The 218,737-nt window shown below is 36.8% G+C and overlaps 34 protein-coding genes, 4 long non-coding RNA genes, 2 other non-coding genes and 9 pseudogenes across 60 annotated transcripts; 19 read left to right on the top strand and 30 right to left on the bottom strand.

Moving 5' to 3' along the window:
• Positions 1-2,482: 2,482 nt before the first annotated feature.
• On the top strand, positions 2,483-4,088 carry LOC104765633 (F-box/kelch-repeat protein At3g16740). Its single transcript, XM_010489383.3, has one exon. The coding sequence runs from the start codon at positions 2,768-2,770 to the stop codon at positions 3,971-3,973; it is 1,206 nt and encodes a 401-aa protein (XP_010487685.1). The 5' UTR covers positions 2,483-2,767; the 3' UTR covers positions 3,974-4,088.
• Positions 4,089-4,101: 13 nt separating this feature from the next.
• Positions 4,102-7,158, bottom strand: LOC104765634 (TPR repeat-containing thioredoxin TDX). Its single transcript, XM_010489385.3, has 10 exons — positions 6,831-7,158; positions 6,683-6,716; positions 6,314-6,472; positions 6,128-6,215; positions 5,955-6,035; positions 5,805-5,869; positions 5,506-5,646; positions 5,327-5,440; positions 5,077-5,107; positions 4,102-4,602 (listed from the first exon to the last, which is right to left on the bottom strand). Exons 1-10 carry the CDS (start codon positions 6,941-6,943, stop codon positions 4,268-4,270), a joined length of 1,161 nt encoding a protein of 386 aa, XP_010487687.1. The 5' UTR covers positions 6,944-7,158; the 3' UTR covers positions 4,102-4,267.
• Positions 7,159-11,266: 4,108 nt separating this feature from the next.
• On the bottom strand, positions 11,267-13,402 carry LOC104765636 (lysine--tRNA ligase, chloroplastic/mitochondrial-like). Its single transcript, XM_087502818.1, has 5 exons — positions 13,272-13,402; positions 13,026-13,139; positions 12,300-12,940; positions 12,106-12,213; positions 11,267-11,749 (listed from the first exon to the last, which is right to left on the bottom strand). Exons 3-5 carry the CDS (start codon positions 12,354-12,356, stop codon positions 11,648-11,650), a joined length of 267 nt encoding a protein of 88 aa, XP_087358944.1. The 5' UTR covers positions 12,357-12,940; positions 13,026-13,139; positions 13,272-13,402; the 3' UTR covers positions 11,267-11,647.
• Positions 13,403-13,567: 165 nt separating this feature from the next.
• On the bottom strand, positions 13,568-15,086 carry LOC147920324 (F-box/kelch-repeat protein At1g24800 pseudogene; annotated as a pseudogene). The gene has a single exon (XR_015591494.1). The product of XR_015591494.1 is annotated as an F-box/kelch-repeat protein At1g24800 pseudogene (transcript).
• A 3,921-nt stretch (positions 15,087-19,007) lies between these two features.
• LOC147920323 (uncharacterized) lies at positions 19,008-19,527 on the top strand. Its single transcript, XR_015591495.1, has 2 exons — positions 19,008-19,256; positions 19,444-19,527. It is a non-coding gene; the product is annotated as an uncharacterized LOC147920323 (long non-coding RNA).
• Positions 19,528-23,069: 3,542 nt separating this feature from the next.
• On the bottom strand, positions 23,070-26,458 carry LOC104765632 (protein TIFY 6B-like). Its single transcript, XM_010489382.3, has 7 exons — positions 26,055-26,458; positions 24,733-24,938; positions 24,338-24,552; positions 24,159-24,249; positions 23,770-24,067; positions 23,617-23,677; positions 23,070-23,528 (listed from the first exon to the last, which is right to left on the bottom strand). Exons 1-7 carry the CDS (start codon positions 26,137-26,139, stop codon positions 23,426-23,428), a joined length of 1,059 nt encoding a protein of 352 aa, XP_010487684.1. The 5' UTR covers positions 26,140-26,458; the 3' UTR covers positions 23,070-23,425.
• Positions 26,459-29,055: 2,597 nt separating this feature from the next.
• On the top strand, positions 29,056-36,601 carry LOC104765631 (putative serine/threonine protein kinase IREH1). The gene is made up of 18 exons (XM_010489381.3): positions 29,056-30,152; positions 30,754-30,818; positions 30,927-31,109; positions 31,187-32,527; positions 32,623-32,795; positions 32,947-33,190; positions 33,340-33,432; positions 33,508-33,648; positions 33,730-33,822; positions 34,009-34,213; positions 34,507-34,592; positions 34,838-34,926; positions 35,024-35,075; positions 35,155-35,211; positions 35,296-35,472; positions 35,588-35,665; positions 36,038-36,225; positions 36,340-36,601. The coding sequence occupies exons 1-17, from the start codon at positions 29,426-29,428 to the stop codon at positions 36,122-36,124; spliced, it is 3,891 nt and encodes a 1,296-aa protein (XP_010487683.2). The 5' UTR covers positions 29,056-29,425; the 3' UTR covers positions 36,125-36,225; positions 36,340-36,601.
• Positions 36,602-36,822: 221 nt separating this feature from the next.
• Positions 36,823-39,585, bottom strand: LOC104765629 (putative inactive receptor kinase RLK902). Its single transcript, XM_010489379.2, has 2 exons — positions 38,076-39,585; positions 36,823-37,676 (listed from the first exon to the last, which is right to left on the bottom strand). The coding sequence occupies exons 1-2, from the start codon at positions 39,433-39,435 to the stop codon at positions 37,093-37,095; spliced, it is 1,944 nt and encodes a 647-aa protein (XP_010487681.2). The 5' UTR covers positions 39,436-39,585; the 3' UTR covers positions 36,823-37,092.
• Positions 39,586-41,048: 1,463 nt separating this feature from the next.
• LOC104765628 (uncharacterized) lies at positions 41,049-43,906 on the bottom strand. Of its 3 annotated transcripts, none has more exons than XR_015591493.1 (11): positions 43,519-43,901; positions 43,371-43,439; positions 43,168-43,266; positions 42,952-43,076; positions 42,511-42,706; positions 42,229-42,425; positions 42,004-42,133; positions 41,764-41,924; positions 41,623-41,684; positions 41,458-41,539; positions 41,049-41,348 (listed from the first exon to the last, which is right to left on the bottom strand). XR_015591493.1 is itself a non-coding variant. In XM_087502817.1 (11 exons), the coding sequence occupies exons 4-11, from the start codon at positions 43,014-43,016 to the stop codon at positions 41,168-41,170; spliced, it is 1,053 nt and encodes a 350-aa protein (XP_087358943.1). In that variant the 5' UTR covers positions 43,017-43,076; positions 43,168-43,277; positions 43,371-43,439; positions 43,519-43,906; the 3' UTR covers positions 41,049-41,167. The 3 variants fall into 3 exon arrangements, 2 of the variants coding, with proteins under 2 accessions (XP_087358943.1, XP_010487680.2); XM_087502817.1 differs by having other exon boundaries at positions 42,229-42,404; positions 43,168-43,277; positions 43,519-43,906; XM_010489378.3 differs by having other exon boundaries at positions 42,229-42,404.
• Positions 43,907-45,839: 1,933 nt separating this feature from the next.
• Positions 45,840-48,556, bottom strand: LOC104765627 (glutamine synthetase cytosolic isozyme 1-3). Its single transcript, XM_010489377.3, has 9 exons — positions 47,890-48,556; positions 47,568-47,607; positions 47,378-47,481; positions 47,233-47,281; positions 47,035-47,141; positions 46,842-46,929; positions 46,551-46,754; positions 46,419-46,472; positions 45,840-46,336 (listed from the first exon to the last, which is right to left on the bottom strand). Exons 1-9 carry the CDS (start codon positions 47,961-47,963, stop codon positions 45,992-45,994), a joined length of 1,065 nt encoding a protein of 354 aa, XP_010487679.1. The 5' UTR covers positions 47,964-48,556; the 3' UTR covers positions 45,840-45,991.
• A 1,334-nt stretch (positions 48,557-49,890) lies between these two features.
• Positions 49,891-50,892, top strand: LOC104767596 (putative F-box protein At3g24580 pseudogene; annotated as a pseudogene).
• Positions 50,893-56,031: 5,139 nt separating this feature from the next.
• On the bottom strand, positions 56,032-58,670 carry LOC104765626 (dihydropyrimidine dehydrogenase (NADP(+)), chloroplastic). Of its 2 annotated transcripts, none has more exons than XM_010489375.3 (7): positions 57,940-58,670; positions 57,465-57,728; positions 57,193-57,363; positions 56,988-57,100; positions 56,707-56,893; positions 56,512-56,621; positions 56,032-56,426 (listed from the first exon to the last, which is right to left on the bottom strand). In XM_010489375.3, exons 1-7 carry the CDS (start codon positions 58,219-58,221, stop codon positions 56,270-56,272), a joined length of 1,284 nt encoding a protein of 427 aa, XP_010487677.1. In that variant the 5' UTR covers positions 58,222-58,670; the 3' UTR covers positions 56,032-56,269. The 2 variants fall into 2 exon arrangements, with proteins under 2 accessions (XP_010487677.1, XP_010487678.1); XM_010489376.3 differs by having other exon boundaries at positions 56,032-56,431; positions 57,940-58,543.
• Positions 58,671-58,896: 226 nt separating this feature from the next.
• On the top strand, positions 58,897-61,383 carry LOC104765624 (UV-B-induced protein At3g17800, chloroplastic). The gene is made up of 3 exons (XM_010489373.3): positions 58,897-59,727; positions 59,897-60,186; positions 60,467-61,383. Exons 1-3 carry the CDS (start codon positions 59,587-59,589, stop codon positions 61,263-61,265), a joined length of 1,230 nt encoding a protein of 409 aa, XP_010487675.1. The 5' UTR covers positions 58,897-59,586; the 3' UTR covers positions 61,266-61,383.
• Positions 61,292-63,265, bottom strand: LOC104765625 (purple acid phosphatase 17). Its single transcript, XM_010489374.3, has 3 exons — positions 62,550-63,265; positions 62,275-62,431; positions 61,292-62,180 (listed from the first exon to the last, which is right to left on the bottom strand). Exons 1-3 carry the CDS (start codon positions 62,724-62,726, stop codon positions 61,525-61,527), a joined length of 990 nt encoding a protein of 329 aa, XP_010487676.2. The 5' UTR covers positions 62,727-63,265; the 3' UTR covers positions 61,292-61,524.
• An 852-nt stretch (positions 63,266-64,117) lies between these two features.
• Positions 64,118-65,707, bottom strand: LOC104765623 (uncharacterized). The gene is made up of 4 exons (XM_010489371.3): positions 65,347-65,707; positions 65,096-65,178; positions 64,516-64,571; positions 64,118-64,430 (listed from the first exon to the last, which is right to left on the bottom strand). Exons 1-4 carry the CDS (start codon positions 65,705-65,707, stop codon positions 64,352-64,354), a joined length of 579 nt encoding a protein of 192 aa, XP_010487673.2. The 3' UTR covers positions 64,118-64,351.
• Positions 65,708-65,801: 94 nt separating this feature from the next.
• LOC104765621 (uncharacterized) lies at positions 65,802-67,398 on the top strand. 5 transcript variants are annotated; one of them, XR_015591492.1, is made up of 4 exons: positions 65,802-65,972; positions 66,068-66,645; positions 66,866-66,988; positions 67,106-67,398. It is a non-coding gene; the product is annotated as an uncharacterized LOC104765621 (long non-coding RNA). The 5 variants fall into 5 exon arrangements; XR_015591490.1 differs by having other exon boundaries at positions 65,847-65,972; positions 66,062-66,645; XR_015591491.1 differs by having other exon boundaries at positions 65,847-65,972; positions 66,062-66,645; positions 67,076-67,398.
• A 2,535-nt stretch (positions 67,399-69,933) lies between these two features.
• Positions 69,934-74,762, top strand: LOC104765619 (putative 3,4-dihydroxy-2-butanone kinase). Of its 2 annotated transcripts, none has more exons than XM_019240587.2 (19): positions 69,934-70,633; positions 71,036-71,173; positions 71,259-71,371; positions 71,453-71,500; positions 71,616-71,687; positions 71,762-71,851; positions 72,079-72,252; positions 72,350-72,433; positions 72,514-72,569; positions 72,740-72,870; positions 72,949-73,041; positions 73,130-73,188; positions 73,288-73,431; positions 73,519-73,559; positions 73,667-73,750; positions 73,826-73,899; positions 73,985-74,097; positions 74,194-74,289; positions 74,375-74,762. In XM_019240587.2, exons 1-19 carry the CDS (start codon positions 70,594-70,596, stop codon positions 74,501-74,503), a joined length of 1,779 nt encoding a protein of 592 aa, XP_019096132.1. In that variant the 5' UTR covers positions 69,934-70,593; the 3' UTR covers positions 74,504-74,762. The 2 variants fall into 2 exon arrangements, with proteins under 2 accessions (XP_019096132.1, XP_010487672.1); XM_010489370.3 differs by having other exon boundaries at positions 70,269-70,633; positions 73,519-73,562.
• Positions 74,763-75,122: 360 nt separating this feature from the next.
• LOC104765618 (glutamate decarboxylase 5-like) lies at positions 75,123-77,511 on the top strand. Its single transcript, XM_019241143.2, has 6 exons — positions 75,123-75,461; positions 75,582-75,786; positions 75,887-76,087; positions 76,199-76,667; positions 76,743-76,795; positions 76,902-77,511. Exons 1-6 carry the CDS (start codon positions 75,379-75,381, stop codon positions 77,370-77,372), a joined length of 1,482 nt encoding a protein of 493 aa, XP_019096688.1. The 5' UTR covers positions 75,123-75,378; the 3' UTR covers positions 77,373-77,511.
• A 533-nt stretch (positions 77,512-78,044) lies between these two features.
• LOC104765617 (uncharacterized) lies at positions 78,045-83,270 on the top strand. Of its 3 annotated transcripts, none has more exons than XM_010489367.3 (9): positions 78,045-78,648; positions 78,761-79,529; positions 79,748-80,363; positions 80,626-81,155; positions 81,233-81,343; positions 81,734-82,091; positions 82,234-82,459; positions 82,636-82,857; positions 82,942-83,270. In XM_010489367.3, the coding sequence occupies exons 1-9, from the start codon at positions 78,161-78,163 to the stop codon at positions 83,084-83,086; spliced, it is 3,465 nt and encodes a 1,154-aa protein (XP_010487669.2). In that variant the 5' UTR covers positions 78,045-78,160; the 3' UTR covers positions 83,087-83,270. The 3 variants fall into 3 exon arrangements, with proteins under 3 accessions (XP_010487669.2, XP_010487670.2, XP_087358937.1); XM_010489368.3 differs by having other exon boundaries at positions 78,139-78,648; positions 82,639-82,857; XM_087502811.1 differs by lacking the exon at positions 78,045-78,648 and having other exon boundaries at positions 79,386-79,525.
• A 1,221-nt stretch (positions 83,271-84,491) lies between these two features.
• Positions 84,492-86,287, bottom strand: LOC104765616 (NAC domain-containing protein 54-like). Its single transcript, XM_010489366.2, has 3 exons — positions 85,955-86,287; positions 85,581-85,858; positions 84,492-85,159 (listed from the first exon to the last, which is right to left on the bottom strand). The coding sequence occupies exons 1-3, from the start codon at positions 86,109-86,111 to the stop codon at positions 84,851-84,853; spliced, it is 744 nt and encodes a 247-aa protein (XP_010487668.1). The 5' UTR covers positions 86,112-86,287; the 3' UTR covers positions 84,492-84,850.
• Positions 86,288-90,051: 3,764 nt separating this feature from the next.
• Positions 90,052-93,859, bottom strand: LOC104765615 (putative cyclic nucleotide-gated ion channel 20, chloroplastic). The gene is made up of 11 exons (XM_010489365.3): positions 93,058-93,859; positions 92,767-92,958; positions 92,572-92,670; positions 92,345-92,482; positions 91,997-92,245; positions 91,654-91,899; positions 91,373-91,518; positions 91,181-91,258; positions 90,930-91,059; positions 90,542-90,788; positions 90,052-90,440 (listed from the first exon to the last, which is right to left on the bottom strand). Exons 1-11 carry the CDS (start codon positions 93,511-93,513, stop codon positions 90,163-90,165), a joined length of 2,259 nt encoding a protein of 752 aa, XP_010487667.2. The 5' UTR covers positions 93,514-93,859; the 3' UTR covers positions 90,052-90,162.
• Positions 93,860-94,428: 569 nt separating this feature from the next.
• On the bottom strand, positions 94,429-109,197 carry LOC104767595 (putative cyclic nucleotide-gated ion channel 19; annotated as a pseudogene).
• On the bottom strand, positions 96,546-96,653 carry LOC147920322 (small nucleolar RNA R71). The gene has a single exon (XR_015591922.1). It is a non-coding gene; the product is annotated as a small nucleolar RNA R71 (small nucleolar RNA).
• Positions 109,198-109,770: 573 nt separating the features above from the next.
• Positions 109,771-110,661, top strand: LOC109131009 (uncharacterized; annotated as a pseudogene).
• Positions 110,662-115,358: 4,697 nt separating this feature from the next.
• Positions 115,359-119,561, bottom strand: LOC104765614 (putative cyclic nucleotide-gated ion channel 19). The gene is made up of 11 exons (XM_010489364.3): positions 118,403-119,561; positions 118,110-118,301; positions 117,931-118,029; positions 117,704-117,841; positions 117,368-117,616; positions 117,026-117,271; positions 116,772-116,917; positions 116,583-116,660; positions 116,374-116,503; positions 115,933-116,179; positions 115,359-115,817 (listed from the first exon to the last, which is right to left on the bottom strand). Exons 1-11 carry the CDS (start codon positions 118,850-118,852, stop codon positions 115,540-115,542), a joined length of 2,253 nt encoding a protein of 750 aa, XP_010487666.2. The 5' UTR covers positions 118,853-119,561; the 3' UTR covers positions 115,359-115,539.
• Positions 119,562-119,795: 234 nt separating this feature from the next.
• On the bottom strand, positions 119,796-123,815 carry LOC104765610 (uncharacterized). Of its 2 annotated transcripts, XR_015591345.1 has the most exons (6): positions 123,227-123,654; positions 123,092-123,141; positions 122,922-123,009; positions 122,723-122,839; positions 122,407-122,530; positions 119,796-121,971 (listed from the first exon to the last, which is right to left on the bottom strand). XR_015591345.1 is itself a non-coding variant. In XM_010489358.3 (5 exons), the coding sequence occupies exons 1-5, from the start codon at positions 123,632-123,634 to the stop codon at positions 122,480-122,482; spliced, it is 714 nt and encodes a 237-aa protein (XP_010487660.2). In that variant the 5' UTR covers positions 123,635-123,815; the 3' UTR covers positions 122,218-122,479. The 2 variants fall into 2 exon arrangements, 1 of the variants encoding a protein (XP_010487660.2); XM_010489358.3 differs by lacking the exon at positions 119,796-121,971 and having other exon boundaries at positions 122,218-122,530; positions 123,227-123,815.
• LOC104765613 (kinase-interacting family protein-like) lies at positions 119,969-121,606 on the top strand. 2 transcript variants are annotated; one of them, XM_010489361.3, is made up of 3 exons: positions 119,969-120,035; positions 120,232-120,302; positions 120,496-121,606. In XM_010489361.3, the coding sequence occupies exons 2-3, from the start codon at positions 120,242-120,244 to the stop codon at positions 121,389-121,391; spliced, it is 957 nt and encodes a 318-aa protein (XP_010487663.2). In that variant the 5' UTR covers positions 119,969-120,035; positions 120,232-120,241; the 3' UTR covers positions 121,392-121,606. The 2 variants fall into 2 exon arrangements, with proteins under 2 accessions (XP_010487663.2, XP_010487662.2); XM_010489360.3 differs by having other exon boundaries at positions 119,993-120,140.
• LOC104765612 (mavicyanin-like) lies at positions 121,674-122,280 on the top strand. Its single transcript, XM_010489359.2, has 2 exons — positions 121,674-121,857; positions 121,965-122,280. The coding sequence occupies exons 1-2, from the start codon at positions 121,674-121,676 to the stop codon at positions 122,168-122,170; spliced, it is 390 nt and encodes a 129-aa protein (XP_010487661.2). The 3' UTR covers positions 122,171-122,280.
• A 12-nt stretch (positions 123,816-123,827) lies between the features above and the next one.
• On the bottom strand, positions 123,828-124,823 carry LOC104765609 (uncharacterized). Of its 2 annotated transcripts, none has more exons than XM_010489357.3 (4): positions 124,609-124,823; positions 124,414-124,510; positions 124,262-124,316; positions 123,828-124,163 (listed from the first exon to the last, which is right to left on the bottom strand). In XM_010489357.3, exons 1-4 carry the CDS (start codon positions 124,741-124,743, stop codon positions 124,043-124,045), a joined length of 408 nt encoding a protein of 135 aa, XP_010487659.1. In that variant the 5' UTR covers positions 124,744-124,823; the 3' UTR covers positions 123,828-124,042. The 2 variants fall into 2 exon arrangements, with proteins under 2 accessions (XP_010487659.1, XP_010487658.1); XM_010489356.3 differs by having other exon boundaries at positions 124,414-124,513; positions 124,609-124,801.
• Positions 124,824-125,337: 514 nt separating this feature from the next.
• Positions 125,338-127,453, bottom strand: LOC104765607 (putative ADP-ribosylation factor GTPase-activating protein AGD15). The gene is made up of 9 exons (XM_010489352.2): positions 127,120-127,453; positions 126,894-126,945; positions 126,737-126,795; positions 126,558-126,648; positions 126,428-126,482; positions 126,243-126,333; positions 125,942-126,143; positions 125,642-125,798; positions 125,338-125,559 (listed from the first exon to the last, which is right to left on the bottom strand). Coding segments are annotated over exons 2-9 (708 nt in total). The 5' UTR covers position 126,945; positions 127,120-127,453; the 3' UTR covers positions 125,338-125,557.
• LOC147920321 (uncharacterized) lies at positions 127,208-130,565 on the top strand. Its single transcript, XR_015590729.1, has 4 exons — positions 127,208-127,343; positions 127,506-129,349; positions 129,446-130,170; positions 130,361-130,565. It is a non-coding gene; the product is annotated as an uncharacterized LOC147920321 (long non-coding RNA).
• Positions 127,456-130,739, bottom strand: LOC104765608 (putative metal-nicotianamine transporter YSL5). Its single transcript, XM_087500894.1, has 6 exons — positions 129,904-130,739; positions 129,483-129,640; positions 129,282-129,379; positions 129,068-129,202; positions 128,781-128,970; positions 127,456-128,680 (listed from the first exon to the last, which is right to left on the bottom strand). The coding sequence occupies exons 1-6, from the start codon at positions 130,328-130,330 to the stop codon at positions 127,553-127,555; spliced, it is 2,136 nt and encodes a 711-aa protein (XP_087357020.1). The 5' UTR covers positions 130,331-130,739; the 3' UTR covers positions 127,456-127,552.
• Positions 130,740-130,829: 90 nt separating this feature from the next.
• LOC104765606 (uncharacterized) lies at positions 130,830-132,546 on the bottom strand. The gene has a single exon (XM_010489351.3). The coding sequence runs from the start codon at positions 132,379-132,381 to the stop codon at positions 131,062-131,064; it is 1,320 nt and encodes a 439-aa protein (XP_010487653.1). The 5' UTR covers positions 132,382-132,546; the 3' UTR covers positions 130,830-131,061.
• An 8,344-nt stretch (positions 132,547-140,890) lies between these two features.
• Positions 140,891-143,881, bottom strand: LOC104765605 (cation/H(+) antiporter 19). The gene is made up of 3 exons (XM_087502203.1): positions 143,462-143,881; positions 142,367-143,368; positions 140,891-142,283 (listed from the first exon to the last, which is right to left on the bottom strand). Exons 1-3 carry the CDS (start codon positions 143,657-143,659, stop codon positions 141,081-141,083), a joined length of 2,403 nt encoding a protein of 800 aa, XP_087358329.1. The 5' UTR covers positions 143,660-143,881; the 3' UTR covers positions 140,891-141,080.
• A 4,188-nt stretch (positions 143,882-148,069) lies between these two features.
• LOC109130717 (rhomboid-like protein 14, mitochondrial) lies at positions 148,070-151,335 on the bottom strand. The gene is made up of 4 exons (XM_087502199.1): positions 150,982-151,335; positions 150,757-150,883; positions 149,290-150,500; positions 148,070-149,130 (listed from the first exon to the last, which is right to left on the bottom strand). Exons 3-4 carry the CDS (start codon positions 149,506-149,508, stop codon positions 148,342-148,344), a joined length of 1,008 nt encoding a protein of 335 aa, XP_087358325.1. The 5' UTR covers positions 149,509-150,500; positions 150,757-150,883; positions 150,982-151,335; the 3' UTR covers positions 148,070-148,341.
• A 149-nt stretch (positions 151,336-151,484) lies between these two features.
• On the bottom strand, positions 151,485-152,560 carry LOC104765603 (transcription factor HY5-like). Of its 5 annotated transcripts, none has more exons than XM_087502201.1 (3): positions 152,173-152,560; positions 151,898-152,042; positions 151,485-151,797 (listed from the first exon to the last, which is right to left on the bottom strand). In XM_087502201.1, the coding sequence occupies exons 1-3, from the start codon at positions 152,237-152,239 to the stop codon at positions 151,593-151,595; spliced, it is 417 nt and encodes a 138-aa protein (XP_087358327.1). In that variant the 5' UTR covers positions 152,240-152,560; the 3' UTR covers positions 151,485-151,592. The 5 variants fall into 5 exon arrangements, with proteins under 5 accessions (XP_087358327.1, XP_087358328.1, XP_010487648.1 ...); XM_087502202.1 differs by having other exon boundaries at positions 151,485-151,815; positions 151,898-152,087; positions 152,173-152,418; XM_010489346.3 differs by having other exon boundaries at positions 151,485-151,803; positions 151,898-152,087; positions 152,173-152,418.
• A 6,394-nt stretch (positions 152,561-158,954) lies between these two features.
• On the top strand, positions 158,955-160,364 carry LOC104765602 (auxin-responsive protein IAA31-like). Of its 2 annotated transcripts, XM_087500539.1 has the most exons (5): positions 158,955-159,147; positions 159,266-159,500; positions 159,600-159,799; positions 159,891-159,975; positions 160,076-160,364. In XM_087500539.1, exons 2-5 carry the CDS (start codon positions 159,376-159,378, stop codon positions 160,128-160,130), a joined length of 465 nt encoding a protein of 154 aa, XP_087356665.1. In that variant the 5' UTR covers positions 158,955-159,147; positions 159,266-159,375; the 3' UTR covers positions 160,131-160,364. The 2 variants fall into 2 exon arrangements, with proteins under 2 accessions (XP_087356665.1, XP_010487646.1); XM_010489344.3 differs by lacking the exon at positions 158,955-159,147 and having other exon boundaries at positions 159,148-159,500.
• Positions 160,365-160,613: 249 nt separating this feature from the next.
• LOC104765601 (chromatin structure-remodeling complex protein BSH) lies at positions 160,614-163,196 on the top strand. Its single transcript, XM_010489343.3, has 10 exons — positions 160,614-160,847; positions 160,935-161,023; positions 161,152-161,246; positions 161,597-161,668; positions 161,780-161,827; positions 161,912-161,995; positions 162,103-162,141; positions 162,260-162,342; positions 162,441-162,503; positions 162,945-163,196. The coding sequence occupies exons 1-10, from the start codon at positions 160,798-160,800 to the stop codon at positions 163,042-163,044; spliced, it is 723 nt and encodes a 240-aa protein (XP_010487645.1). The 5' UTR covers positions 160,614-160,797; the 3' UTR covers positions 163,045-163,196.
• Positions 163,197-164,511: 1,315 nt separating this feature from the next.
• Positions 164,512-165,220, bottom strand: LOC104765600 (uncharacterized). The gene has a single exon (XM_010489342.2). The coding sequence runs from the start codon at positions 165,166-165,168 to the stop codon at positions 164,923-164,925; it is 246 nt and encodes an 81-aa protein (XP_010487644.1). The 5' UTR covers positions 165,169-165,220; the 3' UTR covers positions 164,512-164,922.
• A 6,716-nt stretch (positions 165,221-171,936) lies between these two features.
• LOC104765599 (putative F-box/kelch-repeat protein At3g17570) lies at positions 171,937-174,348 on the bottom strand. The gene is made up of 2 exons (XM_010489340.2): positions 174,191-174,348; positions 171,937-173,333 (listed from the first exon to the last, which is right to left on the bottom strand). Exon 2 carries the CDS (start codon positions 173,312-173,314, stop codon positions 172,151-172,153), a length of 1,164 nt encoding a protein of 387 aa, XP_010487642.2. The 5' UTR covers positions 173,315-173,333; positions 174,191-174,348; the 3' UTR covers positions 171,937-172,150.
• A 6,798-nt stretch (positions 174,349-181,146) lies between these two features.
• LOC147920320 (small nucleolar RNA R71) lies at positions 181,147-181,253 on the top strand. Its single transcript, XR_015591946.1, has one exon. It is a non-coding gene; the product is annotated as a small nucleolar RNA R71 (small nucleolar RNA).
• Positions 181,254-183,181: 1,928 nt separating this feature from the next.
• On the bottom strand, positions 183,182-184,715 carry LOC104767593 (putative F-box/kelch-repeat protein At3g17570 pseudogene; annotated as a pseudogene).
• An 817-nt stretch (positions 184,716-185,532) lies between these two features.
• Positions 185,533-186,753, bottom strand: LOC104765598 (putative F-box protein At3g17560 pseudogene; annotated as a pseudogene).
• A 1,313-nt stretch (positions 186,754-188,066) lies between these two features.
• Positions 188,067-189,317, top strand: LOC104765597 (RNA polymerase II C-terminal domain phosphatase-like 5 pseudogene; annotated as a pseudogene).
• A 416-nt stretch (positions 189,318-189,733) lies between these two features.
• Positions 189,734-191,795, bottom strand: LOC109130802 (putative F-box/kelch-repeat protein At3g17540 pseudogene; annotated as a pseudogene).
• Positions 191,796-192,155: 360 nt separating this feature from the next.
• Positions 192,156-194,849, bottom strand: LOC104765595 (uncharacterized). Of its 2 annotated transcripts, XR_015591567.1 has the most exons (4): positions 193,741-194,849; positions 193,222-193,274; positions 192,441-192,552; positions 192,156-192,337 (listed from the first exon to the last, which is right to left on the bottom strand). It is a non-coding gene; the product is annotated as an uncharacterized LOC104765595 (long non-coding RNA). The 2 variants fall into 2 exon arrangements; XR_763899.3 differs by having other exon boundaries at positions 192,156-192,552.
• Positions 194,850-195,082: 233 nt separating this feature from the next.
• LOC104765594 (uncharacterized) lies at positions 195,083-196,325 on the top strand. The gene has a single exon (XM_010489337.3). The coding sequence runs from the start codon at positions 195,206-195,208 to the stop codon at positions 196,142-196,144; it is 939 nt and encodes a 312-aa protein (XP_010487639.2). The 5' UTR covers positions 195,083-195,205; the 3' UTR covers positions 196,145-196,325.
• Positions 196,326-208,951: 12,626 nt separating this feature from the next.
• On the top strand, positions 208,952-213,384 carry LOC104765593 (CBL-interacting serine/threonine-protein kinase 1). The gene is made up of 12 exons (XM_010489336.2): positions 208,952-209,793; positions 209,899-209,961; positions 211,044-211,115; positions 211,237-211,344; positions 211,427-211,507; positions 211,608-211,787; positions 211,873-212,091; positions 212,185-212,289; positions 212,381-212,497; positions 212,602-212,664; positions 212,764-212,838; positions 212,947-213,384. Exons 1-12 carry the CDS (start codon positions 209,581-209,583, stop codon positions 213,007-213,009), a joined length of 1,359 nt encoding a protein of 452 aa, XP_010487638.1. The 5' UTR covers positions 208,952-209,580; the 3' UTR covers positions 213,010-213,384.
• A 534-nt stretch (positions 213,385-213,918) lies between these two features.
• Positions 213,919-214,654, bottom strand: LOC104767592 (putative F-box protein At3g17500 pseudogene; annotated as a pseudogene).
• Positions 214,655-218,737: the final 4,083 nt, after the last annotated feature.

Raw genomic sequence — 218,737 nt, 5'->3', positions numbered from 1 at the left:
GCCATCTCTGGTGAAGCAGAAGGTCGTGGTCAGCCCTTTGATGTTTCTTTTCTTCTCTCAGGCATTGGTATTTCCTACGGTGTTCTTTGATTCTCTTCGCATAGGGTTCAGCCTGTGACGGACACATTATCAGCAAAAAAAAATGATATAGTTAAATAAGTAACATAAGGTTCACTTTACTCGCTTGGGTTCTAATGCAGTTAAAGTGTGGATAGATGTTGTGAAGGTGAAAAATGTAAAAGTTTGGAGGCCATCCGACGAAATAGAGATTATTGAAGATGCACTTAGCTCCTGCATTGCTTGGCCAGACAACAAGGTCATTATGTCTTAAACTGATGGTTTTATTGTGTAATGTTAAGTACCTGATTGTTTATTTTGTTCTTGAGACTTTTCTTATGTATTTTGGATCTGAACTTATGTTTAATCAATGGTCAATGTATGAGATTTTATAAAACAGGTTATGTGTGCTATAATCACATATCAGAAAATGCTATAAAAGTACAGGTAAACGTTATGATATAAGAATATACCATAGCACAGTAAACAAGATAAAACAGCATTTCGCAACAGCTATATTAGATATGTATAACATAGCACGAAAAATCAAATATTGTATAAATTTTTGCAAAATTATAATCTTGATAATACATCAGTTTATTAGAGCTATGTTATAAAACTATAACATAGCACGAAAAACACAAATGTTGTATACATTTTTTCAAAATTATGATCTTGATAATACAGCAGTTTCCTATAGCTATGTTATAAAAATATAACATAGCATACATAAGTCATGCTATTGTATATGGGGTACATATAATAACAGCGCTCATGAAAACACTATCAAAGGCCTATGATAGCGTTTTTCTCTGGTTAACAATGTACATATTTGTTGTAGTGTTAGAATTATAATTTACAATTTATCTAGCTCTCGTACAATAAACTATTTTTATCTATGTATATTTATTAATCATGTTTCTTTGTTGTCCGACGATGTTCCTTAATTATCAAAAGCCCGCCAACTGTGCCAACGGCCAAGTACTGTAACATTCTACTTTCTTTTACTTACACCATATATATGTAGTATGCTTGTCGAACGTAACTAAAGCTTCAATGAATGCTTCTTCTCTGTTGAGTTAAGTTAAGATATTGAATTTTTTAGGCTTTTGTTACGTCATGATCGCGTGTTTGGAACTTTTGATCTTTTTTTTTTTTTTCTGTAAATAGGAACCAGAGCGCGATGAAAATATATGGAGATTCAATAATATTGAATCGCACAAATGATTCTCTCTCAATCTCGACAGTCAAGAATTCTCCTTGACACATGTCCTTTGTGTTTCACTGTCCAAAAATTGTAAAACCTGAAATAGGTCAACCTTCAAGAAAATTGTGTTTCACTGTCTCCTTGACACATGTCCAAGAAATATTATTTTTGCTTCTTCACGTGCCATATAAGCCACTTGAAACAATTGTTGATTAATAAGATGAACATTTGCATATGCCTTGAAACAATTGTTGATTAATAAGATGAACATTTGCATATGCCTTGAAACGTGTATCAAAACCATTAATCTGAAAGAGTTCTTCATTTTAAGTGGGAATCAGAGATTTTATGCATCACGGACAGTGATTCACGGTAGAGAAAGACTCCTAAGTCACGTCCCAAACCTTGATTAAAGAAATCGTAAGATTTTCTAGACCGTTCAGAAACTGGTTTACCGATTGAGCTGAGTTGATCACAAAGCAATATGAAATCAGGTCAGATAATCAGCTAAACATATGGTTTCCCTTACAGATTAGCTGACGAGAACTATGTAGATCAAACTCTCTTGAGGTGGAACACGGGCCGATAAAATGTTTTAGCAAGAATAAACCAGACATGTTGTGCGGAAGATAGACCATATATCATGTAATCCAAAACCTCGTGGGAGAGAGTTCCAAACAGCCATGACTTTACGAGTTAATTAGCCCATTTGACCAAGATTCAAAATCAGGATTTGCTGGTCTGTGCAACTTTCCATCAATTTGACTCGCATTTCTCCGGAGATATTTAAAATGTTCAAACAAACTGTTATTCATTACCAACATCCACGTTTGAAGTAAGAAATATTTATTAGTAGTAACAATTTTTCCTTTTTTCCAGTATAGTTTTCTGCAGCAACTTGGTCGTCTTTTGCTTCTCGGATAAGGTCAAATCCTTCGTCAGGGATATATTCAGAAGTCAGTAGAGCTTGTGTTGACAGCTCAATTAGTAAAAATATTTTAGATAAAATCATTTGGTTGAGTCATGAGTGATACTCGAGAAGAAATATGTACAAAAATGCTCTGGTTCCCTATCTGACAAAACATACGTGATTAAGCCTCAAACCTCTTATATATAACTCTCTAATTAAAATTCCGGTAAAACCCATTAGTGCAATGCGATCTAACTACGAAAATCGGAACAATTTTTAAAGCCGAGACTTCAATAGTACTTGGGCCATGACCTTAAAGCCCATGTTTTAAAAGTCAACTTACCAATGTACTTTTTTACTTTGGTCGGAAGGGGAACAGATCTGTAGTGCCTATCGTCCAGATGTCACCACACAAAATTTCTGAGAAAAAAAACCCTCTCGTTTTGATTGATTGATAGATAGATCCGGAAGGTTTGCCAACAAAAAGAAGTGACAGATCCGGTAGAAATCGGAAGGAAAGGATAAGGGTTTGGATGGTTGACCTAACTTACTACAACTACAGATTCAGATCTTGAAAGAACACAAGGACGACGATGCTATCGAATCTTCCAAGGGATTTGGCGGAGGATGTGCTCTCTAGGCTTCCGGTGACATCTCTGAGAGGAGTGCGATCCACATGCAAAAAGTGGAACCGTTTATCCACAAATCGGAGCTTTATAATGAAGCACATCGGTAAAGCAAATGCAGCAGCAAAGAATTATCACAGGAAAGAGTTTCAGGTGGTCATGATGATCCAATATAGGGTTTGTTTATTCAGCGTCAATCTCCTCAACCCATCTATAGACTGTATTGGTAAACTTGTTAGCCTAGACGACGTTGCAGATCGTGTAGAGATATCTAAAATCTTTCACTGCGACGGTCTACTGTTATGCATCACCAGAGACAGCTCTAGTCTTGTTGTTTGGAACCCTTGTTCGGGGCAAACCAGCTGGATCAAACCCATGAATTCTTACCACAAATTGGACCGGTACGCTCTGGGACACGAGAAGAAGGACAAGTACTCGCTTCGTAGCTACAAAGTCTTGAGATTTCTTGACGATTACGTCTCTAGGGTGAAGGGCCTACTTCGTGAGTTTGAAATCTATGATTTAAACTCTGATTCATGGAAGGTTGTTGATGTCAATCCCGACTGGGATATACAGTATCATCAGCGTGGTGTGTCTCTCATGGGGAATACGTACTGGTTTGCTCACGAAAAGCTTCCACCTGCAGTACAGGGACAAGTACGAGTGATATCAGACATTCCTGATTTCTTACTATGTTTTGATTTTACAACTGAGAGTTTCGGACCGCGTCTGTCTCTGCCTTTTCACGCTTTTTATGGAGATACTGTGACTCTATCTAGTGTCAGAGAAGAGCATCTTGCGGTGTTATTTCAACAATGTGGTGGGTATACCGTGAAGATATGGATTAGTAGCAAAATTGAACCCAATGCAGTGTCGTGGAACAAGTTGTTCTTAGCGGTTGATATGAAACCCCTCACCGGTTTGGGTTTTCAGTTTCTGGTTATAGGTGGGAGTTTCTTTGTTGATGAGAAGAAGAAGGTCGCAGTGGTTCTTGATAAAGACAGAGGTTGCAGAGGTAAATCTCGCCCCACCCGCAACATAGCTTATATCATTGGAAAGAAGGGATACTTCAAACAAGTGGATCTTGGCGAGTCTATAGACGCTGGTTGTTGGCCACTTGTGTGCTCTTATGTCCCTAGCTCAGTGCAGATCAAGCAAGCTGCACCACCCTAATCTATCAGCTTGTACTTGTCGTTTATTTGCTCTTATGGCCTCTGTTCTCGTTACTCTGTTCATCCTATTTTATCCAAGTTACTGCGTATCAAAATACCCCTTAAACTAAAAGAAAGGGATCTCTGCTCTTTTAAACCTTCTTTTAGCTCTTATATTTATTACTGATCTGATCTGTCATGTAAACAAATTACAAATCCTAAGAAAGTTATGCTACAAATTTAAATTATGGGACAAACGATTGTATTGCATAGATATAGTACACGCGAAGAGGGTAACGAGAGAAGAGATAAACCATTACTTAGAAGTAGAGTGCTGTGCTACCTTCTGCTCAAGGGAACCTTTATCAGCTCCGACAACTTTGTCTACCTCTTTGCCATCTCTGATGAAACAAAAGGTCGGAACGCTGCTAATGTTCCAAGAAGCAGCCACGTCGTTGGCTTCGTCTATGTCAACTTTCAAGAAAACGACTCTCGGGTGCTGTGTTGCCAGGTTTGAGTACAGAGGAGACATATAACGGCACGGTCCACACCATGTGGCTGTGAAGTAAAGGATGAGCAGACGCGATGCCTTCTTAGCGGCCTTTTTCTTTGCTTCTAGTTCGCTTGTTGAGTGGATGCTAATCACTTGTCCTGTATCATCAGGGAGAAAAGATGGTCATTTCCTTTTTGACATGCAAATTTCATTTTAGGTTTTATAAAAGCTTTGTGTGAATATTCTAATATACATGCAAATTGCTTTTCTCACTATGAAGTCGCATATAAAATCATGAGGAACCAGCGCTATCCAAAAGAAACAGAACGCTACTGAGGCGTCAACACACCTATCCCCTAAATTTGTTTTTGTTGGGAGGTTAAGGTTCAGGTCTGGATTTGCAGAATTTCTCAGGTAAGTAATGCACATAAAGCTATAGGCGGGATAAGCAAGCTGGTTAGCGGCCTTGTCAAATGGATTTAATGGCTAATAAGAGCTTATTGAGCTATGATTCTTAGTGGGTGCAGACAATTCATTGCAACAAGACTCACAGATAAATATTCCGACACAGGTTCTTTGCAGTAATTTCATGAAGTAGAGAACCTTTGAAAGAGATGGATAGAGATGTTTACCGTCTTTGAGTGCAGCCTGAGCTTCTCGCTCCTGCATTGATAAAATTCAAGAGCAAGGAGAAGCAAATCAATGAGCGTGAGATGTTTGATATGATATGAAGTTGATTATGTCAAAAGAGGTTATATTGCTACTCTCACGTGGAGAAGAATCAGGCTTATGTGCTTTCTGCTAAGAACGTAAAATTATACAAAGAGAGAGCTAAACAATGGCATAATATATTTTTCAATCATGGGTATGTGTCGGTCTGACCTGGGCTTCTTGCTGTTGTTGTCTCTCGCGTTCAGCTCTTTGAAGCTCCTTTTCTTTCCTCAGGCGTTGATATTTCCTGCGGTGTTCGTCGATTCTCTTCGCATTGGGTTCAACCTGTGAAGTACACATTATGAGATCATACTGTTTGTACAGTGATATCAAGAGGTTTCCACAATTACCTTCTTAAGCATCGTCCCTATCTCCTCGTCATAATCTAATTTTGAAGCTACATGTAGATCAGCTGCAGCCTCTTCCCATTGGCCTAACATGGCCCTAGCCATACCTCGTGACTTGTACCCCTTAGCTGAATCAGGGTTGAACTAAACCCCAGAATAAAATAGTTTAGCATGTTTATGGAAGAACACCATTGGGATACAACATTACTTTTACAAGCTATAAAACTATTGAGACATAAAGTTGCTTTACCAATCCATTTGCTGCACAAACAAAACAAGTTTATGTCAAGAGAAATGATCACCTGTAAAGCCTCGTTGGCATCGCGAATTGCAGCATTTGGCTTCTTAACTTTTAGAAACACACTAGCTGCAGGATAACAATTACAAATACTCAGAATGATTACTCACATTTGGCCGAAAAGAGAGAGAGAGAACTAGTAAAAGAAAGTTACATCTAGTGGCGTAGAGAATTGCTGAAGTAGGGTTTAGCATGACGGCTTTTGTGAGATGTTCTGTAGCTTCTTCAAACTTCCCTGTATACCAACCAATCAAGCATTAACGAAACCATGGGGAAAATCCTATGAACTAAATAAATGAAAAACCAATATCAATGGTGGTTATGTACCATCAGAGATAGCCTCCAGAGCTTTACTCTTCTCTAACTGAGCATCATCCCTATTCTCATCGGTCACTTCAGCTGTAGGATCTCCCATCTAAGGAAAGAAAGTAAAATCAAACAATCAGGGAAAAAATTTTTGCATAGAGACACAACCACCAGATAATAGCCAAAGATAACATCTTGAACACATACCGGCTGAGGAGGATCATTGTCTGGTTCAACTACATCAGAGTTGTCCAATTCAACATCAGACTCCATAACATCATCATCATCATCATCATCATCATCATCATCATCATGTTTAGGAGAGAAACTGGGTTTAGTCTCAGCCATATCTTCATAATCTCTTTCCTGCATTGTGGAATCATCATTTCAGTCTTATAAGAAAGAAGAACCACTAATCAACCATAAAAGATACACTTAAGCCCAGAAAAGGTTTTTGGTAGAATCAATTCCACACCAGGTTATTAAAAACGTAAAGCAAACATAATTCTACCAATGCTCCAAAACCCAAAAAAAAAAGAAAGAAACATGAGAGTTGCGATAAGAGAGACAACTTACAGTTTTCTCAATCTTGGGAACTTGAGCTCCTAAACTGTACGAGAGAAGTCGGAAACGATCATCGATTAGAAGAAACTCTGACAGCTCCGTGGAAAAGTCTACAACATACGATTGAGAACCATTGGAAAGAAAGAGAAGATTAAGTCACCTTCGGAGATACTCCTTGAAGAAAACCAGAGAAGGATCGTGGAGAATCGAAGGATTCGATTGCAACTTTTCGACGAATCTTCTCAGCTCTGCTACCTGATTCGCATCCATCATACTCTCTCTCTCTCCCCGAAAACAGCTTCACGAGACTGAATCCTTCAGCTCCTTATTATGATCGTACGATGGGAGAATCAGCCGGAGCACGGTGGTTTCTGCTCGTATGAGTTGACTTGATTGATTGGGTGTACCGGTTGAACCAGTTTTTTATTCGCATTAACTTAACCGGACTGATTTCATATCCGGTTTATATGCTTAGACTGATTGGTCCCTTTTTAATTTAATCATTCACGTTTAAATTGACTTACTTCCTCATCTAGATTACAGCTTCCGACCTCTTTGTTGTTTACTTTTTACTTTTAAATTTTAAACTCTTGTTGACTTTGCTGATTAAGGCACATCGTTAAACTTAGAAACTGAGCAATTAGACAATACACTTGGTACAGCTTATGTTCAATTCAAAATTTGTGGGTTGATGTCGACAAATCTGGAATGAGATATTGTTTTTTCTAGACTAAAGATTCATTTCAGTTAAAACTGTCCTGAGTAAGAATCAATTAAAATTTTAAAATTTCTAAAAAATAAAGTATTTAAGAAAATAATATCATCATAAATTAATACTTTTTTAGTAATATCAATTGTTTACTCTACATGATCTAAAGTATATATATATATATATATATATAACGGTTAAACCTTTGGAGCTATTATACTGGTTCCTCATCTTAATTTCTTGTTCATCCTTTTCCCATCGTCCGGCCAATAGTAGTAGTCGCGGAGCCAGTCATAATCTCCTCCGCATCAGTACCTAACCCGATTACAAAGTTTAAAAAAGCACATCAGTAGCTCCGAGTTGGTTGATCCAAATCCATTCCGATTTGGTTGATCCAAATCCTAAACAAAGGATTTAACAAGAACAAGACATGAAACCATATTGGTCTGATGAAGAAGAACATCGTAGAAGCAATGGCGGACGGAGCAAACAATTCACGAGAACTAGGACACACCAAAACGAAATAAGAGAGATTTATCCGAGTATAAAGGTCGAACCGTAGAAGTGTGGTCTCTGGATTTGGGATTTTCGGTATTGTTAATTCTATCTGTATAGTGTGTGTTACATTCTTTAGCATTTTATATTACTACTAGTATTTTATTTTGTTTAACCATTTTTTTTGTCAACTAAAAAAACATGTGTAAGAAAACAATTTATTTCTTTCTTTTTTAAGCTTAAAAAAACTATGATACAACCTTTTTTTTGTCAACTAAAAAAAACATATGAGTAAGAAAACAATTTATTTCTTTCTTTTTAAAAAAAAAACTATGATACAATTGACCAAAAAAAAAAACTATGATACTACTATTTGTTGTCCTTAAAATAAATATCAAAACAAAAACAAAAATTACTTTAAAAAAATTTCACGTGTGCATTTTTTTTTTTTTTCCGACCACATATGTATCTTTTTATTATACTACTATATTTGTTATTGCGATCAAAAAATTAAAAACACAAAAACTAAAATTGTTCTTTTTTTTACAACATGTGTGTCTTTTTAAAACAACAATAAAAATACTTGTTTGTTTTGTAGTCATCAACGGATATGAAATTATGCTGCATAACCTATGCTTGGCTAAACCAATACATAATCACATAATCACATAAACCGGTTTATAGTTAGGTTGCTCATCAGGCCGCGCTTGTAAAAGAAAATATTATTCGTTTTGCTTCTTGACGTGCCAGATAAGCCACCTGAAACAATAGTTGATTAATAAGATGAGCATTTGCATAAACCTTGAGACGAGTATCAAAACCATTCAGCTGAAAGAGTTCGTAACCCTAGTTTATTACCACTACAGATTCAGATTTTGAAACACAAGGACCACTATGCTATCGAATCTTCCAAGGGATTTGGCAGAGGATGTGCTCTCTAGGCTTTCCGTGACATCTCTGAGAGGAGTGCGGTCTACATGCAAAAAATGGAACCGTCTATCCACAAATCGGAGCTTTACAATGAAGCACATCGGTAAAGCCAAAGCAGCAGCAAAGAACTATCACAGGAATGAGTTTCAGGTGGTCATGATAATCCAGTATCGGGTTTGTTAACTGATTAAGTATTAGTCTGTTCATCCCATCTATAGACTGTATAGGTAAACTTGTTAGCCTAGACGTTACAGATCATGTAGAGATATCTAAATTCTTTCACTGCGAGTCTGCGACGGTTTACTGTTACGCATCACCAAAGACAGATCTAGTCTTGTTGTTTGGAACCCTTGTTCGGGACAAACAAGGTGGATCAAACTTATGGATTTCTACCACAAATTGCTGGACCGGTACGCTCTAGGATACGAGAGGAAGGATAAGTACTCATTTTGTAGCTACAAAGTCTTGAGATTTCTTGATGATTACGACTCCAGTATAAATGTGAAGCGCCGTGAGTATGAAATCTACGATTTGAACTCTGAATCATGGAAGGTTGTTGATGTCAATCCCGACTGGGATATACAGTATAATCAGCGTGGTGTGTCTCTCATGGGCAACACATACTGGTTTGCTCAAGAGAAGCTTCCAACAGCAGTACAAGGAGAAGTGGGAGGAGATATATCAGATATCTCCCTAAACAAGCTGCATCACCCCCTAAAAGAACGATCAAGTCTACATTTTTTTCCTTCTTTAGCGTTGCTAATTAGCTGAAAAAGAAAGGGGTTCCCTGCTCATTTAACTCTTCTTTTACTTCTTATATTGATTTTAATCTGATCTGTCATGTAAACAATCACAATTACTTTAAAAGTTATGTTACAATTTCAAATTATGGGACAACAATTGTCTTGCAAAGATAAGCACAAGCCAGAGGATGGTAATGAAAGAAGAGAGAAACCATTACTTAGAAGTAAAGTGTTGTGCAATATTCTGCTCAAGCTATCAGCTCCGACAACTTTGTCCACCTCTTTGCCATCTCTGATGTATCAAAAGGTCGGGACATTACTAATGTTCCAACTTCGGAGAAGCAGCCACGTCGTTGGCCTCATCTATGTCAACTTTCAAGAAAAACGACTCTCGGGTGCTGTGTTGCCAGGTTTGAGTACAGAGGAGACATATAACGGCACGGTCCACACCATGTGGCTGTGAAGTAAAGGATGAGCAGACGCGATGCCTTCTTCGAGGCCTTTTTCTTTGCTTCTAGTTCGCTTATTGAGTGGATGCTAATCGATTGTCCTGTATATCAGGGAGAAAAGATGGTCATTTCCTTTTTGACATGCAAATTTCATTTTTGGTTTATAAAAGCTGTAAATGAAGCTTTTGTGAATATTTGGGGTCTAAGATACATGCAATGATGCAAGTTTCTTTTTTGTGGAGTCGCATACTTGTGAATTGTGATCAACATATAAAATCCTGAGGAACTAGCGGTATCCTAAAGAAACAGAACGCTACTGAGGCGTCAATACATCATGAGTTTCCCATTAAATTATCCCTTAAATTATCACCTAAAATACTTTTTGTAAGGAGGTTATGGTTCATGTAAGTAAGAATAATGCGGGCTCAAACATTTTCTAGGCCTCTGGCCAAATTTTAAAAAGTAGACCTTTTAACAAATTTTTATTTATTTTGATAAAAAGAAAAAATAATTCTATATGAACTCTTATATTCATATAAATTTTTATTTTGACCCTTTTATTTATTAAATACAAAATTGGACCCCTTTTATACACACATATATATATATATATATATATATATTATTTGACCTTTTTTGTTCATACAACAACAAAATTTGGACCCTTTTATACATATAAATTATTATTATGGACCCCTTTTGTTCATACAAAAAAAAAAATTGGACCCTTTTTATGAATGTAAATTTTTTTTCCCGGATCTTTGATAAGGGGCGGTCACACTATCCACCCTTTTAGTTGATCAAGCTCTTTTTTTAAAAACACCAAAAAAGTGAAATAAATATATTAATTAATAAATAATTAAATTAAAATAATAATAATAGAAGTAAGTAAGGGAGGGAATCAACGAATAATTCCATTTTTGCTACCTTCAAAATGTCCGAATCTTTTTTTTTCTTTTTTTCATTACAGGATAATATGATTTGCGTGTGCAATTTTGTACAACTTGTTATCGAAGCAATCTAATAATCTATCTACTTTTTTTTTGTAGATGACATATTTTATAGTTAAATTTACAATTGTGTTGTATTTTCACGATAATTGATTTTTTATTACCAAAATGGACACGTGTAGAAATATGATAGGTTTAGGTGACTTGGTGATTTTATTGTTTAATGTATTTTATCTATATATATATATATATAAAGAGTTCTACGATGTTGGTTTTATTGGTTTTTAATAATGTTGGCAATATAATAAATGACTTATATGTTGACGAAAACAACAAGAGACTTCTATATTATTCACACAAAACTGGGATCATTAGGTTTGCTATCTAAATTGAAAAATGAAGTACTAAAGATACAGGTTACTTAAAAGCATATGTCAAAATTTATAGTACCACAAAAGATTTGTCCTTGGGCTCAAGCACGTCTTGGATTGCCAACAGAACTGTGTCTTTGGCATTTCCGATATCTTCCCCTAGCTCACTGAAATCGGTTCCTGTTATCTCTTTAACAAGATTAGCTCACTGAAATCGATTCAAGTTATCTCTCTGTTCCATGCACTGAAATCGATTCAAGTTATCTCCTCAACTCAGTCTCTCGAAATTTCACAACCAACATAGAATTCAGATGAGTTTATCTCCACACGCTAGCTGTGATGCCAGAGCATATTCACATGGTAATCAATTGTCAGCTTCCCATGAACTGCCATGTCCATCATGCTCTGGTAGTCCGGATAAGCTTCATACATCTAAACAAAGCTAAAACTGTTATGGATCATGGAACCATTAAAGAGTTTGGAAGCCCAAGTGATGCATATGATTGAGGAGAAGGCATATTTTGAACTAACTAGATGGTCGTGACTTCAGGATTATGCCGTGTCCAAATGCCTTCGTTTCTAAATATACGACCAATTTCATACACTTTCTCAAACTCACCAACCAGTGATCACAAAGTCATATCTATTCAGAGACAACAATTACCTTTCATACATATCTGGGGTAGAGGTAATTTTCCACCCAAAAGTGGTGAGGTAATAATAGAAAAGAAAGATAAGAAGAACGACAGAAAACGCCAAGAGATTTGGAAATAGAAGATGCTTCTCACCAGCGTTCTCTTCAAGTGAAGCTCAGTTGCAATCCTCAGGTAGAGATCCCTCCCAAGTGAGTTATGAAACGTTACAAAAGGTCTTGCTTCCGCTCCACCAGCTGCTCCCTAGTTTTCACAAGTACATCAAACCGACTCCCATACAAGAATTTTAATATTAAGTGAACATTTGAGAATGAAGGTAGGCCACAAACCTGAAGAACTGGAGTTTCAACCTCCAAATATCCAAAAGACTCAACTGTCTTGCGCATCTCTGAAACAATCTACTACAACAAAACAGAAGAAGAGGATCGTTGATCTGTAAAAATAAAATAACTCCAACAACCTTAAGTGAGTGTCAAATGAAAAATCAATTGGTACATCGTGAGGTAAGCATTTTGTTTAGAGATCGTGCACAAACGAAACTAGACGCTACTTTCGCCCTTCCCCGAAACACATCAGCCACTTCAGGATTAGCAAATCATATCAACAGAACTAGTAAGAAACACAGTGAGCGGAACCCGAATAAAACTTATAGACTTTCTTTAATGAATTAAGCCCCACCGATTTACATAGAGAGAAGACAGAGCTCACCGTTGGCGGTGACGTTTATTTCAATATCAGTTAGACCATGATATTTGTCTGGCAGAGGAAGGAGAGATTAAGTGAGAACTGAAAAAGAATTCACACATAGAGAAAGCTCCCCTGGAAAGTTATACACACTGGTCAAATGGTATTCTCCGAGTCTACTCTCATTTCGTTGTTGGCTAAGTTGGAAATTTAGTGACATCATTTCTTGCTCGAGCTTCGTGACTGCAGTCTCTAGCGTAACTATATTGGAAAGAAGTTCCTGAGCCTGCCCAATTTTCCAGAATCATCAGTGAAAACATAACGGTAGTTTTCAAAATGCAATCACAATAGCATGAGTTGAAGAAACACACAGGATGTGGAACACTAGAAGAAGGAGATAACTCCCAAGGATCTTTCTCCATGACGCTCTCTAAAAAGGTATGCAAATCTTATTCTTCTTGAAGTTGCAGTTGCAATCTTTTTACCTGAAACATAAACATTCTTTCAGCACTTTCCACATAATAACCACTTCTCTTATTGAGTTCAGGAAGCTCACATCCTCATAAAGTAAGCAAGCTCTTATTAATTTCGAATATAAATTCAATGTGTGTTCATACCTCTGGCATGGTATGCAAAAACATAATCCAGAAGTTGAGAAAAAAGAAGAAGAAATGGTAACCACTTGCTTAGATTTCAATTCAAAACTTGCATCCTCTGGAGTTTGGCTTTTGGTCATAATAGTAATGATAGATCATCATCATGGGTCTTCTTCATCATCTACTTGGGATTTTGATGATGACTATTACGATTACCCGGACTCAGATGATGATATTCAAATGACGACATGGACCAAAAGATATGCATATTGATGACATGGACCAAGAGACTCTGTCATGCTTTGCTTGCGTGCGGATGGTTCAATTCTCATTTGTTTATTTTGCAATTGAAAGTGACAATAGCAATTATTTTTTTAGCAAAGTGAACAACAATTTGACTTAGCAGTGGACAAACGCAAGAAACAAAAATTGAACAAGTGAAAGGAGAGATAGGAAAAAGACGAAATCCTTAGTTATTAGCTGATAGATAGAAACGTAACAAAGATGATGATTTGACTAGCAGTTACGTTCATCTCTTACTTTCCTTTTGCGCTAAGCTTGGGAGATAAGAAGAGGAGCACACAAGGGGGGGGAAGAAACACTTGCGGAGTATATCCGAGATAGCCAGGTTCCCCGACATAGACATTGGGAGCTTCTCCGAGACTCACAGATTTAAAGAAACCGTCGTCTCCAATGATAAAAGCAGTGTGGTACCGGGCACTCTCGGTGTGTAGAAATCCGTCTACATCGAAAACCACGGCGACTTTCTCTTGCTCGTCAATGAAGAAGCTCCCAGATTTATGGTCAAACCGAACAGCATCAAAACTAGTGCTAGTGAGTAGTGGTCTCATATCTACTTTCAAAAACTTGCTCCAGGACACAGCACTAGGATCAATCTTAGTGGTAACCCAAATCTCCAATGTTTCAATTGAGTCTCCACCCCGCTGAAATAGCAGGGCGAGCTGTTCTTCTCTAACACATGAGAGGGTCACAGTATCTTCACTATAAGAGTGAAACGGAATAGGCAGACGCGGTCCAAATCTCTCTGTTGTAAAATCAAAACAGAGTAAGAAATCTTCAACATCTTCATATTCCAATCCAACGCTGGCTGGTTTGTGTATTGAAGCAAAAAAGTCACGCCCTGTCTTCTCATGTGCAAAAAAATAAGTATTTCCCTTTAAAGTCACGCCGCGTTGATAGTATTCTACCTCCCAGTCGGGTCTGACGTCTAGAACCCTCCATGAGTTAGACCCAAAGTCATAGATCTCGAACCCGAAATAGTGTTTTAAATCGATGCAATCATCCACAAACCTCAAGATTTTGTGGTTAAGGTTGATGTCGTATCCCAGAGCATACTTGCCGAAACTTGTACGGGGTCCTATCCACCTTGTTTGCCCCAGATAAGGGTTCCACACCACGAGCCTTGATTTGTCCTTGAGGACGCATAATAACAAGCCGTCGCAGTGAAAAACGGTAGATATCTCGACTTGATCAAGTAAAGCTACCTGCTTCATAGATAGATCAACCAACTCTTCTTCCTTGCGGCGGAGATGGAATCTGACTGAACAAACCTTGGAATCCATCGTCATGAACCCCAAAAACTGCTGCCTTGATGCCTCTGCTTCACCCACAATCCAATCTTTGGATAAGGCGTCCCATAATTTGCTAGTGGATCGCACTGCCGACAGGGATGTTATCGGAACCTTGGTGAGTATCTTCTCCCCTACCAGTTTCGGTGGAAGATCGCATATATCGTCTTACTACTCATTCTTCCAACTTTAGACAGACGCAGCCGCCTCGCAACCAATATCACTAGTTATATATATATATATCTATATATATATATATTTTTTCCTCATATCTATACTAATATTTTTCCACCAACTTTTTGACAAAAAAAATTAGTTTTGGAAACAATTAACATTGACTTTAATATTAATTATAGGTAACATTTTAAAAAATTAGGAAATTTTTTTATCTCATTCAAACATAAATATATAATTTCCTTTTATTTTTATTTGAATTTGTATTTAAATTATTTTGAATTATTCTATAATACATTTAGTTAATAAAAACTGTGATTTTTTTCCAGCATATGATATAATACAAATTTTTAAAAACGGACATATATTATGCAATAGATGAATAAAAAAAATACGGATACAATATCCCACATCGCCTAAAAAAAATATTAGGCAGTGGTTCAGAATCACACTATAAAAGAGACCAAAATGATTCAAAATACAAATGAGTAGAAAGCTTGATTTATCATATATTCAAACTTAAAAAATTTTGTATTCAACTTAACATTTTTGGTTGATTTGTGTAAAATTTACAAATCCTATGTTATTCAATCATGGATTTTAAAAAGTCTATTAAAATCTACTATTATTGAACAAGTTATTTAAAAAAACTACTTTAAAATCCACTGTTATTCAAAAGAGTTTGTGGATTTGGATTTTATTGACTTTTAGGAATTCTGGAGGATTTGTTTAGTTAAAAATACATAAATCCAAATCTCATGGTTTTATGTGGGATTTGAAAACCATAAATTATATCAACTTTCCTAAAATCAATCAAAATTCCAAATTTCCTAAATCTCATAAAATTCTCCAAAATCATGGTTTCAATACACCCCTCTTAGTTTCTTTATTAAATGATTCGTGGCTTAGTGAGATTTTACTATTATATGTTAAATGATTTAAGAGTATGTTACCTCTAGGAAAAGAAAAAAAAAAAAAACTTGTCTCCAAAAATTTCTAACCATGGTTCTGATCTCCGCAAACTCATGACGACGCCTTACTTCTCTTCCTAGATACTCACCTTCATCCATGAATAGATACTAACTCGACTTCTCAGCCACCACCAATGCACAAGGCCATGGCTGCAAACATGTCCGGCCTGTAGCTAAAGCTCAACAAGCAAAGGCTTTTAACATCAAAATTTATAAATAAATTTAGGGGCATCAATTCATAAATACCATGTAGTGTAGTTGTTAGCTAAGCTGCATGGTACGTGGAAGCGGAAGCGTTTGAACGCGTGGGATCGAGCTTTTTAAAAAAAATTAGGAAACGGGTGCGTGTTGGAAACGTATATGCATATATACAAGGTCAAGCGTTCGACTCCCGTTGTCTCTTTTTTTCCAAAATTGTTACAGTAATTAAAATAAACTAATTATTTAATAAACAATTTAACATTAAAAAAACCTAATTGACGATTTTGTCTTCATCGTTGGCTGATCACCAACAAAATCTGTAAAACTCTTATCAAAAAATTTCAGTTTCTTCTCCACTGTAATCTCTAACACCAGCTTTCTTTTATCCTTAACTTTTACTGATTTCTCTTTTTTACTCATGTATGTCTTCTTGTATTTCTCTTTTCTTTCTAGTATCTAATCAAGTTTGTCAATCTATGTTGTTTTGTGTTTTATGTCTTGTTTTCTGTTTTTATTTATGTTTTCTCATTCTAAAATCTAGAACATGGATATGACTCATCATGCAAATTGGGAATAATGATTAGAAAATGAGAGGTTATTGGTTGAGAAAAGACCACCTCTAAAACCAAAAGCTGATTACCGTTTTTGGAGAAATAATATTGGTAGATGTTTCACTTATTTATCTTATATAAGAAGAATGAGTAATGGAGAGAAACAAGTTAGAAGATTGTTAGTTTACTATAAACAAGTTAAGTTTCAAGTTATTTTGTGACGCGGGAAAAAAAAATTTTGGGACATCAATTTTTTGTTTGCTTTAAGCATTGAATATCTTTGGGCCGGCACTGGCTGCAAACCTTGAGCTCTAGGATATTCTCCGAAGATGCAATTCCAGTTCTGATTTCCATTTGATATATATATATATATATTTTTTGAATCTAATGTTAAATTATATTCAAAAGAAAATAAATGTTTTACAAAACTTGGATAAAAAACATTTCATAATATACTAGAACAAAAAGATCACAGTTTAATTAGAATCTGCTTCATACCAAACTTGGATGCTGGAGTCTCCACCATCCTTGATTGTGCTTAGACGATTGCGAACATTCTTATCAATTAGCTTCACTAGCTTTTCTGTTGGGGGAATGGATCGTATTTTGAAAAGCATATCCCACAAGGAACCTCTTGGTCTTGTCTAATGCACTCCCAGCTAGTAATGTCATGACTTCTTTCCAATGGACTGTAAACTTATTTGAGAGAAGCTTTTTCACTAATGCCTCCTAGACCTGCTTTGAAAAAGGACATTGACAGAACATATGTTCTCTTGTCTCCATAGGAAATCAGATCTCCAAAAAAATACAACCTGTGTTAACAAGCCAGTTCCAGTGTTGCATCCTCTCTCCCGTTGCAACTCGGTTTTTAGCCACTAGTCATTTGATATATTACTTCACAATAGAACTTAGGCTTTGATTGTGAGAGACTTTAAAGACTTTAACATTAATTTAAAGTCTTAAAAGCCAAAATTTCACTAATAATGCTATTTTTGCTTTATTAGTTTTAACAGTCAAAGTCTAACAGTCTATTTTTTAAGTTTCTACTTACAAATTTTTAAAGTCACAAATGTGAGACTTTTTTGCTGTAAAAAATAAATAATAATAAAACTGTATCTAATATTTCTCTTTCTTATTTTCCATGATGATTGAAACATTCTTTTTCAATATATGTATAATTTATCACAAATATATTATAATTCATTTAAATAGATTTTTTTTATTTCTGTTATGTTGAGATCCATTTTTCATAATATTTTTTACATCAACAACCATTATAACAAATAATCAATTATGTCATATCTTGGAAACATCAATTCCAAAAAAAAAGTTTTAATTCAGTTACTCTTATGAGATTGAATATAATAAATGGAAGTCAAAAAATAAGAAGATTTTTTTTTAGTTCTCTAATTGTTGTAGCCTTTTTTTATTTAGTTTATTTGATTTTCTATTTTCTCTTTAATTTAATATTTTCGATGATACTAATATAATTAGTAGATAATGAAGTTTCGATTTTTTGTAATTCTATAACTTAGAAAATGACTATTTTGAATAATGTTTTTTATTCAAAGAGCGTAGATTCAAAAAACTTTCTAATCAAATATTGATAAAATTATCTCATTTTATTTTAACTAATAACAATAATAGACGTGCATATGATTTGTTTAAAATTAAATTATTCTGCATATATAAAAGAAAATTGGTGATTACGGGTTATAACAAATGATAAAAATGAATATATATATATATATAAACAAATAAATGCAACTTCATTTTTATATATTTTAATTTTTAAATATAGTTCAGGCAGGATCTTTTGTTTTTGAAATTTCTTTTGTAAACTTTTTCCCTCCGGTTTTGGCAACCAACCTTGGAGTTGCTTTTTAATTTAATGTTTGGTTGAAAAAAAAAAAAAAAAAAAAAAAAAAAACAATATAGTCCCGCGAATATCTAGTTTTTTTAGAGAATTAAAAGCATAATACTCTGGTCTGCACTTACCTACACGCATACTTTGTTTCTCTTGCGTCTACATCCAAAGAGGTAAAACATGGCCTTCTTTGTCAGACATGTCCACCTGAAAAGTTGTAACTGCTAGTGGTTACCATCCATCTTCGCAAACAGTTTTCATTGATCTACAAGTATCTCCCGTGGAATAGGATGAGATCATATAGTGCCTATTTTCTGACATGTGTCCAGATATCAACCGTACATAGAGAAATTGAGAAGAAAAAAACCTCTCATATGTATCCAGAAGATATATCAAAAGAAAAAGTAAAATGATTTCTTGAAACACAAGGACGACGATGATATCCACATCTTCCACGGGATTTGGCGGAAGAGGTCTTCTCTAGGCTTCCGGTGACATCTCTGAGAGGAGTGGGATCTACATGCAAAATGTGGAACCGTTCATCCACAAATAGGAGTTTTACAATGAAGCACATCGGTAAAGCCAAATTAAAGCAGCAGCAAAGAATTATCACAGGATGGAGTTTCAGGTGGTCATGATGATCCAAATATAAGGTTTGTTTATTTAGCGTCAATCTCCTCAACCCATCTATAGAGCGTATAGGTAAACTTGTTAGCCTAGACGTTGCAGATGGTGTGTCACTCTGACGGTTTACTGTTATGTAGAGATATCTATAGTCTTTCACTCTGACGGTTTACTGTTATGTCTCGTTGTTTGGAACCCTTGTCCGGGGCAAAACAGGTGGATCAAACCTAGGATCAATTTATCTAAAACTTCACATCCGAAAAGAAAAGAATAAAGAAACACACAAACAGTTTCTACTAATTCTCCCAAGTACATGTCTGATTTGCTCTCATAAGTTCCATTAGACCAAAATCTGGTAAACAAAGTATATAAGCTAAGAAGAAACTCAGTGTAAGCAGAGAATAAAAAAAAAATAACTGAGAAACTGAAAGGCCGCCATTGAAATGCAAATAAGAGTGTGGAGTGGTCTAAAAGCAACCATCATCTCTAGGCTTCCGGTGACATCTCTGAGAGGAGTGCGATCAACATGCAAAAAGTGGAACCGTTTATCCAAAAATCGGAGCTTTACAACGAAGCACATCGGTAAAGCCAAAGCAGCAGCAAAGAACTATCACAGGAAAGAGTTTCAGGTGGTCATGATGATCCAATAAACTTATCTAAAATCTTTCACTGCGACGGTTTACTGTTATGCATCACCAAAGACAGCTCTAGTCTTGTTGTTTGGAACCCTTGTTAGAGGCAAACCAGGTGGATCAAACCTAGGAATTCTTACCACAAATTGTTGGACCGGTACGCTCTAGGATGCGAGAGGAAGGACAAGTTTCGTAGCTACAACGTATTGAGATTTCTTGATGATTACGACTCTCGGGTGCTGTGTTGCCAGGTTGAAGTAGAGTGGAAACATATAACGGCACGGTCCACACCATGTGGCTGTGAATTAAAGGACGACCAGACGCGATGCCTTCTTAGCGGCCTTTTTCTTTGCCTCTAGTACGCTTGTTGAATGGATGCTAATCACTTGTCCTGTATCATCAGGGGGAAAAGATGGTATGGTCATATCCTTTTTGACATGCAAATTTCCTTTTAGGTCTATAAAAGCTGTAAATGAAGCTTTGTGTGAATATTCGGGGTCTAAGATACAAGCAAGTTGCTTTTCTCACTCTGGAGTCGCATACTTGTGATCAGCATATAAAATCCTGAGGAGCTAGCGGTATCTTACAGAAACAGAACGCTACTGAGGCATCAATACACCGTGAGTTTCCACAAAATTACCAAACTATCATGTGCAGACAATTCATTGGGACGAGACTCACAGATAAATGTTCCGACACATGTTCTTTGCAGTAATTTCATGAAGTAGAGAACCTTTGGAAGAAATGGATAGAATGTTCCCGTCTTTGAGTGCAGCCTGAGCTCCACGCTCCTGCATTGATAGGATTCAAGAGCAAGGAGAAGCAAATCAATGAGCGTGAGATGTTTGACATCATATGAAGTTGATTATGTCGAAAGAGGTTACATTGTTACTCTCAGATGGAGAAGAATCAGGCTTATGTGCTTTCTGCTAAGAATGTAAAATTATACGAAGCGAGCTACACAATGGCATAATATAATTTTCAATCATGGGTATGTGTCGGTCTGACCTGGGATTCTTGCTGTTGTTTTCTCTCGCGTTCAGCGCTCCTTTTCTTTCCTCAGGCGTTGGTATTTCCTGGCGGTGTTCGTCGATTCTCTTTGCACTGGGTTCAACCGGTGGAGTACACATTATGAGCATATATTCGGTACTGTAAAACTCAAAGGCGCGTACTGTTGGTACAGTGATATAACAAGAGGTTTCCACCATCGTAATCTAACTTTGAAGCTACACGTAGATCAGCTGCAGCCTCTTCCCATTGGCCTAACATGGCCCTAGCCGTACCTCGTGACTTGTACCCCTTAGCTGAATCAGGGTTGAACTAAACCCCAGAATAAACTCGTTTAGCTTGTTTATGGAAGAAAGCCATTGGGATAAAACTTCACTTTCACACGCTATACAGACATAAAATTGTTTTACCAATCCAATTTGCTGCACAAACAAAACAAGTTTATGTCAAGAGAAATGATCACCTGTAAAGCCTCGTTGGCATCGCGAATTGCTAGCAGATTAAGTAGGAAGCACAGTAAATGAGACAAATAAAATAAAAACTTCGAATGTAGGATGTAAGAAGAAGATAAAATAGGTGCGAGAGAGAGGTAATTTACCAATGATTTGGATAATTTACCAATGATTTTCATGACTTTTCATCTTGTTTGGCCTATGTATTCTACTCAATTGTCACATCCTTTTGATTAATCCAAGTTACTTTATAATATAATGTCACTAACCACAACTCAACTGAAATTATTATGGTTATTTTCTTTTGTGTTGCACTTGAGTGTACTTTTTTCAAATATGAACTACAATTTTATATGCACCAAATATTTTGGCAATATAGATAAATTTGCACGTACATAAATATTTATGATCTTAATAAAATTGAACGCAAATATGAGTATATATTATGTGTTATTTAATTATTATTTTTTTGTCTTCCACGGTAAACCAAAGAAATGAGAAAGCACATTGTTCTAGTATGCTTCCAAATTGAGTGATATGTCCATGTTCATTATGAGGATGAGTTTGTAGTTGTTCTGAAAATGCCCATTGTGATTTTGATGCTATTAAAAAGCACATTGTTGTAGTATGCTTCCAAATTTACATGTTAACAATAGATTGTTCTTGTTGTTTCTTGAATTTTTATTTTGGTTTGATCCAAAATACATGTTTAATGATCAAAATTCATGCTTAATAACTAATCTTAAATACAAAAAAAAAAAAATTAGGAGCATTAATGCTTTTGTTTGCCCTTGTCCTTGGGTTTATGAACTCAGTAGCTCTTACATTACTTGTTTCTCCTCTTTAAATATTGGATTTGCATTTTTCATATATCATACGCAAAAAAGTGAAACTCAACAAAAACTTTGACAAATATGTTGAAGCATTTAAAACACAATTCAGATTTTTATATTCCTAGCTATTCTTGAAAAAAGGACCCATTAGCAGTGCTAACATGTGTCCTCTGCTATTGAATCTTTGGTTCCTCCTTGAGATGATGTTGCCATGTTTGATTCAGATATTGATGAAAGCCATTCATCCTCCTTGCTTGGCTGGACTACTTCATCACTTTGGCCACCTTAGAAAAGGTTGAGTTCCATGGTTGTTTACAAAATTTTAATTAGTAAACAATCATGCCATCCAAGGTGGTCTGGTAAAACTCTTCTAGTATGTCAGAGCGCCGGCTACCAGTAGCAGAGACGAATCTTATGACACTGAATATATCTTTTTTACTGAAATAACAAGTCATTGGTGTCTTGATGTATGTTAGAAGCTCTCCCAAGTGCATGTCTTTTTAATAATACTTGTTTGTTTTGTAGTCATCAACGATCACTGAAAATAAGTAAACAATTGTTCCTTTCATAATTATTTGTTGTCTTCTACTATAGCTTTTTACTATAGATTTTACGGAGTACAGAATTATATTCACTTGTTATTCTAGTCTTGTTATAGAGTATAAAATTATAACTTGAAAACTCTTTATATAAGAAACTTTTCAACTCACTTTCCTAATTTCTCTAGGAAGACAATTTCTTTATTTCTCATAACTTCCTAAACTACTAATCCTAATCTCTTTAGACTTGTTTGTGCTTCAAGCTTATCCCAACATCTAGTGTTTCAAATTTGTACAAAACGATTAATTATTTATCCTTTTCTAATTTGTACAAACACAATATAATCTTTTCTTTTTTCTCTCTAACATTCACGTACGTTTATAGTTAGAGAAATAATATATAAGGGAGACTGAATCGAACCAGTTCCATTGTATGAATCATACAAATGCAAGCTTCAGCCTTGAGTGATATATACAAAAGAAAAGAATAAAGAAACAAACAAACAGTTTCTACTAATTCTCTCCCAAGTACATGTCTGTTTTGCTCTCATAAGTTCCATTAGACCAAAATCTGGTAAACAAGGTATACACTATCGTATATATATAAGCTAAGATGAAACTCAGTGTAGCCAGAGGGAAAAAAAAATTAACTGAGAAACTGAAAGGCCGCCATAGAAATGCAAATATGGGTGTGGAGTGGTCTAAAAGCAACCTTCTTCTTACTGTAGATGACATTAGGTTGCAGAGCTCAGAGAAGAACTAATGCATTCAGACATTGATCTGCGACAATCTGTCGATGACTTCTTGTCTACGCAATATGGCGATACGCTCGTGACCCTGCAGAACGCACACACGATGAGGAAAGAGAGTTAGCTCAAGAAAACTATTGAATTGTGTATTAATGTGAAGAGTTTGTTGTGTATACCTTTCTTTGCGTTTTTCTAAAAACCTAGCAAGAGATGCTTTGCGAGCCAGGGGTAAAGCCACTGCACAAGAAAGAGATTGACGTTTACAGCCATGGAATTACTACTAAGCTATGTTCGAATTTAGTATCAGGGATATGTGACTCTGTTTTTACCTGTTGGAGCCATTACGCTGGTAGAACCTGAAACAGCTACTGAGCAATTGATATTGGATGCATTATTTTGGTTGTCGTGAAATCTTGATGTCAAGCCTCTTGTTAGTTTTGCTGCTCCAAGTCCATTTGTGCTACTTACAGCTTCAGGACTAAGATAAGATATTGTAGGCATGAAGCTAGGAGGCATAGCTGAAGAATCAACAGAGGCACGAGTATGATGATGATGATGAGTTTGAGGTGGTGAAAAGGCTTGAGGCATAGGAGAACCATTCCCAGCTAGAAACATTATCGCCTTTGCCTGAGATGGAGGAATGAAAGAATAAAGCAAATGAGTAACCATACTAAACTAATAAAAGAGATGCATACATGGAAGAAGATGATTGAGTTACCTTTTCAGGAGATATGTCATCGTAAACACAAACTGAACCGGCATAAAAGATCGTCAACTGCGCAGGTGCCCCTATTGGCTTGGAAGAAGATCTGAAAAAAATAAGTCTTTAATTAGTCAACTATGTAACTACAAGATATGATATGTTGACTTAACAGAGAAGGGAGAAGCAGTGGGTACCTAATATCAGTTGTCCCTACAATGGCGCCGGGAGGAGGAAGGATTGAAATAGGAGGTGCCATGATAGGAACTCCTACCAAAGGTTGTGAGGTATTGCTATTGCTGATGAAGCTTCTTCCTCCTGGTGCGTAATGATGAGACTGGAAACCCGGCATTGACATGGAAACTGCGTTAGTTTCTTCTTGTTGATTTGAATTAGGGAACATTCTTACTCCCTGAGAGCAAAAAAGCCATAACAAACGTGTAAGGAACTTGTTTGGACTAACTTATCTAAAAATGAGAAGCTTAGCTTACGGTTGAAATGAATCAGTTATTATATTAAACCAAGATTATATCCACCAACTAATTGCCATAAACTACAATATTGGGAAAAAGGCACATGGCATGATAGATACCTGTACAGAACTGTAAGGAGCTTTGCGGTTTGAATCATAAACATCTGCAACTGATGATGGCATGAAGGAACCAGAGTGCGGCAGATGATAATTTCCAGACTTTCTATGTTTATCTTCTTGAGATGATGGCCTGAAAGATAGAAACTGAGAAGAAGCAGCAGAGACTTTGTTTGAGAACGACCAGTTCATTCCTCCTCTGTTGGGAGCTACAAAAAGGGAAAAAAAAGGAAACAATCAGACCTTTATCAGTTTACAGTCAAACGTGAAGTACCACCAACTGTTAACCATAAATGTCTCGAGATCTTACATTAACAAACACCGAACCCAAGAAAAAAAAAATTTACCAACAATGTAGAACTAGAATCTGATACTGTTGACAAGTTCAACGAGGCAAAACCACTTTTAGAAAACCGTGTCTCATTTATACTAAAAAAAAACATTTATTCAAAGTCATTGTACGAAACTAGAATAATTAAAGATTTTATTTTTGTTTTTAAATTAAAGAGAGATTCAAACATTAAAAACTCCACACACCCACATGTCGATGCACTACTTTTATGGAATGGCACGTTTTTGGCTTATAAAGAAAACAAAGTCGAAATAAATTATATTCCTCGTGGTGAGAAAACTATACATTTCACATTATTGGTACCCTTGAACTACTATATTCTAATAATAACATCCCTACGCTAGTTTCACTTAATCAACACACAATCAAATATTTAATCATCTTATAAACTAATCCAACTCTAACTTTTACTAAGTATTATTATTTAAATCTTCCACCTACTACCAACCGTCTCTATATTTTAATTCCCTTCTTATATTCATCCCTTCTTTTCCAACATTTTACGTATTCGTTTTAAAAAATAAAAATAAACTAATTAAAAGTATATCTCAGACAATTATAAGTCCCTTTCAAATAAAATATCCCTCTTGTAAAAAAAAAGAAAGTTAGCGAGTTTAAACCTAAGACAAACGTTTTACACAGGGATTTTTCTAAAAGAACAAAACTAGTTTCCTAAAATCCAAATGATCCACACAGTTCATCTCCCGAGACAATGTTCTGCTCTGAGCCAAGAGACAAACTGACAAACTCTCAGTTCCCGAGCAAGCCATAAAAAAAACAGGGTTCCAAAAACCTAAAATCCTATTAGTAGCTCCTAATTAACGCATAATTGTTCCAGAAAATTACAAAAAGATCCACGATTTGGTTTGGGAATTAAGCATATATGTTAGTCTAACAGAGAGATTTGAAAAAACATAACCAGATAAAGATTGATTCATCAAAGGAAAGAAGAATAGTATTAATGAATAAAAACCTGAATCTCTAGAGCTTTCGCTGGTTTCCTCCTTGACAGTGATCGGAGAATTTTTCGAACCCAATCCCAATAAATCCCTCTCCATCTATACAATAAAGCCGTCAAAATAACTCGATCTCAAACCCTCGCCGATTAAAACGCGTGTTAAACGCCGGAATCAAAACAGATACAGCTTCGGCGCCGGGGGGGAAAAAAAGGAAAGAGAATAAAGAGAGACTTTTGATGGAGAAAATGAAAAAACGTGGAATGAAGTTAACAACACATCATTACACAGCGATTCCTAGTTTTTATTAACAAATCGCATGCGACATGTGAATTGTACCCATTAATTTATTTTCAGTTTTGAGATTTTTATTTAAGACAAACAAAAAAGATTCCTTTTTCTCTCATCTTCCTATTGGCTCAAAAACCAGCTTACAGGTTGTCACCGGATATAGTCGGTCAAAAGACACGTGCATTGTCGTGCAGTGTGTGGGCGTTTCTTTTGGTGGTGAGACACGTGTCCAGGCACGTGCGTTATTTTTTTTTTCTTATAACGTGAATCATTATGCGAACCGGCTATCTTTATTTATTACTAGTACTTTTTTATTACAAGAAAAAACACTTTGTTTTTGTCGTCTAACGCGCGAAATAGATCGCGTGAGTTGTAAACTCGTTTTGTCTCTCACCGCTCAATCTAATTTAGTACTTCTTCTGCTACTACTTTCGTGCACGTTCTCTCTTCACCAAGATAAACATATGCACGTTGCGTTTTTTGGCAAACAAAATGTTTATGTATTCTCAGTCTTTTTTTTTTTTTGTTTTTTAATCTTTAACTAACCGGGTGGTACGAATTGTTAAAGACTATAATTTCAAATCTAACTTTCAGAAAATGATTTTCAAACAGAAATCTAAATATAATTATTGCAGAATTTTTATTTATTAGTTCCACAACTCAACATTATTAATCTAGTATTCCCATGTGATTATGTCATTATACTCGAATATTCAATCACTTTTTAATTTATTATTTTTGTCAGTGTACTTTATTAATAGCACACTATTATATACAAGTTTGTTGGGCTAATTTGTATGTTGCTTAAAAACTAAACTTGTTAATTATAATATAAGGTAAAATTATCGGTACCAAAAGTTAATGGTTCTTTAACGTAAAAATACTACTAAAACCCACTCGTTGACATCGTTTTTCTGTATTAATAGATGCATCATGCATGTGGTCCGGGGGAGGAAATTACGCCATTTCCTGCGTCATCTTTCTTTTTTGTCATCTTTCTTGTTTAATTTAGGGGCTTAATTTAGGGGCTGTTATTAGAGAGATTGTTTCTAAATCCATATGAAATTGTAAATTCTAAAAATCAAAACACATGGATTTTGGAATAACATGTTTTATCTTTGGATTTAAATTCTTCTATTTTACACTTTCAAATCCACTTAAAACATAATGTGGATTTTGAAATCCAAAAACAAATCATTAAATGAATAACATGAGATTTTAACAAGTATTTGTAGATCATTGAACCAATAACATATAATTTTGATAAGTATTCTAAAATCAATAATTAAATAACACATTATTTTTGTTTGAATTTCCAAATTCATTAAAATCATAGAACCAATAACCCTTCCTAGTATTTAGTAAAACTATACTATATATAGCAATGGTTTTAAAACGTATTTAAGTATTTCATAATATAGTGATAAAGTTTTATAATTGTCTTTTAAAAATGAAAACCACCAACAAAACAAAAGTATATATAAAATGGAAAGCAGTCAAGCACAACAACTTGACCATGTCTACCAAGATAACATTTCTGAGTCTAGGGAATTGAATGTGTAGCATACGTCATTTTCTCCAGCCTTTATTTTATCTATTTCTTGCTCTTTTTAATATATCACAATAATATCTAGTGGATTATTAGGAGAATACCACAATGCTTTAAACATTTTAATATACACAAATATTCCATATAATAGATCAGATCAAAAGTGGACCTAGAGATGCAATCAAAATGATGCCATAAACGTTTTCGTCACGCTATGATCCACACATACAATACCCGAAATTTAATTCTGGTTTTTACATACTACAAAAGTACAATAAAGGATTATATCTATCTACTATATATTGCTAAACAAAATATATGCAGCATTATGGAAAACGGCGGTAGTAATCTCTAGAAGAAATTATTTATCAGAAATTCAGAATAGATGAACAAACAAATAAAAGAGTCGGATATCAAGGGATATGATAACAAAATCAGCTGTTACCAAAAAAAAAAAAAAATGATAACAAAATCAATAATAACAAAGAGAAAATCTAGGCACATATGTATATATGTTATATAGAAGCATTTAACCAGATTTTGGATCGACTTGAGTACTTGCAATATTATTTTGTTTTTTGGTTTTTAGTTTGGTGCTTCAATGGTTCTTCTTTAAAGATGTTATTTGCATTTAATAAAAGATAAGTTTAATAATAGCTTATCCGCCTGTATACAAAGCTTACGTAGACAAATCTGGTAGATTAGTAACTTGATTCGAAATGACAAATATTGTCAGACTAACTTGATTCGAAATGTTGGTCTAAAAGTACTTCTCGAACTGTCTTGATCTCTTGAGTGACTTTTGAGTTCGTTTTGTTGCCTCCTTGACATGTCGCCACTAAAAGAATAATGCGAAACAAACTCAGCTCTAATTATCAATATGCAAGACCGTTCTAATATAGGCCCAAAAGCCCAAATCTATGGACCGCATAAAGTTGGAACTACATCCATCAATCAAGCCATCTTGTAGATCAGCTGCACTTAACTTTATTTTCGATTAGAAAACATAAAGATCGTTTTCTTGTTTACTTTTTTTTTAATAACATTATGTGGATTCATGTGTTATTTGTGGTTATTAAAGTAACAATATAAAGGGTTAATTAAATTTTCAATGGTGGTGGATATGAAAATGAGTTGTGTTTTTTGTTAATAAATTAATTAATGATTTCAACATATGTAAATTAATTATGGTTTCTCAAAGAAAAGAAAAGGGTAATCAAAAAGTCAAAATATAGTCTAAAGACTCTAAACCAGTATTGACCGTTTTCAATTTGTAGTAGTAAAGTAATTAAATCAATAAGCACTCCCGAATCTAGGCTTCTCCTCCACTACAGTTACGCCTTCTTCTTCTTCTTCTTCTTCCTCGTCGCTTCCTCAAATCTCTAACCTCGTAAACATCTCCAGAGAATCATAGAGAATCATAGAGCGAGAGAGATAGACAACTGGTATATTGAAGTCGGAGTGTTGAAATTGACAACTGGATTTTATGGTTGGATTTGGTGTGTAGCGTGCGATTAGGTTTTGAATCGATCAAAAACAAAAAAAAAAATGGTATTCAAGAACAAGCTCTTCTTCTCTTCGAAGAAATCTGGATCTTCTAGTCCCGATAGCTCTAATAGTCCCAGATCTGTTGGCTCCAACTCTCCGATTCGATCAGATAAGAAGAAGTCTAAATCCGCTTCCAAGGATGAACCTCCGATCCCTAGTCCGAGTTCCGTCACTGGTTTTGCTGGAGTTGGTTGCAAGCAGACGCAGGTTAAAGATGGTTTGAAGAAGAAGGATGGTTCATCTAAGGGCAAACAAGTTTCATCTGAAGTTCAAGCTCACTCGATTGGGAAATCGAACTTGTCTCCTAGCTCTGAACCGAAGAAGAAACCCCCGACGACGGAGTTCAAGGAGGGACCTGCTTTTGTTTCTCCAATCATGGCTTCGTCTCTGGGATTGAACCGGATCAAGACGAGATCCGGTCCGTTGCCTCAGGAAAGGGTTTTTAACTATAGGAATGATCCGGCTACGAGCAATCTTTCGAAGATGGGTGCCGATGGAGACTTGGGCTCTGGTTCAGCTACTTCTGGCTCTGGTAGTGGCAGTAGAAAGAAAGAAGTTGGGAGTAGCAAGCTAGGTTTAGAGGAGATCATGGGTCGCACTCGGCCGAGTGACACTAATAGTGATCGTGTTAATATGTCTCCTGATACTGGACCACCGAGGAGCCTCAGCCCTACTTTGCCGCCATCAGGATCTCGATTGCAAAATGCTGCATCCTCATCGGGAACTGGTATGTCCTTACTCCTTAGATTCTAATAACAGTTGGTGTGGGACAATTATGTTTTCTGTCTTCATCCTTTCCGTTGATTTGATCTTAAATGGGAACTAAGAGAGAAATACGCATTGGCAGCTTGCTGTGATGGTAATATGATGTTAGTATATGTGCCCGTCTCATCCCTGATAATCTTGTTCCCTTTTCTGCCCTGTTATAAGTATGTTAGCTTGTAAGATATCAGAGGCTCGCTACTTTTAAGTATCTTTATCTGTGTCCTTACTCCTTAGATTCTAATACCAGCTGGTGTGGGGAAACTATGTTTTTTTCTTCATCCTTTCCGTTGCTTTGATGTTATATGGGAACTAAGAGAGAAATACGCATTGGCAGCTTGCTGTGCTATTAATATGTTTTTTCTTCCCTGATAATCTTGTTCCTTGTTCTGCCTGTTACTAAGTTGTAAGATATCAGAGGCTTGCTAGTTTTAAGTATCTTCATCTGTGTGTTGATAACTGAAACTTCATCACTGCATAAACGCATCTTACACTGTACTGTGTCCAGATAAGTTTTGCCTTTTCAGTTCTTATTTCTCAAGTTTTCTTTTGTTGGTACTTCCCAGGTCGCTCTGAGATGTCATCTGGTCGCTCTGGCCCTCTAAGAAATTCAGACTTTTGCACCCCAGAGGTACCCCATTCTCCATCACATAATTTTCTTAAGTGGTTCTTCCTATGTGTATTCCTATGTGTATTAGTTTCAACTTTTAAGTGATCTTGGTGACATCTATCTTTCTAGAATTCATATGAATGGGAAAATCCAAAAGAGTCAGAATCACCACGTTATCAAGCCTTACTTCGTATGACAAGTGCTCCACGAAAGAGGTTTCCTGGTGACATCAAAAGCTTTTCTCATGAGTTGAACTCAAAAGGTGTACGGCCCTTTCCATTATGGAAGCCTCGTAGGTCGAACAATGTGGAGGTATTCTAGAACCCCTTATCTCTATTAACGCTTTGTTATCTTTTTGTATGCAGAATCTAACCATCTGTATTTTCTAGGAAATATTGGTTCTGATTCGGGCAAAATTTGATAAAGCAAAGGAAGAAGTAAACTCTGACCTTGCAGTATTTGCAGCAGACCTGGTGGGTGTTCTTGAGAAAAATGCAGAAAGCCATCCTGAGTGGGAAGAAACGTTTGAAGATTTGTTAATTTTGGCTCGAAGTTGTGCTATGACTACTCCTGGAGATTTCTGGCTTCAGTGTGAAGGTATAGTTCAGGACTTAGATGATAGGCGTCAAGAGCTTCCTCCAGGAGTCCTTAAGCAGCTTCATACTCGGATGCTTTTTATCCTTACCAGATGTACTAGATTACTTCAGTTTCACAAGGAAAGTTGGGGAGAGGAAGAACAAGTTGTACAACTACGTCAGTCAAGAGTCTTGCATTCTATAGAGAAAATACCTCCTACTGGAGCGGGAAGGAGTTCCAGTGCTGCAAAGGTCTTTAAGGTTTCATCCACCAAGAAAGCTTATAGTCAGGAGCAGCGTGGTTTGGAGTGGAAGGAGGACGCTGTTGTACGATCAGTTCCCCCTCTCTCTCCCCCTGAAGATTATTCTCTTAAGGAATCTGAATCTCCTGCAAATATTGATAGAATGTCTTCCTGGAAGAAACTTCCTTCACCAGCACTGAAAACTGTGAAAGAAGCGCCGGCATCAGAAGAGCAGAATGATATCAAAGTTGAACCTCCAAATATAGCGCCAGCAGCTGTTCCTATTCCCAACTGTCCTCCAGCAAAAGATTCTCATGAACACTCCTCCAAGCATCGGCACAATATTTCTTGGGGTTACTGGGGGGAACCGCCCGTTATTTCGGAGGAAAGTTCAATAATGTGCCGTATCTGTGAGGAGGAAGTTCCTACAACTCATGTGGAAGACCATTCCAGAATTTGTACATTGGCTGATAAATATGACCAGAAAGGACTGAGTGTTGATGAGCGGCTGATGGCAGTTGCTGGAACACTTGACAAGATAGCAGAGACCTTCAGGCATAAGGATAGCCTAGTAGCCGCAGAAAGCCCAGATGGTATGAAAGTATCCAATTCGAATTTGACTGAAGAATCTGATGTTCTCTCCCCAAGGTTGAGTGATTGGTCGCGAAGAGGGTCAGAAGACATGCTCGACTGTTTCCCAGAGTCTGATAATTCAATTTTTATGGATGATCTGAGAGGTTTACCGCTGATGTCATGTAGAACCCGTTTTGGTCCCAAGTCTGACCAAGGCATGACAACTTCATCTGCCAGTAGCATGACTCCTAGATCCCCGATTCCGACCCCTAGGCCTGATCCAATTGAAATGATATTGGGAGGCAAGGGTACATTCCATGATCAAGATGATATTCCGCAGGTTTGTAATGGTTGTGATCCGTGCTCATAATTTTTCTTGTCTCTTGTTTTTAAAACACATCTGATGAAAAAACTCTTGATAACCGGATGACGCAGATGAGTGAACTTGCTGACATTGCAAAATGTGCAGCAGATGCCATTCCGGGTGATGATCAATCCATTCCATTCTTACTTTCTTGTCTTGAAGATCTGAGGGTTGTCATAGACCGCAGAAAGTTTGATGCACTTACAGTAGAAACTTTTGGGACTCGCATAGAAAAGTTGATCCGGTAAGCTCATCGATGCTACTTTTGGATGCATATACGTTTAGATTCTGAAAGATGCTTTATGGTTTTCTAGAACTGTTCTCGTGTCAGTTGGAATTATAAAGAGTTCACTTCAGAATGTGTTTTTTTAAGTATAATATTCCTGATTATGTAGGGAGAAATATCTGCATATGTGTGAGCTAATGGAAGATGAAAAAGTTGACCTACTAAGCACTATAATTGATGAAGATGCTCCTTTAGAAGATGATGTAGTTCGGAGCTTGAGGACTAGCCCAGTACATCCGCGAGACCGCACATCCATTGATGATTTTGAGATCATAAAACCAATCAGCCGGGGAGCTTTTGGGCGAGTTTTTTTGGCAAAAAAGAGAACAACAGGAGATCTATTTGCAATCAAGGTAAAACGATTTGGTGCTTTTGTTCTCTTTTCAATTCTATTTCTTTTGTTACAAAAGATTCATCTTTTTATTGTTGGGCTAATGTGGATAGCAAAATCTTTAGTAGTGTTTTCTCTTATCTTGTGTTTAACATTGGCCATGCTCCACAGGTTCTGAAAAAGGCAGATATGATCCGTAAGAATGCTGTTGAAAGTATACTTGCTGAACGTGATATATTGATCAACGTTCGCAACCCCTTTGTGGTGAGCAGGTCTAGCCTTTAAGCATTTTCTCAGGAGAGAGATTTACTTCTTTTAACATTAATTTGTTTTGACCAGGTTCGTTTCTTCTATTCTTTCACTTGTCGCGACAACCTGTATCTGGTAATGGAGTATCTGAATGGAGGGGACCTGTATTCGTTGTTGAGAAATTTAGGTTGCTTAGAGGAAGATATTGTCCGTGTATATATTGCCGAAGTTGTAAGTTCTGCATGTTTATTTTATTCACAGTATATTCCATAGAGCTCTAGAAAGTGATTTCATGATGAATTTCTATGTCAGGTCCTTGCTTTGGAATATTTGCATTCTGAAGGTGTTGTTCATCGTGATTTGAAGCCAGATAATTTGTTGATTGCGCATGATGGTCATATAAAGGTATATTTTTCCATTTCAAGAATTCTTCTGCCATCTTTTAGAAACTTGTGGGTAATATATTTACTTATTGTCCTTTCGAATACTTCTTCTGTCTTGATGTTTGAGGTTTACGAGATGTAGCCTTTGCACGTAAGAGAGACTTAAATTTAAGACCTATGGTTTCTTTCTTGTATTGTATCTGAGCAGTTGACAGATTTCGGGCTCTCTAAAGTTGGTCTCATCAACAGCACGGATGATCTGGCTGGTCCTGCTGTAAGTGGGACATCACTGCTTGATGAGGAGGATTCACGATTAGCAGCATCTGAGGATCAGCTTGAAAGGCGCAAGAAACGGTCAGCTGTGGGTACTCCTGACTACTTAGCGCCAGAAATTCTTTTAGGGACAGGGCATGGTGCGTAAACTTTTCTGATCGTTGTGTCTGCTTGTCTTTTATTTAAAGATTGCTTGTTTAGTAGAATCATTGGTACTCAGGTGGGATTGGTAATTTAAGTAGGAAAAAAAAACTGCTTCAAATTCTTTTCTGCTCTACTACTCTCGTTAAGTAGCAGTGTTATATGCTAAGTACGCTGACTTCCATGATATATCTTGCTCTAGGCCCGTCTGGCAATAGTTTCAGATAAATATGTTTCGTTGATCACATCCCAAGACTGTAAAAAAATATTATATACTTGCGTTATCATTCAGGTGCAACTGCGGATTGGTGGTCTGTTGGCATCATTCTGTTTGAACTCATTGTGGGAATTCCACCCTTCAATGCGGAACATCCTCAGGTCAGAGACTAATCATTGCTTTGTTTCTTATTTATAGTTTGATAGAGGAACAGGTGTTTTCTCAAACTCGTAGGAACTAAAATTCATACTTGGGTGGTCTTTAAATGCCATGTGTTTTTTTGTATTGACTTTTCAACACATCTAAGCTTTTATTTGAAATCAGTACATATGTTGCTATAGAGAGCACTGTGCGTTTACTTTCAGTTTCCAACATTTGAATGTGCATTTTCTTTGGTTTGTTCCAGCAAATATTTGACAATATTCTCAACCGTAAAATACCATGGCCTCATGTTCCAGACGAGATGAGTGCTGAAGCCCTTGATATTATAGATCGGTAAGAGTTATTCTACCTTACCGTCCATACACAAAATATTGAGTCTTAACTCCATAGAGAACAAGACAGGTTACATCATCTCGTCTTCCTTTTCTAGATTTTTAACAGAAGATCCTCATCAGAGACTTGGAGCTAGAGGGGCGTCTGAGGTAAAAATGGATGTCTTTTTCTGTGATGAATAATTCCAACAAGTTGCAAACTGTTAATGTCATCAAATTCATGACTCAGGTCAAGCAACACATCTTCTTTAAAGACATCAACTGGGACACACTAGCAAGGCAAAAGGTGCATTTATATTTCTTATCCTTTTAAAGACATAAGCTTTGCTACTTGGTACCTTCTTAAAGCTTAACGCTAGTTTTCTTTTAGGCTGCATTTGTTCCGGCTTCAGAGAGTGCTATTGACACAAGTTACTTCAGAAGTCGCTACTCATGGAACACATCGGATGAGCAATTTTTCCCTAGTGGTGAGGTTCAAGATTATAGTGATGCTGATAGCTTGACCAACAGCAGTGGTAGCTCGAACAATCATCATGAAGAAGGGGAGGTAACATCTGCTAATCCATTCTTAGAGTTTTATATCTTTAGAATTAGTCGGAAAACTATCATTAATGTTCGTTGGATGTGCACTTTCTTTGAACTGGATCAATGCTGCTACACAGGCTGAAGAATACGAAGGACACACAGAGTTTGAGTCTGGCGTACCTGTAGATTACTCTTTCAGTAATTTCTCGTTTAAGGTACTAACTCATGATTGACCTGTTAAGATCCAATGTTGTTCAAGTTGCAATTGGTTTGGTGGTGGTTTATATCGTTGTTGATAATTCAAAATCCAACTTTCATTTTTTGATTAATCTATGTATTGGTTTGTGGCAACCGGTGTAATGTAAAAGTTATGTTAGCTGGGGAAGAGTTGGGAGTATGGAGGTGCTTTAGGCTGTAAGTAGATGTCAGAATCAAAAATAGAACCATAGGGACTGATTGATAGTCTTTGAACTTGTGGGTTCTGCCTCCAGACAAACTTGAAATCTGGCGTGTCTTTGTTTGAGTGGTTGGGTAATAAGAACACAATGCATAGCATTCTGAGTTTTCTCTCCTTTATGGTTTTGCAGAACCTCTCTCAGTTGGCGTCTATCAACTACGATCTTCTGTCCAAAGGCTGGAAAGATGAGCCACAACCAATTCCGCATCACAAGTAACATTGAATTCCTGGATGTTTTTTCTCGATTCCTTTGGTGTTATGTGAGTCAGTGTAATGAGTACTCTGCCATTACCGGCGTCGTTTGTATACTCTGTAAATGTAAGTCATCCGTTTCTGTTGATTACATTGTTCATCACAAAGTCAATCTTGTAATCTCCATTTGCGGTGACAAACTGACAATTTTAAACATGTTTCAATGTGTTGTATCTGCAGAGACAGGAAGAGAGAAAAAAAGAAAAAAAAAAAAAAAAAAAGAGAGAGAATGGATATTGGAACATTATGGGGACGCAAACGCAGCAACAAACTTGATGTATCGGTACTTTCCCCATATTCCTATAATCACTAGGACATGAGAGTGGTGAGGTAGCGTTTGCGTTTTGAGTAATCAGGGGAAGCCATCGATCTATGTAAAGGATAAGGGAGAGTTCACAACCTATTTAACCTTTAATGATTTCAAATACCATTTAAGACATAACCCCAAACTTTCAAATTTATCTCAGCAAGTTTGCACCCAACTTTTTCTTGTACTTATGTTGATAACAAATATCACAAAAGAAAGTATAACATCTCCCCAATAACTATCACTCCAGTGGATCGCAAGAAGTTGACGTGATCACGTGAATGTGTTAATGATTTACTTTTTACTATACTATCTTTTTCTATCGTCCGCACATAATCTTATCAAAGAGATAAAAAAGCTGAAACAATACTGAAATAAAGTTAAAAAGGTTAAAAGCACTAATAATTACAACCACAAGGAACTCCTCATCATCAGTGCCCACACATGAAAGAAACAAAAAAGAACACCAAAATTAAAAACATCTAATTAACGACCCCCCAACTCACTCTAATTCCCCGCCATATTCTTAAACTAACACTTAATCATCAAACACCAAGAACGCCGTCGTTACGTACCACCGATTCAACTCATGAGCCTCTCAAGTCTCATCCTTTCATCGAATGTCCTTAGCCCACCTGATCTGAACCCGATTGGCGCAACTCCTGGATCCTCCTCACCACCTCCACCATCACTGGTCGCTTGTCAGGGTGCTGCTCTGTACAGTCAATGCCAAGCTGCAGCATTTCCGCCATCTCTTCTTCCACCATCTCGATACTCATCAGCTCCGAGTCAAAAACCTCGTTCCTCCACTCCTCTCTTGCCACCGAATGCACCCACCTCGCCAAATCCATTCCTTCGTCGTTCATCACGGAGTTAGACGGCGCTTTTCCGGTGAGCAGCTCTAGCAACACCACACCAAAGCTGTACACATCCGCTTTCTGTGAGACACGCCTCGGGTCAGTTACTTCGGGGGCACGGTACCCAGTGGCCCGGTTTGGGGTTGTGGATGAGGTGCTGACGAGCTGAGCCAGGCCGAAATCAGACACTCGTGCGTCATGGGAGCTTGTTAAGAGGATATTGGAGGACTTGACGTTTCCGTGAGAGCTCAACGGGTCTTGTGAGTGAAGATAGTCTAAGCCACGAGCAGCTCCAAGGGCGATACGTGATCGGATTTGCCAGTTCAACGGAGGCCGTCCTGCGCCTTTGTTTCCTGTAACATAGCATGACAGTAAGCTCTCAATACATAAAAAAACTATTGTCTGAAAGTGAAAGTAGAACACAGGATATCTGGATTTTTCATTGTTCAAACACAAAACTAGAAGATCAATTATCACTGTCAGTCAAAGAATCCAAGGTTATCTATTGTTCCCACTAAAATGCATAGATGTTCTATGTAAACCATGTGAATGTCAAGTATACGATATACATCACTAAACCATGTCAATAAATCTAACAAAAGCAGGTTATATTGTATTTGTGAATTTGACATATCTCTCTTAAACAAGCAAATCCATTACTAATTATGTTGCAAATAAACCAAAATTCATTTTTGGATAAACAGAATAAAAATCGGAATATGTAAGCAGATACAGAAATATATAACTCTCACCGTGTAAGAGAGCTGACAAGCTTCCCATAGGCATGAAGTCATAGACTAGCAGCTTCTCATCTCCACTGTAATAGTAAGCTCTCAATGGCACCAAGTTCTCATGATCCATCGCTCCAACAACCTCAATCTTCTCCTTGAACTCTCTGTCCGCCATCGTCACATCCTTTAACCTCTTCACAGCCACTAATGTCACCGCATCAAGCACCGCCTTATAAGCTGTCCCAAACGTTCCTTTCCCCAAAACCTCCGCAGAAGCTCTCAACAGATCCTCCAGATCGAAAACCTTAGTCGCATTCCCAAAGAACACAAGTTTCTTCATCCCTGAACTGTTCACTTCTGCAGCTTTCATCGCAGCCGGGTTGTACTCATTCCCATAGCTCCTACTCTCCGGTGCCTCCACAGCCGCTTTCTCCCCTGGAATTTCGATCTCATGTTGCTTAACAGTGCCAATGTCGACAGCCCTTGTCCTTTCGTTTCCTCCCTTCTTCCGGAAAAGAACCATCAGAATCAGAACAATCAGGAAAAAACCAACCACACATCCAATAACTATTCCAGCTATAGCTCCACCGGAAAGCTTCTTCTTTTCCTTCTCCCCCTTGCTTCCTTCCAGTGTTCCAGGTATGTTGCCAACAGAAATTGGCTGGCTTGGCACAGTTCCTTCATTAGAACAGACACCAAGCGGTTTGCCACAGAGTGAAGTTCCCACAAACGAATCAGAGTCAAACTTCTCAAGACTCTTAGGTATAGATCCGTTCAACAAGTTATTAGAGACGTTGAACTGATCCAAAGGCAAATCCAAGTCAAGAAGAGAGCCAGAGAGCTTGTTGTTCTCCAGGTACAGAGTCTTAAGCCTAGTAAGGTTCTTAAACCCTGAAGAGATCTCACCGGTAAACTCATTCTCCGCAAGATTCAACCTAACGAGGTTACTAAGACTAAACAAAACCTCCGGAATCTCACCGGAGAATCTGTTACCTTGCAAGTACAAACGCCGAAGATCTGAGCAGCTCCCGAGATCCAAAGGAAGAGTACCGGTGAGAGCATTGAGACGGAGACTGAGCGTACGGAGATGAGTTAAATTACCGAAAATACCCTCCGGGATATGACCGGAGAGAGTTTCTCCGGGAAGACGAAGGGCGGTGACACGACCACCGTCGCATACGACGCCGGTCCAGTTGCATGGCGTGGTGAGTTTGACGTCCCAGAGTAATGTACGACCACCGACGGCGGAACGAAGGGAGAGAAGAGCGGATTTGTCGGCGGCGAGATCTCCGATTGACGGAAGAGGAAGAGTGAAGAGGAGGAGAAGAACGGAGTGGAATATAAAGAGTCTCGCCATGGAAGAACCGAAGAAGAGTCGCATTAGAGAGAGAGAGAGAGAAACCCTAGAAAAAAGAGCTCTCAGTGAAGAAGAAGAAGAAGAAGAGAGCTATGTGTGTGTGGTTTACAGTGAAGAAGAGAAGAGAAGCTAGTCAACACTTAACACTCTCTCTCTCTCTCTCTCTTTAATTACACTTTTAAATTTTTTAGTTTTTGAATAATTAAATTAAATTAATTTTGTTTTTGTAAATGTGACAAAAACGACATATCTCAAAACAACAGTGACGTATGTCTTTTTCTGTGCTTCGACAAAAATATTTGTTTTATTTTCTTTCTATTATTGATTTATTATGTTTTACTTGTTGATATTCTCTTTTTAGAATCTTATGTTATCCAAATGTTAAACTTAAACCTCTCTAGCTATATTGTCTTATCTAATTTTTTCTACTAAAGAAAGATCTTTTTGTTAATTATTAATTGGATTAACAAGAAAAATTAGCAGGTGGGTGTTATGATTAAAAATGAAATTTCCCTGAATGCATCTGAGTAAAGTGCATCACTCTTCTCAAGAATTTAACACTTAGTTCTATGAATTTTCTTCTTTAGTAATAATTCATTTTTTTTTTCTTCTCTCTATAGTATAAAAATAATAATGCATGCCTAGTTGTAAAAGAAAGAAAGGAAGAAGAAGAACATGGGTATGCAGAGAAGGGTAGGACCATAAAACATGTAAAAAAAGCCAACAATAATTTAACAGCAGCATTCATAGTTTTTTCTTTTGTTACAGAACTAAACGCATTCTTTTGTTTTGTGATTGTCTCCACTCTTCTTCTTCTTCTGTGTTATTTTTTTTTTTTCTTACGATATGAATATGAAACAACACTCTGTATCATCATCAATCAATAGGGTCCCATTAATCGTACTCTCTTTACCAATTTTCCTATCAATCAAATAATATCTCATGGTCCACTGAATGAATTAATTTGGTTTCAATTTTTTTGGATCATTCCACAACTAAAACAAAATAAAAAACAAAACACAACATGGTCTTAGTGATATGTAGTTGAGCGTTACACTTTGGGAAGGGAGGAGGCAGGCAACGGCTAAAATGAAACTTGGGCAAGTGTAGTCTCATTTCGATCGCACATATGGATGGATAACACATTTTTGTAGTTGGAATATTATTTTTGTTCTCTCTAGCTGTCTTTACTAGAGTGGTAGTATTGTTTACTTTCGAAGATAAAGACGTTTTAGTCATAATGTAAGTACTAAGTATAGTAGCTGTGTTGAGACCCACTTACGCGATAATGACTTTATAGATTTGGGATTATGGGAAACCTTTTCTTGATTGCATAAAAAGCTTCTCTTAATAACATGCCCAAAAAAAACAAAGTTATTTAAAGATCTCTTATTTTACAGAAGTTGTCCTAACACTATTGCTATACTTATTATAGAATCCAGAAAGAAAAAAACTCTCCATGTGCTCCATAAATTCTCAACACCTCCACTTTGGTTTTTAGTACTTTGTTCAAATTCAATAAATTCAACATTAGTCGTATCACGGATTCGGGAAAGATTTCGGTTTAAGCCGGTTTAGCAAACACAACCATTGGTCAACAAGTACTAGTAGTAGCCGCATTCGTTGTATCACACAACTCTTAAACCATATTTGTATAAAACGATAAAACATACATACAAGATCATATATCTTCTGTGACAAAACAATTTCAACCTAGAAACAAGAACTGTGTGGCAACAAAGGGACTTATCAAAAATTAAGGTTCCTTCTTTTGTTTCAAGCGATTACCTTTCTTCTGAACCAATGCAACAGCCGAGGTTATAACGCACAGAGCCAAGACTGAGAGAACAATTGAAGTCTCTTCCACTTTCATTCTTCGTAGGGGCAATGATGGGTTCAAGCTCAGAGTCCCAAACTTTGCTCTTGAATCCTCTGGTCTACAAAACACGCGACATTTAAAACTATATATATTACACCAGGATGCATGGATAAGACAACAATGATGTGTCCTGCAAGGAATTGCTGGGAAAGGTTACATGAGATTACCTTATGACATTCTTCACTTTATGCCACCAAGACGGTTCTTTTTCGGGCTCTGAACCAAAACTATTCTCTTCTTGACGAGTTTCTGCAAACGGGGATTACAAAATTAGCTTGAATAATTTTTTGAAAAGCTACTAGTTTCTGAAATAGATTTGGATAGCGTTGTACCAGTATCACTGGAAGATCTTCTGAGTGATGAGAATTCCTCTACCAATTTTCGCTCCCTCTCACTGCCATAAACGTTGTTTCAAGCATTTTTTAGTAAACAATGCGACATAAGGGATATAAGGGAAGTGATGTGACACAAACCTCAGGTTCTTGGGGATCGAAACCTTCACTACAAAGCAATGGTCCCCCCGGATTGAAGGTCTATCCGTGTCTGGAACTCCTTTTCGATATAACTTCACTGTGTCGCCAGGCTGAGTTCCTGGGGGAATACGAAGATCCATTGTTCCCTCAACTGTTTCTACCTGAGAGAGTAAGTGTCATGTCTTTAAGATTCTCACTACCGAATAACGTCAAAACCAAGAAACAAGTTTATAAACACACCTTTGTGATTGCCCCGAGTATCGCATCTGTAAAATCGATGCTGATATTGGAGTACAAATTAAGTCCTTCTCGCCGAATCCCACGCTTCTCATCAACTTGAAGCACAACGAACAAGTCACCAGCTCTTCCACTGCGGATATTAGAAACCATATCGAAAAAAGCAATTGCCAAAGCACTACATATGAGAACTGAAAAAAAAAAAGCAGATTCTCCTGTCCACGTTACCTTCTCTTGTCCACGTTACCTTCTCCTTGAATCCGCATTGTAGCTCTATCGCTGACACCAGGAGGGACAACAACATCCATTTTTTTCCTAGACCGTAATCTCCCATTGCCTATGCACTTTCGACACTTATCAGTGATGATTTTGCCTTCACCACCACATTTGGAGCAAGTGGACACCTATATAACACAGATTATCATCTATAGCAAGTGTCAAGGGAAATTAAAATTTCCATTTTAAGAATTAGCAACTGATCGGAAATAGTATTCAGGTATAACGACTTACCTGAGACATCATTCCAAAGGGTGTTCTCTGAGTGTTCATCACACGTCCTTTACCATCACAACTACTACACTTTTTAACGGCGGAACTGGATTTAGCACCTGTTCCTCCACAACCATCACATGTTTCTAAATAAGAAACCTCAATCTCACGTTTCACTCCAAATACTGCCTCTTCAAAGCTCAACCGCAGGTCATACCTAATATACACGTCCCCCAGCATCAAACCAGAAACAAAGATTAGGAGACATAAATATAACATCCTCCATTTTCAAGAAAATAAAACACATTCAGCGAACAGAGAAGACCAAAATATTAGCACAACAAAAGAAATAACCATAATCACTGATTTCCTCTAAAGAAATTATCGTCCATGAACAAGTAAGGACAGTAATCAAATGCCTATTCAAGGAAAAAAACACAACTTCGAAGAAGAGGATTTTACCGAATGTCAAGGTCTAAGCTTCTATTATTAATGAAATCAAAACCCATCCCTCCTGATTCACCCATTCCCCCAAAGAATCCATCAGAACCGCCAAAGAATGCACTGTACAAGTCAAATGGATCCACCTAAAAGAACAGGAAACAAATAAAATCAACTTAGAAGATTAATAAAAATCCCTGAGATCGTTAGAAATCTCTTCATAGAGGACTCACTTACCCCTTGTGAAGAAGTATCCTGTGATCCATTAAAATCTCCTTCTAAACCAGCCTCACCGAAGCGATCATACGCAGATCTCTTCTCCTCATCAGATAACACCTACACATATGCTTCAATTCCCAAGTGTAATAAGCACCTAAAAACATCACAAAACGAAAAAACAGATTCCATAAAAACTAGGCATTCAAAAGAACTTGTGTTACCTCATAAGCAGCGCTAATCTCTTTGAACTTATCTTCCGCACCAGGGTTCTTGTTCATATCCGGGTGATACTGTTCCACCATTACAAACCCTTAAAGCTTCAATTCAATTCGAGAATGAACAACAACAAAAAAGAGGCAAATCACGAACCTTGCGCGCGAGTTTTCGGTATGAGCTCTTGATCTCCTGCAAGGTAGCGTTGCGATTGACTTTCAAAGTTGAGTAGTGATCTGTTCCCGCGGCCATGGTGACCCCACGACGGCGATTTCCGCCGGAAACCCCACATTTCCGAACACGCAAAAGAATCGGTGGAGTGGGAGTGGGAGGGAAACAGAATGAAGCACCGGGTTGAGGAAAGTGATGACGGAAGCTATGAGCTGGGTTCATAGATGGAATCAATGAACAGCGAGCCATTGCAGCCATTTCATCTCCCACCCTCGAAGAAGCCACCGGAAGGGAATCTAAGAGAAAAGGGTTTTACCGTGGTTTTTGCTCAGTGGTCAATCTACTACATTTGGGGCAAGATAGAAGAATCTCCAAGGCTTTGTTTCTAAAACGACGTCATTTTAGTTGGTGTTGATTAATACTTTGGGCCTAATTTATAGCTTAATTACCCAATAAGGCGGCCTTCTTGAAACTTTTGAAACGATACGTTAATTAGAAAGAAAAAACAATGTGCTATTTTATTTTATCCACATACAGTACACTGAAAATATAGAAAAGGGAATGTAGCCCTGAATTTAAATATCTGCACCTGTTATAACGAAAAACTAGATTTGGACCCGAGCTACAGCACACGTTAAAATACATTTCATTATTTTTAAAACATTATATATATAATTGTTTATAATATTATTTAGATGCAATTCATGCAAACAATTTTTATAGTAAATATTATTCATGGAATGTAAATCTATTATGTAAATCTTATATTGTTAATTCTAACTCATGCTAGAGTATATAAAATTATTAACATGTGCTAGAGTGTGTCAAGCAGATTATGTGCTAGAATATATAAAAATTTAACTCGTGCTAGAGTATGTAAGTCTTAAAATTATAATATATATATATATAAAAAATCAATTTGTGCTCTAGCACGGGTCCTAATTTTTATTGAATGTTGTAGTTTATCAATAAAATCTATGGAAAGTAAAAATTGTAATATTGTGTTTAAAGATCTTTGGAAACAACTTGATATAAGACTAAAATCTTCTGAAAATACAGTTTGGAATATCCATGATTTTATTTGTTATCATTAATATATCAATTATCAATTTGGAATATCCCCAATTAAAGTTGCACCCAATATTTATGTGTAATCATTAATATATAAATTAATCTATAATCTATCTATAATCTATTTGTAACCATTTGTAATCATTTATTAAAAATATAAAGTCTACCAAAATGATATTGTGTACTTTCCTTTTATTAAAAAGGGATATATTTATTTTCATTTTTTTAATTAATATATTACTATATTTACTGTTTTTAAATAAATAAAAATTGAAGAAAAAGAGAAAAAGAAATTGAAAACAATAGCCACGAGTTTTTGCATGCTGATATAAACAGAGGTCCATGTTCAATGAATCATCAGCATTCAAACCTAATACGTATTCAAATTAAAGAATATAAAGTTTCCTAAATTATTACTCTTTTAGTCTTTTTACTAATGGAATTTTTTAATCGGAATCTGCATTATTAAAACTCAGAACCACTTCTATAATTCCATAGCCAATCGTTAAGGTTTCCTTTTTCGTGTAGGTCGACAACACCGATCATAACTTTATATTCTTTCCATTTCTTTTACTTAAAAGTGAAGTCGAGTGGGTTGGGGGGCGTCATGATTTGTTTTCTTAATTTATTTACTTTTATAAGGAACGTTTTACAAATAATTAAAGTCAAGTGTGTGATACTATGCACTGAAGTTGGTGGTACTTAACAATGTACTTGTTGTGTTTTGTATGACTTTTGCCAAAAACTTAGGAAAATGCTATCCCATACTACTTTTCGTCATATCTTTTTTTCTAGTTTAGTAAATTAACAAGTAAATGCGTCACTACAAATTTTCTGAGTGGGAAGAGTCACTCATTTATTTCCCACTGACAATAAATACAAACGATATTAAAAAAAAGTTTAATTTGACTTTTCCTACCATAGCTAGTTGTGAACTTCGATGCATGAGTCTAGGAGCACAGAGCACGTGACGAGCATTACGCTGCTCCCACCTAATTCTCCACCACCCTTCGTCTTCGGAATTAATCTTCTATACTATTTTTATTGAGAAGTAGGTCACATGCCAAATAGTATTATTCTTGTCAAGAATATTCGACGTTATCTTATCGCTAAATCTTATCCTACATCAACCACTAAACCCCGACAACTTCAACCTCCGACGCACCGGCCGAACTTTGTTATTATCATTAACAAAAACAAAACAAAAATTACTAAATATTAACATTATACACTAATTTTTTTCACCTTAAGAATCGCTTATTTTTTTAATTATTCGAAACAAACCACAAAATGTCACAAATACGCCATTATAAGAATTATTTTAATCGAAAGGTGCAATCACAAAAGAAGAAACCAAACAGGGCAAATCAAATTATGAAACATGTCATCAACCGAGGATGGTTGTTTCGGCGATCATGGAGGTGACAACATAAGGATCCATGTTCGAAGCTGGCCTTCGGTCCTCGAAGTAACCTTTACCTTCTTTCTCAGTGTCACGTCCCACTCTGACAGAAGCTCCACGGTTGGCGACTCCCCATGAGAAGGTGTTGATATCTGCGGTTTCGTGTTTCCCCGTGAGACGACGCTCGTTGCCTTCACCGTAAGCAGCAATGTGTTCTTTGTGTTTCAGCTGAAGCTTCTCTATTGCTTTCTTTATCACTTGTAATCCTCCATCGTTCCTCATGGTCTTTGTACTGTAGTTGCAGTGAGCTCCAGCTCCATTCCAGTCACCCTGAACCCATTCAAGAATGTCACAACGAAACTTGACTTGAGGTAAATGTAAATGAAGCGTTAGAGAGTAGTAAGAAACTAACCGGGACTGGTTTCGGGTCGAAGCTGACATTTACACCAGAGATCTCAGTGATCCTCTGTCAAACAGAGAAGATGCATCAGCAAATTTGAAGCTTTTGTATTCGTAATAGGACCCCTGTTAAGTAGATTCTTACCTCGAGAAGGTATCGAGCCACCCAGACTTGATCACCAGCAGAAATACCCTCAACAGGACCAACTTGGAACTCCCACTGGCCAGGCATGACTTCTCCATTGACACCGGAAATGCCAATACCAGCGTAAAGGCAGGCCTTGTAGTGTGCATCCACAATGTCACGACCAATGGCTTTGTCAGCCCCCACACCACAGTAGTAAGGTCCCTGTTTCAACGAAAAAATAAAAACTTTTATATTAGATTAATACGTCAAAACGTGTTGTGATAGAACATTATGGTAATTGGATTTTACCTGAGGGCCAGGGAAGCCACCAACAGGCCAACCAATAGGCCAGTTCACACCCTTTTGCATCAAAGTGTATTCTTGCTCAATACCATACCTTTTGAATCACAACAGTTAATATATTATAAGATTTGCAAAGAGATCAATAAAAGTACTAATCCGAAACTGATACGTAAGAAGAAGAATAAGAAGAAGAGTGTACCATGGCACTTCAGAAGCAACGTTGGGATGACTGAAGATCTTAGCAGCGTTGTGCCTCTTGTTAGTCGGGATTGGATCACCAGCTGGTGTGTAAGCATCACACATCACCTGCATATATCACAAATATTCAATTATTTAGATCCAAATTGAATATGTCACATCAATCATATCAAATATCAAAAAACAAAAAAAAACCCACCAGAATGTTGTTTCCTTTCCTGAACGGATCCTTGAATATCGCCTGAGGGCTTTTGATTCATCAAAAGAAACACAAGACCAATGTTAAAATATGAATTTGTTTATGCGTATAGAGATAGATATATATAGATGATCGAAGAGCATACTATAGAATGACTTCACTGTCTTCTCCAGCAGCTTGACCAGTGCTAGATCCGTCGTAGTTCCATTTGGGAAGCTTTGATGGATCACTCACTGGTCCCGGTAGTGTCTATATCATTCAAAAACAGATCAGATCAACCAAAAAAAACAGAGGATGAGATAAATAATCACAGGGAGATTTATATATCAAAGTACCCTAGCTTTGCTTCTAATGTCCATGCCAGATCCACCGATCCTGTTCATTCAAAAAGTTCATACAAAACCTCAACAAGAAGACAAAAAAAAAAAAGAAAAAGAGACGAGCTTTATGTTTATACACGTCTTAATCTAACGCAGGACAGCGAAACATTTAGTGTAACGAATCGTGTTCATACCAAAAAAACTCAAAAACCCATTAAGAGATCAATATCAAAACATTAAAAAAGAAACAAACTTTTTGATCGACAGCCGTAAGAACGAAACAACAACGATAAATGAGAGACTTTGTGGTGATATAGAGAAAACAGAGAGATCGAACCATATGTATTCGGCGATGATTTTCTGGGTGGCATCAGAAAGGTTGAGGTTAACGAGATCTGAGAGCAGAGACATGGCGGCGTCGTAGAGAATGAAAAAAAAATATAATCAAAGTGTTTTTAGAGAAGAAAGACGATCAATACCACTTCTCTCCTGATACTGTGTTTATATTATAGAGAGAGTTTTTTTTTTTTTTTTTGGAAATAATTACAGCCAATACATTACTTTAGTAAATTAGTAGTAATTTCTTTATTGTTGTGTGCCAGTATTATCTTTAATTTTTTTTAATAACAATAATATCGTCTAAATTGTATTTTATTTTTCAGGTAAGATTCTCCTGAGATTACTACAGAATATAACAACAATATTTAATCAACAATTATTGCCGAAAACGAAGAGTTTATATACAAAACGGAACTAATATGCGTTACGGCATAAATATACAAATATTTTCCACTTTTTCATATACAGACGATCTTCAAAACATTTCCAATCATTTTGTTTTTAGTACAAAGCTGTTTATGTATAAACTTGGAATATATTTTTGAAAAAGAATTGGTAAAAAATAGAATTATTATTGATGAACACGTAAACGTAGGTAGGTAGGAAATGTAATGGTTTTTTTTTTTTTTTTTTTTTCAAATACAGCTTCTAAGAAAGTTGTGGGCACTCTTGTCTTTTTGCGTACATGATTATAATCTTCCTTAATCAATTATTTCTCATATTTAATCCCAATCTTGTTTGTTGCCTTCCTCTTCGCATAAAACTGATGTGTATAAAAATAGGCATGACCATATATATTGTCCTCCATAACCATATTTACTTAGAGAACCAATCAGTTCAATTTAAGACAAAAGCATATAATCAATCTACTAAGCATTATTGGTTTAAGTAAATCATGGTAATTAATATGGTTGTGGGAGGACGTGATTGTTTTAGAGAAGAAGACGATCAATACAACTTCTCTCCTGATAGTGTGTTTATGTTATATTGAGAGCTATTTTTTTTTTTTTTTTTTGGGAAAAATTATACGTATTTCAGTAAATTAGTAATATATTTATTTATTGTGTGCGAGTAATATCTATATTTTTTTAATAACAATAATATTTTTTTAAATTTTATTTAATTTTATATTGTTCAATTAAGAGTCTGATTGGTTCAAACACAACGTTTGCAGTTGCGGTTGCGAAAGGTTACAGATATGAGCGGTTCCGGTTTTAAGCGTTATTAAGTGTTTTGAATTACTAGTTTAACGTTTTAAAATAGATGTGTTTACGGGAGTTTTACGATTGGCTGAACAACCGATGCAATAGCAGTTAAAATATAATAAATGTAATATATAATTATATAGATGTTTAAAAACACCAAAAATTTATTAAATTTGATTTATTATTAAAAATTATTAAAAATATTATTAATTATTCAAAAATAAATAAATTATTAAACTTAAACTCTAATCCTCTTTTATAAACCAAACCGACATAATTTACTTAATAAAATATCTACAGAATTTATTTTCTTAATTTTTTTGTCTTTTTATTTTTGTATTTTAATTTTAATTTTTTTTAATATAATATAATATATATTGTTATATTTGGATTGGTTAATTAAGATGGTGAACAAACGAGGTTACGGTGAATCCAAAAGTTTTCTTATTTATTTGTCTCACTCAGCCACGTATGTATGCATCTCTGATCTTTGAAGCAAAGAGGCGGAAGGAAAAAATTAGAAATTTGTAAACTTTTACGGAGGAAAAGAAAAGGTTTTTTTTTAATTATATTTTATAAGGTGACATCGATCCTCAATGTCCAATCTTCCAAAGGATTTTTCGGATCTTCCAAGGGATTTGGCGGAGGAGGTGCTCTCTAAGGTGGTTCCGGTGACATTTCTGAGAAGAGTTCGATCTACTTGCAAAAAGTGGAACACTTTGACCAGACATAGGAGCTTTTAAAAGAAGCACCTCGGTGGTCAAGCCAAACTAGCAGCAAAGAAAAGAGAGTTTATGGTGGTCGTGATGATGGATTTTAGGGTTTATTTGATGAGCGTAAATCTTCACCACAAGGTTGAATTATGCATAGAACGTCAAGGTACACTTATTTTCCCCGACGCTTCAGATCAAATACTTGTACGTCAAATCTTTCACTGCGACGGTTTACTTTTATGCATCCTGAAAGACAACCCTAGGCTCGTGGTTTTTAACCCGTATTGTGGTGGGCAACCCCGGTGGATCGAGGCACCCACATATAGTATTTCTCACAGATTGGATGGTTATTCGTATGCCCTCGGATACAATAGCAGCACCAAATCCCACAAAATCTTGAGTTTTGTTATGGTTGATGATCACGACGGACCCGAAGTTGTTGAGTTCAAAATCTACGACTTTAACTCTTGTGATTCTTCATGGAGGGTTCTTGATATCTCTGGACAAGACTGGGTCATAGTTTCTTATAGCCGTGGTGTCTCTCTCAAGGGAAATACATATTGGTTTGCTGAAGAGATGTATTCAAAAAACCCCCAGCCAAGGAGATCATAGTTTCCTAATCTGTTTTGATTACACAAGAGAGACGTTTGGGCCGCGTTTGCCTCTGCCCTTTGAGTGGTGTCCTGAAGATATTGTGACTCTATCAAATGTTAGAGATGAGCAGCTTGCTGTGTTATTTCAGCGTGAAGATACATTACAGATGGAGATCTGGGTTACAACTAAGATTGGGCCCAACTCGGTGTCATGGAGCAGCAAGTTCTTCTTATCAGTGAATACAAAAGTACTCACCGCCGTTGATGATGAGTTTATGTTTTCGTATATGGCGTCACATTTCTTCATTGATGAGGTGAAGAAAGTCGCTGTGGTTTTTGATAGAGGCAAAGACTCGAGGATGATGCGCTACACAGCTTACATCATTGGACAGGACGGATCCTTTAAGAAGTGGATCTTGGAGAATCTCTAGACAAATTTTGCGCACCATTTGTGTGCTCTTATGTTCCAAGTGCAATGCCACTTGAATAGTCCATGTTACAATACCTATAATCTTTTTTTTCTTTCTCTTTTGTCATCTTCTTTGAACATTCATTTGTCTCTCATCCTTCTTTCTGTTTTCCATATTTGACTTCGTTTTGCTGCCTTGGGTTAGCTTAATTTCCTCCTTATGTTATAGTACTGTAGGTAGACTCATTGCAAAAGCCTCTTTCATTTTTCCTGTTGGTGTTCTTGCAAAGTACGTATGCTTAGATTTTGATTTTCCCATTTTAACTTTTGTCCTTATCATTTTTAAAGAGTGCAAGTGGCTGGTAGGCTGATACGCAGAAGATTGAATGATTTCTTGGAGTTAAGTTTTGACCTTTGGTACTCTCTGTTCTTAATGCCCGTTGCTCAATGGTTTCTGTATAGGATCGTACAAAATGCTTCTTCGAACCACCATGAGTTGCTTGATTTTGATATTCAGCTACGGTTACTCTGTGAAGACATTTACATTTTGAAACTCCATTATGCAGATTGCAGAAAGAGTTTTTTTTTTGTGTGCAGAAAAGGTTACCTTGGATGGTTAATTATTTATGAGACCCATTTACTTTTAGTGTTCCAATGGTGCACACACTCCTTTCCCTGCAACTAATCATTTAATGGTTACAGTCCCTTAAGTTGGAGGCTTCCTAAGCAAACCATACCAGAGTTACCTGCAATACTTGTATCTGACAGAAGCATGCATTTTCATCTTCTCAGTAAAATCTGCGTAGTGTATCTTGCTTTTTTTTTGGGTTGGATTTACACTTGTCTCGTAGTTTTCACAAATTTTGGTGATATTTCTGCAATATAAGTGGTGAGTAGCAGGGAGAAGCTTTAAATTTTGGGGATCATGCCGCTTGCACTGTGAGTCTTCTTTCAGCCCCTCTCAAAATCAACTCATTCATCTTGTATCCATAGCCACAGCGTTTTCTTTGTTCGTTCAACTTGGCTTAATTTTTGGCCAATAATAAAAATATCATAGTCATAGACTCAAGCTTTAAAGATTGTACAGATTCCGTGAAAGCGGTTAAACGAATGATTTACTTAAACCAATAATGCTCTATCAACAACGTTTTCTTTGGGTTACTTCGGCAAACCTTTGTCGCCAAAACCGAACATATTCTTTGTGGTTGTGTACCGGTTGAACCGGTTTTGTTTTTGCATTAACTTAACCCGACTAAATTCATATCCGGTTTATATTCTTAAATTGGTCCCTAATGCATTTAATCCTTGTAAATTATGAATTTAATGTCTTTTGTTAAATGTTATGCTGCATACATAACATAATTGCCAATGTATCAGAGTATCAGACATTCACGTCTTACTTTAATAGTTACAGAAATAAACTGATTTTTTTTTTTTGGCTCAACATCAACTTTCATTCACCAAATCAAAGTTACAACCAAATCAAAAGCACATTACATTCACCTCTCTAGACTTGGACCAAAACAAATGTATTGGTTGATCAAGTACAACCCTGGAACACTAGGCGGATCCAACGCTACCCAATCGAGAACCATTGCATTTTTTAACCACAATGAGATAGATAACACTCCACGACTCGGAGTGAAATCATCTCTTAAACCACCTAAATTGACATAAATGACACGAAAACAAATACTAACACAGAGGAGGCCTAAGCTAATACTGAAATCAGCTCAAAATCCAGCTATGAGATCCTCATGATCGACGTGAAGAACTTGTCTCAATAGCTTCAACACCCAAAGGCGCATTATCAGAAAAGTTGGTCTCTCTGGTTTTCCCTTTTCCGATCTTAAACCTAAAACGGACAATACATCTGACTGACCCGACCAAGAGTCATAAAGAGTCATGAAGCTATAATAACTGGCGAAATAGATGGTTCTCCGAACTAACTATACAAAACCAGAATGCTAATCATCAAAATTAGAAATTGGAGCACATATTAGCATATCATCACCTCACAGTGCAAGTTCAAAGTGACGACATCACTTCCGTTCAGTTACGAGACATTCACCACTTGGCCAGACTGAAAAAAAAAACAAAAACGCCACCACCCTTGCTGCAGGACACCGCCATGGCTGATATGAGAGGTAAGATGTGAAAAAGAACCTAAACCCCACCACTGAAGCTTGTCGAAGAAAGCTTCATCCCTCACTGCTCTCCGAAGCCACAAAGCACCGGTTTTGCCAGTGACAACCGCCAGCGACATCCAACCGCCACAAACCACTAGTGACAAAACAGAAGACTAATTCGCCACAGATCCACCCGACATGCCCAAGATCCGACGCTGTCCGCCAAGGCCTGCATCAGAGCCTTCACCGACGACCTCCACCCAACGGATCTTCGCTTCACACACCGAGGAATCGCCGGATCCACCACCTTTGAGAAGCATCCAAACCGACGGCGACACTATAGCAAGAAGCGGGAGACTGAAAAGGAACTACAAGGAAAAGAAAAACTAATCGGGATGGAGCCCTCTCCGACACCGGAAGGGCAACCGGAGAGGCGGATCAAAGTTGGTGGCGGCTCTCTTTCTCGCGGCAATTTTTTCAGAAATAAACTGATTAGAGTAACAAAATTAAAATTTTACACTTCAAAAAAAAAAAAAAATCAAATTATATGACATATCACTTTTTGACAACGAGTAATTGACCTCCATTCGTTTGACATAGAAAATAATGTTACATAGTCATTTGGATGATTTTTTTTTTTTGCATAAAAACTCTATACTTATAATGAAAGAAACAGAACGATTTTTTGTAAAAAAAATGGTATTAAGAAAGCATTTTAAGTTAAATTAAAATAACCTCTCATCTTGTTTGGATAATTTACGAACTAAATGATATCATGACCTTTCATCTTGTTTGGCCTATACATTTTCACCTTGATTAAGCATATACAATTCTAATCAACTGTCACGACCTTGCGATTGATCCAAGTTACATTTACATATCACTAACCACTTCAACTAAAATTATTATGGCTTTGTTCTTTTGTATTGCACTAGAGTGTATTTTTTCAAACATGAACCAAAACTTTATATACATGACCAACGATAAAGATAAATTTTGAGCATACATATATAGATAGGATTTTGATAAAATTGAATGCAAATATGGATGATGTGTTTGTAATTGTTCTGAAAATGCGCATTGTGATTTTGATGCTATGAAAAAGCATATTGTTCTAGTTTGCTTCCAAATTTCCATGTTAACACTAGGTTGTTCTTGTTATTTCTTGACCTTTTATTTTGGTTTGATATAAAATATATGTATAATGATCAAAATCCATGCTTAATGAAAATCTCATTCGTACCTATCTCTATAGTGGTTTGCATTATAGAAAAACAGACCAGCGCGCCTGGACAAAGGCGTAGGACGCGCTTTTACGTCGACCTCTCCAGATATAGGAAAAGGGTGCGCAACATGAAACGCATATACATCCATTACCTCAAGGCGCGTTAGAAATCTTTCGGTAGAGAAGTTTATGATGGAAGCGATTTCACCTACTAGATCTAAATCTTGAAGATTCCTGAAGTTAGCCATTGATTCCGGCGAAAGTAAACCCTAATTCTAATTCCGGCGAGAAAAACCCTAATTCGACGAGAAAAACCCAAATTTTTTTTTGTTCTTTTATCGTATTAGTGTTCTTGGAGTATAATAATATATAAAAAATTGGTATACTTTTTACAGTGTGAGTTTTTTCTAATGTCGGTGAGTCTTATTCGATTGCATTTATATATACAGTAAAACCTCTATAAATTAATAATGTTGGGACCAAGACATTTTATTAATTTATAGTGATATTAATTTATCTATAAATTAATAATTATTATTTTATAGTGTAAATTAATAATTATTAATTTATAGATAAATTTTTAATTGTTTAATTTTTTAAAAATTATGAATTGGAACAACTATAGCAAAATAAGATTAAACTTTCGGATGTTATAAATTTTATTGCTTAGGAATTGAACTTGTAATATTTAGAAAGCATTATTGACAATAAATTACAAATACTATAGACAAATTGACTTATACACATGACATACATAAATTCAAATCTATGAATAATAATATCAATTCTCCTATTTTAATAATCTGTCAAATTATCGAATTGTAAATGATGCATATCTAAAAATTAAAACTTTAAAATTTAATTATTTGTATGACATGTTATAAAATATTTTAGAGATATCATTATAGTTTAAAAATACAACATTACAATTGTTCTATAGAAATGAGTTTTAGGAGAAACATACACTATCATATCAGTATATATATATATATATATTTACATGATTATTAATTTATGATATTATTGGGACCATATTTTACATGGAGATTTCAATAAAATTATTATCTTATTATCTTATCGAATATTGTTAATTTTTATACTGTCCCAACTTGGAACCATCAAAATTTATTAATTTATAGTGTTTATTAATTTATAGAGGTTTTACTGTAACTAATTTGCGAAAGTAGTAGTCATATTCACTGTGGATCAGTTGGTAGAAGTAGTCGTTTCTTCGGTGGTAAGTGATGCACGGTTCAAGCCTAGTCTTTGCACATTTCTTTACCTTTTTCCCTTTTTTTCATTAATTATTCATGTCGAATTAAATTAACCAAAAATTTACTTGGGTTCGTTCAGTTTCTTATTTATTTACTTGATTTTATTATACGATTTAAAATCAATTCCGAATTAGACCATATCAAAGACACCATGTGAGTGCGCATCAGACATAGGAGAAGAACCAAGGAGCTAAAATATAAAAGTACCATTCCTTGACCAAAAACATGAATTAGAACCATCCAACTGAAGAAAGTCACTCGAGCATTATTTTTGGTGACAACATTACTTTCAAAGCGGGTGATGCTTCTCTAAGTTTCTCAGCAGATGTTGTTTGCTTTTGAGCATGTTGAAGCCTCTAAAAGTTCGGTTACCCTCACCCTTAAAGACCAGTTGCTATATATGGATACAAGATGAATGGTACACAACAACAAGAACAAAGAAAATGTTGTTGATAGATTTCAAGCCTAAAGGTAAATAAAAAGAGTGTTTTTTCTAAATTATTATTTTCCAAGATTGCTATAAACCCCTTGATATACATATATTATAAAAAGTTACACTAGCGTAATAAAAGTCTTGCTTCATGGAGCATTATTGGTTTAAGTAAATCATTCCTTTAACCGCTTTCACGGAATCAGTACAATCTTTAAAGCTCGAGTCTCTATGACTATGATATTTTTTTATTATTGGCCAAAAATTAAGCCAAGTTAAACGAACAAAGAAAACGCTGTGGCTATGGATACAAGATGAATGAGTTGATTTTGAAACAATTGAAAGGAAGTGCCTTTGTGGTTTTGCTATGCTTTAACCATCACTTCACCAGGCTAGTACCTTAGTTAGAAACCATACTCTCAGTCTCCTTCACGAACCCATCTCCGGTCCAATCTTTGTCGGATTTCAAGCCTCTCTTCTCGGCTTTTCTCTGCTCAACTGCTTCTTTTTGTCTCTTAACTAAGTCCGTGTGTGTTGTAAAGTACTGCAGCGAATGCCTAAGCTAACAACAAACAACATGACAAAAACTGCTCAGCAAGGGTAAAGAAGGATATAAAAGCCTATAAGAAAAGTTGTTCATACCCTCTGAAGTCTTCTATCGTAGAGAAGTTGTGCTGTCTCATGAAATCTTGAAGCTCGGCGCAAAGGGTTTTCACATGACCATAGCCGTGCATCATCACACCAGTGCATACCTTCCAACAAAAAGCAGTAAACTAAGCTTCTCACGGAATAAAGTTTAAAAACATAAAAAGTGAGGAGAGTGTTGAGTATAGCCACCTGTACAGTATTTGATCCGAGGAGAATGAATTCAGCCGCATCATAGCCAGTTTCAACACCTCCAATTCCCGAAAGCGAGTAATCATTCCCACTGAACTCAGATTTCATCATTTTGGCTATGCTCATAACTTTCGCAAGCGCAATTGGGCGAACGGCCTTATAAGAGTAGCCTCCTGGAGTTGAGTAACTGCAAAACACTAACTACATTAACATTTCTTGTTATGTATTACAAGAGTTGCTAAACTATTTTTACGTTTGTAAGAATGCTATATATAGCTAACCCTTCAACACATGGCTCAGGACGAAGCGTCTTCATATCAATTCCCATTACACTCATGATTGTATTGATAGCTGCAATTCCTTCACAACCTGACTTAAGAGATACCCTAGCAGGCTATTTAAAGATTACAAAAAAAAAAAAAATGGTTAAAGCATAGCAAAACAGAGTAGCAATAACGGTTTTGCAATAACTTAGATGTCACACACCTCTGTTATGTCAGTGATATTAGGAGTCATCTTAGCCCATACAGGAACTGTAGCTTTAGCATTAATCCATCCGCAAACCTCGTCGAGAAGTGCACAATCTTGTCCAACAGCAGCACCCATTCTGCGCTCTGGCATACCGTGAGGACACGAGAAGTTGATCTCTAAAGCATCCTACAAAAACAAGTATCCAGAACAGTCTCTTCAACATGTATTCTAATATTAGACAAGAGGAGAAACCTTAAGAATCTGTGTTTTTGGAGGGGGAAACTCACAACACCAGTTTGTTCAACACGGTCGATGAGCTCTTCCCAAGCAGTTTTGTTGTATTCCTCCATGACGGAAGCTATAAGGATCCGATCAGGGTACTCTTTTTTCAATTGCTTAAACTCTTTGAGCATGGTTTCGAGAGGTCGGTCACTAATGAGTTCTATGTTCTGCCATCCAATTACATCTGCTTTGGCTGATCCATTTGATCCGGTTCGTAGCCGGGCATATCGAGGTGTCACGTTGATAACTTTGGATGCATCTAGTGATACCTAAATCATCCAACCACAGATTCAAACCAAACTCAATCATCTTCATCATCATCATACACAAACACACCCAAATCCTCTGTTCTTGGTACTATGATTATCAGAATCAAGAACTCGAAAACTCAATATAGTCAACGCAGAACAGATTCAATCATCAACAAAAGTCAAATCTCAATTTTCTAAGGAAACCAGATTGAAGAGAAAGAGAGCTTACAGTTTTGGCGATGACGGCTCCCCAACCTTCATCAAAGGCTCGCTTCATGACGGTGTAGTTGGTACCCGGTGGACCAGACCCGATCACGAAAGGGTTGGGCATTTTCAAGCCATTAACAGTGACACTGAGATCAGGCTCCGATTCGGCGGCGGAAGAGATCTTTAGACCAACTCTAGTCGGAGGTAGGAAACTCCGGCGAGTTGAAGAATCGAAGTCAGCTGATAAGCTGGTTTTAGAGGCGAGACCAGAGAAACGGTTCAAGGCGAAACTCATGGAAGCCATGATTTACAGGTCAATCTGGGAATTCAAGAAGTTAATCAAACTTGAGACGTGAAAACTCAGGGATTATAAAAAGAGAGAGAGAAGATGACACGCAAGAGAGTGTTAGGAGGATTTGGAAATGTGTGAGTTGTTTGATCAAATCGAACAAGGTAAAGAAGAAGATAGGTAAGAGAAGAAGAGTGTCTTGTAATAATTGGTCGGTTCTTCAACTTCATGCCACGTGAAAATAATTGCAAGTTTGTAACGTAAGTTCCTAAATTAATTGATTAATGAACCACCCAAAATAATAATAGACCCATCTTCCGTAAGATTTAAAAAAGCCATTAATCTAGTTTTAATCATTCGTATTTAACAATTAAATTTTTATTCTCTATCTTATCTCTTGTTCAACGGTCAACGGAGTGGATAAAACTTAAGATTCTCTGTCTCTATCTCTATCAATTACCAACAAATTTTCTTAAAAAAAGATTACTCAATTTATACGCCGACTGAAAAGAATAAAAAAAAAAGACGTGGAAATTGCAAACACGTAACGGAATCGACCGTGAGGCTAAGGTTGTTTCAAGAGGAATGAGTTATTTGGGCCCTAGTGGCCGTGGGGATAAAATAGCCCATGCGTCACAAAACAAAACAAAACAAAACGTTATAATAATAGTAATACGTGTAAGTGGGAATGGACACAACAGCAGTTGGTGGCTCTCATCGTTTCTCTTCCTTTGTTTAGTTTGACTGATTCTACAGTACTTTTCTCGTTTAGTTTGCGCAAAGTGAAACTTATAAGATTAGTAAAAAAATATATAAAAATTAAAAACCTAGTGGATGTGGAAAATATGATTTAAGCTTTGACTATATTAAGTCACCTTATAATTTCTAAGAAGTTCTTGATTGCACAAAAATACGAATACAAATGTGGTTTAGAGTTATATGACTTGAAATATTTTTTCTTTCGAACTTTCTAGTGCAGGTTTTTAGATATTAATATTATTGTGTTCAAAAACTTTGAATTATACACTACAAAAAGAATTATTATTCGATTTTTATAATATCGTTATTGTACAAGGAAGGACACACAATGACCACGACCTCATCATATAATTTCCATGGTCACAAAAATATGTAAGCGAATAATATATTTTCTTGAGAATTATTTTCATTTTATGATATAAATAATCGAACCCGTCTCTCATTATTTTTGTCAAAGAACTAAACCAACCAAACCAAAGTCTGTTTACCAGTAATATCAATCGATCGCCATTTTTTAATACTTTTCTCTCTCTCTCTCTCTCTCTCTCTCTCAAAGCTCTTCGTCTTATCTCCGACCAAAACTTCGATTTTTCTTCTCTTTTCTACTCTCAGAGAGCAACCATGGATGCCGTGACGGCGAGTTTGGTTCGATCTCCCGTCTTACCACCTAGAACTTCCGACAACGGTTCTGGATCTATGTTCCTTACCGCCAGTGGCCCTGGGCTCACGCGTTCTGGTTCAAGACTTAGACTTCGTTCCAGGGTATGTCTCAAATCTCTTCTTCTTGATTCAATTAACCAAATATTCCGATCCGGTTGTGTTCAAATCTGATTTGTGAACCTGAAAGTACTAAAAAGTCAAGCTTTCCACTATTTAAGGATTTTTATGTTCTTGGTGTTTTTTTTTAATTGTTGGTTTTATCAACTTGCAGCAAAACGCGTTGCAAAGCTTAACAACGACTGCTAAAACTCGGAGAAGTTTTGTGGTTAGAGCTTCTTCAGCGTCTAGTGATGCTTCCTCTGGTTCTTCCCCTAAACCGATCGCACCGCTTCAGCTGGAGTCGCCTGCTGGTCAGTTTCTGTCTCAGATTTTGTTGAGCCATCCTCATCTTGTGCCTGCAGCTGTTGAACAGCAGCTTGAGCAGCTTCAAACTGATCGGGACTCTGAGGGACAGAACAAAGATGCTTCCTCTGTACCTGGAACCGACATCGTTCTTTACAGGTTTGTTACAACAATCTATGAACACTATTATTGATTACCACACGCACCTGAAAAATTTGGAACTGATTTCTTGACAACTTCCATTGATCTTGATATTAAATCTTGCTTAAGGTTGTTAGTGAAAGAGATGATATTGTGTGCTTTTCTTTGTTTGTAGATATAAATACCATAACGAATTTGACTAGTCATGATATATACAAATGCGAGACCTAGTTCTAAGACACACAAAGCTTGGAATTTGAATACGAGTTTGATTATGGGAATTGTTTTCGGCTTGTAGGAGGATTGCAGAGTTGAAGGAAAATGAGAGAAGAAGGACGTTGGAAGAGATTTTGTACGCATTGGTGGTTCAAAAGTTCATGGAAGCTAACGTATCACTTGTACCATCAGTAAGCCCATCTTCTGATCCGTCTGGTCGTGTTGATACTTGGCCGACCAAAGTAGATAAACTTGAGCAGCTTCACTCTCCCGAGATGTACGAGATGATTCACAACCATCTAGCACTGATTCTTGGAAGCAGAATGGGTGATCTGGCCTCTGTCGCACAGATTAGCAAGCTCAGAGTTGGACAAGTTTATGCTGCTTCTGTCATGTATGGATACTTCTTGAAGAGGGTAGACCAAAGGTTTCAGCTTGAGAAAACCATGAAGATTCTTCCAGGTGGGTTGGATGATAGTAAAACAAGCGTTGATCAAACAGAGCGGCCTTCGGCTGTATCGTCTCACCCAGAGGTTGGTGCATTTGCTGGCGGAGTTAGCGCTAAGGGCTTTGGCAGCGAGATTAAACCATCCCGGTTAAGGTCATACGTGATGTCGTTTGATGCAGAGACGCTTCAGAGATACGCCACTATAAGATCAAGAGAAGCAGTTAGGATCATTGAGAAGCACACAGAGGCATTGTTTGGTAAGCCTGAGATCGTATTAACTCCGGAAGGCACTGTGGATTCATCCAAGGACGAACAGATAAATATCAGCTTTGGTGGGATGAAGAGACTCGTCTTGGAGGCTGTGACCTTTGGATCGTTCCTCTGGGATGTAGAGAGCCATGTGGATGCAAGGTACCACTTTGTATTGAACTAAGAAATGGTCTGTATTCTGTAATGCAATAGACTAACTTATGTAACATAAAGAAGATACCCATTAAGGGCATCATTACAGTTGTATCAAATCCGAGATAAAAGATCGTACATTTATATGATATTGTGATGGGATAAAGCTAGAGCTAAAATATGGTAGGGATGCTAAAACTAAGCAGGAAGCCTACCTAGCCTGCAATAGGACTTAATATATGATACAAAATTACAATGAAGCCAATTTTTTTAGGCATTTTTTTTTTACTTCAAACAGAGGAGTGAAGAAGTTGTTTAGAAGTAACCCATTTGTGCAAAACCTCACCAAAGACATCGTAGAAGACAATCTCTGCGTCTGAGTGAGTGAACCGAGCGGACATGAACCCTTGACCATCGTAATAGAATTTCAGAGCCTTGGGATTGTTGGTCACTGGGTCAATATCTCCTCTCCAAGCCTTGGATCCAGCACCGCTAGTAAGAAACTGAATAGGACTGTCTTCATCACTGATATGTTGAAGACAATGGTCGTGTCCGTTCATGTAGAGATCAACACCGTTCTCTTTAAGAAGAGGAAGAAGCTCTTCGTTGAGCTCTTTAGTGTCTCCGTGATGTCCAATGCTTCTCATTGCATGGTGACCGACAACAATCTTCCATCTCGCTTTAGAACTCTTCAAAGAAACTTCGAGGTCACGGAGGAGACCTTCGACATAAGAGTTGCGAGAAGGAACCGCGCGCCAATCGTATGTGTGACCATCTGCTTCAGTGTAGTACTCTTTCACAAAAGGAGTCGTGTCGACGAAGAACATCTCTACTAACTCTGCATCGACGACGAATGATCGGAGACAGATCCAACGGCTGTCGATTTCACGAAGAACAGAGCTCAGCTGAGCTTCTGCGTCACCTCTATAGTCATGGTTCCCCAAAACTGTATCATTTTCATTTGATGAGAAAAACTCAAACCAAAATTCAAATAACAAATTGAATCAAAAAGGTTTTGGGATTATGGAAAGGATCATTACCACTGTACCACTGTTTCTGGAGACTAGGAGCAGTGTAGATGTTAGAGAAAGACTGTTCGAAATTTGGATCGTGTTCACTGAACAAACCATTGTCGTAGAAGTTGTCTCCCGTAGAGACCACGAAATCTAAACCTATCTTCTCTCCAACCCTTCCCATCTGCGTAAATTAATTAATTGAATTGATTTAATTAAACACGTCACTGTACGAGGACAGAGAATAATACTATTAGAATATTCCATATATGTAATGATACGAATAATGTTGGGACTAAAACCTGATACGCAACGACAGACTGATTAAAGGAGCCACGGCGACCCCAATCTCCGATCACTAGAAAATTAACGGAACCGTCACTTTTGGCAGGCTCGATAAATCTCTGAGGCTCACCGTTCGACACCACGACGAGGGTGGCGCAGATATACAATATTAGCAAACTCAGACGAGAAGTCATGATTAATTGTTGTTCACGGCGGCTCACACAATTATATATATTGGGAAATTGGAAAAGTAACGCTTGAAGAAACGTACTTTGGTAGTTTTTTTGTGGATCTCTCTCTGTATATAGGAGAGAAAGAGAGAGAGAAGGGATTTGAGATGAGAAGAAGAGAGAAACGAGAGTGGTGAAGGAGATGATGATGAAGGAAGGAAGAGGAGGGAGAAGAAGATGCTTTTTAAACCGAAAAAATCTTAAAAGAGAACATAAAAAAAGGTGCGGTTAAAGATGCTGAAGGATATTCCCAACCAGTAGCCGCATCTTTTTTATTTTCTTTCGCTCTCGATTTCTGACATCCACCTCTCATTTTTTCTTTTTTTTTGGATCTCTCATAGACTCAGAGATTTTGGTTTTGTTTTGTGGTAAAATCTAAAATTCTTAAAAAATTATAAGTATAAAACCCTAAGTTTAGGTTTTGAATTCTTGGTAAAAAAAAATACAACAAAGTTGTGGTTTTAAAATTTCGGTAATAATAAAGTTGTGGATTTTTTTAGTAGAAGGGAAAATTTGAAAAGTGGCTTGGGGACTTTTTAAAAGGTTTTGATTATTCTAGAATCTAGATGATTAATTTAATTATTATCTATAAGAAGGATATTTGGGGAAACATTATTATGTGCTCAATCATGATTGGGTTTTGATTATTTTAATTCTAGTAGAACCCGGTTGTGTCACGAGATGGTATTGCTATTGGACCACATATACTTCACTTTCCGACAAGTTCTAACAGCGGACAACGCCGTTTTACACCTCTCATACGTTGACACGTCACGTAGCTTAACAGTTTAGTGTACACTGTACACTCTCCACTTCCATTGTAATAAACTAATATTACTAGTGTAATCTTTAGTTAAGACTTAAGATCGTTTAATATTTCCTTATTTTTTAGTTTAAAATACGTTAAAATAATCCGGGCCGTAAAAAATAATGCCCCAACCATAGAGGTAACCGTTGTTTTGGTGTAGTCAATACGAGAACGAGACTAGCTGCTTTCCCGTTGGTTCTGGAATCCTTTCATGTTTGGTTCGATAATGGGGTTTATTCCTTGTTTTGGGTGGTCTCCTCCATAGACTTTCAAACACATATTTCCTCCTAGTTCTAATGGGCATTTAACCGATCTGCTCCAGCTCTATAGACCGGTCTAGATATAGTGTTCCAGCCAGCTCAGTCTGAATTAAGCAAGACCAGCATGCAGTTATAGCCAAAACGAAAACCAAAGAGATTTAATAAGTTTGCTCAGACCCTCTTTATTCTCAAGTAAAGGGTGAGTCCCAGCTCAGCTTGGCTTTGGCAGGGCAGTCCCAAGTCAATCCACATACAATTGCAAATTTTACTCGAAGTACTGATCTAGGTTTCTTGCAACAACTTTAATCAGTAAAGGTGAATTCTGGACGTGAAATAAACAGAGCCTGTTGTTCCTCGGAAAGTAAACCAAAAGTTGCAAAAGGAATACAGACAAAAAGGGTCTGCGCAAAGATATTCTCAAGATAAATCAATCCTGGTCTCATTCAGTTTTTTTTTGAACTACTCACAAGCCGTGGTGATACTATAACAGAAGAACCAGACTCTCAGACTTGGGGAGACTTCTACTCGTCTTTGCATCTCTTCTCTAATTCCTCCAAACGCTCAATATCTTTGTGGTACTTGCAGATGCGGAAGATGCACCTGTTAGTGAATATGAGAGAAATAGTCAAATACATACATAAGTGCCAAGTATGAAGTGTGGAGTGTGTTATAGTTGATAATATACCAGTAGAGAAGGATCCCAGCTGCACAGAGAACCACATTCCTCTGAGCCTTATAGATCTGAAACACAAGTACACCAGTAAGTAACCGCTGAGACATTTCGACGCTAGGATAACTTAAGCCCAAATTAAATGTAGCAGGTAACAGATAGAACCCCCCAAATTCAAGCGCAAACTGAAACGGCTAAGATAAAGTTGAAATCTCATCAACATATTCAGAAGAACAGGGCATGAAAAGAATATGGCACCACTAGATGTATTCTGACAAATCTTTCAAAGGAAAAGTTTGCTATAGACATGACCTTAGATTAATACTAAGCAGTGGCACTAACCCTGCGAGTCTCTGACCAAATATGCAATTGGTAGTGCTACTCAGAACTCATTTTTTGTTTCATTACTGAGACATTCTATACTTCATTCAACTAAATTAAAGCAACTAAACTCGATCATCGGATGATTCTACATTACTATACACTTAATTAAAGAAGACATATACATGAAGAACTTAAATAAGCTTCAATTCTAATACCAATAGTGAAGGCACGATCATAAGTTCAAATTTTCTATAGATGATGATGAACTTACAGATTTCTCGTAGCGATCACGTTCTGTAGTAGTGCAAACCTCAGATGAGCACATTAGCCTATGCTCATTCTTCCAGTATATATCTGACAAGAAACACAAACAATTCACATGAGTAATTGCCAAAACAAACCAAAACAATAAGATACCAAATCACTCCCAACTCGAAACCCTAATTGTAAAGAATGTATCGATCCTTTACAAGGAAAAAAAGGGAACAATCAGATGATCTACGAGAGAGAGAGGGCGATTACCGAGGAGCTGAAATCCAGAGAAGGCGACGACGGAGGCGGCGGGATTGAGTATGAGCGAGACAAGTGATACGATGCGTTTCTTCAGGAGCATTGGGTAAGGGAAAGTCAAGATGATGGCGATGGCTACCTCGGCGGCAACCACGTACGACAGAATCAGCCATTGCAATGCCATTTTCTTCTTCTTCTTCTTCTTCAAGGTCTCTCTTTCGCTCTTTGTTTTTTTTAAGATCCTCTTCTTCCGTGTGAAAATTGAAAGAATGATTATGATCTGTGATTCTTCGTGCGTCCGACACGTATATCTATCGACGCCGTGTCCGTGTGCCGGCCGGTCTTGACTTTGTTTTTTTTTGTTTCTCGACATTTTTAATTGATGGGCCTTTTATGGCCTAATAGTCACTGTGTTAGTGACTGACTTCATTGGCAGAGAGAGAGAGACCCACACATTAACTTCCGGTTCACTATGGTTTATACTGTTTGGTTCGATTTTTCCGGTATTTAATTATTTCTTGGGCATATCCTACACTTCCAATTTTTTTTCATGGCCGGCGAAAGTTTTTTGGGAAATTGGCAGAACTAACGCATCAAAAAACTATATTTCATTGAGTAACCATTCTAACTAAGAGAAGGTAATATTCTCTTTATTTTCTATATTATTTACTTTGTTATTTCTGTTACATGATCAACAGTTGCTTATCCTTTGTCTCTCTCTTGCAAGCCAAAGAAGGAGAAAGTTCTTTCTAGGTTGTAGAAAGATTCGCCAGCGATTGACGGAGAGAGATTCAGCGTGGACTGTGACTGGATCGGAGGGAACGACGGCTAGACGGCTAAGAGAGACTGGGAATCGATTCAGCAAATAAGGATTTCGATTTCTCTTTTTTTGATTCTCTCTCTGATCACAGAACATAAATTAAATATTTTATTTTATTTTTCGGGGTCATCTTCTCCGGCGAGAGAGAAAGAGCAATGGACTCTCCGTTATCAAAAACCGATGCGTCGAAGGAGAAATTTGTGGGTTCACCACGGCCATCAACAACGACTGCTGATTCAAATGCGATGAGAGGTTGTGGACTCGCTAATCTTACATGGGTTGGTGTTGATAAAGTGGAGCTTCGTCAGAAGCTTATGATACCTGAGTATTTCCGTCTAGCTATGCGTGACTGTATCAAACTGAAGGATTCAACCAGATTTATGTGTTCAGGCCTGTCCCTATTAATGGTTGTTTTCATTAACCCCAAATCTGGTGGTCATCATGGTCTTGTGCTTAAAGAGAAGCTTCAACTGTTGATGAGCGACATTTAGGTTCTGCTCTCACGACTCCAGATCATGTGTTATTCTTGTATCAACTTAATAGCTAATGTGTTAGATCTAGTGCTTTGTTTTGAATTTGGAAGGATGAGTTAAGTTCAAAGATTGAGTTTTTTTGGAAATTCTTGAGTTGATTGTTGTGGAAGTGATTTGGAGTTGTTGATATTGGAACTTCGTGATGATTCTTTATGGCTGTTGTGATGATTCTTTACAGGTGTTTTACCTTACGGAAGTGAAGCCTCATGAGTTTGTAAGATACGGGTTGGCGTGTTTGGAGATAGGGGCAGCGAAAGGAGATGAATGTGCTAAATAATGCAGAGCAAGGTTGAAGATTATGGTGAGTACACACAACAATATATTTTTAATCTCATGGTCTTTACGTTTTTAGCAATTAGAAATGTTGACAATGGAATTGGTTCGTTAGAAATGTTGACAAGGCCCTGTTTCAAATAAGGTTGTATGATTTTCGAGTAATGAGACTGAGGTCCATCGACGAGGCTTTCGATTGTGGCTGCTTCAAGCAGGTTGTCGATCCCACATTTGGTTTACCATTCTATTCCATTTTTTAAATTTACGGTTTAACATTCTATTCCATTTTCTGGTCTTGCAAACAATTATTCTATATCATGTTCCTTGGAATGCTATTACCCAGTTTGGGTTCTGAAGGTAGTATCCTGTAGGGTTTAGTGAACCTTCTTTTTATGTGTTAAATTCAAAATTGTTCTAATATATGTGTAATTCTTCAAACTTCCGAGTCCTGCCATTTACATCTATAAAATTATTAATGTTTGTATCTATATACACAACTTTTAAATTTTAAAAATAAAAGTGCAAATTTATTTTTATTCTTATTGTCCTCTGCAATGCAGTTTCAGACTTAGATATGAGTTTTATACTATATCGCAGATATTTCTGTTCCATACACACATAATATCTTAATTACTAAAAATTACGTATACACACCTACAAAACTAGACCGACACGTCATCTGTACCCATTGCCACCACAACAGCGCGTGTATGTCGTCCGGGCGTAGTTTGGTAAATTCATATTGTCCTTTGGTCAGTTACTTAATTTTCCCAATTAACCTGCTATATTCTTCATTTTTATTTTGATTTTGGCTACCTACCTAATTCACCCAAGTTTTTATATATATATATATATATATATATATATATATATATATATATATATATCATGAATGCTCTTAAATTTAATTTTGTTTGACTTAATTAAAGGTTATCTTATCTTATTAATGAAAGAAATCTGGAAGTAATAAAATAGGAAGGATAATGTTCCATTAGATTTTGACAAATGTTCAAATAGATTTCCAAATCTTCATACCTACATTGGCTACATAAAATTATCAAAAAATATACATTTAGATAAGCTTACTTGTAGAAGTTAAGTTTAGATTATAAAGTTGAAAAATGTTACGACAGTTTTTATTTTTTGGGTCAACATGTTACGTTAATTAAGGCAATTTAAAATATAGAATCATAAGAACAAAGTAGAAACGAGAAAAACTAGTGTAAAATATGCAGGATAGTCATTCTTAGGATAGGTTTTAAAATACCAAAATATATATATTTTTTATTTTTTTTTCACGAATGAATGGACATGGAAAGTTAGTTTTCTATGTATCTTCTTCTTTTTCTCGTTCACGGTTCAGATCAACAAGTCTTCTTACACGCTTTCTCAAAGCAAGATATTATCCTAACTGGTAACTGTTTTACAGCTGTATTTGGTAACCATCCTTCGTTTATATGGAAATCTTTGCTCGAGGGTCGAGATATGATACAATAGGGTATGCGTTTTTTGATTGGAGATGGCGCCAGTACTAATGTCTGGGTTGATCTCTGGCTACCAACCAATCCATCAAGACCTCCACGAAATATAGAAGGGATATATATGAACTATTTACAAGTTAAAGATCTTATCATGGCAGAACGGCGAACCTGGAACCTGGAACTCATACGAAGCATTATCATTGCTGAAGATGTGTCACTAATCCAAAAAATTCACTTAAGCCCATTACCTACTCTAGATCTTCTTGGCTGGCACTACAATGATTCAGGTCTATATATAGTAAAATCTGGTTACTGGTTGGCAACACATATGCATGAAGCTGAGGCAGTACATCCACCTCCATGACTCCAAAGTTTCAAGACGGCTGTATGGAAAATGGATATAGCTCCCAAACTACGACACTTTTTATGGCAAATGCTTTCAAGGGCACTACCAACAGGTACAGAGTTAAGGCAAAGAAGAATAATTACAGATCCTCAATGTAAACGCTGCTGTCAAGAAGAAGAGTCAACATATCACTTATTTTTTAACTGCCACTACGTCCAATCGATATGGAGAGGAAGTCAAAATCTTAACAGCAACATTACTAGTTTGTCAACTAGCTTTGAGGACAAGTTCCAAGGTATAGTGGATTGCTACAACAACCAGAATCTTACTACGCTTGAACGACAACTACCTATATTGACTTTATGGAGAATATGGAAGAGTAGGAATCTGTTGGTTTACCAACAAAAAGGAAGTACTTGGCACCAAGATCTTTCTAAAGCGGTCAATGAAGCAAAAGAATGGGTTAACTGCTGGTCTGAAGATACATGAACTGATCAGAACCATCGACAACAACAATCACAACATTCCCAATGGACAAGACCACAAGGGAACTTTGTTAAGTGTAATTATGATAGCCGGTTCCGACAGCATACTACACCACAAGCAGGATGGATAATTAGAGACTCTGACGGTTTTTATACAACAGCTGGACATAACAAAGGCATGATATGTGATAATGTTTTGGAGGCAAAACTTCAAGCCCTGCTCATTGCAATGCAACAATCTTGGATACGCGGCTTTGAGAGAGTAACCTTCGAAAGAGATAATGCAACAGTCACAAAACTAGTCACTGGAGAACAACACAACTTTCGTGTACACAATTGGGTTCGTGAGATCAATTATTGGAAACAAAATTTCAAGGAACTTAGATTTGCTTGGACACGAAGACACAACAACAAAGTTGCAGATCGTTTGGCTAAAGAACCTTTACCGAACAATATCTCTTTTAACATCTATTTTTACATTCATGGTTTTCTTGTAAATGTCCTAAATAAGGACCACTCCTTCAGGCAATAAAAGCTTATCAAATGTTAAAAAAAAAAAATAGTTTTAGATAAGACCTGATTATAAATTCATAAAGAAAAAGTAATTTCATTATAAAATATAGAAAAAAAAAACCATGGAAATAGAGGCAAATGAAAAATCACATCGAAACTAAAGCAAATCAAGACATTCAACGAATCATAAAGTTGACTTCAAACTTTGTAACAAAAAGAAAGGTTTTAGAAATAACATAAAACTTAATAGGATTAATCTAATACAAATTCTAAGCAAATCCATATTTTTTTTCTTGGTAAATAGAAAAAAATTACACATTTTATAATTTATATCATCCGATTCCAATACAACACAAACACGAAGCGAGACGGCTAAGCGCGAGTACTGGGACCAAGGCGCGCGCGTGGCTCACGACAACGTATCCGTGTCACGTGTTCAGCACACAGTGAACCATTTAGAGTCTAATTAGGTAATTTAAATCTATTCTAACAAATAATATTACAAAATTTCGTCATAATCTATATCTTATCCACTTTTTAATTGGGCCTGACCCATATTAATTTCTATTCATTTAGTATAATTTTAACTTTGGGTTTTCTCGTACGGAACAAACTCCCCCATTTGCGTCTCTCTTCTTCTTTGCTTTCTTCTTTACTTTCTCTCTCACGCGTTGCTGTTGTTGTTGTTGTTGTTCACTCTTTCTCTCTCATTTCTCCGGATTGCCTTAAACCTTCTTCTACAATACTCCCCTCTTACATGCGAGCTTCTCCGATTCTCTGTTTCTGATCGCTTCATACCTTCGCAATTATGGTTTTCGCGGCCAAGAAATTCATCAACAACCCCAACGGTTCGTGCTCTTCTTTCTTCGTTCTTCTTTTTTTGTTTCCTTGCCGTTTATCTTTTCGTCGCATCCTCTGCTCTGTTCGGTGTCGTTGTTTCTTTCTCCGCCGTAGATTTAGGTCGAATGAGAATTATGAACTGTTGACCTATGTTTATCTTTCCCGATTGTTGTGTTACTATTTGCGATTTCTTAATTGTATTGCCTGTTTCTTGCTCATAAAATTCGCCTTGGTCGATTTTACCACATTTACCCCCCTGATTTTGTTTCGCGATCTTTGAAATGCTACTCCGTCACCGCTGAGTTCGTTGCATGGTCAGCACGCTGTCTTGATTTCCATGGTTTAGGGTATAGAACTAGCGGTTTTGGGACTTTTGCTTTAAGAGAATATAATAAAGAACCTTTTTGCAGATGTTGTAACTGAGTTCATTGAGGGTCTCGTTGAAACTTATCATGGACTTCAGTATTTGGATGGTTTCCCTGAGGTTAAGGTGGTTATACGAGCTGATGTCTCGGCTGAAAAGTACGACAAGGTTGCCGTTATATCAGGTGGGAGTTTTGTGACTAGAGATATTATGTGGTTTGGTTTTTAGGATTTTGAAAGTCTCTTAAGCAATGCTACTTTTTTATGCAGGTGGAGGCAGTGGGCATGAGCCTGCACATGCTGGTTACGTCGGAGAAGGTATGCTAACAGCGGCTATCTGCGGAGATGTCTTTGCCTCCCCACCAGTTGATTCCATCCTTGCTGTGAGTATTCCAGATGCGGTTTTCTATCATTTTTTTCTTCTGTTTATTTCGATTGAATGATAATTTTTTGCCCAATTCCAGGGAATTCGAGCTGTAACTGGTACTGAGGGATGTCTACTGATTGTCAAGGTAGTTAGAGTGGGAAAGAGAGCCACATTCATACAGTCCTGTTGTTGCGAGGAACTATAGAGTCTTTTCTTTGTGTTTGTGATTAATCAAGTTTCCCCATCAACTCTCTTGGCAGAATTATACTGGTGATCGCTTGAACTTTGGTTTGGCTGCTGAGCAAGCAAAATCTGAAGGTTACAAAGTTGAGGTAATACATGCTCGTTATTACCTTTTCATACTTGAGAGCTTTTGCCAGACAGAATGACATGATCTGTTTTGTAGACGGTAATTGTTGGAGAGGATTGCGCATTACCCCCTCCACGTGGTATCGCTGGACGCAGAGGGTTAGCAGGAACAGTTCTTGTCCATAAGGTTTCTCTTTCCCTTTCCGTCCTTTTTCTTTATCACACTCTAAACCAGTTTGTTTAGTATGCCTTTACTGCTCGTCGATATTGTTTTTGTTCAAATTGTGATGTATGGACCTTGGGCTGCTATATATTGATTTGTTTGTTTTGTTTTCTCGAGCTTAGAATCAAAACTAAGTTCTGAATATAAAGCTTAAAGCATCAGTTTATTTTATTTGCTTCTGCTAAGGACAGGTTGCGGGTGCAGCAGCAGAGGCTGGTCTTTCTCTAGAAAAAGTTGCGGCTGAGGCAAAATGTGCGTCAGAGATGGTTGGTACCATGGGTGTTGCATTATCCGTCTGTACGCTTCCTGGACAGGTTACATCAGATCGTCTTGGCGAAGAAAAGATGGAACTCGGGCTTGGAATTGTATGTTACTTTCTTGTATTTTCGAGTTTGCACACAAATTCACTTTCTTCAGTGTTTTGGTTCATACGTTGACATCTCAATTCAATCTGTCTCTCAGCATGGAGAACCTGGTGCTGCTGTGGTTGACGTTCAACCTGTGGATGTGGTGGTTTCCCATGTTCTTCAGCAGATACTTAATCCTGTATGTACTTAATTTGTGCCATCGTTATGTTATTTCTTGTTTCCATAGTCAAAGAGATCTGATTACTTTCATTTCTGCAGGAGACCAATTATGTTCCAATTACTCGTGGTAATAGAGTGGTTCTCATGGTTAATGGGTAAGCCTATAGCGATGTATTTTCTATATAGATTGGTATCTGTCTAATACTCCATTATATTAGCCGGACCAAATGCTGCTGCTGTGATATCAAATTTGTAGAACTAGATGGTGATATCTGTGTTTATGGTTGGTAGCGGAGAACTTAGTTACTCCTTCTCAATTTTGCAGTTTGGGAGGCACCCCTTTAATGGAACTTATGATTGCTGCTGGAAAAGCAGTCCCTAAACTGCAGTTGGAATTTGGACTTGCCGTTGATAGGGTGTATACAGGCTTTTTTATGACTTCTCTTGATATGGCAGGTGAGGTTCTGTAGATTTTTTCATTTTGTCAAGTGGTACATACTCCTGTTGTTACTCTGACGATGCTTCCTTCCCCAGGATTCTCGATTTCAATCATGAAGGCTGACCAGTCGATTTTAGACCGATTAGATGCTCCAACCAAGGCTCCAAATTGGCCTGTAGGCACTGATGGTCCGTGAGATTTAAGCTGTATCCTATTTCCATGATTTATTGCCTTGGAGTATAGTCTTAGATACAAAGATTTTGTGCTACATTGCAGGCAACCGGCCACCAGCGAAGACTCATGTTCCTGTTCCTCCTTCTCGATCAATAGCCGAGGTATGCATTACAATTTATAAGTTCGTATCTTATTTAGAGGTTTCAAGGGTTGGTGACAAATGTTTTTTGGTAAATTTCATGAAAATTTGTCAATACCAGTCTCATAACCGACCTCAAGAGCTGAGTAAAGAAGGTCGAATCCTTGAGGCAGCCATTCAAGCAGCAGCAACTGTGATCATCAGTCTAAAGGATAGTCTGAATGAATGGGATGCAAAAGTAGGCGATGGTGATTGTGGGTCGACAGTAAGTTTTGTTTCTAGATGTTGCCATGCATACTTTATAATTTGTTCATTTAATATTATCTTACATTTGCCTGCATCAATTGTGTAGATGTACAGGGGAGCAACAGCTATTCTGGAGGACATGAAAAAGTAGTGAGTCTATTTGTTACTTTTACTCCCGCATAGCCACTCTATATGTTGAGTTCTTCACAGGGATTGTTGACCAAAATTTGAACCATGTCTCTTTTTGTTTCTAGTTATCCACTGAATGATGCTGCAGAAACAGTGAATGAGATTGGTTCATCAATCAAAAGAGCCATGGGGGGCACAAGCGGAATAATGTAACTCTTGAAATTATTTCACATTGTCATTGTTATAGTAAAGTAAAGTGACATTATGGTTTTTTTGTGAAACAGTTACCATCTCCTCTGCAAGGCTGCATACGCGGAGCTAAAAGCTAACGCTCATTCAGAAGTCACAGCCAAACACTGTGAGATCATGCTTGCTTATATGTGGTTAGTTAATATTTTGTAAGGCACATGCTTGTTTTGATAGTTAGCATTATTTTGAATCAGGGTGTGAAGCACTCAAGTCATCAATTACTTCAGTCAGCAAATATGGTGGAGCAACTGCAGGCTACCGAACAATGCTAGATGCTCTCATCCCGGCTTCACAAGTTCTTGAGGAGGTGACAAAAAGCGGCTTAATTTCTTTTGATACTGAAGATTTGGATATTGCAACTTGCAAGTAGTAACATGTTTTTGTTTTGTTTTTATAAGAACAGAAGCTGAGCGCAGGAGAGGATCCAATATCGGCTTTCATCCTGTCTGCTGAAGCAGCAACTGCAGGAGCGGAATCAACCATACAGATGCAAGCACAGGTGAGTTTAGCTTACCATTTCGGTCTGCTTTTGTTATGTTAAATGGTTTTCATATTGAGATGACGGATGAGACTGTGTAACACAGGCTGGGAGATCAAGCTATGTATCTGCAGAGATTATTGCAACGGTTCCAGATCCAGGTGCAATGGCTGCAGCAGGATGGTACTGTGCCGCAGCAAGAGCCGTGAAGGAGCAGTATCAGAGCTCATCATGATCCCCCTCCCTGAAGTTTCTTCCTTTATTCCCCGGATATATGAATTGGGATTTTGGTGAGAGAGGCTTTATGAGCACTATTGGCTCTCGTGTATGTACCGTTTAAGATTTCTGACTCTGTGAGGGCGCTCTCCGTTTATGCAATTTTTTTTTGGTGGTGCATAATACTGTGAGAGTTTTGACTTCCCGAGAGAACGAGACTATATTGTTTGGTATTGAATTCTTAAATGACTATGAGAAAGAAAAATGTTTCTTGTCTACTCCATATGATTAGCATCTTACTAGATTCTCAAATATCTCAATAAATATATATATATCAACATAGGAAATAAACATGAATCTATATTGATATAGTTATATCTTTGTACGTAGATCCCTTATTGCTCTCTCTCTCAACAAGTATATAAGCTGCTGTAATCGTCCCTCATAAATAAATACAGCAGAAGCATTCTGATCCATACACAACTATACAACATAAGGTATTCACAAGATCAACTCTATATTTCAGATGGTATTATAGTGTAATCCTGATCTGTAATATTGGGAAGAAGATATCGACCACCCACCAATCAGGAAAAATAATATGTGGATCTGTTTATGGTTCTGAATCTTCTTCTTCTGATGTTGTTCTCTGTTTAATGGTTTGAGGAAATTATTATTATTTTTAATATAATCACAAATAATGTACCGAAGCACAATTCAAGGGGAAGAGAGGGTCTCAAGGGGGACAAAAAGAAAGGGAGTTAGTTATATGAACGTCTTAAATTAGTTTACAGAGAGTTTTGCTTTCTTACGTTCTTCTTTATATTTTGTCCAATTGCTTCTGACATTTATTTTCCTCTTCTGATCTCAACGTTTCAGCATAACTCAAACACAATGGTACTCGCAACCAACTCTGACTCCGAAGAGCATTTGCATTCCACTTTTGCTTCCAGATATGTCCGTGCTGTTGTTCCCAGGTTCCTCTCTCTCTCTGCATCTTTCTGGATTCTTTCCTCACTTTAGTTGCTTTTTTTCTTTCTTTCTATGTTACAATGTTAATAGTTGTATTTGCTTGCATATATATTCTATTGAAACAGGTTTAAGATGCCGGACAATTCCATGCCCAAAGACGCTGCTTATCAAGTGATCAATGATGAGTTGATGCTTGATGGAAACCCCAGGCTTAACCTAGCTTCCTTTGTCACCACTTGGATGGAACCTGAGTGTGATAACCTCATAATGGATTCTGTGAATAAGAACTATGTTGACATGGATGAATATCCTGTCACTACAGAGCTTCAGGTTCTTCTCTCTTCCCATCTGCTTTCTATTTCTAAATATAGTCAAGACTGTTTTCCAATTGTAATACATCTTTATTTGGCTTCTATTCTCTCGTCTTCAGAACCGGTGTGTAAATATGATAGCTAACTTGTTCCATGCTCCCGTTGGAGAAGGCGAGGCTGCGATTGGGTGTGGCACTGTTGGTTCATCGGAAGCTATCATGCTAGCCGGTTTAGCTTTCAAAAGGAAGTGGCAACAGAGGAGAAGAGCTCAGGGTTTACCGACTGATAAGCCTAACATTGTAACTGGAGCCAATGTTCAGGTCTCAATAAACTTATCCCCATCCTTACAACATCACATTTTCTTTGGATATTGATACGTTTCTCTTAAAATATATTCAAACTTGTGTGTATGATTTTTCATCCGAGGGCAGGTCTGCTGGGAGAAATTTGCAAGGTACTTTGAGGTAGAGCTCAAAGAGGTGAAACTAAGGGAAGACTATTACGTGATGGACCCGGCTAAAGCTGTAGAGATGGTGGATGAGAATACAATCTGCGTTGCAGCAATTCTAGGATCCACACTTACAGGAGAGTTTGAGGATGTGAAGCTATTGAACGATCTCTTAGCTGATAAAAACGCAGAGACGGGTTGGGAAACTCCTATTCACGTTGATGCAGCCAGTGGAGGATTTATTGCTCCTTTCCTCTACCCTGATCTTGAATGGGACTTTAGGCTTCCATGGGTTAAGAGCATCAATGTCAGTGGTCATAAGTATGGACTTGTGTATGCAGGAGTTGGTTGGATTGTCTGGAAAACAAAAGATGATTTGCCAGAAGACCTTGTCTTTCACATCAACTACTTAGGAGCTGACCAACCCACTTTCACTCTTAACTTCTCAAAAGGTATGTAATTACTTGCTTGACCAATCTATTCATCATCACATTTAGTCTAAAGCAAAACTCTATTTTTTTTGGTAGGGTCGAGTCAAATCATTGCTCAGTACTATCAGTTTATCCGACTAGGCTTTGAGGTACTTGTCCCTTACATATCTTACATAACAGTTTCATACTTTCATCTTATTAGTGTCTAGATGACATCTCATTTTATCTAATGATCCTTCTTGGAAATTAAATTAGGGATACAAGAACATAATGGAAAACTGCATGGACAACGCGAGGAGGCTGAGAGAAGGAATAGAGATGACAGGAAAGTTCCACATTCTGTCTAAAGATATCGGAGTGCCACTAGTGGCATTCTCTCTAAAAGACAGTAGCAAACACACGGTGTTTGAGATCGCAGAGTCTCTGAGAAAATTCGGGTGGATCGTACCGGCTTACACCATGCCTGCAGATGCGCAACACATTGCTGTGCTAAGAGTTGTGATCAGGGAAGACTTTAGCAGAGGCCTTGCAGATAGACTCATCACTCATATCATTCAAGTACTGAAAGAGATTGAAGGGCTTCCTAGCCGAATCGCGCATATAGCTGCCGCAGCAGCGGTTAGTGGTGATGATGAAGTTGAAGTGAAGACTACAAAGATGTCGTTGCAGGATATCACTAAGTATTGGAAACGCCTTGTGGAGCACAAGAGAAATATTGTTTGTTAAAAGGGTAAGTCTTGTTCTTGGCAATAAGGTTTCTAATTTAGACCATTTGGTGGGAACTATTTTGTTTTTGTTTTTTCCTTTTCTTGGAATCATTTATATTGATGGTACCATATAAACAGAAAGAATGACTTTTCATTAATCTCTGAGTCTTGATCATAATACTACTGTACTTGTCGTAGTTGTAGTTTTGTTCTCTGGTTAATTGAAACCTATCCAGCCAAACCATATATTAAAAAGTCAATTCCTTGGTAGTGTGGACCGTGTGATACCGAAATTTTTTAGCTGCAAAAGCAATAGCAATCCCCCACCCACACACACGCGCACATTGCATATACAAATATCACCGGCTACACACTCAAATACTATATAACCATTTGGCAAAAATCAAAATTGAAGAAGGGACTATTTTTTATAAGCTACCAGTGAAGCAAAATGCTGAGACCAAATTGATCAATAGTCGACTACATAATATTTCGCTCTGTATGTATACCTAGATTGTCACATTCACATATAAAATGCAATCCAGTTGGATAAAGATTGAAACGATTTAACATTATTTAGATTCTATCCAAGTTTATATATAACTTTAACGGAAGCAAAAGAAAACAGAAAACATTGATGATAGTATGATGCAGCATACATATATAGGGCTCAGTAGAAAGGATTGAAACTAATTCGAGCCCATTAAGTCTTACTATAGGCCCAATAACTAACGAGCCTTCGCAAAAATTATATAGCGGCGAGGCGCAAAATAATTACCAAAATCGGAATTTTTCTTTTCCCGGTGGATGAAGATGTCGAATACACCAGAGGACGGCGACGGAGCTCCGGTAACTACAGGCGGATTGTTCCCGGTCTTCCCTACTTCTACGAACTCCGTATCAGTTATCTCCACTAATACTCAATGGCTTCGCAACGCCAGCTTCACGACGGATCTCTCCGTCATCAACGCCGCCGCGGCTTCGACGGCTCCTTACTTATCCGAGGTCGAAGAAGATGAAGAAGGAGATGCCGATGAGAATATTGGTGAAACCAATCAGCCTAAGGTTTACAATTTGGTTGAAGAAGAAGCGTCCTGGGAGTCTGATGACGACGATGTAAAGAGGAAGGGGAAGAAAAAGAGGAAGAAGCGGAAGATTGGTACTGCGTCGGATGAATCTCGTTCTAAGAAATCATCAGTTAGGGACTCTGATGAATACTATTCGAAACCTGCCAAGGATTATTACTTAGACACTCGTCCTGATCCAGATAATTTGGCTTATGGCTCTATTTACAGGTACTTTGCTTATCTAGTTATGGCTAGTTTGATTTCGTTTTCTGCGCAATGTGTTTTGAGAGTATGGGGGATATTGAAAAGAATCTGCTTGTGTTTTTTGTTTACAATGCAGGATGAATGTTCCTCGTTATAAACTTGACAGTTCTCAGAGAGTTTCTGGGGAAGGTTCTCTGAGGAATTATTTGCGGAATCGGCGTAGCTCTATGCTTGACACAGAGATTGATATTGATTCTTTGGAGGGGAGAGGAAAGTCTGATAACCGATATTGGTATGCAAAAAATGCTGCCATGGAACGTAACAAGAATTTCAAGCGTATTCGTTTATCTGCTTCAAAAGAAGCTGTGGATTCTTCCTTTGATGATTTCATTCCACTGGTGGAAGATGAGGCTGTTCAAGAAAGTGACGAGGAAGATGTTTTACCAAAGGACTCAATGATGGGAGCATCGTGGGAGGATGAAGTGCTTAATAAAACGCGAGAGTTTAACAGAATGACGAGGGAGCGTCCCCATGATGAGAAAGCGTGGCTAGCATTTGCTGATTTTCAAGACAAGGTTTCGAGCATGCAATCTCAGAAAGGAGTTCGCCTACAGATGTTAGAGAAGAAGATTAGTATACTTGAGAAGGCTTTTGAACTTAACCCAGATTGTGAAGAATTGTTGATTGCGCTTCTCAAGGCATACCGAATCAGAGACAACGCAGATGTGTTAATCAGTAGGTGGGAAAAGGCACTTATGCAGAATTCCGCTAGCTACAAGTTATGGAGGGAGTTTCTATGTGTTGTTCAAGGGGAGTTTTCCAGATTCAAAGTATCGGAATTGAGGAAAATGTACTCTTATGCGATCCAGGCTCTTTCTTCTGCTTGCAGCAAGCGACATAGGCAGGTTCTTATTTTATAGTGCTAACTGTTTAAGGGTTGATGAATCACTTCAATACTTATCTGTTTACTGTCACAAGTTATTTCGAGTCCATCTGTTTTATTTCCCTTTCTTAGTTTTTTTTTCTGGTGTTTCTCCACTATCTAAATCGTTGACATTATTGATAATCTTATTAGCAGCAGTTTGACATTATAAGGTCTGATTCTATTTATTGGATTGTGCAGGTGGATGCAACATCTGAACCATTGGATTCTGCTGCCATTCAGCAGGAACTCCTTCTAGTCGATATGCTAGTTAGCCTCTGCAGGTTTGAGTGGCAGGCTGGTTACCAGGAGTTGGCCACAGCGTTATTTCAAGCAGAAGTGGAATTTAGCGTCTTTTGTCCATCTTTGTTGCTTACTGAACAGAGTAAATTAAGACTGTTTGAGCACTTTTGGAGCAGTAATGGTGCTAGAGTTGGAGAAGAAGGAGCTTTTGGATGGTCATTGTGGCTGGAGAAAGAGGAGGAAAACAGGCATAAAATTTTGAAAGAAGAATCCTCTGATGACAATGAGGTAGGTGGTTGGACAGGTTGGACAGAACAGGTCTCAGGTAGAAATAAAGATAGTATTGCTTCAGCTAACACTGTAGAGGATGATGTTGTTCGGGAGGGTCTAGATGAGGAAATGGAAGACGAAAATAGCAAACCTGAAGATGATACTGAAGCTATGCTAAAATTATTGGGCATTGATGTCAATGCCGCGGCCAGTGATGAGGTTAAAGATACATCAACTTGGATTAAATGGTTTGAAGAAGAGGTTTCTCGAGATCTCATTCAATGGATGCCTACTCGGAAAGCTGGTATCTATCACTACCTATACCATCATTATCTCTGTATGGTTTTGTTCATCTTTTCTCTTGGAGCATATTAAAGGTCTAAATGTGTCTATTGGGTGAGCTTTTGTTTAAGTGGGACTAGTCGCTCAGCCTTTTCTGTAATTCCGGAGCCATTAGTAGATAAAGTTCAGTCTATGTAGATATGTTTGCTAGGATTGAATTGCAGTTTTATCTAAATAACATTAAACATACATGTTGTGGTTAACCTTGTATCATCCTTTTATAGGTGAATTCTCCAGAGTTGATGAAATGGGCGAGGGAGAAGATGAAGATCAACTCTCGAGTGTTGTACTATTTGAAGATATTAATGGATTTCTATTTTCCTTACGTTCAAACGAGGCCCGCTTATCTCTGGTATACCAGTTCATTGATTTCTTCGGTGCACATATGTCCCCATGGACTTCCAGCAACAGTTTGTCATGGAGTGAGAAAATAAGTAGCCTTGAAACATTGCCAGATTCTCTGCTCGAAAACTTGAGAAGTGTACAGGAATGTTTATCGAAATCAGAGAGTGTCAACAGTTTCAGCTTGGGATCTCTTTTAAGTGGCAGCTGTGACATATCTATGCGGACTGAGATGATGAAGTTTCTCCGCAATGCCATCTTGCTTTGTCTTAATGTTTTTCCGCGAAACCACATTCTGGAGGAAGCTGTGCTTGTTGCAGAAGAGCTGTTTGTAACAAATATGAAAACATGTGAGGTAGCAACTACTCCTTGCCAAGCTTTGGCCAAACGTCTCCTGAAAAGTGACCGGCAGGTAAGCTCCATTCCAATTTGTTGGTGTGGTCTGTTTTTTCTTTAATTCACCTGAACTGATTCCTTCTCTGTGAACAGGATCTACTACTTTGTGGAGTTTATGCACAGCGAGAAGCTGCTTCTGGAAATATGAAACATGCAAGACGAGTCTTCGACATGGCACTGGCTTCAATCTGTGGCCTCCCGAAGGTTAGTTTCAGATATTTCGGCTATGTTGTTAGCATATGATACAAAGTTTCATGTTTCCACCTATGTATCTTATTCAAAAAAACTTCAAGATTAGTTACCATGGTTCTGGGTTTATTGCTGATTCAAATTTTCACTTACTGGTCCCGAAACTGGTGCATAGGAGAATATCTCATGGACGGATCATAGTAGAGTTATTTGTTACAGGACAGTCTGGTCTAAGTAATGTATAGGGAAGCATGGCCTAGAGAATATAGCTAGAATAGGGTTTCTTATTTGACGTTACTTTTTGTGCACTTGTGCATAGAAACATCAGTCCAATTTCCGTGTTTGCTTTGGATTTTATTTGGCATTGCAGAAGCCATGCTAAGGTTATTTCACTTATGATTGCAGGAATTACAGTATAACGCTTCTTTGCTATGTTTATGGTATGCTGAATCGGAAATAGCCAATAGTAGCAGCAGAGATAGGGATACAGAATCATCATCTCGTGCTTTACACATTCTGTGCTACCTCGGAAGTGGTCTAGCTTATACTCCCTATACTTCCCAGTCTTCAAGCATGCAAATCCTTAGAGCACGCCAAGGGTTCAAAGAGAAGCTCAAGAAGATACAATCAGCATGGTCTCATGGTGTCACTGATGATCAATCAGCAGCGCTTGTTTGTTCGGTAGCTCTATTTGAGGAGTTAACAAATGACCTTCCTGGTGCTGTTGAGATCCTAGAACACATGTTCAGTTCTGTTCTTCCAGGTTATTTCCGTGATCAATATTCTTGGGTTATCTTACTGATTTCCATACTAGTTTACATGACTGTATCAGAAATAAATTCCACTTAAAAGCGTGTATCATGCATGCACTGTTTATCTGAATTTGGGCTTTGTGATTTTTCCAGGAAGAAAAAGTCAAAGTCATCAACTTGAGCTCTTGCTCAATTATTATGTGAGAATGCTTCAGAGACACCAGGACGATCTAACTTTGTCACAAATTTGGAAGCCCATATCAGAGGGACTGCAACTGTATCCTCTCAGTCCGGAGCTTTATCGAGCTTTGGTGGACATCTGTAATCACCGTATGACATCACATAGACTGAGAATGATGTTTGATGACTACTCCCGCAAGTAAGTTTTTTCACAAACTTGTTAAAAATAAACCCGCTATCTCACGAGAACTGCCTAATCTAGATATGGATGCCTAGCTTAAACGGTTAAAGATGGTAGTTACATGTTTACGGTCTTCCTCTTAGAACAAGGGTTATGTTTATTGAGTTTAATATGTTAAATTGTTAATCATGCAGAAGTCCATCTGTCGTTGTTTGGCTATTTGCACTTTCTTATGAGTTGAGTAAAGGAGGCGCCTCACACAGAATCCGTGGATTGTTTGAAAGGGCATTTACACAAGATACACTAAAAACCTCGGTCATTCTATGGCGTTGCTACATTGCATATGAGATCGACATTGCACACAATCCATCAGCAGCTAGAAGGATTTATTTCCGCGCTATAAATGCATGCCCATGGTAAGAGCATATAACCAATCTAAAGTTCTTTCTCCAGATTTCTCAGATTATCGAGAAATAATTCATAACATAATGGCATGGCAGGTCGAAAAAACTATGGCTGGATGGGTATAGGAAGTTGAGCTCAGTCCTTACGGTGAAAGAGATGTCAGATTTACAAGAAGTGATGCGGGACAAGGAACTAAACATTAGGACAGATATCTACGAGATTCTTCTTATGCAGGGATGAGATCATTGAGATGTATATATATAGTTATGCTCTGTTCTGGTTATTGAGAATTTACCAAAGTGTAGAAGAAGAAAATGAAATGATCGTATGTGCAACCCTTCACTTTTGCCTTTTTCCTTGTTCTGTTTAAAACCATCCAAAAGAACTCCGAGTAAAGGTCGCTTACTGATATTTCTGTCGGAAATCGTTTTGCAAATCATTCTACCATTTTTTGTCCTTGTATTTATACATACAATCACTCATAATCTTTTAAAAGACAAAAGCTAATTTGTGGTCTATCAGCTTTTTATGTTAAGTAATTATTGTGAGTTGAGAGATCTATCAGTCACAAAATTAAACAATGTAAAAGTACAAATAAGTAGGCTATAGGAAGACAAAAAAAAACTTGTTACAATACATTTAATTAGAGTGATATAGGACATTTCCCAGGCTCCAGAACAAACAGCGTAAAGAGAACGGAAAGAAGACCAAAGTAGATGAGGACTAGCCTAGCGAGACACACGTTCTTGAGCTTCTGGTTTAGACAAAATCTTCATTCTTGTTCAAGAGGCCTACAACATCGCAGAGGTTCAAGAATCAGTCATCCGTAGTCCCCCCTACAACAAAACACATTTGTCATAAATTATCTAAAAAGAAGTCACTTGATCACTTCTAGAGTTCTACGTAAAACCCATTTTTCAAATTTCATATTAATAGATATATTTGGACAAGGTCCAATGTGGAAGATGCATGTACATTTAAACGCAAAACATATGGTGATGTGTGGCAGGTTCAGTGGAGGATTTTCAAAGCTGTAAGGAAGGCTGAAGCTGAGCTCATGTATATGTGTATATAGTTTTGTTAAAGGACATGAAGTGTATATAGATATATATTTTCTTTTCTGGTTATTGAGAGTTTACAAAGTGTAGAAGTAGAAAAGAGAGATGATCGATCGTAAGTATTACAGATGCGTGAGAAAAAAGAAAGATCAATCTCCTTGATCGCAAGGCAAGGGATCTTTCTTTTTGGAAGAGAGTGAAATCAGAATCTTACATTTACACTTCATCAAACCCTTCACTTTCTCCTTTTACTTGTTATGTCCTATCATTTAATAGAATAGACAGAGAACCATCAAAAGAAATATGATTAAAGTTTTTTTCTTTGCAACATAATTTATACTACTTTTTTTTGTATTACTTGGCGAATATGATTACAGCTTAAAAAGTTTATATTACCATTAGAAACCCCTTTCATTAATTTTGTTATGTTATATATGTAAATATCATGGTCTCACTCCATGGTCAGCTGGAAATTTTTTATCTCTGACAATGAGTATTTGACCTAAAAAGTTGAATGAAACTTGCTTTTCACGCTATTATATAAGACTAAATGTAGTGGGAAAATAAAATAAAAGAACAAGTACGTATAAGTATAAATCCGAATTTCCCCATCCATTAACTTGATCTGGTTACACCCATGTGAGGAAATATAACAAAGGCACACCAGTGATATACTTACTGATACTAATAGTATCATCAATCCAACCAAAAAAAAAAAAAAAAAAATCCAATAAATCACGTGATTATCCCACACATTCTCACAATTAGAAGAAAAAAAAATCAGTTAAGAAGCCAAGAAGGCAAGAACCCTCAGGTTTTATTTCAACGATTGTATTATATAAGTACAACAAAAGTGTACCTAAGTGTTTACGTTATTTGCCCGATAACTCTATATTCTTCTCCTTTTTTTTGCCCCCAAATCCCAGTTCTCTTTTGTTCTTTATAGTCAATAAACCCCTTGACCATGTCCCATAGCTGCGGCGTTAGATGACGTGTCCCATGCGTCATCTGTGATAAATTGCATCCACGAATCGTCTTTATCGTCGACTACTTCTTCAACGCAGGCAGATGATGAAACTCCCACTTCCGGCGACATTGTCTCGTATTCGTTGTTATTGTAATTAGTGTTATTATTGGAATTGATCTCCATTGACGCCGTCGTGAAGCTACATTGTCCCATTTGTAATTGCTGTTCTGATTCCAACTCTGAACATATTCCGTTCTTCTTGAACACCCGACATAATGCATACGAGTCCTGCAACCAAACAGTTTATATTTCTTATGCTAGAATGTTTTAAGATACTTTATATGTTAGAATAATGTTTAAAATACTGAATAAACGTTTTTCGTACTTCTTCATATGAAAGTCATAAATAAATAAAAGAAATAATGGATGTGAATATTTGTCTTATATAATGGATAACTAGATATGGTTTTGTCTTCGTCGCAGTAAAGACAAAGCGAAACCCTAATGAAGCTTTTGTCAGCTTACAGCAAGAAACGAATATATATCATTATATCAAGCTTATACGCCTTAATTTAAATTAAATATTAAAATTCACACATCTTTCGAATAATGTTACTAACAGAAATGGAGAAATAACATGTTCGCTTTTTTTATTATAACAAATTTAATAGCCATGCTTCTCTACGTAATTATCATCGATCTTCTTTACCTGGAGCGAAGAGGGATCGTCACAATCCTTATCATCGAGACGATACTCATGCATAACCCAATCAGTACGGATCCCTTGAGGAGCTCTTCCTCTATAATAAACCAAAGTCTTCTTCATCCCAATGGCTCTGCTTTGACTCGTCACTCTTCTATCTTTCCCGGTTGATTTCCAGTATCCCCCTCTCGTTGCTCGGTTCGTCCTAAACCCGTTTGGATACTTCCGGTCACGTGGCCCAAAAAAATACCATTCCGGATCTCTACTCGGTAGAAACGACTTCTCTACAGTTTTTGTTAACGATCACAACCATTAATTTTCAGAGATGTTTCTAGTTATTTTTTAAAAAGAATACAAGAATAATGTAAAAACATACGTACCTGCGAGGTCCCATGGCTCGCATTTGTAGAGATCAACCTCGGGGATTATATCAAGCTCGATTTCTTGACCGTTGATCTTTCTTTTCAAATAATAGTTTACGAGTTCTTCGTCGGTTGGATGGAACCTAAAGCCTGGAGGTAATCCAACTGGAGCCATAACTCTCTCACAGACAGTTAACAATATCGTGTTCTTGGTGCGTCGTTCACCTCATTTATCTTCTCCTACTCAAACTTATACATATATATATATATACACATTAAACTTACATGGTCACTAAATTGATTAATTAAATATTATTTTCTCTTTACTAAATATTGTTATATCGATCTCTCTCTCTTTCTTTCTTTTTCTCTCTTCGTCCTTCTTTTTGTTGTTTTTATCTTTCGCTTTATCTTTTTTGGAGATTCTTGACAAACGTTACTCGCAAGCTCCTTGGGCTTCCTTAGTTGTAAAAAAAAAAAGGTCCCAGTTTGATCGCGCTATTAGCGCATAATAATATAAATTTATAATATGTGTATGTATGTGCTTTGGCCGTGTGGACTCGTAACCTTATGTAATAAATGAAGTAGCGCAATGACGTCAAAAACGATCTTAATTCAGATCTAATACAAATACAATGCTACTAATAATCTAACTAACCCGTAATAGTGACTCATAAAATAAAATAGGATACATTTTTGAGCAATTGCTTAAGTACTCGATTAAGATTAGATATTATATATACACACACGAAAGAGTTCAAACTGCACGTGTCGAAATTGCAAGAGAAAACATTCACTAGTAAAAACAGATCATATAGTTACTGAAATATTTGTAACTATAATGTTTGTTTTTGTAGCCAAATTAATTTTGTTACTGATTTGTGACAAAAATGGTTAGTAATTATTTGGTCGTAGCAAAATTTTCTGTCGTAGATAACTGTCGCAAATTGCTATAATTTAGATATCAATGAAATAGTAGCAAATTGCTACGAAATGTCACAGTTTACTGTAGGTATTTGTTACGGAAAGCGTCTGAATTATATGTAACAATTAGCTTCAAGAACCCACAAAATGCTCGTCATTGATTTGTGACAATTAGCTACACTGTAACTAGTGATAAAATGGTTACGAATTACTACGCTATAATTGTGAGATAAATGAGATATTTATTAATATTAATTCAGTTATTTGCAAATATTATGAGATAAAATGAGATATTTATTAATAATAAAACTGGTAATTTACAACAAAAAAAAAAGTAAAAGTTAACAAAAATAATTATATACATAAAAAATTACACATCCAATTGGACTTATTGTCTTGAATTGTTTTGTGGTTTCATAGAGCCCATTAGGCTTTTTGGTTACAAAAAAAACATCTACAGCTTCTTCTTCTTCTTCCATTGAAACTTCTTCCTCGAAACATCTTCTTTAATATCCTTAAGAACACGGGTCTTAATTTTAAGCAATTTCTGCGTGAATGATAAAATAAACATAAATCAATTAAAAGTGGAGATATCAGGATATTAAAACACACAAAGACGCAACAATGATACATATAGTAAAGTTAGAACTAAGCATAACGACTTTGAACAACTAATATCGAACTCCAAGGACCCATAATTTGTTATTTTTGTGTGTGTCTGTGTTCAATGTTAAAGAGAGAGAGAGTACGAAAGACGAAAGAAAGATAATATTTTGTCTTTTTCTGTAACTTTTTGTGGCTATTTTTAACTATTACTTATTTCGTAGCAATATTCCGTAACTATATGATCTGTTTTTACTAGTGATTGTGTTACATTTATTAAGAGATTTACGTATGGACAAGGATGTTGATGATGAGTACTAACTAACCAGTAGTCGATAGACGAAATACTTCAGCATATAAACCTCATGGTCTAGATTGTCTAGTAGTCTAGTCTAGTACAATTTTCGTTGTGGTAAACGTTAATTATGGTCTAGTTCTTTAGTAACATATCTCTTGGTAAATCCATTTCTTGTGAAGTTATGCTCACGACCACGATGTCGTAGATCTAGTTAGAGACAATATTATCTAGCCCTTTTTATACATTGGCTGTTCGTGGTGACTCATTTGTATTCACTAAAGGTAGGTACATATCTTGTGATTTGACAAATGGTAGGTTTACAAAATTACAAAAAAATAAATAAAGAGAATACCCTAAAATAATACTTTTATGGACAATTATAACACACATTCCCTAAATTTCCAAAAATAGAATTATTTAACACATTAAAATATTTAAAATTAATTTTTAGAGTTTTTTTTAGGTTTGAATTCTTAATTTTACATTTAGGGTATAGTTTTAAGAGGTAGGGTTTAGTATTTTGAATTTAAGATTTAATTTTGTATTTTGAATTTAAGATTTAATTTTGAAAAAATTAATTGGTGCTATTTTGAAATTTTAGAGATATTGTGCTAAGTTTAGAAAAAAACTTATTTTAGTGCTATTTTTGAGAATCTCTCAAAAATAATAAATAAATAAATATAACTGGCTAAGTCATTATTTACTTAACATGGAACCGCGTACGCATGACAGGCACGTCTAATTTTGTGGAACCAGTACCGTACCCAGATTTATCGGGGATTAAGACGAACTTACAATGGAGGTCATTTTAATATATTTTTAAATAAATAAATAAATATTAAAATTCAAAATTATAATAAATAAACATTAAAAACTTAAAATTATATAAAATTTTCAAAAAACAAAATAATAATCTAAAAAACTAAAACATGACAGTTCTTCCTTCTATTTCAATAAAATCTTTCACCAATTTTTCATAATCTTTCTTGATTATGTTTCACAACCTTACTCGATTTATTCACAATTTAGGGTATTATTTTCTTTTTTATATATTTTATTAAACATATATATATATATATATATTAAAGAGGAGTCATATATGAGTTGTTTAAGAGATAATAAGATTCTCAAAACCATAATAATACACCATATTTTCCAGAATTGAGTGTTCAAAAAAATAAAAAAAAGAATTTATATTTTGGGGGCGTGAGGCAAATGCCTTTTTTCTTGCCCATAGGGCATGGTCCTGCGTGGAACCGCTAGTTATAACTTGGGCCTAACCTAGATGTACCATTAAATGTTTGCAATGGGCTTTATATAATATATTTAGGTCTACATGATTAGCATAACGAATTTTAGCTCTTTTATACGGTTCGAGGCTGAGCTACTTAAGATTGAAATATTTACTTAAATTTTGCTTATGGTTTGCTGAACTATAATATATTTTTTCCTTTTTGATTGCTTATTTTGTCGTCAAAAACTATTTTTCTTATTTCAAAACTTTTAGTTATTATAGTGCATCCATAGATCCTCTAATAAAAATTAATTTATCTAAATTGATAAAATCCATGATATTTATATTGATCTTTAACAGACGTATAGTAACAACAACAACACAGTAGTTTACCATATCTCTTTCCCAAAGTGAAAAAAGAGATACGACCTTACAGAAAATGACTAAAAAAGGGCAAATAAGAGTTGACTAAAAACTACTTCTGGTAGTTAATTTGACTAAGAATGTATGGAGAAGGTTTCGAGAAGAAAAAAAGAACTCAGAAACAAAAATAGTATAAGGGATAAGGTTAATTTGGATAAGTGTATTTACTGTAAATAAGTGTGTGAAAAAAAAACCACACATCGTTCGTCGAATGACATTTTCATTTCTTAAAATCGATTCATCTACCAGTTGTAAATATAATACTAATCTACCAAACCAAAAACATCATCATCATCTCATCATCTACCAATTGGAACTAAATGTCAGTTTCCAAGAAAAGAAATGTGTCTTATGGAATTGTAAATGGGACAAATAAGTTTGTATACTTTGTTGATTTGTTCAACATCATGTCTCTCATTCGGAGCTGGAAAACAATGTAAACAACTTTAACTAAATCATGCGACTTCTCTACCTCCAGATTTCCACAAGTAGGAGATTAATTAGTACAACGTACCAACTGATTTGAAACTGACATTTCCTCTCTTAAATGAGTCATTCATTCTCTCACTTTCAGAATTAGGATATATTCTTGGTCACTAATTGACAAAGAAAAAAAGAAACAAAAAAACTGAATTCAAGTGAAGCATTGAGCTATATCTTATAATACCAAAACACCATCTATGTGACAACCAAGTAACAAACCACGAAACTTACAATATAATCATCAAGAATGAAGAATGCAAACTAACGGCTGTAACTAGACTGAGGAGTGTATAATCTATGTAGCCGTCTCCTACGGTATCTCCACGCCACTTGAATCTGCCTAGCAGCTTGTAGCCTCCAATATGGAGACTCGTACCTTATGGCTCCTTGGACTCTATGGCTCCTTAGGAATCTCGAGAACAAGCTCGTTACGTCTTCAAGATCTGCTACACACAGCGAAAACGCTTCTACATTTGTCAAACACCTAACATTTCTATTGCTAAGCAACCCTTTTGCTGGCATCCTTATCCTCGTCCCATCTGAAGGTTTCAAAACATACTCAGTTGCAAAGCTAAAAGTGCTACATAAGGAACCGAGAACGTTGAGATTTATAAACACTGAGTAAAAAAAGGGATGGTACCGGGGGTTACAGAAGAGCGTTCGAGGCACCAAGTGAGGAGTTCTTCACCACAAACATCGCCTTCCGATAATGGTAGAACGGAACCGTCTTCTCCAATGCTCTCCATCTCACCTCTCACTATGAATACCATTTTCTCAACTAGTCCTCCGCGGTGCAACACTGTGCTACTCCCTATGTATGTCCTCTGTTTCAGCCTCTCACGGATGGAATCTAAGACTGATTCATCCATCAAAGAAAATATTCTCACCTGCAAACCCATCAACATTTCAACAGTATTCTCAGCAATGGTTATTTTTTGTGAGATATACAGCTAGATTCCATAAGTAGCTCTTTAAAACACTCTGAGAGAGATAGAGCCATGATGTGGGAACTGGACTCTGATGTTTACCTTCTTGAGAAATTTGAAGAGGTGTCGTCTTATATCTCTTTGAAGGTCATCAGGCATGTTCTCAAATAGCAATTCTTCGTTAACGCCTCTAGTAGCAGCCCAGTTGAACCGCTCAGCTTCTCGCACCCTCCTGAAAATGTTGAAAAAACAATTCACTTAGTTTTATAGTGACACTACAGAGACCAATGCAATTCTTTGAAACAAAAATCTTCAACTGAGAAGCAAAGTATAATAGGCATCAGTCCACATACTTTCTTATACCGTCAGGCAACCGTCTATGGCTCATCCATTGCTCCACATCACGCCGTCTTAGCGTCATTTCCATATTCCTAAGATAGACAAAGCAATATCACCAGAGTACTTAGTAGTAATTCACAAGACCAACCATAATGTCTTGAAATATCTACTTTTTGTACAGTGATGTGATGATAGGATTTTTTTACCTTTTACCAAGAGCTTGAAGGAAATTTTGCATATTGCCAATAAGAAGGGCAAAAAGCAAAAGACCCAATCCAATGATACCCATAGTAAAGAACACCTCCCCTAGAAAGTAGCTTGGGACTAGGTTACCAGCAAGAGTGCTGATTTGCTTTGAGAATTATAAACAAAAACTGACATTAATGAAGAGCTCCAAATATGCCAATCATTGCAAAGTATTTGAGTATTTCTTTTTAGTTTGCTACTAAACAACTGAAGAAAGAAAGAAAAAAAAAAACACAATTACCTGAAACCCCCAGAAGAGAGAGTAACTATATCTTGTGAAGAGACTAGAATGATTGGTAAGAATGACTGCTTTCGAATAGATTCCATAAGGAAAACCATCTTCTTGGAAACAAGCACTGGCACTCTCATTATCTCTCCAGGCAGCTCGTGCTAGTACATCGCTGCTATTTCCATTACCACAGTCTATAAGATCTCGACATCTACGGTCAAGACTACCGCAAGCATTTCGAAGGCATTGGTTAACTCTCTGTAAGAGACCAAAGAAAAAGGGAAACAGACAAGATAAGTATTCTAAGCATAACCGGCTGGATATATGAAAGGACATTTTGAGAACTTTGTCATACCTGCAGACCAAAAAGATACCAGCAAGAACCAACAACATGTCCAGCAAGCATGAAGGTGAGAAGATTAATAACAAAATTGGCCCAAGCTGACTCAAATATGAATCCTGCTGGTGTTTGTCCAGCAAGAAATGGTAAAAGTCTATATAACTTTGGAACGTATTGGAAAAGAACTGCAGCTCTTAAAAGGTTTTTAGCATAGTTTGCTCCGGATACCCCCAAGTGTTTTGGTATTATCCATAATATCAATATCTGTATACGAAAAGAAGAGAAAGGAAAAATGTGTGGTAAACAACATTTTCTGATTACCACATTACTTAAAACCAGTAGTAACTCTTAACATTACAATACCTGTGGAAGTGGCATCAATATGAACAAGTCAAGGGAAAACTTTCCTCGGAGGTAATGGAGGAAAACTTTCTTCGGATGACTAACTAACTGGCCAGCACCAACCACAGTAGATTCTGGAGCTACATAAGCTAATCGGAACTGCAACAAATATGGAAGAAGGGAGCACTAAAGCCAACAGATTTTGTTTTAAAAAAGAGATGGAGTAAGAATAAGCAAAGGAAACAAACCTGTAGTAGAATGTTAAAAAAGAATATAACATCTGTCACACTTCTTACAGCTACAAAAGCTCTAGTCATTGGCCAATCAATCATAATGCATTTGTTTCTCTACAGTAAGAAAGATGGTTAAAAAGGTTAAAAGGCAAGATAACAACACGGGAGAAGCAAATAGATAGAGAGAGGTATCTATGAAGGAAAGACTACCTCTTGGGCTTTAATGAGGAAGAAGAAGAGAGGATCTATAAAAATAGCTAACAAGCATGAAAGGGCAAAGAATTTAGTCCAGCTTTGAACCACTTTGGCATGAGGATTCATGATTCCAGGAAAGTATCTACTAGCAGAGGAAGTAAAACTCCTAGCCCAACCTTTAGCATCATCATACAGAGCATTATGGAACTAGCAAGAAAGCAAAAAGACTATGCTTCAGCAACACTATTTACTTGAGACTGAAGCTATTTTGTGAATGTGAAGTAAAAAAAAAATCAAAACTTTTACCGTGGAATCAAAAATGGCAGAGACTCTGGAATGAGGCATTTGAGCTGCCTTACGGTTGTAATAAGAAGGACAAGTAGTGCAGTAAGGATCATTACACATCCCCAATTGTCCAGATTTGAAGAGATTCGCGTGTTTCAAAACGAACTCATCGTCAAGCTGAGAAGAGGCACCAGAAGAAGTAGTAGTAGTAGTAGTAGAAGGATGAGGAAGAAAGAGAGGTTCAGGTATGCGAGTAGAGGTAAGAGGACCACTCATTTGAACTAAAGGAGGACGTCTCTGAGTTCGAAGAGGACCCGTGTATCCTGAAACCACAGTTGAGTTGTCGAATCCGTCAATGGAAGAAGTAGGGTTTGAGAGGGACACACTGTGACTCCTGGAAGTGAAAGCTCTGGTACGAGATGACGAGTCTGAAATTGGAAGCATGGGGATATCATCGTTCTCGTTGCGGGAAGCCATTTTCTTGACCAAAATCAAGGTTTCAAGAAAGAAAGAATCTAGGTCTTAAGGGGAAAAAAATCTGAGACGGACAAGGAAGTTGGAATGAAGAAGCAGAGGAGTTTGAGAGGTTTGGTTAATTGGTGTGAAGAAGAACTAAAGAAAGGAGACGACGATGACCAAGTCAGGGGTCTTCTTCTTCGTATAGCCCCGTCAAGGAAGAGTGTATTATTGTAAGTAAGAAAAAAGAAAAAAAGAAACTCATGTCTGGAAAAGTCAGTACTTTGACTTTTTATTACATTGTTTATCTCATTGTCTCTTCTCTCTCTCTCTCCTCTGTCTCTATCTTTTTTTTTCTTTAATTTCTGTTTATGCATTGTAAATTTTAAGTGATTTATGGAAATAAATCCATGAATATTACAAGTTAATGGTGGAAAATATTGAATATTCAGTATTAAGAGGGAATAATTAAGATGTTTTCCTTTTAAAATGTGTAGACGATTTTGTAAATGATTCTGAAATATTTGATTACCAACTGTCACTAATTAATTGGAGGTAAATTGTCATTTATTACATTGCTGATTCTGTTTCTTTATCTTACTTTCTTACAGTTAAAAGTACCAAGTGTACTAGTAATTAAGATCAATATTAAATGGGCCAAAATTATGAGCCCAACTACTCAAGCCACGTCGGACTGATTTATTTATTCAACTCGTTTTAATCGAATGTGTAAATTTTCCATTGGTTAACCATAAACCGCCAATAGAACTGAAGTGAACATTGGAACTTAAGTCACTCAGGAGAAACAAGTTTCATACTCAACTTTCAATATCACTAATGAGTGAATCACTGAGACATCTTATAGATTACAAAGATGAGTCATCGAGGCATCTTATATATTACAACTATGAGTACCACAACCGCTAGTCTTTTTACTTAGATATTATTACTAATCTACCAAACCAAAACATTATCATCCAACTTAACGGTTGTAACTGGACTGAGCAGTGTATAATCTCTGGAGCTGTCTCTTTCGTTATCTCCAAGCCACTTGAATCTGCATAGCTGCTTGTAACCTCCAATAAGGAGACTCGTACCTTATGGCTCCTTGTACTCGATTGCTTCTTAAGAATCTTGAAAACAAGTGATGTGTCTGTATTTTATGGGATTTTAACAATGGTTTTTACACTTGTTTTGAGTCTTTTGTTAAGTCCTAGTGTGCTTTTAGAGTCTTTTTAGTCTTTTATGAGTTTGTACAGGTTCTAGGTCACTTTGGGAGGAAACTGAGTGTTTTGGGGATGAAAACAAGCATCTGGAGCTAAAGTTGGTTGAAGACCGTTGGTCTAGCAAGCAGATGGAGAAAACGCAGAAAAGCATCCGAGATCGGCTGATCCGCATTTGAGATCGACCAGTCCTGTACCCGAACCAACTTTTCCTTTTATGTTTTAAACCGACTTTTAGGGTTTTATTTTACTATTTAAGCACGAGGCTCGACCTCTTAACAAACGACTTTGATTTTACGCAGCTTTTGAGTACTTGTAATTCTTGGGAGAAGATCTCTAATCCTTTCTAACCCTTTGGAGAAGAATTCTGAACCCTTTTTATTTCTCTTTGCAATTCAATTATGCTTTCTTCATCTTTGATTTGCTGTTCTTTTGTTTCCATGTCTGAGTAGTTTCACTATTGGGTTTCAGATTTCAAAAGGGGAGTTTATGATTCTCTAAACTTAGGTTGTTAGATTTGGGATTGATCTTATTGTTCTTCATCTATTGTTGTTCTTAATGCTTAAGCTAGATTGATCACCTAGATTAAAATCTTAGGTTAAATTCATCGTGGCACCGAAAGTGTTGTTGAGTTACTTGAAAGAAACATAGGTGAGCAAGGTGGACCTTAGCCAACGGAAGTTGAAGTTGAGGCACCTTGTGAACGAATCAAACTTGGACTTTAAAGCTTGCTTGTTTAGCTAGATTCAAACGGAAGTTTAAGGTCTAGTTATTTCTTTGCATAGTTAGCTAACGCTGCGGAAGTAGGTTAGCTTTATAATTGAGATTTGAGTTCAAGAACGATTTTTAATGCTTTCCAAATCTATCATCTAAGTTTGTGGTTGTATCCCCTAACTGATCCTCTACGCCCAATATCTTTCCTTGATTTCAAAACCCTTATTTATTTTCTGTTTTAATTTGATACTTGAAACACAAACTTTCTTTTTGCCCTAGCTATATTCGAATCTATACAATCTCATAGTGCATCGCTTGGTCTCTGTGGATTCGATCCTGAAGTGTTACGACAACACCACTAGATCGTGGTTGAGTGCACCTTGGGTTTTAATTGACCTTTGATCAATTTGGCGTCGTTGCCGGAGACCAAAACGCTGCCTTTGAAATTTTAGATTCACGTTTAGTCTAAGGTTATTTTATTTTAGTTTACTAACTAGTTCTTGCAATCTTTTTCCTCTGTTTCAGGTGTATGCATACAAGGAGCAACAAACAAGCCGATTTGCATATACTGAGAAACAAGGAGTTAGCACAGCTTGAACGCGAAAACCGGAGAGCAAAAGCCCAAACCAACCCTATGGCTGACGGAGAAGAAACAGGGGTTCGTCAACCCAACCCTCAGTTTGGTATCATCCAACAACAGCAGAGGCAGGACCAACAAGAGCAAGTCGCACCAAATCCGCCTGCAAGGCAAACCACCCTGAGGGATGAAGATGCTCAAAATAGGCTATTTGCAAACCGATATGCGATTCAACCACCTGCTCCTGCGAGGCAAGACTATGAGATTAAGCATAGTCTAATCAATTTGGTTCAGAATCGTGTGTTCCACGGGTTGCCATCGAAGAGTCCTCTAGATCACATCGAGGCTTTTGAAAGACTGACTAGCACGACAAGGTCCAATGGTGTCCCTTACGACTACCTCATGCTGACTTTGTTCCAGTTTTCTTTGGCGGACAAGGCGCTAAGATGGCTGAATCTACTGGATCCTGGATCACTCACCACTTGGGCATAATGTAGAGCTGCTTTCCTGAACCACTTCTACACTAAATCATGCTCAGCCAAGTTGCGAAGCAAAATCACTTCATTCTCTCAAGGAAGTATGGAGACTTTCTGCGAAGCATGGGAGAGGTTCAAGGAATATCTGAGAGACTGCCCTCACCACGGTTACACCCAAGAAAACCTGATGAACATTTTCTATGGGAGTATCGAGCTAAAGTATCAGATGGCGTTAGACACAGCTAGCAAAGGAGATTTCTCCACCAACACCGCAAATGAGGCCAATGCACTGATAGAGAATCTTGCGGCAAGCAATAGCAATCATGGCACAGACTATGATCATACGGTGCGGGTCAATGCGGTCGAGATTGATGCTATTAAGGATCTCACAGCCAAGGTGAATCTCCTACTAAAAAGGGATCACCAGAACGTTAACTTGTGCGAGGAACATGCTAGGGGATATGCGGATTTTGGAGTCGAGACATACCTTAAGGGTACGAAGGAGGTTAACTACATTAGAGGACAAGGGAATTTTCAGAACCGCGACTTTAATCAGAATTTCCGAAACCACCCTAATCTATCCTACCGAAGCACTAATGTCAAAAATCCTCAGGATTAGATTTATCCACCACGACCTCAGCAGAACAACTTCACGCAGGGATTTCAAGCGAAGGGGACGGGATTTGGAGGATCAAACTTTCAGCAAAAGCCTCAAGCAAAAAATTTCGCACAAGGCTTTCAAGCACTACAACAACAACCAGCTGCCCAGCAAGAAAGCAAATTAGAGCAGATGATGCAAGCTCTGATGGATAATCAAAAGAAAAATGCTGGAGAGATCAATGTCAAGATAGACAACATGTATTTGGAGTTGAATGGGAGGATCGAAACGTTGAACACTCATGTTAGGGTCTTAGAAAACCAGGTGGCCCAAGCTTCAGCGAGAGTCAAAGCACCTCCAAGAACACTACCAGGCAAGTTTGAGGCCAACCCAAAATAATTCCTGAACGCCATTACTCTCCGAAGTGGGAAGGAGATAGAAGGACCACCGCTGATAAAAAAGACTGACCGATCCTCTGAGCAGACTGGCCGATCCGAGGTACCCGAACAGAACAATGACCCAGTCAGAAACACCTAATAGAATGCGGATGATGTTGTGAGTTCAGGTGCCAATGAAGTTGATAAAGAGCCTGACAACAAACCCCAGCGAACGTATAAGCCCAAACTTCCTTTTCCAACCCGCCGTAAGACGAAGATACAAGAGCGTGAGTATGCGAAGCTAAAATCAGTAGTAGGTGAGCTTCAAGTCCGACTACCATTTATCGCAGCAGTGCGAATGGTTCCATCTCTCAAGAAGTATATGAAGGAAATCCTGACCGATAGACTCAGCCTGGAACAAGGAGTGATGTATCTTACGCATGCGTGTAGCGCCATGCTCCAAAACCGAATGCCTGAAAAATGTGGGGACCCAGGCCCTTTTACGCTACCTTGCACGATTGGAGAGCTCAAGTTCAGTCACTGTATACGCGATCTTGTAGCCAGTGTAAGTTTGATGCCACTAAGTGTAGCGACTAGACTTGGGTTGTACACCTTTAAGCCGACGCAAGTCACCCTTGTCCTAGCTGACCGTTCTACTAGACGTCCAGAAGGGTTGTTGGAGAACCTTCCAATACAAATTGGGAATTGCTATATACCTACAGAATTTATTGTTCTGAAGCTTGATGAGGAATCTAAAGACCCTATTCTACTAGGTAGGCCTTTCTTGGCTACTGCGGGTGCAATGATAAACGTCCGAGAAGGGTAAATAGATCTGCACATGGATGATTTGGTAGTGCAATTTAATCTTGGGAAGGCGGCTAAAAAGCCGACCATTGACGGTCAAACCTTCTGGGTTGATACGGTTGAAGAGATACCAATCGAGATCTATGAAGAGGTTTGCTCAAACGACAATCTAGCGGTAGCATTGACAAAGGAGGAACCAGAGCTAGGTTACTTAGCTGAGGAGACTGTCAACATGGCAGAGGCACTTAACGCTGCAGCGGCCCTCGAACATGAAGTTTTGTTCGTCAACATACGGACTGGATTGCCCGATCCAACAGTAGGATCGGCCAATCCGGTCTTTTCTGTGAACATCACTGACGAACATGGAGGATCAACCATTCCTGTCTCTGGATTAGCCGATTTCAACCTTTGCACCGCAACCGAAGGTGACCATGAGGATTCGAGCGAGCTGAAAGCTCCAAATCTGGATCTGAAACCACTCCCTGAGGGCCTCAGGTATGCCTATCTTGGACCAAATTCATCTTATCCAGTGATTATTAATTCTAACCTGAACAATGTTGAGACTGCACTCTTGCTCTGCGAGTTGAGAAAGTACAGGAGAGCTTTGGGCTACTCTCTAGATGACATTTCAGGTATTTCACCAGAATTGTGCTCTCATCGAATCCATCTGAAAGACCCGTCTAAATCCTCTATTGAACATCAACGAAGATTAAATCTGAATTTGAAGGAAGTTTTGAAGAAGGAGATTCTCAAACTTTTAGCCGCCGGTGTAATTTTTCCAATCTCCGACAGCACATGGGTAAGTCTTGTGCACGTAGTGCCGAAGAAAGGTGGAGTGACAGTCGTTGCACACGAAAAGAATGAATTGATCCCCACAAGGACTGTTACAGGGCATCGCATGTGCATTGATTACCGCAAGCTGAATGCGACCACTAGAAAGGACCACTTCCCTCTCCATTTTATTGATCAAATGCTTGAACGACTTGCTAATCATCCTTACTATTGTTTCCTCGATGGTTATTCAGGGTTCTTTCAGATCCCAATCCATCCGGATGATCAGGAGAAGACGATGTTCACCTGCCCCTATGACACATTTGCCTATCGACGAATGCCTTTTGGGTTGTGCAATGCCTCTACCACTTTCTAGTGTTGCATGATGTCGATTTTTACTGATTTGATAGAAGATATCATGGAGGTCTTTATGGACAATTTTTTCGGTTTATGGCTCATCCTTCTCTGTTTGTTTGTCTAACCTTTGCAGGGTTCTTCAACGTTGTGTGGACAAACATCTTGTTCTAAATTGGGAAAAGTGCCATTTCATGGTCAATGATGGGATTGTTCTTGGGCATCGTATTTCTGCGAAGGGGATAGAAGTGGATGAAGCTATGATCGAAGTGATGTCCAGTTTACAACCACCTAAGTCGGTGAAAGATATCCGCAGCTTCCTGGGCCACGCTGGATTTTACCGACGGTTTATTAAGGACTTTTGCCCAACTGCTTTGCAAGGATAACCTGTTTGTGTTTGATGGAGGATGTTTAGAAGCTTTCCTTACCCTCAAACAGGCTCTTATCTCATCTCCAATAGTTCAACCACCCGATTGGAATCTGCGATTTGAAGTCATGTGCGATGCAAGCGACTTTGCTGTTGGAGCAGTTTTGGGACAGCGCAAGGATAAAAAGTTACATGTCATCTACTATGCTAGCAGGACACTCGATGGAGCTCAGACCAAATATGCCACGACAGAGAAAGAACTCCTCGCCATAGTTTTTGCGTTTGAAAAGTTCAGATCCTACTTGGTCGGCTCTGAGGTAATTGTCCAAACTGACCACGCCGCCCTGCAGTATTTACTCACAAAGAAGGATGCTAAACCACGGCTGCTACAATGGATCCTCCTCCTACAAGAATTCGACCTTGAGATAAAGGACAAGAAAGGAGTGGATAATGGAGTGGCAGATCATCTTTCTAGGCTGAGGATCGATGCTGAGATCCCTATCGATGACCGACTTCCTGAAGAGAATGTCTATGTAGCTGCGGCATATGAGGAATGTTTCAAGGATAAAGCCGATGCTAAGGTTCTCCAGCAGATTAGCGATGATTCCCCATGGTATGTCGACATCGCAAATTATTTGTGTACTAGAGAGGAACCCCCGACTTTACTGGTTATGCGAAGAAGAACTTCTTGCGGGATGTGCAGCGTTACTTCTTGGATGAGCCGTATCTTTACAAGCATTGTGCCGATGGCCTTTACAGAAGGTGTGTCCCAGAATCAGAAGTTCCGTGAATTCTTTTTCACTGTCATGGGTCCAACTACGCAGGCCACTTTGCTACATTCAAAACCGCAACCAAAGTACTTCAAGCAGGCCTATGGTGGCCCACTCTGTTTCGTGATGCAAACGATTTTGTCTCCCGATGTGATTCTTGTCAGCGACGTGGGAACATAAGCAAAAGGAATGAGATGCCACATAATTTTATCTTGGAAATCGAAGTGTTTGACTGTTGGGGAATCGACTTCATGGGACCCTTCCCACCTTCTTATGGCAACCTTTACATACTTGTGGTCGTAGACTATGTCTCCAAATGGGTAGAAGCATTGGCGAGTCCCACGAATGATTCGAAGGTCGTTCTCAAAATGTTTAAACACATAATCTTTCCACGGTTTGGTGTCCAGCGGGTGGTGATATGCGATGGAGGAACTCACTTTATCAATAACTCTTCGAGAATCTTCTGAAGAAGCTTGGAGTAACACACAAGGTCGCTACCACATATCACCCTCAAACTAGTGGGAAAGTGGAGATTTCAAACCGTGAAATTAAGAACATCTTGGAGAAGACGGTGAATTCAAAACGCAAGGATTGGTATGCTAAACTCGACGATGCTTTATGGGCCTATCGGACCGCTTATAAGACACCTATTGGAACCACACCATTTAAGTTGGTCTATGGGAAAGTCTGCCATCTACATGTCAAGTTCGAGTATAATTCACTTTGGGCAACAAAGCAAATGAACTTCCATGTCAAGACCGCGGCCGAACGACGTTTGATTCAGCTAAATGAGCTTGATGAGATCCGCATGAATGCATATGAAAGCACCAAAATCTACAAAGAGCGCACTAAATCGATGCATGACAAGAAAATTGTTCCAAAGGATTTTGCTGCTAACGACTTGGTTCTACTCTTCAACTCTCATTTATGGATCTTTCCTGGCAAGCTACGTTCTCGTTGGTCTGGACCTTTCGCATCAAAGAAGTTATGCCCTATGGAGCCGTCGTTCTATGGAACCATGATGGTAAGGAGTTTACTGTTAATGGTCAACGCCTCAAGCCTTATCTCGCTGATCACGACCCAACTGAGGAAACTGTTATTCCTCTGATGGATCCCCACGCTCCCCTCGCTGCCTGAGCATCAAGAAAAGTCAGGCTCATGACTTTAAACAAGCGCTAATGGGAGGCAACCCAATGGGCTTAGTTTGTTTCTTCCCCTCTCTTTTCATGTTTCTTTTAGGATTTTTGGTTTGTTTTGTTTTCTTTTAGGAGTTACCCGCTCGTTGTAGTCGTATTGAGTCTTCATGGGACATATTCGAAGCGCAGACGATGCAAATTCTTTTACAAACAGAGTGTTCCCCAGTCATTCAGGATCGGCCAATCTATTTCTGGATCAGCCAATCTCCGTCCATGTAAGTAGTTCGAGGGAAAAAGAGAAAAGAGAAGGAAATCGGTTTAATCTGGTCATCAGACTTAAAATTAACCGGATTAAATCGGATCCGTGTCCAGTACCAGATATATAAACCTAATTTCATCTTCTTCCTTTCTTCCCTCTCGCTGCCCCCGTTTTCGACACCCACCTCTCTCCTTCTCGATTTTTCTTTGATTTGTTGAGGTGTGGACTCACTTCACTTGGATTCGATCCTTTTTCATATTCTCACTTTTAGACTCGAAGTCAAACAAGGTAAGTTTTTCTTTTGCCCATTCTTATGTTAGATTCTCGGCGATCTCAAGGTTCAATTTTGGTCGTCCATGACTCTTTCAATTCTCCTACCTATTTGAGCTGTGATTTAATGGTTGAATAGGTCTATGGAAGTTTCGGAACTAGAATTAGGCTGATGTGCCTTGAATTTAGAACTATGCTTGTAACTTATGTTGGCTAATTAGGAGAATTTTCAATTGATTTTATTATCTTACTTCTTGAAATTCTTTTCTTTTGCAGCCAATGCCTAAACGACGACGCAGTGGTAAGGAACCTGCAACCCCTTCCGACGAACCACCAACCCGCGTTTAGATTGATGAGGATGCCAAGTGGTTAAAATTGCTGAATCAGTGCAAGATGGAGCCAAATCGGTTTGCTGATCAAGAGATTTTTGAGAGAATGGCCATACTTGCGGATTTTGATGAATTGTTAAAGCACATGGGGTTTGGTTCTTTTGGTGAGAAGGCATGGGACTTACATAAGAAGCTTGCACGTGAGTTTCTGGCCACTGTGAGGGTCGATCTGTCTGCTGGTCCTGATTCGTTGGCTGAGCATTGTTCGATCAGCTTCTTTCTGTGCAGGAAGCACTACACCATCTCCATGTTCGACCTTTGTGACGTTTTTAGTTTCCCTCGGCACAAGCAATGTAAAATGGACAAGCTCGAAAGCAGTTCAGATGTTTGGAACCTGATTGGAGCTGGAAACTATGTCTCACGCGGAGCCAGGCAATCCCGCATTCGCAACCCAGTCCTTCGGATCACTGCTAAATTCCTGAGCAACACCATTTATGCTAGGGCTGAGACTAGCACATTGCAGCTACCTGAGTTGTGGATGTTCTTTCACGGTCTTCGTCGGTTCCTGCATCCTCCGACTTCTCCAGTCCACCATCAAACTCATGACGTTAATTTTGGATTCTTACTTTCTAAGGAGTTTGAGCAGGTCCAAAAAGACATGGCTAAAGCAAAGAATAAGAGGATACTCATCGGTAGTTTGGTGACACCCATCATCGACTATTGCGGCATTGTTTCATCCACTTCGATCTAGAAGAAGAAGCTCCTTGACCTCAAGTTCCTGTTCACTAGTGAGATTCTTGTGGGTCAGAATTTTGTCTACCAATTTCAGGACAAGGCTGGTAAATTTCGGTACATGCGGATTCCTATGCCATCATGCACTTCACTTTGCAAAACGGAGAACTTTGCCTTCGAGCCTCCAGAGTTAGCACTGTGTGACCTTGACGAGGTCGTATGGATGGAGGCGGGTGGCTATGCTTCCCTCAAGCCCCCACGCAGTACACAGCCGGCAGCTGCTGCCGAGTCCTCACACCATGCTCGCTCGTTCCCACCATTACCTCCTTTTGATGTCAGCCAGTTTGTTGCTACCCAACCTATTCAAGAACCTCACTCTGAGTTTGAAAGGTGGGTCTACAACACTCAGAAAAAGAACAACATGCTACTCACTCGACTGGCTACTTGGCTTCAAGGACTCGCTCCATCCTGTTTTGCACCACCACCGTTGGATCCCACTGCTACCTGTGACGACGAGGATGCAGCTATTGAGCCTCTTCTTTCTGACCGTTCTGCGACCTCTTCGCCTTCTCACTAGACTGCTGTTTCACCACGGGTTCTCCTTTCTCTTTATCTAGGATTTTCTTTTTTTTAATTTCTTTTTATCAGCGGTACCTTTTCTTGGTTTTATTTCCCGGTGTGAAGTAAGTCCGGGGGAGGGATGTCTCCAAGTTGCTAACTTTGTTTCTTTTGAGTCGTTTTTATCGAGTCTTTTTTTTTTCCTCGAAAAAAAAAAATTGGAAATTATGAGCTTTTCTAGGAATTTCTGCTTTGATCTAACACTCTTATGATTACTTTTGTACCTCTGGTTTGGAATGAATATAAGCAAGCTCAACACGCCCCAAAAGACACTCGCCAAGGAGGACAATAAGTTGAACCAGAAGTTGTCTCTAGCTTTGACAAGACTTAACCGGATTTAATTTCTTACCTTGGGGCTTGGTATACATCAGACAAGACTCCTCCCTTAAGCCTTACAAGACATGCATCTCCTCACAAAGTATGCTTCCCCTCTCTTTTCCCTTCAATACTCATAAAAAAAAAAGAGAAGAAGAAGAAAGGAATAAAAGGATATAGGTAATAAAAGAAGTGAGCCAAGGGGTGTGCGTAAACCCGTGCTTCTTTCGGAACTCATGGAAATCTGTCCCAAAAAGAAAAAGAGCAAAGGATTGATTAAAAAAAAAATGATACCCTAGAAAATTAGGGAGATATCAATCCTTTGGAAGTGAGAAAAGAGAGAGGAAAGGGAGCATATGAGGAGGTCTTGGGCGATAAAAGGTTGAAGGAGTCAAAAAGTTTGATGATTGATACTCCCATGGTAAGACCGCACCTTTTTATTAATCTGATGTAGATAGACAATGATGGGGAGACTGAAGGTCCTCTAAGGCTGTGGAGTTCAGAGTAGGGAGTGTTGATCCTAATCATGGGCAGAGTACATCAAGTAGTTCTTAATTTGATGTGATGAAGAGTGCAAAGAAGAAGTTTCCAAGAATATGTGAGTTTCCACTTTCAAACATTTTCTCTGTTCCTGAGTTTTTGTTTGTTCTTGCTTGAGGACAAGCAAAGATTCAAGTCTGGGGGAATTGATGTGTCTGTATTTTATGGGATTTTAACAATGGTTTTTACACTTGTTTTGAGTCTTTTGTTAAGTCCTAGTGTGCTTTTAGAGTCTTTTTAGTCTTTTATGAGTTTGTACAGGTTCTAGGTCACTTTGGGAGGAAACTGAGTGTTTTGGGGATGAAAACAAGCATCTGGAGCTAAAGTTGGTTGAAGACCGGTTGGTCTAGCAAGCAGATAGAGCAAACGCAGAAAAGCATCCGAGATCGGCTGATCCGCATTTGAGATCGACCAGTCCCGTACCCGAAGTAACTTTTCCTTTTATGTTTTAAACCAACTTTTAGGGTTTTATTTTTCTATTTAAGCACGAGGCTCGACCTCTTAACAAACGACTTTGATTTTACGCAGCTTTTGAGTACTTGTAATTCTTGGGAGAAGATCTCTAATCCTTTCTAACCCTTTGGAGAAGAATTCTGAACCCTTTTTATTTCTCTTTGCAATTCAATTATGCTTTCTTCATTTTTGATTTGCTGTTCTTTTGTTTCCATGTCTGAGTAGTTTCACTATTGGGTTTTGGGTTTCAAAAGGGGAGTTTATGATTCTCTAAACTTAGGTTATTAGATTTGGGATTGATCTTATTGTTATTCATCTATTGTTGTTCTTAATGCTTAAGCTAGATTGATCACCTAGATTAAAATCTTAGGTTAAATTCATCGTGGCACCAAAAGTGTTGTTGAGTTACTTGAAAGAAACATAGGTGAGCAAGGTGGACCTTAGCCAACGGAAGTTGAAGTTGAGGCACCTTGTGAACGAATCAAACTTGGACTTTAATGCTTGCTTGTTTAGCTAGATTCAAACAGAAGTTTAGGGTCTAGTTATTTCTTTGCATAGTTAGCTAACGCTGCGGAAGTAGGTTAGCTTTATAATTGAGATTTGAGTTCAAGAATGGTTTTTAATGCTTTCCAAATCTATCATCTAAATTTGTGGTTGTATCCCCTAACTGATCCCCTACGCCCAATATCTTTCCTTGATTTCAAAACCCTTATTTATTTTCTGTTTTAATTTGATACTTGAAACACAAACTTTCTTTTTGCCTTAGCTATATTCGAATCTATACAATCTCATAGTGCATTGCTTGGTCTCTGTGGATTCGATCCTGAAGTGTTACGACGACACCACTAGATCGTGGTTGAGTGCACCTTGGGTTTTAATTGACCTTTGATCAACAAGCTCGTTACATCTTCAAGATCTGGTACACTCAGCGAAAACGCCTCCACGTTTGTCACACACCTAACGTTTCTGTGCTAAGCAGTCCCTTTGGTGGCATCTTTATCCTTGTCCCATCTGCCAGAGTTTCAAAACATATTCAGTTCAAAGCTTTTCCTCAATCAAGAGTCTTCTAACAAGATTTATGTTTCAAGTTAAACACATAGTCAAAATCTTATTAGATACCAGGGTTTATAGAAGAGCGTTCAAGACACCAAGTGAGAAGTTCTTCACCACAAACGTCACCTTCCGATAATGGCAGAACAGAGCCGTCTTCTCCAATGCTCTCCATCTCACCTCTCACTATGAATACCATTTTTTCAACTAGACCTTTGTTGTGCAACACCATGCTACCCCTTATGTAATTCCTCTGTTTCAGCCTCTCATGGATGGAATCTAAGATTGATTCATCCATCAAGGAAAATATCCTCACCTGCAAACCCATATACATATCAAAGCCTTACAATTGAGTTTCAGTAGTGGTTAATCTATTCCTATTATCTGTACACACAGTTGGATTCAGAAGTTTAACATCATGGAGTCTTTAGTATACAAAAATAATACTTAGTGATGGATACTAATTAATGCTTTCATGTGACTGTTACTTATTGAAGTTTACCTTCTTGAGAAATTTGAAGAGGTGTCGTCTTATATCTCTTTGGAGGTTATCAAGCATATTCTCAAAGAGCAACTCTTCGTTAACTCATCTAGTAGCAGCCCAATTGTACCGTTCAGCCTCGCGTACTCTCCTGAACAATTATTGAGTTGATTAGTTTTTAAAGGACACATTTCATAGCTTATGAAAATCAAATATGCCACAGAGCACCGACTTTCTTATATCTTCTGGCAACAGTCTGTGGCTCATCCACTGCTCCACATCACGCCGCCTCAGCATCATTTCCATCCTCCTAAAACAGGACATGCACAAGTCATCATTACACTTGGTGATTTAGCCAAGTACCCACCATCTCCTCAAAATATTTTTTGTTTTGAGATACTATTGATGAAATGTGTTTACCTTCGATCGAGAGATTGGAGGAAGTTGTGCATATTGCCAATAAGCCGCGCAAAAAAGCAAAAGCCCTAGTCCAATGATACCCATTGTAAAGAAAACCTCTCCCACTGAGTAACTTGGGGTCAAGTTTCCACAAAGTGTGCTTATTTGCTTTCAATATTGAAAACATTTTGACATTAGTTAAGACTTAAGTGATTCAAATACTAATAGTTGCAACAAAAACCAAACCTGAAATGAACTTAAAATAGATCCCAACTTACTTGGAATCCCCAAAACAGAGAATAACTGTATCTTGTGAAGAACTTAGATTGAATGGTAAGATTCACTGCCTTCAAATAGATTCCATAAATACTAGCATTCTCTTGAAAACAAGCGTTGAATTATGATGCATGAATTCCACGAGCACAGTCGATAAGATTTTTACGTTCTTCCCCAGAAACATCCCAAGCATTCAACATGCATCTCTTAACTCTCTGAAAAAAGCAAAACAACGAGAACAAATATTTAAGTCACTCTATAGATATAAAGAGGATCTTTAAAAAACACAGAGTTATATTATATACCTGCAGACCAGAAAGATACCAGCAAGAACCAACAGCATGACCAGCAAGCATAAAGGTAAGAAGATTAATAACAAAATTGGCCCAGGCTGACTCAAATATGAACCCGGTCGGTGTTTGTCCAGCAAGAGGAGGTAAGAGTCTATATAACTTTGGAAGGTATTGAAAAAGAACCGTAGCCGTATAATCTGTTTCTCAGCTTCTCCCCTGAGTGTACCCAAGTGTGATGGTAGTATCCATAATATCATAATCTGTAAGCAAAAGAAAAGAGAAATCTACCGTTCAGACGACATTTGTAGAGTTAACATTAATCAAAAGCAAACGACATTACTAGAGTTATTAATAAAAAAACATTTGAAGGTTAATACTAAAATACATGTGGAATGGGTAACACTATGAACAGATCAAGAAAAAACTTTCCTCAGACGTAATTGCGAGTAATTTTGCTTGGATGATCAACTAACTGGCCGGCGCCAACTATTCTTGATTCAGGAGCTACATAGGCCAACCTAAACTGTAACACATGTGATCAAAGAAGCATTAAAGCCAATAAGTTTCCTTACATAGGAGATGAGGAACAAAGGAGACACACCTGAAGCAGTATGTTAACAGAGAATATAAGATCCGTTATACTTCTAATAGACACCAACTTGTTAGTTGTAGGCCAATCAATCGCTATGCATTTGTTGTCCTGCAGTAATAGTAAACTCATAAAAACGTGTACAGTCAAGCAAGAGAGACTGATAGAGAAAGAGAAGGCAACATACATGGTGGATCAATAAGAGGAACAAGAAGAGAGGATCTACAAAAATGGCTACTAAGCTTGAAAAGGCTAAGATTCTTGTCCAGACTTGAACGAATTTGGAATGAGGATTCATGATTCCTGGTAAGCTTCTACGAGCAGAGGAGGCAAATAGCTTAGCCCAACCTCTAGCATCATCATACAGAACAGTGTGAAACTAAACAAAAAAAAGGAAAAGACCCCTTGTGTCAGCTATGGTTACTTGAGTCTCTCAAAGGTAAGTAGAAGCAACAATGAACATACTTATAAGTTATACCCTAGAGGCAGAAACTCTAGAAGTGTGAAATTGAGCAGCTTGGCGGTTGTAGTAAGAAGGACAAGTAGTACAATAAGGATCGTTACACATCCCTAACTGTCCAGATCTCCAGAGATTTGCGTTTTGGAAGACAAAATCTTCTTCAGGTTGAACATCAACGGTAGAGGAGGGATGAAGAGGTTCTTGAGGAGAAGGAATGAAGTGAGGTTCAGTTCTGCGAGTAGGGTAAAGAGGACCACTCATTTGCACCAAACGAGGTCTTATTCTCTGGGTTTGAAGAGGACCTGTGTAGCCTAAAACCACACTCGAGTTGTCAACTCCTTTAGTGGAGAGAGTTGGGTTCGAGAGAGAAAGACTACGATTCCTGAAAGTAAAAGTGCAAGAGCGAGCACGAGGAGGTGTTACTTCTGGAATTGGGAGAATGGGGAACTCATCATTTTCGTTCAAAGTATCCATTCTTGGAGACTAATTGGCCTAGAAAAAGATCAAGAAACTGGTTTGAGAAGAAAAAAAGTAGACTCTGAGAGTGAAAACCCAATAATATAGGAGAAGAAAAGCAAAATGATAATGACAGCAGAGGGAGAAGATGATGACAGCAGAGACTAGGACTTTGTAAGCAACTGTGGACACTCTTGGACTGCAAAGTTCCTCTCTTTTGCTGGAAAAATCAGGTTAATATCCTCAGTCATCTATGGGATGGTGAATTTCTGGAGTAGTGTGTTTGTTTTGCCAAAACACTTCTATGCTAAAGTGGATTCCCTGTGCTCTGCCTTTCTTTGGAAGAACAACACTGGATCTGCTGTCGGTACGAGGGTGGCCTAGGCTGATATCTGCAGACCAAAGGCTGAAGGGGGACTTGGCATTCATTTGCTAGAGGACTTTGGAGTGGTTTTTAGGCTAAAACTCATTTGGAACTTCTTCTCGAGCTTTGGTTCGCTATGGGTGGCATGGCTTAAAGGGAATATTTTCTCAAGGAAGAGCTTCTGGGTAACAAAAGTGGCTAACCACTTTTCCAAAACAGTGAACAGCATGCTTCAGCTGAAACCCACCATCACAGAGTTCATCAGATGTGTGGTGGGTGATGGGTGGGATGCTTCATTCTGGTATGACTCGTGGACTGAGTTTGGTCAGCTCATCACCTTCCTCGGGGAGACTGGTCCAAGGCAACTCCGGTTAGCGAATGATGCACATGTAATAGATGCTTCGAGAGATGGAAATTGGGCTCTATCGGCAGCCCGATCAGAAAACTCTCAAACCTTATTGGTTGCCCTCACTGAAACTCCTGCACCGAATGAATGCAATGACCGAGACTCCTACCTCTGGCGTAATGCTGCAGGTAACTTCCGCCCCACTTTCTCCTCAAAAGAAACCTAGGAACAACTAAGGCTCCACTCTCCTGTAGTCCCTTGGGCTGATGTGGTATGGTTTAAACAAAATGTGCCCCGGTTCTCCTTTATTAACTGGTTGGCACTTTTGAATCGGTTACCGACGCGAGATAGACTCAGAAGTTGGGGCATGAGTGTTCCTGATGCATGTGTCCTCTGCTCGAATGGTGCAAAAACCCACGAGCACCTATTCTTTACTTGTCCTTTCTCCACAGAGCTCTGGGGGTTCTTCGCTGCGAAACTATTTTCCAGTCCTCCAACCACTCTCCTAGCGTCCTCAGCTTGGATCCTCTCCCACAGTCAGCCGCACACCGTCAAAGCCACTGCTATCATCAAACTTCTCTTCCAAACGGTGGTCTACCACCTCGGGAAGGAGAGGAATGCGAGGATCCTCTCAGCGTCTCAATCCTCTGCCGTTACTCTTCGTCTCTCCATCGACCGCACAATACGGGACCGCCTCCTGTCTTTCCCAGGATCCGAGCACTCTCCCTCTCTCCTTGAAGTTTACTTTAGTCGTATTTCTCATCCTCTATAACTTTAAAATACTCCTTTTTGCATCTAGTTTCTGTGATAATGGGTTTTTTGTAATCGGTATATAACTATGTAATTTCTATTGGAATGAAATCTTCACATTAAAACCAAAAAATAAAAGAAAAAAAACAAAACAAATGAAATAATATACATTGAACTTTGCATGAAAACAAGAAAAGAAAATGTTACATTTTAGATCTCCTGTTGAACCCATCAACCAAAATTGAAAAAGGAATTTGTGTGTTGTTTATTAGTGAGTACTTCTTAAAGCAAAAAGATTGGAAGAGAGTAAACATTAAGAAGCTGCCTCTCTTGTGTTACTTTGATAACTTTTTTCAAAAAATAATAGTACGTCCCATATAAATAAATACAGAGAGAAAAAAAACAAAAACAAAAAAGAATAAATTGGAATGGTCTCACCAAACTTCACAGTTGAGCTTTTTTGAATGCATGTACTAATAAATAAATAAAGCGTGTGATTGTGAGTGAATGATCAAACACAGATACTGAAGAATTGAGAATATGTACGTAGCTCTTTCTTCTCTTCTCTCTACTTAGAATAACCCTCTCTCTTTCAGGCAGGTCCTAGTGTTTTCACTTCTTTATGGAAAAATTAAAGATAATGAAATCTATATAATAATAACAATCCGAATAAATGCAACCAACAGTTGTGTTTTTTTATTCGTACCTTTTGGATGTTTCCTGAAAAATTATGATAAATCATTAAAACGGTTATTTATGAAAAGTTACAACCGATCACTGTAAAGTTGTGTTGATTAAAACATTTGTATCTTTTGAAATCTATATATATTTGTCTGTTTGAACTGTTTTCATTTTTTTTTTGCCATGACACAAAATCAACTAAAATTTCAATCTTAACAGTTTATACATTTTTTTAAATTATTTTCTAGCATTCATTCTTTTAAAAGTCAAGAAATTCCTCTAATCTTGATTTAACAAAAGAATTTTTGGAATGATGAATCTAATTTACATCTTTTAGTTAATTTTAAATATAAAAGTTTTATGAAAATACCTAGAGTGTTTTTCCAAGATTTAGATGGATTACATAGTGAGTTTTTGGATTTTACTTTTCAATATATTTAAATCCAATCCGAATAAATGCCACCAAACGTTGTGTTTTTTCAATCGTAATTTTTGGATATTTTTTTTGAAAAAATCTGTAAAAAAATTAAATTGTATCTTTTACAAAGAGTTGTGATTGTTCATTGTAACAGTTTTTTTTGTAAAGTTGTAACTGTTCATTGTAGAGTTGTGTTTATTCGAATATTCGTATCTTTTGAAATCTATTTGTTTGAAATCTTTTCATTTTTTTGTCATGACACAAAATAATATAAAATTTTAATATCAACAGTTTTTACAGATTTCTAAATTATTTTCTAGCATTCATTCTTTTAAAAGTAAAGAAACTCTTCCAATTCTTGATTTAACAAAAGATTTTTGGAATGATGAATCTAATTTACAACTTTTAGTTAATTTTAAATATAAAAATTTAATGTCTATATACAATAGCAATCCGAATAAATGCCACCAAAAGTTGTGTTTTTTTCAATCGTATCTTTTGAATATTTTTTTAAAAAATCTGTAGAAAAATTAAATTGTGTGTTTTACAAAAAGTTGCGATTGTTCATTGTAACGGTTTGTTTGTAAAGTTGCAACTTTCTACTGTAAAGTTGAGTTTATTCGAATATTCATATCTTTTGAAATCTAGATATATTCGTCTTTTTGACCTGTTTTCATTTTTTTGCCATGACACTAAATAATATAAAATTTCAATATCAACAGTTTTTACAGCTTTCTAAATTATTATCTGGCATTCATTCTTTTAAAAGTAAAAATATTCCTCCAATTCTTGATTTAACAAAATATTTTTGGAATGACGAATATAATTTACAACTTTTAGTTAATTTTATATATAAAAATTTCATGAAAATACCTAGAGTTTTTTATTTCAAGAGTTAGATGGACTATATAATGAGTTTTTGAATTTGACTTCTCAATACGATAAGAAAGATGTATTTTATTTAAAAGCAGTTTATATGGGTTATTAGGTGAAATCAAATGCAGACACAATATTTGCGATTTTTCGTAGCACCTTTTTATAACTTTTTTTTTAAAATTCAAACGGTTGTATCTATTCATTGTGAAGTTGTTTCTTTTCACTACATTTTATTTATATCTTTTCATCACAACTTTTCAGTCTAATAGGTGTGTCTATTTAAATAGTCATGTCTTTTGAATTCTCTTTATATTTGTCTCTTCATCAGTAACTAACAAGTTCGTTGAAACAAATTTTCCATTTTATGTTGAATCTAAATAATTAAATATTAATATCTAATATTTAACGTGATTCTATAATCTAACTAAAATTTTAGAAATGATTATAGCGATAGAGAAATTTAATACAACTTAATATAGAATTTACAGTTGCATCTATTTTTATCGTAAGTTTTTGTTAAAAAATTAGTTTAATATTTAAAAATAAGAATAACAATCTGAATAAATACGAACAACAGTTGCGACTTTGCTTAGTATTTTTTGTAAGAAAATTGTTTTTATTCTTTTTTTTAAAAACTCAAACAGCTGTATCTTTTCATTTTAGAGTTATGTCTTTTCACTATATTTTATTTATATTTTTTCATCACAACTTTTCGTTCTAATAGGTGTGTCTATTTAAATAGTCATGTCTTTTGAACTTTCTATATATTTGTCTTTTCATCAATAACTAACAAATCATTGTTCGTTGAAACAAATTTTCCGTTTTATGTTAAATCTAAATAATTTGAATATTAATATCTAATATTCAACGTTATTCTATAATCTAACTAAAATTTTAGAAATAATTATAGCAATATAGAAATTTAATAAAACTGAATATAGATTTTTTTGCGTTGCGTCTATTTATCGTAATTGTTCTTTAAAAACTAATTTAATATTCAAAATTTATATTATTTTGTCTTTAGTTATAATTATTTAATAGAAAATTATATTTACTTATTACAACCATTAGTTCAAGATTCTCAGTTAGGATCAATTTTTCATAATGATTTTTTTTAATTGTAGCTTTACCATAATTCTTCATAAAAAACCTTATATTTATAATACTTTAAACAATAATTTTTTTGCAAAGTTGTGTCTATTCTAGATAATATTTTTTGTTACAAGTTTTCATTTTGATGGTTGTGTTTTTAGTAACAGTTTATGTTTAATTTATGTATTCAAACTATTTTATTACATTCAAATGATTTCATAATGTATAATTTTAAGTTTTAAATTTTATTTACGTTTTTCTAAAATACTTCTCTCGCGACATCGCGGGGGTCTGAATCCTAGTGATATAAATAGTGTTACAGTTATTCCTTTTTACAACACACTTTGTATTTATATATTAAGTATACTAGATTAGGACCCGCGGGGAAAATTATTTATGATTAAAACATTTAAATTATAAGTTGTATTTATTGGTTAAATAATTGTTAATTTTATAGTTTAAACCATATAATACCGTAATATAATTTATTTTTTACATGATATTTATTTAATCAATTTAATTAGATATATCTATTCTCTGATACCAAAAATATTGAAATGATGTTTTACCCGTGTAACACCGAATTAATGAGATTTTCAATTTATATAAATATCGACAAAACATGTCCCGCTATATAACCTCGGCCCTAGATATTTTAACTCACACTATATCATCTTAATTTTTAATATTTATTGTTTTGTATTATAAATATTAGATTGAGTTGGTATGTTATTTATTAAGATTGTAACCATTTACATTTTATAAGATTGGCTCTTCTTATAAAGTTTAAATATTTAGAATACTTATAATTCTTAAAAACAGTTGAGTATTTCTCATATTTGAAGTTTCGTAAAAGTTTAAATATATTATTAATATTTTAAAGGTCTTCTAACTTTTTTAAAAGTTGAAATATTTATAATATTTAAACTTCTTATAAAGTTTAAATATTTATAATATTTGAAACTTCTTAAACTTTTAAATATTATTAATATATTATAAAGTTTAAATTTCTAAAAATATAAATATTTATAATATTTATACGTTTTATAAAATATAAATATTTATAATATTTAAGTTTTTAAAAGTTTTAAATATTTATAATATTTAACTTTTTAAAAATATTTAAAATAGAGAATCGGAATAAACCATAAAAAGTTTTTTAAGTTTGAATGTCTGATAAATTAAGCTTATTACTCATTTGTAGTCTGAATCATTTTGGTCTCTTTTATAGTATGACTCTGAACTATTGCCCAATTTTTTAGGCGATGTGGGATATTGTTCCCGTATTTTTTTTATTCATCTATTGAGTAATATATGTCCGTTTTAAAATTTTTTTATTACATCATATGCAAGAAAAAATCATAATTTTTATTAACTAAATGTATTATAGAATAATTCAAGATGTTGACCAAAAAAAAAAAAAAGAATAATTCAAGATAATGTAAATATAAACTCAAATAAAAATGAAAGAGAATCATATATTTATGTTTATATGAGGTAGACAAATTTCCTTATTTTTTAAAAATTTTACCTATAATTAATTTTGAAATTTTTGGTCACTAATACTAAAGTCAATGCATTAAATGCAAAAACTTTCCAAAAAGTATTTTTGAGCAAAAACTGCTACAAAAATACTAGTATAGATATGCTTAGATCAATAACTGACATTAGTTATCATTAATCACCAATCACTCAGGAGAAAGAAGTTTCATACTCAGCTTTCATTATCACTAATGAGTGAATCACTGAGCCATCTTATATATATTACAACTATTTACCACAACCACTAATACTTAGAAATGATTACTAATCTGCCAAACATTATCATCCAATTTAACGGTTGTAACTGGACTGAGCAGTGTATAATCTCTGGAGCTGTCTCTTTCGGTATCTCCAAGCCACTTGAATCTGCATAGCTGCTCGTAACCTCCAATAAGGAGACTCGTACCTTATGGCTCCTTGTACTCGATTGCTTCTTAAGAATCTTGAAAACAAGCTCGTTACATCTTCAAGATCAGCTACACTCAGCGAAAACGCCTCCACGTTTGTCACACACCTAACATTTCTGTTGCTGACCAATCCCTTTGGTGGCATCTTTATCCTCGTCCCATCTGCAAGAGTTTCAAAACATATTCAGTTCCAAGCTTTTCCTCAATTAAGTGTCTTCTAACAAGGCTTTTGTTTCAAGTTAAAGTTATGAACACAGAGTCAAATCTTTATTAGTACCGGGGTTTATAGAAGAGCGTTCGAGGCACCAACTGAGAAGTTCTTCGCCACAAACGTCGCCTTCTGATAATGGCAGAACAGAACCGTCTTCTCCAATGCTCTCCATCTCACCTCTCACTATGAATACCATTTTTTCAACTAGACCTTTGTTGTGCAACACCATGCTACCCCTTATGTAAGTCCTCTGTTTCAGCCTCTCACGGATAGAATCTAAGATTGATTCATCCATCAAGGAAAATATCCTCACCTGCAAACCCATCAACATGTCAAAGTCTTACAATTGAGTTTCAAGTAGTGGTTAATCTATGCCTATTATCTATAAACAGTTGGATTCAGAACTAGATATTTTTGTAACACTATGGAGTCTTTCGTACACAAAAAGAATACTAACTGATGGATACTAAATAATGCTTTAATTGGCTGTTACTTATTTAAGTTTACCTTCTTCAGAAATTTGAAGAGGTGTCGTCTTATATCTCTTTGGAGGTCATCAGGCATATTCTCAAAGAGCAACTCTTCGTTAACTCCTCTAGTCGCAGCCCAATTGTACCGTTCAGCCTCGCGTACTCTCCTGAACAATTATTGAGTTGATTAGTTTTTAAAGGACACATTACATAGCCTATGAAAATCAAATGCCACAGTGAACAGACTTCCTTATATCTTCTGGCAACAGTCTGTGGCTCATCCACTGCTCCACATCACGCCGTCTCAGCATCATTTCCATCCTCCTAAAACAGGACATGCACAAGTCATCACTACACTTAAAGATTTAGCCAAGTACCCACCATCTCCTCAAAATATTTTTTGTTTTGAGATACTATTTGATGAAATGTGCTAACCTTCGATCTAGAGATTGGAGGAAGTTGTGCATATTACCAATAAGCCGCGCAAAAAGCAAAAGCCCTAGTCCAATGATACCCATTGTAAAGAAAACCTCTCCCACTGAGTAACTTGGGCTCAAGTTTCCACAAAGTGTGCTTATTTGCTTTCAATATTGAAAAACATTGTGACATTTAGTTAAGAGTGATTCAAAGATTAATAGTTGCAACAGCAAAACAAACCTGAAATGAACTTAAAATAGATCCCAACTTACTTGGAATCCCCAAAACAGAGAATAATTGTATCTTGTGAAGAACTTAGACTCATTGGTAAGATTCACTGCCTTCAAGAAAATTCCATAAGTCATACCATTCTCTTGAAAACAAGCATTGACACTAGAACTATTTCTCCAGAGAGCTCGTTTTGACTCCAATGCATAACTTCTACGAGCACAATCGATAAGGTTTCTACGTTCATCCCCAGATATATCCAAAGCATTCAGCATGCATTTCTTAACTCTCTGAAAAAGAGCAAAACAGCAAGAAACAAATCTTGAACTCTTCTGATAGATATAAGGAGAGAATCTTTAAGAACATTGCAGCAATATCATATATACCTGCAAACCAAAAAGATACCAGCAAGAACCAACACCATGACCAACAAGCATGAAGGTGAGAAGATTAATAACAAAATTGGCCCAGGCTGACTCAAATATGAAGCCGGTCGGTGTTTGTCCAGCAAGAAGAGGTAAGAGTCTATGTAACTTTGGAAGGTATTGAAAAAGAATCGTAGCGCGTAATATCTGTTTCTCATATTCTCCCCTGGGTATGCCCAAGTGTGCTGGTATTACCCATAATATCATAACCTGCAAGCAAAAGAAATAACAAATTTACCGTTCAAACGACATTATTAGAGTTAACATCAAGCAAAAAACATTTGAAGGTTAATATACCTGTGGAATGGGTAACACTATGAACAGATCAGGAAAAAACTTCCCTCGGAAGTAATGGCGAGCAATTTTGCTTGGATGGTCAACTAACTGGCCTGCACCAACGATTCTAGATTCAGGAGCTACATAGGCCAACCTAAACTGCAACACATATGGCCAAAGAAGCATTAAAGCCAATAAAGTTAAGTTCCTTGACATAGGGTAGGGAGATGGGAACAAAGGAGACACACCTGAAGCAGCATGTTAATAAAGAATATAAGATCCGTTATACTTCTAATAGACACCAATTTCTTTGTCATAGGCCAATCAATAGCTATGCATTTGTTTTCCTGCAATAGTAATAAACTCATTAAAACGTAGACAGTCACAAGCAAGAGATTGATAGAGCAAGAGAAGGAAACATATATACATGGTGGATCAATAAGAGGAACAAGAAGAGAGGATCTATAAAAATGGCCACTAAGCTTGAAAAGGCTAAGATTCTAGTCCAGACTTGAACGAATTTGGAATGAGGATTCATGATCCCTGGTAAGTATCTACGAGCAGAGGACGCAAATCGCTTAGCCCAACCTCTAGCATCATCATACAGCACAGTGTGAAACTAAACAAGAAAAAGAAAAAGGAAATGAGCCCTTGTGTCAGCTATGTTTACTTGAGTCTCACAAAGGTAAGAAGTAGAAGCAACAATGTACATACTCATACCCTAGAGGCAGAAACTCTGGAAGTGTGTAATTGAGCAGCTTGGCGGTTGTAGTAAGAAGGACAAGTAGTACAGTAAGGATCATTACACATCCCTAGTTGTCCAGATCTCAAGAGATTTGCGTTTTGGTATACAAAATCATCTTCAGGTGGAACATTAATGGAATGAGGAGGTTGTTGAGGAGAAGGAGGGGAGAGAGGTTCAGTTCTGCGAGTAGAGTAAAGAGGACCACTCATTTGCACCAAACGAGGTCGTATTCTTTGGGTTCGGAGAGGGCCTGTGTAGCCTAAAACCACACTCGAGTTGTCAAATCCTTCAGTGGAGAAAGTTGGGTTTGAGAGGGAAAGACTACGATTCGTTGAAGTAAAAGTCCTAGTAGTGCGAGCACGAGGTGGTGTTGCTTCTGGAATCGGAAGAATCGGGAACTCTTCGTTCTCGGTCTGTGAAGCCATTTAATTGGCCTAGACAAAGTTATAGAAAAGGGTTTGAGAAGAAAAGAGAAGAAGACCCTGAAACCGAATAATATAGGAGAAGAAAGCAAAAACGATGATGACACACAGAGTAAAGAAGAAAGGGCGGAGAAGGAGATGATGACAGCAGAGACCAGAGAGACTTGGGTTTAGTTTTTTTCTTTTAGCTCGTCGTCAAGCAAGTGTAGACGACGATCTTTTTATAAGGAAAATAAAACAAAACAAATGGAAACAATACACTGAACTTTGCATGAACCCATCAACCAAAGTTAAAACAAGAAATTGTGAGTTCTTTCTTTAAAGCAAAAAAGGTTGGAAGAGAGAAAACCTCAAGAAGCTGCCTATTGTGAAAACTTTATCCAAATATGTTATTTTACTTAGTGCTTAAGAATTCTGAATTTCTGAGCTACTATTTTGTTTAACTGAAACAGGTGTTTAAGGTATTAGTTTTTGAGAAAATAGATTTGCTAGTTTCAAAAATAATAGCTAGAGCTGGAACTCGTATCGTATAAATACAGTACATTGAAGAGAAAAAAAGAAAGAACGAAAGAATAAATTGGAATTCTCACCAAACTCACACACAGTTGAGCTTTTTTGAATGCATATACTATAAGTCTATAATAAATAAATTAAGCGTGTGATTGTGAGTGAATAAACAAACACAGATACGCGTCTGTGAAGAATTTAGAATAGTTCTCTCTTTCAGGTCCTGTGTTCTCTCTTCTTTATGGAAAAATTAAAGATAATGATAGTGTTACCTTTATTCCTATTTACAACACATTTTGTATTTATAATTTTATATAGTAAGTATATCTGCTTAGATCAATAATTGACCTTAGTTACTATTAATCACCAACTCTACATGCTCTCTCTCTCTCTTCTTTCCGCTAATTTTTAAAAAATTTGTTATGTCAGACACTCGGACTTGTCAGTAAACCTTTGAATCTCAAAATTCAGAAAATACAATGATTTATTAAGCCCAATAGTAAACGGGCCGAAACTACTAAACCCAAATACGTAAGACACGTGTTAAAACATGAATGGTACGAAATCAAATGCTTGTTGCTTTGGCGGATTTTGCCTGTTAAATATGCTCTCTGCACTACTGATACAACTGATCAGACGTGTCAGCTCTCTTTTCTCTCTCTCACTACACTATTTCTTGGTTTGTATCTTCTTTCCCACTCCGATCCTTCATTAATACTAGTGTTCAGCGATCCAAAACTTCCTTTTCTGTAACATTTCTTATCTTCTTGAAAAATTCATCAATGTCTCTCTCTCTCTTTCTTGATCTTTGCATATATTCTCATTTTGCTTTATACATTTATAAAAACCACTAACCAAAAGTGTATCTCTTCCAGGTTGAAGAAGATGAAGAGCAAAAAATCCATGGAAGCTACTCATCCCCCTCCACAGTTGCCATCTCTCTCCGGTACTATTCCTCTTCCCATTTTCAAATCTCTTCTCTCTCTCTCCTCATTCTCTTTTTGGAGCTTTTCACATTTTCAAATTTTCAAAACACACAAAAGCTTGATACAGAACAGTGGACCCCCCTTTTCTCTTTCTTCTCAGTTTGTCTCTTTTTCTCTCACATTACTTCTTGTCTTGAAAAATGCTGGAAACAGATCTTGAAGCTCGGATGCAAATCCTTCGTGTGTCTGCTTTTGAAGAAAACAAAGGAGATGATGATACTTTTGCTCAACGAGCTGAATGGTTTTACCAGAGACGACCCCTCCTTCTCTCGCTTTGCCTTGACCTCTACAACGGCTACATCACTCTCCTGGGTCGTTCTTCTCATCCTACCAAACCGAATCTGCAGCTGCTTAAACCCACAATCTCTCGTCCTATTCACACTCTCCAAGATGACGACGACGACGACTGCATTTCAGACATTGATTCCGTCAGTGACATCAGTTTCGACAGCAACTTATCCTTTCAACAGAGGCAAGATTCTTCTGCGGTTTCAGATAAAGTGGATGAGCTTGTTTCTCAACTCGTGACCGCAAACTTGGACAAAGAGATTGTGCAACACGAGTTACTTTACAAAGAGCAGCAGTTTCACGAAGCCTCCAAGACTGTAGACCTGTTGAAGAAGTTCGTCATGTTGCTGGAGATGGAGAAGGAAGTAGCTGTTGAGGAAAACGCTAATCTTGGCTACAAGCTCACTTCTCTCTTAGAGGAGAACAGAGAGCTGGCCACAGAGGCGTTGTTCATGAAGAACGAAGCTGTTGGGCTCGCTCGGTGTGTTCTTAAGATGAGAGATGATCATTTTAACAAGGTCTGCCTTCTTCAGAACCGCATCTACTCGCTTCAGGCATCGGGGAACTCGGAGCCCGCCGCCTATGATAAGGTTTCATCCGGATGCTTTGGCCTGGATAAGTATAAGACCAAGAAGAAGAAGGAGAACAAAACCGAAGAGAAAACTGGATTCAAGTGGTTGAAGAAGCTCAACAACATTAACCTCTTTACAAAGCCATCAGCTACCGCTCCATCATGCTGCACTTTCAACTTGCCTAATTAGCTTAATCCTAAGGTGTATCAGTAAACTATGAAAAATGCATACACGACTTCGTGTATGCTCTATCGCTTATGTGTAATGCTTTTCAGTGCATCTCCCCGATGCACTGTTTGTTGTAGCCCGCAAACAATGTGTGACTCCTTGATCCACATATGTATGGTTTTCATGACTCACTTATCTGGTTAACACAACAATGTCATGACCTTCCCACCCACAAATGCTTACTGATTTATAATCATACTGTATCTCTGGATAACTTGGAAAACGATAGGTTAAGAGATAACAATGCTTCATCAGGAAAGCCGATTTTCCAGCTTGATTATACTCTATGTCATTTTCTCTTTATCTTCTCTCATGCTAATATCTGAAGGAACAGAACATATAGTTGGCGACAGCAGTGGCTGGGAGCTCTTTACAAACTATACCAACTGGACACAAGGAAGGGAGTTTCATGTAGGCGATGTCTTAGGTAATTTTTCTTAACTCCTGGATTTCTAAATTCAGCAAAATCAAAGTTGAATCCCATCTCACTTCTTCAGCATTCACCTTGCTAAATCTGTCTATCTTCTTCAACAGTATTCAACTACAAAAGTGACCAGCATAATGTTATGCAAGTTAACTCTACAGCATACACAGATTGTGGAACAGACAACTACACATCTCTCTTCACCAAAGGCAACGACTCAATAATCATATCAGAAGTTGGAACGCTATGGTTCATATGCGGAGTGGATGACCACTGTGAAAATGGCCAGAAGCTAAGCATTAACGTAGCTCCTTGAGTACCGTAATGGTTATCAAAGATAGGCAGCTTGGTGTTTGGGTAGTCTTTAGTACCAAAATAATGTCATTAACTTCGATAATATCATATGAATAATATTATATATATACAGCGCAATGTCATTACATCTTGATACACTAATAACCTATATGCATCCCTTGCCACACTGGAAACCCAACCTTCTACACAAAAAAAGAGACATTTCTTGTAAGGATCTAGTAGAGGAAAAAGAATTACCCTTTTTATGACAAACACGTAGACACCTATCATCAGTATGCATCCAGATACAACTCCCAATGTCAGAATACTTCTATGTCACATCTACTTCAACAACTTTCATTTGAAGGCTCGCAATCCGGGCCTGCAGTGATAGTTAAAACACCAAGAATTTTGTAAAATGTCTCGAAACAGAGATTTCAAATATCAGATTATGAGATTTTAAGCAAAAGCATTCATCCTGCCAGAGGCATAGAAGCTTATCTTCCATTGGGAAGGTACATCTATCTATGCTTAAGTGCTAAATAAAGGAGGCACGAGATGTAACAAAACAAACCTTGAATGATTTAGATCTGCGAAGAGAAGGATCTATCTCTAGACATTTCAAGTACGACTTCTCGGCGAGTTCATATTGACCTTCTGCTACGTAGACATCACCTTGGCAAATGTAGAGCTGGTAGATGAAGTCATAAATTGAAATAAGAATTCAAACATGAAATCCACAAAAATCAAAAGACTATTATCCCAGAGTATACCTCAGAATAGTTGGGAGATAAGGCTAGAGCTCGGCTTATATCTTCAAGAGCCCCAGAGTAATCAAGCATTCCCAATTTTGCTACTGCTCTGCAATCACCAGATTCTAACAATCTAACAATCTCTGAAGAAACAGTGACCAAAAAATGAAAATTTTGGTCCTTTTTGTTACCTGTGTTTGAAGATTCTATGCAAGCCACCATAGGGCTTCAGCTCTAAAGCCTGCGACCATACACATCTCTGGTCAAGCAAGCTCCACAAGAATGGAGAGGAAGAAACTGCGACAAATATGTAAAATTCTACAGACCTGAGTGAGAAGAGCTTCAGATTCCGAGAAGTTTCCACCATCGATTTGAGAGAGAGCATTGTTGGTGAGCGCTAAAGCGGTGAGAGCGTCTGCGACGGCGGAGGACGAAGAAGCTTCACGACCACCTTCACCACAGAGGCTGAACAAGATTTCAGCAGCACGAGAAGACGTGGCGCAGTGACGGAGGATGAGACCTTGAGGGAGAGCAACGAGGTTTGGACCGGCGCCGCATCGGCCGAGGCAACCGGAGGGAGTGACTCGGAGTTCGGGAGGTGCGAGAGCCGTTAAAGTCTCGAGAATCTGGAAGGAGCCTTGTCTCCGGCAGGTACGATTCGTGCAAACGCGAATCTCCTTCACTTGTTCTCCTGAGCTCCGGCAGCTTAACGCCGGCAAAGCAACGGAAGCCATAAACGATAAGAATAGGATATGAAAATAAGAAATAAATTAAATAAATAATGGTTTTAACCGGTTTGACTAAACCGGAATTGATTTTACAATTGTTCACAGAAACTCAAGTTCAGCCAATTGAGCTTCGTTTCCCAAACAATCAAACATGAGTTTTGAGTTTGTTCCCACTCAAAGGAACATCACTAGACATTGATTCTTGATCAAATTATGAAGCTTTTCAACACAAGTAGTATACACTAAAGGACCTGTAGATTCAAAAGACACAAGACGTAACGATTTCTCTTCACTTGAAATATGATGACCATAAAGATTACAAATCATGACCAACAAGGCAGGAGCAACCATTTACATTAACTAAAGGTCATAAGGCTATTGAACATCTACAATAACTGGCAAGGACACAAATCGTTATGGAGGATCAACATCATCTTCTTGGTTTAAGAAGCGGAAACCCATAATGTATCTGTACTCTCCAGTGCCAAGACAGCGAGAACAGTCACTTAATCCACTCCCTCCACAGCTCCTACACCTGTGACCAAAACTCTACACTTCTTTAGTTCTTGAATCAAATATATCAGAGAGATACAAAGCCACAAGAACATCTTTTGTCTTCAAAATATGTGTTACCATTTGGGCCACTCTCCTCTTGGAAGCATTTCCACATCAACACAATTCGTCCTCCCTTTAATCATATTATCACAAAAAAAAAGCAAGAATTTAAGTTTCTTTATGAGACTTTTTTAAGTTAAGATACAGAGAGACAAGTTCTGTTTCATTACCTTTCCCACAACAGTTGAAACAATCAACTCTTCCAGTTCCATGGCAGATTACACATCGGTCTTTCTCCCTTCTCTTCACACACGTCTTAGCTCCGGACTGCTAAACATCGAATACCCCCTTAGCACTCAGCTCTTTCTTATTTCAGATATCAAAAGTCTAGAGAGATATAGAAATTGAGGTTTTTGGTTTCATACCTGAGTTCTGACTATCCATGAAGGTTTGCTGAGATAGAGCCTAGGTTGGCTCTGCGTAGGTTTAGAATTCGAAACGCCTTCCTCTGGCCGGACAGCCATGGCCGCCGTGGGAGGTAGACACACGTTCGCCGCCATCTCCGTCGCTCTTTCAGTCTACTAGACGCCACAATTGCTCTGTTCCTCTTCCTCATTCCAGTTTTTGATCCTCTCTCTCGGGCCTAAGGCCCATATCTCTATTAAGCCTTTTTGAATCTGGCTAACTCTGTTTCTTCTCAATAAACCCGTTGCCAAATTAACCAAACCGGATCGATTTAGTGTGTTTCAAGGTTCGGTTCAATTTTATTCGATTTCTATTAATGTAACCAAACAAACTAAACAAAACAGAGTTCAAACCAAATGAAACACAATGAGTCAATGACTCTCAAAGTGACTCAAAACTTGAGTATTGAAATCATTACTGTTGTTATGGAGTATGGACCAATCCAATTGATTTACTGTTGTTACTGTTGTCAAATATACCAAACCGGATCGATTTAGTGTGTTTAAAGTTCGGTTCAATTTTATTTTATTTTCTATTATGTAACTTAACTAACTAAACCAAACAGAGTTCAAACCAAATGAGAAACAATGAGCCAGTGACTCAAATCTCTGAGCCTCTGACTATTGAAATCATTACTGTTGTATTGCTATTTACTTCTCCAACAATTCAAAATAATACAGACTGGTGAGTTGGTATTGCTTTCTTTTGTCAAATATATACTCAAGATGTCCCCTCTTCCATTGTATTTAGAAAAATGCTTTAGTTACAAGCAACCAATTTTGGATTATAAATGAAAAAAAAATAGAAAACAGAACCAACTTCCATTGTCATCCCATCTTTGCCAACCTGTCGACTATAATTAAAAAGCCCACATGATGATTTGCTTCCAAAAACTCCATCTCATTCTCTTCCTGTTTCACATAAGAGATTAAGAATCAAAACCTCAAAAAATTCAAAGAAGGTAAAAAAGAGAAGCCTGAATCTTGGCCTTACAGTCGAAAGTAGCCCAGCTTGATGGTGGTGCTATGGTGGTTCTTCTATTCTGATTCAATTCGTTGGAGAAAATCTCATTCTTTTGATTTGGTTTCTTAACTTCCAGCCCCACTGGTAGAGGTAGAGCATATACATTCTCCTTCATATCTACCGAACCCTGCATTATACATAACGGTTTATGAGAAAAATGACTCAAGATCCTTCTAGAAAAAGGTTTCTTGATTCTTGCCGTAGGATCAATGGTGATGAAAATGAATTTGTTTGCATTCAGAAAGTGAACTTTGTGAGAATACCACATACCGCGCGAATTCTTGTTTCTGGAGGTGTTGCGTGAAGAACATGATTACGAAGGATCTCTTCGTCAAGTGAAAGAGTTCTAGCTTTCTTTGGAGTTTCAGGCTTATAGCCGCTCTCTACCAAGTGACTAACTTTGCAGCTTAGATTACTAACTATAGGAGCCGGTTGAATCCCTTTAGGTGAAACCCATTTCTTGTCATTGTATCTAAAAATAACACAAACATAAGAAGAAGAAAAAGATTCAAGCTAGAGTTGTCTTGTAGCAGATGAAGGAAGACTTTCTAGCATAGAATAGAATCAATACTTGGCTCTTATAAACATGTCGCTTGAACTTCTCTCGAAATGAGGAGGCAATTCTGATTCCCAATACCGATTTGCCTTAGCATTACCGGTAGCTAAACACGAGAATAAGAAGCATTATGGGATTATTATGATGAATTCAACTACTAAATGGGTTTCAATTCATTATATACAAAAAGAGGAGCTTACATTGCATGAAAGCAACCTGATCTGGAAGCCATGTATCCAGAGTTATAGACCTTACCTGTTTTCAGAAAATTCATCAGTAACACTAATTTGTATCATTCATCTTCAAAAGAGAGGTAATTTAGGGAGGCACCTGTGAGATATGGACGCCGAGGCTACGATGGATTCCAGAGCATTGCATACAAATGAATATCCCAAGGTTCACACTTGCCCATCTTGGTGCCCTGTAAATAAAGATAGATCCAACATCACAAGCTCTTACCATTTTTGTTAAATGATCATTAAGAAGATGTTATCATCAATCATGCTTACTTTGATCTACAATCTGCACATTCTCGATTGTCCTGGTGCTTCAAAAGTGCTTCCAATATCTATAACCCACACAAATCTTTAACCTTTTAGCCATTAGACGCAAAAATCAATTGGTGAAATCAAAAAGAATAAGAGGAAACAAAAAAAAAGATGGGACCTTGGAATGTTTGGCGTTGAGCTCCTTGGAAACAGAGGCCTTCCCGTTCATTCTGATGAAAGATAATCACAGAGACAGAGAAACAGAGAGGCAATTGAAAAATCAAACCAAGTATGTAAACAGAGAGCGAAATTGATTTTTTAAGGAAGAACGGATTTGAAGGAGAGAAGAGGGAAAGAGAAAGAGAGAGAGAGAGAGAAGGAGAAGTGACGGTTTCTCTCGTTACCCCTTTTATATCTGTCACCGCGACACCTCATCTCTCTATTTTTGTTAGTTTTTAATCGAAGATGATGGAGTCAAAGGCTCAAAGCAAAAAGGATGGATTTTTTTCAAATCCCTAGCTCTCGAAAACCCGATTTGATCACTCATGCTCACACCTTCGAAAACCCAATCGGAAGAATCGATTTTTCTACTGAACACAATCGACGATTCCACCTCAATTTTGCTCAGGTTATCATCTTCTCTCATCTGAGCCTTACGGGTTACCATAAAAATCTCTTTTTGTATCCTTAGTCCACCCAAGTTTGGGTTTTTTTCATGTGCTCGATATGGTCTTTAACTGTTTGACGATCATGAATCTAAAGATCTTTATATACGAGTTACGTCATACAGGTAAAAGGGAAAATTTTGAAGAAGCATCATTACACTTATATTTGAGTTTAAGAAGATCTACTCAGGAAGTTGTCGACTTTTGAATTGGTTGCAGCAGAGAGAAACTTCATACAAACAGGAGGGTTTACTCCTGCTATAGCCAGCACTGAGCTTGGCAAAGACCAAATGCCATCTCCGCATATTAAACCAGAAGCCACCGCTGTCCCAAAAGCTTCAGCCTTGGCTGCATCTACTCTTTCCCAGATAAAAAGTATTAAACTTCCCACACACATGTCAATTGCAAAGTAAGGTCCCAAGAAAAACGGTATAGCCATTGCCATTGGAAGAGGAATGAACCTTCCCCATTTGCTCTTGAGACTATCTTTTACTATGTTTACGAGAATCGCTACACTGAAGAACGCGTAGCATAGAACGAGGCATTCTCTCGGTAGAGATGAGACACCTTCCACTCCTAGTTTAGCCATACTTCGATATACGGTAGCAAACGGTGCAGGGTATTCACTGTTTGGGAGACCTAAATCATCAAACGCCTTGTAGAATAGCCAGAACACGCAAGGAGATACCACACAACCCATTGCTGTTCCAATCACTTGGCTCACAAACATTGACTTTGGTGATGACAACGTGAGGTAACCTGTCTTAAAGTCCTGTGTCAGATCCGAAGCTGTTGAGACTATATTCATCATGACACCACATGCTGCTAGACCAGCCAGCATACCGCCATGCTCAGAGCCAGCCCAAGCTCCGATTGTGAATATGGCGAGCTTTCCATAAGTTGAAGCCAAGGACCAGTCTGTGAGTCCAGCTCCATACGCGTTACAAAAAGCTAAGACAGGCGCGCAGATATATATGACCAGAATGTAATACCATCTTAGCTGGTGAAACATGTGAGGGAGGATGGCTGTTGATGTTGCAGCGATTATGATATAACCTCCAACAGCAAACCAAGTCGGGATTTGGTCTTTGAGGAAGAATCTTGTACGACGTTGGTCATCATAAGACTGCTTTGGGCTTAATGGGGAAGCATGAGGGTCTTCTTCTAGTGTGAAGGAGGTTCTTGAAATAGACGTTGTAGTGCCTCGAAGCTGTACAAATAGTCCTGAAAGAGTCCGGCTGAGCACCTTGCAAAAATTGTATAAGCCATCTCCTAGGATTATAGCAACAGCTATAAACACCTGAAAGAAAAAAACATAGTCAAGTACAGAGAGATTAACTTGAAGCAGGGCGATTCATAGAGAGAATTAACAGAGAAATGTTATGGAGAGTTTAGTTTGCCTTGTAAGCTTGGAGACCATGCATGCTGCTGGATGGGACATTATCAGGGAACCAATCTCCCTTTTTGGTTTCAATAAGAGGCCACATTATCCCCCAAGAGAGGATTCCTCCCAAAAGGACAGAGATGTTGATTATATATGGACATATCATTCCAACACCAACATATGTTGCTGAAAAGTCAAAGTAGAACCTGTTTGTATATCAGACTCTCACCAGAAAGGAACCAGATTGTGGTTCAAGCCAATGCTCTATAATTTCGAGTTACGTGAATTGTTTATTGAGCTTACTTGTACTGGTAAGCTTTGAGTCCAAATGTTGGGAAGTTGGAGAACCCACAATTTTCTCCACCAGTAAAGAACCATTGGAAGAAACTCCATAAGAAGCTTATAGAGAAAAATTTCCCCAACACCCTCACTTGTTTCCTGATGCAGAGAGCAGCATGGAGTCAAAAAGAAGCAGAGAACTCAAGACTTGAAAGTGCATAAAGTGAAAGGTTCGTACTTTGCTAGCTTGGCTCCTTGAGGGGTGTGAAAGCTGTTGATAAGATGAGCTGTTGCAGTACCACTTGGGTATGTTAGTTTGAAGTCTATTACCATTATCTGCAAACACACAGAAATTGGCAATGCAAGATCTCATAACTCCATTGTTCCTTTTTTATTCACAAGAGAGAAAGCAGGAAACAAAAGTTATGATATGACCAACCTTTCGCAGGGGAACAACCGAGAAGAGGCCAAGAAAGCTGACAACAAAGAGGAAACCCATAATCCAACCCAAAGAAGGGTTCTTAACTCCACGGTAAGCATCTCCTGATTGGTTTGCAATTCGTTCACTCATGCCAAAGAGGTATGTTCCAAAGCCTCCTGTATAAATTTCATATGCCCAAGTAGATGCATTTATTTTAAAGCAAAAACCTTGACATAACTAGAAAGAGAGAGAATTATAAAGCAAAAACCTTGACATAACTAGAAAGAGAGAGAAAGCAGGTGAGTGTTGAGTACAAAAGACTCGACAGATTTGTACTTTTATATTAGAATGCCACAAAACACACGCAAGCAAAACTACGGCAAGATGCAATTAAAAACTGATTGATTTCTAATTCAATGTGAAGATGAGTTTTGTTTACCGCTAAAGGCAATGCCAGAAGAAGCAACAACACAGGTCTGAATAACAGTATTCTCCTGGCGAGTAAATGGCTGTTTCAAGAACCCAGACCTATGGAGCATCTTGGTCCATGTCTTGACAAAGAAGAAACCCAGAAGACCAGCTGAGACGTTCAGCGAAGGTATGATTCCCGTTGTGAGGTTAAGCTTCATAACAATGAAGCTAAACAAGATGCTTAGGAAAAAGCTCACCACAAAAGCCCTCAAGGTCAGCTGCTTCTTCCACGAAGGTACTTCTCTACTCTCAAAGATCTTCTCCACAGATTCATCCTCTTCCTCTTCATCTTCGTCTTCTTCTTCAACATACTTGTTCTTGGCTTTCTCTGATTCTGGACTAAAACCAGTTTCTTGCAACTCATGTTCTACAATCTGACGATCTCCCTTTCTCATACTTTCTTTCTCGTTTTCTCTGTTTCTTAGATCTACGAGAGGAGAGATGGTGGACGGAGTATTATTGGAACGAGAATCAAAGCTCTGAAGGAGTCAACTTGGACTCGTTTTTAACATTCTGACAAATCAGATAGCTTTATTCTACTTTATTACTTAAAATTCTTTGTCGGTATGTCTGTAAACAGCTAATTATATTTGGCACTTAAGTTGTTAATGGTTAACTAAATCAACACAACACCATTAAGTTCTTACAAGTTCTTAATAACTCTTCCATATCCAACATGCTTGGACACAACAAATATCTTCAATCATTTTAAAGAAACAGTGTTTTTGAGTGCTATCTAGACCACAGAAGTGAATAAAAAGTCTATACCTTTTTTTATTTAAAAGGATAATGACAATTGAAGATAAGGAGACATACAAAACCAATGGTGTGTTTTATTTCCTTCATCTCGAAATGGCATATCTTTCCCAATAATAAAATGAAATAAACAAGAAAAGGACCAATCTATAAATTATATATTCCCATAAACACTACAATCTGATTTACACGTGAGGACCACACTATTACAGACCTTTTTTTTTTTTCAACTTTTGATTTTTTTAAGAAAACACTAGGAGACACAACGGTTCAATTCCTAAAAATGTCATCTTTTGTTTTTTTTGATAACGCTTCTAAAAGGAACTTGTCATTTTCTTTGGAAGAAAAAAAAAAAAACAAAACTTGATCTTTAACCAGTGGAGCTGTGATTATAGAACCTTGAACATTGTGAAGCAGGTCTTGAGAGCAGAGGTGCAACTTCTATCGGACACGTGGACAAACCAACGATTGGATCCGTCTCCATACAGTTATAAGACAAACAGAGAGAAACAGAGTCTGGTAGTTGGAGACCAGAGTTCCAAGGGAATCTCGTGAAGTAGTTATGTTGCAAGAAGAGCTGTTTTGTTGTACCATTGATTAAGCTCTTGACGTATTCCTCTGGAATGTCTCCTGTGAGACGGTTATTGTTCAAGAACAGAGCCTCTGCTCCGGCGAGCGCGGGAGGTAAGTCTCCGGAGATTGAGTTATGGCTCAGATCAACAATGGAGCCCTGTGGTAATAATGACGGCGCTTTGGAGGTGGCGATGGATATGAAGTTGTTTCGTTGTAGGAACATTGTTGAGATTGTGAGGCTGAAGAGCGAGTTAGGGATTGCACCGGTGAACTGGTTCATGCTGAGGTCGATGTATATCAGCTCTGTTAATGGCTCCAAGGCGTTGATTGTGCCTTGCATTGAGTTTCCGGAGAGAGATAAGTACCGGAGAGTGATCGGGAAAGCGGGTGGGAGTTCGCCGGAGATTTGGTTCAGCTTTAGGTCTAAATGGAACAAGGGGCTAGAGACAGGGTTAAGGTTGTTGGAGAAATGGTTTGAAGCTAAAACAAGGACTTTGAGTTGAGGAAGAGTAGTGAGAAAAGGAGGGAGAGAACCTGAGAGTTGGTTATAGCTAAGGTCAAGAGTGTGGAGGTTTGAGAGAGATGATAAAGAAATGGGTATAGGACCGGTTAAGCGGTTTCTTGTTAAGGAAATGAGTCGAAGGAGAGGGAGGGAATCGAACCGAGGAGGGAGAGGACCGGTGACAGAGCCGGGGTAGAGAATGAGTTGGGTTAAGTGGGTTAGATTGGAGATGGAAGGGGAGAGAGAACCGGAGAGATTAGGGCCAAGAGATAAGCCGGTGACACGGCCAAGAGAAGAAGAGCAAGTAAGGCCTGAGAAGGAGGAACAAGGGTCAGGGACTGTGAAGTCCCAGGATGAGAAGAAGGCTGAACCGGGCATGTCGGTTAAAGAGTCTCTGACGGATTCCAAGGCGGCTCGGTCCGTAGGAGCTAATGAAGAGAAAGTGGAGTGGACGAGAGTGAGCAGAAGGAGAAAGAGAGTGTAGCTCATGTTGTGTCTTTTGTTGAGAGTTGTGTTGTTCTCTTTTGTCAAATGAGTAATAAGTTTGGTGAGAGGTTTTTTTAAAGAAAGAAGAGAGAGCGTGAGAGAAAAGAGTAATAATGAACTACACAGCATGTGTGTGTGTGAGTGAATATGTTAACGTTATGGACTCTTGTTCGAAAATGTGTTAGTTTATTTATTACGCCTCTTTTTTCACTCTTGTCGGTGACATTGGCGGTTGTGGTCCCTTTTTTGCATTCAAATCTTTTCAGGAGGTAATTTAAGATTGGGAGATTCCGGTTTTTTACTCTCTACAAGTTCGATCGATTTGGTTTGACAAAATTGTTGATAGATATATGCCAAACCTATATAATCTTAGCTGATGAAGTAAATAAGTGTATAAACTTGAAATTAAAATATACGGAAAAAGTCTTCGTTTATTTGATTCGATATTCACAGCTATGGTTAAGTTGTACTATATTAGAACTAGAAGTAAGTTGGTTTTGTTTTGGTTTTTAAAAAGTTAGGTTCAGTTTGTAAACCGTATTCTAACGGCAACTGTCATGTTGGAGGAGAAATAACAAATTACTATATTTATTTGGCAGACTCGTAATTTTTGTTTAATATAATCTGAATTAGATCAGTTTTAGTTGATATGTCTTAGTGTTGTTAAAAATAGTAAAACGAGGATTTCACGTGATATCAACTCAAATTCGTCCCACCATGCAATATAACTTTGTCTGTGTTATTCTGAATATGTTTTAAAAAATCATAATTTAAAATTTTTTGTTAAACTTGGATAAATTAATTAAAAAGTTCTACTAAAAATCGAATTAAATCATATACAAACTTTAAATTTGGAATCGTATTAGGTGAAGCTTCCTAGACATCCGGATTTATATTTATTTTTTATCTTATTTATAATATGACTGTGAATCATTCTCTAAACATTTTAACCATTGTGAGACGTTAAACACACACTTATTATATTAAATGAGTAATATTAATATATATATATATATCTGTTTTTAATTTTGAATCATAATATATGCAGATATTTTTTAGTAACTTTATGTATTATATGATTATTCAAAACAACTAAAAATAAAATCAAACAAAGATGATAAGAGAATCATAAATTTAAATATTGACAAAATCTTCTAAATATATATATTATTAATTGTGAAACGTTATATGGATATTCCAAATATTTAAATTGTGTTTGGTTATATGGATAATAGATAGAATTAATTAAATTTGTTTGGATATGGATATAAGCAATGACATAGATTGTAGTTCTTTTGAAAATGAAAATGTATTTCAAAAATACTAGAATAGAATTCGTGAGAGAGAGAGACAAAAGGAAAGAAAGAGGATTTTGCTCTATTAAAGTTACTGATTAATTCTTCTACACAAGTATTTTTGAAGTATATTTCTAATTACTAATTAATTCATCTGTACAGACATTTGTTGCAAGAACTTCACTATGGCAAATTGCCAATTATGTAGAGCTTTAAAATCATCACCATAACGCTATGAAACAATTTAGAGAAAAATATTTCGAATGACATAAATCTTCAAAGCAATTAGATTAAAGACATGTGGATAAAATTATGTTCATTTACCTCTTGGATATCCTCAGCAAACCGGTGGCATGTGAGATCTTTGGTTTGATTTCAACAATTTGCAGTAAGCATTGTAATCAGATATGACTTCGGTTTTTTTTGTAAGTTTATATGTATCTTGCGATGAAATTGTCTTGGCATAATCTGAATTGTTGTTAGGGTTTCTATAATTTTTGAAATTGTCTAGGTTTTCTAGTTCTATGTATATTCACTGGCTTCTCTATGGTTTAGGTTAAGGAAAAACTCTATTAACTTTTTATTTGGCATAATTTGTGAATCTGAATTGTTGTTAGGTTTGATTTCAATAATTTTCGGAATTGTCTATGATTTTCTTATATGATCTTGGTTTTGTTTTTAATGTTCTTAGGGCTTTTCTGTTGCACAAGTGGTGAATCTTCAAAAACTAACTTTTGGAGATCACAAGTTGCAGTCTATTTGCAATAAGTCAAAAACACATTGGCTCACCGGGGAAAAACTTGACTACATCCATCGATATCGCCTACTGCACCCACGCCTCGTTCCCATATATGGACCTGGCTGTTTCCTCCAAAATGAAACCAATTGACTGTTTATGTATGATGTGCCCTCTTACAAAGATGACAATACTTGGGACGATATCAACAACAAAGGAAATGTGGAATCAACAGACATTGTGAGTTACTTCCTTGTTTGTCTTACAGTTCTGTTCATTTGATTGTATGACATTATACAATACACATTGATTTTTTGTTTTGTAGGATATTGGGAAACCCAAATTCCACATCGGAGTTGCTACCAAAACTTATGCAGACAAGAGACTCCTAAGGCGAACTCATAGCAGAGCTATAGAGTGAGTTCAATAATTTTTTTTCATTCATTAGGTGGACTTTGTAAATAATTTTTGTTTTTTTGTTTTTCAGCTATAAAAATGTAGCGATAGTCTACTATCTTTTGGAAAATGATGAACAAGAAGCTGCTATGGAAACCATAGACAAAGAGGTAAATGAAATGTATTCTCAGTATCATAGGTGGCATGTCATTATTGTGTTTTGTGCATGTTCTTCTTTCTTTCATTCTATCAATTTTTTTTCAAAATGATATTCTACTAGTATACCACCCGCGCCATGCGCGGACAAAATTGACATTATTTCGTTCTTTTCTGCTTCACTTGTTTCCTCTATTGTTCTTCCACCAAAGCATAATACACCTAGATAATAAAATGCAAAACCATCTTTAGTATAGTTTCCAACAATCACACATCAACTTTTGAAGAAAAGCAAATAGAAGTAGATTCAGATATTAAGATGGTTGCGTACAGAACCTGGCTGGAGATCAGTTTAACAGATGTACTCATTGTCGAGTTGTCGAGAGGGAAAGAAAGAAAAAAAACAATTAGTATGAAGAAGACATCACATACATAAAGACAAAAAAAATTGCAGGGAAAAATAAGAAAATATTGAAAAACGCATCTATAGTCCAAATTGTTTCTTCATTTTGTATACACTTACAACTATATAGAAATTATGTGATGTTTAACTGCAAACTAATATAAGCCAAACTATAAGGAACTAAGGAAGTTTTGCGAAATCACACCATATTACGACCTAAGAAACAAAGACTTATAAAATTATCTTAATAGAGAAGAATACGAATTTGAATGTAACGACTGACATTGTTGTTGTTACATATTGATCTTGTTATTCTTCTGCAAAGCAAATGACAAAAATTAGTGTTATCATCGATGTGTACTGTATATGATAGAAGAACTTTAAAAACCTATATTGTAAAGGTTTATCTTTGGTGTGAAATGTGGTACATCAATCAAAATTATTGTCAATGGAAATCACGAAACATGGATATATATAAATAACAGAAAGAGAAGAGTTTTTTTTGGATAGTAAGATCGATTAAATATAATTGGATTTGACCAATTGAATGTGAAAAGAACATGACTCAAGTGGAATCTTCATTTTCATTAGCCATCTATTCTCTACCGGCCGTCTTCCTCTTACGCACACATCAAGAAGATACATAAATGAGGAAACTAACAGATTCATGAAAGAAAAATAAGACGGATATCATATCAATACAAACGTTGAGAAATAAAAAGAAAACATACCAAAAATAGAGATATTCACCAATGATGAATCATAATCCATGTAGTCAAGAGTTTCTCAAATTTGTTGATGAAAAATGGAGAGATTTATCAACGATGTAGGAGAAATTTAATTGATAATGATGGTATGAGATCTCTCAAGCTAGTGTTGAAGAAGTGATATGCCCGCCCATTTTTCAGTTTGTATGTAAAGGAAAGAAGAAATGGCATAAAAGATTTGGAATGATAGAAACAAATGCAGATATACTTTATAGAACAAAATTGGTTATCATAGATTCATCATAGTTGCAAAAAGAAGGTGAAATCTTCGGAGGTTATAATGAGCAAAACCGTTTTAATATTGTTCCATTAGGGCAGTTGAAGCAAGATAATTTGACGAACGTGGGGAGCTGCAGTTGGGAAAATTGCGAAGGTTGTGGGGGTAAGTTTTGTTTAATTATCAGGTTTGTCTCTTTTTTTCCTATTTTCTTTTTTCACGATTTTTTAAAAAAAAAATTATGAGGTTTAAATTATAAATTAAAAATCTATGTGGCATGATCTAATTGGCTAGGTGACTTGTGCTTTATAAGATAAAGGATGCCTTAAAAATGATTGTTTCCATGTTGCAAGTTAGGTTACATGCTCATTTAGAGGGGGTTATTGGTTCTATGGTTTTAATGGATTTGGAAATCCAAACAAAAATCATGTGTTGTTCAATCATTTATTTTAAAATACTTATCAAAATTATATGTTATTGGTTCTATGATTTATAAATTCTTGTTAAAATTTCATGTTATTCATGTTATGATTTTTTTTTGGATTTCAAAATCCATATTATGTTTTTAAATGGATTTAAATAGATAAAGATTCAAATCCAAGGATAAAACATGTTATTTCAAAATCCATATTTTTTATTTTCATTATTTCCAATTGTATATGGATACAAAACATTCATCCAATAACAGCCCCTTAATATATAAAAATGTTGCATTAGGAAGTTACTTTTATGTGCCGTTTTCATCTAAGTAGGCTTTTTTTAATGTTTTGCAGCGTTGTGCCTCTCAACAGGCAGAGGTCGAGACAACTCCGCGTAATTCCTTGTCAATGGCTCAGAATGACTATAGCCATAGAGTAGGTGTGAGAGGCTTTACATTTTTTGGGACTGTCAAACGGGACGAAAAGGTAAATGTTTTATTCTCCCTGCTTAAAAAAATTTCATTAAATAACATTTTGTCTAAATGATTTCTTGTGTTTCACAGCTACGTCGTGATAATTTTAGAGCTCTAATGGCTAAAGTATTGCCAGGCAAAGCTAGTTTTGTACAAACAGAAGTCGAAACAACCCCGCTTAATTCATGGAAGATGGCAAAACAACTTCTTCAAAGTGATATTCGGTTCACCAAATAGTCTAAAGACGAAACGAAACTTCTTTGGCGCCACTATGCGGATCATATTTTACATAAACAAGAGGTATATGAACTTACTTTCTGAGGATATTAAAGAGAAACAAAATGGTAAAGATTCGTTTTCGGATGTCCTGTAAATAGTTTTTTGTGTTTCCCGTGTTGTGTTGATGACTATAAAAACCTTCTACTTGAAGTACTGCCATCTGCTGCTCCCTCTATATTAACTGAATATGAAGCTACACTGCTTAATTCATGGTCCATAGTCAAAACCGTGCTTCAAAAAGATGTCTGTTCCAGTAAAGTACGAAGGATAGAAAGGAGACGTTTGTGGCATCGGGTTAGTGAGTGAGGATATCAAAGAAGAGGTATACGAACCTGCCTTTTATATTCACTCACTTGTCTAGTACGTATTTGCTTTGAAATTTTAAATTGTTTCTTTATTCACAGCGCTCTGGTGATGTTTATAAAGCTCTCATGGCTGAAGTTGCCTCTGTACAAACAGAGTTTGATTTTTTGAAGTCATGGTCATTGGCCAAACATATGCTTCAAGGCGATATCCGGTTCAGACAAATTCATAGGAAAGAACTGAAACGTCTCTGGCGCCTGTTTTCTCAGGTAACTTTCAGTAGACAGAAACACGAGGTAACATATATTTTGAATGAAGCCTCTTTGCTTTAATGTGAGTGTTTGACATAGTTTGGGGCCGAAAAATGGGGGAAGGAAATGCTTTATAGGCGGAAAGAGAGAAAAGAGCATGAGGCATTGGTTAAAGAGGTAAATAAATGCATTCCCTTTATGTTGTTTGAGCTCGTTCTAGTATTCATGTAGATTGTTTTTCTATGTTTTGCAGCAATATCCGTAGAGCTTTGAGGAAACAGAAACAAGACCTATGGTCAAGTAGCTTATGGAGACTTACCACCCATCTATTAAAACTGTTAAACCCTTGTCACTTTTTCTTACTTTAGACAGTTTCGTGTATTTCCTTTGTCTTTTTCACTGTTATAACGTGCAAGATATTTCCAGGGTTTAGTTGGTGGTTTATATGAGGGTGCTTATACAAAACCAATGGGCTCTTTGTTAAGAAAGTTATTGAGCTAATAAATGGTGTTGTTGCCGTATCACTACTTTTGAACAAAACTATTGTTCAAGCGCAGGGAGTGACTCGGAGATTGGGAGGTGCGACAGCCATTAAAGAATCTACTTCACTTCTTCTCCTGAGCTCCGGCAGCTTAACGCCGACACATAATGGTTTTTAACCGGTTTGACTAAACCGGATTTGATTTCACAATTGTTCAGAAACTCAAATTCAGCCAATTGAGCTTGTTACCCAAACTTAATAGAAACTAAGACCCGTGCTCGAGCACGGGCGTGCTCGAAATTCATTTTATTTACATTGTAATTTTTTTATAAAATATAATTTATGTGATTATTTTTTAAAAAAAAATTGGATAAAATATTAAATAATAAAATCATATGCTAAATATGATGATTTGAAAAAGACACTTATTTTTGTAAGTTTTATATTGTTAATGATTCTAGATAAGTACCCGTGCTATAACACTGGTTAAATTTTATTTTATACAAAATTTTGTATATTTTCTATTTTAAAATAAAGTTTTAATATGTTGTATTAGTTTATGTACGTGAAGTTATTTCAACAATCTATATTTTACCTCATGACTTGAATGTCATTATAAGACATAATTTTGTGAATTTGGTTTTGAAAAGCCGAGTTATTATATTATGAGTAATTTAATATATTGTTATACTTTTTTTTAATATACTTGGTTTTTATAAATTCTTTCATACTATAGTGACATATTATTGACATTGCTATAACAAACCAATTTAGAGTGTTTCTAGTTCCTAACTTTAATATCAAGTTTCAATATTTTAAAAATATTTCAAAATAAATTATTTAAAATTTATTATATTATATAAAATTATAAAATTCAACAAAAAAGTATGAAATTGAATTTAAATATTCAAATTTTGACCCGTTACTCAGTAAAATTTTAATTCAATAGATATTGTTTTTTAAAAAAAAAATATTAATAAAAATTGAATATTTTATAGATTGAATCATTTATATTTGTTTTTAAAAATTCGACTTATGGTATATCTGAAAATAAAACTATTTTTTAATTATAATAAATAATATGAGAATTTATTTGTTTCACAAAATAGATTCATATATAAAAATGAGAGGTAAAATATAATAATAATTAACAAATTAATATGTTAAGCTAGATATCAAAAGATTTTATTTGATGAATAATTTAGTTAAAAAATTAATATGGTAAGTTAGATGATATCAAATGATTCTTTAGAATATTCTTTTTAAGATTTTTGGAAACAATAAGTCCAGAATATACAAATAATATAAAACTTAATCTATAACCTATTTGTAACCAACTTATTAAAATTATATAGTATACAAAATAATGTTGTGTACTTCCGTTTTATTATATAGGAGATAGGAGTCTAAGAAAAATAGGATTGACAAAGTTGTGGTAACACTATAAATATAATAGTTGTATGAAAGAAGGTTAAGAGAGCTTTGCTTGTTTAGTCCGTTAGACTCTAAAGCCCACGATTGACCCAGCTTCAGTTAGCGTTTCCTTTCTATATCTTCAGACCGAACATATCTAACACAGAGGATTTTTGACCTAACATTATACAGTATTTGTGTTTCATCGGCTCGATATGTCTAGAATCTATCACTGCCATGGTTTATTGTTAGGCATCACTAAAGACTACACTAGGTTCATGGTTTTGAATCCCTACTTGTGCCAAACCTTGTGGCTCAAAGCCTCAAATGATTTGATACGGATAGCAATGTAGCTTACATCATTGGAGAGGATGGATACTGCAAAGAAGTGGATCTCGGAGAATCTACCGATAGATTTCATTATCCGCTTGTGTGTCCTACTACGTTCCAAGCTCAGCGCAAATCAAGCAAAGAGGGAAAAGGAAGAAAATAATATAATTACTAATTAGTTCATTTACATAACCTAAAAAATTTATGCCCTGCTTGATAATATAATTTGGTCAATCGTCATTGGTTTGTCTATAATTTCTAATATTCAATATGAGATCGAACTAAGATATTTAAATTTACAAATATGTAAATGTAAGCATACCATTATAGTGAAACTAGAATAATCGAGCAATCATGCAACATGTAGATGAACAGCGGAAATGGAAAAAAAAAAAAAACAAATCACCTTATTTGTTCATCAGAAGAAAGTAACGTAGGAATCTGACTGTGTAAAGTCCAGATTTTCCTTTAATCTCTATAAAAATTACGTAGAAATCTTATCACTATGTCACCTTGCAACCCAATTTCCTGATGACCGTGATTCATGTGAAGAGTCCAGATTACGTGTGTTGCCAACAAAAACTCATCCATATGGTATGGAAAGGTTTGGCTAATGGCTAAACTTCTAATGTAAGGAATGTCTTTCAGGAGCTATATAAATGCTTCTCCAGTGTCCGCCTTCCAATCCAAGGTCAATTTTGTTATTAAGAAGAGCTAAATCAAGAACTTGAAAAAATATTATTACGAAATTTTAGGTCTGATTTTCATGCCCATAATCTAATGGTAATAGGGGAAAATACAAAGAAACAACGAAGACACTCCAGGTACCAACCAAAAAGAAACCAAAATATTTCGTGAGACAAAAAAAAAAAACAAGGGAGGCTGATTAAATAGACTGATTAGATCCGATCAGACGGTAAATTCTGAAATATCTTTGGAAGACTGGTCGTAATTAGCATCTTCCTCAACGAGCGGCCGTGTATCTGCTGCTGGATCGTATCCCTGAACGACGAGCACTGATGCAGTGGTGGAAAACTCTGATGAAGACAACAAACGGCCAACTGGTCCTAGCTCCGGACAATCCGAACTGTGAACCAACGACACAACAGCTGCAGTTCTTCCAACGACGAAGAGATTGCATTTGTTCATCGACTTAAGCGTCGCGTTGATATCGTCTTTGCTCTCAACAACTCTTTCCTCGTAGGCCAAGGACTCATTTCCTCTTGGATCATTCATCAGCTCCCTCACAAACTCTTCATCAGTCTCTTTTTCTTTTTTCTCCTTTTCGTCGGGCGCACTCTCCTCAAATCTCTTTAATGTCCCTTTCGCAGCTACAAATTTGAGTACGGTTAGTGTGATTCCTGGATGCTCCACCATTTTCATACCGTAGGCGAGAGCTTCTCTGTCGTCCAAGCCTCCGAAGAATGGAACCACAACTTTGTAAGCCACTTCGCTGGCTACAACCTGGGATGGTCCTCCGAGTCCTCTGTCTACAAGAATCCCAACTGAGCAAGGAGCTCGTTGTAAGACCCGGTTGTTCACTTCATGGAACCCATGTCCGATTGACTCCATTGTTCCATCCGCTCTCTGATGCTTGTGAAACGGAAGTAGTATCATCGCTACTCGTTTCTGATGGGCGCTTGTGATTATGTCTTTGTGGATGCTAGTGAGGTCAGATATTGCAGTCATGGGTCTAACCGCTACAGCCCTTAGATGCTGGTAAGCCTCGAAGGCAATCACCATCTGATCTGTTGATCTCTCTATCTTGTTCCAGATTGGGAGCCCGTTGTTCCGAGCTTTGTGAACCATTGCGATTGCTGATGACCGTTCAGAAAGCTCCATCATATGCATCGCATATACGCAGAGGCGTCCTTTTTTGCCTGTCCCTCTTGATGATTCAATCAGATTGATCAATGTTGGTATGTTGCGAGTACTGTGGAAGCAAGCAAGTATCCGTAGCTCTGAATCATGATCTTTCCTTTGGATGGTTTTGTGCTTGTATGGTGCTCCTTTTCTTGCAGGCTTGTATATCGCTATCACAATTGGAGTTGTAATGAAGGTTGTGAACAATGCCATTAGGACTAAGATCGCAAATGCTTGATCATTCAGCACCTGCTCGACAAAAAACAATTAATTAGATCACTCGATCGGGTTCTTATAAAAAAATCTTATACATGGCTTTCAAGAATCTATACCTTCCGGTCCTTGCCAATGTTAAGAACAATGAGCTCTACTAAACCTTTGGTGTTCATAAGGAATCCAAGTGCCATGGCTTCTCTGAAAGGAACCTTGCAGAGCATGGCGGCCCCAACGGTTCCAAAAATCTTACCGAAACAAGTGGTGATTATGACGAGAACTAGAAGTCCCCATGACACCCCTCCTCTGATAGTTGTTACATCAGTTTTGAGACCGCTAGCCGCAAAATACAGCGGTAGAAGAAGCCCCGAGACCAGATCCTCTATCTTCTCTGTCAAAACTCTGCAAAATGGTCCTTCTTTAGGAGTTACTATTCCTACCACAAACGCCCCGAAAAGCGCGTGTATCCCAATAATGTCTGTCACAAAGCTTGCTGATAAAACCAAGGTTAGAGTGACACAAACATAGAGTTCCTTCACAGGTTCTCCCTCGGGACAGCGTCTACCCATATACGCAAGCAGAGGTTTGATTGCCACAACTGCAAAGATCACAAATCCAGATCCACAAAGAAGAACCCAAACAGATACAAGCGGAGAAGAGTCATCTCCTGAGACAGCAATAGCAAGGGCAAGGAGTATCCAAGCTACAACATCGTTCACCCCTGCTGCTGACATAGCCATACGTCCAATGTCTGTTGTTAGAAGCTTTAGCTCAGCTAGGATACGAGCAAGCACAGGGAAGGCAGTGATTGATAAGGCAACACCCATGAAGACAATAAAAGGAAGCTGATGGACTCCTTTGCTTATGGTAGCACTGAGAACAAAAGATGTTCCTACACCGAGTATAAAAGGAAGTGAGATCCCAGCTATGGCTATCAACAGTGATTTCTTTCCTGTTTTTCTGATCGCTGCAAAGTCGAGCTCAAGCCCAACGAGGAACAAGAAAAACAGAAGACCGATGTTGGCGAGTGTGTCTAAAACGGTCAAGCTCTTCTTTGGGAATATGGTGTCAAGATACACCTTGCTTCGTCCCAGTGCGGAAGGTCCAAGCAGTATTCCTCCCTACAGATGCATCCATTTTAGTCTCCGTTGCTATGTGATTATCATCAGAAAGAAAAAAAAAAAAAAAAAACAAAGTGATTGCATGAAACTCACAATGATCTCAGCAATGACTCGAGGCTGTTTGAGAGGTTTAAGAATGTAAGCCAGCAGCCTTGTGAACACAACCACCAAGACGATCTGTAGGATGATCAGAGGAAGCGCGAAATCAAGAGGGCTTTCGTTTTGGAAGGCTCCATTGGAGGTTGCCTTCATCGGACCCGGACAAGTCCCTGTAACATTGGTGCCTGCCATCCTATAGTTGAGGTCTACTTACGGGTTGATGATTGGTTGAGAAACGCGACACTGCTTCAACCTTCAATACTATCTTGGCTGCTCCCTCATTGCACTGCCAAGCGAGGTATGAAACCTGAATGAGAGGAAAAAAGAAAACGAGATTTTATTATGTTCTGTTACTGTTGTTTGTCATAAACAGAATCTATATTCAACAAGTGAGTATATATAAAAGGGGAAAACAGAAAACTAATAATGTGTATAGTTTTGCTAATAATAGGTAGAGATTGAGGCGGGCATACCAACTCCAGGGTGGGCATGTACCTCGCACATTTTCTATTTATAGATTGTCAGTTACTTAACTTCCAACCATATCGCATCTCTACTCCACATACACGAACTGGCCTACAATGCCTCAACGTTTTCATCGCTGTCTTGTTCTTTTGTCCTGAAGTTACAAAAAACTTACCTATTATTTATTATATTATTTAGATTCATTATCAAAATAAATATTATTCGAGATGATTAATCTAAAACTAAAGACGCTTTTCCGAGAGGATTGATGAAATCTATACTAATAAAAAGTAGGAGCTATAAGCTCCTAAGGCCATCCTCATAGGATTTTAAACAACCAATAGAAATTTGACATATCACTTATTAACATTTTATACAATTTCCAGAATTTTCTATATTAAGAAAATAAAAAGTATGAGCTATAAGCTGCTAAGGCCGTCCACATAGGATTTTAAACAACCAATAGAAATTTGACATATCAATTATTAACATTTTATACACTTTCCAGAATTTTCTATATTAAGAATTATTTTAAACAACCTATCATGATTTGACATGTCATTCATTAATATTTTTTAAATTAACAAAATTTTTTAGAAAAAGGAAAATTTTAAATTTATGTAAATCAAAGAACTAAGCACAATATCCCACATCGGCTAGAAATTTTTTAGAGAATGGTTCAGAACCAGTATAAATAAGATTAATATGCTTCCAACAACGAATGAGCAGAAAAGCTTGATTTATCAGGCGTCCAAGTTTAAAAGTTTTATTTGGTTTGATCTGGTTTTTTATTTGATCAAATTAAAACTTTAAACAGTTTCAAAAAAATATTATAATATTTAAAAATTTTAAAAGTTTAAATATTATAAATATTGAAACTTTTAAAAGTTCTTAGCTTTTAAAAAGTTTTTAAATATTATAAGTTTTAAATTTTAAAAGTTTAAAATATTATAAATATTGAAAATTTTTAAAAGGTTCAAATTTTATATTTCAAAACCTTTTAAAAGTTTAAAATATTATAAATATTGATGCAAAACATAAATTATCTTATTTATCTACATTTATGCTTTTTATTTCTTATGAGCTGTAAAACATATTTTTGTGTATGATTATATAGACGAGTTGATATTCTTTCATTAATTTTTTATTTTTAGGTCTAAGGAAGAAGGATTGACATCGCAAGACCTTAATTTGATGTTTGAGTCAAATTTTGAGGTTTAAAGAAGAAAGATGGACGACAAACACACATGTTTTATTAGCTATATATAGGCATGACCAGGATTACGGTTGTCACGGTTAAGGTTTATTAACCATTGGTTATGGTTAGAAATTTTTGTAACCTTAACCAGAACCGTTTAACAAATGGTTAAACGGCTACGGTTCAAGCGGTTATCGTTATATACGGTTAAAGTTATTTGATAATATGATATAGTTGATATTATTTGATGATATAATATAAATAATATTATTTATTTATAATTAATATGTTCTTATACTGTACTCATATTTCTATATATCATATGTTTCATATTAAATAAATAATTATTAGTATATTTTATTATGTTTTTAAAATATTATAAACCAAGTAAGGATTTTGGTTTGAGAAGTTTCTAAACGCGTGGATCTAAAACCAAATAAGTATATGGATAAAATTGTTAATAATTGGGTGCATGTGTTGACTATGCTGGTAATCATGAATTTCACAAATTTTATGAGAAAAGAACTGATTTGTTCTTGGAGTTTGATGGGTTAACAAGTTGTGTGGTAGTCTAAAAAAAGGTTTTTTAGTGGAAGAATGTGAAGAAGTTGACGAGAAAGAAGAAGAAAAAGAGTATAACGAAGAACCAAACGGTAAAAATTACGATGAGAATTAACACAAAATTTGACAATGAAAATGACAAGAAATGATATGAAGAATAAGAAAACATTGAATAAAAAACACGAAAACATAGGTGGTAGCTATCAATTAAATATGAAAACGAGTTAAATTCATGATTATAAAATTGTTTCGTTTTTCTGGTGGTAAAAAAAAATGGTTTAAGATATGTGAGGCCATCAGTTTGATTTGCCTCGCCTGGACGTCAAGTTAAATTTATGATTTTTTTTATCAGATTTGATTTTATAACATAACTGATTTTTATATTTTTAAAAATTGTGTATCTGAAATTTAATTTTTTTCCTTAGTACTACATATAAAAATCATATGGAAAATGATTCAATTATACCATTATAAGTGAGATCAAAACCTAACTTATATATATTTACAATTCACAATAATTTGGTTTTAATAAATTAATATAAACATATTGTATATATATATATCTATTTGTTTATTAACTATATAATGATAAATGATATATGATTAGGATAATATTAATAATTGAATAGAAATTGAAAAATAGTTACATAATAATTTCATGTGAATTATTTATCTTGAAAAAAAATAAAAAATAAAAGTAAAATAGAAAATATGCGACATATCTTAAGGATGACAAATATAATTGAAAATAAAACTATACATTTTGGTGTTCATAATATAGGAATGATATATATGTAGTACTAATATCCAAAAAAAAAGTGAAGAACAATTTAGATGATAGAAAAATTAAATATTTCATCATATTTTAAAACAAAAATATCACATATATATATATATCACATCTTTATATATATATATATATATCATAGACACATGTTGAACTTCTTATAAACATAATAGCATATGCTACACACATATTGAACTCTTACATAAAGTAGATAAGAATAACAAAAATGCAATAATTAAATATTAATATCTTTTGTAATTTATTCTATTTTTATTTGTCATTAATCATTCATTAGAATTCTATAAATACTATGTAGGTGGAAAAATAACATAAACATAAATAAATAATTGCAATTAATTAAAATTTAGTGCCTTAAAATATGGATATGATTATAAATATAATAGTTACAAATTTTTTGATAGAATATGTAAGTTAATACAATATGTGTAAATTCATAAATATAATTTATTGTGAATAAAGAACTGATTTTTTGGTTTGAATATACAAATTTAAAATTAATATAAATATAAATATATGACAGAAACTCCAAGGTAATCAAATTGTAATTTTAAATATACATTTTGTTTTCTCTTAAAACGAAATATGTATTCAGATATTTCTCTATAAATATTTATAAATTTTATATATTAAATTATATATTATTATTATTATTATTAGAGTGAAATTACAAAACAAATTAATAATCATAATATGTGAATTACTTCTATTAAAGTGAGGAAATAAAACAGAAAATTATTATTGGAAATTATGGTTCAAAAGTAGAAGAAAAATTAAACATCTTATACACCCTCCGTCTTAAATTACTTGTTGTTTAAGGTTTTTTCACACAGATTAAGAAAACAATTAAATTTTGTATTTTATCCCTTCTTTCATATATTTTCTAATTTTTTATTGGTCAAAACATTAAAATAGTTGAGATAAAATTGGTATTTTTACTAAACATATGCATTGGAAATCTAAAACGACAAGTATTGGAAAACATAATTTTTACTCTAGAATGACAATTAAAAGAAACCAGAGAGAGTAATATATTACTTTGATTCAAGTTTTTTTTTTTTTTTTTACAGATGTCAAGTTTTAGAACAAAGTTTTAGAATAAACTCTAATTAAAGTATACTTTAGTTTATTAGAATTAGAATAAAATTACAAAATAAAATAATAATCATATTATGTGAATCATTTTTATTAAAGTGAAAAATAAAACAAAGAATTATTATTGGATATTATAATTCAAAAGTAGAAGAAAAATTGAATATATTACTTTGATTCAAGTTGTTTTTTATGTGTCAAGTTCAAATAAAATTTTAAAATGAACTCTTCTTTGTTATATAAGATATTTGCATCATATAGTCTAAGACGATATGATTGACCATAATTACACAGAGAGATTTGAGTTTGCACCAAATTGAACATACGTATCGCCAAGAGAAATAGTAAGATTATGACTTTTCTTGTACGTAACATAAGTGTTATCTAACCAAATAAAATGGGGGTTAAGATCGAAATAATATGTGTTCAAGATACTGAGTGTATGTGAATCACTAGCTGCATAAAAAAGACTGCTTGCAAATTTGCAATAAAACGCTTCTTCTAGCAAAGAACAAAATGTTCCATATCAAATCACTCAATCAGTGTGACCTAACCAAATATTACTCAAAAAATGCTTTCTTTTGTCCATTGCTTTCGTAAACTCATCAAAGACCAGTTCACGTAGAACCAAATCTTCAACAACAAAAGAGAAGACAGATTCGAAGAAAAAACACTACATGCTAATGCAATGAATGATTCAACAAAGCTTCATTCAAAACCCTTCCTTCAGCTCTACAAATGCAGGTCCAGAGATCAACTAAACCTTTCAACTCTTCTACGGCGCAGCTCATCTAAAGGGAGATCATTAGAAGAAGACAATGCTGGTCCCTGATTCAGCGACCATCCATTTCCTCTACCCCGTCCGGAGCCACACATCTCACAAGCACTTAACCAACCAGAATTGTCATATGTACACGACTGACATCTCCAAATACCAGGTCCAGCTATCCCAGTCTGGCCTCTACCCACTCTTCCTCTCCCTGTAATCCTCCTTCTCCGAGACCTAACCATACCATTCAAAAACCTCAAGGGCCATGTCACTAGTCGTGTCACACCTCTAACCGCCATGGTGACTGGATCAGATCCCGAGTAAGAACCCTTAAGCTTCATATAGAGAATACCAGCAAGGATCCCACCCAAATGCCCAAGAAACGAAGCATTAGGTACAAACATCTGCACCAGAACCAGTTCTGCCCAAGCAGCATACTTTGTCGGAACCAAGATACCATAAACACTGGTGTAATCCTCAGCCTGAGCATTAAGAACAACTTTCAAAGCAAAGAGAACACCAGAGAACCCAACAGAGTACTCGTTGTAATAAGCTCTTTCGTAGTCGCAGAAGAATAGAAGCGATTTGGCTAAGAGCAAAGTGACTCCTTGGGACATACCAATAAGTGCAAAAACCATAGAAGCAAACTCAGTGCTTCCCATAGATGTCTCTAGCTTGATACCTTTCCAGAGAAGTGACATCATGTTGTAAACTAAGTGAGGCTCGTTGACATGGTAGAACGCTGATAGAAACAAACGTTTCAAATCCTTATGCTGTTCAACAAAACACACACATCAATATTAGAACTAATCTCAAATTTAGGATCTTGATTAGGTCAAGGTAAACAAAATCCCTAATTTCCCAAAATTGTCGAAATTACAATCAATTTCTATTAGCGAATTAAGGAATTAAGGATTTGGGTTTTTTTTTACCTTGAAGATGAGGTGAGGATTGAACCAGACCTCACTGATGTGAGGTATAACGGGATCGATCAACGCAGGTCTGAGATAGACGAGAGTGTTCGCGGCAAGAAGACTCGCCGTCACCGGTGGTTTCCACGGCAGTCTATAGTATTCCGCGACGGCGCTTAGAGCCAGAAGCGGTAACATCCCTCCGCCTCCACTTCTTCTCCCTTCGCCAAAATTCGCCATTAATGAATGATTCTTTTCTTCTAATCTCTTTAATAAAACTTCTCTCAAATCTCAAAAGTAATTAGGAAATCTTATTAATAACTCTTCTCTACAATTTATATATATATACACAAATATAGCAGCTTGGTCTGTACGAAAACAAATTCTCTAGATGCTTCGTTTCGTTTCACTCACATTCGAACATGTGGGACCCACAATGAATATTTTTAAGTAACGCTTTAAAACCCTAATTTTACTAAGAGTATCTCCATCAAAGATTGTAACCAAAATATCTTAAAACAAATTTTATTTTTAATTTTGAAAAAAAGTGAAATTAAAAACTTCTTAAGAAACTTAAACATTTCATAGGTCCATTGAAGGTTGTTAAATTTGAGGTTCTTGTAGTACCTTGTGGCAATGATCAACAAATTTCTCTCTCTGTTTAAATTGAACATTTCATTTTGGCCAGACAACTGAAATGGCAAATAAAGATTTGGATAGATACTACAATGCCCTCGACAAGTAAGCTGTTCTCGAGTCCTAATATAAGCTTCTGGCTAGTTGTTTCTCAATATACACTAAACCTTCAATCTGTAGTTTTTAAGATAGATTTCCATCTTATTGAATACATACAGAGCACTAATGCAATTCCACACAATGAAAATGGAGGAAATAATTAAGATTATAAGGGAACTGTGGCTGCAGACATACAGAGGTCAAGATATGGATTACATACGAATACACTCAGATTCCGAAGGTGCAGGCACCCGCTCTTACAACTACAAGGTATGCTACAGAATTGACGACATGCTTTACCATTTGATCACCATTACTAGCATTGTGGTAAACCTTGTTTTTTCTTGATTCGTTACCAAATACGCTCAGACCAACAACCAAAACCATCAACGATATCAATGAATAAATAAACAGTCAAGAGTTGAGTAAGATAACTCATCTGCAACTGTTTGGCATTGCGCAAATAAGACCACCTTCTGGAGCTGCGACTTCAGGTCCTGCATTGTCACCATTTAAACAAAATGAACAAATAACCACACATACAGAACAAATAAAAGCTGATAGATAAATAAAAGCTGATAGCACACTAGAAGCAATATTTAGAATAATATACATAATCAGAAGCTGAAAACTACATAATCAGAAGCTGAAAACTAAATAATCAGAGACAAGTAGCTATCTCTTAGTCCATCATTCATAATTGAATAAGCAATTTCATTTCTAATTCAACCAGAATCAAAAGCCCTCTCTTACTTGTAGGTTTTGTGATCTGACCGGAGAAACAGAGTGATGTCATGTTGGCTAAGGCCAGCAAATCCCCAAAACACAAGTGATCAAGACCACTCATGTCCTTCTTCGCAACAAATCTCCTGATGGGTGTCTGACGATTCCAGGCAAATTAGAGAGAGAGAGAGATCGCAACAAAATTGAGAGGATTAAGAAACAAAAACCAAAATTCATAGTAAGAAAGTACTGTACCAATAGAATCAATGGAGGAGATAAGAGAGAGTTTTTGTTTTGGTGGTAGCTGTGTGAGAGGATTAGATCACTGAACCGACATCTGTATGGATCACCAAATCGAGATCGGATTGATGAACCGAGATCGTCGATGGCGTCTCTTACGGTGGAGATGTGATGCCGCCGGAAAAATCCACTTTCCGACTGAATCACCGACTGAACGGTTTGATTCTATCGTCTTGTTGTTTTCTCTGTCGATCAAAGGAGAGAGACGAGAGAGAGAAAATAAACTTAACAAAAAAATAAAAGAAAAGTTTATTTTTCTCCCATCCAATTAGAAACTGACACACCCAAGTTTCTAAACATACCAAAAACATTTTAGCTAAACAACGATTCTAAACTAAATCATACAAAAAAAAAAATTAATCACATGTATTATTTTAGCAACTCTTAAGATACTCTTAAATCCTTTGATGGAGATACTCTAACTAATCCCATAATTGAGAATTAAGTATGTGTATCAGTGATGCTTAATTTGGATTTTATTGGAACAAAAATTTGTATGTATACAAACAAAATGAAAAAAAGAAAAAAAAAACATTGAACATTGTGTTAAATATAAGCATATTGGTTTAGTGATTGTTGTTGTCATCAGGTTTAGGCCGAGTGTTAATAAGCATTTTCCGAAGCATTGTGTTCTCGTTCGTCAGAGTTGATATCTTCTCTTCAAGCTGATCGTTGTTGTTCTGTAGCTCGTTAGCTCTTGATTCCAAATCACTCACGTACACTTTCTTCCTCTCTCTCGCTTGTTGCGCTGACACTCTGTTCCTCAACAATCTGTTTCTTCACCAAATACTTTTTATTAAACCATTTCAAATCCCACAATTAATTAATTAAACCAGATGCAAGAATGGTTTTCTTTACTAGCTCATTATACCTCTTGAGGCTTCTATACTCTTTATCAACTGGGTTACGTCCACGGCGGCGTTTAGTTGTTGAGACTCCTCCGTTTTGAGTCGTGTCAATCTCCTGGTTGTTCACTCCATCGTCGGCACTGCTGCTTAAAACACATGTCGATCCAGCTGCTTCCATGTCAGGAACCATCAACAACTCCTCGTCACTCTCCTCTGATATAATTTATATACAAAACCTAGTTTCTCAAAAATCAAATTTAAGATACATAACTCAAAAAACTTTCGTTGTAACACTTACCAGTTTTGTGCTTCTTGGGTGAAGAAGAAGAACTTGAGTGGTTCCCATTAGGTCGTTGAAGAGACATCAATATATTTTTCTTCTTTTCAGATTTAATTTGCTTCTTCAAGACCAAAGTAGAGAGGTAGAGAGGGTTGAAGATAATAATATCAAAGCAAAATAAATTGCATCTTTCTTTCTTCTTTTGGACCACTCAAAGTCAGCAACTCGGTTCGAACACAAAAAAATGATTAAGAAGTTTTGGTTGGCTTGTAAAAGAACACGTAGGTTTATGTAAGACCACAAATGCAACAGTTTTAATCCAACGGCTGAAATCGCAGCGCGTATATGATGTTTTTTCTTGTTTTCTTTTTCCCACTATGTATACCCGATTTGATTTTTAATTGATTTGTGGCTTTGTGCTGTGTTTTTGCTTTTAAAGTCTCTTGTTCATGATTTCTTATGGAAACAACTTTTTTTGACAGAGCGTGTGGGTTTATGACAATAATTACTGTCTAGGAACGATACAAGCGTACTTGCAGACAAAGTCAGGGTTGTATTGTATCTACTTGCATGGCGTAACAGGCATGCACAAACTCATCATGTGGTCATCTATCTCGTTTTCTATTTCTTGCCGGTACATATATAACTCTCTTTAAAGACAGCTAACTTATGTTTCGAATTTTTAAAATATTAATATTTCTACCAATGCTAAAATCAGTGTCCATCATTTCGAAGCATTTTTTATGGTTCGTGATTCCGCCATATAGTTCATCATGTTCTTTTTTACATATACTAATATACCATAACTAGTTTTAAGTTTCACTATGTTTTCTTAGTCTCAGTGGAACTAAAATGCGTAGAATGTATATATGGAAAGGCTAGTATTGTAAATGATAGATCCCTAATCTCTATTGTATTCCTATTATATAATATACTCTTTCTATCTAATAAGAATTATTCAGCCTCTTATCTTATATGGTATCAGAGCGCTGCGATCTTTCTACCTAAAAACCTTAAATTTTTCTGTTTTTCTTATTCCCGCCGCTCACTATGTCATCCTCTTCCGGTGAGACCATTGCTGTGTCTGCGACACAAAACATCCTTTCCGTCAACATGATGAACGTGACTAAGCTCACCAGCACCAACTTCTTGATGTGGAGTCGTCAAGTCCGGGCGTTGCTCGATGGCTAAGATCTCCTCGGCTACGTCGATGAAACTGTTGCTGTCCCTCCTCCCACTACCACCACTGCCGGTGTTACCTCTGAAAACCCAGATTATAAGATCTGGAAGCGACAAGATCGCTTGATTTACAGCACACTTTTAGGTGCTATCTCTCTTTCTGTCCAACCTTTGCTCTCTAACACGAACACGTCTGCTGAGATCTGGCATACGCTAACGTCGATCTATGCTGCTCCAAGTCGTGCTCATGTTCAACAGATACGACAACAGATCAAGATCTAGACCAAGGGAGACAAGTCCGTTGAGACGTACTTTCAGGGTCTTACAACACGATTTGATCAGTTGGCTCACCTTGGCAACCCCATACCGTATGAGGACCAGATGAAGCAAATTCTTGCCGGTCTCCCTGACGAGTACAGCCGTGTCGTCGATCAACTTGAAGGTCGTGATCGTTCTCCTACTCTCGCTGAAGTGTATGAAAATATACTTCACCATGAGGTTAAACTCAAGAGTGTCGTCGTGCCTTCGTCGTCTTTACCGGCATCCGCAAATGCTGTGAATGTTCGTGGTTCGCAGCACCACGGTACATCCCGCTACAACAATCGACAAAACAATGCTCCGCGCAACAACACCTCGGCTCCAAGTGGCTATCAAGGTCGTTGTCAGATTTGTGGTGTCTATGGCCATAGTGCACGCCGTTGCTCTCACTTTCAGGTCTCTAGTGCTCAGTTCAACACCAGCACTCCGACATCTGTTCCATGGCAGCCCCGCGCTAACATGGCCACCACAACTCCATGGCTTTTTGATTCGGGGGCTATTCATCATCTGACTACCGACTTGAGCAATCTCTCTCTCCAACACCCTTACAATAGCGGTGAAGACGTCACTATTGCGGACGGCACTGGTCTCCCTATTTCCCACACGGGTTCCACTTCAATCCCTACACCAACTACACCGCTTACTCTGAATGATGTTTTATATGTTCCTAATATTGCTAAAAACCTTATCTCGGTTTTCCGTTTATGCAATGCTAATTGGGTTCTGTGGAATTCTTTCCGGTCTACTTTCAGGTGAAGGATCTCAAAACGGGGGTCCGGTTGCTGCAAGGGAGAACTAATAATGGGCTGTATGAGTGGCCAGTCCCAATGACCAAGGATCCAATTTCCATTTTGACAACCACCACCTCAAAACCATCTTTATCATCTTGGCATTCCAGACTTGGCCATCCATCACCTCCGATTTTACACAATATTCTTTCCAAGTTTTCTTTACCTTGTTCTAAATCCACAAATAAACATTATCAATGTTCTCATTCTCTTATCAATAAAAGCCTTAAGCTTCCTTTCAATACAAACACTATTTCTTCCACTAAACCATTACAATATCTTTATTCTGATGTCTGGATGTCTCCATTACTCTCAAATGAAAACTTCAAATATTACTTGGTCATTGTGGATCACTATACCCGTTATACTTGGTTATATCCATTGAAGCAAAAGTCAGATGTCAAACAAACGTTCATTGCGTTCAAAGCTTTGGTTGAAACACGGTTCAAGGAAAAGATACAAACACTCTACTCCGACGATGGAGGCGAATTTCTTGCTTTGCGACATTTCTTGGCAACAAACGGGATCTCACAACACCACCACACACACCGGATCACAACGGTATCTCTGAACGGAAGCATCGGCATATCGTTGAGATCGGTCTCACACTATTACATCAAGCCTCGGTTCCTAAGCACTATTGGCCCTATGCGTTCGCAACTGCTGTCTATCTCATTAACCGTATGCCAACACCGGTGTTAGACAATGTGTCACCCTATGCCAAGTTGTTTCATCAAGAGCCTAATTATCTCAAGCTTCGTGTCTTCGGGAGTCTTTGTTTTCCATGGCTCCGCCCATATACGGCACACAAACTTGAGGATCGTTCTAAACCTTGTGTGTTCATGGGTTATTCATTAACACAAAGTGCGTATTTGTGTCTTGATATTGCGACGGGTCGGGTTTATACGTCGCGGCATGTTCAGTTTGTGGAATCGAGTTTTCCGTTTGTTTTGCCAACCACCGCCGATACCAAGTCTCCACCGGAGAACGTTGTTATCTCTTCTCCTTCCGTTGTCACCGTTCCGACATCCCCATCTACTACAATTCCGATTTCTTCTCCACCAGCACCGGTCCCTCCAGCTCCTTCACCATCGACTCAAGTCACGACTCCGCCAACATCACCACCACGGTTCGATCTTCATGAAGGTAATTCTTTGCTGGGCCATGATTCATCTCTAGGCCCATCAACAGATTTTGTGTCACAGCCAAGCCCACATGAGACGAGTCCATCTCCTTCTCTACGTTCGTCTCCATCACCCGATCCTTCTCCGTCACCGGTGCCGCCACCTGCTCCACCGTTAGCAGCACCTCCGATTCCACCGATTCTACCGGTGAACACTCATCCCATGCAAACACGGAGAAAGAATAATATTACTAAGCCGAAGACCAAGTTTAGTCTCTTAGCCATCACGACCAAAATAACAATTCCAACGACGGTTACTCAGGCCATGCGAGATAAGAAATGGCGTGATGCAATGGGTTTGGAGATGAATGCACAAACACGGATGCGTACTTGTGATTTGGTTCCTCCACCTCCTGGTCATAATATCATTCCTACTAAATGGGTTTATACGCTAAAGTATTTGCCCAATGGTTCTCTTGACATGTATAAAGTACGTTTGGTAGCTCGCGGGTTCAGTCAAGAGTATGGGCTTGACTATGACGAAACCTACAGTCCTGTGGTCAAGTCCAATACCATTCGATTGGTGCTACAACTTGCTATGAACCATAACTGGTCGATTCGTCAACTCGACGTCAATAACGCTTTCTTACATGGGATGCTAACGAATGAGGTCTATGTCTCTCAACCACCAGGTTTTATCGATAAGGACCCGTCCACACCATGTTTGTCGGTTAAACAAGGCTTTGTATGGACTAAAACAAGCTCCCCGTGCTTGGTATCAAGAATTAAAGACCTACTTGCTTCGGATGGGGTTTAGGAACTCTCTTGCTGATACTTCGGTGTTCGCCTATCTCATTGGTAACGACATTGTTTACACACTTGTTTATGTCGATGATATCATTGTGACAGGAAGTTCTCAGTCCCTTATCACCGGTTTTATCGATGCTCTGTCCACTCGGTTCTCTCTCAAGGCTCCCACTGAACTACGTTATTTTTTGGGAGTAGAGGCTACGAGAACACCACAGGGACTACATCTCATGCAGAAACGGTACATTCTTGACCTTCTTGTCAAGACTAACATGTATGACTCTAAACCGGTCTCCACACCAATGTCACTGAAACCGAAGTTATCCCTCTCCTCCGGCAATCTCTTTGATGATCCAACCAAGTATCGTATGGTGTTGGGAAGCCTTCAATATTTGTCTTTCACCCGACCTGATATAGCCTATGCGGTGAACAAATTGTCTCAGTTTATGCATCGGCCTACTGATATGCATTGGCAAGCTGCTAAACGGATTCTCCGCTACCTGGTTGGAACACTCTCTCATGGCATTTATCTTCGCCCTAATGCCCCGCTTGCACTTCATGCCTACTCCGACGCAGATTGGGCCGGTGACACCGACGATATGGTATCCACTAATGCCTACCTTATCTATCTTGGTTCTGCTCCGGTTGCTTGGTCCTCTAAGAAGCAGAAAGGTGTTGCTCGCTCATCTATCTCTATCTAATAAGAATTATTCAGCCTCTTATCTTATAAAATGTACTAAGAGAACTTCTACCATAGGGATTACATATCAGATGTTGGGTTTATGCGGAAACAAAAACTGCACTGTTGAATCGCTGTATGTCTAGCATCTAACACTTTTTTGAACATTGTCATAATCAATACTAAAAATTGCAAAGCTATACCAAACAGAACTCGATGATTCAGCTAAAAGATTTGAAAATGTTCTTCTTTATCGTAGATTAAATTTTGAGGGATGTTTATAAGTCGTCCGGAACCGGAAAATCACACATAAACAATGTGAAATTTGTTCCGAGGTTATAAAGAAAAACACACTTTAAACTTTTTTTTTTTATGTAAAATACCTTCGTTTGTATTTTCGACCATACATATTTCTTGATTCAAACACATATCGACCGACCTATTTATACATCTTCCCGAACCCATGATCACCTTTTCTTTGTGCTCTTTTATTCGTTTTTCATCTGCCATAGTATATCACTAATTCACAATACTCATGAGTTTGTGTATCACTCGAAGCCCGAAGGGACCCCATGCCTTAAAATCAACTAAAAGCATTTGATGTCTTTTTTAGACGAAGTAGGAAGTACCATCCAAATAATTGATTTTCATAAGCAGCAGACATTCATTTTGTTTGTAGGACTATAAATGATTTGATTGTTTTGAAGCTGTATGCAAACGTGGAGATATGATTGCTTTTTGTCTATGCATGAACATGCCACGTTAATATAGGAGTACATATCATGATAATGATCTCTATTTGCTATAACTTTTTGGCACAGTACTATTGCATGCCTCTCTATATTACTTCTACAAAACGTGCCCTTTAATTTGCGATGGTTAGAAGTAATCGAGCTACAAGCTCCGGTGATAATCTTTTATTGTTCGCATGCTCGGTCCGAATGAGTTTGTTTTCTAAGAAACTTGAAAAAAAAATGACAAAACTCTTTCAAATCAAGATATGCGAGTAATAACTCCATGGACATACAAAATACTGGAAACTGATTACATTATCTTTTTATAAAGAAGTTTAGCTGATAATATTAGTCTTAATTATTATAAGTACTATAAAGAGGACTAGACATTCATCATCATTAGACTACTAGACATTATAAAGTTAATTATATCGAAATTCTCACAAGAAGGATCCCTAGAGACCAGACATGCATGTCCAAAGACAGATCGTATAATAGCTCATAGGAGTCTTATCGATCCAACATCCAAGGTAGGCTTTATAACAAAGTAAATAGTACATTAGAATACACTTCCCATGATGATTCTAGAATCTAATATTATCAATACAGCCAATGAGCATTATATGATGTAACAACTTATGTCTACTTTTTTATTTATTAGTTCACCATAGAAAAACAATGAATTTTATTTTAAAATAAAAAGAAAATTAAAGATTGGACTCCTAGCTAAGAGAAGACAATCGACAAAGCTAAAAGAGACATTAACAGGAAACGTATAGTTAAAGAAAAGAACACTGTCTGCTCCACAAAAACAACATACACAAAACTCTTCAAGGCTCCTTTATTTTTATTGGTTCTGCAATTTTCAATGGTCTGTAACATTAATGTGTCATAAGAGACAATTGAGTTTTCTTATCAACAGAAGAGGTCTAAAATTTTTTGATCCCCCAAAGTTCATAGTCTATATAGATAGACTCAGTTTTCAAATATTGATGGTAGGAAAGTGAAAGTGATGTGATGCTCTGTTTCTGTTTACGGCTAGACAATAAAGCTTTTTTGGCCCTTATCTCTCCTAATTAAAGAATCTGAGCAGTTGAGAAATTAAAACAAAAAAAAAAAAAAAATCAAATCCCTTAACATTTTAGCTCCAACATCATTTGGACACATTCCTTGGATACCTCCTGTATACGGAAACTTCGAATCTTACATGTAAACAAATCTCAAAACCACAGTTTGACATTTTACTACTAACAAACTCCAAAGATCTAAACATATGAGTTAAGTATCTAATCGGGTAATTATTACAGTGGTTTTCAGAAATCCATGTGTGTTCATATATGGAAGATTGAAAGTTCATAGTTTAATGTGGGAACCTATGTTTCTAATATTTGTTACATTTTCTTTTAATAAGTTGATTAAATCATTTTAAATTCAAATCTATGCTATCGAATCACCTACTAGTCTTCTATTGTTTACTAAACAGAGGGAAATAGAAAGAGAGAGAGAGACATGAAGAGCACTTTCAAGAGAGAAGAGAAGGGAGCATGTAGTTTCAGTTCCAGGTGAAGTTGCATAATCAAGGATCTCTCATCAATGGAGTTTTCTAACTCTTGTTCTTCATTTTCTTCATCCTCTGTCGACAGTACTAAACCTTCTCCTTCTGAATCTTCTGTTAATCTCTCCCTTAGCCTCACCTTCCCCTCTACTTCTCCACAAAGGTCTTCTTTCACATCACTTCTCTGTTTTCCCTATGTTCTGTTTTTGCTCTGTTTTTTTTTTTGTTCACATTTGTGTTTTGAATCTTTTTATGCTAATAGAGAAGCAAGACAAGATTGGCCACCGATAAAGTCTAGATTAAGAGATACACTAAAGGGTCGTCGTGGCGATGACACATCTCTCTTTGTTAAGGTTTACATGGAAGGTGTCCCCATTGGGAGAAAACTCGACCTTTGTGCATTCTCAGGCTACGAGAGTCTCTTAGAAAACCTGTATCATATGTTCGATACTTTAATCATCTGTAAGTAATTTACAACACATAGAACTATGTTAGTTAGAAAAGAACAACATCCAACCAAATTCTAACACTAGAACACATTGGTTTCTAACAGGCGGTAAACGAGATAGAAAACATCATGTTTTGACATATGAAGATAAAGATGGAGATTGGATGATGGTCGGAGATATTCCATGGGAGTATGAATAATCTTGTATCTTGATCTCATATTGATATATTTCCATCGCTTATAGGTAAACTTATCTCAGATTTTGGAACCGATGTTTTTTTTTTGGTCAGTATGTTTCTTGAAACCGTGAGAAGACTAAAGATCACGAGACCGGAGAGGTATTAGAAGAACCATGGATCGTTCAAGCTGGCTGTGGTCTCATATTGCATTGAGGAAGAGACTTGACGTGGCTGCATATTGCAACAAAGGCCTTTAAAGAAGTTGGAGAATTGATGCATATATATATGACACCGTTGAGTGTGTTTTTTTCCCCTTATAAATAAATCATCCAAGACTTCTTTATTTTTATTTTTGTTCTGAATAGAAATCTAAATTTCTTATACGACATGTTTGTTGTAATCGTGTTCCTTCGAATGTGTACATGACTATGAAGAAAACACGAACGTTGTTTATGGGGAGCACGAACGAACATGGAATGTGGGAAGAGAATGATTCTCTTTGATGATGTGCCTTCCATGTCAATCTCGTTGATTCATTTAGTGTATTGTTAAACAATGAGGCCTGTTTAAAAACCCAATAAACGCTTCCTACAAAGCCCGTCTAAAGCCCAAACACTACCTTTTAGGAATATGATTATCACAGAAAATAGTTAGGGGTGAAATGTGTAAGAAATAAAAAACAACGCGGGCGATTCTGAAATAAACTATAATTTACTGCTCTAGCGCCGGAGAAGAAGAGAGATTGAAGTTTCCACCTCTCTCTCTCTCTCTCCGGCTCTCTTCCTTGAAAGCTCAGTTCGTGAAATTGGAGGGGAAGGTTTAGGTGTTTAAAGATGAAGGCTTTAGGGTCTAGTGGTTGGAAAGGTCCCGTCAAGTTCAGGATGTAAGTTTCATCTCTTCCTCTACTTCTTCTTCGATTACTTTGTTTGAAATTGATATCGAGTTTTCATGATTCTATGGTTGGAGATAGGCCTACTGCTGAAAACTTGGTACCTATTCGTTTAGACATTCAATCTGAAGGTCAGCGTTACAAAGATGCTTTCACTTGGAACCCTTCAGGTTTCTCTCTCTCCTTAAAAACCCTACCTTTTTGTTTGTCATCTTCTGCGTTGTCTACACTAGAAGCGCTTTGTTGTATTATATGTGGGTGATTCACTGATTCTTGTTTTTTTGGTTTTGGATTTAAGACCCGGATAATGAAGTTGTTGTCTTTGCCAAAAGAACTGTTAAAGACTTGAAACTTCCCTCTGCATTTATCACTCAGATTGCCCAATCTATTCAGGTTGTTTCTAAACTAGATCAACACTTTACACCGGTTACTTACGTTTCTCTTCTGCTATGTTTTTGTTTTTAAGCTCTTTCACTTGTCATAGAGATGATTGATATGTTGAACATTTTAGGTTACCACTTAGTCTTTTGTGAGTTATACATTCGACTTATTGTTTCTAAATCTTTAGGTTTAACTTAAGAAAAGGCCTGATTATAGCATTGTACCAAGAGATGTATTATCTTTAGGATTACATTGTGTGATGTTTTTGCTTCAGTTATGCTTTATTCTGTTTTTGTAAGGATTGTAATCGTTTCTTTAGGAATCTCTCTGCTTACATTTTGGTCTTTTTTCTGCTTTGTCAGTCTCAGCTCTCAGATTTTCGGGCATTTGAAGGACAAGATATGTACACTGGTGAAAAGATCATACCAATCAAGGTATTATGACACAATATAACCTTCTTATCCTTCTCTCTTTGGATATTAGTAATTTTCTGAAAACTACGAAGTTCTAGAAGCTGATAAGCTATCTTTCCGTTTCTTTTTCAGCTTGATCTCCGAGTTAACCATACCCTCATCAAAGATCAATTCTTGTGGGTGAGAATACTTGGTGATCTTGAACAGTTTCGACCTTGATTTGGTACTCTTAGTCTCAATGCAGCTTGATTGCTGGTTTTGCAGGACCTAAACAATTTTGAGAGTGATCCTGAGGAATTTGCAAGAACCTTGTGCAAGGATTTAGGTGTCGAAGATCCTGAAGTTGGAGTAAGATAACCACTCAATTTTAAACCTTTCATCATGCAATCAAATGAAGCTTGATTTTAAAGGTTTAATACAAAGTGTTCTTTGGTTTCTTTTTTTCTTCTCTGAAGCCTGCTGTTGCCTTTGCAATAAGGGAGCAACTTTACGAGGTAGAAAATTTAATTGTAGCATTAAGCCATTGTTATTTGTAATTCAGTATAATAATTTTCTGTTTTGAACATGATTGCCAAACTTACTGACATACCATGTCGTTGATCTACTTTCCAGATTGCAATTCAAAGTGTGGCTTCAGCTAGAGAGAGTAGATTAAGTAAGAAAGGCCGCAGAGGATCTGATCATGGTTCAGCGAGGTATTTTCATGTTGCTCTTATTTGTCCAATATATCTTGTGGTAATAGTAGAGCCTAGCTCAAACAATTCTACAATAACTTTCCATCTTTCATGTGCAGCAAAGCAAGTGGCCTGTCAATGGACTTAGTGAAGTTATTCAGCTTTAAGTCCAGTGTAGTTAGGTAAGTAAAAATCCTGCCCACTTATATTTTCCTGTGAAAGACTCTTGTTAAGACCTGTTGTACGAATGACTCCTTGCATCTAGATAGTTTATAACATGATTCGAAATTTTGTTACCTATATATACACTTATATGCCACCTCTTCACACATTTTGTATCGTTCGTTAGTTAATGACCCCATTGTTGGAGCTGGTCCTTTCTCAGTTTGCTCTAATAGTTGACCTCTGGTAATGTTACATTTCATTGAACAGAAAAAACTGAATCACTAGATTGCAAGTCGTTTGATTGCAAAGATTGATGAACTTCTTCCTGCATTGCTTATCAAATGAGAGTCTTCAAAAAATAAAGTTTTATGGGCAAACAAATTGACTTGCATGACCAAGCAAAAGTGATAAATAATAATAAGATCCATACATAACAATTTTGTGCATGACCTTGACAGGAAAAGAAAAGACTTGGATGTTTATGAACCAGTGGTGGATTTGCTAACAAGTGAGGAAGTTGATGCGCTTGAAGCCAGAGAAGAAAGACATGCAAGGTAAAGAGTTTGGTGGACATGTAAAAATATTTCTTAGGGCAGGACTCCGAAAATGAATGGTAGAACGAACTCAAAAATATGTTGTATTTTCCTTAACTGGAGTTTATGATCTTATCGAATTTCAAGAAGGACTAGATACGTTGGAGTTCCTTAAAATGTTTGATGTGAGAAACTTAATCCTCTAGGTGATAAGTCATTGCATATGTGTCATGGCTCATGGCCAATAAGTCTGAGATTTCAGTTTAGGAAACCTTGGTTAAGTGAAACACCAGTGGGTGTAGAATGAGGAATTTGTAGATGATTATAGCTCAATGGGACATGTTAGGTTTACAGAAGTTGAGTTGAGTGAGACCATCTCTTGATGAAGATGTTTCCCAAACTTTGAGCATGTTAAGAATGTTAGAGAAAGAAAGAGAGAGACTATAGATTTGAAAATTAAGGGGAGAGGAGGACAAGGCACGTTGTGGGAATCAAGTGACCCACTTGAGACTTTAATAAGATCTAATCATCAACCATTAACCTCACTGTCGAATACGGTCGTACTTTTTCTTCTATTCTCTTCTCTTTCCCCACTTTTTTTTTTCTCATTGCCTGTTCAATGATTGGGTCCCCCCTTCAAGCTCAAGCTGCTGTCATCTTAATTATTTGATTTTTTTGTTCTGAAAATAAACAAAATTATTGGGTTTATTATTAATAATTTTATTGGAATTTTTGTAGTTTTGTGTGGAGATTATTGATCAGTTTTTGTTGTGTAGAATTTATGAGTTGTACTTGTGCCCTATCCTTGGAAGGGTACATGGATAAACAAGTTAATGTCTTGAATCGGCTGATGCTTTCTTCTTTATTATAGAATCCATTTGATGAATAAAGCTAAACTTGAAGCTGGTTTTAATATTCGGTGTAATTGTATAATCTTAATACTCGGAAGTCGAAAAACCAATATAACAACAATCAACCTAACTGACATTGAAGAAAATTATCTTACTTTGGTTCAAGTAACTTCTCTAAATGAACATATAAGGTAACTTATAATAAGAAAGAAGATACATCGAAAGAGAAAAACTGAATCTAACTGAAATTAAACCAAAAAAGGATCTAAATGTTTTATTTTTGTGGCTACAAAAGATTTGGGTCTACGTGAGACGAAGTTGTTTTTTTTGTTGACTAAAAAAAGTAATGAGCGTAAAGCCGGAACTCTTTGTGTCTGTCCGAAGTTAGGGACGTCAGCTCAGTCGATGGTTGTGTGTATTGAGACAATATTAGACCGTTACCGCAAGTGCAAATTGTTCCTAACTTCTACGTTATAAGAGAATGATAGAATAATAATAATTTCTCGTTTTTATATTTATCAATATTGAGTTACAATTTGTTATCATTTATTTACTAATATATATTTGACGGATTAGTTGGTCTAAACAAAAAAGATGGTCGGTGACTTGAATTACGTACTGTTACATTGGAACAAATCAAAAGTTATTAACTCAATGATGGATTATTATTTTCCCTGATTGATAATTTAACACATGTGCAACTTAAGTCAATATCTGACTTTTACATCATGGAGAACTAATAACTTGAATTCTCAATCAAATAATGCTAATCATCTCACATACAAATGATAAATGAATTCAAGAAAGATATTTTTTTCTCCAAATAAAAAAAATCCCACCGTGATTTACTCTCAGGGATTAACATGAAACCATCTAACTTCTCGACGATAACTCGTCGGAAAAAATATTCACTAGACCCTTAAAAAAGAAGCCACGACCACATAACAAGAAAGGACAAGGAGGAAGGAGGATCACCATGGCGGGCTAACACCCGTTTAAGATATGTACAAAGGTTGATCATAATACCATCTTTTTGTGTGTTTGGTTTAAAGTTAAGCAGTGAGGTTATTGGAGGAGTTAGATTTGTCAAGAATAGACCACATGACGAGAACGTCGTCATATCCACAAGCCATGACTTCTCCTTGTAGCTCTTGAACCATTCTCTTCTCGTGTTCTTCCCTCGCTTTCGCATCCATTCTTCCACCGCGGGAACCCTTCTTTGGTGATTCTTGCGGTTGGTTGAAGAATGTTGCCGCTTTCTTGAATGGTGTTGCTATTGTTTTCTTCCATGATGCCATTTTTTTTTAAATGTTTACTCAATTCTTGAAATAAAGTATTTCTTCTGTTTAATCAGAGATTCGGATTGAGAGACCTCGAGAACGACTTGTTATGTGTATTTATACACGCACACACACTCTCTCCCTCTCTCTATATTATATTTTAATAACAATTATTATTATTAATAAACTAAAGAGTAATTAGTAATGCTAATGCAAAGGGGAGAGAGAGATAGAGAGAAAGAGGCAAGATCCGCGATAGGAGCTTTCAAGAAACATTACTATGTTTTTTTTTAACTTTTAACTTTTTGTTATACATTGAACATCGTTTAGGCCTCTCCCTACCCTCCCACATGCATCCCCACGTGATCTCTTCCTCTCTATCTCTTACATTCAATTCGACAAGTTGTGAAATAGTAGCATGTAACCAAACCGGATCAAACCGAACCAACTCAAGATGAAACCACGAGTTTGCCTTTTCCCACTCCCTCGGTACTGACAATTGTAATCTCCAAGTGCTCACTGCATTCTCTCATTCCCATCCACTTCATATTTGATGTGCCCATCTCCCTTTGAAAAGATCTCCCTTTGTTAATTATTACATCAATCTATGTAGATATTTCTTAATATTAGCTTCGATCATTATCTATATCTAGCAAACCTATAATCTTTTATGAGTTATTAGCTAAGAGATACTTGATGCACACTTATCACATGTGTGCAAAACGACGTATACGGGTTATAAAGCTTAGAACTTTGCTGTTCTTACTTCTTAGAGACATATTGTATAAAAACGTACTCATATAAATATATATGTACCGATGTACGTACCAATTAATTATAGTACGTCTACAGCAAAAACAAAATCATGATTAGTAATTAATGTTAAAGTTAGTTAATCAAATTTGGTGGCTATGAATAAATGTATATACTATAGAATTTAAAGGACCAATATGGCATAGGGGATTGAGGTGGGCACAGATTGGTCAGCAAAAGCCCATGTGAATTCCACATGTTTCTCTGCTTCTCTATCTCTTACTCTCTCTTTTCATACATCTCTTTGTATTTATAATTTTATAACCTATTTTTCATATATAGTAGATATATATCAGCGTATACTATAACTCATATAGTCATATTTAATCGACAAAAGTATACAAAACGTCAAGGGAAATAAATATCATAAAGAGATATCAATAGTTTTGCATTGCACAAAAATTTCTTCCTCTTTTTTTTACTTGCACTCAAACTTTTACTTCTTTGATGATCTGAACATCAACATTTTGTTGACTTTTTTAAAATTAGTTTAGTTTAGTTAGTTGTTTAATCTCAGAGTTGGTTTGGTAATCCATTTTTAGGTATATATATGGTTCCATACTTAAATTAAATGGAATTTTCTGTTTTCATATATACTTTAAATATAAGAAACTTATACCTTTGATTTTCACATTTGAGTTTTTCTTTAATCGAACAACAATTTTAATACGGAATTAACGTTACTTAATTCAATCGTGTCCATGCACCAGATTACAAGATTCCTTTTGCATGTACACGATACATTATCTATCTTTAGTTTAAGTAAAAGGGAACCCAAAGTAGTAAAATTGACGTAGCTTAAAAGTAAGGATTTCAATTTTGATGTTTTGATATTAGATTTTAAAATGAATAAATGCTTTTAAAAAAGCATCTTGTGCATGAGAGGAACCGTGGCAGTGCATGTATCATCTTCTCGTTACAATAGAATCTGTTGTTTTAATTTAAACCCTTTAATATATAGAAACATACTGTATAATATTTCTTTATAATTTCCGGAAAATATATAAAAGTCTGACTCTGCTCTTTTTTTAATTTGTTTATAGCATCCCACATGACAGCCAACGGACTCTGCTCATTGGTGCGTAATTATTTTCTCTATCTCTCAAACCTTTTTTTATTTGATACTATAATAATATAGAGAAAAAAAAGAGAGTTAAATATATAAATATTGTAGAACATGATTTGGTTCGTGGTTCTATGATCACACATTCGGAGGTACCCTCGAGACACGATGGATTTAATCAAATGGGTATAACTTTTTTATGGGTTAATATTGGTCATAGCTTAGAGATGTGGTTTCTTTCTTCTACTAATTTAAAAATTCGTGATGATAATTTAAAGAAGAAAAAAACAAGACAAAGTCCTGCAGTTTTCAGAAATCGAATCCTGATGGTTATATTCAAAATTATATATAGATGTTAAAAAATGTTTTAATTTTAAACTGGAAGAAAAATAGACTTGATTAGTTATATTTTAGATCACTGAACTGAACCAACCAATCTTCGAAGAACAATTCGAATACTTGAGTTTTTACATTTGTTCCATCATACAAGTAAACCGGATGGACAGTTGTAGTGTTGACCGGATGGGTATTTGTTAGATTTTTTTTCTCAAAAGGTTTTCTAGGTCGGTGAGGTTCAAAAATACTATTACAAGAAAACAACGTTTTGAAAACAAGAAATTATAAAATCTAAAGAGTGAAGAAGTAGAAAAAGAGGAGCTAAATTGTTTGTTTGCTATAATTCTTAATCTTTCTTCATCCCTTTTTTTTTGTTTTTTAAGTTGATATGGATCTGTCTAATCCTGTTTTTGTGAAGAATAAGTACAAAAGTTATTTTGACGATAATTATGGAGTGAGAGTATTCTGGGAACTGGATACAACTCCCGTAGAGAGCGTTTATCAGAGTATTTTGGGAAAGGGTATCTTTGATAATATTACTCGATCACTCCAAAAGGTCGATCCACAGTTTTTTATCCGTATGCTTACCATTTATGGGGAATTTTTTAAATATGGAGGTAATACCAACATATTTAATAAAGGTAATTATAAATTTGATTTAGTATTATGTAATCTCCCAAAAAAGATTGACCTGCTGTGACAAAGAAGGTTGTAAAAAAAAGATTCCCGTTAAAGAAAATTTAGCAGCCCTATGTTTGAATTAGGACATTACTTACCATACCATCGTCAATCCTATTCCCTTCAATGTTTTGGTGATAACTTCGGATCCTAGTTTTGAAAATCTCTTCTTCGAATTGGAGGATGACGGATTCATCGTGATGCTGTCATGTAGCCGTAACGCAATTCGTTCGTTGGGTGAATTTGCATATTACATGTGGCATTGGGAGGAGATGAGGAATGTAGGGGCACCTCTTGATCACGATATACACTACCATTTACGGGTTGCTGGTACACGTTGAAGATCAACTTAATTAATAGATGGTTTTGTTTATGTTTATGTTTATGTTTGTATTTTTCTAGTTTATGTTATAAGGTATTCTGTCTATAGTAATGATAATTGAATTGAAAAAAAAAAACTTTTTCAAAAAAAAAATTGTTTGTTTGTTTGTTGACTGATGAAAACAGAGTGGCGGTTTGGTCGGTCCGTAATATTAAGTGACTTGGTACGATTTTTTCCCGGTGCCTCCCTAACTCTGACTTCTTCTTTTTCCCCTTTTTCTCTCCTTACACACTTTCCTTTATTTTCTTGTAACGTTTTTTAAAATTCTTTTCAATGTTTTAAGATAAAGATTTTCAATCAGCTTTGAGTTGACTTATGACCTTTATTTTCGCGTTTTGTGCCAAATAATAAAGTTATACATTCCTGAATTTATTTGTTATGGTTGTTGAGATGATTCTAACTGTACTTGAAGACTTGAAAGTGTTTATTTTAGGGGCAATGTACTTGTTACGCCGACACATATATAGTTTTCTCAAATTGGGTTTAAAGTGGCAAAGAAAGCCCATGGGTTGTACAACTCTATACACATTTAGGCCTATTGATTTCTATTTTTCTTTTTGCTGATTAAGGTCTAATGGTCTATGTGCGCTTATGTAACTCGGCATTATAATAAAACCTCGAATTTGTAATTTATTTACAAATAAAGTTTTTAAAAACAGTTCTAGTGTCTTCTTCCTTGTCCATAAGAAATGTGGTTGTGAATTTCTCTGTTTTTTTTTCTTTGGTAGGAAGTGAATTTCTCTTTTACGAATCGGAAAAGTAAAGAAACTCGAAAATGAAAAATAACAGTTGTACAAAAGAGTAGGAGAGATTGTTTTGTCTATAATTTCTCTCATTTATTTTGTGTACACAACCTCTCCCTCTCTCTTTCTCATCATATAAGGAAGTTTAAATAAATTTTGAAATAAGATATATGTAATGATATATACCTTTTTTTAATAAAATGGAAGTACATGACTTCAAATTGAAGTATAAACTATAATTTGAAGTACATGAATTCAAATTGGTAGACCATATAATATTAATATAGGTTATAACTTATAACTAAGATTCATTATTTGATAGGTTATATGGATTAATTATTTGATAGTTTATATAGATTTAGGATTATGATCCTCTTAAAGAAGATATTCCAAAAAATAAAATAAAATCACAAAGAATATTTAACTAACCATATATAGACAAAAAATCTCAGAAATTAATAGAAATTAATCACTCTTCCGTAAATTAATAAAATCTTACCTAACTTTATCAGAAAATTTTGACTGAGTAACGGGTCAAAATTTAAATATTAAATTCATTTCATATATTTCTTTTGTTAAATTATATAGTTTTATATACTATAATAAACTTTTTAAATAATTTAATTTGGAATCTCTATAAATAGTTTAATTTGATAGTTTTAAGAATATCATAAATATATGATAGATCAAAAAGTTAAAAATTATAAACATTCTAATTTGATTTGTTATAGTACGGGTCAATAATATATCACTATAAAATTAAAAAATTCAATAAATATGATTTCTTGCTAGAGCACAGATTAAAATTTCAAAAATATGATTTCTCGGATTAAATTTAAGTTTGAAATAATGTTGTTTGGTAAGCTTTCTCGGTCACGATGATTTTGACAAACATATGTTACATATTTGGTCCTAAAATTAATATGCGCTATACTATAGGTTAAGTCATATAATTAACAATCAAAATACAATATATAATTTTAAACACTAAACAAATCAAAATAAAATTAACAAACAAAAATTAATTTTTTTATCATACAACTTAATCCGCGTTATACCGCGGGTCAAAATCTAGATATACTAGAATATATTTTCTACAGAATAGATGTTATTTTCATAAGTCATATTCAGTATATGATTTCATGCCATAGTATTCCATCCAAAAAAACCTTTTAAAATAAATAAAATAATTATATATACAATGTTTTAAATAAAAATTACCAAATAAATAAAAGGAAGGAATTTCAAGCACGGGTCATATTCTAGTTATATTTTAAATTTGAAGTAAAAATCGAAGTAACTCTAAAAATGAAAATACACAAGTGTAAAAAAGACGGTGGAATCAGGGCCTTCTAAATCTCATACTGTATATCAACAAAAAGAAACTAAACCATAATTCTAACAAACAAAGGGTGTACTAAGTTATTATTCTTACCATGAACTTAATTAACAAGATACAAAAGAAACATGAACATGATGGAAAACAAAACATGACGAATACAATAAAGAAAAAAGACAAGGAAGAGCATGGAAAACAATTCAGGGAGTGAGGGTTTTGTAATTAGGATCAGAAACTCGGTTCTCGTAGAACCTAGCGATAAAAGAAGTGGCTCTTCTATCGACCCCTGGCTCAGCGATCCAAAGCCGACCATCTTCATCACTGGTCATGATTCTTGACCTTATGATCACTCCTTCCTCGCTCCAATCATCTCCACTGTTCGAACAGCACGGTAACAAAGCTCTTATCACTGAAAATGTTGACGTTTTCTTGCTCTTACCCATCTCGATTTATCTTATACGTGCAGTCACATATATGTATACATCTAAGTTCACATATTTATATATAGGAAGGTAGAAAGAGAGAATATAGGAAGTTGCTACGAAATGGTGATATACAAATACAACCTCTCGTGTATATAATATGCTCTTAACACGTACGTACACATTTGCATATCTCATATATAATATGATCTATACGAGGTTTAAAATAACATTATTCTCTTAGGAAAACGCAACGGAGACCGACCGATGGATGCATGGCTGTAAAAGTGAAGAACTCCTTTTGAAATGAGAATAAATTCTCATCCTTTGCATGTATGTACGACGGAGGAGAGGACTCAAGCACATAGTTTAATTAATATACAAGTATAAATAGATTAATAGCAACTAAAGTATGAGAGATGTATGTTCTGCATCATATATTTTAGTCCTAAATATCTATACTACCAAACTATATTCTTCAATCGTCAGCTTTTTACCTTTTTATTTTTACTTGTGTATATGATTGATTTGTAATACCCAATATTGATTATCTTCTACATAAGTTTTAATGATATTTTGTCATTTTTGTTGATGTTGATCATATCAATATTGAATATTTTTTGTTGTCAACCTTATGCAATATAGCGTTTGAAACAACACAAATCGACGATCACAAAGCTAACACAAATTCAAAGCTAAATCATGGTTATTATTTTGTCACCTTTTTCAGTTAATTTTTGAACTGTACAATATTTAATCTAATTAAGGATACATATCCATTGCAGTAGGACGTTTTAATTAGTGGCTGATAGTGCTACGTACATCTATTCCATAAAGTATATGATCATGATGTATAGCCACTTAAAAGTAGATTGAAGAGTTCGGTTTGGGTCCAAAATATTTTCCAGGTGTAACAGAAAAGTACGCAAAGTAGAACCAAGAAAGATCGGGGTATGTATACTGTTATTTGGAAATCAAATATTTCGTGAGTTTTGGGCTTTGGATTGATCTTTTATGAAAAACCATACCAGGATTGATCTAATTTGATGTGATGGTGACTAAACCTCTCATGAACAATGTATTTTGAGTAAAGATCATCACCAAAAACAAGAGTTTCAAAAGCAAATGAGAGCTAAAAAGATAAACTAAGGAACGTCAGCTACTCAGTCAAGTAACTAAACAGAGACAAATCAACCATAGTTAATCCAATTAGATTGACTATAATTACCTTTTTCTTTTGCATCCGGGATTCACTTGACCTTGCTGAATTTGAACCAGACTTGGAGCATAGCTGACGAGACGTGGCCAATAGCAAAATGATTCCCTTGTAGTAGTCTCTTTATAGATTTCTTGGTATATATTCTCTCCGACAATGTAAGCTCTTGCCAGGTAAACATCAGTGTCTGTATCACAAAACACGACCATTTTTTTCTCCTCATCCACCAAAAAACTACTCACATTTGTCATCCTTGTTACCATCAATTTAGGGAAATCCACTACCAAGAAACTGCTCCACGACAAGTCTTTGGCCTCCTCGATTTTAGTATTGGTCACCCATATCTTCATCTCGGAAAGATCATCCTCTGTATTCTCATCAAACCTCTCATATAACAACGCAAGCTTCTCTTCTCTAACAACTGATAGAATCGCAGTCTCCACAACACCATCAGCATCATCAGTTTGAAAAGGAAGAGAGAGACGTCCAAATTTTTTTGTTGTGAAATCAAACCTGAGTACGAATTTACCGAAGGGCTCTTCTGTATCTGAAGCAATCCAGTAAGTATTCCCCTTCAATGACACGCCCTTGGATTGTAAGGTACACATAGGAGAGACGTCATAAAAACTACTCCATGAATCAGAGTTAAACTCATAGATTTCAAACTCCGCACCTAACGGGCCTAACGAATCATATGACTTATACCTCAAGACCTTGTAACTGCAAGAATCCTGTTCGTACCCTAAAACAAACTTATGGAACAGTGCGTTGCTGGATCTGTTTGGGATCCACCTGGTCTGACCAGTATAAGGGTTCCAAACCACGAGTCTCCTGTCAGTAGTGGTGCACAATAATAAACCGTTGCACTGAAAGATATCAGATATCTTGACATCTTCTGGATCATTCTTACTGACAAGTACACCTGTTACGTCAAAGGACGGATCAACGCTGTTGTGGATGCCAGGTAGATTGATACTAATTGAACAAACCCTGGAATTGATCAGAGAGAGGAACCCTCTTTCAGCTCTAGCCAAGTTCTTCTTGAGGAATCCCGGATCTTTGAACAAAGTGTACCACCGCTTGCAAGTAGTTTTCAATTGTTGAAGATATCTGGCCGGAACCCTTGAGAGTATCTCTGCTTGTAAATCCCGTGGAAGATCCGAAAACATCATTGTTTGTTTGTCTTGTGACCTGAATTCACATAGAAAGAAAGCAACAGTGGGTTAGATATTAATGAGGGCTTTAAGTAAACCTCTAGGCTTGTACACTAATAGAAGAATTTTAAGGACATTTCATTGCAAAGGTTAAGGAAGAAAACATGAGATAAACATGAGATAAAGAGCTGCTAGAACATGACTCATAACCTTTCAAAAAATGACAAGGAAGAACACTAACAACTTGGAGAAAACAGATATGAGGTCCAACTAAACTACATATAATAATGTCCAAGACCAGATTCCACATAATGTTACTTAACCGGAGATTAATGAGTGTCTAAAGAATCTAGAAACAGATTATAACCACTGTTCTGTATGATGATGATGATGATGATGATATTGATCCAATTAAAATCTCAGAAAGCAAAAAAAAAGCATCAAAAGAATACACAGAAGCATAATGCCTAAGCACAATTACTGCTGCTAAGCTTTCAAATAAGCCTTTCTAATCAAATTATAATTTCGTCTTCCATCAAAAGAAGCTAAGAAATAATTTAGGTTTCCATAGTCCCAAGTCCCATTTTTTCTTGCTCTTTGAGCTCCATGAAGCGCACCAAGCAGAGAAACAACGATTCAAACTCATTATCAATCAAAACAGATAGCTAAAATTGAACAAAACAGTAGCCGATTAATATCTCAACAAAGCATCACAGATCAAAGAGATCAGTTAACAAACCCTAGAAGACGATGATGGAACACGAAATCGAACAAAAACAAGATCGATACATCATTAAATTTAGAACAATCGAAGAACAAGGAATCAAAAAAACCGAAAAAAAAAAAAAAAAAGAAAAGAAGAAGAGGAACACTTAGTTAGAGGAAAGAGCTTACACAAACGAAGAATCGTAAGTATCCGACGGAGAAAATGTGGGAATCAGTGTCTTCGATTCACCGGAGTAATGAAGCAAAGCAATGAAAGAAACTAGAAAGAGATCTAAGGTCCAAGCAAAGCGATGATAATTTTGATAATCCTCCAATATGATTCCAAGGGTTTTGGCCACCCGCTTCGTTTGGGCCTAAATATTTGCACCGCTTCGTTTGGGCCTATGATATTTGTATTGCTTATTGTTTGGGCCTAAATTTTTCGTACTGGTCTAACAAAAAAAAAATCGTTGCATTGGAGATTTTTAATTGATTAAATAAAAACTGATCTCACATTAAACCAATCTTTGGATCATAACCAAAGAGAGTGAGGCAACAACATGTTATGCCTTCAAAATCTTAAAAAAAAAAAAAACCGGAAGATACTTGTTATATCTTCTCTCACAATGTATACTTTGTTATCTCTGTCACAACACACGACAACTTTCATATCCTCTTCAATGAAGAAACTCATTCGACACGAAAAAAAATAGGGAGCTGAGGTTCTATATCAATTGTTAAGAACTTTCTCCATGACACAAATGTGGTCTCAATCTTATTGGTCATCCATATCTCCACCTTTAGCGTCTGATACTGCTAGTCTGCTACATCTATATATATCCATAAAGGATAGGATCAGAATGTATAGCCACTTACAATAGATTGAAGAGTTCGGCTTGGGTTCAAAATATTTTCCAGGTGTAATAGAAAAGTAAGCAAAGTAGAACCAACAAAGATCGGAGTATGTTTATTGTTATTTGGAAATCATCACCAAAACCTAGAGTTTCAAAAGCAAATGCGAGCTAAAAAGATAAACTAATAACAAGGCCAATGGAGGGTTGTTATATACGGTTTGCATTTTTTATGAATTAAATTCGTATTGTTTTCAAAATAAGAATCCATGATCTCTCTTAGAGAATATTTTCCCATCTATTGGTAGGTTCTAAATTTGGGTCTCTTATTTTTGAAAAAAAATTGTTTTTTGAAATTTAAAAGTTTTAAATAGAATAGAAGAAGTATAAATGTTTAAACATTTAAGATTTTATAAAAATAGGAAAATATTGCATTTCATTAATTTTTAAACATACAAAACATAATAAAAACATTAATACATATTACAATAGAATTGCAATACATAAATGGAGAAAAAGATTAATTATAATACTGATTTGCTCCTTTGTCGGATCAAGACTTTGATCGCAAGAGAAGGAGAGAAAGGAAGAAAGAGAGAAAGTGAGAGACGAAAAATCAATATTCTGCGTCTTATTTTTTTTTTTACCCTTTTGTAATTTTCAGCTCGACCAACGAAATAAGAACACGTAGCGTCTCTTAAAACCGAGTTGAAGCTATTAAATAAGAGGCTCCCTTCAATTTTCTTTTCTTCTGATTTTTTTTTTCCTACTAAACTCTAACAACCCCACTAACAATCCCCGATGGAGAACCCTTAAAACTGAGTTGAGGCTATTAAATAAGAGGTTCCATTCAATTTTTCATTTTCTTCTGATTTATTCTTTTTTCTACTAAACTCTAACAACCCTACTAACAACTCCCAATAAAGAAGGTCTAAGGAACGTCAGCTACCCAGTCAAGTAGAGTAACTAAACAGAGACAAGTCAACCATATTTAATCCAATTAGTGGCTGATAGTGCTACATCTTTTTATATCCATAAAGTATAGGATGGATAGCGACTTAAATTAGAGTTTTATCGGACTATGTTTATTGTCATTTTGGAAACCAAATATTTCGTGAGATTTGGGCTTTGGATTGATCTAATTTGATGTGATGGTGACTAAACCTCTCATAAACAATGTATGAGCAAAAATTATAACCAAAACCTAGAGTTTCAAAAGCAAATGAGAACTACAAAGATAAACAAAGGAAGGTCAGCTACTCAGCAAAACAGAGACAAGTCAACCATTGTGAATCCAATTAAATTGACTAATCACCTTTTTCATTCGTGATATGCTCAAATTTAACCTTGAGCTACTCTTCCAAATTAAGAGATCAATTATAGGACTTAGAGATCGTATTCACAAGAACTCTATATCACACAATACATTTAATAATCTTTTAATTATGTTAAACCAAAATTGTAATTTAAATAGCAATGCAAAAACAGAAAATAAAAGAGTTGTGAATTCAGAAGGATTAAACGCTAGGCCTAGAAAAATTCTCAGGAAATCATGGAAAATCAGATCAATTAATTAATTAAGCAGGATTCAATAATTAAGCACCGTTTTTGAACTCTAAACACAATTGTAAAATAAATCATTTCTCACTGCAAATATTATCTAAGTTTTAAAACCCGAAAATCCAAATCTCTTTGCAAAATTCAAGTTAAAAACCAGCAATAAAATCAAGTTTAGATAAATTCACAAAATCACTAATTCAAATCTCTTTGCAAAAAGTAATTTTGCTCACCAAAAGTTTTGTCAGGAAAATCAATTATATTCTCATATCAATTTATTTTCCTAAGTTATTAATTCTAGATGGCCAATCAATGATTAATATGAAGAACAACATATGGTGAAGAACAAAAAAGATAATGAATCCAAACAATTAATCAATCTAACAATCCATGTAATCCCTAATGAGAAACCCTAAACCTAACAAGTAGATCTACTCAGACATAATTGCAAGAACACAAATCATGAATAAAATAGATGGCATTAAGAGATTAAAGGAAGAAGAAAAGAAGTTCTGAATCTTCTATGGAAGGAGTCTTGATTCTTCTCTCCAAAAGCTCTCTAAAATCTCTCAGGGTTTTCTCTCAAAAAGTTGTAGGGAAAATAAAGCTTAGAAAATAACTTAGGTCTAAACAATGACCATAAAAATCCTATTTATATTCCTAAAACACGTCCAGGGACTAATGATGCAAATATGGAAAATTTTGGGGCAGCTTTGTAAATCTCCAAAACTTGTGGGAAAACTTCTGATTCTTCTTGTGGCTCTGCATCGATCGACACCATCATTTGCATCGGTCGATGCTTACTCTTGAACTGGTCTCCCAACTTCGTAGCTCAGTCTCAATGCTTGATTATGCTCCAAATCTTCCTATTTAGCTCCATTATGCTCCCATCCATGCTAAATCCTATTAAGACTCAAAAGATTCTAAAAATACCAAAAAGACACTATAAATAAGACTTATATTATGGCTAAAAACACCTAAAAACCATGATATATCAACTCCCCCAAACTTAGCTTTTGCTTGCCCTCAAGCAAAACATAAACTTAATCTGTGAAAGAGGTTTGAAAACGCAGGAACTCATTTTCTTTTTAAAGTATTGTCATGATCATCCAAACCATAATTCATATGCTTAGCAGATAAATCCAAATCGAACCACCATGTACTTCTCCGTTGACTTTCATACCATCCCAAATTCAAACCAAATTCCACTACTTCCTCCATTAAGCCTTCATTGGTGGGTCTCATCAATTTGATCAATGTCAAGAACCTTCTAGACTCATTCTCGTACAATACCATAACAAGCAAGATATAACTTTAACAACATGTAATACTCTTTCTCTCCCCCAGACTTATTCTATTTAATCTTCCTTAGAGCTTTGCTTTGTTTTTTTTTTTTTATCTTCTTCTTTTTTTTTTCTTTTTTTTTTTAAAGTTGTAGGCGAATAATGGGGTCATCGGTAATTTACCTACCCCTCGCTTCCAAGCTTTGTGTGATCATTTGACTCAAGAGTAGAATAATGAGGTCACAAGTAATTTACCTACCTCTCTAAACTGATCAAAATCATCTCATCTTTTATTCTCTCTTTTTTTTTAACAAAGCTCTCAGGAAAAATATTTCAAACTTTAATAAGGGAGAGAAGTACCATTTTGTCTTTTCTGAAATCTCACTTGTCAGGTATGAACAAGGAGTCAAGCTCTATGAATATCGATTTCCTTGATGAGGTAAAAAGAAAAGCGCAGAAATTACCTCAGGTTTTTATGGATTCTGTTGGAAATTCTGATGTCACTGGTTTACTGGTCAGCCATTGGATTTTTCATTAGTCGGATTATGGATTCAATCTGCAGCATTAATCAACCAAGGCAGTACACTAAAAAGAAAAATCATAGTTCCCAACAAAATTTTGACTCAATAAAACCATTTTTTTTAAAACCCTCAAAAACAAAAACGTAGTTAATAACTGCCTCCCTCAGACTTAAACAACATTGTCCCCAGTGTTATCAAGTAAGACATTGGCGAAATAAAAATAAACAAAAACGAATAAGTATTGAAATTATGAACAAAATCATGTTACCAATCTGAATGTTCTGTGTCGACCGATGGTGATGGTGTGTCGGTCGATGCATTCTGCAGATGCAGAGAGTTCGAACATTACTCCTGAGTTAGCTGCGATTAATTTGTGTTTTTCTCATTCCGTGGATGTTAGCACTGCTAAGAATCACTTAAACACAAGATTAAATGCAACATGATAGATAGAAGTTCATAATTCAATACAAATTCAAACTGACTCAAAGCAAGAATAAAGATGACTCAAAGTGGAAAAGAAAAACCTATGAGTGGGTTACCTCCCACTAAGCGCTTGTTTTCAGTCATTAGCTTGACTGTGTCGGATCTCAGGCATCCGGTGGATCAGAACGTGGCATTGAATGCTTCTGAGAGAATGCCCTCCTCATCCAAGGTGGTGTATAAGCTTTAGGTGCATGAGGTCTGCCAAGGATGTGAGGAACAGGACAAGGGCGGGATTTAGGGACGTGTTTGCTTTTTTATTTCCTGCAAAATCATCAACAGAAGAAACAAGCGCTCTACGATAATCTCGTGGCTTGGTTAACTGCAAAACAGTTTTTGTCCCTTTGAAATTCTTATTGATGATAGGAGAAGGTTTGGGTGAAGGAGATGCATACCTTTGCCTTACTTGTGGCTTCTGGACTGTGGAATGGTGAGATTTCAGCTTTACAACCGGTCTAGGACTTGCAGCTAAAGAATCTACTCGAGAATCTTTGGTTTTGGACAAGTCTGGACGTTCTTGTGGAGGTGTGTTGATCGATGCAACAGCTGCATTGATCGATGCTGAGCCTGCAACTCGTGTCTCTTCAACGGTTCTGCAACTTTCCTTAGCTATCCGTGTTTCCATTACAAAAACGTCATCTACCAGCGACTTGTCATGGATCAGAACTTCATCATGGTCTCTAGTACTGATTAGATGATCTCCACTCCAATCTTCAAGCTTAACAGCTTGCTTACTCACTTTCTCAACAATCTTCATCTCTTTGACATACCCAGCAGTAATGTCTCCATGAAGCTCTAAGATCGGATTGTCATCAAAAATAACTTCCACATAAAATGTCTGACCATCAAAAGTGGGAACCCTTCTCAGCTTGTCCATCTCAAAGTTCATAACTAATTCTTCTACATTCAAGGTTATGTGTCCCTTCTTAACATCAATAATGGCACCAGCTGAAGCCAAGAAAGAGCATCCTAAGATGAGAGGATCATTAGGCTCTTGGTCATATTTCAGCACCACAAAGTCAGTGGGAATCATGCAATCTCCAATTTTGATTGGAATATCTTCTAAGACACCTTCAGGAATCCTTCTGGACCGATCAGCTAAGATAAGAGAGATCATAGTTGGCTTGAAATCTGTCATCCCAAGTCTCACAGCAACAGAATGTGGCATCAAGTTTATACTTGAACCGAGATCGCAAAGAGAGTGAGCAAACTGTGTTGAAGAGATAGAGCAATCAAGTACAAAGCTTCCAGGATCTGGCACCTTCTCTGCAATCCTACTTTGAATCACTGCACTCACTTTCTCCAATACAACCACTTCTTGCTTCCTCTCCTTCTTCCTCTTTGGAGGCTGATTCAACAGAATTGAGCTGACATCCTTGGTTAGCAAAGCTCCTTCCTCAAGACTCAAACCATTGCTGACCATTCTCTTGACATACCGCTTAATCCCAGGAGAAAATTTGGCAGCATCAATTAAAGGGATCTCAATCATTACCTTGTCCATCATAGCCTTGCATCTAGCTTCTTCAATCTCCTGTTTGGACCTTCTTGGCTTAGGAAAAGGAACCTTAGGCTTATAATCTTGCTCTGAAGCCGGTGGAACTTGAGGAGAAACCATAGCTGGTCATGGGGTGTGTCGATCGACAATGGTGGTGCATCGATCGACGCTAGATGGTAGTTGCATCGATCGATGTTGATGTGTATCGGTCGATGCTGGTTCCACTTTCGTCATCTCATGGTTTTCTCCTTCATTCACCAGAATTGCATTGCAAGCATGCCTTGGATCCGTCTCCGTTCTTCGAGAAAGAAGTTCTTCTTGTCTTTTAACAGACCCAACAGTCTGAATTACTTGATTTTCCAGCTTCTTGACATGAGTATTTAATGCATCAAACTTCCCAGTCAGCTCAGTGTAAAAAGAATCAATCTTTCCATTGAAGTCTACTGTTAACTTCTGTTGACCTTGAAGAATCTGCTCAATCATTGATTCCATCTTGCTCTCTGAATTGGGTGGAGGGAGGGGTTAATAAGAAGGAGATCCATAGGTCCTAGTGAAGTTGCTGTTTGGATTTCCTGAGAATGAATTCTTCTGACCAAATCTCTGATTTTGATACCCAGCTCCATATACATAGTTGACATCTTCTGTAATTTCTAGCTTTGGCTCAAAAGTCTCAACATCTTCAGCAAAATGGACAGTCTTCTTTCCCACAAGAAGATTGTGCACTGTATCCAACTTAGCATTCATCGCAACAAACTGATTTGAACCATTGCCTTCATGTGCTCTTCTCCGCTCTAAGTCTGCATTCTTGGTATTGTTGCTTGATGCTAGCCTCTCTATCAACTTTTCAGCCTCATCTGGTTACCTTGTCTTGAAGTTCCCATCACTAGCAGCATCCAAAGCCATATGATACCTCCAGTCAATACCGCTGAAGAAGATACTAATCAACTGCACCTCTGAGAACCCATGATGCGGACAGTCTCTCTGGTATGCTTTGAACCTCACCCAAGCAGCTTTGTAAGATTCAGTTGGTTCTTGTCTAAAAGTGGAGAGCTTAATCCTCAGCTCATCAGACATCGCATCATCATAGAAGTAGTTCAAGAATGCCACCTTGATGTCATGCCAGGTTGTCAGAGATCCCGGTTTGAGTTGTCTTAGCCAATGAGAAGCTTCCCCAGCAAGAGAGTAGGGGAAGAGCTTGCAATAGAGATAGTCCTCTGTGACCCCATTAGCCTTGATGCTTGTGACTATATCCTCAAAGTGTTCAATGTGGTCTAAAGATTTCTCATGCGGCAAGTTCTGGAATGGTCTTTGGCCGACAAGAGCAAAGTAGGCAGGCTTCAGCTCAAAATCATTCCTTGGGAAGGGAGGAGGGACAATTGCGGAGCGGTTCTCATAGAATAAGTCTGGTCTGTTGAAGTCCGCAAGAGTCTTGACAAGCTCTCCATTGTCGTCCCGTCGCCTCTGAACATTCTCCGCATCGGCTCTAGCATTGCATCGATCGACGCCAAGATTGTGTCGGTCGATGCCTTCCTGGTTGCGTCGATCGACGCAACGTGCATTCGCATCCACAACGACGAGTTCCTCCTGAATGACCCGTCCTTCAGCATCAAGTTTTTGGCCTTGTTCGTTATGCACATGACCCTCTTGATCCCTCAAAACTCCAGCCTCATCTGGTCTCAATATCAATGTTCTAAAATACGCTAGGCGCTAGCCGGACGTTGGACCGCCGTTTAGCGTATAGCCGTATACGCGGTTGTATATACGGGATATATACAGTAAATATATTTTATTAAAAATATATATATATGAATATATTACATATAAATAATTAAATATATATAATAAAAACAAAATAAATATCAAAATCTTTGGAAAAATACTCATAAAATTGTCAAACCAATAGTATCAACCTTTATATACAAGAATCCATTGGAACTTGAATAATTTCTGAAAATAATTACAAAAGACAAATATGAAGTGAGATTCCAAAACAGAGTTTTACGATTTCAAAACTCTATTTTACGATACCAAAACAGAGTTTTACGATATCAAAACTCTGTTTTACGATTTCAAAACAGAGTTTTACGATATCAAAACTTTGTTTTACGATATCAAAACTCAAACTCAAACATAGTTTTACGATATTAAGAATTATAGTTTTCTAATCAACAAGACAACAACAATAGATGATAAAGCCAAAAAAAAAACATATAATCAAAACAAGAGAAGGAGAGTAAAGAAAATCTGAAGACTCTCTGTATATAGAATGAAGTTTGAGAAACAACCTAAGTGTCACGGCAGTAGAAAACGATAACAAAGCTTAGGGTTTTATCAATTTATAGGTCTATAGCTTGATTGAAGGTAAAAAAAAACTTACCGTATATACGCTAACTGTATAGTCGTCCGTATATACGCTGGATAAACAACCGTATTCAACTAACCCGTATTTGTTAAACGCTTAGCCTAGAAACGGTACAGTGGGTCACCGTATACCGTATTGTCACTGTATATACGGCCGCCTAGGCCATATTTTAGAACATTGCTCAATATGATTGGGTTGACCATCTTTGTTGATTTGGCTGCTTTCTTGTTGTCACGCTCTAGTCTTCCTAACTCTTGGTTTGTAAGATTCAAGGTAGGACCTATTTGATTTTTCCTGGTGTTGGGCTTAGGCATATACCTGAAACACACAAGAGAAAAGAAACAAAAGCGTATGAGTAAAACAGAAAAATAAAAATCTAGACAAAATCAAAGACTTTAATCTAATGGTGAATAAAAAGAGTCCCCGGCAACGACGCCAAAATTTGATATGCTCAAATTTAATCATGAGCTACTTAGACATAACTGCAAGAACACAAATCATGAATAAAATAGATAGCATTAAGAGATTAAAGGAAGAAGAAAAGAAGTTCTGAATCTTCTCTGGAAGGAGTCTTGATTCTTCTCTCCAAAAGCTCTCTAAAATCTCTCAGGGATTTCTCTCAAAAAGTTGCAGGAAAAATAAAGCTTAGAAAATAACTTAGGTAGGTCTAAACAATGACCATAAAAATTCTATTTATATTCCTAAAATACGTCCATGGACTAATGATGCAAATATAGAAAATTTTGGGGCAGCTTTGTAAATCTTCAAAACTTGTGGGAAAACTTCTGATTCTTCTTGTGGCTTTGCATCGATCGACACTATCACTTGCATCGGTCGATGCTTACTCTTGAACTGGTCTTCCAACTTTGTAGCTCAGCCTCAATGCTTGATTATGCTCTAAATCTTCCTATTTAGCTTCATTATGCTCTCATCCATGTTAAATCCTATAAAAACTCAAAAGAGTCTAAAAATACCAAAATAATTCTATAAATAAGACTTATATCATGACTAAAAACACCTAAAAACCATGATATATCAATTCGAATCCGGGCTGACGAGACGTGGCCAATAGCAAAATGATTCACCTGTAGTAGTCTCTTTATAAACTTCTTGGTACACATTCTCTCCGACAAAGTAAACTCTTGTCCTGTATTGAACATCGCTGTCTGTATCACAAAACACGACCATTTTTTTCTCCTCATCCACCAAGAAACTCCTCGCATTTGTCATCCTTGTTACCATCAATTTAGGAAAATCCACTACCAAGAAATCGCTCCACGACAAGTCTTTGGCCTCCTCGATTTTAGTATTGGTCACCCATATCTTCATCTCCGAAGGATCCTTTGTAAAATATTCAAACCTCTCATATAACAAAGCAAGCTTCTCTTCCCTAACAACTGATAGAATCATACTATCCACAACACCACCAGCATCATCACTCTGAAAAGGAAGAGAGAAACGTCCAAATTTTTTTGTTGTGAAATCAAACCTGAGTCCGAATGTACCGAAGGGACCTTCTGTATCTGAAGCAATCCAGTAAGTATTCCCTTTCAACGACACGCCCTTAGATTCGAAGGAACAATTAGGAGAGACGTCATAAAAACTACACCATGAATCAGAGTTAAACTCATAGATTTCAAACTCCGCACCTAACGGGCCTAACGAATCATATGACTTATACCTCAAGACCTTGTAACTGCAAGAATCCTGCTCGTATCCTAAAACAAACTTATGGAACAGTGCGTTGCTGGATCTGTTTGGGATCCACCTGGTCTGACCAGTATAAGGGTTCCAAACCACGAGTCTCCTGTCAGTAGTGGTGCACAATAATAAACCGTTGCACTGAAAGATATCAGATATCTTGACATCTTCTGGATCATTCTTACTGACAAGTACACCTGTTACGTCAAAGGACGGATCAACGCTGTTGTGGATGCCAGGGAGATTGATACTAATTGAACAAACCCTGGAGGAATTCATGAGCATAAGCAACCCTCTTTCCGCTCTACCCAAGTTCTTCTTGAGGAATCCAGGATCTTTGAACAAAGTGTACCACCGCTTGCAAGTAGGTTTCAATTTTTGTAGAGATCTGGCCGGAACCCTTGAGAGTATTTCTGCTTGTAAATCCCGTGGAAGATCCGAAAACATCATTGTTTGTTTTGTCTTGTGGCCTGAGTTTACATAGAAAGCAAGCAAAAGTAGGTTAGATATTAATGAGGGCTTTAAGTAAACCTCTATGCTTGTCCACTTATAGAAAAAATTAAGGACATTTCATGCAAAGGTTAAGGAAATAAACATGAGATAAAGAGCTGCTAGAACATGACTCATAACTTAAAAAAAAACGACAAGGAAGAAAACTAACAACTTGGAGAAAACAGATATGAAGTTCAAAACTATATATAATGTCCAAGACAGATTCCAGATAAGGTTACCTCGGAGATTAATTAGAGTTTACAGAATCTAGAAATAGATTACAATAACTTTTCTGTATGATGATGAAAAAGATCAGCAAGTAAACCCTAGAAGACGATGATGGAACATGAAAGTTTAGAACAATCGAAGAAGAAGGAATCGAAAACCGAAAAAAAAATTATTAAAACGAGGAACACTTAGTTAGAGGAAAGAGCTTACACAAACGAAGAAGCGTAAGGATCCGACAGAGAAAATGTGAGAATCAGTGTCTTCTCCGGTGAATCAATCGGGGAAACAAAGCGAAGCAATGAAGAGATCAAAGGTCCAAGGTTGAGGGGTAATTTTGATATGCAAGTGTCCGTATCAGCAAACACTCTAAACGATTCCAAGGGTTTCACCCACCCGCTTCGTTTGGGCCTAAAATATTTTTACCGGTCCAACAAAAAATAAAAATTCGTTGCATTGGAGATTTCAATTGATAAGATTAAAAAAACTGATCATCTCACATCAGCGGAAGGACATGACATGATGACAAAGGAAACAAAAGAAAAATTACATTGTCGGATATAATTAAACCAATCTTGGAACGTAACCAAAGAGAGTGAGGCAACATCTTACGCCTTCAAATTCTAAAAAATTAAAACCGGAAGATACTTTATATTCATCTTCTCTAACAATGTATACCTTGTTATTTCTGTCGCAACACACGGCAACTTTCATCTCCTCTTCAATGAAGAAACTCATTCGACACGAAAACATAGGGAGCTGCGTATATATATCCACTTTTAAGAACTTTCTCCATGACACAAACGTGGTCTCAATCTTATTGGTTATCCATATCTCCACCATTAGCGTCTCGCAGCTCTGATATAACAACGAAAGATGTTCTCCTTTACCAACCGAGAGAATCGTGGTATCAAAACAATCTGCTTCTTGATGAAAGGGAACACACAAATGTTGGAAACACTCTGTTGCAAAATCAAAACTAAGTAGAGAGTAGTCGTTGACTCCTCTTTGCTTAGACAAGTACACCCAATAAGCATTTCCCTTCAATGACACGCCATAAGATTTTAAGCAACCTTTGGGAGTGATGACATCAAGATTCTTCCATGAATTAGAGCTAAAATCATTTAACTTCAGCTCTAAGTCTTTTCGGGGAGTAGTAACACCAAGATATCTCCTCCTTGAATTAGAGCTAATACCATCGACCTTCAATTCTAGGTCACCTTTGGGAGTGACATCAAGATTCCTCCGTGAATTTTGGCTAGTTTCCAATTTTTGGTAATAAATATCCGGAACCCTCAAGATTTTGTAGCTATGGCACAAATAGCTGTTGTCGTATCCAAGAATATAGTTATCGTCTATCCTGCCACGATTTTGCTGTTGGAGCCATCTCTTTTGCCCCGTAAACGGATTCCAAACCACTAATCTATTTTCTCTGGTGGTGCATAGCAATAAACCATCACAGTGAAAGACTTGAGATATATCTGCGTTTGTATTATTACGATAGGGGTCGATTAGGCTAAGTTCACCTTCCGGAACGACGTCCATGCTAACTCCATGGAGATTGTAGCTCATCGAATAAACCTTAAAATTCAATAGCATAAGAGCATGGTACTGCCTTGTGTCATAATATTTTTTGATGAATCCTCGATCTTTGAGTAAAGCGTGCAATCTTTTGCAAGTAGATCGTAATCTTCGTAGACATGTGACAGGAACCTTAGAGAATATCTCTTGTATCACATCCTGTGGAAGATCGAAGATTAACTTTGTTTTGATTTCTGACCTCATCTTTGCATATAGGCGACGGTAACTTAGTTAGGGTTTTAAGTAATCCTTAACGTATATCCACTTTTTTTATTTTTTTTTGTCTCCTTTTCATAGATGAATTCGTAAACACTTTTTCTTTGTTAAAGATGAATTCGTAAACACATTAAAAATTCTTTTAACGTAAGAATAAATTCTTTTAATGTAAACACATTAAAAATTTAAAGAATTTATTCTTATTAATAAAAAAAATTATATATATAAAATATCTAGCAATAAATATTTCTTGCCTTCTTTTGTTAATGCAATAATTATTACCATTATGTCGTTAAATTTCAGAAAGTGAAATCCTGCATATCCCTCTTTACTTTTTTCTTTTTCTTTTCTGTACACTGTTGTAAATTTTCCTTTTTAGTTTATGGTTAGTTGTCTCGTAAAATAAGTAATAATTATTTTGCTCGTTTACCTTTTTATAACTTGATTAAGTTTTTTAAATTGTTAAAACGTGTCATATATAATCTGATTAAGCTTAGTCACATGTTGATGGATCAAATGTGTAGATTTTAGATAGATGGACAAATCAGAAAAAGTGTAATTTATATCCAATTTTCCCTTTACATTATTAAAAATGTAGAATATTAGATTAATAGTTAATTGTTTTTATTTATCCTACTATATTAATTGAGAAGTACAAAATATGAAACTACATTAGTCTTATCTTAAGACAAGTGTTTAATTTTTCAGTAAAAGTAAAAATATAATTTTAATATTAGACTAATAAAACCTGTTAAATAATTATTAATTTTTAGAAAGATAGTTTCTCTCTCAAATTAACTATGGACGAAATTATTAATTAATTTTAAAAAATTGTAAACCAATCAGAATTTTAAATAGTAAGATTTTATATATAAGTATTCAAATTATTATTAACTATACTAGAAGATTTGGTTAAGATTTTAAATTTTGATTCTCCTATCATCTTTTTTTTATTTCATTTACAAATTGTTTTGAATTATCATATAATACATATAATAAATAAATATGTATATTTTTCTGTATATGTTGCGATTTGGATTTAAAAAATCAATATAAATTACTTAATCTATGAAGAAAAGTTATGTGTTTTAATGTTTAACATTGGTGGCTTGATAATTAATACTTTTAAATATTTCACAAAATAATGATGCAAATACAACAAACAATATAAAATAGTAATACAATGGTAATATACATAAAAAAAAACTATAATACTGTAAAATAATTAGTATTTAGAATCTGGCCGATTAAAATTTTCGATAACTTCAAAACGAGTTTGGTATTTATCCTCAAAACTATATTCTCCTCTTTAGTTTTGCTCCCAAAATCTCTGATCAGTGCTAATATATTTTCAAATCAAGGGTTTTCTTTTTTCTTTTTTTACTAAAGGAAGGAGAAGGACTATACCAAATCAATCGAAGAAAGCATGTTTGTAGTTGAAAGTGATTACATGGAAGTCGCACCGTCGATCAACGAGTCGTCCCCGTCACCGTCGTCATCTCGTAGTTGCGATCACTGGTACGTTCGTTACGGAGTCTGCATCGCCTGTAAATCGACGGTGAACAAACGACAAGGCCGAGCATTCAATTATCTCATCAAAGGTTTGCAGCTCAGCCACGAAGCAGCCGTGTTCACGAAGCGTTTTACAACGCAATATCATCTTGTCAACGAGAAGAAGCTTCACCTTGTCCTTGACTTGGACTACACGCTTCTCGACTCTATTAGGGCTTCACTTCTCTCCGAAACAGATAAGTATCTACTCGAAGAAGCGTGTTCAAGGGAAGATCTATGGAGGGTGGACACCGGATTCTTGACAAAGCTACGGCCTTTTGTTCACGAGTTTTTGAAGGAAGCCAACAAGATGTTCACAATGTATGTTTACACAATGGGTAATCGAGTATACGCCAAATCCGTGTTGAAGGCGATTGATCCCAAGAGAATCTATTTTGGGGATAGAGTGATAACAAGAGACGAGAGTCCGTATGCGAAGACGCTTGATCTGGTTTTAGCTGAGGAGCGTGGAGTGGTCATTGTGGATGATACGCGTGATGTTTGGACCCATCACCAGAGTAACCTAGTGGAGATTAATGAGTACCACTATTTCAGAGTCGTCGATGGCCCAGAAGAGCCAATTTCTTATACGGCGGAGAAGACAGACGAGAGTAGTAGCGATGGTGAATTGGCTAAAGTTCTGAATATACTCAAGGAAGTTCACTGTGGATTCTTCAGAGTCAAGGAAGACTTAGAGTCACAAGACGTGAGGTTTCTGCTTCAAGAAATAGATTTCAAACTTCTCACAAAAGACGCTTGATTTGGTTTATGTTTGGATCCATCACAAGAGTAACTTAGTGGAGATTAGCATGCACAACTAAATCAGAGTTAATGGCCAACGAGAGTAAAAGTCTTACTCAGAGGAGAAGAGAGACGAGAGTAAAAACGAAGCTGGATTGGGCAAAGTGGATTCTCCAGAGTTGAGGAAGTGTTTAAGAGTCCCTGGACGTGAGATTACTACTGTTTATGTCTTTTTAAATGAGATTCATTATGTAGTAACTTCATTTTTTTTATGTTCAGTGTAAGAAACAGGGTACGATTTGTAATGTTTCATCTATTGATGTTTGGTTTCTCTAATATTTGGTTTCTCTAATATATGAACAATGTTGTGTTTACACCTAAAAAGCATACAATCTTAAACCATTGTGTGGATTCCATCGGAAATTAAAAGAATAATAAAGTCTGTTTTCTATTTGGATTTCACGGAAGGCTGCTTTTATTTAGTAGTAACACAAAACCTTTAAAATTTCAGTTTCCGATTTGACATATAGTACCATTATAGTCTTCAATGTATCGTTGGTCTGTTTTACTTACGAAACAGCATGAACATATATGTTTTCTGTTTGTAGAGACAATGCCGAAACCTTTAAGAACAAGAGGCTGAGAGCTACTCTCCAGGACAGGGAGATCAACATTTCTATGTACAGTTTTGGTTAAATGGTTTCATTATATAAGATTCTGATGATAATCTCTCGAAGATGTGAAACTGGCTATAAGAAGAACAATGTATACGAGTAAAAGATAACTAGATAACCCCTTGAATATTTGACTACTCTTAGCTCAGAAGCACATCGTCAAAACTAGAAAGAAACTAAGTAGTTCATTTAACTAACAAACCTCCCTTGATTTCCTTTTCTTTTGCCTTTTGGGTGTAGTTTTCTGACTGTTAACCAAACTTGGAACATAACTGAGGAGAAATGGCCAATCCATATCAGAACTCTGTGTAATATCTTTATAAACTTCTTTATGTTTATCCTCTCCAACAATGTAGATTCTGGTCCTTGCTCCAAATCTAGTACAACAGATTGCTGCCTTGTTCTCCTCGTCCAACAAAAAACTCATCACAACCGTCACAAACGGTAAAAGAAATCTTTCATAAGCCACTGTCTCGCTCCAGGAAATGTCTTTGGCCTCACCAATCTTGTTTGTCACCCAAATGTTTCACCTCAATCAAGAAAGCGAGGAGGCTCTGATGAAGCACCGCGATTTTATCTTCACCAACGACAGAGATTGCGGCTGTATCTTCAGGATTGTCACTCTGATAGGGAAGAGGAAGACTCCCAAAAGTCTCTGTTGTGAAATCAAAACTGAGCAAGAAAAAACCACGTTCGATGATATCTGCAACAACTAGGGGTGTCAATCGGGCTGGCTCAGCTTGGTCCGGTCCGAAACTTATAAAACCCGCATATATTTGAGTTCGGTCCGACAGGATCCGAAATATTTCCGAACCTATATTTCAAAGTCTGAGCCCGGCCCTAACAGGACTTTTCGGACTTTTTCGGACTTATCTTACCAATCAAAAATTCAAACTTATAAGTCTTACAAAACAGTGTTTGAAGATGCACTATAAAACAAATCAATCAAAAATTTAATAACTCTTATATATTCATTACAACCAACTTAATTTAATGTAAAAAATTTAAAACTAAACAAAATTTCGATACTTTAACCAAATAAACTAATATATAATTCATATAAAATATCATAGATAAAAATTTTTAAAATATTAAGTATAGTTTTTAAGTAAATATAAAAACTAGAATTAGAGTTTAAAACTTTAATTACAATAAATTATTAATCAAATATTGCAATCAAACAAAAATATTAACAAAAAAGTACAAATATATTTTTTAAAGAGCTTTTCGGGCTGGTCCGAGCCCGATCGGCTAAGTCCAAAAAACCCTATAATCCAAACGGACTGAACTCAAAAAAGCCGATTTTTTTTGGACATATATATATATTTAAGTCCGAGTCCGCTATTTTTCAGGGCTGGGCCGGATTACCCCGTGGGTTTCGGCCTTAATTGACATGCCTAGCAGCAACCCAGTAAGTGTTTCCTTTCACAGACACGCCACCACAACATAAGCCCCCATGTATGATTATTCATTATGCCATCATCAAGAACCCTCCATGAATCAGAGCTAAAATCATATATCTCAATCTCAGCAACCCGGAGGAGGAGGAGGAGCTCCTGGTCCTCGCCGTGGTTCTTGTTCTCATACCAAAACCTCAAGATTTTTGTAGCTACGGGGACAAGAGTTGCTGTTTTCGTATCCAATAGCAAAGATATCGTCACTCTTGAAACGAGTTCTGCGTTTAATCCACCGTGTTTGACCAGTACAAGGGTTTCCAAACAACGAGGCGAGTGTCTCTCTTAGTGAAGCATAAAAATCAAACCGTCGCAGTGAAAGATCTGAGATAATTTGACCTGTTTCGAGTTCTTTAGCAAGCTGAGTTTACCTGAAACCTCGATAGTTGGATCAACGCCTTCGTGAATCCCACGGAGATCGACGCGAATCGAGTTAACCCCGTACGATCATGTCCCTTGCGGCGGCTGCTATACCACAATTCTTCTTGACGAATCTCGGATCTCTCAACAAAGCGTACCATCGTTTGCAAGTAGAGTTCCATTTCGCTAGAGACTTCGCCGGAACCCTAGATAGTATCTCCGATTCCAAATCGTGTGGAAGATGGGGGAATCACCATCTTCGTTCTCGTAGCTTCGGAAACCATCTCACTCAAGCTCACTAGTTTTGTTATGAAAAAGCCCATGGGTTTTAAACGCCCATTTAGAAAACCACTCACTGAACATAGATCAAACAAAACGTTTGGTGACATTTGCTATGGTAAAATTATGATTTGACATTGAATCTTTTATCCTGCAAATCACTCTCCACACCTCTTGAAATGCAAATTGAGAAATCCATCATATGTTCTTCTTTTCAGCCCTTTATTCTATTTGGTATTAGCAACCGTACAGTAGTTCTTAAATGGTGGTGAAAGAAACTTAGAAGTTACTTATGGATATAGTAGTCTAGTCTCTAATTAGGTGAATGGGATAACGATCAAACACATTCTCTGTTTTCTTTTCTTCAATGTTGTTAATCAACATGACATCGTAGTACTGTCTTTCAGTTTTATCAGAGTGCTTTTTGCAAATACCAACCTTCCACTGGATGTGCTAGAAGAGACACTCTCTATTCTCTAAGGTTCCCGTGACATCTTTGAGACGATTACGATCCTGCTTGAAATTTTTTTTCCGTTTTCTTGTTGGTTTACTTTCTAACGCTTGAAATTACTAACTTCCCAAAAAAAAAGCTAAGGGAAAACTGTAAAACCTGTACCGTTGCAAAAGACGGAACAACATGTAATCTATCCGGTCTGGCCAAAAATATTTTTTTCTTTAAAATTCACCAGCAAACAAACTTCAAGATACAACTCTTGATATTTACTAACCTGGAAAAAAAGAAAAAAAAAGGGTGAGTAAACAAGTTTACTCAGTAAGGAGATCAAACTCTGTCCACTGGCCATACAGTAATAACGTTCCAAATATAATCAACAATCATTACTTAGTATAGATTTAGAATATCTATTAATCAAACAAACAAACAAACATCTTATTTCTCCTTAATAACTTTCATCTTATTTTATGCACTTTTGTGGTAACTACCACATTCAAACATTTATGTTTCTTTACATTACTTAAGAAGTTTTATTTTATTTATAGGTTTGGCCATCAACACTTTTTCTGGCTCCCAAACCCCTTTCTTAGAAGACCACGGCCAATAGCTCGATTCTTCCCTGCTCGTCAGCGATTTATGACCTGTAATGAACCCATCGGTCCATTACAGTCCAACATCCTCAAGTATCTTTCCCTTTCTCATTCTCATTCTCATTTATATTCATAATTATATTTATAATATAATATATATAAGTTAATTCATAACATCAAATTATGTAACTAAGGTGCTTCACATATATCATGTTACTAACAAGCTATTTTACCATGCACACAAATTCACACAAACACTTTCAATCAACAAACAATTCTTGAGTCTATACTCAGCAACTATCGAAGAGTACATAAAAAAAGAGGTTACTATTATCCGCAAATACCACCCTCACCTTAACCAAACGGGTCAAATCCACAGTTTAGAACACGTAACAACAATCTTGATCTGCAACAGTTTAGATAACAACAATCCATTAAACCAACTTTTAAGTCTTGATAAACTGACCTGCTATTCCTCCAATCAAATTAATTAGAATGATTTAATAGTTAACTAAACCAATTCTAATTAATTATTTAATTACACCATGCAAGGACGTAATAACACCCAACACCACAAATCAGTTCATGTGACCACGTTTCTCTTCCGGTTCAATAACCCCAACTCCCCACAAGGCCACAACCATATACTGAGTTTAAACGATAAACAAGTTTAAAACACTAACAAACGACACCACCGTTTAATACCCATGACCACAAACACCACAAACCAATTCCTTCGTTCATGATAATTAAGTGTCGGTTCTGGGAATTAAACTACACTTAGGATCTCTTGGTTTAGGCTGGTTTAATTGTCGGTTCACTAATCAACAAAACTACACGACACAAACACGAGACTACGGCTTCACCGTTACCTTTCTCGGCGGACCTGTTCGGTGGCTCCACGAGACGGTTCAGCCCACGGTGGTTACGTCCTCATGACTCAACAATTAAACAACAACAAAGCAACAATCCATCAAGATAATATTAGAAACTTATCCCGCAAGTTACAAAATAAATCTAGGGTTTCCTTACCCTTATCAATCTCTGCGACGGCTATAGCTGCTCCGGTGACAGCGGCTGAAATCTCTGGTGATACACGGTGGGTGACTGACCAACAGTGGTGACCGGTGGTGTCCGACGATGGTGAACGGCTAACGTTGTTTAACAACGCATCTCCTCCACGACACGCCAAGACAGTCGCCAACGTAACATCGCCTCTCCATTACTTCCTTTTACAAACAACGACACCAACACGGCTTTAGCATTCGGAGGCTCAAAGATCAAGCTGCTGGTCTGATTTTAGGGTTCACAACTCTCCTCTCTTGCCAACACGAAGACGGCGATATATGTGCACACACACTCACACCATAAACCCTTTAGTCGTTCTAGTTCTTTTGAAAATAATTGGGCCTAATGGGCTGCAATTTTCAAATTAGCCCACATCTGAATTTGGGTTGTTACAGAAACTATACATTTTTTTTATTTTCTCAAGACCAAGGTTCCATAATAACACACAAAAAACATGGATGTAGCTAAAGAAGGAAAAAATAGTATTGGAATGCATATTATTATTATTCGCTACTCGCAGATTTGCAAAAATGACAATATCTTTCTCTCATGATGATTTATGAAGCTATTTATTACATGGAGATTAGTTGGAAATAGATGATGATGAAAAGATGATATTCATGAGGAGGAAGATGAGCAAGAACAACAACAACAAGAACACGTACGCTTTATTTCCGAGATTTTCGATGTCGAAAACGGTAGTTTCGAGACAATGAGCAAAACAACAACAAGAAAAACTCTCGTCTCTTCTTCATTTTTTAACATTGGGCGAGTCGGCAGGAATATTTTACTATTTTCCTAAAATTCAATAATACTTGGTTATGTAACACCTGTAAAGTAAAAAAACAAATACAATTCATGGAAAGTTCACCTAGTTAATATTTTTGTTTAAAAGAACATTAATTTCACATATGTATGTGTGTGATTTGAAATCTCTCTTTTTATAAACATTAGCGCGAGTCGGCAAAGAGTATTTTACCATTATTCCAAAAAATCAATTGTTGGTTACACAACACGTGTAAAGAACCACTTAACACGAATCCAAGATCGAGAAGCCAAAAGACGCTGGTACTCTCCACGTGGTTAGCCACGCGTCTCAAGCCTATCTCGTTTTCCACTAATACATAACAGGCACCATTCCTCGGAGAACACCACAGCACAATAAACTGATCTTATTCTGTAAACTGATCATATACTTCATTCCTGCGAGTAGAAAAGAGAGCTACGTTGTAAGTTATTTTGTTTTCGTTTAGTGTTGATAAAGTAAGAATGGGGTTAGAGAGGAAAGCGTACGGTTTGGTTATGGTATCTTTGGTACTTATGGCTGTTGCAACGATGTTTTGTGTCCAAGCTACGATCGAGGAAGAAGCGGCTAAGGATGAATCATGGACTGGTTGGGCCAAGGAAAAAATCGGTCTCAAACACGAAGACAACGTCCAACACACCGTCGAAGACGACGCTTGGAGAGCGAGTGAAAAAGTCAAGGACGACGCAACTCATCACACCGTCCAAGACGACGCTTGGAGAGCGACTGAAAAAGTCAAGGACGCGAAAGACGAGGCTAAGCGTAAAGCAGAGGAAGCAGTTGGAGCGGCGAAGGATAAAGCGGGCTCGGCTTACGAGACAGCTACATCGAAAGCTAGCGAGGGATTTGGTTCAGTGAAAGACAAGGCCTCGGAGAGTTACGACTCAGCTGGTCAAGTCAAAGATGACGTGTCTCACAAGTCAAAGAAAGTCAAAGACAGCTTGTCGGGGGATGAGAACGATGAGTCTTGGACAGATTGGGCAAAAGAGAAAATCGGAATCAAGAACGAAGACAGTAACCCTAACTTGGGAGATACGGTTTCCGAGAAGGCTAAAGAAGCTAAGGACGCTGCCAAACGCAAAGTGGGCGATGCTGAGGAGAAGTTGGAGGAAACGGTTGAGGCAACGAAAGAGAAGGCGAGCGATATGACGAAGGCGGCTAAGGAGAAAACGGAGAAGTTGAAGGAGAAAGCAGAGAGAGATAGCAAGAGTGCGAAGGAGAAAAGTAAGGGAAGCTACGAGACTGCGAAATCAAAAGCCGATGAGACTTTGGAATCTGCAAAAGATAAGGCGTCCCAGAGTTACGACTCAGCTGCGCGTAAATCAGAGGAAGCTAAAGACACCGTGTCACACAAGTCAAAACGTTTCAAAGAGAGCTTGGCCGACGATGAAGCGGAGCTTTAAAAAAATAGAGGAAAAATAATCGTCGATATGTTGAACAGTGTTGAGATGTTGATGTTGTTTTCTTGTTCATGATCTTTTTATATGTAATCATGGTCTAATCTTTTCATGTTTTTTTTTTTTGGTTTCGTAGTGTATATGTTGATCTCTTGGGATATATACACATATCGCACCTTATGAATAATTTAGTCCATGTGTGAATAGTCTACTCGGATCCGTTAGTAAGTTTGAGAGGCCCAATCCTTAGAACCTTATAAGCAGAAAAAGCCCAAAAAAGACGCCGTTATTTAATAAGAATACAATAATTTTTCCAAACGACGTTTGTAAGCTGTGATTTTATGTCGTTTCGTGATATGGAGAAGAGGATCCAACTTAATTTACCGATTAGCCAATTAACCTTAAGCCCTGAGTTGCCATTTATTAATTGAATTTAAAGTACAATATGTTAGTAATTGGAATCTCTCGCCATATGCATTAACATAAAACAGAACACGTATAGATCGTATTAAACTACGCTTTTTGGGTCGTTCTGGCTTTTGCCCCCACTCCAGTGGTCGAGTAGTGTGGCTGGTGAGAGGAAGTTGATTGCTCACATCACAAACTTATAATAACAATACACTACGCTCTTTTAATCATAAGGTGGTTCACTTTTAAACTTATAAGGTGGTTCACTTTTTTCATATTAAAATATATTAATAACCTCGACAAAACTCTTTGGTCCCCACTTTGCTTATAATTGTTGGAATTATAATCATCTTTGGTGAAAAATAAAATATATTCTAGTTTCACTTTTTGTGGTGATGTCAAAATGTGATACGACGCTTTTTGCTTTCTTCTTTCTTGTTCCCAAGGGTTGGAGATTCGCATAAAGCGTCAAGCAAATGTATTTTTTAGCGTAACATATTATATCATGATCACATCACATCAGTTTTGAATTTGTTAATGTTACTCATTAATTATTAGTGTATCACAAAAGAATATTATTACATTCACCTTTAAGGGCATATATTGCGTGTACTTGAATTATTATTTTTTTATCTGTTGCTGTCTATTCTAGTTAAGTTGATGTTATGCGTTCTCATAAAAAGTTTGAAATGGAACAGTGAAACATGAATTTGTAGCATAAACTAGTCGTACCAGCCTTAAACGTAGAGCGTAATTTTCCTTTTGATTTTTAGTTGGATTTCTCCGTAGAAAATCCAAAATTGTATCTCTTCAGTTTTCTTCCAATAGATTTTGTATTAAGTATATCAAATAAGCAACCAATTTGGCCTTGTTGGGGTAGACGTAAACCAGAATTTGCCTCTTCGTCAATGGAAAGGTCTGTGTCATGTCTCTTTTTTATAAGTATAAAAACATTGATAGACAAATACTGTATATGTAGATTAGAGTTTGGATAAGATTGGTAAGAGAAGGAGACTCGTTTATCCACTTAGGAATTGTTTAATGGGTCGCTTTTGGGAAATCCCTATAAATTTTTTAAAATATTAACCACAATATGATATTTAAACACCGTCTAAATTGACGTGTAACTAATGTTGTGGAATCTAGGATCCGATCGTATACGAATTTACGTTATTGCTTATCGCAAAGTTTCCCTTTTCTATATAATAATTAAGCGCGCTAACGTCTCGAGATAAAGAATATTCTCCACTATTCAACATGGTATTTAAAAACCTCTAAAACAAAATTCAACATGAAACTTTCATAAAAACTTGGAAAAGGGATAAGGTGAACATTACACAGTAAGCAACTTGACATTAATTTAAAGAAAGATATATCAAACTTAGCACCGATGAATCCAATTACTATAATTTTAGATCCTTGCAGTAGCTTTATTATATTTATGCTATAATAATGAGAATCATTAGTTTTTCTTGTCAAAAACAGAACAATAATTATTACTTTTCTGAGTGAAATATAATGTAAGGGATCAATTACTTTTCATAATTCATTGTCATATCATGAATCATCAGCTTAAAGCATAGAGATCATATGTAATACGCTAGGACCCGCTTACGATTACTCAGACGACCAAATTTAGATGCGAAGACATTCTACTCAAACATACATACAGGGGCCACTTAATTAATTTAGATACCATTACATAACATATATCACTCTCAACATGGGCACACAAGATGTTATATGTGTTCAACTACCAATTTTGAGGTCAAGAATGTCAAGATGTGGCTACTCTAATTGCCTAGCTATTGTGCTTTATTTCTTCTTTTTTTTTTGTTGTTAGAACGGGATAGGTAGCCTAGTGGTTTATGTTAATGTTATTACTGTATCACATAATGCATTAGTGTTGTTTAATTTTGTGTTACAATTTGAATTCAAATTCGCTAAATATGTTTACAAATATATATACTGTAAAAAAAACTCACTTGGATAAAGTAGACATATAATAAACTTATAAATCCATTTAAACAAATTAGGCATTGCCCAACAGCACAAGAAACGAAGTTCTATATATATCCACCGGCCAACTAAGTAACAATCTATTTGGTAACCCTTAATTAATAAGGTTAATGACTCGCCATTCAATTTTATCCTCTATATAATAAAACAGAAGTACACGATCTTTTTTGGTACACTATATAATTTTTATAAATTGGTTACAAAATAGGTTATACATTAAATATATGTTTGTTATAAAAAAAACATTGTAGATTAATTGGTCAATCTGTGGACTATATGAATATACTTAAGAATATCCTAAAAAATCTTCTTAAAGATAATATTCCAATGATTTATACAATTTCTTAAATAAATTTTTTTAGTATTCCATATATTGTTACAAAATATATACTGTTAGACATAAAAATATATTCTTAGGTGTAAAAAGAAATAAAATATTGACAATTTATCACACTTAATCGTGATTTCTGAGATTTTATTGCACAACTGAAAATAAAATATTACCTAAAACGATGAAACGTTGATAAAAGCCTAATAGTATTTATCACGTTAATTGTGGTGAAACATAGGTGCATGGGAGAACGTTGAAATTTATTATATATATATATATATTTACACAAGACTCATAAACCAATTTAAAAGAATGTAGCAAATGAAAGTTTAAATCTTTAGGCAAATCTTGAGAAATATATTTGGTAACATTTTTGTTTTGTTTGCTTGATTAATAAATATGAATCTTAGAAAACATATTCAGAAGTATTAAACATATATTCATTTAATTGTAACCATAGGATAAAAAAAACGATGAAAAATAAAACATTAAAAGGAGAAAAATCCTGTCACCTGAATTCGAGTAACATTAACCACGGAAATTTGAAATTTAACATGATTTTTTCCAATTTCAGGAGATTAGTCTATAGGCCTAGAAATTTTTTAGGATTGCTCTTGAGTAAAGACATTAAAATTCGATTACTCTCTCTTTTAGAGAAGAAAATAAATAAAAATAATTGTGGTTAGAAAAAGAAAGAAGAGAGCAACCACATGGCTGAAATGGCCACACCCGTCAGTCATCAGTTGGTTGGTTGAATTCACGTGGTACTGCCGCTACTTCCACTCTCATCATAAATCTCATTCTTGTCTTCTCTTTTTCCCTACCACGTCATTAATATTTCCAAATCATGGTTTTATAACTTAGGAAAATCGAAACCGTATTAAATTTTGTTATTTTCGGTGTGGACCAAATTATGTTATTACGATAAACTTGAAGAATACCGATTTTGTGTATTTCAAAACAGATGGTCCGCTAATTTAACATTATATATATATTGACAATCACATATGATATACTGTATATATTTGGAATATCTTCTGCTATTTGTGAACGGAACCATTAGGTTGTGAGCTTCCGAACATTGTCATATATGGTAGTATAAGTTTGTTCTAGTCGTCAGATTATATGGTATATATGGTTGTGAGTTTAAATTTAATATCTTTTAATTAAGGTTATAATTAGGCTCGTATGTATGTAGGACGAAACGTGTATTCTCATTGTTGTTATACCAGTCACAGACTATAGACAGGAAGCTAGAACTGTAACACGTAGAATCACAGACTCTTATTGATGTGAGGGCAGGTCGGCTAGCAGTACGGACAGAAGATCGGATCCTCGGGTCGTTTAGTTTTGCGAGAATTTCCTTCGGGTCAAACGACGGGGGAAGAGAGGGGAGAAGTAACAAACGAGGGAAACAAGTTTTGGTGATGAACAAATGAGGGAAATGTGAGTTGGTACAGTGGTCGCGACTATACGGGCGTTAGCGGTACGGAACGGTTCGTCGGGAACGGCCAGCTGCTAGCGAACCAGGGACTGGTGAGCTAGACGAAATGGAAACGAGGGTGGATCGAATGACGACACACGAGTGGTGGCTCGACTTGTGATACGGCCAAGCTAGTAGATTACGAACCCAGTTCGTGAATCTACTAGGGTTTCTCAAAAGCTAGTCCCGGACTAAGACTAAAGAGAGAGAGTTGAGACAAGAAACAAAGAATCACTCTTTGGGAAAATAATTTCATTCAAGTTTGCGTTTTACAATAAAGAGAAGAGTTTAAATAGTATGAGGGTTTAGAGGGAGCCTAGGACACGCGGACTCGCTATGGTCTGCACACGTTTGCCCTTGACGTGTTTCCTTTGATGGAGAACACATCGCCCTCTAAGTGGTTTAAACAGAACCACAAACACGTCACACAACCCTAACGTTACAAAAGAAAGTTCTATACAAAGTTCAAAACGCAATGTTTAAACAAAGATAACACGTCCTTTGGCTTTGACCCGGGAACCCCTTCTTCAGCTTCAAAACGTGGAGTTTTGCGTTAGGACTCGTTGCCTCATTAAAACCTTCTCCGGTAAACCTTGTGGGACAAACCCGATGTAAGGAAAAAGAGTACGGCATGATCCTAATGGCTTGGTCGCCTTCATCCTTGGGTAAGGATGAAGGCCGTGCGAACGGTCTCCACTTGAACTACTTTGACCGGGTCGTCTTGCTGAACAAAGGCTTGCACGAACTGGTTGATCTTCTGTCTTGCGGCCTTAGACGAGCTCTTCAAACGTATAGTGGCTCCTGGCGTGATCCTTGGTGCATCGGCTCGATGTTGTCCCACGGGTAAAGCGAGCGTCTCGGCAGCGTTCTGGGCGTCTTGGTCCGGTACGGTCATTCCTGGTCGCGAGTCCTCTTCCGTGCTCACATCATTCCCTCCCCCTTGAGAAGGTTTTGTCCCCAAAACTTCTTCGTCGTCACTTGCGTCAAACGGAAAAAGATCAGTAACGTTGTATGATGTAGACGTATTGTAGTCACCTGGCAGTTTAAGGCGGTAGGCGTTGTCGTTGATCTTCTCTATGACTTGGAAAGGTCCGTCTCCACGCAGGCTAAGCTTTTCTTTCCTCTTTTGTGCGAACCGCTCCAGCCTTAGGTGCAGCCAAACCCAATCTCCTAGCTTGAAAAGCATAGGTTTACGTCAGCGGTTCGGGAATCGTGCATATTGTTCGGTCCTCCTCTCGATGTTTGCTCGAACCTCCTCATTAAGCTTCTTGACCAATTCAGCTCTTGCGTCCCCATCTTGACTTTTGACCTCATCTGGTGGCAACAGTAGTAAATCCATCGGCATAAGAGGTTTAAATCCGTAAGCGACCTCGAATGGCGATTTCTTGGTGGCCGAGTGAACGACTTGATTGCATGCGAACTCGATGAGTGGGACGCATTCTATCCATGTCCCTTTGTTGCTTGCGATCACCGTCTGGAGTAAGGCTCCAATGGATCGGTTCACGACCTCGGTCTGGCCGTCGGTCTGCGGGTGTGCGGCGGTAGAATAAAGCAGCTTGGTTCCAAGTTTGTTTGATAAGGTCCGCCAAAAATTCCCAAGGAACTTCGGATCTCGATCGGAAATAATGGTTCGCGGTAAACCATGGAGTCGAACCACTTGACTGAAGAATAGGTCGGCCAGTTGCACCGCGTCATGGCTCTTGTTACATGGAATGAAATGCGCCATCTTTGAGAACCGATCGACCACAACCATCAAGCTATCCTTCCGGTTTATAGGGGGCAGGCCGAGGACAAAATCCATTGATAGGTCTATCCAAGGTCATGTCGACACCGGTAGTAGTGTGTATAGGCCGTGCGAGTGGGTAGTTGACTTGGACGCTCGACACACGACACATTGTCCGCAATGCTTCTCGACCCTGCTTCGCATCTTCGGCCAATAGAAGTGTTCTTGGAGCACAGCCAAAGAGTTTGTTATACCAAAATGCCCGGTCAGTCCTCCGCTATGCGCTTTTTGGACCAACAAGTCGCGGATCGAGCCGGTTGGAATGCATAGACGTCGGCCTCGGAACAGATATCCGTCGTACACGTAGAACTCGGTGAACGTGCCTTTGCCGTGGTTATTGAAACAATCTCCAAACTCAGCGTCGTTGGCATATGATTCCTTAATGCTTTCGAACCCCAACACCTTGGCGTCCATGGTGGTGATCAGGGTGTATCGTCGTGAAAATGCATCGGCACTGATGTTCTCCTTGCTTTTCTTGTACTTGATTACGTTGGGAAAATACTCAATGAACTCCAGCCACGTAGCGTGCCTCCTCTTGAGATTCGTTTGCCCTCGCAAAGTCTTTAGGGTCTCGTGATCCGTGTGAATCACAAACTCTCGGGCCAAAAGATAGTGCTGCAAGGTCTCCATGGCACGAACCAATGCATATAGCTCTTTATCGTACGTAGGGTAGTTAAGAGTGGCGCCGCTGAGTTTCTCACTGAAATAGACCACAAGTTTGCCGCCTTATGTGAGAACCGCTCCAATGCCTACGCCAGACGCGTCACACTCTACCTCAAAAGTTTTGTTGATATTGGGTAGGACGAGTAAGGGAGCTTGAGTGAGATGCCTTTTAAGCTCTTTGAAGGCTCGTTCTTGGTCCTCCTCCCATTTGAACTCCTGGTTCTTCTTGATCACCGTGGTAGGAAGCGCCGCTATCGTACTGAAATCTCTTACGAACTGGCGATAGAAGCTGGCGAGGCCATGAAAGGATCAGATGTATGAAACACTGGAAGGCGCGGGCCATTCCTCGATGGCTCGAATCTTCTCGCCGTCCACCTTGAGTTCCTGTTCACTAACAACAAAACCTTGCTTAGTTTTGAATGCGGTTTTCCACTCGTCACCTTCCTTCATTCTCACTTGGTGGTAACCGCTTTTGAGGTCGATCTTGGAGAAAATGCTCGAGCCACTCAATTCGTCCAGCATGTCGTCAAGTCTCGGTATCGGGTGCCGGTACTTGATCGTGATGTTGTTCACGGCTCGGCAGTGGACACACATACGCTAGGTTCCATCTTTCTTCGGCACGAGTAGGACAGGAACGACACACATACTAAGGCTCTCTCGAACATATCCTTGAGACATGAGCTCGGCTACTTGTCGCTCTAACTCCTTGGCTTCCTCCGGGTTGACTCGGTACGCAGGACGGTTCGGTAATTGAGCTCCAGTAACTAGATCGATCTGGTGTTCGATCCCTCGGATCGGTGGTAGTCCTTCGAGGAGTTTGTCCGGGAACACGTCCGCAAAGCGTCGAAGAACATCTCGTATAACGTCCGGTAGTGCATCCATCGAACCTTCAAGCCCTTTAACCAACAAATCTCTAAAGACCATCAATAAAACTTGGTTGGAGTCCTTAAGGGAATTTCTAACTTCGCTAGATTCAATTAGAAAGTTCATTTTAGGGTCTGAATCCTTACACAGTTTAGATTGCATTTCACGAACTTGTGTTGGCGTCAAAGGCTTTCAACTGATACGTTTGTTATCGTGTACAAACGTATACTGATTCGTGCGACCAGAATGTGAGGTTCCCTTATCAAACTGCCATGGCCTCCCTAATAAAAGGTGGCTAGCTTGCATCGGTACTACATCGCATAGGACTTAATCCTTATACGGCCCGACACTAAATGGGACAAGGACTTGGTCACGGTCTTATCATCTAACCACTTGAGTTTATAGGGTCTGGGGTGGCATGTGGTTGGCAAAGAAAGTTTCTTGACCATATATGAGCTTGCAACATTCGTGCAGGAGCCCCCATCGATGATCAAGCCACGCACCTTCCCGCTTTATGTGCATCGCGTGTGAAAGATGTTGTCACGCTGATTGGAGTCGTCCACTTCTGGGCTGGTGCTGAGGATACGCCGGATCATCAGGAGCTCTCCGACTTCCGGCTCGGCTACAGCTTCCTCCAGTTCGGCTGTCCGGATTCGGTGATGATCATGTTTCGGGCGTTCGGGCAATCTCGAGCATAATGCCCTCGACCTTGGCATTTGTAGCAGATAATATCCCTGCTCCGAATGTCATTAGTCGTCCTTTCTCGGTTGTCGTTGTTTGGCTCTTTGGGCTTGAACCTTGAGTCGACAAAGGCTGTCTTTGGTTTCTCTTGTGGCCGGTTGGAGGGCGAAGCGTTCGGTGACCAGTTAGGCACTCCCTTAGCTCTGGTGCGGCTTGTACCTGCGATCTTCTTCTTGATTTGGGCTAAGATTTGCACCGCCAAATGCAATAGTTCTTCGATCCTTGGTACGGCTGTCGCTCGACCTTTCGCGCGATCCGATCTTGTAAGCCGTCGAGGAACTGTGCCATGAGAGACTCCCCGGTGTCTTCTACTTGGAGTCGGTTGCTTAGGTGCTCGAACTCCTCGTAGTACTCTTCAACGGACCGCGAGCCTTGAGTGAGTCTCCTAAACTTCTTTTGGAGCTCTCGATGATAGAACGGTGGAACATATCGTCGCCTCATGACGGCCTTCATGACCTCCCAAGTAGCGATCCGCCTGTCGTGGATGCGACGTTGCTCGGCTACTAAACGATCCCACCATGTAAGTGCGTAATCAGTGAACTGGGCCACGACGTAAGAGATCTTATGAAGCTACGTATAGTTGTGACAGGAGTAAAGGTGGTCCATTCGGCTTTCCCAGTCGAGATAGGCCTTTGGGTCGGATTTGCCGGCAAAGGTTGGGGCCACCATCTTATGTCCTGGTTCGTTCGGACGTGGTGCGTCCTCGTACTGATCGTCGCGTCGGTGCCGTCGCCTCGGACGTGGCTCATAATCTTCATCGGATTGGTCGCTCCGTTCTGGGTCTTGTCGTTGACGTCGCATGGGCAGTGGTTTTCCCTTGGAGGGTTAGCGAGTTCAAGACCAGTCATCCGTTCGGTCAAACGTTCTATGCCATTGCGAAGGGTCGTCAAGGTAGCGCCGATCTCCGGTGGTGGTAAAGGGATCTCCGGTTGATGTTGTTGTTCGACCATGTTGGTTGTACGGATGGTCAATGGTGATGTGTCTTGATCCGTACGTGATGCGCTGTCCGATCAATTTTAAACCTCGTTGAAAACAAACGAATATTCTTGAGTAAAGCAAAAAGAAACCTATGACTAAAGCAAAAGCAAAAGCGAAAGAACACTACAAGACAAACTTTTGGGACCACAACACAAACACAAAAGCAAAACAAGCTACTTCATCGATTTATCGGTTTCTAGACAAGAACAAAGTTGAACAATAATAAGAACACGATGAACAAATGATAATCTAGACGAACTATTAGCAATACTAAGCATAAAACAATTTAAACCAATCACTCTAACTAAGCAAAGGAAAACAAACGAGACTACTAGAAACACTAAAGATTCAAACTTTAAATAAATAGAAGCGAGTTCTGGGTTCAGAAAGATACAACCTTTAGGTAGAACCTTTTAGCTCTGATACCAGCTGATATGAGCGCAGGTCGGCTCGCGGTACGGACAGAAGGTCGGGTCCTCGGGTCGTTTAGTTTCGCGAAAACTTCCTTCGGGCCAAACGATGGGGAAGAGAGGGGAGAAGTAACAAACGAGGGAAACGAGTTTTGGTGATGAACAGACGAGGGAAACATGAGTTGGTACGGTGGTCGCGACTCACAGACGAACGGACTATACATGCGTTAGCAGTACAGAACGGTTCGTCGGGAATGGCCAGCGACTAGCAAGCCAGGGACTGGTGAGCTAGAGGAAATGGAAACGAGGGTGGATCGAATGACGACACATGAGTGGTGGCTCGACTCGTGATACGACCAAGCTAGTAGATTACTAACCCAGTTCGTGAATCTACTAGGGTTTCTCAAAAGCTAGTCCCGGACTAAGACTAAAGAGAGAGAGTTGAGACAAGAAACAAAGAATCACTCTTTGGGAAAATAATTTCATTCAAGTCTGCATTTTACAATAAAGAGAAGGGTTTAAATAGTATGAGGGTTTAGAGGGAGCCTAGGACACGCGAACTCGCTATGGTCCGCACACGTTTTCCCCTAACGTGTTTCCTTTGATGGAGAACACGTTGCCCTCTAAGTGGTTTAAACAGAACTACAAACACGTCACACAGCCCTAACGTTACGAAAGAAAGTTCTAGACAAAGTTCAAAACGCAACGTTTAAACAAAGATAACACGTCCTTTGGCTTTGATGCAAGATCCATGTCTTCGGCTTCAAAATGCGGAGTTTTGCGTTAGGACTTGTCGCCTCATTAAAACCTTCTCCGGTAAATCTCGTGGGACAAACCCAGAGTAAGAAAAAAGAGTACGGGTCATGATCCTAACGGCTTGGTCGCCTTCATCTTTGGGTAAGGATGAAGGCCGTGCAAACGGTCTCCACTTGAACTACTTTGATCGGGTCGTCTTCCTGAACAAAGGCTTGCACGAACTGGTTGATCTTCTGTCTTGCGGTCTTAGACGAGCTCTTCGAACGTGTAGTGGCTCCTGGCATGATCCTTGATGCATCGGCTCGATGTTGTCCCGCGAGTAAAACGAGCGTCTCGACAGCGTTCTGGGCGTCTTGGTCCGGTACGGTCATTCCTGGTCGCGAGTCCTCTTCCGTGCTCACATCACTTATCAATGTTTCTTAATGAATGGTTAAGTATCTTTTTAGTTTAACATTAAAGAGAAAAAAAAACAAAAGAATGGAACATAAGAAAATTGTGGTATAAAATATTATTTGGTTTAAAGTTAAGTAAGTGCCTCGTGTAACTTTTTAAAATATTTAAAATTATATTACATACACACCCACACACACACAAAAAAAAAAAAAAAAAAGAGGTTCTGAATTCTGATCGCACTGACTAAATTATCAATGAATAAGTAACTCACTGGCGGCAGCCGGCAGCAGCACTATCACCGGCCATTCATACACGTTCGAGCCTCGAATAATTTTAAATTATTGGTCTTTTCTCCTTCTATATAATTTATCTATTTATTCCAGCCACATACCTTAAAAGAAAAATCTCTACAACTTTTCATATAAAAAAATTGGGAAAGGTATGCCTTGAGAAACATGAGACACATATGACTTTTTCTGTTTTTAATTAATTACCAAAAGAAATGTTAGAAGATACTTAGGAAAAAAAGAAAAAAAAAACTAAGAACCACTAAATCTTTAATAATCCGTGCTCTCTATATCTAGGACCTATGTTTTGCAATAAAAAGGTATATCGAGTGGAAAGTATGTACATATATGGTGTTTTCCAAGTTCAAGAGATTAGTGTGGTTTCATTTTGGGGTTTTTTTCTTGATTATGAAGAAAAAAAATGATATTTTTGAATACAAAATATGCATAAGATAGAAATCATATAAATTGAATGGAACCATGCATGTGATCTAAACGTGAGCCGACAAAAACATAGAAATGAGATTTAAAATCACCAAAAAATCTTAATTCTGTAGTCAATATATTTTTAAAAATTAAACTTAAAAAGTGTATCCTAAACGATTGTGTTTCTAAACGATATCGTGAATTGAATTAAAAAATTTGAAAAGTCTACAACCGAAATAATTAGTCTACAAAGACAGAAACAATATAAAACTCTGATAGCGTTATCTTTTCTTCCCCAAATGGAAAGCACTACCGTAACAAAATGTTTTTAACTAATTAATCAATCATGCACGAGAATATCTACGTCTAATTAAAACTAAAACACTTATCTCTTAATATATATATATATATACCACGACAATGAATACGGAATACCGTCGGCCTATAGAACCAACTCGGAACTTGAAGCAAGGTTCGACCGTTCGAGTTTAATTTCTAGAAACTATAGTTAGACTTTAAATTGTAGTTTTATGTATATAATAAGTTCTTTATTAAAAAAATTAATGATTCCTCTGATTGGGGTATTGTTCATAACCTACTCACCGATACATCTCTCGGCAAGCACCGTCTTTTCCTCCTGCGATATGCATTTCAGCTACTTGTGTCCTCGTTGTGGAACGAGCGTAATGGAAGGCGTCATGGGGACCCTGCTACTTCTCCATCTCACCTACTTCGATGGCTAGACAAGGATGTACGCAACATGATTTTATCTATTGGGAAGCAAGGTGACAGGAGCTATACATAGTGTTTGGAGATTTGGTTTGCTACTCCCTAAGAAGATTTTCACTACTTTCATTCTTTTACTTTACTTTAAACAAATGATTTGCAAAACACATACTACAAACCGCTGCACTTGATGTAAAAACACTTTTTCGAATAATTTTACATTTTATTAAAAAAAAATTAATGATTAATTTACTTTGTATAATTATAAAATCCGAATGCCAAATCAAAACTGCTCCAGTAACAAGATCTATAAAAGTACGACAAATTTTTTTATATAGCATTTCTTTCCGACTTAAACCCAAGTTCTTGTAATTGATCTTTTATAAAATTAATAATTAAAGAAATTCAACATGAAACAACAGCAACAAAATGAAGTGGGCCTATAGATGGTTACAAGTACAAACACACAAAACACACACATAAAAAATCCGCATATACATCCTATCTAAAACATATTATTCTGACAAATCAATATACTCTTGCGTATATTATACGTATAATTTTAATCAAAAAAAGAAAAAAAAAGGGGAATCCTTATAATAATGAACTGAGACATATTTCAATTTAATAGGAGTGTTATTTGACCAATAATAATTTATCCCCAATAATAGTACGTAAAAAAGATATTTCGATAATAATATATCTGTATAGTTTGTTAGATTTATATTGTTGGTTATTTAATATGTTTATTGTTGTTATCCAATAAAAATCTGGCTAACAGAACAAAGAAGATTACTTTAGAAAAAAAAAAGAGAGATAAATATATTATTATAAAAGGAGGAATTAAAAAAAGAAAAAGTGAAATATTATAAAAGAAGAGAGGAAGCAGTTGACAAAAAAAAAAAAAAAAGAGAGGAAGCAATAAGAGAAGTAGTGTCCTCTCTTCAATTTCAACCGGCACTTTCTTCTCTTCTTCTTCTTCTTCGTCGTCTCTTCGAATATTACATACACTTGTTTTCTTATATATATATATATATATCTCCTTTCTTCCTGCACAGCACAGAGAGCTAGAGAGCCTTATATATCCATACCATAACAGAAATAAGTCATCAGGAGATTCAAGAATCGATTTGGTTTCTTTTGTCTAATACATATTAAAAGCGAGTGATATTGGATGGTGAGAAGAGAAGAGATAAAGGAGGAGAAGAAGGTGAAGGAGGAGGAGGTGAGAAAGGGAATGCGTCTTGGGAAATACGAGCTAGGGAGGACGCTCGGCGAGGGTAATTTCGGTAAAGTTAAATTCGCTAAAGATACCGTTTCAGGTCATTCTTTCGCCGTTAAAATCATCGACAAGTCTCGTATCTCCGATCTCAACTTCTCTTTACAGGTTCCCCTATTCTTGCGTTTTTTTCGTTTTACCATTTTCTATATTTTTCTCCGAGTTTGACGGATCCAATTATTTAATTTAATTTATATTTAATTTTGTGAACAGATAAAGAGAGAGATCCGGACTCTGAAAATGCTAAATCATCCCAACATTGTTCGATTACATGAGGTGCGCTAGCTCGCTTATCCCATTTTTAATCTTTAGGTTTTTATCGCGTGATTATGACTAGTCTAGTAGTATAACAATGTTTTTGGATTATTATTGGTTCGTGTTTTTTTTTTGTTTTTTTGTTTGCTTGCGGTGTAGGTTCTGTTTCATTTTTAGTACTTACCTGAATAATATGACAGAAAGTATTTTACATGTTTGAGATTAAAAATTTAGTAAACTGTTTTTAGTTTCTTTTCATCTATCAAATCTTGCTGACGAGGATTAAAAACCATCTAAAATCTTGGATAAAATACGTTTGTTGCTTTTTTTTTTTGTTTTGGATTTCTTTGAGTACTGTTTGAGAATATCCTTACAAGACTATTCGATTTTTATCACCTTTAAAAAAAAAATTGTACTAAACTTTTGGGTCTTCGTTTTCGTACCCAAACACATGTTCGTTAACCTTGTTTTTCACGTTTCCCAATTAGCTACAATTTTTTGGAGTATATATTTTTTAAAAAAATAAGTTTCTTTGATATGGTCGCTGGCTTTCATGGCTTGGATGGCCGGTAACACAAATCTGACCTATTCCATTCAATTCAAGGGTGGGTCCTTAATCGTGAAAAATGCAGGATTTGTCGCTGAATCATTTTATCATTGCTTAATCTTAGTACCTTTTTAACCTTTTTTTATCATGTGGACCCACTTTGATCTTATGTATAGTTTAATTTAATTTTTAAAATTTATTCTATACTCCACATGATTATTGCTGTATCTTTGGGGTTTATTGTTGACGTGTAATTATTTTTTATGAAATGATTAGTCTTGACTTTTTGGTTAAGCAACCTAACCTACATTGTGGATTTCACCTATTCGATACACGTATTCGTGCGTGGTCCACTTTTTTCTAAGTTTGAGGCCGTGACTAACTCTGTCCTGTTGTGGTTACCTTTTTATTTGTCTGTTTCTTGTAAATTGTGGACACCTAAGTCTTTTAGTCAATCTATGGATATGAATGCAACTCCAGTTTTAATCTTCTTTTTTTTGTTTCTTTTCGTTTTCTTTTCTGACTAATCTTTTGGATTCTCATGGTCATCATGCAGGTATTGGCTAGCAAAACGAAAATTAATATGGTCATGGAACTTGTCACTGGGGGAGAACTGTTTGACAGAATTGTAAGACCCCTAACTTACTAGCCTCTCTCTCTGCCCAAACCAAACCAAAGCTTCCTCTTTATTACGAGTGTCCTTTACTAATTTTAAGCGAAACTCACACTCTGATTATAACTCTGATCAGGTCTCCAACGGAAAACTAACAGAAACAGAGGGAAGAAAAATGTTTCAGCAGCTGATCGATGGAATCAGCTACTGTCACAGCAAAGGTGTTTTCCACAGGGATCTCAAGGTTCGTGCTTTTCACTATCTTTCAAATCATGAAAACCCTATAGAATTAGTGCCCTGATGTGTTTTTTTCTCCTATATTGCAGCTAGAGAATGTTCTTCTTGATGCTAAGGGACATATAAAGATCACCGATTTTGGCCTCAGTGCTCTGCCTCAGCATTTTAGGGTACTTAGAAAATATCACGATCTTAAAACCATAGCATATATATCACAGCAAAAACATAACTTGTTGAATCCATTTGCTAATTTTCTCTCTGGCATTGTAGGATGACGGATTGTTGCATACAACTTGTGGAAGTCCTAATTACGTTGCGCCTGAGGTTTTAGCTAACAGAGGCTACGATGGTGCAGCATCAGATATATGGTCGTGTGGTGTAATCTTGTATGTTATTTTAACCGGATGCCTTCCTTTTGACGATAGAAACCTTGCGGTTCTTTACCAGAAGGTAAAAAACCGCATCATCTCTTAAACATATTCCAAGTCAAGACACACATATTGAAGAAACTAACTTGATAAAATATTTTTTTCAGATATGCAAAGGAGACCCACCAATACCAAGATGGTTATCACCAGGTGCAAGAACCATGATTAAGAGAATGCTCGATCCAAATCCAGTCACGAGGATCACAGTCGTTGGTATTAAAGCCAGTGAGTGGTTCAAACACGAGTACATTCCTTCAATTCCCGATGATGATGATGACGAAGAAGAAGTTGACACAGACGATGATGCTTTCTCAGTTCAAGAACTCGTAAGAATCTGTCGCCTCAACTCTTTACTACAATTGCATTTGATTCGAGTACAGTATGCTCATTTCTCTGTTTCTTTTTTTTGAATGGTGTAGGGATCAGAAGATGGGAAGGGTAGTGATTCACCAACCATCATCAATGCGTTTCAGTTAATCGGAATGTCTTCCTTTCTTGACCTGTCCGGTTTCTTTGAACAAGAGGTAAATAGTCTTTTACTCTGTTTCAAAGATGTGCTCTCTGCTTGAGATAATGCATAGTAATAACAATAATTGTACTTTTTTGTACTCTCAGAATGTATCAGAGAGGAGAATAAGATTCACTTCAAATAGCTCCGCAAAAGATTTACTGGAGAAGATAGAAACAACGGTAACAGAAATGGGATACAGTGTACAAAAGAGACATGCGAAGGTGAGTCTTCAAAAGAAACACAACACGTTCTGTCTCTTCTTTAGCTACTTTGGAAATTTAAAAGCTGTAGAGGATCACTAACATGGAACTGCATTTTGTTTCAGTTAAAAGTAAAACAAGAAGAAAGCAACCAGATAGGTCAAATTGGTTTATCAGTAACAGCTGAGGTATATTAACTACTAATTACATTATATTATTTCACTTTTTATACTGTTTTAAAGATTATGTTTTAACTAATGGAAGAAATTGTTATCCTATTGTAATAGGTTTTCGAGATAAAGCCGTCACTGAACATGGTTGAGCTAAGAAAATCTTATGGGGATTCATGTTTGTATAGACAGGTAGGCTACAAGTTGTCATTTCTTAACTAAGATTCAATGGTTTGGATTTCTGACTACTAAACAAACATATCAAAGATGAAAACTGAAGGTTAATTTTTTTGGGTGCAGTTGTACGAGAGACTATTAAAAGATGTGGGCACATCCTCGTCGGAGCAAGAGATAGTAACATAGGTGTTGGTATTTTCGGCTGAAGAGATATAGCTCTAATATTTTTTATCTTATGGTACACCATCCATGTTCATAATTCATTATCTTTATATATTTATATGAAAGGAGCTCGATTTATATAATGATTAGTGCAAATAACTGCATTAGTTACTAGTATAAACCGTGGCGTAGATCATTAAGAAAAATTAGAGCTTTTTTATTCACTAGTAATACCTTTGTATTTGCTCTTTATTTGGTGTGGCAAATCAGCTTATTAGCCAAAATCCCAAGAAGATCTCTTCATTTATTTTTGTAAATACCCAATGCGATGCATTGATGCACATATATAAATTTGTAATAGTATGCTATGATGCTTGGTCTCAATTAACTTTACTCTCACTCATGGCCTATCAACATTTTGCGTCTTGTTAATGAAACAATTTCAGTTTTAAAGTCGAAACTTGAATGTAGTACAAAGAAGCGAGTAATCAAAGAGTAACGAGATTGAAGAAATTACGTCTTTATCTGTATCGACTAAACCAAACCAAACTTGGAACATAATTGAAAATAAATGGCACACATGATTTCACATAAGGATAGAAACGATATTCTTTAAATTGGATTTTCATGCATTCACGGTCCTCTCCAACAATGTATACAAAGTGGTTTCTCTCATCACTGTATTTTGGCTCACAAACCACGGCCATTTTGTTCTCCTTATCGACGAAGAAACTCACGTAACGCGAAAACATAGAACAACGGGGACTGTCTATATCTACCGTAATGAATTTGCTCCACAACACTGCTTTAGTATCAATCTTATTAGTCACCCATACATCCACCTTTGGAGCATCATAACGCTGAAGTAACATTGAGAGTTTTTCTTCTCTAACAACTGATAGAGCTATAATTTTATGATCAGTGACCGCAACTTTTAATGGGAAACAGAGACTTTTAATTACCTATGTAGTAAAATCAAAGCTGAGTAAAAATGTATAGTCGTGGTTGTCCTTATACAAACCATAACAATAAGTATTTCCCTTCAAAGACATGCCATTTAGTTGCGGGATACAGTTGCAAGTGACGTCATTGAGAACCCTCCATGAATCAGAGCTAAAGTCATAGATATCAAACTCCACAACTTGTTTGCATAGCTTGCCATCATCCCAATACCTCAAGATTTTGTAGCTACGGCAAGACTTGCTGTTTCCGTATCCAAGGAAAAACATAGAGTTTCTCTTTTTAAGTAAACTGTGTTGGATCCACCTGGTTTGACCAGTACAAGGGTTCCAAGCCACGAGACTATTGTCCTTGGTGGTGCACAATAATAAACCCTCGCACTGAAGATTTCGGATACATCGACTTGGTCTGATGATTTAGAACGAGAATCCTTTAGGTCAAATCCCTCCTTAAGTTCTATAGATGGAGCAGCAACGTTTTTGTGAATTTCATCATGGAGATTGCCTACACTCATCGGACAAACTCTATAGTCCTTCAACATGAGGACCCCGAACTGTTTCGCTAAGTGCTTGTGCTTCACAACGAATCTTTTGTCTTGGAATTAACTGTTCCATCGTTTGCAAGTAGATCTTAACCGACTCAAAGTTGTCGCCTGAACTCTAGAGAGTATCTCCTCTACCAATTCCGGGGGAAGATTCGGCAGCATCATTGTTTATCTTGTGATCTTTGGTAAAGACGGCTCGAGATCTATATACAGTATATATATATAAACAATTAGGGTTTTGGTTTTAGGGTCCAAATTTTTCAGTATTTATTATCTATACAAGACTCTATTTATAACAGAGACTCTATAGTATTTTTAAAGAACACTAAATTAAAAGGAACATAGCACAAGGTCTCTATATTGAGTTTGAGCCGGCCGTGGAGGTAATGCGAAGAAGGTTATTAATATTAAAAAAAAAAAAAAAAAAAAAGAAGACTCGTATCAATAGTAGTAGATCAAAACGACGACAAAGAAAAAACAAAAGAGATCAGATGCTTTTTGTTTTTTCTTGACAAACTAATTTCGATATTTCCTTTGCGCCTAGGTATTATTACTGCTTGGGGGATTTGACCAAACTTGGAACATAGTTGAAAATAAATGGTCCGTATGATGTTTTTGGAGAATCTCAAACAAATATTTCTCTCTAATATTTATCCTCTCCAATAATGTCGACTATGTGTCCGCTAGTCTCATTGATGCCTTTTATATATAACCTTCACAACGGCCATCGTCTTGGGTCGTCTGATCAATCTTATCATTGGTTTTCACCCAAATCTTCATCTCATGACTATCAAGCCTCTTATTTAACACTGAAAGTTGTTCTTCTCTAACAACCGATAGAGCTACCTACAGTATGATAATTAGATTTCTGATTCAGAAGATTCAAGCGTTGATATCTTTCCGTTGAAAAATTAAAACTTAGCATGAGGTATTTTTTTCGGGTTTCGTCCGAAGCAAGCCAGTAAGTATTTCCCAATTCAAAAACACTTCTCTTTTTGTGAGGCATGGTAGGGATTGACGTCATCAAGAACCCTCCATAAATCAGAACTAAATTCATAGATTTCAAACTTACTTACAACTCGATAGCCTAAGTCGTAAAAATTCAACACCTTTAGATTTTGTAGCTATGGCAAGAATTGTTGTTTTCGTACCCAAGAACAATCTTATTGCTGTTCTTGTAACGTATACTGTGTTGGATCAACCTGGTTTTACCGGTCTAGTGTTACGCTTCGTTAAGCATAATATAAAACCATGCATGGCCGAGAAATATTTGTGATATTAGGAATTGATCGTTCAAATCGTCCGTTATTAGACTGCGAAGGTGAAGTCCATGTAGATTTGCGCTCATTGGATAAACTCATAAAGTAATGCAAAATTAAGAAGAAAAGAACCATTACGTAACAAATGGTATAGGATGATGGGATACAAAAAAAAAAGAAGAAGATGATTTCCCCATAATTAATTAGTCGAAGGACAAGACAAATGATAACAAAAACGAAGAAATTAATATGATATTGCTAGATTCGAACCAAACTTGGAGCGTAACAAAAGTACATGTGTGGCCAAACTACGGGTCCATCTTCAAGATCCACAATGCTGTCATCATCGTCATCGGCATCTTCAAGATCCACAATGCTGTGATCATCGTCATCGGCATCGGCATCGGCATCTTCAAGATCCACAATGCTATGATCATTGGCATCGGGTACATTCTCACTAAGCACGGTGGCTTTATTCTCCTCGTCAATGAAAAAAGTTATACGGATACGCATGGCTTTACTTATACCATTATTAAAGCCATGAGCGCGGGTGTTTATATCAATGCTTAAAATTTTGCTCCAAGAGATGACATTGGTCTCAGTTATATCATTTGTCATCCACATATCCATGGCTATAGCATCTTCGCCGAGAAAACATAGCAAAAGGCGCTCTTCTCTTACAGGCCATAATAACATCACATCACAGTCATCCCTATAACCTTCAAACGGAAGGCACACATGTGGCCCAAATCTCTCTGTTGTAAAATCAAAACTTATTAAGAAACAATTGATTAGTTCTTCGTCTACGTTGACACTGACAGAAGTGATCCAGTAAGTATCTCCCTTTACATACAGACCAGAACCAACTAAATGTAGTTTGAAGTCTGGACCGAAACTATCAACGAACCTCCATGAATAAGAATTAAAATCGTAGATTTCAAGCTCAAAAGTTTCATAATCCAAGGACCTCATGATTTTGTAATCATGGTAAGATTTTGTGTTTTCGTAACCGAGAGCTTACTTATGGTGTATAGTGTTAGCACTTCTGGTTTGGATGCACTTGGTTTGACCCGTACACGGGTTCCAAACCACGGTAGTGCTAGTGTTGGTGATTAGCAATAACCCGTTACAGTGGAAGACTTCAAAATCAATCCCGACTTCATCTGAATGACAAAGGAGACCTTTTAGGTTAAGTTCACCATTGAGCTTTATAGAAGGATCAATGGTGTCGTCAAGTCCATGGAGATTGTCACTCATCCAACAAACCCTAACATCCGTCAAAAACATATCCGAATACTTCTTTTCTGCTTTATCAAAGTGCTTCTTGGTAAATCTTCGATCATGTAATAATGCGTTCCACTTTTTGCAAGTAGACCGTAATCGAAAGAGAGATCTAGCTGGAACCCTAGAGAGTGTTTCCTCTACCAAATCCTCTGGAAGAGCGGACATGGGAGAAGACCGTAATGTTATCGTTGTGATCTCACAAGGAAGAAGGAAGCTACGTAGAAGGGGTTTGCAAATTAGAGATTGGGGTTGTATTTTGTTTTGTTTGACGTGCTCGTCTTATATATAGACAAAAACAAAAAAAAGGAGTTCATAATTTGGGCTTACTGAATCATGGATTTAAATTTATTTTTAATGATTTTAGATTTCGTTGGATTTTGATAGGATTAAAATATTTTGTATAGATTTTGGCTAGACTTCAGGGTTATTGAATCTTGAATTCACATTAACTTGTAATTATTTTAGATTTGGTTGAATTTTGATAGGACTGAAAGGCCTTATCGTATTATATAAAGATTGAATCATCTCATAAAAATTCAAGTCAAAATTCTAACTAATAAATAAAAATATGTGTCAATGAATTAGATGTTATCACGTGTAAAGAAAAAACTAACATTTTTTTTTATATATGTTAATTTACTTCTTTTTGATTGTAACATGTGTCAAAAAAATATATTCAGTTAGCATGGATTTTAACAAAGAAAAAATGTAAGTTATTTAATAATAATTTAAATGGATGTAATCATGTAAAATGTGCTTATCGTCTCACTATATTAGTATATTATGTTTAATTCGCAGGTAAAAATTGAAAATATGAAGAACAGAAAAGATCTATATAATATGAAAGAACATAAAAGATCTATATTCTTTTTAGAAATTTTACTGAGATGTTATACATTATTTTAGGTAATATTAGCAGAATCTGCTAAAAAAGAGTATTACTAGAATATTTTGGGTATTTTTAAAATACCCAGCATACCATTGTTTTATGTTACCAAAAAAACGTTATTATAAAAATGTCATTGCCACGTCAGACGCCATGTCAGAAATCGCTGACGTGTATTAAATAACTCAGCCGTAACTCGTTATAGAGGTAATGACGGCTGAGTTATAGTTATGTTGCGGCTGATTTATGAAAAAAACATTTGAGTAAGATCGGACGGCTGATTTAGAGCATAACTCAGCCACACATAATGGCTGAGTTATTAAAATCTGGCTGAGTTATGCTCTAACTCAGCCAAATGTTTTTACATATCCAAGTACAAGTCCTACCAAAAGAAATACAAATGTTTTTTACGCAAACTGATTCATAAAATCAGGTGCCTCATCGTAGTTTTTTGCTGTCATTTTAACACGTAGAGCCTGGATATTTTGATCACAGATTCCATCGAAAGACACACTAAGCGCTAGACATTCTATAAACTTTAAAGTGTACACGCCACAGTCACCAACCTGTACGTTTTGCGGGACCTTGGATTTACTCCTCCTCCTGAAGGTAAACTGTTTGTACGTAGGTGTACGATATTCGTGAGGAACGTTTTCGTTCATCATTGTTGGAATCATCCGCGTAAACGTCCTACAAGCATCAAATATTTTACCCTCACTTTCTTTGGTTACTTGTCCGACGATGCTATCATAGCAATCAATATTCCCCCTAATCAGATCCACGTGCAGCGCCACCCAGTGATCGCCTCCAGTTTGTGGA

Source organism: Camelina sativa, chromosome 19 (genome assembly GCF_030686135.1).
Source record: "Camelina sativa cultivar CO46 ecotype springtype chromosome 19, ASM3068613v1".
Classification (NCBI taxonomy): Eukaryota; Viridiplantae; Streptophyta; class Magnoliopsida; order Brassicales; family Brassicaceae; genus Camelina; species Camelina sativa.
This window is presented reverse-complemented; position numbering and strand designations above follow the sequence as displayed.

Coding starts and splice junctions, on each gene's coding strand:
- LOC104765605 (XM_087502203.1), bottom strand. CDS start 143,659: ATGGCAGGCACCAATGTTACAGGGACTTGTCCGGGTCCGATGAAGGCA. Junction 143,369..143,461: donor GAGTCATTGCTGAGATCATT/GTGAGTTTCATG, acceptor ATGCATCTGTAG/GGAGGAATACTGCTTGGACC. Junction 142,284..142,366: donor ACATTGGCAAGGACCGGAAG/GTATAGATTCTT, acceptor TTTGTCGAGCAG/GTGCTGAATGATCAAGCATT.
- LOC104765609 (XM_010489356.3), bottom strand. CDS start 124,743: ATGGCGGCGAACGTGTGTCTACCTCCCACGGCGGCCATGGCTGTCCGG. Junction 124,514..124,608: donor CATGGATAGTCAGAACTCAG/GTATGAAACCAA, acceptor TTCGATGTTTAG/CAGTCCGGAGCTAAGACGTG. Junction 124,164..124,261: donor AGAGGAGAGTGGCCCAAATG/GTAACACATATT, acceptor TTTTGGTCACAG/GTGTAGGAGCTGTGGAGGGA.
- LOC104765601 (XM_010489343.3), top strand. CDS start 160,798: ATGAAGGCTTTAGGGTCTAGTGGTTGGAAAGGTCCCGTCAAGTTCAGG. Junction 160,848..160,934: donor GGTCCCGTCAAGTTCAGGAT/GTAAGTTTCATC, acceptor GGTTGGAGATAG/GCCTACTGCTGAAAACTTGG. Junction 161,247..161,596: donor AGATTGCCCAATCTATTCAG/GTTGTTTCTAAA, acceptor CTGCTTTGTCAG/TCTCAGCTCTCAGATTTTCG.
- LOC104765594 (XM_010489337.3), top strand. CDS start 195,206: ATGGGGTTAGAGAGGAAAGCGTACGGTTTGGTTATGGTATCTTTGGTA.
- LOC104765606 (XM_010489351.3), bottom strand. CDS start 132,381: ATGCTGTGTAGTTCATTATTACTCTTTTCTCTCACGCTCTCTCTTCTT.
- LOC104765632 (XM_010489382.3), bottom strand. CDS start 26,139: ATGGAGAGGGATTTATTGGGATTGGGTTCGAAAAATTCTCCGATCACT. Junction 24,553..24,732: donor CTCCTTACAGTTCTGTACAG/GTATCTATCATG, acceptor TTTTGCTCTCAG/GGAGTAAGAATGTTCCCTAA. Junction 23,678..23,769: donor CAGCGTAATGGCTCCAACAG/GTAAAAACAGAG, acceptor TTTCTTGTGCAG/TGGCTTTACCCCTGGCTCGC.
- LOC104765602 (XM_087500539.1), top strand. CDS start 159,376: ATGGAGTTTTCTAACTCTTGTTCTTCATTTTCTTCATCCTCTGTCGAC. Junction 159,501..159,599: donor CCCTCTACTTCTCCACAAAG/GTCTTCTTTCAC, acceptor TTATGCTAATAG/AGAAGCAAGACAAGATTGGC. Junction 159,800..159,890: donor GTTCGATACTTTAATCATCT/GTAAGTAATTTA, acceptor GGTTTCTAACAG/GCGGTAAACGAGATAGAAAA.
- LOC104765593 (XM_010489336.2), top strand. CDS start 209,581: ATGGTGAGAAGAGAAGAGATAAAGGAGGAGAAGAAGGTGAAGGAGGAG. Junction 209,962..211,043: donor ACATTGTTCGATTACATGAG/GTGCGCTAGCTC, acceptor GTCATCATGCAG/GTATTGGCTAGCAAAACGAA. Junction 211,345..211,426: donor TTTTCCACAGGGATCTCAAG/GTTCGTGCTTTT, acceptor CCTATATTGCAG/CTAGAGAATGTTCTTCTTGA.
- LOC104765636 (XM_087502818.1), bottom strand. CDS start 12,356: ATGCGCAAGACAGTTGAGTCTTTTGGATATTTGGAGGTTGAAACTCCA. Junction 12,214..12,299: donor TTGAAACTCCAGTTCTTCAG/GTTTGTGGCCTA, acceptor TGTGAAAACTAG/GGAGCAGCTGGTGGAGCGGA. Junction 11,750..12,105: donor TTCACTTGAAGAGAACGCTG/GTGAGAAGCATC, acceptor AGCTTTGTTTAG/ATGTATGAAGCTTATCCGGA.
- LOC104765612 (XM_010489359.2), top strand. CDS start 121,674: ATGCTTCATCAGGAAAGCCGATTTTCCAGCTTGATTATACTCTATGTC. Junction 121,858..121,964: donor TCATGTAGGCGATGTCTTAG/GTAATTTTTCTT, acceptor CTTCTTCAACAG/TATTCAACTACAAAAGTGAC.
- LOC104765617 (XM_010489367.3), top strand. CDS start 78,161: ATGAAGATGTCGAATACACCAGAGGACGGCGACGGAGCTCCGGTAACT. Junction 81,344..81,733: donor CAATCTGTGGCCTCCCGAAG/GTTAGTTTCAGA, acceptor TTATGATTGCAG/GAATTACAGTATAACGCTTC. Junction 82,460..82,635: donor TTTGATGACTACTCCCGCAA/GTAAGTTTTTTC, acceptor TTAATCATGCAG/AAGTCCATCTGTCGTTGTTT.
- LOC104765603 (XM_010489346.3), bottom strand. CDS start 152,239: ATGTCTCTTCAACGACCTAATGGGAACCACTCAAGTTCTTCTTCTTCA. Junction 152,088..152,172: donor ACCCAAGAAGCACAAAACTG/GTAAGTGTTACA, acceptor AAATTATATCAG/AGGAGAGTGACGAGGAGTTG. Junction 151,804..151,897: donor GAGTATAGAAGCCTCAAGAG/GTATAATGAGCT, acceptor TATTTGGTGAAG/AAACAGATTGTTGAGGAACA.
- LOC104765628 (XM_010489378.3), bottom strand. CDS start 43,791: ATGGCTGCAATGGCTCGCTGTTCATTGATTCCATCTATGAACCCAGCT. Junction 43,440..43,518: donor ACCGAAAACTCGCGCGCAAG/GTTCGTGATTTG, acceptor ATGGTGGAACAG/TATCACCCGGATATGAACAA. Junction 42,134..42,228: donor GGTAACGTGGACAAGAGAAG/GTAACGTGGACA, acceptor TAATATCCGCAG/TGGAAGAGCTGGTGACTTGT.
- LOC104765631 (XM_010489381.3), top strand. CDS start 29,426: ATGGTATTCAAGAACAAGCTCTTCTTCTCTTCGAAGAAATCTGGATCT. Junction 33,433..33,507: donor ACGTTCGCAACCCCTTTGTG/GTGAGCAGGTCT, acceptor TGTTTTGACCAG/GTTCGTTTCTTCTATTCTTT. Junction 34,927..35,023: donor GCCCTTGATATTATAGATCG/GTAAGAGTTATT, acceptor TTCCTTTTCTAG/ATTTTTAACAGAAGATCCTC.
- LOC104765627 (XM_010489377.3), bottom strand. CDS start 47,963: ATGTCTCTGCTCTCAGATCTCGTTAACCTCAACCTTTCTGATGCCACC. Junction 47,142..47,232: donor GGAAAGGAAACAACATTCTG/GTGGGTTTTTTT, acceptor TGATATATGCAG/GTGATGTGTGATGCTTACAC. Junction 46,337..46,418: donor TCGACCCGAAACCAGTCCCG/GTTAGTTTCTTA, acceptor GAATGGGTTCAG/GGTGACTGGAATGGAGCTGG.
- LOC109130717 (XM_087502199.1), bottom strand. CDS start 149,508: ATGGCGAATTTTGGCGAAGGGAGAAGAAGTGGAGGCGGAGGGATGTTA. Junction 149,131..149,289: donor ATCCTCACCTCATCTTCAAG/GTAAAAAAAAAC, acceptor TTTGTTGAACAG/CATAAGGATTTGAAACGTTT.
- LOC104765613 (XM_010489360.3), top strand. Junction 120,303..120,495: donor ACAGTTGCCATCTCTCTCCG/GTACTATTCCTC, acceptor TGCTGGAAACAG/ATCTTGAAGCTCGGATGCAA.
- LOC104765626 (XM_010489375.3), bottom strand. CDS start 58,221: ATGGCTTCCATGAGTTTCGCCTTGAACCGTTTCTCTGGTCTCGCCTCT. Junction 57,101..57,192: donor ATATCACTGACATAACAGAG/GTGTGTGACATC, acceptor ATCTTTAAATAG/CCTGCTAGGGTATCTCTTAA. Junction 56,894..56,987: donor CCTGAGCCATGTGTTGAAGG/GTTAGCTATATA, acceptor AGTGTTTTGCAG/TTACTCAACTCCAGGAGGCT.
- LOC104765624 (XM_010489373.3), top strand. CDS start 59,587: ATGGATGCCGTGACGGCGAGTTTGGTTCGATCTCCCGTCTTACCACCT. Junction 59,728..59,896: donor GACTTAGACTTCGTTCCAGG/GTATGTCTCAAA, acceptor ATCAACTTGCAG/CAAAACGCGTTGCAAAGCTT. Junction 60,187..60,466: donor ACCGACATCGTTCTTTACAG/GTTTGTTACAAC, acceptor TTCGGCTTGTAG/GAGGATTGCAGAGTTGAAGG.
- LOC104765599 (XM_010489340.2), bottom strand. CDS start 173,314: ATGATGTTTTCGGATCTTCCACGGGATTTACAAGCAGAGATACTCTCA.
- LOC104765619 (XM_010489370.3), top strand. CDS start 70,594: ATGGTTTTCGCGGCCAAGAAATTCATCAACAACCCCAACG. Junction 72,434..72,513: donor TTCAGCAGATACTTAATCCT/GTATGTACTTAA, acceptor TCATTTCTGCAG/GAGACCAATTATGTTCCAAT. Junction 73,042..73,129: donor TTGGCCTGTAGGCACTGATG/GTCCGTGAGATT, acceptor GCTACATTGCAG/GCAACCGGCCACCAGCGAAG.
- LOC104765625 (XM_010489374.3), bottom strand. CDS start 62,726: ATGACTTCTCGTCTGAGTTTGCTAATATTGTATATCTGCGCCACCCTC. Junction 62,432..62,549: donor AGTCTGTCGTTGCGTATCAG/GTTTTAGTCCCA, acceptor TAATTTACGCAG/ATGGGAAGGGTTGGAGAGAA. Junction 62,181..62,274: donor CCAGAAACAGTGGTACAGTG/GTAATGATCCTT, acceptor AAAATGATACAG/TTTTGGGGAACCATGACTAT.
- LOC104765610 (XM_010489358.3), bottom strand. CDS start 123,634: ATGGCTTCCGTTGCTTTGCCGGCGTTAAGCTGCCGGAGCTCAGGAGAA. Junction 123,010..123,091: donor CATAGAATCTTCAAACACAG/GTAACAAAAAGG, acceptor TGGTGATTGCAG/AGCAGTAGCAAAATTGGGAA. Junction 122,840..122,921: donor TATCTCCCAACTATTCTGAG/GTATACTCTGGG, acceptor TTCATCTACCAG/CTCTACATTTGCCAAGGTGA.
- LOC104765614 (XM_010489364.3), bottom strand. CDS start 118,852: ATGGCTTCACAGACCGAGAACGAAGAGTTCCCGATTCTTCCGATTCCA. Junction 118,302..118,402: donor CCAGAGTTTCTGCCTCTAGG/GTATGAGTATGT, acceptor TTTCTTGTTTAG/TTTCACACTGTGCTGTATGA. Junction 117,617..117,703: donor TAGTGTTACCCATTCCACAG/GTATATTAACCT, acceptor TTTTGCTTGCAG/GTTATGATATTATGGGTAAT.
- LOC104765615 (XM_010489365.3), bottom strand. CDS start 93,513: ATGGCTTCCCGCAACGAGAACGATGATATCCCCATGCTTCCAATTTCA. Junction 91,060..91,180: donor TTGCCTGACGGTATAAGAAA/GTATGTGGACTG, acceptor CAACATTTTCAG/GAGGGTGCGAGAAGCTGAGC. Junction 90,441..90,541: donor ACGCTCTTCTGTAACCCCCG/GTACCATCCCTT, acceptor TGAAACCTTCAG/ATGGGACGAGGATAAGGATG.
- LOC104765629 (XM_010489379.2), bottom strand. CDS start 39,435: ATGCGACTCTTCTTCGGTTCTTCCATGGCGAGACTCTTTATATTCCAC. Junction 37,677..38,075: donor CTTGTCAGCTCTCTTACACG/GTGAGAGTTATA, acceptor GCTATGTTACAG/GAAACAAAGGCGCAGGACGG.
- LOC104765623 (XM_010489371.3), bottom strand. CDS start 65,707: ATGTCGAGAAACAAAAAAAAACAAAGTCAAGACCGGCCGGCACACGGA. Junction 65,179..65,346: donor CTCTGGATTTCAGCTCCTCG/GTAATCGCCCTC, acceptor GTTTCTTGTCAG/ATATATACTGGAAGAATGAG. Junction 64,431..64,515: donor GCTGGGATCCTTCTCTACTG/GTATATTATCAA, acceptor ATTCACTAACAG/GTGCATCTTCCGCATCTGCA.
- LOC104765618 (XM_019241143.2), top strand. CDS start 75,379: ATGGTACTCGCAACCAACTCTGACTCCGAAGAGCATTTGCATTCCACT. Junction 75,462..75,581: donor GTCCGTGCTGTTGTTCCCAG/GTTCCTCTCTCT, acceptor CTATTGAAACAG/GTTTAAGATGCCGGACAATT. Junction 76,796..76,901: donor TTATCCGACTAGGCTTTGAG/GTACTTGTCCCT, acceptor AAATTAAATTAG/GGATACAAGAACATAATGGA.
- LOC104765600 (XM_010489342.2), bottom strand. CDS start 165,168: ATGGCATCATGGAAGAAAACAATAGCAACACCATTCAAGAAAGCGGCA.
- LOC104765634 (XM_010489385.3), bottom strand. CDS start 6,943: ATGATGGATGCGAATCAGGTAGCAGAGCTGAGAAGATTCGTCGAAAAG. Junction 6,717..6,830: donor TTCAAGGAGTATCTCCGAAG/GTGACTTAATCT, acceptor TCTCTCGTACAG/TTTAGGAGCTCAAGTTCCCA. Junction 5,647..5,804: donor ATGCCAACGAGGCTTTACAG/GTGATCATTTCT, acceptor TCTGGGGTTTAG/TTCAACCCTGATTCAGCTAA.
- LOC104765616 (XM_010489366.2), bottom strand. CDS start 86,111: ATGGCTCCAGTTGGATTACCTCCAGGCTTTAGGTTCCATCCAACCGAC. Junction 85,859..85,954: donor CGAGCCATGGGACCTCGCAG/GTACGTATGTTT, acceptor CAAAAACTGTAG/AGAAGTCGTTTCTACCGAGT. Junction 85,160..85,580: donor ACGATCCCTCTTCGCTCCAG/GTAAAGAAGATC, acceptor GTTTGGTTGCAG/GACTCGTATGCATTATGTCG.
- LOC104765607 (XM_010489352.2), bottom strand. CDS start 126,944: ATGAACGGGAAGGCCTCTGTTTCCAAGGAGCTCAACGCCAAACATTCC. Junction 126,796..126,893: donor TCAACGCCAAACATTCCAAG/GTCCCATCTTTT, acceptor TGTGGGTTATAG/ATATTGGAAGCACTTTTGAA. Junction 126,144..126,242: donor GACATGTTTATAAGAGCCAA/GTATTGATTCTA, acceptor TGTTATTTTTAG/ATACAATGACAAGAAATGGG.
- LOC104765608 (XM_087500894.1), bottom strand. CDS start 130,330: ATGAGAAAGGGAGATCGTCAGATTGTAGAACATGAGTTGCAAGAAACT. Junction 129,203..129,281: donor CAAGGAGCCAAGCTAGCAAA/GTACGAACCTTT, acceptor TCTCTGCATCAG/GAAACAAGTGAGGGTGTTGG. Junction 128,681..128,780: donor ATGGTCTCCAAGCTTACAAG/GCAAACTAAACT, acceptor TTTTTCTTTCAG/GTGTTTATAGCTGTTGCTAT.
- LOC104765633 (XM_010489383.3), top strand. CDS start 2,768: ATGCTATCGAATCTTCCAAGGGATTTGGCGGAGGATGTGCTCTCTAGG.